Raw genomic sequence first — 257500 nt, 5'->3', positions numbered from 1 at the left:
CTAGGGTCAGTTTGTTATATCTGGAGTACTTCTCCTGTCCTATCCGGGGTCATGTGTGAATTTAGGGATGCTCTCTCTAATTTTCTCTTTCTCTCTTTCTTTCTCTCTCTCGGAGGACCTGAGCCCTAGGACCTTGCCTCAGGACTACCGGGCATGATGACTCCTTGCTGTCCCCAATCCACCTGGCCATGCTGCTGCTCCAGTTTCAACTGTTCTGCCTGTGATTATTATTATTTGACCATGCTGGTCATTTATGAACATTTGAACATCTTGGCCATGTTCTGTTATAATCTCCACCCGGCACAGCCAGAAGAGGACTGGCCACCCCACATAGCCTGGTTCCTCTCTAGGTTTCTTCCTAGGTTTTGGCCTTTCTAGGGAGTTTTTCCTAGCCACTGTGCTTCTACACCTGCATTGCTTGCTGTTTGGGGTTTTAGGCTGGGTTTCTGTACAGCACTTTGAGATATCAGCTGATGTACGATGGGCTATATAAATAATTTTAATTTGATTTGATTTGATGGCTCTTAGAAGAGCTGAGAAAGGAAGTGCGCCTTCATACCATCATAACAGAATCCCTCACTCAGGGCAAACAAGTTGGATAACATTTAACCTGGATCCTGTCTCTCTCTTGTACTTTTCTACTGTATTTTCACTTGTCTCCTCCCTATTGCACTCCTAAACACACACAAACATCAAATAAAATCAATCAATCAATAACATGGTCTGGAGCTCTTTATATGACATTGTGTGGTGTTGACTGTGTTTGTTGTGTTTGTTCTGTTTGTTGGTATTTTTGTGTTTTATGTGTGACAGATCAATACAAATATTGTCTTGTCTAATGAAACTTTTCCATTCAATTGTAGATTTAAAAAAGCATATATGGAGTAACTACTGTTGTTGCACTAAAAAGTAGAGCCAGACTAAGTTTTGCAGTCAGTGCCTGACGCCTTCTACATTGATGGATTGAAGTAGGCCCTATGTATACCACCAAGGTTGATTTATTTGGTCTGCCAGAAATCTGGTTCTAATTATCTGAATTTCCCAGAATGTGGGTTGGCTTTGGCTGCCTCCATGATCAATAAAAAGCTTAATTTCCTTGACCCTCCATTTGTAGGTTAATTGGTGCTTTGTTGTTGGGTCTAGTTAGGAAATACATGAATGAGAGGAGAAGCTCTCCTAGCAGCTGATTTGCTGTTGAATAAAACCATGGCAACAACACAATGCAAAACATCACAACTCAACACAAATGCAGACATCTTTGCGTAGGCCTACGTTCAATAAAAGAAAAGCAAACTGATCACAAATAATAACAAATTAGTTATTGAAATTGGCTTGAGTGGAACGGTAAGAAACCTGCACCCGACTGTCCCGGATTTTTTTTAAACAATATGAAAATTGTGCCAACTGGTTTGCTTATTTAAAACATTTGATGTAGCCAATATAATTTACTTTTTCCTATTTTTTAAAACTTTTAATCAAGTATGACAATTGGGTACTTTTTCCACCACTTTACTTAAGTACATTTAAAACCAGATACTTTTAGACTTTTACTCAAGTGGCATTTCCCTGGGTGACTTTCACTTTTACTTGAGACAAAGTTGCCCATGACAAATTGGGTACGTTTCCACCACTGCTAATAAACATGTTTTTTTTTCAAATCTGCTGTGAATAAAAATGTTTTAATAGGCCTATCGGCGTCTAAGTCGGTAATTGGAAAATAGAGTAGTGACTCACAAACGCGCAGCAGACCCAGCGCAATCAAAGCGCTTTAGTCCTCATCTCCGTCTCGGGCTGACAGACAGGAAACTGGGATATCGCGGAAATAAGAGATCAAAAGAGATGTCTCGGATGTTTCGTGAATAGCCAGCTCCGAACCCGGAGACACTTGATGCTGCCGTCAGAAACCGAGATGATCAAGAACAAAACATAATGTAACCGCAAGACAGCAACACAGTATATCCTTCTGTGATCTGTGTCAATATTTCTAATGATCATCTCTACACGATAACCCTGCTTGTGTTGTGGTTAATTGTCTTAATGCACAGAATGGTTAAAGATGAGTAGGCTAGTGCGTCATGTGCAGTTCTGACCAGTTCAGTCTGTTTCCCAACCAAGTCTCTTCACAGAACGAGGGGAGAGGTGACACACAAAGACAGGGTCACATATTTGCCGTAAGATGATTTCTGAATGCCATGATTATTTGGCGAGAAAATGTGACATAAACTTACAGCACATGGCACCAGAGGTAACTAAAACTATCGTCCTATGTGACATAAACTTACAGCACATGGCACCAGAGGTAACTAAAACTATCGTCCTATGTGACATAAACTTACAGCACATGGCAAAACTATCAGACATAAACTTACAGTAAGAGGTAACTAAAACTATCGTCCTATGTGACATAAACTTACAGCACATGGCACCAGAGGTAACTAAAACTATCGTCCTATGTGACATAAACTTACAGCACATGGCACCAGAGGTAACTAAAACTATCGTCCTATGTGACATGCACATGCACCAGAGGTAACTAAAACTATCGTCCTATGTGACATAAACTTACAGCACATGGCACCAGAGGTAACTAAAACTATCGTCCTATGTGACATAAACTTACAGCACATGGCACCAGAGGTAACTAAAACTATCGTCCTATGTGACATAAACTTACAGCACATGGCACCAGAGGTAACTAAAACTATCGTCCTATGTGACATAAACTTACAGCACATGGCACCAGAGGTAACTAAAACTATCGTCCTATGTGACATAAACTTACAGCACATGGCACCAGAGGGAGGTAACTAAAACTATCGTCATAAACTTACAGCACATGGCACCAGAGGTAACTAAAACTATCGTCCTATGTGACATAAACTTACAGCACATGGCACCAGAGGTAACTAAAACTATCGTCCTATGTGACATAAACTTACAGCACATGGCACCAGAGGTAACTAAAACTATCGATAAACTTACAGCACATGGCACCAGAGGTATGTGTGACATAAACTTACAGCACATGGCACAGCAAAACTATGGCACCAGAGGTAACTAAAACTATCGTCCTATGTGACATAAACTTACAGCACATGGCACCAGAGGTAACTAAAACTATCGTCCTATGTGACATAAACGTCCTATGTGACATAAACTTACAGCACATGGCACCAGAGGTAACTAAAACTATCGTAAACTTACAGCACATGGCACCAGAGGTAAAAAACTATCGTCCTATGTGACATAAACTTACAGCACATGGCACCAGAGGTAACTAAAACTATCGTCCTATGTGACATAAACTTACAGCACATGGCACCAGAGGTAACTAAAACTATCGTCCTATGTGACATAAACTTACAGCACATGGCACCAGAGGTAACTAAAACTATCGTCCTATGTGACATAAACTTACAGCACATGGCACCAGAGGTAACTAAAACTATCGTCCTATGTGACATAAACTTACAGCACATGGCACCAGAGGTAACTAAAACTATCGTCCTATGTGACATAAACTTACAGCACATGGCACCAGAGGTAACTAAAACTATCGTCCTACATTTTCTTTTTCACGTGTAATCTGTAATGTGTCCAAAATACACTATAAAACTGGTGTAATTATTTGATAAAATCACCTACACTGATATAGCGTAACTATTTACGTAATTTAGCAGATGCTATTATTTAGGGCGACTTACAGTTGTGAGTACATACGTTTTGTACTGGTCCTCCGTGAGATTCGAACTCTCAACCCTGGCGTTGCAAGCGCCATGCTCTATCCAAGAAACACTTTTTATTCCGTCTTTCCTCTGCCAACAAATGACCCCTCTCCAAATGTACCTCGTCATCCCGTCAAATCTAATCAAATCAAATTTATTTATATAGCCCTTCGTACATCAGCTGATATCTCAAAGTGCTGTACAGAAACCCAGCCTAAAACCCCAAACAGCAAGCAATGCAGGTGTAGAAGCACGGTGGCTAGGAAAAACTCCCTAGAAAGGCCAAAACCTAGGAAGAAACCTAGAGAGGAACCAGGCTATGTGGGGTGGCCAGTCCTCTTCTGGCTGTGCCGGGTGGAGATTATAACAGAACATGGCCAAGATGTTCAAATGTTCATAAATGACCAGCATGGTCAAATAATAGTAAGGCAGAACAGTTGAAACTGGAGCAGCAGCATGGCCACGTGGACTGGGGACAGCAAGGAGTCATCATGTCAGGTAGTCCTGGGGCATGGTCCTAGGGCTCAGGTCAGTTGAAACTGGAGCAGCAGCATGGCCAGGTGGACTGGGGACAGCAAGGAGTCATCATGTCAGGTAGTCCTGGGGCATGGTCCTAGGGCTCAGGTCCTCCGAGAGAGAGAAAGAAAGAAGGAGAGAATTAGAGAACGCACACTTCAATTCACACAGGACACCGAATAGGACAGGAGAAGTACTCCAGATATAACAAACTGACCCTAGCCCCCCGACACACACTACTGCAGCATAAATACTGGAGGCTGAGACAGGAGGGGTCAGGAGACACTGTGGCCCCATCCGAGGACACCCCCGGACAGGGCCAAACAGGAAATATGGGGGTGCTCTTTCTGGTACAAACAGAGCCATCAGAAAGTATTCAGACCTCTTGGCTTTTTCCACATTTTGTTGAGTTACAGCCTTATTCTACAATGGATAAATTAAATAAAAACATCTCAGCAATGTACACACAATGCTCCATAACGACGAAGTGAAAACAGGTTTTTAGACATTTTTGCAAATGCATTAAAAATAAAAAACAGAAATACCTTATTTACATAAGTATTCAGACCCTTTGCTATGAGACTCGAAATTGAGCTCAGGTGCATCCTGTTTCCATTGATCATCCTTGAGATGTTTCTACAACTTGATTGGAGTCCACCTGTGGTAAATTCAATTGATTGGACATGATTTGAAAAGGCACACACCTGTCTATATAAGGTTCCACAGTTGACAGTGCATGCCAGAGCAAAAACCAAGCCATGAGGTCGAAGGAATTGTCTGTAGAGCTCTGAGACAGGATTATGTCCAGGCACAGCTCTGGGGAAGGGTACAAAAACATTTCTGTAGTATTGAAGGTCCCCAAGAACACAGTGGCCTCCATCATTCTTAAATGGAAGATGTTTTGAACCACCAAGACTCTTCCTAGAGCTGGCCACCCAGCCAAACTGAGCAATTGAGGGAGAAGGGCATTCGTTAGGGAGGTGACCAAGAACCCGATGGTTGCTCTGACAGAGCTCTAGAGTTCCTCTGTGGAGATGGGAGAATCTTCCAGAAGGACAACCATCTCTGCAGCACTCCACCAATCAGGCCTTTATGGTAGAGTGGCCAGACGGAAGCCACTCCTCAGTAAAAGGCACACGATAGCCCGCTTGGAGTTTGCCAAAAGCCACCTAAAGACTCTCAGACCACGAGAAACACAATTCTCTGGTCTGATGAAACCAAGATTGAACTCTTTGGCCTGAATGCCAAGTGTCACATCTGGAGGAAACCTGGCACCATCCCTACGTTGAAGCATGGTGGTGGCAGCATCATGCCGTGGGGATGTTTTTCAGCGGCAGGGACCGGGAGACTAAAGATGAACGGAGCAAAGTACAGAGAGATCCTTGATGAAAACCTGTTCCAGAGCGCTCGGGACCTCAGACTGGGGCGAAGACTCACCTTCCAACAAGACAATGACCCTAAGCACACAGCAAAGACAATGCAGGAGTGGCTTCGGGACAAGTCTCTGAATGTCCTTGAGTGTCCCAGCAAAACCAAGGCCTTGAACCCGATCGAATATCTATGAAGAGAACGGAAAATAGCTGTGCAGCAAACACTCCCCATCCAACCTGACAGAGCTTTAGAGGATCTGCAGAGTGCCAAGCTTTTAGCATCATACCGAAGAAGAATCCAGGCTGTAATCCCTGCCAAAGGTGCTTCAACAAAGTACTGAGGAAAGGGTCTGAATACTTATGTAAATGTGATATTTCATTTTTTTAAATAAATGAGCAAACATAAAAAAACGGTTTTTGCTTTGTCATTATGGGGTATTGTGTGTAGATTGGTGAGGGGTGAAACAATTGAATCCATTTTAGAATAAGGCTGTAACGTTACAAAATGTGGAAAAAGTCAAGGGGTCTGAATTCTTTCCGAAGGCACTGTACCATGTCATAGAAAACATCTCATGTCGTCAATGGGAAAAAAGTGAGTAAGCTGTGCCTTGTAGGAGCGCCCACAACTTTAAGCAATTACAAGCCATCCAACTTTACGTAATGACTCACCCACGCCATCTCTCTTACGCATGAAAAATCTATGGTTAAGGTGGCGCAACGGAAGTTACAGACTTCGGCCACTGCGGTACACAGATAAAAGGTGTTTGGATTGCGGTAACTGGAGTATTAGAACGGGACCTTTTGGAGACGAAAGATATCTTCTACTGTGCGCAATCTCATTAGGACCATGGAGAGCTCCAGGCTATGGACCAGAGCGGTGGTTTGCGCGGTGTTGCTGTCCATCGTTCTTAGTGCTGAAATTGACTACTCGGATTCCGAATTGGACCTCGACACAAGAAGTGTGAGAGACTTCTACCCCAAAGATCCGAATTTGACCAACGAAAAGCAACTGGTAAGTTCCTATCTAGTTTCTATTCTATCTAGTAAAACCTGCAACTTTAATGGTTAATGAGCATTAGATTTGTGTCTATTTGAAAGGTCTGCTTTGGAAGGATGTCTCATTCTAATGTGTCAATATTTCCCACAGCTTGGAGCACTACATGACGTTCTTAAAAAGCTGCAGACCAAGAGACTTCCATTCTGGGAAAAGAAATTCGGCCAAGTCCCTACGGTAAATTTAACAATTTGAATGAATCTTCTAAACATGGAACGACCTATATTTCCAAAAACGGATTGCCTAAACTGGCGCGTAAAACTACATTTCAACATTTTAACTCACTAAATGCGTTCATGTGCCATGTTTTGTGGATGATGTGATCTGATGTGATCTGATGTGATCTGATGTGGTGACAGGTGGATATGGCCCCACAGAACGTTGCATCTGTTGGCAAAAATGTCGCTCACGGTCTTATTTTGTCTACCTTCTTTTTTTCAGTGCGACGTTGGAGAGCAGTGCGCAGTGAGAAAGGGCGCGAGAATCGGCAAAATGTGCGACTGTCCTCGCGGAGCTTTCTGCAACTCTTACCTGCTCAAGTGCTTGTGAATTGAATTGGTCTGAATGTAAGTTAGAAGTTGATGGCAAACTAAAACTGTTATATCAGAACGATATGTGATATAGGAATATTGTTATGATACTACAATATAGGATTATCCGGAGAGTGACAGGTTGCATTCTGAGGATTGTCCCCAAAAAGGCTGATTTTGAAGTTATGAAATGTTTTATTTTCAACTGGATGTTTCTGTAACCAGAAATGAGTTGTGCTATGAATAAACAGCGTTCTATCTGGTTTTGTAAAGCAGTCTGAGTGGTCTCTCTTTGCGATAATGTTATGGGTTATTTCCTACAAACTCATGAAGTAAAAAATACCTACCGATAATATTAGTCATGAAGTACATGGATTCATGAGGGCTGAGTCTTGTCTGGACTGAGAATGAAATAGCATTTTTAGGTCAAATGGAGATATGGTCGGACATAAACAAAACAGTAGTGTATGTACATTTGTTTAATCTTATAAATAGTATTTACTTAGAGCATTAGACATTTACACTACTTTCTTTAAGATGAATAAAAGTTATATAATCACAACAGTTCAACTTGTAGAGAATATTTTATGGTTTTGAAGTGAATAAAAAGTGTGTTATTTAACTATTTCCCTTGTGGTGTTTTTCCATAGAAGCATTGGTGTCACTCCAGGCTTTTTTGGGGTGTCTTTGCATTGTTGTGAGGTAACCAACATTACTCGGTTAGAGGAAAGCAAACCCTTTTATTACAGTATTTCCTGAAATAACACAAAAGTAGCTGGTTTGAATTTTTCCATTCTGTTCCACCCAAAGTGGCTCACAAACCTGACAGTTGGTGTTTGCAAAACATGTTGTAAATCAAGTTGTTGTTGATGGGCTCTGGTCATAAGTAGAGCAGTGTATAGAGAATAGGTTGCCATTTGGAACACATACTCTCACATATTATCACACCAAGGTGTGTATCTGATTCAAACATAGGACTGAATCGTAGGACATTGTTAGGCTGTGAGGTCATATCAGCTAATTATATAAATGCAATCGGTGACACCGAGACAGGTGTTGTAAGGCAGGATTGCTGACATAGTTCATAGTTGTGGATTGCCTTACAACACCACATACCTAAATAGCTCAAATTTACCCATCCTCTCCCACTGCGGTTGATCTCCACCATCTCCACCTCCATCCCTCACTTGTCCAGGCTGTCTCTCTGATTCCTCTCCTCTCTCTTCTCCGATGGGCCCATGTCTCATTAATAATGAATGTGTTGCGTTCATACCCTGGTGAAGACAGTTTGCCTGTCAAAACGTTGGGCATTCGTTTTTTGCATCTGAGCTCTTAGAGTGTGTGGCTCTCCTTTATTTTCAAGTTTTCCACTCTGCTAGCCAGCACCTCGCCTAAATAGGTGTGTGTTTCTTTTTCCTCTAGATTGTGTTGCATTCTACAACACAAATAAACTCTGTCTCAGGAAAGGAACAGAATGTTCTTTCAGTCTATTTGGCGCCTGCCTTTCAAACACACTGTCCACCCTCCTGAATCGTCTTACCAGTCGCGTCACTGAGAAGCAAGCTCCTCAGCGGCACAACTTCAGGCTAAGGAGTGAGTTTCTACATTCACCACCCCCCCCCCAACTTACTCTACAGCAACCCCAGTCCCCAGCATTCATCTGAGAGGAACTGCAGATCAGGGTCACCGCACCACCTGTAATGGACCTCACGCAGCTTGCCTAGCAAGTACCGCTTCCTCCTGAATTGGCTCATACCTAGTGAGCGCCCTGCTGAAGCATCTTACCAGCCGCGCCATAAGTGGGGCTACTTCAGTCTGGGGAGTGAGTTTCACACATTCCCATGTGATACACACACATGGTGTTACTTCACTACACGTTAGTTTCCTTTATGTTTATTCATATTGAATAGATCGCTGGAGGGGGGAACTCTCTGGTTGACAGTATAGTCTGATGGATGCACACACAGAGAAGCCCACTCGGGACAGTGATGATGAATGAGACTGGAAAAAGGACCATTATCTGAAAGTTACCTGCTGAAGGCAATGTTAACGGCATGCACTGACACACATCAAACTTACTTTCCTGCAAAGAGCCTGGTCATAAACAACGTTAAGTCAATAGTGGAGACAAATCAAATCTAACTTCTCCAAAAAAGTCGGCCAACAACAAGCGTGATATCTGTACATGTCTCTATGATTGAACATGTTTGTGTAACAGACAGTAGCGGTTACAACCTATATGTTGTCATAATTGCATTGTTTGCTCTATAATCTGTTGGTTCATATGCCTTGTGACCGTGATATACTGTATAGGCCTAAAGGAAAGGGACAATTTTAGCTAGCTAGCCGCTGGAGGAAATCAAAAGGAGGTGCAACAATTCAAGTTGTTTCTGTCAATGACCTATGCTCTTAATGTGATTTGATAGGAGTGAAGCCAAATCCAAACTGTCTTCCCTTGACACTTTTTTGGAATGCCAGGACCATTCACAGTTGAGCTCACTCAGTTTAGCTCAATGCTGATTAGCTATTATTTGATACTTTTTTTATTCAAGGGTGCTCGCTGGCATGCAGCAACATCGCCATACTCTTTTGGACCAGGGGGCATCAAATAGATGGCCTACATATACCAAGACAGAAGGGCGCTGTTTCGAAAATTATGAAACACATAGAGACTCCAGATTTGTTTTATTTTTCTTGGTCTGTTTTTGGGGGAAGCCTGGCCTCCCTTGCCGCCCATGAATACACGCCACTGGCAGCGTGCATTCAGTTCTGTCCAGGGCAGAACTCAAACTCTTCATCTTCGGTGCAAGAACACATGCCACTCAAAGCTCAAAAGTCTCACCCAACAGAGCACAGGAGTTGGCTCAGAGTGGGGAGTGTTGTTGTGCAGAAAGTTGTTTTTTGACTCCACTGGGCCTTTAAATAACTATTTGGCTGACACTTCAGATGTGAGGACAAACATGGTAGTTAATAATGGGCTGTTTAGAGCCAGCGAAATCAGGTCACATAGCAAATTATGCTGCAGCTGGCTTATTTACATAAACTTTACATAACCTAAACACAGCATTGTCTTTCATGCAGTATTTTGCTCTGTTGCTAGTTCTGGCATATGTCTTTATTTGATAGGGAGTGAGACAGGTACAATTAAAATATTTGACTCATCAAATTGACAAGGGTCAGATGCACTCATGTATGTGTGTGAGTGTTATCTCTATCTATGAAACACCATCTGTGGGTTGTACAGAAAACTTTTCCATCAGATTCAATTCCCCACCACATCCAATAATGTTAATTCCAAAGGACCCTCAATGCCTTGTTGTTACAATCACACTACATACATATGGTCTGTTACCATGCTGTGCTAAAACATCCTTCTCCCTTCACTCATTAAGTATTATACACTGAGTATACCAAACATTAGGAACACCTTCCTAACATTCAGCAGGTGTTCTTAATGTTTTGTATACTCAGTGTATATCTAAAGGAACATATTCCACAGTTAACTAGCTGTGAGTAGCGTAAACACATACTAACTCTCCAGCAGTACTACAACAACCTGAAGGAAACACTATGATGGTGACGCAAGACAGCGGCGGGTCAGGATGAGGTCAGCCACCAATATGCCAATTAAATCACGATTTATAAGGACTTGACTTGGCTTGTAAAGCAAATAACACCTATTAAGCGGGAACAAGGGGCCGACCAAGGGTGACTCAAAATTCATTTTGATGGGTGCATCTATTATATTATTATTACGGCTATTGAGAGAAGAACGTAATGAAGATGCCAGGGAGAGTGACTAGGCACAATTACTTGTAAATCAGTAGCAGACTCTAAGGACTGTAATGAGAAAAAGTGGATGGCAAGAACATTATCTGATTATTATGAACTGGGTTGTTTCGAGCCCTGAATGCTGATTGGCTGACACCCGTGGAATATCAGACAGTATACCACGGGTATGACAAACCATTTATTTTTACTGCTCTAATTATGTTGGTAACCAGATTATAATAGCAATAAGGCACCACGGGGGTTTGTGGGTTATGACCAATATTCCATGGCTAAGGGCTGTATCCAGGTGATGCGTTGCGCCTAAGATCAGCCCTTGGCCATGGTATATTGGCCATATACAATACCCTCTCGTGCCGTATTGCTTAAATATAGCCTAGCATGTGTTTTCATTACCCTGAGTCATTATGCTTGAGACATACTACATGGGCGACAGGTAGCCTAGCGGTTAGGGAGACGAGCCAGCAACCCTTGTGCCCTTGAGCAAGGCACTTTATCCCCTACAACAACAGCTCCCCGGGCACCCAGTGTGGCAGGCCCCTGCACCTCTCCAAAACCTGTATGGATGAATTGAAATAATCTATCAGTCAATAATCAATAAGGCTACAACTATCAAAATTCAAACCCCAAAGACTTGATGGCAACCCAACCTTACCATAATTGGGACTTAATCTATGTTCTTGTCATTGATAAATGTGTTTCACCCTCTTCATGTCAGTGTGGATAAGAGACAAACATTCTTAAATTATTTTTATTAACAAAAATATAGAAACAGGGACCGCTCATAGAAATGTAAAATGTCACTAAATATTGTGGCCAATTACACATCAACGCAACCCATTTCATATCATTCAGCTTTGAAAAGCAAAACATTACAGCAGCGATCTTCCATTGATGATTTTTGAATGTAAAGACTCAAGCACTATCAAACATATCATACAATTCTATGAACCTGGCTTAACGCCAATCATCTCCTTTAGAATTACTGAATCAATTCATAAACATAACAAAAACCGACATTTTCTCAACAGCTTTCCTCACACAAAATAGAACAGAGTGGTTTTAAATGAATGTCAAAGTTCCATCATCAACAAGATCTACATCATGCAGAACAACTAAACAAGATGCCTCCGTTTCTATTCAGACAATAATAGTGACAATGCATTCTACTGTGAACAGAAAACAACAGTTGAAATAATGATTCTGTCAGAGGACTTGGACATTTTAAATACGGGAGCCGGTGTTAAATGATCAAAAGTATACCTCATTCTCATTCCATGACTAACTTTGTAACTTCATTAAACAAAAAAAGCATAACATTTGTAATGTGATCACTCAGGGAGATTTGAAGCATCAATAGAAAACTCGAATGACGAGCCACACAGGATTCATTAGTTGCATGTTATTAATGGTATTGATAAACGGTAGAAATGTCCCTCGTCTAGTGGTCGGGTTGTTAATCAGATAGCTGATTAAATGGCTTGAGGGTCAGACCCAGTGCAGCCGCACTATCCACCATAGTCCTGAGCTAGGTGTAGGGTTAAGTTGCACCTAGAGGCTGATCCTGGGTCAGTTTAGCATTTTCCTGACTAATGACTAAGGTTAGGATTGAGGGAGAGGAAGCTGATCCTAGATCTAGGGGGAACTTCACCCCGGAGCCCTGAGCTAGACGACATAGAAGGAAAGTGCATGGCGTGACTATAGACCCAAGCAAAGGGAGGGAAAATGTGGTGACATTTTGTGAACCACACCCTTACGAAGTGTGTACATTTCTCCATTGTTGTAGGCAGCAGACAGGCACAACCGATACCAAAAGGGACTAAACTTCTTCCCATTCCCACTCTGAAGGAATCCAAATGACCTATGGAACAAGAACTGGGTATACGCTCCTCAAGAATAATAAAAGCGGAAAAACTACTAAGTGGTGGTGATGCATTGAGTCCATCCATTCAATGGTACTGTATGACTCATAGAGCAGCTCCATTCAAACCCACACAACTTCTAAATACCAGGGCCGTGTTCATTAGGGCACACAGTAGCAAAACGTTTCGGAACGAGAAACTGAAATTAGCATGTATTATTGGACCAGGAGAGGTAGTTCCTCCCAGTTAGGGATGTGCATGGTTATTCGAATATTCGAACAGACGTTAGTATTCGAATACTTGTGTGAGTATACAATTTTGTGAGAAGAAAGAAATATAGGCCTATTTTACACGGAAAATGATTTTTCTAAATTAAAATATCCATTGGACATTGTTACATACAAGGATATACCATGCCATTTCAAATGATTAATTTCATAAAACTAACTTTTTTATGTTGTTTTTATGACGTGCACAGTGCACCTCATAAAAAGACCGGCAGCCGACCGGTAGCCATGTGTAGCTTGTTGTTTATGTAGGCCAATCAACGTGGAAAAGAGGCTAAATGTGTAACAAGTGGAATGAAAGTTCACTTATGCAATGCAAGATGGAATAAAATTACTGAATTAAAATTTAGCGAAATGAGAAAGAATAACAACCAACAGGTAGGCTGTTGTTTTATCTGAATGGGGTTGGGGGAAAAACGCAGCATGTGGCCTCAATTAGCCCAGCTAGCTATAGCTGGCTAGCTTCTCTAGACTACTCCAGTCAAGACAGGCACTGTTATATAGGATAATAAATAACATTGAATTGCCTTGGTGTCTCTCTCTCTCCCTCCATCCACCTGTTCGCCCCCTCTGCAGCTGCAGCAATAGAGCGCCAGCCTCTCTCCCTCCCGCAGCAGTGCTCAGGTAAAAAAAAAAAACAATAACACATATATTTCAAATATCTGACAAAAATTCATTATACTATTCAAATTGTGAAATTATTTCAAACCCCCATTCCTACGTCCCCATTTTACTACATTTTGATGCCTACTGAACATGACCCTGGAAAGGCCCCCGGAGGATACTCTATGACCCATGGCTGTGCTACGACGGCCCGTCTCCCTGCTGCTCTGGCTGGAAGGGGTAGCTGATAGCGGGAGGGAAGCCCGGGTTCCTGGGCTGATCATCCAGCAGCACCAGATCCTCTACATCCCTACCATTGAACCGCCGCCGGCAGATCTTCACCGTCACCTTGCGCCCCTGGAAGGCCTTGAGGGCCTCCTTGGACGCCATGGCCCTGGCGGCTGCCTCGTCACGCCCGTAGCCCGTGCCCAGATAGACTGTCTGGCAGCGCAGCTCGCACACCTGGCCCTCCTTCTGGGAGCGCGCCGCAGGCAGGTCGGGGATGTCCTTCAGGGGCACAAAGACGCAGCTCAGGCTCTCTTTGGACGACTCAGTGCAGGCACGCAGGATCTCAAAGTGGTCTAGGTTGGGGCCGAAGCCCCCTGCCGACACCAGCTTCCACGCCACAGCCTTGTAGAGGCGGTTGAAGAAGGGCTGGTGTTCGGCAGGTGCCTGCGGGGGTGGGCCTTGCTTGAAGGGGTTCCCAGGCTTGGTCCGCTTGGCGCAGCTGTCATCGTCGCCCCCTGAGAATCAGCGAGATAAAAGACAACTGAGTAGGGATTCTTCCCGGCAACACTGGCTTCACCTGCAGAGGACAGATTCCAGCGGTGTGAGGGAGGCGTCGGATAGGCAGCGTTTACTTCAAGGCCAAAACAAAAGCAGCAGAAAAAATACTGCTGTATGATTCATCTAACCGTAACAATGTAGAGTATGTTTGATGGAAAAGTACAGAACTTTTCCCACTTTAATTGTCCCACAAATATACAGAAATGGATATACAGCATCACAGTAATTGCTGTTCAGTGTACTGAATCACTTCCATGAGTTAACAATACTGTACAACCCTGAAGCAAAGACAGGCCATTGGTCAAAGACAGGCCATTTCTTTTTTGTAGGGCTATAATATTAGCGTCAATTAAAACGTTTAAAGTTGGACTCTCCAAACTATACAAGGAATCTAAACTTTAAATAGTTTTAAATTCAAATGAAATCAACGTTTATTGATCAAGTGCACAGGATACAGGTGTAAACAGTACAGTGAAATACTTACTTGCTAACTCTCTTCAACAATGCAGTACAATATCAATCAAGGATCAAATGTCAAACAAAGTCCTAAATAACAAGTAGTAATAAAAATTAGAAGGGGGAAAAAGTAACAAAAACTAGCTATGAGAAGTATGTACACAACTGAATATACAGTAGGATTTCAGCATCATACCTGCAGTCCTCTTTCCTTTCCCCAAGATTTCATCTCTGGTCTTTCGAACTGGAGCATCATTGACAACCACTCCCTCTGCCATTTCCTTGATCCTGTCCATGACAGGTTGAGGGTATCTGCAAAACAACACAGTCAGAAGAAGACTAAATTCCTTTTAGGACAGTTGACCCTTGTCTCCTGTTTTGTTTGTTTGTTTTTACATTGGTTTACTTTTTTGGAATTCTGTAGTAGTTTTTCATTCTGGTTGGTCCAAACTGGAGAGTATATGTTCTAGTGTTGAACGATTTAAAACCAGATGCTATGGAAGAACACCAGCAGCACCCCCCATTATAACTCTAACTAATACTCTTTTCAACCTATCAACAGTGCAGACCCCAACCATATACTGTGCTGTCTCGGATATTTCCTTCTCACAGTCATTTCCAGCAGGTTTTCAACTACTATGGTGGATGCATAACCAGGCCATTGCAGCTCAGCTCGTCTCTGTAGTATACGCCAGTTAACAGATGCTTTTATCCAGATATACTTACAGTAGTATGTACATACATTTTGTGTGAAGTGTGAAAATTATATTACAGTAACGCTCCACATCGAAATCCATTAAAACTAAGTTCCTCTATCCATTCCTCAAACATTGCCTGTTTGAGATCTAGTTGACAAGACAGCACAAACAGATCTGGGACCAGGCTACAATACACATACCTGCAGCCCAAGAAGATGTGGTTGGCCCAGCATATGGACAGTGAGAGCAGCCTGTCCAGACTGGGGCTGGGGAAGCCCGGCTGGACTGTGGGGAACGTCTCCATGTTCCTCAGGAAAAACTCTCGTCTGGCATGCCACTGCTTGTTGGTCTCATGCCCTCCTCGGAGTGACTCAACCCACTCGACCAGGTGAGGGTTCTGGTCCAGGTACTCTGAAACAATGTCCTCTCCACTCCTCCCCTGCGCCATCACTGTAACACAGAGCAGAGACACAGGACACAATGTGTTAGGCTATATCAGTGTTACAGTGACTAGAGGCAAAAACAGGCTACTCAAGACTCAAATCAGCTGATTTGATGGGAAATTATATACCACACTAAGTAAATCCAGTGTGTTTTGTGCTCTATCATGTTTTTCTAGAGGCATGGCATCAACAGATTTATCAGGCACTGGAAGCTGTTGCTGTTCCATGATAGTTATAACACCAGAAATATGGTTATAGCCAGAGTCCTTCACCTGCAATTTGTCAGCAGCGGCTTGTTAAGAAGGAATAGTATAACTTATACTTATATATGCCATTTAGCAGACACTTTTATCCAAAGCGACTTACAGTCATGTGTGCATACATTCTACGTATGGGTGGTCCCGGGAATCGAACCCACTACCCTGGCGTTACAAGAGCCATGCTCTACCAACTGTGCCACAGAAGGACCACTAACGCTACGGAAGCTGAAGTAGTCGTCCTCTGGCATCTTTTAAAGTCACTGCTGGCATCTATTCTTTGTGATTATTGTCATCACTGCCTACCAAGCAACTTCGAGATTATGGGAGAGGGCGATTTAGCTATCATAACAAATATCACGTAACGTTAGTAGGGCCAAATCAGAAAATCGCTTGTTTACGGAAGTCAATGTTGGTTTGTTGCAATGCCAGTTATCTAATATTACCGTCTCTGCTGTTACTAGATAATTTATGAAGTGAATCCAAAAATATCATTCGGTGAGTAACTTAACATCAACCGGGTTAATATATTTTACATAGCTAGCCATCCTCCAATGTGGCTAGCTAGTTAGCTAGCATTGAATTAGCATAAGACTTTAAAACAAACGCCGGGTATTAGCCTAGCTAGCAAACACAACAAACGTATATTGGTGGCTGCACTACGCCAACGTTAGCTTTATTTGAGCAATATACTGGATAACTATATCATAGAAAGTTGCAGAATATATTTTATTGATAGCAAATATACAGTTCAGAACAAACCTCAAGCTGTCCAGGCAGCGCCGTTGCTGTATGAGTCATGACCAGTGATGCAAACAAGTTGACTGTCGAACTACAACTGCCACACGATTGCGCAACAACACATGTTTTTGATCAAAGATATAGCTACTTCGAGATCATTTATATATATGTTGGGGGGTTTTAGATAGAAAAAATGATCATTACAGTAGCTAAATCAATCGTACAAGGGAAGAAAACGTTTAATGAACTTATGTGGAAACCAAAGGAAAGACTACAATTTCCATAATTCTTCACCCTCGTCATTGATACGTCATCGGGTTGCGGCGGCGACAGAATCGGCAGTGTTGTGATTGAATGACATGCTCAACACTGCAATTTATGTAAACTTTGACCTGATATCCGATTTTAAGTTAATTAAAATGATTCACGAGCTCTTGTTGGCGTTAAGTGGATACCCTGGGACTATATTCACATGGAACAAACGGACAGGTTTACAGGTATATCGGGATAACGTTACCTACCTAACTACAGTACAAAGCTAGGTCTACAAAGTACAAACACCGCTGCAAGAAGCTGGCTAGCTATGTGAATATTTTTTTCTCAAGTAGCTAGCTAGTGCAATTAGCTAGTAACCTTATGCATTGTTTCATTTTCTGCTTTTGTTGGCACCCATCACTAGTTTTTTTTCTATTGTTGCTGTATGTACACTTCACTATAGTTTTGTTTAGTGGCTGGTGGTAAGTGTGACATGCATCCTACTGAACCTTACTCCACGGTGTACATATAGCTAACTGAACCATAGTTCAAGAATGCACTGTTAAGGAGTTGTGAGTAAGGGGTTAACTGAACCTCTGCTACTCCTGTAGGTCTCCCAGGACCTGCCCTTTCTCCATCCCAGTGAGACCAGTGTCCTGAACCGCCTCTGCAAACTGGGATCCGATTACATTCGCTTCACAGAGTTCATAGAGCAACACACAGGCCATGTTCACCAGCAGGTGAGATAAATACTCAGAAGATGGATTGCCAAAAGTATTTTCCTCTTCTCACTTCCTTTGTTATAACATCTGCTAAAAATGTGAATGTGACCAATAAAATGTGATTTGATTTGGAAGCGAGGAGACCGTTGAAGGATATCTGGGGTTCCTTCTCCAATGTTCTCCCTGCTTATCTCTTACTTTTTGATAAGGTGAAGACTTGAGGAAAACTACGATTGAAGCTCGTTGTACTCAGGCTTTTATAAAACTAGCCAGCTTCAATTAGCTTCACATTCCAGCTCATACTTCATCAGTACTACAACGGTGGATGTTGCTCGTCCGCATGCCGCTAACTCTAGCAGGCATGTAACTACACGTGCATGTCGCATGTTGCTGGTCGAACGCCAAACTCTTCATTGAGACAATGCTGAAACCATCAATCAATGGGAGAGTCAGTTCCACATTTTCATTTCTGCCGAAATTAACATGAAAGATAAGTTATCTTGCAAATTCAGCAGGCTATGATGTGAAATAGGCTAATAATGCTGTCTTTGATGTGCTTTGGTGTGCTTATCAATGCACACAAGCACCTTTTTTCCCAATCCTATCAGTAAAAATGTGTTTGTCATGCAATAGTTTTACTGTGGGTGAACCTTCAAATGCATCTTGTCATTACTAAATGTGTAATGTGATGGGTGTCTTAATATATATATTTTTTACACAAACGCTTGATTAATTCCATATTTAATCGCTCAAAACAACTAGGAACTCGTACATCTCCGACTTCAGTACATTCAAAACAACTGGGAATGTTAAAAAAAATGTAGCTCCGACTGGGGAAAAATCGATTTGAATGATCATCCAACTCGGAATTCCAACTCGGGCCTTTTTCTAAAAGTCAGACTTTCTGACCTTAGATCACTGACGCTATGATTTGACCTCATATTTATCCGTGTTCCTAGTTGTATTTAACATGGCATCAGACACTTCATTCAGGATAAATATAGTAAGCCCTGAGTTATCCTACCCCAGAACAGGTTATTTCTGAAGGATTCATTGCCATAGAAAGGTACCTGGCTAAAAGGTGAGCCTCTTTCATCTTGACCGGTTATTCCAGGTTGAACACAGTTACTTTGCTAACTCCTCAAACCTGATTCATAGTATACGTCTCTGGACTAAAAACACAACTCAATGGAGAATCTCCATTGAAAATGCTTTTTAGTGCAGAATTACACTTAATCTGTGTCCGGGAAACCTCCCCTTAGATGGGTTTATATTTTTTAATCCTGATTAACTGGTTAAATTCTGTGAGAGTCGGTGACAATGAATCTAAACCAACTTTAGAGTGAGTGCCATGTGTTGTTGTTTTTTAGATTGAGATGTACTAGTATTACCGCAAATACTAATCAGATATAGCTAAATACTATAGTCTTAACAAGCTGTGATTGTACTTTGCAGGAGCACCACTCCATTCAGACACACCAGGCCGGACTCAATGGGGTTTACCTGCGGGCTTTCTGCACGGGACTGGACTCCATGCTTCAGCCTTATAGACAGGCTCTCCTGGACCTCGAACAAGAGGTACCGAAGATCATTTACAAAATGCATTGTAGCACTAATTAATACAATGCACATTCATAATCAATCCCACTATTGTCCTCTTCATTGCAGTTTCTTGGTGACCCGCATCTCTCCATATCTCATGTGAATTATATGTTGGATCAGGTAATGCCAGTTACTGTTTTTACTAGTTTTTCTGATTTAGATTTGCTTGTTGTACATTTGAAGTAGAATGAATTGTTTTAGACCTTTAAAGCGGTAATCCTTAATGGTGAAACAGTTTAGGATATTACAACAACAAAAAAGTTACTGCAAGCTACAAACTTTCCCCCTCGAACGTCATTGCACGCGATAAAACAGAACAATATGTACTGCACGTTTTTTCTTTGACCACACTGCTCGACGCACCTCACCTCCATTTCATCCACAAGACAAAACCAATAACAAAGTGCTGGGGGTGTACAGTGGTGCTGCCACCCTTCCACCCCTCCCCTGATTGGAGTAAACTAACGGACAAAACCAATAACAAAGTGCTGGGGGTGTACAGTGGTGCTGCCACCCTTCCACCCCTCCCCTGATTGGAGTAAACTAACGGACAAAACCAATAACAAAGTGCTGGGGTGTACAGTGGTGCTGCCACCCTTCCACCCCTCCCCTGATTGGAGTAAACTAACGGACAAAAATACTTCTACTGCTACTTTCGCTCACATGTACTGTACATGTAGTTTACTAATTATACATATATTCCAAATTTCCTCTTTCTCCAAGTGCTGGCTTTTCATCCACAGCATCCAATCCAGACAGTGGTGCTGTTTCCCCTAATGCGGATTCCATCTTTAAATGTGAACTTTCACACCTACAGTCACAAGATCCACAGTATCTTTCAATATTTCATGAATGGAATTAGGAAATAAAATATTAATTTGACAATATACCCTAGTCATTTTATGTAATCATGTTGTTCTTCTCCAGTTTCAGTTGCTGTTTCCCTCTGTTATGGTGGTGGTGGAGACAATAAAGTCCCAGAAGGTAAGGGCATTACAATGGAGACAATAAAGTCCCAGAAGGTAAGGGCATTACAATGGAGACAATACAGTCCCAGAAGGTGAGGGCATTACAATGGAGACCAGACAATAGACCGAGAAGATAAGGGCATTACAATGGAGACTATACAGTCCCAGAAGGTAAGGGCATTACAATGGAGACTATACAGTCCCAGAAGGTAAGGGCATTACAATGGAGACTATACAGTCCCAGAAGGTGAGGGCATTACAATGGAGACTATACAGTCCCAGAAGGTGAGGGCATTACAATGGAGACTATACAGTCCCAGAAGGTAAGGGCATTACAATGGAGACTATACAGTCCCAGAAGGTAAGGGCATTACAATGGAGACTATACAGTCCCAGAAGGTGAGGGCATTACAATGGAGACAAGACAATAGACCGAGAAGGTAAGGGCATTACAATGGAGACTATACAGTCCCAGAAGGTAAGGGCATTACAATGGAGACTATACAGTCCCAGAAGGTAAGGGCATTACAATGGAGACTATACAGTCCCAGAAGGTAAGGGCATTACAATGGAGACTATACAGTCCCAGAAGGTGAGGGCATTACAATGGAGACTATACAGTCCCAGAAGGTGAGGGCATTACAATGGAGACTATACAGTCCCAGAAGGTAAGGGCATTACAATGGAGACTATACAGTCCCAGAAGGTGAGGGCATTACAATGGAGACTATACAGTCCCAGAAGGTGAGGGCATTACAATGGAGACTATACAGTCCCAGAAGGTGAGGGCATTACAATGGAGACTATACAGTCCCAGAAGGTGAGGGCATTACAGTGGAGACGAGACAATACAGTCCCAGAAGGTGAGGGCATTACAATGGAGACAATAAAGCCCCAGAAGGTAAGGACATTACAATGGAGACAATACAGTCCCAGAAGGTGAGGGCATTACAATGGAGACAAGACAATAGACAGAGAAGGTAAGGGCATTACAATGGAGACAAGACAATAGACCGAGAAGGTAAGGGCATTACAATGGAGACAATACAGTCCCAGAAGGTAAGGGCATTACAATGGAGACAATACAGTCCCAGAAGGTAAGGGCATTACAATGGAGACAATACAGTCCCAGAAGGTGAGGGCATTACAATGGAGACTATACAGTCCCAGAAGGTGAGGGCATTACAATGGAGACTATACAGTCCCAGAAGGTGAGGGCATTACAATGGAGACTATACAGTCCCAGAAGGTAAGGGCATTACAATGGAGACTATACAGTCCCAGAAGGTAAGGGCATTACAATGGAGACTATACAGTCCCAGAAGGTAAGGGCATTACAATGGAGACTATACAGTCCCAGAAGGTGAGGGCATTACAATGGAGACTATACAGTCCCAGAAGGTGAGGGCATTACAATGGAGACTATACAGTCCCAGAAGGTAAGGGCATTACAATGGAGACTATACAGTCCCAGAAGGTGAGGGCATTACAATGGAGACTATACAGTCCCAGAAGGTGAGGGCATTACAATGGAGACTATACAGTCCCAGAAGGTGAGGGCATTACAATGGAGACTATACAGTCCCAGAAGGTAAGGGCATTACAGTGGAGACGAGACAATACAGTCCCAGAAGGTGAGGGCATTACAATGGAGACAATAAAGCCCCAGAAGGTAAGGACATTACAATGGAGACAATACAGTCCCAGAAGGTGAGGGCATTACAATGGAGACAAGACAATCCCAGAAAGGTAAGGGCATTACAATGGAGACAAGACAATCCCAGAAGGTAAGGGCATTACAATGGAGACAATACAGTCCCAGAAGGTAAGGGCATTACAATGGAGACAATACAGTCCCAGAAGGTAAGGGCATTACAATGGAGACAATACAGTCCCAGAAGGTGAGGGCATTACAATGGAGACTATACAGTCCCAGAAGGTGAGGGCATTACAATGGAGACTATACAGTCCCAGAAGGTGAGGGCATTACAATGGAGACTATACAGTCCCAGAAGGTGAGGGCATTACAATGGAGACTATACAGTCCCAGAAGGTGAGGGCATTACAATGGAGACTATACAGTCCCAGAAGGTGAGGGCATTACAGTGGAGACGAGACAATACAGTCCCAGAAGGTGAGGGCATTACAATGGAGACAATAAAGCCCCAGAAGGTAAGGACATTACAATGGAGACAATACAGTCCCAGAAGGTAAGGGCATTACAATGGAGACAAGACAATAGACCGAGAAGGTAAGGGCATTACAATGGAGACTATACAGTCCCAGAAGGTAAGGGCCAGAAGGTAAGGGCATTACAATGGAGACTATACAGTCCCAGAAGGTGAGGGCATTACAATGGAGACTATACAGTCCCAGAAGGTAAGGGCATTACAATGGAGACTATACAGTCCCAGAAGGTGAGGGCATTACAATGGAGACTATACAGTCCCAGAAGGTGAGGGCATTACAATGGAGACTATACAGTCCCAGAAGGTGAGGGCATTACAATGGAGACTATACAGTCCCAGAAGGTGAGGGCATTACAATGGAGACTATACAGTCCCAGAAGGTGAGGGCATTACAATGGAGACAATACAGTCCCAGAAGGTGAGGGCATTACAATGGAGACTATACAGTCCCAGAAGGTAAGGGCATTACAATGGAGACTATACAGTCCCAGAAGGTGAGGGCATTACAATGGAGACTATACAGTCCCAGAAGGTAAGGGCATTACAATGGAGACAATACAGTCCCAGAAGGTGAGGGCATTACAATGGAGACTATACAGTCCCAGAAGGTGAGGGCATTACAATGGAGACTATACAGTCCCAGAAGGTGAGGGCATTACAATGGAGACTATACAGTCCCAGAAGGTAAGGGCATTACAATGGAGACTATACAGTCCCAGAAGGTGAGGGCATTACAATGGAGACAAGACAATCCCGAGAAGGTAAGGGCATTACAATGGAGACTATACAGTCCCAGAAGGTAAGGGCATTACAATGGAGACTATACAGTCCCAGAAGGTAAGGGCATTACAATGGAGACTATACAGTCCCAGAAGGTAAGGGCATTACAATGGAGACTATACAGTCCCAGAAGGTAAGGGCATTACAATGGAGACAATACAGTCCCAGAAGGTAAGGGCATTACAATGGAGACAATACAGTCCCAGAAGGTGAGGGCATTACAATGGAGACTATACAGTCCCAGAAGGTGAGGGCATTACAATGGAGACTATACAGTCCCAGAAGGTGAGGGCATTACAATGGAGACTATACAGTCCCAGAAGGTGAGGGCATTACAGTGGAGACGAGACAATACAGTCCCAGAAGGTGAGGGCATTACAATGGAGACAATACAGTCCCAGAAGGTAAGGGCATTACAATGGAGACAATACAGTCCCAGAAGGTGAGGGCATTACAATGGAGACAAGACAATAGACCGAGAAGGTAAGGGCATTACAATGGAGACTATACAGTCCCAGAAGGTGAGGGCATTACAATGGAGACTATACAGTCCCAGAAGGTAAGGGCATTACAATGGAGACTATACAGTCCCAGAAGGTAAGGGCATTACAATGGAGACAATACAGTCCCAGAAGGTGAGGGCATTACAATGGAGACTATACAGTCCCAGAAGGTGAGGGCATTACAATGGAGACTATACAGTCCCAGAAGGTAAGGGCATTACAATGGAGACAATAAAGTCCCAGAAGGTAAGGGCATTACAATGGAGACAATAAAGTCCCAGAAGGTAAGGGCATTACAATGGAGACAATAAAGCCCCAGAAGGTAAGGGCATTACAATGGAGACAATAAAGCCCCAGAAGGTAAGGGCATTACAATGGAGACAAGACAATCCCAGAAGGTAAGGGCATTACAATGGAGACAATACAGTCCCAGAAGGTAAGGGCATTACAATGGAGACAAGACAATAGTCCCAGAAGGTAAGGGCATTACAATGGAGACAACACAGTCCCAGAAGATAAGGGCATTACAGTGGAGACAAGACAATAGTCCCAGAAGATAAGGGCATTACAATGGAGACAAGACAATAGTCCCAGAAGATAAGGGCATTACAGTGGAGACAACACAGTCCCAGAAGATAAGGGCATTACAGTGGAGACGAGACAATAGTCCCAGAAGATAAGGGCATTACAATGGAGACTATACAGTCCCAGAAGGTGAGGGCATTACAATGGAGACTATACAGTCCCAGAAGGTGAGGGCATTACAATGGAGACTATACAGTCCCAGAAGGTGAGGGCATTACAATGGAGACAATACAGTCCCAGAAGGTGAGGGCATTACAATGGAGACTATACAGTCCCAGAAGGTGAGGGCATTACAATGGAGACTATACAGTCCCAGAAGGTAAGGGCATTACAATGGAGACAATAAAGGAGACAATAGACAATAAAGCCCCAGAATGTAAGGGCATTACAATGGAGACAATAAAGCCCCAGAAGGTAAGGGCATTACAATGGAGACAATAAAGCCCCAGAAGGTAAGGGCATTACAATGGAGACAAGACAATAGACCCAGAAGGTAAGGGCATTACAATGGAGACAACACAGTCCCAGAAGATAAGGGCATTACAGTGGAGACAAGACAATAGTCCCAGAAGATAAGGGCATTACAGTGGAGACAACACAGTCCCAGAAGATAAGGGCATTACAGCGGAGACAAGACAATAGTCCCAGAAGATAAGGGCATTACAATGGAGACAAGACAATAGTCCCAGAAGATAAGGGCATTACAGTGGAGACAACACAGTCCCAGAAGATAAGGGCATTACAGTGGAGACGAGACAATAGTCCCAGAAGATAAGGGCATTACAATGGAGACAAGACAATAGTCCCAGAAGATTTGGGCATTACAGTGGAGACAACACAGTCCCAGAAGATTTGGGCATTACAGTGGAGACAACACAGTCCCAGAAGATAAGGGCTTTACAGTGGAGACGAGACAGTAGTCCCAGAAGATAAGGGCATTACAATGGAGACAAGACAATAGTCCCAGAAGATAAGGGCATTACAGTGGAGACAACACAGTCCCAGAAGATAAGGGCATTACAGTGGAGACGAGACAACACAGTCCCAGAAGGTGAAGGCATTACAATGGAGACAAGACAATACAGTCCCAGAAGATAAGGGCATTACAGTGGAGACAAGACAATACAGTCCCAGAAGGTGAGGGCATTACAATGGAGACAAGACAATACAGTCCCAGAAGATAAGGGCATTACAATGGAGACAAGACAATACAGTCCCAGAAGATAAGGGCATTACAATGGAGACAAGACAATACAGTCCCAGAAGATAAGGGCATTACAATGGAGACAAGACAATACAGTCCCAGAAGATAAGGGCATTACAATGGAGATGAGACAATACAGTCCCAGAAGATAAGGGCATTACAATGGAGATGAGACAATACAGTCCCAGAAGATAAGGGCATTACAATGGAGACAAGACAATACAGTCCCAGAAGATAAGGGCATTACAATGGAGACGAGACAATACAGTCCCAGAAGATAAGGGCATTACAATGGAGATGAGACAATACAGTCCCAGAAGATAAGGGCATTACAATGGAGATGAGACAATACAGTCCCAGAAGATAAGGGCATTACAATGGAGATGAGACAATACAGTCCCAGAAGGTGAGGGCATTACAATGGAGACTATACAGTCCCAGAAGGTAAGGGCATTACAATGGAGACAATACAGTCCCAGAAGGTGAGGGCATTACAATGGAGACTATACAGTCCCAGAAGGTGAGGGCATTACAATGGAGACTATACAGTCCCAGAAGGTGAGGGCATTACAATGGAGACTATACAGTCCCAGAAGGTGAGGGCATTACAGTGGAGACGAGACAATACAGTCCCAGAAGGTGAGGGCATTACAATGGAGACAATAAAGCCCCAGAAGGTAAGGACATTACAATGGAGACAATACAGTCCCAGAAGGTAAGGGCATTACAATGGAGACAAGACAATAGACCGAGAAGGTAAGGGCATTACAATGGAGACTATACAGTCCCAGAAGGTGAGGGCATTACAATGGAGACTATACAGTCCCAGAAGGTGAGGGCATTACAGTGGAGACGAGACAATACAGTCCCAGAAGGTGAGGGCATTACAATGGAGACTATACAGTCCCAGAAGGTGAGGGCATTACAATGGAGACTATACAGTCCCAGAAGGTAAGGGCATTACAATGGAGACAATAAAGCCCCAGAAGGTAAGGGCATTACAATGGAGACAATAAAGCCCCAGAAGGTAAGGGCATTACAATGGAGACAATAAAGCCCCAGAAGGTAAGGGCATTACAATGGAGACAAGACAATAGACCGAGAAGGTAAGGGCATTACAATGGAGACAACACAGTCCCAGAAGATAAGGGCATTACAGTGGAGACAAGACAATAGTCCCAGAAGATAAGGGCATTACAGTGGAGACAACACAGTCCCAGAAGATAAGGGCATTACAGCGGAGACAAGACAATAGTCCCAGAAGATAAGGGCATTACAATGGAGACAAGACAATAGTCCCAGAAGATAAGGGCATTACAGTGGAGACAACACAGTCCCAGAAGATAAGGGCATTACAGTGGAGACGAGACAATAGTCCCAGAAGATAAGGGCATTACAATGGAGACTATACAGTCCCAGAAGGTGAGGGCATTACAATGGAGACTATACAGTCCCAGAAGGTAAGGGCATTACAATGGAGACTATACAGTCCCAGAAGGTAAGGGCATTACAATGGAGACAATACAGTCCCAGAAGGTGAGGGCATTACAATGGAGACTATACAGTCCCAGAAGGTGAGGGCATTACAATGGAGACTATACAGTCCCAGAAGGTAAGGGCATTACAATGGAGACAATAAAGCCCCAGAAGGTAAGGGCATTACAATGGAGACAATAAAGCCCCAGAAGGTAAGGGCATTACAATGGAGACAATAAAGCCCCAGAAGGTAAGGGCATTACAATGGAGACAATAAAGCCCCAGAAGGTAAGGGCATTACAATGGAGACAAGACAATAGACCGAGAAGGTAAGGGCATTACAGTGGAGACAACACAGTCCCAGAAGATAAGGGCATTACAGTGGAGACAAGACAATAGTCCCAGAAGATAAGGGCATTACAATGGAGACAAGACAATAGTCCCAGAAGATAAGGGCATTACAATGGAGACAAGACAATAGTCCCAGAAGATAAGGGCATTACAATGGAGACAAGACAATAGTCCCAGAAGATAAGGGCATTACAGTGGAGACAACACAGTCCCAGAAGATAAGGGCATTACAGTGGAGACGAGACAATAGTCCCAGAAGATAAGGGCATTACAATGGAGACAAGACAATAGTCCCAGAAGATTTGGGCATTACAGTGGAGACAACACAGTCCCAGAAGATAAGGGCATTACAGTGGAGACAAGACAGTACAGTCCCAGAAGATAAGGGCATTACAATGGAGACAAGACATTACAGTGGAGACGAGACAGTCCCAGAAGATAAGGGCATTACAATGGAGACAAGACAATAGTCCCAGAAGATAAGGGCATCCCAGAAGATAAGGAGCACAGTGGAGACAGACAACACAGTCCCAGAAGATGAAGGCATTACAATGGAGACAAGACAATACAGTCCCAGAAGATAAGGGCATTACAATGGAGATTACAATGGAGACAATACAGTCCCAGAAGATAAGGGCATTACAATGGAGACAATACAGTCCCAGAAGATAAGGGCATTACAATGGAGACAAGACAATACAGTCCCAGAAGATAAGGGCATTACAATGGAGACAAGACAATACAGTCCCAGAAGATAAGGGCATTACAATGGAGATGAGACAATACAGTCCCAGAAGATAAGGGCATTACAATGGAGATGAGACAATACAGTCCCAGAAGATAAGGGCATTACAATGGAGATGAGACAATACAGTCCCAGAAGATAAGGGCATTACAATGGAGATGAGACAATACAGTCCCAGAAGATAAGGGCATTACAATGGAGATGAGACAATACAGTCCCAGAAGATAAGGGCATTACAATGGAGATGAGACAATACAGTCCCAGAAGATAAGGGCATTACAGTGGAGATGAGACAATACAGTCCCAGAAGATAAGGGCATTACAGTGGAGATGAGACAATACAGTCCCAGAAGATAAGGGCATTACAATGGAGATGAGACAATACAGTCCCAGAAGATAAGGGCATTACAATGGAGACACAAGTATTCACTCTCCTTCTGATATGACTGAGAAATCACACAAACACGATTACTTTGGAGGAAATTATTTAAGACACTCATAAAGCACTTTTCATACACCCATAGTGCTCTCCAAAAACTATTTGTGTTCTCAAAGGTCAACACATTTCTAATGTGACTTAGTTTAGAATCTTTCTGTAACAATACCATCTTTCTCCCAATTTAAAGTTCTTCATGGTGGCTGCTATGGTACAGGGGCACAAAGTTGTCACAGCGCTCAGAGCAGAGTGCATCATGGGTAGGCACAGTTGAATCAATTAGTGTGGAATATAGAAATAAGGTCATATCCTGTCTGTCCTAATTAGATCCACGGCTGTCAGATCCTGGAGACGGTGTACAAGCACAGCTGTGGAGGTCTGCCCCCTGTTCGCATGGCCCTGGAGAAGTAAGTTACGGCCACAACTTTTTAAATCAAATGTGAAGTTAGCCTCTTATAGAAGCTTTATGCATTGTTTATGCTATTACTTGGATCTATGCTGCATGTGTGGTGTCATCCTGAAACTGATGCTGCAGAGTGAAATATGCAAGCCATATTTCCAGGCAAAACCTGAAGGGGTTAAGATCCCAGGGAGTGTATTTTTTAAAAATGTGTTATTTCTCCCCTGGATAAATTATTCCCATGACACATGTCATCCCCTCCTACACATAAACACTTGAATCTATACTGATACCTGGCTGGTGTTTCTTAGGGAAACACAACATAAAGGATCTCTCTTCTGTCCGTCTACTCAGGATCCTGGCGGTGTGCCACGGGGTGATGTACAAGCAGCTGGCGGCGTGGATGCTGCACGGTCTGCTGCTGGACCAGAGTGAGGAGTTCTATGTGAAGCAGGGGCCCAGCGCTGGAGGGGCCGCCGCCAACCAGGAGGAGGACGAGGAGGACCTGGGGATTGGAGGCCTCAGCGGTAAACAGCTGAAAGAACTACAGGACCTGGTGAGAGCCCTTATGCTAAGATTCAGGATCAGCTTATATCTTCCTCAAATCTTAACTGGCTGATCTAAGGTAAGAGGAAAAACTGATTCTAGATCAGCATCTATTGTCAATTGCATCCATGTTTCCAGCTGAGAGAACTACAGAATCTAGTGAGATGGCGGGTAGAAGTTGCCCTTAGGCACAGCTTCAGGTTCAGTTTATATCTTCCCTAAAATCCTAAACTTAAATATCGAGTGGAGAGGCAAAACTGACCTAAGATCAGTGTCTATGGGTAATTTCATCCTACTTCATACCATGGCACTTTATCTGTCCACTTGGATTTGAAGTGCTTGCGTTAGTGTAAAGCTTGCACCACTACTGTTAGTGTAAAGCTTGCACCACTACTGTTAGTGTAAAGCTTGCACCACTACTGTTAGTGTAAAGCTTGCACCACTACTGTTAGTGTAAAGCTTGCACCACTACTGTTAGTGTAAAGCTTGCACCACTACTGTTAGTGTAAAGCTTGCACCACTACTGTTAGTGTAAAGCTTGCACCACTACTGTTAGTGTAAAGCTTGCACCACTACTGTTAGTGTAAAGCTTGCACCACTACTGTTAGTGTAAAGCTTGCACCACTACTGTTAGTGTAAAGCTTGCACCACTACTGTTAGTGTAAAGCTTGCACCACTACTGTTAGTGTAAAGCTTGCACCACTACTGTTAGTGTAAAGCTTGCACCACTACTGTTAGTGTAAAGCTTGCACCACTACTGTTAGTGTAAAGCTTGCACCACTACTGTTAGAGTAAAGCTTGCACCACTACTGTTAGTGTAAAGCTTGCACCACTACTGTTAGTGTAAAGCTTGCACCACTACTGTTAGTGTAAAGATTGCACCACTACTGTTAGAGTAAAGCACCACTACTGCACCACCACTACTGTTAGTGTAAAGCTTGCACCACTACTGTTAGTGTAAAGCTTGCACCACTACTGTTAGTGTAAAGCTTGCACCACTACTGTTAGAGTAAAGTTATTAAAGCACCACTACTGTTAGTGTAAAGCTTGCACCACTACTGTTAGAGTAAAGCTTGCACCACTACTGTTAGTGTAAAGCTTGCACCACTACTGTTAGTGTAAAGCTTGCACCACTACTGTTAGTGTAAAGCTTGCACCACTACTGTTAGTGTAAAGCTTGCACCACTACTGTTAGTGTAAAGCTTGCACCACTACTGTTAGTGTAAAGCTTGCACCACTACTGTTAGTGTAAAGCTTGCACCACTACTGTTAGTTAGTAAAGCTTGCACCACTACTGTTAGTGTAAAGCTTGCACCACTACTGTTAGTGTAAAGCTTGCACCACTACTGTTAGTGTAAAGCTTGCACCACTACTGTTAGTGTAAAGCTTGCACCACTACTGTTAGTGTAAAGCTTGCACCACTACTGTTAGTGTAAAGCTTGCACCACTACTGTTAGTGTAAAGCTTGCACCACTACTGTTAGTGTAAAGCTTGCACCACTACTGTTAGTGTAAAGCTTGCACCACTACTGTTAGTGTAAAGCTTGCACCACTACTGTTAGTGTAAAGCTTGCACCACTACTGTTAGTGTAAAGCTTGCACCACTACTGTTAGTGTAAAGCTTGCACCACTACTGTTAGTGTAAAGCTTGCACCACTACTGTTAGTGTAAAGCTTGCACCACTACTGTTAGTGTAAAGATTGCACCACTACTGTTAGTGTAAAGCTTGCACCACTACTGTTAGTGTAAAGCTTGCACCACTACTGTTAGTGTAAAGCTTGCACCACTACTGTTAGTGTAAAGTAAACTGTTAGTGTAAAGCTTGCACCACTGTTACTGTTAGTGTAAAGCTTGCACCACTACTGTTAGTGTAAAGCTTGCACCACTACTGTTAGTGTAAAGCTTGCACCACTACTGTTAGTGTAAAGCTTGCACCACTACTGTTAGTGTAAAGCTTGCACCACTACTGTTAGTGTAAAGCTTGCACCACTACTGTTAGTGTAAAGCTTGCACCACTACTGTTAGTGTAAAGCTTGCACCACTACTGTTAGTGTAAAGCTTGCACCACTACTGTTAGTAAAGCTTGCACCACTACTGTTAGTGTAAAGCTTGCACCACTACTGTTAGTGTAAAGCTTGCACCACTACTGTTAGTGTAAAGCTTGCACCACTACTGTTAGTGTAAAGCTTGCACCACTACTGTTAGTGTAAACTACTGTTTGCACCACTACTGTTAGTGTAAAGCTTGCACCACTACTGTTAGTGTAAAGCTTGCACCACTACTGTTAGTGTAAAGCTTGCACCACTACTGTTAGTGTAAAGCTTGCACCACTACTGTTAGTGTAAAGCTTGCACCACTACTGTTAGTGTAAAGCTTGCACCACTACTGTTAGTGTAAAGCTTGCACCACTACTGTTAGTGTAAAGCTTGCACCACTACTGTTAGTGTAAAGCTTGCACCACTACTGTTAGTGTAAAGCTTGCACCACTACTGTTAGTGTAAAGCTTGCACCACTACTGTTAGTGTAAAGCTTGCACCACTACTGTTAGTGTAAAGCTTGCACCACTACTGTTAGTGTAAAGCTTGCACCACTACTGTTAGTAAAGTAAAGCTTGCACCACTACTGTTAGTGTAAAGCTTGCACCACTACTGTTAGTGTAAAGCTTGCACCACTACTGTTAGTGTAAAGCTTGCACCACTACTGTTAGTGTAAAGCTTGCACCACTACTGTTAGTGTAAAGCTTGCACCACTACTGTTAGTGTAAAGCTTGCACCACTACTGTTAGTGTAAAGCTTGCACCACTACTGTTAGTGTAAAGCTTGCACCACTACTGTTAGTGTAAAGCTTGCACCACTACTGTTAGTGTAAAGCTTGCACCACTACTGTTAGTGTAAAGCTTGCACCACTACTGTTAGTGTAAAGCTTGCACCACTTAGTGTAAAGCTTGCACCACTACTGTTAGTGTAAAGCTTGCACCACTACTGTTAGTGTAAAGCTTGCACCACTACTGTTAGTGTAAAGATTGCACCACTACTGTTAGTGTAAAGCTTGCACCACTACTGTTAGTGTAAAGCTTGCACCACTACTGTTAGTGTAAAGATTGCACCACTACTGTTAGTGTAAAGCTTGCACCACTACTGTTAGAGTAAAGATTGCACCACTACTGTTAGGTAAAGCTACTGTTAGTGTAAAGCACCACTACTGTTAGAGTAAAGATTGCACCACTACTGTTAGTGTAAAGATTGCACCACTACTGTTAGTGTAAAGCTTGCACCACTACTGTTAGTGTAAAGCTTGCACCACTACTGTTAGAGTAAAGCTTGCACCACTACTGTTAGAGTAAAGCTTGCACCACTACTGTTAGTGTAAAGCTTGCACCACTACTGTTAGTGTAAAGCTTGCACCACTACTGTTAGTGTAAAGCTTGCACCACTACTGTTAGTGTAAAGCTTGCACCACTACTGTTAGTGTAAAGCTTGCACCACTACTGTTAGTGTAAAGTTGCACCACTACTGTTAGTGTAAAGCTTGCACCACTACTGTTAGTGTAAAGCTTGCACCACTACTGTTAGTGTAAAGCTTGCACCACTACTGTTAGATAAAGCTACTGTTAGTGTAAAGCTTGCACCACTACTGTTAGTGTAAACTACTTGCACCACTACTGTTAGTGTAAAGCTTGCACCACTACTGTTAGTGTAAAGATTGCACCACTACTGTTAGTGTAAAGCTTGCACCACTACTGTTAGTGTAAAGCTTGCACCACTACTGTTAGTGTAAAGCTTGCACCACTACTGTTAGTGTAAAGCTTGCACCACTACTGTTAGTGTAAAGATTGCACCACTACTGTTAGAGTAAAGATTGCACCACTACTGTTAGTGTAAAGCTTGCACCACTACTGTTAGTGTAAAGCTTGCACCACTACTGTTAGTGTAAAGCTTGCACCACTACTGTTAGTGTAAAGCTTGCACCACTACTGTTAGTGTAAAGATTGCACCACTACTGTTAGTGTAAAGCTTGCACCACTACTGTTAGTGTAAAGCACCACTACTGTTAGTGTAAAGCTTGCACCACTACTGTTAGTGTAAAGCTTGCACCACTACTGTTAGTGTAAAGCTTGCACCACTACTGTTAGTGTAAAGCTACTGTTAGTGTAAAGATTGCACCACTACTGTTAGTGTAAAGCTTGCACTACTGTTAGTGTAAAGCTTGCACCACTACTGTTAGTGTAAAGCTTGCACCACTACTGTTAGTGTAAAGCTTGCACCACTACTGTTAGTGTAAAGCTTGCACCACTACTGTTAGTGTAAAGCTTGCACCACTACTGTTAGTGTAAAGCTTGCACCACTACTGTTAGTGTAAAGCTTGCACCACTACTGTTAGTGTAAAGCTTGCACCACTACTGTTAGTGTAAAGCTTGCACCACTACTGTTAGTGTAAAGCTTGCACCACTACTGTTAGTGTAAAGCTTGCACCACTACTGTTAGTGTAAAGCTTGCACCACTACTGTTAGTGTAAAGCTTGCACCACTACTGTTAGTGTAAAGACCACTACTGTTAGTGTAAAGCTTGCACCACTACTGTTAGTGTAAAGCTTGCACCACTACTGTTAGTGTAAAGCTTGCACCACTACTGTTAGTGTAAAGCTTGCACCACTACTGTTAGTGTAAAGCTTGCACCACTACTGTTAGTGTAAAGCTTGCTGTTAGTGTACCACTACTGTTAGTGTAAAGCTTGCACCACTACTGTTAGTGTAAAGCTTTGCACCACTACTGTTAGTGTAAAGCTTGCACCACTACTGTTAGTGTAAAGCTTGCACCACTACTGTTAGTGTAAAGCTTGCACCACTACTGTTAGTGTAAAGCTTGCACCACTACTGTTAGTGTAAAGCACCACACTGTTAGTGTAAAGCACTACTGTTAGTGTAAAGCTTGCACCACTACTGTTAGTGTAAAGCTTGCACCACTACTGTTAGTGTAAAGCTTGCACCACTACTGTTAGTGTAAAGCTTGCACCACTACTGTTAGTGTAAAGCTTGCACCACTACTGTTAGTGTAAAGCTTGCACCACTACTGTTAGTGTAAAGCTTGCACCACTACTGTTAGTGTAAAGCTTGCACCACTACTGTTAGTGTAAAGCTTGCACCACTACTGTTAGTGTAAAGCTTGCACCACTACTGTTAGTGTAAAGCTTGCACCACTACTGTTAGTGTAAAAAGCTTGCACCACTACTGTTAGTGTAAAGCTTGCACCACTACTGTTAGTGTAAAGCTTGCACCACTACTGTTAGTGTAAAGCTTGCACCACTACTGTTAGTGTAAAGATTGCACCACTACTGTTAGTGTAAAGCTTGCACCACTACTGTTAGTGTAAAGCTTGCACCACTACTGTTAGTGTAAAGCTTGCACCACTACTGTTAGTGTAAAGCTTGCACCACTACTGTTAGTGTAAAGCTTGCACCACTACTGTTAGTGTAAAGCTTGCACCACTACTGTTAGTGTAAAGCTTGCACCACTACTGTTAGTGTAAAGCTTGCACCACTACTGTTAGTGTAAAGCTTGCACCACTACTGTTAGTGTAAAGCTTGCACCACTACTGTTAGTGTAAAGTTGCACCACTACTGTTAGTGTAAAGCTTGCACCACTACTGTTAGTGTAAAGCTTGCACCACTACTGTTAGTGTAAAGCTTGCACCACTACTGTTAGTGTAAAGATTGCACCACTACTGTTAGTGTAAAGCTTGCACCACTACTGTTAGTGTAAAGCTTGCACCACTACTGTTAGTGTAAAGCTTGCACCACTACTGTTAGTGTAAAGCACCACTACTGTTAGTGTAAAGCTTGCACCACTACTGTTAGTGTAAAGCTTGCACCACTACTGTTGTGTAAAGTACTGTTAGTGTAAAGCTTGCACCACTACTGTTAGTGTAAAGCTTGCACCACTACTGTTAGTGTAAAGCTTGCACCACTACTGTTAGTGTAAAGCTTGCACCACTACTGTTAGTGTAAAGCTTGCACCACTACTGTTAGTGTAAAGCTTGCACCACTACTGTTAGTGTAAAGCTTGCACCACTACTGTTAGTGTAAAGCTTGCACCACTACTGTTAGTGTAAAGCTTGCACCACTACTGTTAGTGTAAAGCTTGCACCACTACTGTTAGTGTAAAGCTTGCACCACTACTGTTAGTGTAAAGCTTGCACCACTACTGTTAGTGTAACCACTACTGTTAGTGTAAAGCTTGCACCACTACTGTTAGTGTAAAGCTTGCACCACTACTGTTAGTGTAAAGCTTGCACCACTACTGTTAGTGTAAAGCTTGCACCACTACTGTTAGTGTAAAGATTGCACCACTACTGTTAGTGTAAAGCTTGCACCACTACTGTTAGTGTAAAGCTTGCACCACTACTGTTAGTGTAAAGCTTGCACCACTACTGTTAGTGTAAAGCACCACTACTGTTAGTGTAAAGCTTGCACCACTACTGTTAGTGTAAAGCTTGCACCACTACTGTTAGTGTAAAGCTTGCACCACTACTGTTAGTGTAAAGCTTGCACCACTACTGTTAGTGTAAAGCTTGCACCACTACTGTTAGTGTAAAGCTTGCACCACTACTGTTAGTGTAAAGCACCACTACTGTTAGTGTAAAGCTTGCACCACTACTGTTAGTGTAAAGCTTGCACCACTACTGTTAGTGTAAAGCTTGCACCACTACTGTTAGTGTAAAGCTTGCACCACTACTGTTAGTGTAAAGCTTGCACCACTACTGTTAGTGTAAAGCTTGCACCACTACTGTTAGTGTAAAGCTTGCACCACTACTGTTAGTGTAAAGCTTGCACCACTACTGTTAGTGTAAAGCTTGCACCACTACTGTTAGTGTAAAGCTTGCACCACTACTGTTAGTGTAAAGCTTGCACCACTACTGTTAGTGTAAAGCTTGCACCACTACTGTTAGTGTAAAGCTTGCACCACTACTGTTAGTGTAAAGCTTAAAGCACCACTACTGTTAGTGTAAAGCTTGCACCACTACTGTTAGTGTAAAGCACCACTACTGTTAGTGTAAAGCTTGCACCACTACTGTTAGTGTAAAGCTTGCACCACTACTGTTAGTGTAAAGCTTGCACCACTACTGTTAGTGTAAAGCTTGCACCACTACTGTTAGTGTAAAGCTTGCACCACTACTGTTAGTGTAAAGCTTGCACCACTACTGTTAGTGTAAAGCTTGCACCACTACTGTTAGTGTAAAGCTTGCACCACTACTGTTAGTGTAAAGTTGCACCACTACTGTTAGTGTAAAGCTTGCACCACTACTGTTAGTGTAAAGCTTGCACCACTACTGTTAGTGTAAAGCTTGCACCACTACTGTTAGTGTAAAGCTTGCACCACTACTGTTAGTGTAAAGCACCACTACTGTTAGTGTAAAGCTTGCACCACTACTGTTAGTGTAAAGCTTGCACCACTACTGTTAGTGTAAAGATTGCACCACTACTGTTAGTGTAAAGCTTGCACCACTACTGTTAGTGTAAAGCTTGCACCACTACTGTTAGTGTAAAGCTTGCACCACTACTGTTAGTGTAAAGCTGCACCACTACTAGTGTAAAGCTTGCACCACTACTGTTAGTGTAAAGCTTGCACCACTACTGTTAGTGTAAAGCTTGCACCACTACTGTTAGTGTAAAGCTTGCACCACTACTGTTAGTGTAAAGCTTGCACCACTACTGTTAAGTTAGTGTAAAGCACCACTACTGTTAGTGTAAAGCTTGCACCACTACTGTTAGTGTAAAGCTTGCACCACTACTGTTAGTGTAAAGCTTGCACCACTACTGTTAGTGTAAAGCTTGCACCACTACTGTTAGTGTAAAGCTTGCACCACTACTGTTAGTGTAAAGCACCACTACTGTTAGTGTAAAGCTTGCACCACTACTGTTAGTGTAAAGCTTGCACCACTACTGTTAGTGTAAAGCTTGCACCACTACTGTTAGTGTAAAGTTGCACCACTACTGTTAAGTAAAGCTTGCACCACTACTGTTAGTGTAAAGCTTGCACCACTACTGTTAGTGTAAAGCTTGCACCACTACTGTTAGTGTAAAGCTTGCACCACTACTGTTAGTGTAAAGCTTGCACCACTACTGTTAGTGTAAAGCTTGCACCACTACTGTTAGTGTAAAGCTTGCACCACTACTGTTAGTGTAAAGCTTGCACCACTACTGTTAGTGTAAAGCTTGCACCACTACTGTTAGTGTAAAGCTTGCACCACTACTGTTAGTGTAAAGCTTGCACCACTACTGTTAGTGTAAAGCTTGCACCACTACTGTTAGTGTAAAGCTTGCACCACTACTGTTAGTGTAAAGCTTGCACCACTACTGTTAGTGTAAAGCTTGCACCACTACTGTTAGTGTAAAGCTTGCACCACTACTGTTAGTGTAAAGCTTGCACCACTACTGTTAGTGTAAAGCTTGCACCACTACTGTTAGTGTGTAAAGCTTGCACCACTACTGTTAGTGTAAAGCTTGCACCACTACTGTTAGCACCACTACTGTTAGTGTAAAGCTTGCACCACTACTGTTAGTGTAAAGCTTGCACCACTACTGTTAGTGTAAAGCTTGCACCACTACTGTTAGTGTAAAGCTTGCACCACTACTGTTAGTGTAAAGCTTGCACCACTACTGTTAGTGTAAAGCTTGCACCACTACTGTTAGTGTAAAGCTTGCACCACTACTGTTAGTGTAAAGCTTGCACCACTACTGTTAGTGTAAAGCTTGCACCACTACTGTTAGTGTAAAGCTTGCACCACTACTGTTAGTGTAAAGCTTGCACCACTACTGTTAGTGTAAAGATTGCACCACTACTGTTAGTGTAAAGCTTGCACCACTACTGTTAGTGTAAAGCTTGCACCACTACTGTTAGTGTAAAGCTTGCACCACTACTGTTAGTGTAAAGATTGCACCACTACTGTTAGTGTAAAGCTTGCACCACTACTGTTAGTGTAAAGCTTGCACCACTACTGTTAGTGTAAAGCTTGCACCACTACTGTTAGTGTAAAGATTGCACCACTACTGTTAGTGTACCACTACTGTTAGTGTAAAGCTTGCACCACTACTGTTAGTGTAAAGCTTGCACCACTACTGTTAGTGTAAAGCTTGCACCACTGTTAGTGTAAAGCTTGCACCACTACTGTTAGTGTAAAGCTTGCACCACTACTGTTAGTGTAAAGCTTGCACCACTACTGTTAGTGTAAAGTTGCACCACTACTGTTAGTGTAAAGCACCACTACTGTTAGTGTAAAGCTTGCACCACTTGCACCACTACTGTTAGTGTAAAGCTTGCACCACTACTGTTAGTGTAAAGCTTGCACCACTACTGTTAGTGTAAAGCTTGCACCACTACTGTTAGTGTAAAGCTTGCACCACTACTGTTAGTGTAAAGCACCACTACTGTTAGTGTACCACCACTACTGTTAGTGTAAAGCTTGCACCACTACTGTTAGTGTAAAGCTTGCACCACTACTGTTAGTGTAAAGCTTGCACCACTACTGTTAGTGTAAAGCTTGCACCACTACTGTTAGTGTAAAGCTTGCACCACTACTGTTAGTGTAAAGCTTGCACCACTACTGTTAGTGTAAAGCTTGCACCACTACTGTTAGTGTAAAGCTTGCACCACTACTGTTAGTGTAAAGCTTGCACCACTACTGTTAGTGTAAAGCTTGCACCACTACTGTTAGTGTAAAGCTTGCACCACTACTGTTAGTGTAAAGCTTGCACCACTACTGTTAGTGTAAAGCTTGCACCACTACTGTTAGTGTAAAGCTTGCACCACTACTGTTAGTGTAAAGCTTGCACCACTACTGTTAGTGTAAAGCTTGCACCACTACTGTTAGTGTAAAGCTTGCACCACTACTGTTAGTGTAAAGCTTGCACCACTACTGTTAGTGTAAAGCTTGCACCACTACTGTTAGTGTAAAGCTTGCACCACTACTGTTAGTGTAAAGCTTGCACCACTACTGTTAGTGTAAAGCTTGCACCACTACTGTTAGTGTAAAGCACCACTACTGTTAGTGTAAAGCTTGCACCACTACTGTTAGTGTAAAGCTTGCACCACTACTGTTAGTGTAAAGCTTGCACCACTACTGTTAGTGTAAAGCTTGCACCACTACTGTTAGTGTAAAGCTTGCACCACTACTGTTAGTGTAAAGCTTGCACCACTACTGTTAGTGTAAAGCTTGCACCACTACTGTTAGTGTAAAGCTTGCACCACTACTGTTAGAGTAAAGCTTGCACCACTACTGTTAGTGTAAAGCTTGCACCACTACTGTTAGTGTAAAGCTTGCACCACTACTGTTAGTGTAAAGCTTGCACCACTACTGTTAGTGTAAAGCTTGCACCACTACTGTTAGTGTAAAGCTTGCACCACTACTGTTAGTGTAAAGCTTGCACCACTACTGTTAGTGTAAAGCTGCACCACTTAGTGTAACTGCTTGCACCACTACTGTTAGTGTAAAGCTTGCACCACTACTGTTAGTGTAAAGCTTGCACCACTACTGTTAGTGTAAAGCTTGCACCACTACTGTTAGTGTAAAGCTTGCACCACTACTGTTAGAGTAAAGCTTGCACCACTACTGTTAGTGTAAAGCTTGCACCACTACTGTTAGTGTAAAGCTTGCACCACTACTGTTAGTGTAAAGCACCACTACTGTTAGTGTAAAGCTTGCACCACTACTGTTAGTGTAAAGCTTGCACCACTACTGTTAGTGTAAAGCTTGCACCACTACTGTTAGTGTAAAGCTTGCACCACTACTGTTAGTGTAAAGCTTGCACCACTACTGTTAGTGTAAAGCTTGCACCACTACTGTTAGTGTAAAGCTTGCACCACTACTGTTAGTGTAAAGCTTGCACCACTACTTAGTTAAAGTGTAAACTGTTAGTTGCACCACTACTGTTAGTGTAAAGCTTGCACCACTACTGTTAGTGTAAAGCTTGCACCACTACTGTTAGTGTAAAGCTTGCACCACTACTGTTAGTGTAAAGCTTGCACCACTACTGTTAGTGTAAAGCTTGCACCACTACTGTTAGTGTAAAGCTTGCACCACTACTGTTAGTGTAAAGCTTGCACCACTACTGTTAGTGTAAAGCTTGCACCACTACTGTTAGTGTAAAGCTTGCACCACTACTGTTAGTGTAAAGCTTGCACCACTACTGTTAGTGTAAAGCTTGCACCACTACTGTTAGTGTAAAGCTTGCACCACTACTGTTAGTGTAAAGCTTGCACCACTACTGTAAAGATACCACTACTGTTAGTAAAGCTTGCACCACTACTGTTAGTGTAAAGCTTGCACCACTACTGTTAGTGTAAAGCTTGCACCACTACTGTTAGTGTAAAGCTTGCACCACTACTGTTAGTGTAAAGCTTGCACCACTACTGTTAGTGTAAAGCTTGCACCACTACTGTTAGTGTAAAGCTTGCACCACTACTGTTAGTGTAAAGCTTGCACCACTACTGTTAGTGTAAAGCACCACTACTGTTAGTGTAAAGCACCACTACTGTTAGTGTAAAGCTTGCACCACTACTGTTAGTGTAAAGCTTGCACCACTACTGTTAGAGTAAAGCTTGCACCACTACTGTTAGTGTAAAGCTTGCACCACTACTGTTAGTGTAAAGCTTGCACCACTACTGTTAGAGTAAAGCTTGCACCACTACTGTTAGTGTAAAGCTTGCACCACTACTGTTACAGTAAAGATTGTAGGATGGATAAGATCTAAAAGTCTGTATGTACTTCCAGTCAGTTTCAGGCAGCTGATTTGGGTCATTTTCATAAGGCACAAAGCAGGGAAAAACTAACTGAAACAGGGAGTGAGTACCCAGACTGGTCCAATAAGACATGCTCATTTTCGTTTTCTGTTTGAAAATGTTTTCCATTGTGTTCCCTAATGAACAATGCTGTTGTCTGTATTCCGTTGTAGAGGCTGATAGAGGAAGAGAACATGCTGGCTCCGTCCCTGCAGCAGTTCTCTCTGCGGGCTGAGATGCTGCCCTCCTACGTCCCCATCCGCGTGGCTGAGAAGATCCTCTTCGTGGGGGAGTCCGTCCAGATGTTTGAGAACCACAACCACAACCCGTCCAGAGCTGGTGAGAACCTGGTCCACACATGTACCTTTGTTATTAGCTGTAGCTACGTTTCACGTTGACTTGTTCATGATTTAGCTACAGTAGGGAAACAGTAGAGGGAGGAGAAAGGGGGCGTTTTCTGTCTTTTCACCCTCACTCAGGTAAGCACCATTAGTATTATTGCTGATTTTGGCATCTATTTGGTTTGCTTTGGTTGCTACGCTTCTCTAAAAACTTCAACAACAAAACAAATCACCAAACTATCTCGCCGAGCACTACTTCAACATCACTTGAAGAGATCCACGTTCAACTTGGAATGAAAGATTTTGGAAGATTTGATGCATCATGTTTTCCTCCCTCTGTGTGTGTTTGTGTCCAGGCTCTATACTGAAGCACCAGGAGGACATGTTTGCAACAGAGCTGCACCGTCTCAAACAGCAGCCCCTCTTCAGCCTAGTGGACTTTGAGAACCTCATAGACGGCATCCGCAGCACCGTGGCAGAGGTGGGCTTCGCACTTCAACGTATCTGAGGAAATGTCAGATATGTGTTTTGTAAAGTCTGCTGCAGCTTCCCACTATCAGCTGGACAAAAAGGTCCTGTTCTATTCAGTTGATATTAGGGCCATATTCATCTCAATAACTCCATACATTAGTCCTCGCTATGTGAATCCAATCAACAGTTGGTGAATGAATGTATCCTTCTATTTGCAGCACCTGTGGACATTAATGGTGGAGGAATCTGATCTCCTGGGGCAACTGAAGGTTTGTATCTAGCTGTGACAGTTTACAGTTGATTTCAGATTGTTAGTGGTCATGTTTGAGCTCGACTACATTGCTGTCAGACTGCTGAGAATCACTTATCTACAAATCCCCTTGCATCTCAAATAACTACTCCTTATGTGATCAAGATGAGTGATTCTGTGCCTCGCCTTGTTAAAGCTGACCCCTCAAACACGCCCGTTTCTCTTTCCCTGTAGATCATAAAGGACTTTTACCTGTTGGGCCGTGGCGAGCTGTACCAGGTGTTCATTGACCACGCTCAGCACATGCTCAAGACCCCACCCACGGCTGTCACTGAACACGGTATGTTTACAGATCCAGGATCAGTTCACTCTAACAGACATCTAAACTTGATAGCGCATTCTACCTCCTAAGGGCCTACTTCATCTTATGGAAAATTCCCCCTTTATTCAATCACAAACCATGGTCCTGTTGAAATACTTAAAAATGCAGTTTAAACTGGATCCTAACTTCCCTTTCTTGAAGTGATCACTGATCTAACACTGTGGCTAGGTCAAAGTAGGGGTTCCAGTAAATATCTTTCACCAACCCAGTCATTTCTGATTGTTGTTATACCAAGGAAGGAAGGAAGGAAGGAAGGAAGGAAGGAAGGAAGGAAGGAAGGAAGGAAGGAAGGAAGGAAGGAAGGAAGGAAGGAAGGAAGGAAGGAAGGATGCCGTACAGAAGAATATGAACAGGTTCATGTGTATTGCAGTCATTCTTTGGATGTAACAGTGGCTGTTTTCTCCACCCCTTCTTCCACAGACGTAAATGTGGCCTTTCAGCAGGCTGCCCACAAGGTGTTGTTGGACGATGACAACCTCCTGCCTCTCCTGCACCTCACCATCGACTACCAGGGGAAGGAGAGCAAAGGTTTGTTCCTCAGAGTGGCTTTTCATTGGAGCAGAAACCCTCTACTAGGAGTCTAGGAGATCTAACTGTATGTTTAACTAGAGCTGCTTAGAGTTCTCTTTTCACTCCCTACTAGACCTGGATCTCCCTGAGTATTTGTTTTTGAAATACTTATTTTTAGTGTATTTTATAATACATGCCAATACATTAAGTGTATTTCCAAATGCATTCCAATATTCAGCTAGTTGTATTTTCAAAGAAAAATTGACTTTGAAATGTCTTTTGAGAGTAATTGAAATACCCTAAATAGTATTTGAACACAGGTCTGCTCCCTACTACCCCATGGCCCTAACTTACTCTTCCATGTTTGCAGATCTGTAATATGGCAGAAGGTCCACCATGACACTTCTTATACCTTTTTATACCATTCAGATCTGTAAACATGGAAAGGTCAGGGCCAAGGGGAAGGGGTAAGGAACATATTGGGACCGGTGGCTGTGTGCTCCAGTATATTTTCTTGTAACCAGTTGCTGCCATCTGGTGGCTAACTGTAAGACAGTCTATGCATGCCTGTCTTGGTCATCTCTCCCTCATCTCTCCTGCTATAACCTGGGAACACCAGATGAGAGAAGGCAATCTGATGGATGTGTACTGGGAAGTCACCTGGTATCTTTTTAAAAGCAGACGAGAAAAGAAGGCTGTTGAACTTGGCACCCTAATCCACATAATAGTGCACTATTCTTCACAAAGTTCTGGTCAAAGTAGTGCACTTCATAAGGAATAGGGTGCTATTTGGGATGGTCCATTCTTCTATGTCTTCTACCCAGTGTGTGCCATCTTGTGAACAATGTGATGGAGTGGATCAGAGGATGTAGAGAGAGGAATGGAGTGTGTGTTATTTGGCTGAATAATAAAAAATAATAATAATAATAAATTAATTTTAAAAAATGTAGGATCGTTGGCCTTCTCTCCCAATTGCGCTCCGGTACTGTTCAACCACGACCCCAGGCAATGCTCTGTCCACCATTTTTTATTTCCTTCATCACCATTATTTTATTAAGGTCTGTTCTGTTGTATTTATTTAGCCTAACCCACCACTAATGCGCAGAGATGTTGATATGAGTCGACCAAGAAATCTGTCACAGACTGTATAATTGATGACAAGACAACCAATGGGGCCATGCAGCAGCACCAGAGACGTTTTGGTTTCTATATAGGCTATTATTAAAAAATAGTCTAAGTTTGTAACATTACTAAAGTTGTCTATCAAGTGTAAAATTTGAGTTCAACAGAACCAGTTACAACTGACGTATCTGATCATCAATCGATTAGAGAAAAAGCTACTTGTTTTTAACACAGTGGCCACAACCTATCACCTAGGTAGGTGCTTGTTTAGTAGCCTATGTTGAACCTTCTTATGACAGCCTACTTCAAAAACAAATGGTACATAGTCACAAAAGTATATGGGGTGTTTGTTAAATTCTTTTCAACCAAAAAATGAATGGGTTGAATTTGGAGCAGCAGTTTTATTTGTTTGTTCCTGTGAGCGTTTTAAAAATATTTTTTTAGCAGAGCAGGAGGAAGGATGTTGAGCGGCAGAGTGGTTAACTAAGACTGTTCCATGAGTGAGATTTCAAACCGCTCAACTCTCCTGACATACTCTGGTGTGGAGCCATCCTGTGGCTAACGGTATGATTATGTTCTCAGATGCCACAGGGACCAGGGAAGGGGCCACTCCCCCACAGGAGTCCTCCCCCAGGGAGGTGCCCCCTACGGGCTGGGCTGCTCTGGGCTTGGCCTACAAGGTCCAGTGGCCCCTGCACATCCTCTTCACCCCTGCCGTTCTGGAGAAGTGAGTATTGTACAGCAGGCAACGTCTGCCTCCCAAATGGTCCCTTATTCCCTATATAGTGCACCACTTTTGACCAGGGCCCAATGTGATCACCGCAGGACCCGTAACAGTGGAGAAGTTTAGCCTCGCGTGCTTCAATGCTCTTAGTAGTTGTGGAAATCGACACAATATTGCTTTTTCCTTTGTGCATTGCTGACTCTACCTTCAACATGAACTGATATCCATTAGCACATGTTTGTGCAAACAGAAAATTGACTATTTTAACATTACACTCCCAGTTTATTAGGTACACCACCCCGTTCACCAAAATGGATCTCCCTACAGACAGTGAGTCTGTGGCTTGCTATATAATGCAGGTAGACAGGCATTGAGGCATTCAGTTACTGTTCGATTGAACGTCAGAATGGGCAAATGGGATCCAGTATCTCACAAACGGCCGCCCTCCTGGGCTTTTCACGCATAACAGTGTCTAGGGATTACAGAGAATAGTGTGACAAACAAAAACCATCCAGTCAGCGTCAGTCCTGTGAGCAAAAACCACTCGTTGATGAGAGGTTGAAGGAGAATGGTAAGAATCATGCAATATAATAGTTGGGCCACAAACAGGCAAATAACGGCGCAGTACAACAGTGGTCTGCAGTACGGCTTTTCGCAACGCAGAACTCGCCAACCTTTGTCACAGATGGGCTATTGCAGCAGACGACCACACTGGGTTCCACTCCTAACAGGTACAAACAAGAAGAAGTGGCTCCAGTGGGCAGGTCATCACCAACACTGGACAATTGAGGAGTGGAAAAACATTGCCTGGACCGACGAATCCGTGTCCTGTTGCATCATGTTGATGGCAGGTGTAGGATAAGTCCATGGAACCCATCCTGCCTGGTGTCAATGGTACAGTCCGATGGATGCTGGTAGACCATAGCCAATCTGCAGTAACTGTGTGGTGCCATCATGTCAGCATGGAACAACACCCCTGTGGAACATTTCCGGCTTGTAGAATCCATTCCCCAAAGAATTCAGGCTCATAACTCATCTTGAAAAACGTAATGATTTATTATTTAAATATTGAAAGAGCTGGGGCTACGGAGAGAAACAAAACGGTGCTGTTTCAGGCCATGTGGTAAACAATAGTGCACTGTGGATGGAGGTGTGAGCATGCGGGTCTGGACAGAGGAGATGTAGTCGTTGATTGTGTGCATCTGTAAGTTGTTGTTTCTTAGGTCTGTATTCGGTTATTAACTAAAAAAGTGAATTTGGGCTGTTCTGGAGGCAAAGGGGTGTCTGACCCAGTACTAGATGGGTATACCTAATACACTGGCCAGTGAGTGTATATAACCACTGGAGGCAAAGGGGTATCTGACCCAGTACTAGATGGGTATACCTAATACACTGGCCAGTGAGTGTATATAACCACTGGAGGCAAAGGGGTGTCTGACCCAGTACTAGATGGGTATACCTAATACACTGGTCAGTGAGTGTATATAACCACTGGAGGCAAAGGGGTATCTGACCCAGTACTAGATGGGTATACCTAATACACTGGCCAGTGAGTGTATATAACCACTGGAGGCAAAGGGGTATCTGACCCAGTACTAGATGGGTATACCTAATACACTGGCCAGTGAGTGTATATAACCACTGGAGGCAAAGGGGTATCTGACCCAGTACTAGATGGGTATACCTAATACACTGGCCAGTGAGTGTATATAACCACTGGAGGCAAAGGGGTATCTGACCCAGTACTAGATGGGTTTACCTAATACACTGGTCAGTGAGTGTATATAACCACTGGAGGCAAAGGGGTATCTGACCCAGTACTAGATGGGTTTACCTAATACACTGGTCAGTGAGTGTATATAACCACTGGAGGCAAAGGGGTATCTGACCCAGTACTAGATGGGTATACCTAATACACTGGTCAGTGAGTGTATATAACCATTGTTTGTACCGTCAAGTTCTCTGTTCATATTTGGGGCGGCAGGGTAGCCTAGTGGTTAGAGCGTTGGACTAGTAACCGAAAGGTTTCAAGTTCAAATCCCTGAGCTGACAAGGTACAAGTCTGTTGTTCTGCCCCTGAACAGGCAGTCATCCCATTGTTCCCAGGCCGTCATTGAAAATAAGAATTTGTTCTTAACTGACTTGCCTAGTTAAATAAAGGTTAAAAAAAAATAATATATAACTTGTTTTTATTTTCCTTATGATCAGTTGTGTCCGATTCAGTTTAGACTTAGCTAGTCTTCCTGAAACTGACACTATCATCATAGCATATTCACTGACCGTGTCCTGTCTCCCAGGTATAATGTAATATCCACGACTCTGTCCTGTCCCCCAGGTAAAATGTCATATTCACGACCATGTCCTGTCTCCCAGGTATAATGTAATATCCCTGACTCTGTCCTGTCTCCCAGGTATAATGTAATATCCCTGACTCTGTCCTGTCCCCCAGGTATAATGTAATATCCCTGACTCTGTCCTGTCTCCCAGGTATAATGTAATATCCCTGACTCTGTCCTGTCTCCCAGGTATAATGTAATATCCCTGACTCTGTCCTGTCTCCCAGGTATAATGTAATATCCCTGACTCTGTCCTGTCTCCCAGGTATAATGTAATATCCACGACTCTGTCCTGTCTCCCAGGTATAATGTAATATCCCTGACTCTGTCCTGTCTCCCAGGTATAATGTAATATCCCTGACTCTGTCCTGTCTCCCAGGTATAATGTAATATCCCTGACTCTGTCCTGTCTCCCAGGTATAATGTAATATCCCTGACTCTGTCCTGTCTCCCAGGTATAATGTAATATCCCTGACTCTGTCCTGTCCCCCAGGTATAATGTAATATCCCTGACTCTGTCCTGTCTCCCAGGTATAATGTAATATCCCTGACTCTGTCCTGTCTCCCAGGTATAATGTAATATCCCTGACTCTGTCCTGTCTCCCAGGTATAATGTAATATCCACGACTCTGTCCTGTCCCCCAGGTATAATGTAATATCCCTGACTCTGTCCTGTCTCCCAGGTATAATGTAATATCCACGACTCTGTCCTGTCTCCCAGGTATAATGTAATATCCCTGACTCTGTCCTGTCTCCCAGGTATAATGTAATATCCCTGACTCTGTCCTGTCTCCCAGGTACAATGTAATATCCATGACTCTGTCCTGTCTCCCAGGTATAATGTAATATCCCTGACTCTGTCCTGTCTCCCAGGTATAATGTAATATCACTGACTCTGTCCTGTCTCCCAGGTATAATGTAATATCACTGACTCTGTCCTGTCTCCCAGGTATAATGTAATATCCCTGACTCTGTCCTGTCCCCCAGGTATAATGTAATATCCCTGACTCTGTCCTGTCTCCCAGGTATAATGTAATATCCCTGACTCTGTCCTGTCTCCCAGGTATAATGTAATATCCCTGACTCTGTCCTGTCTCCCAGGTATAATGTGATATTTCGTTACCTGCTGAGTGTGCGTCGGGTGCAGTCTGAGCTGCAGCACTGCTGGGCTCTACAGATGCAGAGGAAACACCTCAAATCCAACCAGACAGACGCTGTCAAGTGGAGGCTACGTAACCACATGGCTTTCCTGGTGGACAACCTGCAGTACTACCTACAGGTGATTATATCTCCAGGAAATGACACGTGTCATTTAGCAGACTCTGTCACAGTAGTGAGTGCATACGTTTTCAAACTTGTCCCCCGTGGGAATCGAACCCTTGCTTTCCAAGTGCCATACTCTACCAACTGAGCCACACGGAACCACAACCACGTGTCATCTGTACATCCAAAGACTAAGTACTGTACAGTGCATCTGGTCTGTTTTTAAGAATAGAGAGCAGTAGTAAAGACAAGACTGTATAGGTTTTTTACCTGTTCATATTCAGCTTTGGGAGGAAATTTGAGAGGCTCAATGCACCACACTCAGTTTACCACGGCCATATTAATGCAAACAAGCATTCCTTTCTTTGTTCTACAACTACAACGCACATTTGTTTTTGCTGCTCGGGCCCTCTTTCAAAACTGGTCCCATATCTGTATAGCCAGCTCAAAGGTGGTCATAGGAGTTGGCAAGACAACACATCTATTCCTATGACCAGGCTATGAATGACCTTGTTGTTGGTGACATATTTCTAACATTGCTGTGCTGCTCCTCCTCTCTCCTCTCTCCTCCCTCCTCTCTCAGGTGGACGTACTGGAGTCTCAGTTCTCTCAGCTGCTGCAGCAGATCAACTCCACCAGAGACTTTGAGAGCATCCGGCTGGCCCACGACCACTTCCTTAGCAACCTGCTAGCACAGTCCTTCATCCTGCTCAAGCCGGTTAGCGTCTCAATTTATTAGCATTTGACGTGAATACAATGTGGCAGTAATTTAAGGCCACTTCAACGACTTCTTTATTGCAGTCACGTTATGCAGATGATCAGATTGCCATGTCACTTTGATATGGTTCCTGACAAGGTAACCACTTACCTGACCCAATGGCACAACGCGACTGAAATCAAGACAACCTTGAACGTGTTATTGCGTGTTGAGTGCTAATCATGCATAACAACACTATCAATCTAGGATTCAGCCTTGAATGACCACTTAGCTATGGTTTCCCATTCATTTTTTAATTTTGTCCAATGTCTTCTCTCCTATCCCAGGTGTTCCATTGTCTGAATGAGATCCTGGAGCTGTGTCATAACTTCTGCTCATTGGTCAGCCAAAACGTGGCTCCGCTGGATGAGAGAGGAACAGCCCAACTGGACATCTTGGTCAAGGTAAGTCTGCTAGAACTGCTAACAATAACCTTTCACCCATTGTCACGTCTATATTACTATATTATAGTAATTGCTTGTAATCTTTGGTGCTAAATGGCCAATGCAAACAATGAAGTACTTCATCTGTAATTTCAGGGTTTCAGTCGTCAGTCATTCCTGCTCTTCAAGATCCTGTCAGGTGTCAGAAACCACCAGATCAACTCTGACCTGGCTCAGCTGCTGCTCAGGCTGGACTACAACAAGTACTACACCCAGTCAGGAGGCACCCTGGGCAGGTAGGGACCTGACATGACACTACACCCTGGGCAGGTAGGGACCTGACATGACACTACACCCTGGGCAGGTAGGGACCTGACATGACACTACACCCTGGGCAGGTAGGAACCTGACATGACACTACACCCTGGGCAGGTAGGGACCTGACATGACACTACACCCTGGGCAGATAGGGACCTGACATGACACTACACTACACCCTGGGCAGGGACCTGACATGACACTACACCCTGGGCAGGTAGGGACCTGACATGACACTACACCCTGGGCAGGTAGGGACCTGAAATGACACTACACCCTGGGCAGGTAGGGACCTGACATGACACTACACTATACCCTGGGCAGGTAGGGACATGACATGACACTACACCCTGGGCAGGTAGGGACATGACACTACACTACACCCTGGGCAGGTAGGGACATGACACTACACTACACCCTGTGTACGGCTGTATTGGGTCTGTGTTAGTACTTGCTGAAGACGGCAGTACTGGGTCTGTGTTAGTACTTGCTGAAGACGGCAGTATTGGGTCTGTGTTAGTACTTGCTGAAGACGGCAGTACTGGGTCTGTGTTAGTACTTGCTGAAGATGGCTGTATTGGGTCTGTGTTAGTACTTGCTGAAGACGGCTGTATTGGGTCTGTGTTAGTACTTGCTGAAGACGGCAGTACTGGGTCTGTGTTAGTACTTGTCGAAGACGGCTGTATTGGGTCTGTGTTAGTACTTGCTGAAGACGGCAGTACTGGGTCTGTGTTAGTACTTGCTGAAGACGGCAGTACTGGGTCTGTGTTAGTACTTGTCGAAGACTGCTGTATTAGTGCTTGTCGAAGACGGCTGTATTGGGTCTGTGTTAGTACTTGTCGAAGACGGCTGTATTAGTGCTTGTCTGCTGTATTGGGTCTGTGTTAGTACTTGCTGAAGACGGCAGTACGGGGTCTGTGTTAGTACTTGCTGAAGACGGCAGTACTGGGTCTGCGTTAGTACTTGCTGAAGGCGGCAGTACTGGGTCTGTGTTAGTACTTGTCGAAGACAGCTGTATTAGTGCTTGTCGAAGACGGCTGTATTGGGTCTGTGTTAGTGCTTGTCGAAGACTGTGTTAGTACTGTAAGACGGCTTTGGTCTGTGTTAGTACTTGCTGAAGACGGCAGTACTGGGTCTGTGTTAGTACTTGCTGAAGACGGCTGTATTGGGTCTGTGTTAGTACTTGCTGAAGACGGCTGTATTGGGTCTGTGTTAGTACTTGCTGAAGACGGCTGTATTGGGTCTGTGTTAGTACTTGCTGAAGACGGCAGTACTGGGTCTGTGTTAGTACTTGTCGAAGACGGCTGTATTGGGTCTGTGTTAGTACTTGCTGAAGGCGGCAGTACTGGGTCTGTGTTAGTACTTGTCGAAGACAGCTGTATTAGTGCTTGTCTAAGACGGCTGTATTGGGTCTGTGTTAGTACTTGCTGAAGACGGCTGTATTGGGTCTGTGTTAGTACTTGCTGAAGACGGCAGTACTGGGTCTGTGTTAGTACTTGCTGAAGACGGCAGTACTGGGTCTAGTTCTGGCTGAGGCTGGATGTAGATCAACTGAGTCTGTGCTTGTACTGACTGATGATCCAGCATCTCCACTACTGACAAACTAAACTGAAGCATAGCACCTGTAAATTATAGATGAATACTATTCATTTGATCCTCTGCATCAGGCCCATTCAAACTGGTATTTTTTCAAATAGAAAATACTATTTACACTATGGCTTGGATGAATACTTGGTTATTATTACTGAGAGATGTGCATCCATATTGCCCAGTATGCCCAGCTAATCAACTTTTAAATTCAATATATACATCAATAGTCAATGTCAATTTATTGCTTTCCATCTTGCATTAGTCCAGAGTTGTAACTAAACCTTGACTGAGAGACTAGATAATCATTGTCTTGTTTTAAAATTGTGTGCCTATGAGCAGTGCCATCACGCCCATATATTGTCTCGACTGGCTTTTAGAGGTTGCTGCTGGAAAGCGCGAGTTTCATTTCGTGCACATCTTTTCCGAGCTGCAGTTTATAAACACTCTTGCCCTTTGTATTTCACTCACATTTGTCAAGCACAAAGTCACAGAACACATTCCTGGAAGTGTCTGGCAAGCAACAGACAGACCAGGAGGTGCACTGCAAGCTAGTACATCAACTTAACGTTACTGTTATTTGCTGACATCAAACAAGTTTACCTGATTGCTGATCCCGCAATTCACTCTCATGGTGTTTTCTCCTTTCGTGACCAGAAGGATAGTTCCACTTCATCCTCTCATCGAAGTTGTAAACATTGACACCTGCTTTGATGAGGGGAGGCAGGGCCCATGCATAATTTGCGGGGCCCTACGCGACTTGCGGAGTGAGCATATAGGGCTGCTCGGCTCTGGTGGGGAAAATGCAAAACTGACCCAAGATCAGCGTCTAGGGGGAACTTAACCCTACACACCTCTCAACACTGATACCTGTATTTTGCCTTCATTTGCAGTTTCTGATTGGGAGAGAAAGTGGAGGATGATTTCCAGATGAGGTCTTCAGTAACAAGCGTTCCAGACCATTTATCTTCAAGTCGGATGGAAGGATATGAAAATCAGTATGTTGTTGCATAACCCCATTGTGTCCTGAAACCTCTTCGTTTCAATGATTATTCTGTATGGTTCCTCTAGCCTGGTCCCAGATCTGTTTGCTCTGTGTGAGTTGGCTATACAGCACAAACCGATTTGAGAACAGGCTGTTTCAATCAGATACAAGCTCTGTTACTTACCCTATTGTATAAATTGTAAATACTGTATCATTAATGTGTGTGCCTTTTCATGAAGAAACAGACAAATAAACCATTAAAATGAAAGTCAGTTTATTATTCCATAAAAACAGACAGGTTAAAACTATATACAGTAGCATGCAATAGAACTGACAATACATTTAACGTGGTTGACGGTGTGTATGTAGGTACAAGTTGCTCCTAAACACTGACACAGGGTCAGATATCACCCCTCATAATGGTTATGATTGCGAGTTGGGAAACTGATCCCAGATCTGAGGATAAGAGCATCTTCTACCTACAATAAACCTTTGTGTGCGAAGGGAGGCTTGGATTAGGATGAGGGTGGGGATGTGTAGTCATGATGATATTGGGGGTTGCTATGGTAACCCAGGCGCTCCCCACAGATCAGACTGTGGATTAGCCACTCGGGCGACACCATGGGTACTTCTTGTGATGTCACACTCTTCAGAACCAATGGCGGACAGGTGCGGTCTGTGACCACCACATCAAACTTGCCCACAGGAATGTCTGTTGACGCAAACATAAGACACGTTATGAAAGCAGACATCCAGAACATGCATTTGTCTCTACTCAAGGCTCATGGTCATCTTTTTGGCTTTTACTCTAGAATGTTACCTAGTGATCATCTTGAACTACTTGTTGCGTAGGGATCAAGATTAGAAACATTAGCTTGACAATAATGTAACACAGGAGAACAAAGTGGAAAAGGTGGATTGAACCCGTGACCTTCAGGGCTAAGTGTTACCATATAGACACACCAACATGTTTGTTTTGATAGTTAATTTTCAAGCAGTGCTGGGACAGGAGAGCATGTATTGTACTGTATGTACCAGAGCTGTCCTTTTCTGCTTGATGCTGTCTCACAGAGGAAGCTCCACTCATCATCAGCAGCTCAGACCACAGCTCCGCCGGCTCCTCAAATACTAACAGGACCCGCAGGGCCTTAAACGGGCTGCAGCGCGGATGCCTGATCAAAATAAACAAAAGCACTCAATGCATTCCCCTCAGCACCAGGACCATATTCATTCTTGAAGTGTTTTGTTCACTTTGAATACATGACTCTATAGCCACCGTGGTTATTTGTTTTGACCTGCTGGTCATCTAGGAACAGTTGAACACATCTGGCACAAGTACTCTTAAAATCTCCACCTGGTACATCCAGAGGACTGGCCACCCCTCAGAGCCTGTTCCTGCCTTTCCAGGGAGTTTTTCCTAGCCACTGTGCTTATGCATTGCTTGCTCCAAGGGGATTTAGGCTGGGTATCTGTAAAGCACTGTGACAACTGCTATTGTTAAAAGGGGTTTATAAAATGTGTTTGATTGATAGACTGTGGATGCCATTATAATAGTAGACTACCAGTGTTTACATTTGTATCACTTGAGAGGGCCGACTTAAAGTGCCTGCATTATTCCTATATGATAGGGACAGGTGTAGTCTGACAATTTTTGGACATAAACAACTACAATCCCCACCATTCCACTATGCGCTCGTCAGGGCCCACTCCGGCGGGCAGCAGGTAGTTCCTGTAGTTGAGCAGCTTGCCCTCCTTGCAACAGTCCCTCACCCAGATGTGAGACACACACGGCACGCCACTGGCCACACACAGCAGGTACTTCCTGGTTCGGCTATGCTGGTCGGTGATCAGCAGGCTCTGATAGGCCGCCTTGCACTGCGGCAGGAGGGAATCACAAGAGAGGACACTTCATGATGGGCAATATTAGAAATTGAATATGTAGAAGGAAAGCTAAACATTGCATTCTTTTAGTGGAGCAATTGAGGGAAGAATGCTGAAATGGAACTTGAACCAGGGACCCTTTGTTTACAGAGCAAGTGCACTACCTCCTGTGACATATACAGTTGAAGTCAGAAGTTTACATACACCTTAGCCAAATACATTTAACTCAGTTTTTCACAATTCCTGACATTTAATCCTAGTAAAAATTCCCTGTTTTAGGTCAGTTAGGATCACCACTTCATTTTAAGAATGTGAAATGTCAGAATAATAGTAGAGTGATTTATTTCAGCTTTTATTTTATCACTTTCCCAGGAGGTCAGAAGTTTACATACACTCAATTAGTATTTGGTAGCATTGCCTTTAAATTGTTTAACTTGGGTCAAACGTTTCAGGTAGCCTTCCACAAGCTTCCCACAATAAGTTGGGGGAATTTTGGCCCATTCCTCCTGACAGAGCTGGTGTAACTGAGTCAGGTTTGTTGGCCTCCTTGCTCCCACGTGCTTTTTCAGTTCTGCCCACAAATTTTCTATGGGATTGAGGTCAGGGCTTTGTGATGGCCACTCCAATACCTTGACTTTGTTGTCCTTAAGCCATTTTGTCACAACTTTGGAAGTATGGACAATGACCCCAAGCTTTAACTTCCAGACTGATGTCTTGAGATGTTGCTTCAATATATCCACATAATTTTCCTTCCTCATGATGCCATCTATTTTGTGAAGTGCATCAGTCCCTCCTGCAGCAAAGCACCCCCAACATGATGCTGCCACCCTCGCGCTTCACGGTTGGGATGGTGTTATTTGGCTTGCAAGCCTCCCCCTTTTTCCTCCGAACATAATGATGGTCATTATGGCCAAACAGTTCTATTTTTGTTTCATCAGACCAGAGGACATTTCTTCAAAAAGTATGATCTTTGTCCCCATATGCAGTTGCAAACCGTAGTCTGTCTTTTTTATGGCAGTTTTGGAGCAGTGGCTTCTTCCTTGCTGAGCGGCTTTTCAGGTCCTGTCAATATAGGACTCGTTTTATTGTGGATATACTTTTGTACCTGTTTCCTCCAGCATCTTCACAAGGTCCTTTGCTGTTGTTCTGGGATTGATTTGCACTTTTCATCTCTAGAAGACAGAACACGTCTCCTTCTTGAGCAGTATGACTGCTGCGTTGTCCCATGGTGTTTGTTCAGATGAAAGTGGTACCTTCAGGCGTTTGGAAATTGCTCCCAAGGATGAACCAGATTTGTGGAGGTCTACAATTTTTCTTCAAATCAAATCAAATTTTATTTGTCACATACACATGGTTAGCAGATGTTAATGCGAGTGTAGCGAAATGCTTGTGCTTCTAGTTCCGACAATGCAGTGATAACCAACAAGTAATCTAACTAACAATTCCAAAACTACTGTCTTATACACAGTGTAAGGGGATAAGGAATATGTACATAAGGATATATGAATGAGTGATGGTACAGAGCAGCATACAGTAGATGGTATCGAGTACAGTATATACATATGAGATGAGTATGTAGACAAAGTAAACAAAGTGGCATAGTTAAAGTGGCTAGTGATACATGTATTACATAAGGATGCAGTCGATGATATAGAGTACAGTATATACGTATGCATATGAGATGAATAATGTAGGGTAAGTAACATTATATAAGGTAGCATTGTTTAAAGTGGCTAGTGATATATTTACATAATTTCCCATCAATTCCCATTATTAAAGTGGCTGGAGTTGGGTCAGTGTCAATGACAGTGTGTTGGCAGCAGCCACTCAATGTTAGTGGTGGCTGTTTAACAGTCTGATGGTCTTGAGATAGAAGCTGTTTTTCAGTCTCTCGGTCCCAGCTTTGATGCACCTGTACTGACCTCGCCTTCTGGATGATAGCGGGGTGAACAGGCAGTGGCTCGGGTGGTTGATGTCCTTGATGATCTTTATGGCCTTCCTGTAACATCGGGTGGTGTAGGTGTCCTGGAGGGCAGATAGTTTGCCCCCGGTGATGCGTTGTGTAGACCTCACTACCCTCTGGAGAGCCTTACGGTTGAGGGCGGAGCAGTTGCCGTACCAGGCGGTGATACAGCCCGCCAGGATGCTCTCGATTGTGCACCTGTAGAAGTTTGTGAGTGCTTTTGGTGACAAGCCAAATTTCTTCAGCCTCCTGAGGTTGAAGAGGCGCTGCTGCGCCTTCTTCACGACGCTGTCAGTGTGAGTGGACCAATTCAGTTTGTCTGTGATGTGTATGCCGAGGAACTTAAAACTTGCTACCCTCTCCACTACTGTTCCATCGATGTGGATAGGGGGGTGTTCCCTCTGCTGTTTCCTGAAGTCCACAATCATCTCCTTAGTTTTGTTGACGTTGAGTGTGAGGTTATTTTCCTGACACCACACTCCGAGGGCCCTCACCTCCTCCCTGTAGGCCGTCTCGTCGTTGTTGGTAATCAAGCCTACCACTGTTGTGTCGTCCGCAAACTTGATGATTGAGTCGGAGGCGTGCGTGGCCACGCAGTCGTGGGTGAACAGGGAGTACAGGAGAGGGCTCAGAACGCACCCTTGTGGGGCCCCCGTGTTGAGGATCAGCGGGGAGGAGATGTTGTTGCCTACCCTCACCACCTGGGGGCGGCCCGTCAGGAAGTCCAGTACCCAGTTGCACAGGGCGGGGTCGAGACCCAGGGTCTCGAGCTTGATGACGAGCTTGGAGGGTACTATGGTGTTGAATGCCGAGCTGTAGTCGATGAACAGCATTCTCACATAGGTATTCCTCTTGTCCAGGTGGGTTAGGGCAGTGTGCAGTGTGGTTGAGATTGCATCGTCTGTGGACCTATTTGGGCGGTAAGCAAATTGGAGTGGGTCTAGGGTGTCAGGTAGGGTGGAGGTGATATGGTCCTTGACTAGTCTCTCAAAGCACTTCATGATGACGGAAGTGAGTGCTACGGGCGGTAGTCGTTTAGCTCAGTTACCTTAGCTTTCTTGGGAACAATGGTGGCCCTCTTGAAGCATGTGGGAACAGCAGACTGGTATAGGGATTGATTGAATATGTCCGTAAACACACCGGCCAGCTGGTCTGCGCATGCTCTGAGGGCGCGGCTGGGGATGCCGTCTGGGCCTGCAGCCTTGCGAGGGTTAACACGTTTAAATGTCTTACTCACCTCGGCTGCAGTGAAGGAGAGACCGCATGTTTTCGTTGCAGGCCGTGTCAGTGGCACTGTATTGTCCTCAAAGCGGGCAAAAAGTTATTTAGTCTGCCTGGGAGCAAGACATCCTGGTCCGTGACTGGGCTGGGTTTCTTCTTGTAGTCCGTGATTGACTGTAGAACCTGCCACATGCCTCTTGTGTCTGAGCCGTTGAATTGAGATTCTACTTTGTCTCTGTACTGACGCTTAGCTTGTTTAATAGCCTTGCGGGGGGAATAGCTACACTGTTTGTATTCGGTCATGTTACCAGACACCTTGCCCTGATTAAAAGCAGTGGTTCGCGCTTTCAGTTTCACGTGAATGCTGCCATCAATCCACGGTTTCTGGTTAGGGAGTGTTTTTATCGTTGCTATGGGAACGACATCTTCGACGCACGTTCTAATGAACTCGCACACCGAATCAGCGTATTCGTCAATATTTTTATCTGACGCAATACGAAACAGTCTTGGAGTGTGGAGTCAGCTTGGTCGGACCAGCGTTGGGCAGACCTCAGCGTGGGAGCCTCTTGTTTAAGTTTCTGTCTGTCGGCAGGGATCAACAAAATGGAGTCGTGGTCAGCTTTTCCGAAAGGGGGGCGGGGCAGGGCCTTATATGCGTCGCGGAAGTTCTTCTGAGGTCTTGGGTGATTTCTTTTGATTTTCCCATGATGTCAAGCAAAGAGGTACTGAGTTTAAAGGTAGGCCTTGAAATACATCCACAGGTACACCTCCAATTGACTCAAATTATGTCAATTAGCCTATCAGAAGCTTCTAAAGCCATGACATAATTTTCTGGAATTTTCCAAGCTGTTTAAATCCACAGTAAACTTAGTGTAGGTAAACTTCTGACCCACTGAAATTGTGATACAGTGAATTATAAGTGAAATAATCTGTCTGTAAACAATTGTTGGAAACATTACTTGTGTCATGCACAAAGTAGATGTCCTAACCGACTTGCCAAAACTATAGTTTGTTCACAAGAAATTTGTGGAGTGGTTGAAAAACAAGTTTGACTCCAACCTAAGTGTAGGCTTCATCATAAACTTCCAACTTCAACTGTAGGTGCAGAGGATGTAGTGTGCCTACATGCAGTAATGCCTCCCTACTGTCGCTTCCCTCTCCATATTCCATGAGAACTGACATTGCTGTAGAAGTGTGCTCATATGGGTGTTCCATGTCACCTGTTCCTCATTGAAGTCGTTGAGGATGAAGCCTGCTCCGGCCTCCAGCTGGGTCTCAGTGTAACGTTTGTGATAGGGGGCCGTCTGCACATACTCTATTGGAGGGAAAGGACAACATAAAACATGTTAACATACACAGAGAGATCTTTAGCTGTCATTTAGATAAACAAAAAAGGATGTCGGTGTGTCTTAAATTAATTAAATACATTTCATTGAAGCTGCACAGACCACTGTGGAAGACCTTTGCCTAAAACTAACAAGATTCCTGGGCAGAATTTTTACTTGATCCACACACTCAGTAATTATTTTCTTGCAAGTTTCCCAGTGACATCCATTATTAACACCAAAGTCTCAAAGTTAGGATTCCGCCGATTTATGAATATCTGTCAAACTTTAATATTGGAATGAACATCAAATTAGAGACCCCATAATAATTCAAATATACAGTGCATTGCGAAAGTATTCGGCCCCCTTGAACTTTGCGACCTTTTGCCACATTTCAGGCTTCAAACATAAAGATATAAAACTGTATTTTTTTGTGAAGAATCAACAACAAGTGGGACACAATCATGAAGTGGAACGACATTTATTGGATATTTCAAACTTTTTTAACAAATCAAAAACGGAAAAATTGGCCGTGCAAAATTATTCAGCCCCCTTAAGTTAATACTTTGTAGCGCCACCTTTTTCTGCGATTACAGCTGTAAGTCGCTTGGGGTATGTCTCTATCAGTTTTGCACATCGAGAGACTGAAATTTTTTCCCATTCCTCCTTGCAAAACAGCTCGAGCTCAGTGAGGTTGGATGGAGAGCATTTGTGAACAGCAGTTTTCAGTTCTTTCCACAGATTCTCGATTGGATTCAGGTCTGGACTTTGACTTGGCCGTTCTAACACCTGGATATGTTTATTTTTGAACCATTCCATTGTAGATTTTGCTTTATGTTTTGGATCATTGTCTTGTTGGAAGACAAATCTCCGTCCCAGTCTCAGGCCTTTTGCAGACTCCATCAGGTTCTTCCAGAATGGTCCTGTATTTGGCTCCATCCATCTTCCCATCAATTTTAACCATCTTCCCTGTCCCTGCTGAAGAAAAGCAGGCCCAAACCATGATGCTGCCACCACCATGTTTGACAGTGGGGATGGTGTGTTCAGGGTGATGAGCTGTGTTGCTTTTACACCAAACATAACGTTTTGCATTGTTACCAAAAAGTTCAATTTTGGTTTCATCTGACCAGAGCACCTTCTTCCACATGTTTGGTGTGTCTCCCAGGTGGCTTGTGGCAAACTTTAAACAACACTTTTTATGGATATCTTTAAGAAATGGCTTTCTTCTTGCCACTCTTCCATAAAGGCCAGATTTGTGCAATATAAGACTGATTGTTGTCCTATGGACAGAGTCTCCCACCTCAGCTGTAGATCTCTGCAGTTCATCCAGAGTGATCATGGGCCTCTTGGCTGCATCTCTGATCAGTCTTCTCCTTGTATGAGCTGAAAGTTTAGAGGGACGGCCAGGTCCTGGTAGATTTGCAGTGGTCTGATACTCCTTCCATTTCAATCTTATCGCTTGCACAGTGCTCCTTGGGATGTTTAAAGCTTGGGAAATCTTTTTGCATCCAAATCCGGCTTTAAACTTCTTCACAACAGTATCTCGGACCTGCCTGGTGTGTTCCTTGTTCTTCATGATGCTCTCTGCGCTTTTAACGGACCTCTGAGACTATCACAGTGCAGGTGCATTTATACGGAGACTTGATTACACACAGGTGGATTGTATTTATCATCATTAGTCATTTAGGTCAACATTGGATCATTCAGAGATCCTCACTGAACTTCTGGAGAGAGTTTGCTGCACTGAAAGTAAAGGGGCTGAATAATTTTGCACGCCCAATTTTTAAGTTTTTGATTTGTTAAAAAGGTTTGAAATATCCAATAAATGTTGTTCCACTTCATGATTGTGTCCCACTTGTTGTTGATTCTTCACAAAAAAATACAGTTTTATATCTTTATGTTTGAAGCCTAAAATGTGGCATAAGGTCGCAAAGTTCAAGGGGGCCGAATACTTTCGCAAGGCACTGTAAATGTGGGGCTCCCCCAAAAGGTCAAAGATTTCAATGTTGTGCACCCCCAAAAGACAAAGTATAATTTGAACACTGGAATGAACTATCCCTTTAAGGGGTGTTCCACTGTCTGGGAATACACAAGGGTCCCATCCAGAAACGACCCCTGGACCCTATGCTTTATGCATGTGGAGATCTGACTGGATTTGAGAGGTGTTTGCAATTTGATAGTACTATAGCTCCACCCTGTCCTCTGATAGGCCAGATGGAGTTTCACCATATTGCTTATACCAATCAAATCCTCTCCCATCTCCACAAGGGGGTAGGTTTTAGGGGTAGATTTGGGATTGGGCCATAGCCTTCTCACCCTCCTCGCCATCGCTGATTGTCTGGTTGGTCTGGCGGTCGCTCTCTGATGATGCGGTCAGCATGAAGGCAAAGCCCAGGAAGAGAGATGCACTCTGGGGCAGCGGGCCGTGAGTCTCCGCCAGGTCACTATGGTCCCAGGGCAGGTCGGTGCCACTGCCTGAGGTGTTACACACACCAACCCGCTGACCTGTGGAGAGAAATGAATGGATGGACACATACAGACGCCCAATCAGAGACACATACACAGAGAGAGAGAAATAGAGAGACGGCAGAAATTAGAAACCATCAATGAAACAGCTGCAATTGTGTATTTCAAGAGAGAAAAGGTCTATGAAGAAAAATAGCTTTATAACAGACTGAGGAAGAACACAAACACCACCAGTGCAGTAAAACATGATCTTCAGCCCTTCAAACACAACCGGTGCAGTAAAACATGAGCTTCAGCCCTTCAAACACCACCAGTGCAGTAAAACATGATCTTCAGCCCTTCAAACACAACCAGTGCAGTAAAACATGAGCTTCAGCCCTTCAAACACCACCAGTGCAGTAAAACATGAGCTTCAGCCCTTCAAACACCACCAGTGCAGTAAAACATGAGCTTCAGCCCTTCAAACACCACCAGTGCAGTAAAACATGAGCTTCAGCCCTTCAAACACAACCGGTGCAGTAAAACATGAGCTTCAGCTCTTCAAACAACTAAAGGAAAACAGGTTTGACTTGACACTTCTCTCAATGTCATGAAACATTGTCTGCCGTCACTCAAAACAAGTTTTTGGGATCCGTGCGCGGTTCAAAGGAGTGAAAGGTTTATGGAAAGACACCCCTCTAAGCAAATATTCAGTGGATAATATAAAAACACACCTTTACCTGTTTCCTTTACACATGTGGACCAACACCAAGTCTATTAGTAGTTATTCACATACCAACTCAGCCTAAGGTCCTCGGTCGCTCCGTTGGTAAAGCATGGCACTTGCAACGCCAGGATAGTGGTTTCAATTCCCAGGACCACCCATTTTAAAGAAAACATATTTTTATTTGACCTTTAACTAGGAAAGTCAGTTAAGAACAAATTCTTATTTTCAATGACAGCCTAGGAACAGTGGGTTAACTGCCTTGTTCTTGGGCAGAACGACAGCTCAGGGATTCGATCTTGCAACCTTTCGGTTACTAGTCCAACACTACCACCAGGCTACCTGCCACCTCGTACATAAAATGTATGCAGTATGCACGCATGACTAAGTGGCTTTGGATAAAAGCATCTACTAAATGGCATATATTATTATAAGGAGAGGGTGGTGGTTGCAGTGCACTGTGGTAGTCAAAAATGTCTGTGGGTCTGAATACAAACTCAAAGGCTTTATGACTGGTTATATACTGTAATCTCTATAGAGATCTAGCAATACTAAGAATACTCTTTACAGAAAATCATTTCAAATATCCAAATCTTTATTTTTTAAAATTGTGTTTAAAAAAACATTACATTTTCAATGCGTGCCCTGCTCTTATAGTTCATAATTACATTCATAAAAACTACCAATACTGACTAAAACCAATTGTATTAATAAATAGTTAAAATGTACATTGCAGCAGTCTAAAAATTCTGCACCCCACAGAAACCAATTATGTTAATAAATATAGAAATACATTTCTAGAATGTATAAAATGCCTCCACCTATCCAAACCATTACCAAGGGCTCTCAGTCCACTGTTCTGGGGTCAGGTCTGTATGGTTTGCTCAGTGATCTATGCTCCGAGGTTGAGGTTAGGGCTGTGGCTTAGTGTTACTGAGGTTGAGGTTAGGGCTGTGGCTTAGTGTTAAATAGACTGGGGTTGGAGGTGGGCATTTTAGGTTTTGGGTTGACATTTAAGTTGAACCTAAATGTTAGAGGTTACAGTTGAGAGTTTAGGCTTGGACACAGAGGTTAGGTGTAGGGTCAGGGTTAAGGTATGGTGTCAAGTTTAGGGTGACTTGGTCTCCGTACCGGCTCTGGCTCCCCCTCTGCGGCCTCGCTTAGCCGGGGTCCCGTCCCTGTCCTCAGAGCTGATCAGCTTCCTCTTCCCAGAGGGGCCAGGGGTGAGGGGGCTGGCCCCCCCTGTGATCCCCCTGCGTCTCCTCTTCCCCTCCACCAGGTTATCTGTGGAAGACAGCGCCATAGAATGTACTCATTATATCTCTACTTCAATCTGTGGGGGAGGGCCCAGCAATGTCACACGTCATCACACTTGACACGGAAATGACACTAACATTTAACCCCACTTCTGTTTGATGAAACACTCAGCAGATTCTTCCTGTATGAAGGAATCACTGTTTTCACAGAGACTTGGGAGTCTTTATCAAGCTATGTGAAACGTAGAGATGAATCAATTTAAACTTAAGAGGAGTAATGTAATATATTTCCTTATTGGGCAGTGCTCACATTATACCATTTTAACATTATCATGCCAACCCAACCTGTACTGTTTTTATTTAACCGGGTAAGTTGACTGAGAACACATTCTCATTTACAGCAACGACCTGGGTAATAGTTACAGGGGAGAGAAGTGGAGATGAATGAGCCAATTGGAAGCTGGGGATGATTAGGTGGTCATGATGGTATGAGGGTCAGATTGGGAATTTAGCCAGGACACCAGGGTTAACACCCCTACTCTTATAATAAATGCCATGGGATCTTTTAGTGACCACAGAGAGTCAGGACACCCGTTTAACGTCCCATCCGAAAGACTGCACCCTACACAGGGCAATGTCCCCAATCACTGCCCTGGGGCATTGGGATATTTTTAATGATTTTTTTTAGACCAGAGAAAAAGAGTACCTCCTACTGGCCCTCTTACACCACTTCGTCGCATCTGGTCTCCCATCCAGGGACCACCCAGGACCAACCCTGCTTAGCTTCAGAAGCAAGCCAGCAGTGGGATGCTGGGTGGTATGCTACTGTGCTAGGTCCAATCATTTAGTTTCACACTGTCCTTTCCAGAAGAGTTCCAGCAACTATTGTGTTAGCGTAACCAGGCCAGTGCAGTACATCTCGGCTCACTGTAAAGGGTACTTGTGGTTCTTGCCAGGGCACGGCTATATGGTTCTCACTTAGTCAATCCTCAAAGCTTTGTGGTTGTCTTACCCAGGCTGATATCAGAGGCCTTGGCCAGGGGTGTGGAGGGCTCGTAGGGTCCCAGGCCGTACTGTTCTCTCAGCCTGTTGCCTTGCTCCATGGTCAGGATGACAGAACTGCGGCTGTACCACTGCCTCTCTACAGCTGTAGTCTGGCCCTCCCTCTCTACAGCTGTAGTCTGGCCCTCCCTCTCTACAGCTGTAGTCTGGCCCTCCCTCTCTACAGCTGTAGTCTGGCCCTCCCTCTCTACAGCTGTAGTCTGGCCCTCCCTCTCTACAGCTGTAGTCTGGCCCTGCTTCTCCACACTGTAGAACAAGTCCTCGCCCTCCTTCTTGTAGCCCTTCACTCGACCTGGGGAGACAAGGCAAAGCCAGAGAAGGGTTGATAAGCAGTCAAATTTGCATCATATCAGCTACATGGAGAAAAACAACAGTCAATTGAAGAGAGACTACAGTACACTGATATTAACATTCCACTGAAGATCCATTACATTTGTGGAGAGTCAGGATCACCAATGTGCCGGAGCTTCTTTTCCATTTAAAGACAGAATTGGCAAAAGGGCCAACCACATGAAGGGAAATGAGTTTCCAGTGACAGCCTGACCTCTTCTCAGCCATGGGTCTGTGTTGAGACTCGAATGGTCTTATTTTTCTATCCTCCACTCCAACCCCATTCTCTCTTCTCCTGTCCTCTCCTGTCCTGCGTCCAGATTCTCCACGCATGTTTTCACACTCCCCGTCATGCGTTTAACCATGGGAGAAACTTCCCCCAGTTAATGCTTACACCAAACCAATCATATGCTTTTAAATCCATGTCAGGGATTGTTCAAGTGCAAACAATCTGTCCTCTCTTTTCCCCTTCTCATGCCGCTTTCAAAAGAACTGGGAACTCTCTGACTTCCAACTTTATTGCTTTCAAAACTACTGGGAACGAGGGAAAAAAACGAGCTTGACTGGGAAAAATCTATTTGAACGGTCATTCCAACTCAGGTCCCTTTCTAGAGCTCCGACTTTCCGACCTGAAGATCACTGACGTCATGATTTGACCTCATATTTTTCAGAGTTCCCAGTTGTTTTGAACGCAGAATCACCTGTGCTGAAGTACTCGTCCTCCAGCAGTGCCGTGACCTCAGTGTCCAGGGGGATGGGGTCGCACAGCAGGATGTCCTTGCCCGTGACCTCGCACTCATAGCTGTCATCGAAGAGCAGCCGGTAACGCCTCTCGCCCAGGTCCTTGGTGATGCGGCCTGAGTAGAAGTAGCCGTTGCTGGACCACTTGGCCACCACGCGAAGCCCCACGAAGCTGCTCCCAGCTGGGCTGCTTTCATCTTGGGAAATGGTGGTGAGGAGAGACGTGGAGGAGTGGCTGGGGACCACTGGGCTGTCTGGGATGTGCGGGGTGGGACACAGGCGGGTGTAGGGCTCATCCTCGGAGGACGACAGTGGTTGGCCGCGGGCATTGGCACGAGGGACCCCGGCACCCCTGAGAGAGTCAATAGGACAAAGAGCACCATCAACATTTTGAACATTAAAGACATATGTTTAGAAACATTATGTAAAGAATAGATCAGCGTTACTCCTCCAGTGGAACAGACCAGTCATGTTCTATATACTGCACACACAGTGCTTTAAAGTTTGGGCTCTTTTTAGTCAATAAGAAACATACATGTTAGACAGGGACAGCTGTGTTTCATTGAGATGATTAGTGAAGACAGGAAAAGGAGACAGCTGTGTTGCATTGAGATGATTAGTGAAGACAGGAAAAGGAGACAGCTGTGTTGCATTGAGATGATTAGTGAAGACAGGAAAAGGAGACAGCTGTGTTGCATTGAGATGATTAGTGAAGACAGGAAAAGGAGACAGCTGTGTTGCATTGAGATGATTAGTGAAGACAGGAAAAGGAGACAGCTGTGTTGCATTGAGATGATTAGTGAAGACAGGAAAAGGAAAGCTGTGTTGCATTGAGATGATTAGTGAAGACAGGAAAAGGAGACTGTGTTGCATTGAGATGATTAGTGAAGACAGGAAAAGGAGACAGCTGTGTTGCATTGAGATGATTAGTGAAGACAGGAAAAGGAGACAGCTGTGTTGCATTGAGATGATTAGTGAAGACAGGAAAAGGAGACAGCTGTGTTGCATTGAGATGATTAGTGAAGACAGGAAAAGGAGACAGCTGTGTTGCATTGAGATGATTAGTGAAGACAGGAAAAGGAGACAGCTGTGTTGCATTGAGATGATTAGTGAAGACAGGAAAAGGAGACAGCTGTGTTGCATTGAGATGATTAGTGAAGACAGGAAAAGGAGACAGCTGTGTTGCATTGAGATGATTAGTGAAGACAGGAAAAGGAGACAGCTGTGTTGCATTGAGATGATTAGTGAAGACAGGAAAAGGAGACAGCTGTGTTGCATTGAGATGATTAGTGAAGACAGGAAAAGGAGACAGCTGTGTTGCATTGAGATGATTAGTGAAGACAGGAAAAGGAGACAGCTGTGTTGCATTGAGATGATTAGTGAAGACAGGAAAAGGAGACAGCTGTGTTGCATTGAGATGATTAGTGAAGACAGGAAAAGGAGACAGCTGTGTTGCATTGAGATGATTAGTGAAGACAGGAAAAGGATAATGTCAGCAGGGACCCTGTGGGATTGGAGAGACAAATACCTGGGCTACTGCAGCTCTCTAGAAACAGCAGGATGGAGGATCCTTGTTCTAAAGCTAGGAACCCAAAATGTTCAATTTCTGTACTCAATTCTAAGGTTTCATTAAACTATCTCAGTGTCTCATCTCAGGTTGACTTGTTTTCAAAATGGAAGCCGAAAGGTTGGGAAAAATGTACACGCACCCACACATGTTTTAGAATGCTGAATGATGTCGGGAAGCAACCAACTCCCATGCGTCCATGCGTTGCACACCGGTTGAATCGCGTTGCATTACTATTTTGGGAAAGCACAATTGGCTACATACGTGCTGGCGTGGATGTAGTTGTGTTTGTTCATGCACCTAATGTCTGCTTTTGATGATGTCACTAGGTGTTTCTGAAACTCTGACCCACTACAGCTCCAGTTGCGTCCCTAGACAGGGCTCACCTGGACAGGGGTGAGCGGGACGGAGGTCTGCCCCTCCTGGCTCTTCCGCGGGGCGTCAATGGGGTGAAGGCCCGTGACCCATGGAGTCCTAGAACTCTCTCTCTCATGAACTCTGACCCTGCCGTTTGACCCCTGTGGCCCCTCTGCTGTGGCCCACTCCCCCTCCTGGGGCTGCAGACAGAGAGGAGAGGGACAGGGAAGGATGAATCATCCCATAAAAGCTGAACTAAGGTCAGTTTTATATTTTTCCTTATGATGGTTGAGGTTAGGGTTGTGGAGGGTTAGCTGATCCTAGATCTATGCCCAGGCCAAGTTCTACCAAGAGAAGGACGGTCAGTACAGCAGAAATGGGGCAGCTGATGGATACCCCTATTGTGACCATATGGGTTGGTCCATCTAGGGGAGCAGTTGTGGACAGGGCCTTAGAATAACTTATCTGGGTGTTGGGTTGGGGGGTTGTGGCAGAGGGGTAGTTAGACAGTGGACAAAGTCAAAAGACTGACATATGCATGCATACCTGTCAACAGGTAAGAGTGGTTAAAAGCATAGACATAGAATGTCACTTCTAGTAATTCTATTTCTATGGTTAAGAGGGTACTTAGATACTGAACCCTTGTTTAGTATAGGAATTATTTTGTTTCTCTAATGTTTGTTGTTGACAGGTGTGAAAATGTGCGTGCAAAGACAACAGAGATTAAGACTAAGAAATAAGCACAAATAGTGTTAGAGCATGTATATAGATCATGTTACAGAAGACTAGACTGAGGGCCACTCATTACAAGAAGGCAGAAGGAAGTCACTAGACGGAAAAGGTCAATTCAGATCAGGAAATTAACTGCATGCATCATAAAAATACAAAAAATACAATCCAATTCAAACCCATGTCCATTACAGTACCTGGCAGACTTGGCCCCTCGGCTGGGCGGCATGATAAACTCGGGGCCCCTCTGGGCAGGACCCGTGACTATGCTGGTGCCCCCGGAGCTGTGCTGCAGGCTGGAAGCTTTGGAGGACAGAGAGCTGACATCACCCAGGTCACCAGAGGTCATGGAGCTGCCGGTGCGACACGGAGAGATGTCGCTTTCCAACACATGGCTGTCCACCACCGGCTCCTCCGACTCCTGAGGAAGAGAAAGAACACACACACACACACACACACACGTGCGCACACACACACACGCACACGCACACACGCGCGCACACACGCGCGTAATCAATGTCAAAAAGAAAGAGTTGAAAGGTCTATGAGCTAAATGGCTTGGTCCCCACCTCAGTGACCTTACAGTCCACCTCTCTCCCGTCCTCGTAGTACACGTCTGTGATGATGCGTGTGACCGTAGTCCGCACTTCCTGAATGGTCCGCACGTGTCTGCGATGGGCGGGACCAGCAGCTGCCCTCGAAGGTGGGGTCTCTGGCTCGTCCTGTCACACAGAAGGGGGTGGAGTTAACCCTTGACCCTCAGAATGCGTTCTTCGCTTACACTCATCAGGGGCTGTATGTATCAAGTATCTCAGAGCAGAAGTGTTTATCTAGGATCAGTTGTGTCTCAGAGATCATAATGAATAAGATTACATGGGCAGGTTGGACCAGATCCTAGATCAGCACCCCTGAGACGTTTGATACATTCAGCCCTTGATCTGCTACAAAGTCACTCCAGTTTTATATTCTGTCAGAGATAAAATCATAATATACAATAAGCAATTGTCAATTTATGAATTTAATTTCAAACAGGATGCCAATCTTGATCTGCTAACCGTTAAGGAAGAGGGGCTAGCAGAAGGGACAATGGTTGTTTCTGTTATTTGGACATGTTATTATTGTTCCATTTTGACATTGTAAGAAGGACAGGAGGTGTGAGGTAACTAAGGACCCTTACGCTGGCTGCTGGAGACCTGGGGCCAGCCGCTTCAAAACTGGTCTGCTGAAACGCCACTCTCTGACAAATCTAGAGTCAGAGAGGAGGAAGTAAAAGGACACATGAGACAAGCAAGGTTGGATGAAGAGAGTGTAAGAAAGAGGGAGGGGGGGGCGACAAAACAGCAGGACATGAGAAAGGCAAGGTGGATGAAGGGAGTGAGAGAGAAACAACAAAACAGGAGAACATGAGACAAGCAAGATTGATGAAAAGAAAGAGAGAGAACAAGGGGGGGAAATGTTGGTTAGGCTAGAAGAATAACGGACAGGAATCTCATCACTTTCTATCCCCTTGCAATATGATCAACCATATCCTTGTAGCTAACCCAGTGGCTCTTACCTTACTGGGTGAACTGGGAGAGATGGTGTTGTCAAAGCTTGTCTGCTGGGACACGGCCCTCTGTCTGATGGCAGCGGCTCTGGTGGGGGTGGATGGCTCCGGGGGCCCACACGGCTCTCTATCCCCAGCTGCGGTGCCTTTTTGTGGCGTTTTCACTGCTGGACGGCCTGGGGTGGATGGTTCAGCAGGAGGCTCTTTCTCTCTGAGCCCCAATGGCAACGTATGCTTCACTTCCTGGCGGGGGCTGGAGAGGGGCTCGGATTGGCTGTTGGGGAGGCTGATGCATTCCAGGGAGAGAGAGGGGATGGAGGGTCTTTGGGAGCTTTTCTGCTGTGAGGGTGAGCTGAACAGTTCCCCTCTGTGAAAGGTGAGAGAGACATTTCATATGTCAATGGCACAATCAACCACTTTCATTGTGTGGTGAGCGTTCAAGAGCCAAAATGGCTGCCGTGCATCACCCAGAGGGGTGCTACACATGGATGGGGTGAGTCCCTACACTGTAAAGCACTTTCAGAACTAATAGAAATACATGTATGCACATATAAATATACCGTGCCTTCAGAAAGTATTCATATCCCTTAAATTATTCCACATGTTGTTGTGTTACAGCCGGAAATAAAAATGGATTAAATACATTTGTTTTCTCACCCATCTACACACAATACCCCATAATGACAAAGCGAAAACATATTTTTTGAAACTTTTGAAAATTAAATACAGACATCTCTCATTTTACATAAGTACTCACACCCCTGAGTCAATACTTTGAAGAAGCACCGTTGGAAGTGATTACATCTGAGAGTCTTTCTGGGTAAATCTCTAAGAGCTTTCCACACCTGGATTGTGCAACATTTGCCTATTATTATTTTCATAATTCTTCAAGCTCCGTCAAATTGGTTGTTGATCATTGCTAGACAACCATTTTCAGGTCTTGCCGTAGATTTAAGTCAAAACTGTAACTCAGCCACTCAGGAACATTCACTGTCTTCTTGGTAAGCAACTCTAGTGTAGATTTGGCCTTGTATTTTAGGTTATTGTCCTGCTAAAAGGTGAATTCATCTCCCAGTGTCTGGTGGAAAGCAGACTGAACCAGGTTTTCCTCTAGGGTTTTCCCTGTGCTTAGCGTCATTACATTTACTTTTTATCCTGAAACTCCCCAGTCCTGAAGCATACCCATAACAGCCAGCACTATGACTGAAATAGAGTGGTACTCAGTAATGTGTTGTGTTGGATTTGCCCCAAACATATAACTTTGTATTCAGGACAAAATGTGAATTGCTTTGCCATATTTTTAGCAGTATTACTTTAGTACCTTGTTGCAAACAGGATGCATGTTTTGGAATATTTGAATTCTGTACAGGCTTCCTTCTTTTCACTCTGTCATTTAGGTTAGTATTGTGGAGTAGCTACAATGTTGTTGATCCATCCTCAGTTTTCTATCACAGCCATGAAACTAACTGTTTTAAAAGTCACCATTGGCTCCCCATGGTGAAATCCCTGAGCAGTTTCCTTCCTCTCCGGAAACTGAGTTAGGAAGGACAGCTATATCTTTGTAGTGACTGGGTGTAATTAATAACTTCACCAGGCTCAAAGGGATATTCAATGTCTGCTTTTTTCTCTCTTTTTTTTTTTTTTACCTCCCTGGTGGTTGAATCTGTCTGAAATGTTATGCTCAACTGAGGGACCTTACAGACAATTGTATGAGTGGGGTACAGAGATGAGGTAGTCATTAAAAATGATGTTCACCACTATTATTGCACACAGAGTGAGTCCATGCAACTTATTATGTGACTTGTTCAGCACATTTTTACTCCTGAACTTATTTAGGCTTTCCATGACAAAGGGGTTGAATACTTATTGACTCAAGACATTCAGCTTTTCATTTTTAATGACATTATGGGGTATTGCGTGTAGGCTGGTGACAAAAAAAGATACATTTAATTAATTTTAAATTAAAGCTGTAACACAACATAATGTGGAGAAAGTCAAGGGGTTTGAATACTTTCTGAAGGCAATGTATATAAACTTACAGAACGGCTGATATCATCCTTTGCCAAATGTTAATAAAGGTTTCAATATTGCCTCTGTAGTCCTGTAATGGTAGGACCGAGAAGCAGGTCCAACTAGGGCTGTGGTGTGTTGTGTGGACATCTTGAAAAAGACCTTGTTATAACACCTCGACAGGACAAAACCAAACAGAGACTCCATCTCTCTAAGGGGCATGAATGGTACCCAAAATAGCAGAGAAGTAGGTCTCTCTCACACGCACGCACACACACACACTCAACCTACTTCCTGAATTCTAAAGATATACCAGGACAGGTAGAGAGGGCTGTCAAGGTCAAATGGACACAAGATTGGAGCAGACAATTAATGTCCCTTGTTTATCTCAATCGGACATACCGTGAAACTCTAATTAATAGCATGGGTGTTTATTTGCTTAAAATCACTCAACACAACAGGCATTTAGAGACAGGTGACTATTTGAGCTAAACAACTATTTCCTTAATAATGCACACAGCTTTTGCTCACTTGCATAGTTAATTCACTTCTAGCATTTTAATAAATGTTCTTCATTTTCTGCACTAATGTGTTATCATTTACACACCGTCACATTTCTGTCTTAGTATGCCTCAATTTTGAGAAAAATTTTTTTTTATAATTATTCTCCTATTTGACTGTGCAATTTTGGCAGTTCTTACTTTCACCACTAGTGTGGGATCAGCCGACTTCTAGGGTTCTGTACTCCAGGAGTTGACTGTTTTTGTGTTTGCCAGTTAGCTAGCAGTTCTCAGCTGTTAGCAGCCAACGGCTAGCAGTTTCTTACTGCTGATAAAAACAGATGACTGACGTAACTTTTTCTAGTCATTACTGAATTATTCAATGTAACAAATCAAACATGAAACCTTGTAAATAAGTCATCGTAACCTTGTAAACAATTCATTTAGACCCAGCGTTTATTTGAAACAGGCGTATATTTGAAACAGGCGTATATTTGAAACAGGCGTATATTTGCTGAAATGTGTGCCACTGCCCGGCTTTTAAAATGGACAAGCTACTATTTGAGACTAGGTTTAATTGAAGTTTTACAGGACTTTAAAACAGAAGGGATACTCTGAGGCCACAATAGACATTAGGCTTGTGTTCTCATTTCAGCCAGCAGGGAGAGCTATTATACTGGGAATCAACTGACTATACTTCAGGTTGGCACCAAATGCTCAGAGACAAACCTTAGTTTTTGAAGGCGTGCTGAAAAGAACTATCCTTCTCATGCATCCGAAGAGATCAGTCTGAAACTGGGAGGTAGCCTACAATCCAAATTTGTCCACTAAGAAACGCTTGTTTTAAGGTTTGCATTGCGCAACATTTTTAAAATGTTGTGCCACACTGACCTGATGAACACAACCCATGTCAGAGGCCATACGCGTTGTTTACCTGACAGGGGTTCCAGGGTCACTGGGATGGGCCTCGGCCTGGTCCTCCATCACCTGTCTGTGGGCCTCCCTCACCCTGCTGAACACAGAGGGGCTGGGCAGGGGGCTGGGGACAGGGACACTGGTCATACAACAAGCCAATAGAATGTCATGAAATTGCCTTGCAATGCAGTATTCTCCATTTCCTTGGGGAAGAACGGAAATGTGTCTTTATACTAGAACCAAACCCCCTGAGACACACACGCGGAGACACCCTGAGCAGTCCCTTACTAGAAGGCAAAACGGCAGGAGTCGGCATCTAGGATACGGACACCAGCAACCCCCCAGCGAATTCAAAACTACTTTCATAACCCGAGTGTCAACTCAACTGTGCATGGTAAAAGGATGAGCACTCACCACTCACCCAGAGACGGCGCTCCTAGTGGCTGGAGACTAATGCAGGAAAACTTAAATCAGTTCCACCAAATTTCTATCAACATGTTAAATGTGCAACCAGAGGGGGAAAATAATTCTAGATCACCTGTACTCCATACACAGAGGCATGTACCAAGCTCTCCATTTGGTAAATCTGACCACAACTTTTATCCTCCCGATTCCTGCTTACAAGCAAACATTAAAGCAGGTAACACCAGTGACTCTGTCTATAAAAAAGTGGTCAGATGAAGCAGATGCTAAACTACAGGACTGTTTTTCTCAGACTGGAACATGTTCCGGGATTCTTCCAATGGCATTGAGGAGCACACCACATCAGTCACTGGCTTTATCAATAAGTGCATTGAGGATGTCGTCTCCAGTGACTGTACATACATACCCCAACCAGAAGCCATGGATTAAAGGCAACATTCGCACTGAGCTAAAGGGTAGAGCTGCCGCTTTCAAGGTGCGGGACTCTAACCCGGAAGCTTACAAGAAACCCTGCTATGCCCTACAACAAACCATCAAACAGGCAAAGCGTCAATACAGGGCTAAGATTGAATCATACTACACCGGCTCCGACAATCGTCTTATATGGCAGGGCTTGCAAACTATTACAGACTACAAAGGGAAGCACAGCTGCGAGCTGCCCAGTGACACAAGCCTACCAGACAAGCTAAATCACTTCTATGCTCGCTTCAAGGCATGCAACACTGAGGCCATGCATGAGAGCATCAGCTGTTCCGGACGACTGTGTGATCACGCTCTCCGTAGCCGACATGAGTAAGACCTTTAAACAGGTCAACATACACAAGACTGCGGGGCCAGATGGTTTACCAGGACATGTGCTCATGGCATGTGCTGATCAACTGGCAGGTGTCTTCACTAACATTTTCAACATGTCCCTGATTAAGTCTGTAATACAAACATGTTTCAAGCAGACCACTATAGTCCCTGAGCCCAAGATCACAAAGGCAACCTGCCTAAACGACTACAGACCCGTAGCACTCACGTCCGTAGCCACAAAGTGCTTTGAAAGGTTGGTAATGACTCACACCAACACCATTATCCCAGAAACTTTAGACCCACTCCAATTTGCATACCGCCCAAACAGATCCACAGATGATTTGTACATAAGAGCGTCTCTAAATTGCACTCTATTGCACTCCACACTGCCCTTTCCCACCTGGACAAAAGGAACACTTATGTGAGAATGCTATTCATTGACTACAGCTCAGCATTCAACACCATAGTACCCTAAAAGCTCATCACTAGGCTAAGGATCCTGGGACGAAACACCTCCCTCTGCAACTGGATCCTGGACTTCCTGACGGGACACCCCCAGGTGGTGAGGGTAGGTAGCAACACATCTGCCACGCTGATCCTCAACACTGGAGTTCCACAGGGGTGCGTGCTCAGTCCCCTCCTGTACTACCTGTTCACCCACGACTGCATGGCCAGGCACGACTCCAACACCATCATTAAGTTTGCACAACAGCAACAACACAACAGTGAACACCGACAAGATAGCCTATAGGGAGGTCAGATACTTATTTTCCACCATGATTTGCAAATTAATGAATTAAAAATCATACAATGTGATTTTCTGGATTTTTTTTCTCAATTTGTCTGTCATAGTTGAAGTGTACCTATAATGAAAATTACAGGCCTCTCATCTTTTTAAGTGGGAGAACTTGCACAATTGGTGGCTGACTGAATACTTTTTTGCCCCACTGTATATATTCATGTACCTACTACCTCAATTGGGCCGACCAACCAGTGCTCCTGCACATTGGCTAACCGGGCTATCTGCATTGTGTCCCGCCACCCACCAACCCGTTTTACACTACTGCTACTCTCTGTTCATCATATATGCATAGTCACTTTAACCATATGGACATACTACCTCAATCAGCCTGACTAACCGGTGTCTGTATGTAGCCTCGCTACTTTTATGGCCTCGCTACTGTATATAACCTGTCTTTTTACTATTGTTTTAATGTTGTTTTATTTATTTACCTACCTATTGTTCACCTAACACCTTTTTGCACTATTGGTTAAAGCCTGTAAGTAAGCATTTCACTGTAACACCTGTTGTATTCGACGCACGTGACAAACTTTGGTTTGATTTGATACAAACCATGGAAACCAAATGACCTGACAAAGTCAGGTAATACATGTATACGTAAATACATTTAAATATATGCAAATACATGCAAATGTCAGCCATGATCATTCACTGACGGTTGTAACATACTGTATTAAGCATCTTTGTATATATACACATTATTCTCAACAGTGCTCTTATTTGGGGTACAGAGTTGTGAACAAAAAGGCATCCCAGCATGAAAAAAGTATGAAAATGTATGCACACACACTACTGTAAGTGGCTCTGGATAAGAGTGTCTGCTAAATGACTAAAATGTAAACAAAATAATATTAAATGAAGCTGAATCGTGATAATGAGATGTAAAAATCCATTTGGGACACAGTCAAATCCCAGGCAGGGGAAAAAGCCTGAAATCGGGCTGCCTTGCATAGAAACCAAAGCGGGTTACCTGGTTACAGCCTTGACAACGGTGGTAACCTTGGAGACAGAGCCTTCCTCGTCTGATTGCGGTGGCTCTGGGAGGAAAAGAAAAGTGTTTAATTTGGTGTTTTGGGGGGTTGAACAAAATAAATAAACAAACTGAGACGTCTATTCTTGCAGTAAAGGTGTGAGAGTCAGCAGATGTCACATTTCTATACATCAATGGATACACTTCAGTAGTCATATGAAACCCTTTTAATTCCATGTACACAGTTGTTGGATATTGGTTAATGCTGTTTGCATTTTCTATGGACCACCGTACCATCTGAAAGATAGTCCCTTGTCCCTCCATGGTATCAACACACAGATTCACAAGAAAATAACATACAGATGTCTTGAACATCCACAGGCAAACAAATAGGTCACATACATGGTCATATCACATTTATAAGCAGGCATTGGAATATAAACAGCTATAATTCCTATTCCATTGGTAATTACATGGTAACCCAGCAGGCCTTAATGAGGAATGCTATTTATCTTGTCTTTTGTAGATTCTAAACAGGCCAAACACTTAGGTAATGACACCATAATGTCTTTGTATTGTGGATCTTTATTTGATTGTCATGTTTCCCCACAGCTCCCTATGCTGGGATCTCCACTGGGCCAGTACTGACTGGCAATTTAGAATTACACCCACCTGTGTGGTCTTGTTGTGACATTGATTGCCATTGCCTTGCACGCTGAAGGGCTCATACCCAAAACGTTTGTGCGGCAATACAAATGTCAATTTAAGTTTATTTACCGGAGTGCTGTCCTATTTCTGTTCTTTGAATGTGGTAATAACACATTAATAATCGGCCTATAACAGCTCTTACTCTGCAGGCTGAAGTGTTCTGAGCTGCTCTCCTCCACAGGGGTCACCAGCTTCATCCGCAAACTCAGTTTCCCATCAGCCCCGTCGGCCGTGTCCTCGCCACTCTCCCCTGCCGTGATTTCACTGGTCGCCATCACCGTCTCCGTGGAAACATCACCCACCGCCGCGGACTTCTCAGAGAAGGAAGTCATGTCTGAGGAAAACAAAAAGAGCCGACGACCACCACAATGTAATCTGGCTCAGATTAGAGCCTCTCTGGGGGATCCTACTAGCGAACCATGATATTGGAATGATGAGGTGAGGTGACTGGGAGAACAACTGTTTGTGTAAAGGGGGTGGGTGCGACAAAGAGAGAGTATGTGTGTGTGTGTGTGTACCTGAGTGGGTGAATCGGAGAGAGAGGGTGAGTGTGTGTTGATGTATGAGGGCGAGTGAGTGTGTGTGTGTGTGGGATAGAGAGTGAGTGTGAAGTGATGTGTGAGACTATATAGGTTGGTGGTTAGAATACTTTGCTTCAGTTCACATGGTAAAGCTGGCTATGGAGAGAGCCAGTTGATAGTATTTCTTGAGGGGGAGGAACCCACCAATCGGAGTGCTGTGTCTTGGTGTCTGCTTCAACTGGCTGATCAGAGGGGGAGTGGCACTCACACGAGGGCCAATCAGCTCGCCTTCTTTGGGGAGAGTGAAGTGGAATGGAATCTCTGCAGAGGACAAATATTAATACAAACAAAAACCATTACGATCTCTGAACAGACTGAAATGACGACAGGCTTATATAGCCCTGGCAGCCCAATGGATTTACTGCAGGGACAAAACACTTTGAATTCAATAGAGTTGGCTGAATCTTTTATCACCGCCTTCCCTTCATGGCCACTGATCTGAAGGGACTAGGACACATGAAAGCAACTAGATGAAAATCTATCAAATCTTTCAGCTATCAGTGGTCAGCAAGCAAGCACATGGGGGGGTCTACTTATTTATTGAATCACTTCAAAAGCTGTTAAATCAATAAGAAAAAAATACACATTTGCGATCTACCCCACCCCATACATACCCCTAGTGTTCCCCACCACCCCATCCTAAACATACCCCTGGTGTTCCCCACCACCCCATCCTAAACATACCCCTGGTGTTCCCCACCACCCCATCCTAAACATACCCCTGGTGTTCCCCACCACCCCATCCTAAACATACCCCTGATGTTCCCCACCACCCCATCCTAAACATACCCCTGGTGTTCCCCACCACCCCTTCCATGCCTTCCTCCTGGATACTAAAATCAAATCTAGAGTCGGCTTTCTATTCCGCAACAAAGCCTCCTTCACTCACGCCGCCAAACTTACCCTAGTAAAACTGACTATCCTACCGATCCGACTTCGGCGATGTCATCTACAAAATAGCTTCCAATACTCTACTCAGCAAACTGGATACAGTTTATCACAGTGCCATCCGTTTTGTTACTAAAGCACCTTATACCACCCACCACTGCGACTTGTATGCTCTAGTCGGCTGGCCCTCGCTACATATTCATCGCCAGACCCACTGGCTCCAGGTCATCTACAAGTCTATGCTATGTAAAGCTCCGGCTTATCTCAGTTCACTGGTCACGATGGCAACACCCACCCGTAGCACGCGCTCCAGCAGGTGTATCTCACTGATCATCCATAAAGCCAACACCTCATTTGGCCGCATTTCGTTCCAGTTCTCTGCTGCCTGTGACTGGAACGAATTGCAAAAATCACTTAAGTTGGAGACTTATCTCCCTCACCAACTTCAAACATCTGCTATCTGAGCAGCTAACCGATCGCTGCACATAGTCTATCGGTAAATAGCCCACCCAATTTACCTACCTCATCCCCATACTGTTTATATTTTTTTACTTTTCTTCTCTTTTGCACACCTGTATCTCTACCTGTACATTTATCACTCCAGTGTTAATCTGCAAAAATGGTAATTATTCGCCTACCTCCTCATGCCTTTTGCACACAATGTATATAGACTTTTTTTCCTTCTGTGTTATTGACTTGTTAATTGTTTACTCCATGTGTAACTCTGTGTTGTCTGTTCACACTGCCCAGGTCGCAGTTGTAAATGAGAACTTGTTCTCAACTAGCCTACCTGGTTAAATAAAGGTGAAATAAATAAAAAATAAATAAATTAAAACATACCCCTGGTGTTCCCCCCCACCCCATCCCAAACATACCCCGGGTGTTCCCACCCCACCCCATCCCAAACATACCCCTGGTGTTCCCCCCCCCACCCCATCCCAAACATACCCCTGGTGTTCCCACCCCACCCCATCCCAAACATACCCCTGGTGTTCCCACCCCACCCCATCCCAAACATACCCCTGGTGTTCCCACCCCATACCCCTGGTGTTCCACCCCATCCCAAACATACCCCTGGTGTTCCCACCCCACCCCATCCCAAACATACCCCTGGTGTTCCACCTCATCCCAAACATACCCCTGGTGTTCCCACCCCATCCCAAACATACCCCTGGTGTTCCACCCCATCCCAAACATACCCCTGGTGTTCCCACCCCACCCCATCCCAAACATACCCCTGGTGTTCCCACCCCACCCCATCCCAAAACATACCCCTGGTGTTCCCCCATCCCAAACCCCCTGGTGTTCCCACCCCATCCCAAACATACCCCTGGTGTTCCACCCCATCCCAAACATACCCCTGGTGTTCCCACCCCACCCCATCCCAAACATACCCCTGGTGTTCCACCCCATCCCAAACATACCCCTGGTGTTCCCACCCCACCCCATCCCAAACATCCCAAACATACCCCTGGTGTTCCACCTCATCCCAAACATACCCCTGGTGTTCCCACCCCACCCCATCCCAAACATACCCCTGGTGTTCCACCTCATCCCAAACATACCCCTGGTGTTCCCACCCCACCCCATCCCAAACATACCCCTGGTGTTCCCACCCCATCCCAAACATACCCCTGGTGTTCCCACCCCACCCCATCCCAAACATACCCCTGGTGTTCCCACCCCACCCCATCCCAAACATACCCCTGGTGTTCCCACCCCATCCCAAACATACCCCTGGTGTTCCACCTCATCCCAAACATACCCCTGGTGTTCCCCCCCATCCCCCATCAGACATACTCCTCGCGCCCCCCCACCCCCCCATCCCAAACATACCCCTGGTGTTCCCCCCCCCCACCCCATCCCAAACATACCCCTGGTGTTCCCCCCCACCCCATCCCAAACATACCCCTGGTGTTCCCCCCCACCCCATCCCAAACATACCCCTGGTGTTCCCACCCCATCCCAAACATACCCCTGGTGTTCCACCTCATCCCAAACATCCCCCCCCACATACCCAACATACCTGGTGTTCCCCCCATCCCCCCCCATCCCAAACATACCCTCGCGCCCCCCCCACCCCCATCCCAAACATACCCCTGGTTTCCCACCCCACCCCATCCTAAACATACCCCTGGTGTTCCCACCCCATCCCAAACATACCCCGGGTGTTCCCACCCCATCCCAAACATACCCCTGGTGTTCCCACCCCATCCCAAACATACCCCTGGTGTTCCCACCCCATCCCAAACATACCCCTGGTGTTCCACCCCATCCCAAACATACCCCTGGTGTTCCCACCCCATCCCAAACATACCCCCACCTCATCCCAAACATACCCCTGGTGTTCCCACCCCATCCCAAACATACCCCTGGTGTTCCACCTTCCCAAACATACCCCTGGTATCCCCCATCAGACATACTCTTCGCGCCCCCATCCCAAACATACCCCTGGTGTTCCCACCCCATCCCAAACATACCCCTGGTGTTCCACCTCATCCCAAACATCCCCCCCCCCACCCCATCCCCATCAGACATACCCCTGGCGCCCCCATCCCAAATATACCCCTGGTGTTCCCCCCCCCCATCCCATCCCAAACATACCCCTGATGGGCCCCCAACCCAAACATACCCCTGGTGACCCACCCCATCCCCCAACCTCGGTCTACACACAATATATTGGACAAAAACAAACTTCTATCTACTTCATGGATTCTTAATAGTCTTTCATCGTTTCCTTGTGTCCTCGCGCCTCAAAACACATTGGAGGTGAGGGAAGAAGGTCTGAGGTTCCTCCCCTCTGATCTTTTCCTACAATGTGTTTTGAGAAGGAAAGAAAGGAGGACACAAGGAATCAAGGAAATGCTATTGAGTCACCTGATATCTCCACAGGCATCTAGGCCTCTCACCTCCAGAGCTGTCACTGAGGCTCTTGTCTCGGAGCCCCTCTGCTTCCCTAGACCCTTCCTTATCAGCCTGGGTGAGTCCGATTGGTACCAGCTGGGTGTCCTTTAGCTGTGACCCTGTGCCATTGGACGACACTGACCCCCGCCGGCTTGCCACTGGCTGAGACGTGGCCATGTTAGACGGCGACTTCACTTCCTTCTCCAGTAGCTGGGAGCCCTTCTCACTCTCCTCCAGCACAATGATGCTGCTGCAGCTCTCCTCCTCTCCTACTCCTCCCTCGCTCCTGGAGTGCGAGACAGCGAACTTCCCTATTTTTTCCTCCTCTTCTTCCTCCATGGGCTCTGGAGAAAGCACCTGGCTCTGAGAGAGAGACAGATAGAGGCCTGAGCCCTCAGGCCCCAACGTGCTGTCGTGCTGCTTCTCTCCCCCCTCCTCCATCCCTTCTTCATCTGCTTTGTTTTTCTCCTTTGGGCTGTTGGTAGCAGTGCCTCCACGCTCCTGCGATAAAGACTGTATGGATTTAGACGGGTCCCTGTTTTTCTGTGAGCTCGTCGGGCTTCCCCCTCCTCCTGCTTCTCCTATGTCTCTCCTTCCTCCTCCATCTCTTCTGGAGTCTACACAAACACCTGGACTCGGAGAGAGAGCCTTCACTGATCCCACGTGAGACATCTGTGGGAAAACAGACTGGGATTGAGACTGAGACAGGGAGGCTAAACTACAGGCAGCGCTATTCGAGGAAGAAGGCGTCTCCTGCACACAGCTGCTAGGGGTGAATAAGTCTATGGTTTCAAGCTTCTGTTGGGAGGAAGGAGAGGGGGAAGAGGCCTTGGCATCCTGCTTCTGAGAACTCTCTGTTTTGGTCACATTGATACCATCGTCGCCTATATTCATGTTGCGTACATTCAAGGTTGTCTGTTTGTGCGTGTCAGACTTCTGTGAAGTGTTACATTCCTCTCTCCTGGTACTTTCCCCACTAGTCTTCAGTAAGTCAGGCACCTGAGGAACTTTAGGCAAAATAGCAGGTGTTTTTGGGTCAGAGGGGACCCCGTTACTTTCCCTCTTCTGGCTGTTACGTGAAATCACAGAGTCACTGGTGTCTATCCGTAGGCGTCCGTCCAGACCTTCTTCTATCTGTGTAGCCTGACTGTCCTCCTCGACATCCTTCCCCCCAGCCTGCATGGAAGCCTGCTGGGCCAGACTACAGCTCTGAGTATTCACAGACAGCTCCAGTTGGAAAGAATCAGTCACAGAGTGTTCTCGGTCAGTTGTTGTGGGTGCTTTGGACTGGGCGGGTGCAGCGGCCATCTTGGGTGAGCTTGAATCCAGTGCTGTGGGTTGGGATGATGATGTCACTTTCCTGCTGTGCGTCTCTTGTGGAGCTATGCTACTGCTTCCAGCCTCTTGGCTCTGGGTTGGGACAAATACATCCTTTGGAAAGGGAAAAAGAAGAAACTAAATTGGTGTTTTATGAACCTATAGGACTTAACCTGATTGAATAATGAGATTCTTGATCATCATAATAAAGCAACATAATCCATAATAAGGGAAGAATAAAGAGAGATAAGGGTAGATCCCTGGTCTCCATTTATGTGGTACCATGTGGCTCAGTTGGTAGAGCACGGCACTTGCAACGCCAGGGTTGTGGGTTCAATTGCCACGAGGGGACTAGTAGGAGAAAATAATAGTAGGAAAATGTATGCACTCAATACTGTGAGTCACTCTGGACAAGTGTGTCTGCTAAACCACTAAAATTTCAATAAAAAAAATATATAGATATAGTTACATTCAAAGGTGAAAGTTGTGTACAGAAAAATGTAAAGACTTCATTCTTGCCTAATACTTTCTAAAAGTATATAATCATACTATTTAGAGCAAACTGTTTAGTAAAAACATACGCCGTAAGCAACATACTGTGTGTCAGACTTTGAGGAAACATGTACTTATGACATGTGGTTGTTCCACCTTCATCTTAAGATGAATCCACTAACTGTATGTCACTCTGGACAAGAGCGTCTGCTAAATGACTAAAATGTCAAAAAAATAATACTAGGCTCATCCATACTGAGAAGACGTCATCTAATGCACAATTTGGTTGTTCCCCACCATGCTTTCATTTTGGTACAGCCCAAACCCTTACATGATTATCAGCTGTTGTCAAACACACATTGGTCTGAGTTCCTACTACATGAAAAGCCATGCGTATGACATCCAGGCATTTAAAGCAAACTACATTTTCGAAATGACTCATACTATAAAACATGATATTTTTCACATTCCCAAACAGCCTACTATTTAATACGCAAAAACGGATAACCGGACACGGCCATTGAGTTCAGTGCTAACTGAATCTATTTTTCCCCCACTATCTGGTCAATGGATTAAAGATACGTACATGAGAGAACTCAGGCTGGGTAGGCAGAGAGAGGGTCCTCTCCAACACAAAACCTGGGGAATTCTGGGATACTGGGGTGGATGCCGAGGGGTGTGACTTAGGAGCTGGGTCCATGTCCATTGGCTCCTCCTCCTTACCATCCGATTGGGCCTCCGGAGGCATAGAAGTGTCCATTGGTTCGTCGGCACCTGCGGGGTTACCAGAAGTCTATCACTGAGTTCTATTTTTCAGAATAGAAACTAAAACAACTGACATGTCAACTGGATAAAATAAAGTTTAGTTACCCAGGTCATTTTCTTGTCCTGTCGGTGAATTGGGGACGATGAAAGGTGTTTGGCTCAAGTTTTCCTGGGTGGGTGCTACAAACTCAGAGTTTCTATAGGAAGGGAAGGCAAAGATGAATGCAACAATCATTCTTCCTCTGATGAGGACAAAAAAATAATCGCTGGCTATGTTCAGTAGGGACAAAAAAATTGAAATGGTAAATACTACCTCAACTTGACCAATTGGAACACAGCTTTTCCTATTGTCCTACTGAACACAACCCAGGGCAAACAACAGGGCAACTACTCCAGGGATGCAAACTCGTGATGGGCCCAAAAGGTGACACTTTTTATTTGCACTGAAAACATGCAAAAAAATCTGTCAGGGGGAAAGGCAGGTTTTAACTAATTAAAAACAACAAATAATATGATCTACATGATCAGTATAAATATTGCACTTGGGAAAAAATATTCTTCAAGTAGAAATATAATTCCCGTTCGTTTCATTTTATTTTTGCTCTATTATAGTGGCCAATATATACATCAATCAAGTGATCAAGTGCACAAGGTTACGTGTGCAAAAATAACTTTCACTGAGTAAAAAAATATATATAATCCTCCTCACTCACACACGTGTTACTGTCAAGTTCAACACAACAAAAACAATATCTTTGGGCTACACTGAATTACATTGTACACTTTCTGCCTGTGGACATCTGTTCTACAATGTGCCAGGAAAAGTGAGAGGGAAAAATTAACCACATATTGTAGAGGGGAAACATTAGTTAACATTTCACACAGATTTCCAGGGTCCAGTAAGCAACTAACGCGTTATAATTTGAGGAACGGCAAGGAGTCGAATATCAGTTGATACTATAGCGAATTGGTTAGGTTACTAATGTTAGCTAGCTAACGTTAGCTGTCTGACTTTATTAGCAAGCTCATTTTCACACCATAAACTCAATTGCTTGATCAGATAAGTTGACTAATGTTGCTCAATATTTCTCTGGCTAGTGTTGGTAAAGTAGGGGTAGAGCTTTAAAACACAGACGTGCATTATGGGTAACGTAGTAAGTTAACTTTCGGTTTTGAATGCAATTGTGTGTGACGGGGATGTAGCCGGACTGTTTTGCTCCGTTTGCCCACTATTTTATTTTGTCATTCGGACTACCTCAAATGATGTACACGTTTTAATAAAAGCTAATTACTTCAGTGGAATTCCAGGCTAACACGTCATTAGCAGAGGATAAGATCCCCAAATGTGAGAATTACCCCAGAGCATCCATACATTGCTCTGGCCTTGGAGCTAGACTACGGTCTGGAGGAGGCAAGAAAGGTAACACTAGCTAACAGATAATTCGATCCAGCTAGCAAGATACATAACAATACTAATACTTATTCCACCACACTCTCTCCCTCACCTCAAACTTTCCAAATGCCAGTTGTTTTCCGGTTACAGCTCATGAAATACGCTTCATCACCTTCTCACCCAGTCTCCGTGGTCAGGCTTCTCGCCTAACGTACCTCTCTTCTTTCTCGTTCAGGGGCGCGCTGCTGTAACTGGCGCGCTGCCTTTCCAGAGCGCGCGCTGATGCTGTAACTAGTAAATTGTTTGTCTCCTCTTTCTTCAGTCGCGTGCTGCGCTGCATTCTATTGTTATGTAAACGATCTGCTGAGCCTTGGATACAGACAGTATTGCTCCAAACGCGCATCACTCGATCGTTACAGCCAGTAGTGATCCAACCCCCCCCCAAACGTTTCTCATCTGATCTACACGAATCATGTAGGTCACCTATTTTGGCTTCAAAACGGCGAATTTCACCGAAAGGTGACTAGTTTGCATCCCTGCAACTCAGTGGGAGTGTGCAGTATAGTGTTGAGGCGAGAGAGGTCTTACTGGGAGAGGCTCTCCTGCACCAGGGTGCCCTGCCCAGAGAGGTGCAGCAGACGCAGGGTGTGGGCAGGGGTCAGGGTGGGCACGCCTTGGTTCTCTGCCTCTGACATTGTGCTGTCCACCCCTGTGCCTACAGAGAGAGAGGGAACTCCATTATCATCTGTTAATTTTGTGATCAATTGTTCATGTCAACTGTTGATAACTGTTGTGACTGCTCGCCTTCAAATTGTTTTGTGAACAACAGACAACACTTGTTTTAACCTCTTCCAACAAGAGCTGCCCAAACTGGAGAAGTGCTGTAAGCCCTGGCAGTATATGTCTATAACACAGACAGATAGTTTGGATGGGTGGATAGATGGACGACCCACCTGTCTTGTCAGTGTCGAAGAGGTCCTCCTGAGAGGACAGCAGCTCAGAGTCGTCCCCTTTGGGATCTTGGTCCTCGCTGGCCTGCAGGCCCTGGGAGTGGAGCAAAGCCTGGACACTCAGTTCCCGGCCGGCACGACCCAGGGGCTCTGACGAGCTGCTAGAGCTCACCTCCGACCTGGGGCAAGAACCAGACACTTTATTTAACTAATGCACAATTCCAAATCAACGCTTAGACCTTTTATTTACTTCTGGAGATCTGAGAGAAGTTGATGTGTAAAGCAATATGGTGAACATTCCACCTAGCCTATTGGGCAAGTTCGACTCATTACCATATTGCTTACATCTATCAAATCTTCCCAGAGCTCCACAGGTGCATAAGATATTGTCTAGAGTCGATTTGGGATTGAGCAACAGAACTAGCATGTGTTAATCTTTGAGGTATGGATCGATCATTTTGGGGCCGAATCCTAGCTTTATAAAATGACTACCAATGTCCCACTAACATCAATGTGTGATTCATGTGAATCTTCCAATTAAGGTGTGCACTTTTCATGTTCAGATTCAGCCCTTCTTATTAAAAGGCCCAATGCAGCCGTTTTGATCTGAATATCAAATCATTTCTGGGTAACAATTAAGTATCTTACTGTGAATGTTTTCAATTAAAATGTTCAAAGAAACAAAAATAGCTTTTTAGAAAAAAGCTATTTCCCAGCTAGGACTGTCTGGGAGGGGAAAACTGAAAACTAGCTGTTAATGGTAGAGGTTTGGAACTATTAATTAACCGCCTGGTGATGTCACCAGGCAGGTGAAAACTTCATCCCACCAAAACAGGCAGAATATTCAGGCGGCCTTTTCAAACAACTCTTACGCTAAAAGGGCATCATAATTTTCGCAATTTCAGTATTATTCAAACCAGACAATGATGAAATGTATGTAAAACACAGGAAATCATATTTTGGACTGCACTGGACCTTTAAAGCATGACTCTCGAGCCCATGTGGTACACAGAGGCTTTATGACTAAATATGATCTTGTAGGTACGCATCCTGGATATGGATATTCTCACCTCTTGGATTTTCTGTCCTGACTGCCTGAAGGCAAGCCCCTGGTTATGTTCTTCTGTTCACCTAGTGACAACAAAACAATGACAAGTCAACAAAATATGTTTCACTTTGGTCAACATTTCAACTGGGTCCAATTCACTGCAGCAAAACATTTTGCAATGTAAAATAAAAATATGTCTGTGTTCTTATTCTTCATGAACATGTTCAGGGTCATATTCATTAGGCACACTGTAGCAAAACATTTTGCAACAGAAAATGAAATAAAATCTAATTTCTTACAGGACAAGTTCAGGTAGTTCCTTTCCGTTTTCTTCAGAAGTTCAGTTTGTTGCCTAATGAATACGACCCAGGTAGTACCACCCTGTTTCTCCCTGTTTAAAATGGTTTTCCACCTACTAAATACAACCATGGACTCAAGAGAAGTTAGTATTGTTACCTGGCTGGTTGTGTCTCTGGCTGTCTGTCTGGGCAGCAGTAGGGCCCTCCTCCTCCTGACTGTTCCCCACCACGTCACCCGGACCCTGGCTCTCAGAAAGCTCCAGAAAATCTAACTGGGACACTCCCCCTAAAATACACACAACATAAACATGCACAGCTCAAAATCATGAAATGCAATACTGACCTGGTGATGACAAAAAAGTGGCACAGCCTAAAAATAATGTTTCCAACAAGAGCATTGATGGAGCATTTCAAAACTTACACAGCTACAGTATATTATCTCAGAGACATGTCTCAGATGGTTATTTCTTTCTCTGTTAAAAACTGCTCATACCTTCAGGCTGGGCGCATTGTGTAGTGGAGTCCGCCCCAGACTCCGTGGCCATGTCTTCTGTAGCACACCTGATGGTTTCAGGGATCAAGAGGTCAACGTAAAGCAGACTATTGCTGAATTCCAAACCGACCCATAGCCTGCCCCCTACCACCTAGCTACCTCTGTAGATTGGAGATTATTGGAAAGATATAAGCGTAATAGAGTCATCTTGCCTTCTGATTGGTTAGGTGGAAATGTCACCATATTGCGTCCACCTATCCAATCATCTCAGATCTACAGTAGTGTCTAGGTAGTAGACAGGGGCCAGGGTCCATTTGGAATGCAGCATACTTCTCAAACATCTCAGCTGGCTGTCTCAATGATCTTACAAACACTTCAATTCACTGCATCTTGGTGACAATGTTATCCTAGTACCTACCTCCTTGTATTGGAGCAAACTTCTAGGACTTGACTTTCCTCCTGGTTGACTAAAGAAAATACATTCAATAGGTTTAAGACAGAATACAATGTCTGCTATGGGGAGACAAATGCTATCAACTGCTTTCAATGTTACCAGCGCTATCAATAGGCTATATGATTGGTATTACTCTGATAATGGCTGCAATGGTTGAAACCAGAGTTTACATTTCACACTTAATATTTTCTGTGCCCTTAACTTAGCAGCCTGGACTTTTAGTGTTTCTGAGGGTATATTAGTTTGCTATAGGAGTGACCAACACCCCATTAAATGTTCCAAATCTATGTAAGCGGCAGGGTTCGAACACGAGTTTCCTGCACACCATAAGAGTGCATTATCCCACTAAAAAACCCAATGCAACTCTTCAGGTCCCAGGCAAGGATACTCATCACAGCAGTCACATACAGAGAAACACAGCTTCAAATGGTGAGGTGTCATATGTATCAAACGTATCAGAGTAGGAGTGCTGATTTAGGATCAGTTTGGTCTTTTAGATCCCAGTGAATATGATTACATGGAGAGGGGGAACTGATCCTAGATCAGCACTCGTTCTCTGAGATGCCTTATGCATACGGCCCCAGGTATCCAATCTCTGTCCTTTGTGGTCAAAGTTTGAGAGACCAACCTGGCCCATTGTGATTGTTGTTCTGGACCCTCTCTGATTGGCTGTCTGTCTCGGAGTATCGGTTTCCTGCCGGAGAGGACATCAGCTCCTGGGGAGAGAGAAGGCTGGATTCAGTGTCCCTGTTCATATTAGAACAACAGGCATCACTCCTTCCCATGAAGTAGGACAAGTACTGATCTGACATGACTGGATTATTTGATGAAAACCCTGCTGTCACCTATCCAATTGTGTCAGTATTGACTCCATGGCAGGTAGGATGGAGGGATGCATCTTAAATGGATTCAAATTGAGCCAAGTGATATTTTTTGCTTTTGACAACTGACTTGCGATCTGTTATCCCCACACTTCTAACATTAATGAATATGAGCTTCACAACAAAACCAGTCCTAGATCAGTTGTAAAGACTTATAGAGGTAAGTAATGTCATGTCACAACCTAAGTTGATACGCCCCAAAGTTCCATTGAGGTCATCGGACAACAAACTAAGGTAGCAGGAGGAACTTCGTCTTGGTGAGTCTATTTCTGCTCTCTTGCTTGACAATGGAGTGGGCAAAAACACAAACTGATCTGGTACCAGGCTAGGAGGAACTGACAAAAACAATACCCCTATTGTCTCCCCTCCCTGTATGACTGAAAAGCATATTACCGCCTCTCAAAAAGATCTCTAGACCTTTATGTTACAGGATGCAACGTTAGCGTACTTGCCCTCCGAGTCGCTGGTTCAAGCCCTGCTCTGGCTGGCTGTCCTCGGGGGCTACTCTCCCGATACCCACGCTGCAGTCAGAAATGACCATTATGGATACATCAAGTGACATTGGTGCAAGTAGGGCAAAGTAATTCTACAGATGGGCAACCTCCCAAGCCCCCAGTCATATATATCCTAGAGATATTTTAATCTAACGTTATGGCTCTCTCTCTTCATCTACGGTACTACTCCTGCCAGTAGACATGGATCATTTTGGCACAGGAGGTTCACTGTAACTGTAACCACAGTTGCTGGTTCAAGCCCATCTTCACTCGTTACCTCCCGCTGTCTCTACACGGTGCTACTCACCAGTACAGGGCTGTGGGAGGTGGCAGGCTGCAGGCTGGACAAGCGGCGGGCGAGCAAGGCGCGGTAGCTACTGTCCGGGTCGTCCTCCAGAGCCGCACTGTCGGGCTGGGAGTCCTCCACGATCAGGCACGGGTTCTCTGCATGGGGCAGACTCGAATCCAGGTCACTTCCGCTAGGATCCATCGGGTTATGGCATGCATGGACAGCAGGTAGCGTAGCTGCTGCGCCAAAACAAAGAGCGAACGCAGATATTATAGGAAGAACTGCCCGAGTGTTAGGTAAACATGATCAATATAATACAACTGAATCGATCCGTCTGGTGCCATGGACTTGCAGTCCTCTTTCCAATAAATAGCTAGTTAGAAGACCATAACAGAATTTGCTAGTCTAACAAGCTAGCTACCGTTAGCCTAGCTACGTTTAGGAAGTGAGAGCACAGCACATGACTGAGATCAAAACGTTGAGCACACTAGTTAGTCCATAAAAAACAGCCATGTATAATATTTATTCACTTAGCTAGCTAGTCTGCTAAAAATTACGAATTACGATTGCAACCACAATTTGAGCCGGTGTCCTTTTGGCATAGCTAGTTACCTTGGTGGTCCAACAACTAGCCCAATCTTTTCATTAGCCCATCCCCCTTTCGCCGGAAAACTACACAGAAGGATGGTTATGATTGATCTGTGACGCTTCTGGCTCTGTCGTCATACCAAAACAGTTTGAAGACGCGGTTTGAGAAGCTTGCTGAGTAAAACATAAAACAGCAAAACTACTAGCGTCATACTCTACAGCTAGCTATATTTCACGAAATCGTAACATTTGTAAACAAGGATGTTCTGGCAGCAGAACTTCGAAATCGGAAACCCGCAAACCCATTCACAGGGGAAATATTTGGCATAAACATACGACAGCTTAGCTAACTATCTAATACTAGTTAGTTAACGTCGTTCACCAGAATTGAACACCTAGCTACGGACCTTCACAATGCAATGTTGTGTTTGGGGGTGCAAGGCCCAATATCGGAAAGGAGGAGGGTTAGGGTTTTTCCGATTCCCTACTGGAGAGAACGAAATTGCTCAATGTCAAATGAAAACTTGGATAAAAATGGTAAAGATTGAAAACCCCGAACCAGATCTGTCTTCCCGTTTGGGTGGTAAATTGGTACTCCAAATGGGAAACGACTGGCACCCGACTACCTCCTCTCGCATTTGTGGGAGGCACTTTGTTTTAAGTATGTTGATGGGCAGTTCGTAGCCAACAGATCCTACCTGCTTGCTTACAGCTGCGCTAGGATAGGACAGGCTTCCGGTGTAGATTAAGACAATTGAGGGGGGTGAGGTGTGGCATGGAAAACATACCTCAATCCAGGGATGAGAAATGCGTTGTTCTCCGAATTGGCCCATTATCCCAACTGTTACACCTAGAAGATTGAACAAATGCAAAAAAAATAGCAGCTCAAACTTCTCGGTGTAACAGTTGGGATAATGGGACAATTCGGAGAACAACTCATTTTCCATCCCTGGATTGAGGTACATTATACAAACCATTTCTAATCTAAACAAGCCTGTCTGACCCTAGTGCAGCTGTAAGCAAGCTGGTCGATCTGCTGGCCAGTCAATTTGATGCATTCCCTATGACAGTGGTTGGCTTCCGACAAAGAGCTAGCAAGCTACAGAGTTTTCATGAAGGAAGTGATGTACCGTAAACTGTCAGACAGTTCACACAGGCAACTGCATAGAACACCACATTTCCAGTGCAATAATTTAAGTGTCTGTCTGAAGAGACTGAAATCTAATTTGAGTTCATATTTCAGAAAAACCAAACCTACATCCGGACCACCCTGACTTTGCCCCATCCCTCTTCCTTCGCCCAGAGGACGATGCCTTGAGTCCGAACACAGCTCAGACAGAAGGGAAAGGAAACCTGCAGAGCTATGACAGGGCAGTGAAGAAGAAGAAGTGCCTTGACCTTAGTGAGGTTGGAGGTGCTGACCTGAGGGACAGTTATGCTGACACCACAGAAGAAACTGAAGAGCAGGACCTGGGCACCTGTGTATCGTGTGAGGTCCTGAGGAAGTCCTTAAATGATTTGCAGTCCAGGCATGATGCTCTGCAAGTCGAAGCTGTCAATCTCAGGGCGGAGAGAGACTTTTACAAAGATAACACATCTCAATCCTCTCTCTTTGTTGACACCTTTACAGACAGAGACAATCAAATGCATACCGTGAGAGAAGTGCCAAGCATGGCTAAACCAAATGGTATGAACCAACAATGTACTGGGATGGTTGAGGAGCCATGTCTTATGGAGGTTGAGGGGGTCATGTTCTGAAGGTTGAGGAGCTTTGTCCTGTGAAGGTTGAGGGGGACTATGATCAAGTGTTGATTAAGGAAGAGGAACAACAGGTCCAAATAGAACTTTGTAGCCCGTTGGCTAGTCAGGACAAAGTGACCCATGTCTCCCAGGATAAACCTACCCAGCATAGCAACATTATGAAGGCCACCAGGCGACCATGTCTGTTAGCTCAGCATAAACCCATCCAGATAGTCAACACAATGTCACTCACCGGGGTGGTAGCCCCCAGACCCCCAAGTCGGGTAACCAAGGATAAACCCATCCCAAGTCAGGTAACCAAGGATAAACCCATCCAGCTTGCCAAAACCAACGACCAATATTTTGTGAAGGGTGAGGTGGACTATGATCAAATGTCGATTAAGGAAGCAGAGCAACAGGTCCAAATAGAAATCTGTAGCCCCTTGGCTAGTCAAGACAAAGTGACCAATGTCTCTCGCAGGTTGCTAATTCATGTCCCCAAGGATAAAACTATCCAGCTTGCCAAAGCCGTAGTAGAAAGCCACCTAATGACGAACCATCTGCCTGGCAGCCAAACCACTGCTGAGCCTTTGCAGAAGACTCCTCTGTCAGCTCAAAGGAGACCTGTTGCAGGCAAACAAATTCAGAGAAGCATAACACACACAGAGAGGGATGAGTTGCTTTGGCTGGGCTACATGAAGTGGAATGTGCGTCTTCCTGCAAGCACAATTAGAACCGCACACAAGTTTCAGACGCCTAGGGCAACAGTGCAATACCTTCTACACGCGGTCTTCTCCCAATGTGAACTCGCCACCAGCAATCTCAAGGGCATCCCTGCACTGGGCCTTAACAAACTGGACCCGGACAAACTTTCTGCCATAAGACAGTTTGTCACCACCAAGTTTCGCCGTTTAGACATGCGTCAATGTGGTAAAGACTGGGTCAAGTGCCGGCGCCAGATAACCAGCATGCTCAGGAACATTCGGAAGGAGGACAGGAAGACGAGGGGGCTCTCAGGAAACCTTTTTATGAGAGAGAAGGTGTTAACGGATCAGAGTTTACCCAGTCAGCCATCGCCTCCCTCATTCCCCTCGTTCTCCCAACAGCACACAGCTGCCTTCTACAACCCAACAGAAGAAGAAGAGATCCTCTGTCTGGAGAGTTAGGTTACACAATATCTGTAATGATGTTTGCATTTTCTTGTAATAAACAGTTTGTTGGGAGTAAAAAATATAATATGACTGACAATGTATATTTGAACTTTGGTTGATGTATCGGCTACATGTGGTAGAGTGGAGCTTTGAAGGAGTGATGTGTGGATACTGGACACTGGGTTAGGTTAGGGTTAGTCACAGGCTGTGTTCAATAGCAGTTGTATAGATGGGGTGAGCTGCCCCCAGAATATGAAGTGCTTGAGACACTGGTAAAAAACCTCCTAACTGCAATCCATCATTATAACATGGCACTCCAATCAGACCTGTCGGTGGCTATGAAATGGCCTCTTTTTCCTCATCTCCTTCCTGCTGGCTCTCCCCATTATGAGCACATTAGAAGTGAATTCCTGCTGGCTCTCCCCATTATGAGCACATTAGAAGTGAATTCCTGCTGGCTCTCCCCATTATGAGCACGTTAGAAGTGAATTCCTGCTGGCTCTCCCCATTATGAGCACATTAGAAGTGAATTCCTGCTGGCTCTCCCCATTATGAGCACATTAGAAGTGAATTCCTGCTGGCTCTCCCCATTATGAGCACATTAGAAGTGAATTCCTGCTGGCTCTCCCCATTATGAGCACGTTAGAGGTGAATTCCTGGCTCTCCCCATTATGAGCACGTTAGAAGTGAATTCTGCTGGCTCTCCCCATTATGATTATGAATTCACGTTAGAAGTGAATTCCTGCTGGCTCTCCCCATTATGAGCACGTTAGAAGTGAATTCCTGCTGTTATTATGAGCAAGAAGTGAATTCCTGCTGGCTCTCCCCATTATGAGCACGTTAGAAGTGAATTCCTGCCTGCTGTCTCTCCCCATTATGAGCACGTTAGAAGTGAATTCCTGCTGGCTCTCCCCATTATGAGCACGTTAGAAGTGAATTCCTGCTGAGCTCTCCCCCCCATTATGAGCACGTTAGAAGTGAATTCCTGCTGGCTCTCCCCATTATGAGCACGTTAGAAGTGAATTCCTGCTGGCTCTCCCCATTATGAGCATGTTAGAGGTGAATTCCTGTTGGCTCTCCCCATTATGAGCACGTTAGAAGTGAATTCCTGCTGGCTCTCCCCATTATGAGCACGTTAGAAGTGAATTCCTGCTGGCTCTCCCCATTATGAGCACGTTAGAAGTGAATTCCTGCTGGCTCTCCCCATTATGAGCACGTTAGAAGTGAATTCCTGCTGGCTCTCCCCATTATGAGCACGTTAGAAGTGAATTCCTGGCTCTCCCCCATTATGGCTCTCCCCCCCATTATGAGCACGTTAGAAGTGAATTCCTGCTGGCTCTCCCCATTATGAGCACGTTAGAAGTGAATTCCTGCTGGCTCTCCCCATTATGAGCACGTTAGAAGTGAATTCCTGCTGGCTCTCCCCATTATGAGCACGTTAGAAGTGAATTCCTGCTGGCTCTCCCCATTATGAGCATGTTAGAAGTGAAACCAAAGGTGGATAGTCTTTCCATAAGGGAGCTGAGTGAAATAACTCATACACGCATTTTGAGCATAATACACTAGGTAGATATATATAAGGTGTACATAGATTCATTATTTTATTTCAAGTTATTTTAACAGGATTCCTGTATGCCTGGAGTTCATTCACTCAGCCAGTTTTTTAGGGTAAAGGTTTCCAACGTTTGCAGCTGGTGGCACCGTGGCAGCCCTGGCTAAGTAAACATTTACATTTAAGTCAAAATCAATGGGGATTGCTGTGTCGTCTAACATGGACTTCATTTCATTTCATGACATAGGTGAACTATCTGTTTATTCAAACCAGTCCCATGGATACTCAGGACTACTTTAACCTCCCTCTGTTTCTATGGTGACGCCACAATCTGTTCCTCACAAAAGTAGGGCGGCATTAGAAAATATTTCACATGCATCAGGACCCAGGACATTTAGCATTTATCTCTAACCAAGTATGTAATCAGCATGCAGTTGCTTACCTATGTGTGACTAATGAAATCAATTGGATCAGATGTATGATGGTACATTACGGTTACTGATAGTTTCCACGATATAATCTACTATCATCTACCCAGACATGTGCTGTGTCTGAAATGGCCAGGGAATAGGGTGCCATTTCAAATGCTGCTATAGGCACATTTGTATCTCATTCTAAGATAGGCCACAGAAAAGGGCTTGTTGTTTGAATGTAGGAAAACGCTTTATACAAATTCCCACATCCTCAGGGAATTGACTCTGAAACGTCTCACTTATTTTTTTGTCAGAGGACACCAAGTCCATTAGTGATGCTATGGCAACTATTGAAATAAGTATTTATAACAAGGTCTTTAGTCTTTACATCTTAACACAGAGAACCTTGAGTCTAGTTGACCCACTGGCACTCTGAGTCTTCATAAACCACCTCAGCTGAGAAAGAACAGCATATGATCGTTCCCTTAGTGTAGAATGGGAATGAATAGCTTAGGCTGAGATAGTTTATTCAAATGATTAGATTTGTTTAAACGTGTATCTACACGCAGCACAGAAAGGTTATTTGAGCCAGTACAACTCAATAGCAATCACAAGTAGGCTATATTTGGCACATTAATGAGGCACCCATAATACACTCCTACCCTGCAATGAAGATGACACATTTTGGGTTGTCCTTGGACAGCATGCAACCTCATGAGCTGATATTATTTATAGCCTAATTTCGTTGATAAACACTATATAATATATGCGTAAAATGTTTAATCAAAATGTTTAAAAATAAGCTAGCCTATACATAAATATGATTTAACTATTTACATTTTTAAAAATTAAAAAAATGGAACAACAGCATTAGATCGTGCATACTTTTCTTCAAGCCCAACCCTAAACACAGCACCACTGATATGGAAATCATATGGCTATAGGCGACACATACGTACACGGTGCGGTGCATCGTGTTGGCGCGTCATATCGCCAAGCTGACCAGTTGAGTTGGAACCGAAAATATGAAATGCGCAGCAGCTGGAGAACGAAAATCCAAACGCAAGACACTATTCTGAACCTGTCCTTGAACACGAACCAGTGACATTGATGCTCAAATAGGCCTATATGATGACACGTTTCCCTCCAAAATGTATTAGGCGCTAGAAAGTACAAACTATTGCTTTACCTGAAAAGTTGATTTCCTCTTTTGCAAGCAGAATGTATGAGATTTGTATTGCCCCCTTTGCAGCAATAACGGTGCGCGTCGACTGCGTTCACATCTCTCTCTCTCGCCCCCCCTCTTTTCCAGGAAGACAGGGTGTGGATACAGACACTACCACTTAAAGATGCAATGGCATTTTTAACATGTTGGCATAATTAGTGCATGTAGGTGCTGAGGTGCGCACACTCTTAGAAAAAAAGGTGCCATCTACAACTTAAAAGGGGTATTCGACTGTTCCCATAGGAAAACACTTTGAATAACCCTTTTTGGTTCTAGGTATAACCCTTTGGGTTCAATCTAGAACCATTCCCACAGAGGATTCTACCTGGAACAAAAAAAGGTTATCCTATGTGGCCAGCCGAAGACCCCTTTTGGAACTTTGTTTCTTCTAAAGTGCAGGATGACACGTGTGTTATTTATTGTGGGACCGGGATTACTTTTAATAAATCTAAAATGTTGATCATGTAATTATGTTAGGCTATATTTTCATCACTTTTGGCAAAGTGAGCATTAACAAAAATGTGCACTAAAATAATACAAGTAGGGTAATGCTGTGGTTGGTTCTATATTGTGGTTGGTTCTATAACTTTTCTGTACTGTCATTAGCTTTATGGTACAGGTTTATGGAATATCTAATCCAGAAGAAAATGTGATGTAGCCTACTGGGATAGCTCAGATTTGAGAATCCAATTTATTCAATGTATTTAGGCTGTCTGATTCACTGATTTTAAAATTGTAAAATCTAGGGTGCTCAACCAAGGGTACTAGGACCCTGGGGGTACTTGGCATATCCACAGAGGGTACTAGGACCCCTGGGGGCACTTGGCCTATCCACAGGGGTACTTGAGGGTCCTCACACAGTTCCAACTCCATCATCAAGTTCGCTGACGACACAACAGTAGTAGGCGTGATTACCAACAACGACAAGACAGCCAACAGGGAGGAGGTAGGCCCTCTGACGGTGTGGTGCCAGGTAAACAACCTCTCCCTCAATGTTAGCTGAACAAAGGAGCTGAGTCTGGACTTCGGGAGGAACCAGGCTGGACACGCCCCATCCTCATCAACGGGTCCGCAGTGGAGACTGTTAATAACTTCAGATTCCTTGCCGTACATATCTCAGAGAAGGTCAAATGCTCTAACCGCATGGGCACCGTGGTGAAGAAGGCACGACAGCAAATCTTCAACCTCAGGATGCTGAAGAAATACGTCCTGTCCCTGAGGATCCTCACAGTGTTCTACATGAGCACCATCGAGAGCATACTGTCGGGCTATATCACAGTCTGGTACGGCAACTCTACCACCGCGGACCGCAAGGCTTTTCAGAGGGTGATACATGTAGCCGACCACACCATTGGATGCACACTGCCTGCCCTACAGGACACCTACAACACCAGGTGTCGCAGAAAGGCTAAGAACATCACCAGCGACCCCAGCCATCCAAGCCATGCCCTGTTCTCCCTCTTCAATCAATCAGACACGGCCAGTACAGGAGCATCATGACAAGGTGCACCTGTGTAATGATCATACTGTTTAATCAGCTTCTTGATATGCCACACCTGTCAGGTGGATGGATTATCTTGGCAAATGAGAAATGCTCACTAACAAGGATGTAATCAAATTTGTGCACAACATTTTTGAGAAATAAGCTATTCTTTTTTTTGTTGCATATGGACAATTTCTGGGATATTTTTTTTATTTCAGCTCATGAAACATGGGACCATGTTGCATTCATCATTTTGCTCAGTATATATTCTAGAATTTTGTTATTATAATTTGTATATATTTTTTTCACTTGTTCCCCACACCCCCTCAATGATCATGCTGCTCCCCTATGGTCATTCCCCACACCCCCCCAATGATCATGCTGCTCCCCTATGGTCATTCCCCACCCCCCCTCAATGATCATGCTGCTGCTCCCCCTATGGTCATTCCCCACACTCCCTCAATGACCATGCTGCTGCTCCCCCTATGGTCATTCCCCACACCCCCTCAATGATCATGCTGCTGCTCCCCCTATGGTCATTCCCCACACGCCCTCAATGATCATGCTGCTGCTCCCCCTATGGTCATTCCCCACACTCCCTCAATGATCATGCTGCTGCTCCCCCTATGGTCATTCCCCACACCCCCTCAATGATCATGCTGCTGCTCCCCCTATGGTCATTCCCCACACCCCCTCAATGATCATGCTGCTGCTCCCCCTATGGTCATTCCCCACACCCCCTCAACAGTCTTTACTCTGCCGCCAACCCATGGACATTTATTTATTCATCACTGCTACAGTTGTTATTATTATATAGTGCTATTTGTATTACTATTGTTGTTGTTTTATTACCATGTTCGTTATTGTATTCCACTTAGTCCTGCATGTTGGAGCTCGAAGCCTAAGATATTCACTGTACCCTGCCATCACACCTGTAACCCTGTACATGTGACTATTAAACACTCTGAATCTGAATCTGTATCATGAGACCATGGATCTACTGGTAAAATGCACATGACGGGTACTTCAGGGGTACTCCTGGCACAGCAAAACTCATTTGGTTGTACAGTAACTGAAAAAGGTTGGGAACCACTGGCCTACTAGCCTCTGGCCTACTAGCCTCGAACCAACCTGATCTCACAAGCTAAGAGCTTATAAGAGTCTACTGGCCTACTAGCCTCGTACGAACCAACCTGATCTCACAAGCTAAGAGCTTATAAGAGTCTACTGGCCTACTAGCCTCGTACGAACCATCCTGATCTCACAAGCTAAGAGCTTATAAGAGTCTACTGGCCTACTAGCCTCGTACGAACCAACCTGATCTCACAAGCTAAGAGCTGATAAGAGTCTACTGGCCTACGGGACTCTTTTAAAAACATTTCAACTTGTCACACTAATATGTTGGTTTTGGTCTGTGCTTTAACTGTGTACAACCTAAACCACATTCTGAAATATCCTGCATACCAATCAACATTGTAACAGTCATTTACTTCATTTAGAGAAATTATGTAAGAAAATGAACATTAATATTTTAATTTACGGTACTGATTTGTCTATTAGTAAACCAATGGACTTAATATTACACTTATTCTTCAGAAATCTTTTTAAAGCAATCAATCCAAAAGGGTTCTCATTTAGTCCTACAGAGGGCAGTAGATACTCTTGTTCTCAAGCACAGCAGGTTCAGTTTTAGAGGATCTTTGGCTCAGTCCTGTCTCAGTGTGAGATCAATAGGAGTGCTGACTCATTGAGGGCTGTAACACTGGCAGGGTGTGTCCCAAATGGAAACCTATTTCCTACATAGTGCACTACTTTTCACCAGGGCCCATAGGGCTCTGGTTAAAAGTAGTACACTAAATAGGGAATAGGGTACCATGGGACCAAAACATTATCCTGCTGAGAGAAGGGAGATTTACTCCAGAGCAGGGACGTGGAGTATTAACAACCCCAGCCATCTCTCACTGCTGCGGAGACGTCACCATCTGACAGGCACCTCCCAAACACAGCAGCCTGAGAGTAACCTAAAGCACACTGTGGTGTGCTTGGTAGATATATAAGGGGAGCATCCATGCACATGTAAATGTGTCGAAGAAGGAAGGCTAGGGTGAATCAAATGCCACCATGTGAAAAGACAGTGACTGGCTATAGGCCCACTGCTTCCTGTTTACTAATTGTTTACAAATATTGCTTTCTTTGTATTTAAATTCTCACTTCACCATGAAAAACCTTTTTCTGATCATACTTCATGTCAAAGTAAGATCAAAAGACACACACACATTTTTAAAATGGTATTGTTGTAATAAACATTTGATATTGTACATTTGTATTGTGGTGAACATGTGTATATTGCACAATGTCTTTTGTGATGTGATGTTTTATTTATTGTACATTTGTTTTGTTGTGATGTATTGTTTTATTTATGATGAACTATTGTTTTGTTGTGATGTATTGTTTTATTTATGATGTCTTGTTTTGTTGTGATGTTTTATTTATGATGTAGACTATTGTTTTGTTGTGATGTTTTATTTATGATGTAGACTATTGTTTTGTTGTGATGTATTGTTTTATTTATGATGTAGACTATTGTTTTGTTGTGATGTTTTATTTATGATGTAGACTATTGTTTTGTTGTGATGTTTTATTTATGATGTAGACTGTTGTTTTGTTGTGATGTTTTATTTATGATGTAGACTATTGTTTTGTTGTGATGTGTTGTTTTATTTATGATGTAGACTATTGTTTTGTTGTGATGTGTTGTTTTATTTATGATGTAGACTTGTTTTGTTGTGATGTGTTGTTTTATTTATGATGTAGACTGTTGTTTTGTTGTGATGTTTTATTTATGATGTAGACTATTGTTTTGTTGTGATGTTTTGTTTTATTTATGATGTAGACTATTGTTTTGTTGTGATGTGTTGTTTTATTTATGATGTAGACTATTGTTTTGTTGTGATGTTTTCAAGTTTATTGGCATGGGAAACATGTGTTAACATGCCAAAGCAAGTGATGTTTTTTACAAAGTTTTATGTTATGATGTAGAAACTATTGTTTTGTTGTGATGTGTTGTTTTATTTATGATGTAGACTGTTGTTTTGTTGTGATGTTTTGTTTTATTTATGATGTAGACTATTGTTTTGTTGTGATGTTTTGTTTTATTTATGATGTAGACTATTGTTTTGTTGTGATGTGTTGTTTTATTTATGATGTAGACTATTGTTTTGTTGTGATGTATTGTTTTTTATGATGTCAATATTGTTTTTATTGTGAAACATTTGTTTTATTTATGATGACAACATACAAAGAATATATAAAGTTGTTTTGTTGTGATGTTTGTTTTATTTATGATGTAGACTGTTGTTTTGTTGTGATGTTTTGTTTTATTTATGATGTAGACTATTGTTTTGTTGTGATGTTTGTTTTATTTATGATGTAGACTATTGTTTTGTTGTGATGTTTTGTTTTATTTATGATGTAGACTGTTGTTTTGTTGTGATGTGTTGTTTTATTTATGATGTAGACTATTGTTTTGTTGTGATGTTTTGTTTTATTTATGATGTTTTGTTTTGTTGTGATTTATTTATGATGTAGACTGTTGTTTTGTTGTGATGTGATGTTTTATTTATGATGTAGACTATTGTTTTGTTGTGATGTGATGTTTTATTTATGATGTAGACTATTGTTTTGTTGTGATGTGATGTTTTATTTATGATGTAGACTATTGTTTTGTTGTGATGTGATGTTTTATTTATGATGTAGACTATTGTTTTGTTGTGATGTGATGTTTTATTTATGATGTAGACTATTGTTTTGTTGTGATGTGTTGTTTTATTTATGATGTAGACTATTGTTTTGTTGTGATGTGATGTTTTATTTATGATGTAGACTATTGTTTTGTTGTGATGTGATTTTTTTATTTATGATGTTTTGTTTTGTTGTGATGTTTTGTTTTATTTATGATGTAGACTATTGTTTTGTTGTGATGTTTGTTTTATTTATGATGTAGACTATTGTTTTGTTGTGATGTGTTGTTTTATTTATGATGTAGACTATTGTTTTGTTGTGATGTTTTGTTGTGATTGTATGATGTAGACTATTGTTTTGTTGTGATGTTTGTTTTTTATGATGTAGACTATTGTTTTGTTGTGATGTTTGTTTTATTTATGATGTAGACTATTGTTTTGTTGTGATGTGATGTTTTATTTATATTGTTTTGTTGTGATGTTTGTTTTTGATGTAGACTATTGTTTTGTTGTGATGTTTTGTTTTTGTTTATGATGTAGACTGTTGTTTTGTTGTGATGTGTTGTTTTATTTATGATGTAGACTATTGTTTTGTTGTGATGTATTGTTTTATTTATGATGTAGACTGTTGTTTTGTTGTGATGTTTTATTTATGATGTAGACTGTTGTTTTGTTGTGATGTTTTATTTATGATGTAGACTGTTGATTTGTTGTGATGTGTTGATTTGTTCCTGTTTGGACCTCAGGAAGAGTAGCAGCTGCCTTGGCAACAGCTAATGGAGATACTTATAAAATACTAAATACTAATACAATTTCTTCCCGATTTGCTGTGTCCTTTTAACGCTCAATGTTCAACTATTCATACGTGTATAATACAGTCAGATATTGAACGTCAGATCAGAGACCAATCAAGTGAATGATGAAAAACGAAACGTCCCTTCATATTCAGATTAGGTCATGTGGTATAGGTTGTCAAACAAAACCTCCATGGGGAGAATGTATTTATAACTCAGCAATTATTTATATTCTGAGATAGCTCTTCAAATGCTGAGCATGACATCACAAATTGTGTAAATCTTTGTTTTACTCCCCAAATCTCTCCAGTCCTGTCCTCCACCCTCTCTCCTGTTCTTTCTTGGATAATTGCCCAGATTGGTCTGTTTGGTACAGTGCATAATACTCTCCGGGGAGATTATATGACGTAAAGCTCCTGGTCATATAGCTTCTAAACCACCTATACGCTGTAATTAACAGACATAGAAACTGAACCTATAGTACAATATCTAGTGTCAACTATAAGGGTCAAAGTCAAACAGTGATTTTGGTTTTTCAATTATAATTTCAAAATGACCTTAAAATGACAATCAAACAGATCGAAATCTGAAATAAATGTTCATATTCTGCCGCTGAATTTCATCTCTACCTGAATGTTTCTGTCATGGGGTGACTATATGAGTTACATAGGCCTGCTATGAGGACAAACAACCCTTTTAATTCATTGTCGTAAATCAAAGGTGAAAAGAATGAAGTCTTACTATTCATTTAGTTCTCAGTTTCCAAAGTAAAGGTCAATGTACTTCAACTGTATATGTAGGCTAATATGCATCCTGATTCAAGATCATTTATGTCCCACAACAACGAGTTTCCTGTTATAAAACATGGCAAGTGGAGAACTCAATGAACACTCTCCAATTTTCTGGTAATTTCATGCCAGCTTTTCCCCTCTGTAGCTAATTTGGTTATTTTCCAGCTATTTTAGGAGATAATGAAATACATTAACATTATACAAAAACATATTCTATTCAGCTTTGTCTCTGAGGCCTTTTGTTGTGAACGTCTCTGCACAGATGGGTTATTGTGTTCAGGGGAGGGAACAAAGAAGTGTCAGTGTGGAAGCCTACTGGAAACATCTCCTGGTGGTACATCCAGAGACAGGGATATAAATACACCTATTTATTCAAGAGAAACAACTTCAGTTCCTCTAGATCCAGATATATCTTACAGGAACACGTGTTCCCTGAGATATTTGGTGAGTAGGCCTATAAGGAAATTACAGGACTAGTTGTAGTAGGCCTATTAGGAAACTACAGGACTAGTTGTAGTAGGCCTATAAGGAAATTACAGGACTAGTTGTAGTAGGCCTATTAGGAAATTACAGGACTAGTTGTAGTAGACCTATTAGGAAACTACAGGACTAGTTGTAGTAGGCCTATAAGGAAATTACAGGACTAGTTGTAGTAGGCCTATTAGGAAATTACAGGACTAGTTGTAGTAGGCCTATAAGGAAATTACAGGACTAGTTGTAGTAGGCCTATAAGGAAATTACAGGACTAGTTGTAGTAGGCCTATTAGGAAACTACAGGACTAGTTGTAGTAGGCCTATTAGGAAACTACAGGACTAGTTGTAGTAGGCCTATTAGGAAACTACAGGACTAGTTGTAGTAGGCCTATTAGGAAACTACAGGACTAGTTGTAGTAGGCCTATTAGGAAACTACAGGACTAGTTGTAGTAGGCCTATAAGGAAATTACAGGACTAGTTGTAGTAGGCCTATTAGGAAATTACAGGACTAGTTGTAGTAGGCCTATAAGGAAACTACAGGACTAGTTGTAGTAGGCCTATAAGGAAATTACAGGACTAGTTGTAGTAGGCCTATTAGGAAACTACAGGACTAGTTGTAGTAGGCCTATTAGGAAACTACAGGACTAGTTGTAGTAGGCCTATTAGGAAACTACAGGACTAGTTGTAGTAGGCCTATTAGGAAACTACAGGACTAGTTGTAGTAGGCCTATTAGGAAATTACAGGACTAGTTGTAGTAGACCTATTAGGAAATTACAGGACTAGTTGTAGTAGACCTATTAGGAAATTACAGGACTAGTTGTAGTAGACCTATTAGGAAACTACAGGACTAGTTGTAGTAGGCCTATTAGGAAACTACAGGACTAGTTGTAGTAGGCCTATAAGGAAATTACAGGACTAGTTGTAGTAGGCCTATTAGGAAACTACAGGACTAGTTGTAGTAGGCCTATTAGGAAACTACAGGACTAGTTGTAGTAGGCCTATTAGGAAACTACAGGACTAGTTGTAGGCCTATTAGAAACTACAGGATTAGTTGTAGTAGGCCTATTAGGAAACTACAGGACTAGTTGTAGTAGGCCTATTAGGAAACTACAGCACTAGTTGTAGTAGGCCTATTAGGAAACTACAGGACTAGTTGTAGTAGGCCTATTAGGAAACTACAGGACTAGTTGTAGTAGGCCTATTAGGAAACTACAGGACTAGTTGTAGTAGGTCTATTAGGAAACTACAGCACTAGTTGTAGTAGGCCTATTAGGAAACTACAGGACTAGTTGTAGTAGGCCTATTAGGAAACTACAGGACTAGTTGTAGTAGGCCTATTAGGAAACTACAGGACTAGTTGTAGGCCTATTAGAAACTACAGGATTAGTTGTAGTAGGCCTATTAGGAAATTACAGGACTAGTTGTAGTAGGCCTATTAGGAAACTACAGCACTAGTTGTAGTAGGTCTATTAGGAAACTACAGGACTAGTTGTAGTAGGCCTATTAGGAAACTACAGCACTAGTTGTAGTAGGCCTATTAGGAAACTACAGCACTAGTTGTAGTAGGCCTATTAGGAAACTACAGCACTAGTTGTAGTAGGCCTATTAGGAAACTACAGGACTAGTTGTAGTAGGCCTATTAGGAAACTACAGCACTAGTTGTAGTAGGCCTATTAGGAAACTACAGGACTAGTTGTAGGCCTATTAGAAACTACAGGATTAGTTGTAGTAGGCCTATTAGGAAACTACAGGACTAGTTGTAGTAGGCCTATTAGGAAACTACAGGACTAGTTGTAGTAGGCCTATTAGGAAACTACAGCACTAGTTGTAGTAGGCCTATTAGGAAACTACAGGACTAGTTGTAGTAGGCCTATTAGGAAACTACAGCACTAGTTGTAGTAGGCCTATTAGGAAACTACAGGACTAGTTGTAGTAGGCCTATTAGAAACTACAGGATTAGTTGTAGTAGGCCTATTAGGAAACTACAGGACTAGTTGTAGTAGGCCTATTAGGAAACTACAGGACTAGTTGTAGTAGGCCTATTAGGAAACTACAGGACTAGTTGTAGTAGGCCTATTAGGAAACTACAGGACTAGTTGTAGTAGGCCTATTAGGAAACTACAGGACTAGTTGTAGTAGGCCTATTAGGAAACTACAGGACTAGTTGTAGTAGGCCTATTAGGAAATTACAGGACTAGTTGTAGTAGACCTATTAGGAAATTACAGGACTAGTTGTAGTAGGCCTATTAGGAAACTACAGGACTAGTTGTAGTAGGCCTATTAGGAAACTACAGGACTAGTTGTAGTAGGCCTATTAGGAAACTACAGGACTAGTTGTAGTAGGCCTATTAGGAAACTACAGGACTAGTTGTAGTAGACCTATTAGGAAACTACAGGACTAGTTGTAGTAGGCCTATTAGGAAACTACAGCACTAGTTGTAGTAGGCCTATAAGGAAATTACAGGACTAGTTGTAGTAGGCCTATAAGGAAATTACAGGACTAGTTGTAGTAGGCCTATAAGGAAACTACAGTACTAGTTGTAGTAGGCCTATAAGGAAATTACAGGACTAGTTGTAGTAGGCCTATTAGGAAACTACAGGACTAGTTGTAGTAAGCTTATTAGGAAACTACAGGACTAGTTGTAGTAAGCCTATTAGGAAACTACAGGACTAGTTGTAGTAAGCCTATTAGGAAACTACAGGATTAGTTGTAGTAGGCCTATTAGGAAACTACAGGACTAGTTGTAGTAGGCCTATAAGGAAATTACAGGACTAGTTGTAGTAGGCCTATTAGGAAATTACAGGACTAGTTGTAGTAGGCCTATTAGGAAACTACAGGACTAGTTGTAGTAGGCCTATTAGGAAACTACAGGACTAGTTGTAGTAGGCCTATAAGGAAATTACAGGACTAGTTGTAGTAGGCCTATTAGGAAACTACAGGACTAGTTGTAGTAGGCCTATTAGGAAACTACAGGACTAGTTGTAGTAGGCCTATTAGGAAACTACAGGACTAGTTGTAGGCCTATTAGAAACTACAGGATTAGTTGTAGTAGGCCTATTAGGAAATTACAGGACTAGTTGTAGTAGGCCTATTAGGAAACTACAGGACTAGTTGTAGTAGGCCTATTAGGAAACTACAGGACTAGTTGTAGTAGGCCTATTAGGAAACTACAGGACTAGTTGTAGTAGGCCTATTAGGAAACTACAGGACTAGTTGTAGTAGGCCTATTAGGAAACTACAGCACTAGTTGTAGTAGGCCTATTAGGAAACTACAGGACTAGTTGTAGTAGGCCTATTAGGAAACTACAGGACTAGTTGTAGTAGGCCTATTAGGAAACTACAGGACTAGTTGTAGGCCTATTAGAAACTACAGGACTAGTTGTAGTAGGCCTATTAGGAAATTACAGGACTAGTTGTAGTAGGCCTATTAGGAAACTACAGGACTAGTTGTAGTAGGCCTATTAGGAAACTACAGGACTAGTTGTAGTAGGCCTATTAGGAAACTACAGCACTAGTTGTAGTAGGCCTATTAGGAAACTACAGCACTAGTTGTAGGCCTATTAGGAAACTACAGCACTAGTTGTAGTAGGCCTATTAGGAAACTACAGGACTAGTTGTAGTAGGCCTATTAGGAAACTACAACACTAGTTGTAGTAGGCCTATTAGGAAACTACAGGACTAGTTGTAGGCCTATTAGAAACTACAGGATTAGTTGTAGTAGGCCTATTAGGAAACTACAGGACTAGTTGTAGTAGGCCTATTAGGAAACTACAGGACTAGTTGTAGTAGGCCTATTAGGAAACTACAGCACTAGTTGTAGTAGGCCTATTAGGAAACTACAGGACTAGTTGTAGTAGGCCTATTAGGAAACTACAGCACTAGTTGTAGTAGGCCTATTAGGAAACTACAGGACTAGTTGTAGTAGGCCTATTAGAAACTACAGGATTAGTTGTAGTAGGCCTATTAGGAAACTACAGGACTAGTTGTAGTAGGCCTATTAGGAAACTACAGGACTAGTTGTAGTAGGCCTATTAGGAAACTACAGCACTAGTTGTAGTAGGCCTATTAGGAAACTACAGGACTAGTTGTAGTAGGCCTATTAGGAAACTACAGGACTAGTTGTAGTAGGCCTATTAGGAAACTACAGGACTAGTTGTAGTAGGCCTATTAGGAAACTACAGGACTAGTTGTAGTAGACCTATTAGGAAACTACAGGACTAGTTGTAGTAGGCCTATTAGGAAACTACAGGACTAGTTGTAGTAGGCCTATTAGGAAACTACAGGACTAGTTGTAGTAGGCCTATTAGGAAACTACAGGACTAGTTGTAGTAGGCCTATTAGGAAACTACAGGACTAGTTGTAGGCCTATTAGGAAACTACAGCACTAGTTGTAGTAGGTCTATTAGGAAACTACAGGACTAGTTGTAGGCCTATTAGGAAACTACAGCACTAGTTGTAGTAGGCCTAATGCTGGTGGTTTACAGCTATGCTTATTTGACCCATTTTGTATTTTGGAACGTAACTATGTTAACTAACTTATTGATGTAACAAATGAGGAGGACCATGTGGTATACCACTCATCATCAACATCATCATATTCATCATCATATTCATTATCATCATCATCATCATCACAACCACTACCTATGCAAGACAGTCGATTCAGATAAACTTGATAAATATTATCATAATCCCCATGTCGGATTTGGCCAATGGTGTGCTGTGACATCAAATAGCCACATAACCCTGCACCAATCAAATCGCGTCCCTCTCACAAGCCACACCCACTGGTCCTCCCCCCAGCCATCCCTCATGCACTGTGCTGCCACCGGATGCAGTTGTCATGGAGATGGAAAAGGACCCAGCTTCCACTCGTCGTGCTGTTGCCATGGAAATCCCTGTGGCAGCAGCATCGCTCTCTGTAGCGCCAGGAGAGCCGGAGGAGCAGCGCGAGCCCGCCCTACCCTTTCACCGTGGACAGCACCATAGGACCAGACCGCCGTTCAACCACGGGAGATTTTATATGCTGATAGTTATCGGAGAAATCTCAACGGACCACCACCTTCAGTCTGCCAAAAACACATAAAACAGGGTGAGTGGGTTACTTGACTGGGTATTATAAGTCTTTACACATCTTTCTAAACTGTTGAAGTTCAAGATTGCCCACAAAGATTTTGTTTTATGTAAAAATGTAGTTTGTTTAAATGTCAGAGGCTTGACCCCTATGCATTGGCCTGTACTTGGAATATTCAAATGTACGACAAAAGTCAAACCAAATAGTTTTTTAGAACAAGCTGTGACTTTGTTAGGAATATTGTCATCTAATTCATCCGTTGCAGCGGATCTAAAATGGAGCAGATGACGCCTACATCTCAAACGTAGGCTGCAGCATGAGTGGGTTGGATTTCACATTGAACAGAGCTGTTTGGTAATGCATAGAGGACACTGCACCAGATGTATAGCCCCTATATGGCTGAATATAGCAATACAGAACACAAAACTATTCTACTGTATGTGATATCCTGAATGGTTTCTGGAATAAAGGGCTGAATTACTCTTTATAGTTTGCAATGGATTATTCTCCATAGTTATTGCAGTTGGCTAGAATAACTAAGAATTTTCAAATGTGCAATCAGGAGGCCCTACTGGGTTATCTGAAACACTGGAATATAGATGACCGGAAATAATTCCAGACAAAAAAACCTGATGTGAATATGATGATAAATGATTCTAGAGAAAAGTGTGACGGGTCGTTGAATAGAATACGGTTGTGCATGGAGGCAACACACTGGCCAATCAAGACTAAAAACAAACCGTGCCCTGATGTCTCTTCCTGACCCAATAGACACTCTATTAAATAAGAACTGGATTCATTCAGGGAAACAGCTTGCATACTGAGTAGCTCACTGTTTATAGGGGGCGTAATAAGGTTCATCATATAACTGCCAATATTAATAACAATCAGAGGTTATTTCCCAACCCAGTCATTTTCCGATGTTACTGTACATGAGGGGTTATCAGCTCAGTACTCGAAGGCCATGGTGTTTAATGGTTTTTATTCCATGCCTTTGATTCAGCGGTTGATTAAGATGGTGAAAGACAGGTGTGTGCCCTCTCCAGCCTATTAGTAGAAATCTACCAATCAGTGCCAAGGAGAAATAACAACCAGCAGGGTCATGTTCATTTGGTCACGCAATAGAAATCAGACCCTAGACAGGCCCCTCCACTCCAACAGTAATGTGTTTGTTGTATAGTTGTAGAGCATTATGGGTCATGTAGTGCATCATGCTACATTTGTTATTGTGTGTTAACAGGACTGCGGTCGTGGGACATCGATCTGACTCTGTGCGACCTGAACAGAGAGCTACAGCTCTTCGCGACGCGACACTCTGCCCAGTTCTCCTCAGAGGTCAAAGGTCAGTCCTGTTCAGGATCAAAGGTGACAGTTTGGGGTTGCACAACTCACATGGACAAACGGACCTTGCAATAAATTAGCACATTCAAAGGGATCAGTTTGAGGAAGGCGAGGGCAGAATCACTCATCTTGATCACATAATGAGTCGTTTTTCGGGATGCAAGGGAATTTGTCGATCAGTGATTCTGAGCCGTCCGACTGCAATATAGTCAGTCAATCTCAAACATACATACTAACGAGAGGAGAGGAACTGATGAACAATGTCATCCCATTGTCTTGAGTCTAGTGTTTCTGTGTGTCATGTCTGCTTGGTTTGTGTGTTTACCACATTTTACAGAAAAAGCTGAAAAACAGATGTAACATTTCCTCATATTTCCTCCTTATGAGCCTAATTGATAAAAAGTTGATACATCAGCCCTGATGCCATCTGGACAGCTTTGCTCTGTTATTACACTAACTAGCTTTTGAAAGGTTTTGCCAGAATAAATATGACGTTTGGTGACAGGAGCTGTTTGAGAGAATTAATGGGTTGCGTCCCAAATAGTACCCTATTCCCTATTTGGTGCACTACTTTTGACCAGAGCCCTGGTTCCTTAAAGGGCTCTAAAGGAAGTCGCACACTCATCTCTACTGCTGTGGGTTTTTTTTACCAACACTTCGGCCAAAGAACAGGGTTCTTTCAGAGCTGTAGTTAGTTGCTGCAAGAACTTGCAGGGGCCTTATCATTGACATCCACCGGCCTGTCTGTCTGCGGTTATGACTGCTGAAGGACACATATACACACATATAGTGCCTAGTGAAAGTCTACACACTCCTTGCACAGTTGTCACATTTTGCTGACTTAAAATTAAATATAAAAAGTAAAAGGAATAATACAAATTTGTATCTACACAACCTGCTTAACATTTTCAAAGTGTATGCCTTGATTACGTACAGTTGAAGTCGGAAGTTTACATACACCTTAGCCAAATACATTTAAACTCAGTTTTTCACCATTTCTGACATTTAATCCGAGTAAAAATTCCCTGTCTTAGGTCAGTTAGGATCACACTTTATTTTAAGAATGTGAAATGTCAGAATTATAGTAGAAAGATTTATTTATTTCAGCTTTTATTTCTTTCATCACATTCCCAGTGGGTCAGAAGTTTACATACACTCAATTAGTATTTATTAGCATTGCCTTTAAATTATTTAACTTGGGTCAAACATTTCAGGTAGCCTTCCACAAGCTTCCCACAATAAGTTGGGTGAATTTTAGCCCAATCCTCCTGACGGAGCTGGTGTAACTGAGTAAGGTTTGTAGGCCTCCTTGCTCGCACACGTTTTTTCAGTTCTGCCCACAGTCACGACTTCTGCTGAAGTCGTCCATCTCCTTGTTCGGGCAGCGTTTGTCTTCGTCTTACACACCTGGTTTCAATTCCCCAATTACTTGTTCATTATTTAACCCTCTGTTCCCCCATGGCTGTTTGTGAGTAATTGTTTGTACGTAGTTAATGTGGGCTCTCTTTATTGTATCGCATTTGTATATTTTGAGTAAAGTAAGTTTATTTACTCATATCTGCTGTCCTGCGACCTAACTCCTCTACACCAGCTACACACAGAACGCATGACAGAATTACTCACCTGGAATGGAGTCAGCAGGAGCAGACGCCCTCCCTGTGGCAGTAGAGGAGCGCGTCCAGCATCACGGCACCATGTTGCAACGTCTGGGCACCGCCATGGATCGCGTGCTGCAAACGATGGATTGTTGGGAGAGAGGAGGAGGTCGTCTAGCACCTCCGCCAGCCCCACTACAGCAGGCCCCACTGTCCAGCCCTCCTTCACCCGGTCCCAGCGGGATTCGGCTAGCGCTCCCAAGGGAGTATGATGGGACGGCTGCCGGATGCCAGGGGTTCCTAATCCATCTGGAGCTCTACCTGGCGACTGTCCACCCAGCTCCTTCGGGACGTGAGAGTGTGTCCGCCCTCGTCTCCTGTCTCTCATGCAAAGCCCTGGAATGAGAAATGCCGTATGGAGTGAAGGAGACACAGCATTGGACCATTACGCAGAGTTTTTGACCACCCGCCTGAGGGTCGAGCAGCGTGTGAACGTCTGTTCCACCTGAGGTAGAGTGGCCGTCAGTGCGGTATGGAACGACAGGGACCTGATCGATCACTACCGGTGCAGTCTGCGCGAGGACGTCCGTCGGGAGTTGGCCTGCCGAGACACCACCCTCACGTTGGACCAGCTGGTGGACCTGTCCATCCGGCTGGACAACCTGCTGGCTACCTGCGGACGTCCGGATCGGTGCCTGTTAGTTCCATCCCCCAGCACCACCGCTCCGACGCCCATGGAGCTGGGAGGTGCTGCGCTTAGGGAGAACGGAGGAGGGGCCATTCCCTGCACCATCTGTGGACGCAGAGGGCACACTGCTGGTCGGTGCAGGGGGGGTTCCTCAGGGAGTCGAGGCAGCAGGCAGGGCACTATCGTGTCACCCCAGGTGAGTCGGCACCAGGTTCACCCAGAGCCTCCTGTTGCCCACATGTATGTGTTTATCAAATTTCCTGAGTTTTCCCCACATTCCCAGCATAAGGCGCTCTTCCCAGCATACGGCGCTCGTAGATTCAGGCGCAGCTGGGAATTTTATTGACCGTTCATTTGCCCATAGTTTAGGGATTTCCCTTGTTACTGTGTATTTTCCCTTCCCTGTGCACGCCCTAGATAGTCGACCATTAGGGTCATGGCTGATTAGGGAGGTCACCGCTCCACTAAGCATGGTTACGCAGGAGGGTCACAAGGAGAGAATCAGTCTCTTCCTTATTGATTCTCCTGCGTTTCCCATGGTGCTGGGCCTATCATGATCCCACTATTTCGTGGCACAGGGGCTCTCAAGGGGTGGTCACGAGAGTGCTCAGGGAGGTGTGTAGGGGTTTCCATTGGTGCGACTACTGTGGAAAGTCCAGACCAGGTCTCCACCGTGCACATCCCCTCAGAATATGCCGATTTGGTTCTCGCTTTCTGTAAAAAGAAGGCGACTCAATTACAACCCCATCGACGGGGGACTGTGCGATAAATCTCCTGGTAGACGCAGCACTTCCCAGGAGTCACGTGTATCCTCTGTCACAGGAGGAGACAGCGGCTATGGAAACATATGTCTCCGAATACCTGGGGCAGGGATACATTCGGCCCTCCACTTCACCTGCCTCCTCGTGTTTCTTTTTTGTGAAGAAGAAGAATGGAGGTCTGTGCCCGTGTATAGACTATCGAGGTATAAATCAGATCACTGTGAGGTACAGCTACCAGCTGCCTCTCTTCGCCAGTGCGATCAAGGCAATGCACGGGCGCGCTTCTTCACAAAATTGGATCTTAGGAGCGCTTACAATCTGGTGCGTATCCAGGAGGGGAACGAGTGGAAGACGACATTTAGTACCACCTCAGGGCACTATAAGTACCTTGTCATGCCGTACAGGTTGATGAATGCTCCATCACTCTTCCAGGCCTTTGTTGACAAGATTTTCCTGGACCTGCACGGGCAGGGTGTAGTGGTGTATGAAGGACATTCTGATATACTCTGTTCCACGAACCGAGCATGTGTCCCTGGTGCGCAGGGTTCTTGGTCGACTGTTGGAGCATGACCTGTATGTCAAGGCTGAGAAATGTCTGTTCTTCCAACAGTCAGTCTCCTTCCTAGGGTAGCGCATTTCCATGTCAGGGGTGGAGATGGAGAGTGACTGCATTTCAGCCGTGGGTAATTGGCCGACTCCCACCACGGTAAAGGAAGTGCAGCGGTTTCTAGGGTTTGCCAACTACTATCGGAGATTTATCCGGGGTTTTGGTCAGGTAGCAGCTCCCATTACCTCACTGCTGAAGGGGGGACCGGTGCGACTGCAGTGGTCAGCTGAGGCGGACAGGGATTTTGGTCGTCTGAAGGCTTTGTTTACCGATGCTCCCATATTGGCTCATCCGGACCCCTCTTTGGCATTCATAGTGGAGGTGGACTCGTCCGAGGCTGGTGTTGGAGCCGTGCTGTCTTCGTAGGGAGACCGGGCAAAGGGAGGAGATGGCAGGACTTAGAAAACCGACAAAACAGGTAGAGGACCACCAAAAGCAGCCACTAGAAAACAGGAACGCAGTCTAGTCGAAAACAGAGGAACACACTCCTCTACTAAACTAACGTGCGGGAAAAACAGTCCCGTGAAATAAACCTGCTTAACAGGGAAAAACGCAACACAAGCCAACGACAGTAACACAAACAATCCCACACAAAACCTAGCGGGTAGGGCGAGATTAAATACCCCACTGATTAGCCTAATCTAGACACAGGTGAACACAAGATGGACAAAACCAAACGAAAAAGAAAAGGGATTGGTGGCAGCTAGTAGGCCGGCATCGACGACTTCCGAGCGCCGCCCGAACAGGGAGAGGAGCCACCTTCGGTGGAAGTCGTGACAATCGTGCACAAAGTAGATGTCCTAACCAACTTTCAAAAACTATAGTTTGTAGTTGAGTGGTTGAAAAACTAGTTTTAACGACTGCAACCTGAGTGTATGTAAACTTCCAACTTCAACTGTATGTCTTCACACCCCAGAGTTATTACTTGGTGGAAGCAACTTTGGCAGCAATTACAACTGTAAATCACTTCTAATGAGATTCTACCAACCCTTAGGGCAACATATATCCATTGTTTTGTCAAAATTGCTCAAGCTCTGTAAGTTTGGTTGGGAGTCAAAATATGGACAGCAATATTCAACCCTGTCTCTGATTTTCAAGGAGATTTAAGTCTTTGGTATTTTAATGTGTTCATTGTCCCACTGAAAAATACAACTCTATCCCAGGGTTAGGTTTTCAGAAGACTGAGGCATGTTTTCTGCACTTTTTACCTTGGCTTTGCTCCTTTACATTTATTTTGATCCTGACAAACCGCAGTCCCTGCAGGTGATAAGCATACCCATAACATGATGCTACCACCAAAATACTTGAAAATACAGAGGTTTGATTAGATATCAGATTGTGTCGAGTCTGGGCTTCCGGAACAGCCCCACAAGACATGCAGACACAAGGGATGCAGACTAAGAGATGACAATAATAGAGATATCTGCTGAGACAGCAGAAATCTATATTATTGTAATTTCTTAGTCTGCATCCCAAATAGCACCCTATTCCCTATATAGTGCACTACTTTTGACCAGGGCCCATAGCATTATGTAGGGAATAGGGTGCCATTTAGAATGCTGCCCTGGAATGGAGTCACTATTCTCCAGACAAGAGAAGGCACCATGGAAATGAGCTATAGATGATATGGGGAGTATCGACCAGACTGTGGATCAATGGCTCTAATGTCAAAGTGAACACAATCTTCCCTGGGTGAAGATGAGACTAGGGCCTGTGGTGAGCCAGTGTAGCCGTGGAACTACTCTATGTCTGTAGGTCATCACTATCCGGCCATGCTGGAGAAGACGGAAGTACAATGCCTTCTATTCACAAATGCAGATTTGATAACCTACCCTAACCCTTAGTCTAGGATTGGCCTTAACCCAAACCCAAACCCTAGAAACCATGCTTGCTCATTATTATTTTGTCCATTCTAGCATGCTTCTCTGGTGACTACCCTGCCTGTTGCTTACAGCAGCAACTGTCAAACCATGAGTTTATGTCATCTCCATCTCCTCCTCATTGGTCATTCTTGTATAAGCAGTCACTGAAATACTCTTTATTTTTGTGTGTCTATTTCTGATATACACTGATATATCTCATTATTGACGCAGCAGCAGAGTTGAGCATATGTTGTTGCCACTTCCCATGATCCCGTGTGAGAAACTGATCAAAGGAGCCTCTAGATCTATATATCTCTCTCCATCCACCCACTCATTTCACAAGGGCCAGTGTTCTCATGCTACAGAGGTAGGATCTTAATTTGATCACTCTTTTGTTGCTGAGAAATGCAGATGAGCTTTGTGATTTACATAAATTCACTGAAAACCCACAAGTTATATTAACAGTATTGCTTTTTAATTGGCAAGGGAAGAAATAAGGCATTATTTAGCATAGAAGTGAATGTGAAGTGAAAATGACTGTATTACCTGGAATAGAGATACAGTATGTGAACAGGGTGTGAAATTTAGTAAACGTCCCAAATGGCACCCTATTCTCTTTTGATAAAAAAATGCATCTATTGAGAATCGAAGTGAAACCTAAAGAAAGTCATACACACAACCCTATCCTACTGATGTGAATATAAAAAGGTGTGTGTGGGGGGGCATACATGAGCACAGCGACGTTCTAGTTTGGTATGCCAGACTACATGTCTTGTCTGACAGCTCACCATTTGCATACCGCTGTTTGATCCTCCATCTCTGCATAATCTCACATCAGGTTGCTATTGGACCAATCCACTAATCCAAATCCGTTTGATTAGGATGCACTGTCGCAGTCAGGGTGCCTGTTTTGGGTACTCTGTCTGTCAACACCTGACAAACACTTATTCCTTTACTTGACTATTTTACCTACCTGGATCTCTCTATCTGTCTATCTGACACTTTTATCTCCTATATTTCCCTTGCTTGTTGTCCCCCTCTATCTTACATCCCTCCATTATTACTCTTCCTCTATACTTGCAGCTCTCTCATGAACAAAACAATGTCCTACACTAATGATGATTTTACCAATAATTAAACGCCTCCTTCCCACCTCTCTCTTTCTCTCATCCTCCCTCCATCTCACCACCTCTTTTTATTTATTCTCACAGTCCCTCTCTCTTTGCACTCTCCCTACTTTCTCTCTCTCCCTCTTACATACCATCTCTCATCTCCCTTTCTCCCTCTCTCCCTCCCACCTCCCATCTCTCTCTCTCTCTCTCTCTCTCTCTCTCTCTCTCTCTCTCTCTCTCTCTCTCTCTCTCTCTCTCTCTCTCCTCTACTCTCTCACTGCCCTCCTCCTCTATATCTATGTCTTTAGCTCTACTCTCTCTCTCACTTCCTAACATCTTTCATCTCCCTCTCTCACTCCTCACCCTCTCTCTCCTACCTCCCTGCCACCCTCCTCTCTCTCTCTCTCTCTCTCTCTCTCTTTGGGTGAGTGAAGCTTGACTAAAGCACGATGGGGCTTGTAGGTGCCAGTGCTGAGGTCTGCATAAAGTAGCATCGCTCACCCTGAGCCCCCTGTTTTCAGGCAGAGAGCAATAACTCAGACCAGCTCCAGCCCAGCCTTGAATCCAGGCTTTGCTTTGAGAAAGACACCATATTTCTGAGGTTGGCAGGTGGCATTACCATTAACGCTTGCCAGCACTGAATAAGACCTCAACTCAGCGGTGGGTTCCTGTGTTGTTACCCCATAGATGGCTACTGGCAGAACCCCATAGACTGCTACTGGCAGACCACCATAGTCTGCTACTGGCAGACCCTCATAGACTACTACTGGCAGACCCCCATAGACTACTACTGGCAGACCCCCATAGACGGCTACTGGCAGACCCCCATGGACTGCTACTGGCAGACCCCCATAGACTACTACTGGCAGACCCCCATAGACGGCTACTGGCAGACCCCCATGGACTGCTACTGGCAGACCCCCATAGACTACTACTGGCAGACCCCCATAGACGGCTACTGGCAGACCCCCATAGACTGCGACTGACAGACCCCCATAGACTACTACTGGCAAAACACCATAGATTGTTACTGGCGGGCTCCAATAAACTGCTACTGGCAGACCCCCATAGACTACTACTGGCAGACCCCCATAGACTACTACTGGCAGACCCTAATAGGCGGCTACTGGTAGACCCCCATAGATGGCTACTGGCAGACCCCCATAGACTGCTACTGTCAGACCCCCATAGAGTACTACTGGCAAACCACCATAGATTGTTACTGGCGGACTCCAATAAACTGCTACTGTTAGACCCCCGTAGACTGTTACTGGCAGACCCCCATAGACTGTTACTGGCAGACCCCCATGGACTGTTACTGGCAAACCCCTATAGACTGTTACTGGCAGAACCCCATAGACTGTTACTGGCAGACCCCCATCGACTGTTACTGGCAGACCCCCATAGACTGTTTCTGGCAAACTCTTGAGACTGCTAGTGCCAGAACACAGCAGGGACAATACAGAGAGAGCTTCTATATTATTCAGTTTGTCACCTTGTATGTTATTCACTATATCACCTTGTATGTTATTCACTTCATCACCTTGTATGTTATTCAGTTTGTCGCCTTGTATGTTCTTCAGTTTATCACCTTGTATGTTATTCAGTTTGTCGCCTTGTATGTTCTTCAGTTTATCACCTTGTATGTTCTTCAGTTTATCACCTTGTATGTTATTCAGTTTGTCGCCTTGTATGTTATTCAGTTTATCACCTTGTATGTTATTCAGTTTATCACCTTGTATGTTATTCAGTTTATCACGTTGTATGTTATTCAGTTTATCACCTTGTATGTTATTCAGTTTATCACCTTGTATGTTATTCAGTTTATCACCTTGTATGTTATTCAGTTTGTCACCTTGTATGTTATTCACTATATCACCTTGTATGTTATTCACTTCATCACCTTGTATGTTATTCAGTTTGTCGCCTTGTATGTTCTTCAGTTTATCACCTTGTATGTTATTCAGTTTGTCGCCTTGTATGTTCTTCAGTTTATCACCTTGTATGTTCTTCAGTTTATCACCTTGTATATTCTTCAGTTTATCACCTTGTATGTTATTCTCTTCATCATCTTGTATGTTATTCAGTTTATCACCTTGTATGTTCTTCAGTTTATCACCTTGTATATTCTTCAGTTTATCACCTTGTATGTTATTCAGTTTATCACCTTGTATGTTATTCAGTTTATCACCTTGTATGTTATTCAGTTTATCACCTTGTATGTTCTTCAGTTTGTCGCCTTGTATGTTATTCAGTTTATCACCTTGTATGTTATTCAGTTTATCACCTTGTATGTTATTCAGTTTGTCGCCTTGTATGTTATTCAGTTTATCACCTTGTATGTTATTCAGTTTATCACCTTGTATGTTATTCAGTTTATCACCTTGTATGTTATTCAGTTTATCACCTTGTATGTTATTCAGTTTATCACCTTGTATGTTATTCAGTTTATCACCTTGTATGTTATTCAGTTTATCACCTTGTATGTTATTCACTTCATCACCTTGTATGTTATTCAGTTTGTCGCCTTGTATGTTCTTCAGTTTATCACCTTGTATGTTCTTCAGTTTATCACCTTGTATGTTCTTCAGTTTGTTTGTATGTTATTCAGTTTATCACCTTGTATGTTATTCAGTTTATCACCTTGTATGTTATTCAGTTTGTCGCCTTGTATGTTATTCAGTTTATCACCTTGTATGTTATTCAGTTTATCACCTTGTATGTTATTCAGTTTATCACCTTGTATGTTATTCAGTTTATCACCTTGTATGTTCTTCAGTTTATCACCTTGTATATTCTTCAGTTTGTCGCCTTGTATGTTATTCAGTTTATCACCTTGTATGTTATTCAGTTTATCACCTTGTATGTTATTCAGTTTGTCGCCTTGTATGTTATTCAGTTTATCACCTTGTATGTTATTCAGTTTGTCGCCTTGTATGTTATTCAGTTTATCACCTTGTATGTTATTCACTTCATCACCTTGTATGTTATTCAGTTTGTCGCCTTGTATGTTCTTCAGTTTATCACCTTGTATGTTATTCAGTTTGTCGCCTTGTATGTTCTTCAGTTTATCACCTTGTATGTTCTTCAGTTTATCACCTTGTATATTCTTCAGTTTATCACCTTGTATGTTATTCTCTTCATCATCTTGTATGTTATTCAGTTTATCACCTTGTATGTTCTTCAGTTTATCACCTTGTATATTCTTCAGTTTATCACCTTGTATGTTCTTCAGTTTATCACCTTGTATGTTCTTCAGTTTATCACCTTGTATGTTCTTCAGTTTATCACCTTGTATGTTCTTCAGTTTATCACCTTGTATGTTCTTCAGTTTGTCACCTTGTATGTTCTTCAGTTTGTCACCTTGAATGTTCTTCAGTTTATCACCTTGTATGTTCTTCAGTTTATCACCTTGTATGTTCTTCAGTTTATCACCTTGTATGTTCTTCAGTTTATCACCTTGTATGTTCTTCAGTTTATCACCTTGTATGTTCTTCAGTTTATCACCTTGAATGTTCTTCAGTTTATCACCTTGAATGTTCTTCAGTTTGTCACCTTGTATGTTCTTCAGTTTGTCACCTTGTATGTTCTTCAGTTTATCACCTTGAATGTTCTTCAGTTTATCACCTTGAATGTTCTTCAGTTTGTCACCTTGTATGTTCTTCAGTTTGTCACCTTGAATGTTCTTCAGTTTGTCACCTTGTATGTTCTTCAGTTTATCACCTTGTATGTTCTTCAGTTTATCACCTTGTATGTTCTTCAGTTTGTCACCTTGTATGTTCTTCAGTTTGTCACCTTGAATGTTCTTCAGTTTGTCACCTTGAATGTTCTTCAGTTTGTCACCTTGAATGTTCTTCAGTGTATCACCTTGTATGTTCTTCAGTTTGTCACCTTGAATGTTCTTCAGTTTGTCACCTTGAATGTTCTTCAGTTTATCACCTTGAATGTTCTTCAGTTTATCACCTTGTATGTTCTTCAGTTTGTCACCTTGAATGTTATTCAGTTTATCACCTTGAATGTTATTCAGTTTGTCACCTTTGTATGTTCTTCAGTTTGTCACCTTGTATGTTCTTCAGTTTATCACCTTGAAAGTTCTTCAGTTTATCACCTTGAATGTTCTTCAGTTTATCACCTTGAATGTTCTTCAGTTTATCACCTTGAATGTTCTTCAGTTTATCACCTTGTATGTTCTTCAGTTTATCACCTTGTATGTTCTTCAGTTTATCACCTTGAATGTTCTTCAGTTTATCACCTTTGTATATTCTTCAGTTTATCACCTTGTATGTTCTTCAGTTTATCACCTTGAATGTTCTTCAGTTTATTACCTTGAATGTTCTTCAGTTTGTTCACCTTGTGTGTTCTTCAGTTTATCACCTTGTATGTTCTTCACTTCATCACCTTGTATGTTCTTCAGTTTATCACCTTGAATGTTCTTCAGTTTATCACCTTGTATGTTCTTCAGTTTATCACCTTGTATGTTCTTCAGTTTATCACCTTGTATGTTCTTCAGTTTATCACCTTGTATGTTCTTCAGTTTATCACCTTGTATGTTCTTCAGTTTATCACCTTGTATGTTCTTCAGTTTATCACCTTGTATGTTCTTCAGTTTATCACCTTGAATGTTCTTCAGTTTATCACCTTGTATGTTCTTCAGTTTATCACCTTGTATGTTCTTCAGTTTATTACCTTGAATGTTCTTCAGTTTATCACCTTGTATGTTCTTCAGTTTATCACCTTGTATGTTCTTCAGTTTATTACCTTGTTTCTTCAGTTTATCACCTTGTATGTTCTTCAGTTTATCACCTTGTATGTTCTTCAGTTTATCACCTTGAATGTTCTTCAGTTTATTACCTTGAATGTTCTTCAGTTTATCACCTTGTACGTCAGTGTTTCCAAACTCAGTCCTCTGGTTTTGCTCTAACACGACACAGCTGACACAACTCATCATCATGCTTTGATTATTTGAATGAGCTGTGTACAGTAATGCTAGGGAATAACAAACAGAAGGTTTGGGCTCCCCAGGACTGTGTTTGGTAACGGCTGTATATTAAATGTGTTGTATCATGTGTACAGAATGCAGGTCAAAATCAAAAATCAAAATCAAATCAAATCAAATGTATTTGTCACATACACATGGTTAGCAGATGTTAATGCGAGTGTAGCGAAATGCTTGTGCTTCTAGTTCCGACAATGCAGTAATAACCAACAAGTAATCTAACTAACAATTCCAAAACTACTGTCTTATACACACAAGTGTAAGGGGATAAAGAATATGTACATAAAGATATATGAAAGAGTGATGGTTAGCTGTATCATCTGACTACAACTAGTCAAGCTAACTAACTGAAATGATGCTTAGTGCTGCATTAATGCTCATTATAGCTCCCTCAAATTATCATTTATACCTCGAAGCCAGTTCCACAGCTTTTCTTTCATTCTTCCCCTCTAATCAGGGAGTGGGACTGATTTAGACCGGGGCTACCAGGTGGGTGCAAGTCATTTTCAGGTACATTCTTTGAAAAAAGGTTTCCAAAGGGGTTCTTCAGCTGTCCCCAAAGAAGAACCTCAGGTAGAAACCTTTTTGGATCCATGTAGAACCCTTTGTGGTTTTACATGGAACCCAAGAAGGTTCTACATGGAACCAAAAATGGTGCTTCAAAGGGTTCTCCTATGTGGACAGACGAAGAACCCGTTTAGCTTTTTGAACAGAAAAGCAGCAGTTGTCCGGACGTCGCAGGGTAAGATTTGAACACCCCTGTCAAAGGTTCTGATCTGTTTTCTGATGTATTTCTTGATTCCATTCCTCTTTTACCACTAAATATGTTATAGGAACTAGTGTTCACTGATGATCATCCTAAAGAATACATCATGTGGCACACACCGTCATAACTACAACCTCTCAGTTCATTGGTTCCTTTTAGACAACCAGATAAAGTACATGAACAAGGGCCTCACTCAGGTGAATTGTTATCTAATATATTCTCAGGTTTGATAGACAAGGCAGTTGAATACCTGCCATGCTAAACAGTTAATCACCAGTGTGAATGGAGGTGTGTTTGCTCTAGCAGAGTTAAATCAACACTGCCAGGAAGCTGAAGTGTGTAGTTTAATCACTGCACCAGAAGCGCCTGCCAAATATAGAAAGTGTGCTCGGGATTATATTTCAATCAATCTGAGGATTTGGTTCAGATTGTGTTTGGATGTGTACAGAGATTAAGAGCACCAATGCTTGCCAGTTTTGTTAAAGATGATCATATTGTTATAATAAATGGTGTTTATAGTTGATCCTTGTAAATGATTCAAGTAGCACTGTGGATGACCACAGCCTTGCACTCGTTAAAACGTTGTGCAACACTTTGTATGACCATTTAGCCCTTCTTTTCTTTTTGATTGAATATTAAACATGTTTTCTTAACCACCCCTCCCCCAACTCCAGAGAATGTGAGAGGACTCAAATGGTACAAAGCATAAACTACAGATGAATGAGATGAGTGTCCAGAATGAGGCAGGATGAAACAGAGGACTCTGGGACTTTAAAGCCAGGGAGAGGCGCTGTGCGGCTGGCTCTGTCACTGGGCAGTGGGAAAAGACTGTGGTGTGTATAAAAGAGATGAAGAGGGAGGGAAGGACCAACTTCTGGAGGAAGAAAGAGAAGAGGATACAGAGTGAGGGAGAGAAAGAGAGCAAGGGAAGGGTAGAGAGAGAAAGAGACATACAGAGAATGTGAGGCTACAGGGCAGAGTCTCTAATGTGTAAGTAGAGAAAGAACTATGGATATTCAGCCTTTAAGGGTCCCTACAGATCTCTCAACATAAAATGGGTTTAGAAGGTCAGGTTCAAAGGCTTTGCCCCACAGTCTGCACTTCAAATAGGCCAACAACATCAAGAGATACCTAAGAATAAGTGTCTGTTCCAAACCAGCTCTTATAAGACACACATTTACATTTAGTCATTTAGCGGACGCTCTCATCCAGAACTATCTGTGAATACAAAACATGTGTTGTATGTATTGGAGGCTAACAATGATCCTGACACCAAAGGAAAACAGATCATTCCAGAAATATCAGATGTGTTTCTTTAACTGTCATCATGATTTGGATCCCTGCAGAGATGTTGGTTAAAGGGTTGGGGGAAATCAATTCATCACAATGGCTAATTTCTTCTGGGTTGGGACAGTGCTCCCTAAGGTGATGTTACCACGGTGACCGAAAATCTCAGGCGAGTCTGACTCACTCCACTGGTTTGGATGAATATGAGAGAGGGATCAATCAAAGCTTCAAGTTCCTTGGCGTACACATCACTGACAAACTGAAATGGACCACGCACACAAACAGTGTGGTGAAGAAGGCGCAACAGAGCCTCTTCAACCTCAGGAGGCTAAAGAAATTTGTCTTGTCACCTAAAACCCTCACAAACTTTTACAGATGCACAATTGAAAGCATCCTGTCGGGCTTTATCACCGCTTGGTACGGCAACTGTACCGCCCACAACAGCAAGGCTCTCCAGAGGGTGGTGCGATCTGCCCAGCGCATCACCGGGGCAAACTACCCGCCCTCCATGACACCTACAGCAACCGATGTCACAGGAAGGTCTAAAATATCATCAAGGACATCAACAACCCGAGCCACTGCCTGTTCACCCTGCTATCATCCAGAAGGTGAGGTCAGTACAGGTGCATCAAAGCTGGGACCAATAGACTGAAACACAGCTTCTATCTCAAGGCCATCAGACTATTAAACAGCCATCACTAGCACATTAGATGCTGCTGCCTATAGGCATAGACTAGTAATCACTGGCCACTTTACGGAATGGAACACTAGTCACTTTAATAATGTTTACATATCTGGCATTTCTCATCTCATATGTATATACTGTATTCTATACTATGCTATGGTATCTTAGTCACTAAATAATGTTTACATATATTTCATTACTCATCTCATATGTACATACTGTATTCTATACTATTCTACAGTATCTCATTCACTTAATAATGTTTACATATCTTGCATTACTCATCTCATATGTATATACTGTTTTTGAAACTATTCTACTGTATCTTAGTCAGTTCCACTCTGACAATATATGTTTAAATCTTTTCATTCCTACTCATCTTGTATGTATATACTGTATTTGTTAGATATTATTCTACAGTATCTCATTCAGAGCTAAATAATGTTTACATATCTTTCATTAACATCTCAATATGTGTATACTGATTCTATACTATTCTACTGTATCTGACCAATAACATCTGCTATCCACGTGTATGTGACCAAGTCTTAACATCTGCTAACACGTCCAATCTTAATCACGTGTATGTGACCAATAACATCTGCTAACCACGTGTATGTGACCAATAACATCTGCTAACCACGTGTATGTGACCAATAACATCTGCTAACCACGTCCAATAACATCTGCTACGTGTATGTGACCAATAACATCTGCTAATCACGTGTATGTGACCAATAACATCTGCTAATCACGTGTATGTGACCAATAACATCTGCTAACCACGTGTATGTGACCAACATCTGCAACCACGTGTATGTGACCAATAACATCTGCTAACATGTGTATGTGACCAATAACATCTGCTAATCATGTGTATGTGACCAATAACATCTGCTAATCACATGTATGTGACCAATAACATCTGCTAATCACGTGTATGTGACCAATAACATCTGCTAACCACGTGTATGTGACCAATAACATCTGCTAACCACGTGTATGTGACCAATAACATCTGCTAATCACGTGTATGTGACCAATAACATCTGCTAATCACGTGTATGTGACCAATAACATCTGCTAAACACGTGTATGTGACCAATAACATCTGCTAATCACGTGTATGTGACCAATAACATCTGCTAACCACGTGTATGTGACCAATAACATCTGCTAACCACGTGTATGTGACCAATAACATCTGCTGAACCACGTGTATGTGACCAATAACATCTGCTAACCACGTGTGACCAATATGTGACCAATAACATCTGCTAACACGTGTATGTGACCAATAACATCTGCTGAACACATGTATGTGACCAATAACATCTGCTAATCACGTGTATGTGACCAATAACATCTGCTAACCACGTGTATGTGACCAATAACATCTGCTAACACATGTATGTGACCAATAACATCTGCTAACCACGTGTATGTGACCAATAACATCTGCTGAACACATGTATGTGACCAATAACATCTGCTAATCACGTGTATGTGACCAATAACATCTGCTAACCACGTGTATGTGACCAATAACATCTGCTAACACATGTGACCAATAACATGTGACCAATGACCACAACATCTGCTAACCACGTGTATGTGACCAATAACATCTGCTAACCACGTGTATGTGACCAATAACATCTGCTAATCACGTGTATGTGACCAATAACATCTGCTAATCACGTGTATGTGACCAATAACATCTGCTACGTGCACCACGTGTACCACGTGTATGTGACCAATAACATCTGCTAAACACGTGTATGTGACCAATAACATCTGCTAACCACGTGTATGTGACCAATAACATCTGCTAACATGCTAATGTGACCAAATAACATCTGCTAACCACGTGTATGTGACCAATAACATCTGCTAACACGTGTATGTGACCAATAACATCTGCTAACCACGTGTATGTGACCAATAACATCTGCTGAACACGTGTATGTGACCAATAACATCTGCTAACCACGTGTATGTGACCAATAACATCTGCTAACCACGTGTATGTGACCAATAACATCTGCTAACCACGTGTATGTGACCAATAACATCTGCTGAACACGTGTATGTGACCAATAACATCTGCTAACCACGTGTATGTGACCAATAACATCTGCTGAACACGTGTATGTGACCAATAACATCTGCTAATCACGTGTATGTGACCAATAACATCTGCTAACCACGTGTATGTGACCAATAACATCTGCTGAACACGTGTATGTGACCAATAACATCTGCTAATCACGTGTATGTGACCAATAACATCTGCTAACCACGTGTATGTGACCAATAACATCTGCTAAACACATGTATGTGACCAATAACATCTGCTGAACACGTGTATGTGACCAATAACATCTGCTAAACACGTGTATGTGACCAATAACATCTGCTGAACACGTGTATGTGACCAATAAACATCTGCCAATAATCTGCAATCACGTGTATGTGACCAATAACATCTGCTAACCACGTGTATGTGACCAATAACATCTGCTGAACACGTGTATGTGACCAATAACATCTGCTAAACACGTGTATGTGACCAATAACATCTGCTGAACACGTGTATGTGACCAATAACATCTGCTGCTATGTGACCAATAACATCTGCTAATCACGTGTATGTGACCAATACGTGTATGTGACCAATAACATCTGCTAAACACGTGTATGTGACCAATAACATCTGCTAATCACGTGTATGTGACCAATAACATCTGCTAATCACGTGTATGTGACCAATAACATCTGCTAATCACGTGTATGTGACCAATAACATCTGCTAACCACGTGTATGTGACCAATAACATCTGCTAAACACGTGTATGTGACCAATAACATCTGCTAAACACGTGTATGTGACCAATAACATCTGCTAACACGTGTATGTGACCAATAACATCTGCTAATCACGTGTATGTGACCAATAACATCTGCTAACCTGCTACGTGTATGTGACCAATAACATCTGCTAATCACGTGTATGTGACCAATAACATCTGCTAATCACGTGTATGTGACCAATAACATCTGCTAACCACGTGTATGTGACCAATAACATCTGCTAACACGTGTATGTGACCAATAACATCTGCTAACCACGTGTATGTGACCAATAACATCTGCTAATCACGTGACCAATAACATCTATCACGTGTGACCAATAACATCTGCTAACACGTGTATGTGACCAATAACATCTGCTAATCACGTGTATGTGACCAATAACATCTGCTAACCACGTGTATGTGACCAATAACATCTGCTAACCACGTGTATGTGACCAATAACATCTGTATGTGACCAATAACATCTGCTAACCACGTGTATGTGACCAATAACATCTGCTGAACACGTGTATGTGACCAATAACATCTGCTAATCACGTGTATGTGACCAATAACATCTGCTAACCACGTGTATGTGACCAATAACATCTGCTAATCACGTGTATGTGACCAATAACATCTGCTAACCACGTGTATGTGACCAATACAATTCGAAGGTGCTGAGCAAATGACATAATAATGAATATAGTAATACATATCTATATAGCAGTAAATGGGTGCTTGTTTCAGTTAGAAGTATGTTCTGCTTCCTATAGGGCATGTACTGTACCCAGAAATGTATTGTGTTTTATTTCATGGTGTATTGGGTTTTCGTATTGTGTGTGAAGTTGACTGGGTCTCCATTAGACCCTTAGGAAAGTCCTTTCACAGACCAGTAAGCAGTGAGCCTTGTGAGAAGAAGGTGGGAATTGCGTGAAATGACTCTCATTGGCTTAGAAAGGTCACAGAGGATAAATCGATTTGACGTTGAAGGCAGTGAAACTAGGAGAGAGAGAGAGAGTGTGTGTCTGTGTTTGTGTGTGTGTCACTGCTCTTCAGTAGTCCTCTGCCGAGCTATCGCTCCTTTCCTGTCAACCCCACCCTAACCAGGATGGACTCTCTAAGGTCATGATGGGGTGCAACTCAATAGTCTAAATATAGTCTAAATATGCTTTTCCTTCATATCTTTCCCTTCATCCACACTCATGTGGAAGAAGATGTTACTGTAGATCATTATAATTATTTTTTTTAACCTTTATTTAACTAGGCAAGTCAGTTAAGAACAAATTCTTATTTTCAATGGCGGCCTAGGAACAGTGGGTTAACTGCCTGTTCAGGGGCAGAACGACAGATTTATACCTTGTCAGCTCGGGGGTTTGAACTTGCAACCTTGTGATAACTAGTCCAACGCTCTAACCACTAGGCTACCCTGCCAAGACAGTGATCATACAGACAAGACAGTGATCATCAATGCCTAAACCATATGTAAGACCTTACTGAGGTAAATAAAAAACTAAGTGGGACAAGAGATTTCTATTCATGCCAAAATGTTAAATGTCTATTTCCCTTTTCAAACTACTGGGCTGAACCGAGCTGAGCTGAGCTGAGCTGAACAAAGCTGAGCTGAGCTTTAGTGCTTTACTGAGCTGGTTACATATCCACCATTGTTGCTAAAGTAGAACCATTCTGTAAAGGACAAGGTGAAATGAAAATATCTGAGACAGATACAGCACAGTACAGTTTGGGTCGACACTGTGATAGACTGCATCAAATTTGCTGAGTAGAGTGTTGGAGACTATTTTGTAAATGACATCGCCAAAGTCAAGGATCGGTAGGATAGTCAGTTTTACGAGGGTATGTTTGGCAGCATGAGTGAAGGAGGCTTTGTTTGTGAAATAGGAAGCCAATTCTAGATTTAACTTTGGATTGGAGTTGCTTAATGTGAGTCTGGAAGGAGATTTTACAGTCTAGCCAGACACCTAGGTATTTATAGTTGTCCACATATTCTAAGTCAGAACTGTCTAGTCATCTTGCTAAGAATCATCTTGTTAATAAACACATCAGACATAAGGATGATTGGCAGTGTGTTTCTAGCAGGAGAGAGAGAAAAGGAGAGGGAGACAGAGAGAGAGAGACAGAGAGAGAGACGTAGAAGTGTCTGCCTCTATCATCTCTAACCAAAAGAACATGCCAGGTCCCATTACTGAGAGCTACTCCAAGCTCACACAAACTTTCAATTATATTTTTATCTGTCAGTGTTGTGTGTTTGTTATGCTCTTTTCAGTGTCACCTGTGCTAGTAATTCAGCTTGTTGCCATTTGTTGTTGCAATTCAATTGGTCCACTGCATTTCAGACAATTAAAACTATTGTCAACTTGCCTTAACCTGTTGGACAGAAGAGAGACTGCTACTTCTTTTGTGGAAAATCACTCTCTGTGCTTTCAAGATAATGCAGGAGCAGTCAATAGCTTATGTTGCTTGTGCCCCCCTTCTCTCCCTCCTCCTTCCTCTCCTCCTCTCCCTCATTCTCTCCCTCCCTCGTCTGTGACTAGAATACTAATACTGAGCTGCCTGGTAGAGTAGTGCATAGTCATCATGGCCGTCTCGACTGTCTCAGACATGTGCAAATACCCAGCCTCTCATGGAGGACAATGGCAATTCAATATAAAGCAAATGCTTCATTAATATTGGCATTGGCATTTTGGCATTTCAGTTTTGAACTGCCATTTGGCTTCAAGTGTAAATCTGCAGATTAATACAATCATTATGCTAACAAGGGGCTGAAGGAAGCACACTTCACTTGTGATTGGCTATCAACTGAAGTGTGTACTAAGGTCTGAAGGGTCTTACCCAAAAGATTGTGGTTTCTCAAATAAATTGTTGATTTTGCTGGACAGATGGAATCATCATCAGTGTAGTCTAATCATTCCCCAATTTTGGGATAAATCTATTGCCCTTATATATTTGTTGTGCGTCTCTTTTCCTCATTTTAGTATTACATCGTCCATAGAATATTTTCTGAAGAGCGTGTATGGAGGACTGAAACAGCTGGACTGTTCCTGAGTTCCTGAGAAAAGAGAGATGGATTTAGATCCAGATCATACCATTCCCAGGTCAGAGCCTTCATACCTGTAGTATGGTGGGAGAAAGATACAGTACATATATGCCTCCACACTGGTACCATTTAAAAAAATACATATTTCACCTTTATTTAACCAGGTAGGCCAGTTGATAACAAGTTCTCATTTAAAACTGCGACCTGGTCAAGATAAAGCAAAGCAGTGAGACAAAAACAACACAGAGTTACACATGGGATAAACAAACGTTCAGTCAATAACACAATAGAAAAATCTGTATACAGCGTGCGCAAATGAAGTAAGGAGGTAAGGCAATAAATAGGCCAATAGTGGCGAAGTAATGACAATTTAGCAATTTACACTGGAGTGATATATGTGCAGATGAGGATGTGCAAGTAGAAATACTGGTGTGCAAAAGTGCAGAAAAACAAAACAAATATGGGGATGAGGTAGGTAGTTGGTTGGATGGGCTATTTACAGATGGGCTGTGTACAGCTGCAGCGATCGGTAAGCTGCTCTGACAGCTGACGCTTAAAGTTAGTGAGGGAGATATAAGTCTCCAACTTCAGTGATTTTTGCAATTCGTTCCACTCATTGGCAGCAGAGAACTGGAAAGAAAAGGAGGAAAAAGGCAGTGTTGGCTTTGGGGATGACCAGTGAAATATAACTGCTGGAGCGTGTGCTACGAGTAGTTGTTGCTATGGTGACCAGTGAAATATAACTGCTGGAGCGTGTGCTACGAGTAGTTGTTGCTATGGTGACCAGTGAAATATAACTGCTGGATAGTGTGCTACGAGTAGTTGTTGCTATGGTGACCAGTGAAATATAACTGCTGGAGAGTGTGCTACGAGTAGTTGTTGCTATGGTGACCAGTGAAATATAACTGCTGGAGAGTGTGCTACGAGTAGTTGTTGCTATGGTGACCAGTGAAATATAACTGCTGGAGTGTGTGCTACGAGTAGTTGTTGCTATGGTGACCAGTGAAATATAACTGCTGGAGAGTGTGCTACGAGTAGTTATTGCTATGGTGACCAGTGTGCTGAGATAAGGTGGAGGTTTACCTAGCAAAGACTTATAGATGACCTGGAGCCAGTAGGTTTGGCGACAAATATGTAGAGAGGACCAGCCAACGAGAGCATATAGGTCGCAGAGCTGTTGGGGGTGGAAAGCATGGCCAGCCGTAGAGAAATGCTTATTGAAAACATAATGTTTTGTATTGTTGCCAAAAAGTTCAATTTTGGTTTCATCTGACCAGAGCACCTTCTTTCACATGTTTGGTGTGTCTCCCAAGTGGCTTGTGGCAAACTTTAAACAACACTTTTTATGGATATCTTTAAGAAATGGCTTTCTTCTTGCCACTCTTCCATAAAGGCCAGATTTGTGCAATATACGACTGACTGATTGTTGTCCTATGGACAGAGTGTCCCACCTCAGCTGTAGATCTCTGCAGTTCATCCAGAGTGATCATGGGCCTCTTGGCTGCATCTCTGATCAGGCCAGGTCTTGGTAGATTTGCAGTGGTCTGATACTCCTTCCATTTCAATATTATCTTTTTGTATCCAAATCCGGCTTTAAACTTCTTCACAACAGTATCTCGGACCTGCCTGGTGTGTTCCTTGTTCTTCATGATGCTCTCTGCGCTTTTAACGGACCTCTGAGACTATCACAGTGCAGGTGCATTTATACGGAGACTTGATTACACACAGGTGGATTGTATTTATCATCATTAGTCATTTAGGTCAACATTGGATCATTCAGAGATCCTCAATGAACTTCTGGAGAGAGTTTGCTGCACTGAAAGTAAAGGGGCTGAATAATTTTGCACGCCCAATTCTTCCGTTTTTGATTTGTTAAAAAAGTTTGAAATATCCAATAAATGTTGTTCCACTTCATGATTGTGTCCCACTTGTTGATTCTTCACAAAAAAATACAGTTTTATATCTTTATGTTTGAAGCCTGAAATGTGGCAAAAGGTCGCAAAGTTCAAGGGGGCCGAATACTTTCGCAAGGCACTGTATATATATATATATACATAGAGAGAGATAGAGAGAGAGAGAGAGAGAGAGAGAGAGAGAGAGAGAGAGAGAGAGAGAGAGAGAGAGAGAGAGAGAGAGAGAGAGAGAGAGAAGGGTGGGTAGGGTAACTTCTAGAGACAGAGAGGTCAGTGGTGTCTCTGTGAGGAGATGGAGAGGGAGTGTAATGATCTGCTTCAGTGTGACAGTAGAGGTCATGCTGGTGATGGACTCTGTTGGCTAGTGAGACAACCAGGCGTTAAACGAAAACCCACATCACATTTGATTAATTCCTTATTGAGTTCATTATTTGTATTATGTCAAGCCTCGGGCGGTGTCTTTGAGATGCAACCAGCAAGGAAGTGGCCAAACATGATTAAGGGGACATAGTTCCTTGTCTCCTCTTACTGACCATTTGTTGTCATTCTTTCTACTTCGGCTTGTAACGTCTAGGAGTGTTCCATGAGATAGCATAAACAACACCCCCTCATTTCAAATGGTTTAGATTCATTTTAATTGACAGACAGCATAACGTCACGATGAAATGGACACCAGCACATCCACGTATGTAATCAACCTACCCGTCATCGTCTGCTCATTAGTAAGTGAATATCAGTCTACTGTATTACTTTCCTTTACTGTCTGTGTCCCAAATTGAACCATATTCTCTCTGTTGTGCACTACTTTTGATCAGGGCCCATATGGCTCTGCTTGTCAAAAATAGTGCACTATATAGGGAATAGGGTGCCATTTGGGACACAACCTCTGACTGATGTTGCTCAGGGAGAATCTGGTAACATAGACAATCACTTGTCCTGGGGGAGAAGAGGGAAGGCAGAGGGGAGAGGAGGGGAAAGGAGCGAGGGCCAGGGGAGGCAGGGACGGTCTTCACACACACAGCTGTCACCCCCACACCGCTCAATGAATTCAGGATCAACAGTGCTACAGTACAGACTGATGGCGTAAACACAAAGCCGGGCTGTCTCCATCCTCACCGTTCTGGAGGAGCTCTCAGGGGAACTGGAGCCAATAGTGTCAGTGGAGCTCAATGCTGTTGGAGACGACATGTCTGGAACTCCTTCCCTATGTTATCCACTAACTGGTTGCATATTGAGGGATTGAGAGATCGGCTGATCGACTGTCTGTCTCTCTGTCTGTCCGTCTGTCTCTGTCTGTCCGTCTGTCTGTCCATCTGTCCGTCCGTCCGTCCGTCCGTCCGTCCGTCTGTCCGTCTGTCCGTCTGTCTGTTCATCTGTATGTCTGTCTCTCTTTCTGTCTGTCCGTCTGTCTGTCAGTTTGTCTCTCTGTCTGTCTGTTTCTGCCTGTCTGTCTCTATATCTATCCGTCTGTTTTTCTGGGAATAAGGACCACTAAATCAGTGAGGAAGCATCTTTAAAATATTGAGATGCTACGCAATATGAAACACACACACACACAGCACCTGCAGTGCTGACTGGGCATCTGAGGAATAAGGGACATTGTAACCAGGGAAAAGTGATGAGGGATGGATGGCTGCCAGAGAAGAGAGGCTGACACAGGAGAGCTGAGCTCCACATTTAAACCCCAGCTCATTAGAACACACACACACACACACACACACACACACACACACACACACACACACACACACACACACACACACACACACACACACACACACACACACACACACACACACACACACACACACACACACACACACACACACGCACACATACACACACACATACCCACATATACACATACACACAGCCTTTAGTGAGGCTGCTGTGTATGAATTCACATATGCACGCACGTACACTCACGTACACACACAGACACGCACAGACACAAACACGCTCCTTTGGGAACGCAGACGAACCTCACTATGTAACATGGTATCACGGTGTCAGTAAAGCTGTCTTTCTCTGGCTTTGAGATGTCATGTTTTAACACCGTGATCACACTTTCCTTCTACCTCTCTCTCCATTCTAATGTTTGATCATAATGCTGACCGGGTAGAAGGCCAGAATGATTCCTGCTCAATAGTGGCCGGTTATTTCTATACAACATTTACATAGTGGTGTAAAGTACTTCAGTAAAAATACTTTAAAGTACTACTTAAGTTGTTTTTGGGGGTATCTTTAATTTACTATTTTTATTTTTGACAACTTTTACTTTAACTTCACTACATTCCTAATGACAATGATGTAGTTTTAGCTCCATACATTTTCCCTGACACCCAAAAGTACTATTACATTTTGAATTCATAGCAGGACAAAAACATTGTCTAATTCACACACCTATCAAGAGGACCTCCCTTACTGTCTCTGATCTCTGATTCAATAAACACACATGCTTCATTTGTAATGTCGTCAGTTTTGAAGTGTACCCCAGGCTATCTGTAATAAAAATAATAAAAAATAAAATGGTGCCATCTGGTTTGCGTAATATTAGGAATTTTAAATGATTATAATTGTACTTTTACTTTTGATACTTAGGTATATTTTAGCAATTACATTTACTTTTGATACTTAAGTATATTTAAAATCCGATACTTTTAGACTTTTAATCAAGTAATATTTCCTGAGTGACTTTCACTTTTACTTGAGTCATTTTCTATCAAGGTATCTTTACTTTTACTCAAGTACGACATTTGGGTACTTTTTCCACCACTGCATCTACAGCAAGCTACATTGATTTCTATTCTAGTTTATTCACAGTTCAAATCACCATGGCTCTTTTTCGATGTATCTTTCCTCGATTCCTCACATCCTCTCGTCTTGCCTCCTTCTCAAAAGGCATTGGATGAGAAGGTCTGAGGGACTTTCTCCTCCACTACAGTTGAAAAGGAGGCAAGGAGATAGGAAGCAAGGAATTGCAGAAAAGAGAAAGAGCCCATGCCTTAGCTATTCATTCAAATACATGACTTAAAAAATGTAATGTAAAGCTCACTCATATCCACACAGTGTATTTAGTGCTCAATTACAATCATTTAAATCTACTTACCTCTACATTACCGTTACTGTAAGTTATTGACTACAGGCTATGGGAAAAAACCCTGGTCTAAGTAGTGCACTATAGGAAATAGGTTGCTATTTGGGACAAAGACATAGAGTCATTATAGAGCATGCCGTTAGCTTTTTAATCATTGTTAAGTGTCGTACTGTCAAAAACGTATCACTCTGGTAAAATCCCAGTCCTCGTGAAGACATCATCAGTCTTTTCAGCATTATAACGTCTGATTAATAATTCAGAGTCAGGTTATTGATCTGCTCCTCTGGTCCTCTGCAGTCGACACGTGAGGAGGACCGAGGACCGTAGATCAGCAGAGAGAGTCCCCTCTGGTCCGTTCCCTTTGATCTGTTGCTCTGCTGGGTGCTGCACCATGCACACACACACACACACACACACACACACACACACAAACACACGCATACACACACACACACACAGGCACACACACACACGGATATACACACACACACACACACACACACACACACACACACACACTAAAGTACGCATACACACATGCAGGCAGGCAGGCACACAGGGATACACACACACACACACACACACACACACACACACACACACACACACACACACACACACACACACACACACACACACACACACACACACACACTAAAGTACACATACACACATGCAGGCAGGCAGGCACACACGGATATACACACACACACACACACTAAAGTACACATACACACATGCAGGCAGGCAGGCACACACGGATATACACACACACACACACTAAAGTACGCATACACACATGCAGGCAGGCAGGCACACACGGATATACACACACACACAACACACGCATACACACATGCAGGCAGGCAGGCACACACGGATATACACACACACACACTAACGTACACATACACACAGGCAGGCAGGCACACACGGATATACACACACACACACACACACTAAAGTACGCATACACACATGCAGGCAGGCAGGCACACACGGATATACACACACACACACACACTAAAGTACACATACACACATGCAGGCAGGCAGGCACACACAGATATACACACACACACACTAAAGTACACATACACACATGCAGGCAGGCAGGCACACACGGATATACACACACACACACACACACTAAAGTACGCATACACACGTGCAGGCAGGCAGGCACACACGGATATACACACACACACTAAAGTACGCATACACACATGCAGGCAGGCACACACGGATATACACACACACACACACACACTAAAGTACACACACACACAGGCACACACATACACACACAGGCAGGCACACACATACACACACACACACACACTAAAGTACGCACACACATGCACACAGGCACACACGGATACACACACACACACACACTAAAGTACGCATACACACACACATGCAGGCAGGCACACACGGATATACACACACACTAAAGTACACATACACACACACATGCAGGCAGGCACACATGGATACACACACACACACACTAAAGTACGCATACACACACACATGCAGGCAGGCACACACGGATACACACACACACACACACACTAAAGTACGCATACACACACACATGCAGGCAGGCACACACGGATATACACACACACTAAAGTACGCATACACACACACTAAAGTACGCATACACACATGCAGGCAGGCAGGCACACACGGATATACACACACACACACTAAAGTACGCATACACACATGCAGGCAGGCAGGCACACACGGATACACACACACACACACAAACACACACATACACACATGCAGGCAGGCACACACGGATATACACACACACACACACACACACACACACACACACACACACACACACACACACACACACACACACACACACACACACACACTAAAGTACGCATACACACATGCAAGCAGGCAGACACACACGGATACACACACATCCTACCCAGGTTCTGATGTCAGTCAGAGGGGCTGGGCCCAGTCAATAGAGAAATCTGATGGAAACAGAAGTTAAGATGTCTTTAGAGAAGGACAAGACCATATAGACAGACAATAGGATCTGAGCTCAGAAATAGCAGCTTAAGGGTCCTGGGGATGCATTTATAAAAACCTTCATCCATAGCAACAATGTGAATGAAATTGTGGGAATAATTTGAATGAAATTGTGTAATTTATAAATGCTAATTTGTGAACAACACAACTTTATTCATCGGTGTATCCATTATATAAACCTGATTTTCTCATATTTTAAGAAACTGTTGCACACAGAAAAGGTTGTATACATCTAAGAACATTTCATAAATGAGACCCTGGGACAGTTGAACAATGGGCATATTCTTTTCTGACTAAAGAATCAACATGAGTAACACCCACTTCGGTCAGTGACACTTTCTACAGAAGAAAAGACTAAAAGACTTCAGATTAAAAAACGAATAGTTAACTAATGGTTAACTAGTAGTTAACTAATGGTTAACGAATGATTAACTAATAGTTAACTAATGGTCAACTCAGAATTAATGAATGGTTAACTAATGGTTAACTAATGATGAACTAATAGTTAATCAGTGGTTAACTAATGATTAACTAATGTTAACTAATCAATAACTAATTATTAACTAATGGTTATCACCAGAGTTGTATTTATAGTATATGGCTCTGGATAATGCACATATCTTTAAATATACTTATCTTGGGATTGTAAAATAAAGAATATCACACCACCCTGCCACTTAACTCTCTGACCTGTATACTTGGAAGAGACAAATGACAGTAATTCCCCCATGACAGTTCCCCCATGACAGTAATTCCCCCATGACAGTAATTCCCCCATGACAGTAATTCCCCATGACAGTAATGACAGTAATTCCCCATGACAGTAATTCCCCATGACAGTAATTCCCCCATGACATGACAGTAATTCCCCCATGACAGTAATTCCCCCATGGAATCACAGTTGATAGGATCCAATTACAAAACAACAGTTGAAAACTATTCTGATTTGACTCTACTGTTTATAGAGAGGGTGTTAATGCTTCAGCCTCTCAGGAACACATACACGCTGTGGACAGCCCACTGACCTTGGCCAGCTGCCGTGTGTGTGTGTGTGTGTGTGTGTGTGTGTGTGTGTGTGTGTGTGTGTGTGTGTGTGTGTGTGTGTGTGTGTGTGTGTGTGTGTGTGTGTGTGTGTGTGTCTGTCTGTCTGTCTGTCTGTCTGTCTGTCTGTCTGTCTGTCTGTCTGTCTGTCTGTCTGTCTGTGTGGGCATGCAGAAGTGTGTATGTTGGAGGGATTGAGGGACGGTAAGGAGGGGAGGGAGGAGGAAGAAGGGTGGAATAGCTGAGATAATTCATAAAGGAGAGAAGCAGCATGTCTGTCTGGAGGAAAGGGTGTGGCAGGCAGGTTGATCTGTGCTCTAACAGTTGTCTGAGGTTAGAACTAGCCCATAACTCATTTGAGGTGATGCAGTTGTACGGTATTGTAGCCTATAGCCAGCCCTGGGTGTTGTTAGTACGCTGCATGAATTTCAATCAGGAGAGAGATGGGGTTATAGCAAAAGATTCGGTCCTACTGCTCACAATATACAATGTATATAAAATACTTTAACTGTAATTAACATGAAGTTACAGGCTACAGTAATAGTAATACCTCACTATTCTTTGCATCGATGCTGGGGTGATCTGCTGATAAAATACAGGAAGAACCAATAGAGAGATATTCATTGTAATTCTCAAGTAGTAATATAATTTAATATTGTCCCTCTGTAGGATTGCTTTTATTTCCCAGAACCCATTGTTGAAGACTATTTTTACATCAGAGAATAGTCATGTTATAATCCAGTCAAAACAGAGACAGTGTACAATGTCGAAACTGCCTTTCCTACTGTGAGACAGAGGCACTTCAAATTGGTCCAAGGAATTGTATTATCTCTCTCTCTTTCTTACACACACTCACACGTAAACACATACACAAATCCTCTCTCTCTCTAGCATTATCTATCTCCTGCCTATGCTTATCTGTTCTCTCTCTCTCTTTCCCACTCTCTCTCTTTCCCATACATCACTCTCTCTCTCTTTCCCATACATCGCTCTCTCTCTCTTTCCCATACATCGCTCTCTCTCTCTTTCCCATACATCGCTCTCTCTCTCTTTCCCATACATCGCTCTCTCTCTCTTTCCCATACATCACTCTCTCTCTCTTTCCCATACATCGCTCTCTCTCTCTTTCCCATACATCGCTCTCTCTCTCTTTCCCATACATCGCTCTCTCTCTCTTTCCCATACATCGCTCTCTCTCTTTTCCCATACATCGCTCTCTCTCTCTTTCCCATACATCGCTCTCTCTCTCTTTCCCATACACGCTCTCTCTCTTTCCCATACATCGCTCTCTCTCTCTTTCCCATACATCGCTCTCTCTCTTTTCCCATACATCCTCTCTCTCTTTCCCCATACATCGCTCTCTCTCTCTTTCCCATACATCGCTCTCTCTCTCTTTCCCATACATCGCTCTCTCTCTCTTTCCCATACATCCTCTCTCTCTCTTTCCCATACATCGCTCTCTCTCTCTTTCCCATACATCGCTCTCTCTCTCTTTCCCATACATCGCTCTCTCTCTCTTTCCCATACATCGCTCTCTCTCTTTCCCATACATCGCTCTCTCTCTCTTCCCATACATCGCTCTCTCTCTCTTTCCCATACATTGCTCTCTCTCTCTTTCCCATACATCCTCTCTCTCTCTTTCCCATACATCGCTCTCTCTCTCTTTCCCATACATCCCTCTCTCTCTCTTTCCCATACATTGCTCTCTTTCCCATACATTCTCTACATCGCTCTCTTTCCCATACATCCCTCTCTCTCTCTTTCCCATACATCTCTCTCTTTCCCATACATCGCTCCCTTTCCCATACATCGCTCTCTCTCTCTTTCCCATACATCGCTCTCTCTCTTTTCCCATACATCGCTCTCTCTCTCTTTCCCATACATCGCTCTCTCTTTTTCCCATACATCGCTCTCTCTCTCTTTCCCATACATCGCTCTCTCTCTCTTTCCCATACATCGCTCTCTCTCTCTTTCCCATACATCGCTCTCTCTCTCTTTCCCATACATCGCTCTCTCTCTTTCCCATACATCCTCTCTCTCTCTTTCCCATACATCGCTCTCTCTCTCTTTCCCATACATCGCTCTCTCTCTCTTTCCCATACATCCTCTCTCTCTCTTTCCCATACACGCTCTCTCTCTCTTTCCCCCATACATCGCTCTCTCTCTTTTCCCATACATCGCTCTCTCTCTTTCCCATACATCGCTCTCTCTCTCTTTCCCATACATCGCTCTCTCTCTCTTTTCCCATACATCGCTCTCTCTCTCTTTCCCATACATCGCTCTCTCTCTCTTTCCCATACATCGCTCTCTCTCTCTTTCCCATACATCGCTCTCTCTCCTTTCCCATCTATGCCAAGTGTCTCTTTCCCTGTTGTGGCACTCTCTCTCTTTTTCAGTCTGGGCTTTCCCACCCAGCAGCTGCTGCTCTTTCACAGCTGAAAGTCCTCTTCACACTAGTCCAGCCCATCCTCCTCCTTCAGCATCACTCTCTCCCTTTCCCAACAGACCATTTCTCTCTTTCCAGCCCTCTCCTCCCTTCAGCATCACTCTCCCACAACAGACCATTTCCACTTTCCAGCTCATCCCTCTCCCATCAGCATCACACTACCCATGACAGACCATTTCCACTAGTCCAGCCCATCCCCTCCCTTTTCCATCACACTACCTCACGACAGACCATTTCCACTAGTCCAGCCCATCCCCTCCCTTTCAGCATCACACTACCCACTCAGACCATTTCCACTAGTCCAGCCCATCCTCCTCCCATCAGCATCACTCTACCCACGACAGACCATTGCCACTAGTCCAGCCCATCCCTCTTTCCCATCAGCATCACTCTACCCACGACTTTCCACTAGTCCAGCCCATCCCCTTTCCCATCAGCATCACTCTACCCACGACAGACCATTCTCTCTTTCCAGCCCATCCCCTCCCTTCAGCATCACTCTCCCACGACAGACCATTTCCACTAGTCCAGCTCATCCCCTCCCAACAGCATCACTCTACCCACGACAGACCATTTCCACTGGTCCAGCTCATCCCCATCCCATCAGCATCACTCTCTTTCCCACGACAGACCATTTCCCCTAGTCCAGGCCATCCCTTCCCATCAGCATCACTCTCTTTCCCGACAGACCATTTCTCTCTTTCCAGGCCATCCCCTCCCATCAGCATCACTCTACCCACGACAGGCCATTTCCACTAGTCCAGCCCATCCCTCTCCCTTTCCCATCACACTACCCACGACAGACCATTTCCACTAGTCCATCCCATCCTCTCTTTCCCTTCAGCATCACTCTTTCCCACGACAGACCATTTCCACTTTCCAGCCATCCCTCTCCCATCAGCATCACTCTACCCACTCAGACCATTTCCACTAGTCCTGCTCATCCCTCCCATCAGCTCTCTCTACCCACGACAGACCATTTCCACTTTCCAGCCCATCCTCTCTCCCATCAGCATCACACTACCCACATACAGACCATTTCCACTAGTCCTGCTCATCCCCTCCCATCAGCATCACACTACCCACGACAGACCATACAGTCCAGCTCATCCCCTTTCCCATCAGCATCACACTACCCACGACAGACCTTTCCACTTTCCAGCCCATCCCATCCCCTCCCATCAGCATCACTCTCTTTCCCATACAGACCATTTCCACTAGTCCAGCCCATCCCTCTCCCATCAGCATCACTCTACCCACAACAGACCATTTCCACTAGTCCAGCCCTCCCCTTTCCCTTCATCATCACTCTCCCCATACAGACCATTTCCACTTTCCAGCCCATCCCCTCCCTTCAGCATCACTCTACCCACAACTCCTTTCCCATCCAGCTCTCTCTCTCTTTCCCATCAGCTCTCTCTCTCTTTCCCATTTCCTTACATCGCTCTCTCTCTCTTTCCCCTCTCTCTCTCCCATACATACCTCTCTCTCTCTTTCCACTCTCCAGCTCTTTCCCATACCCCTTCAGCTCTCTCTCTTTCCCATACATCCTCTTCCTCTTTCCCATACATCCTCTCTCTCCTTCAGCATCACTCTACCTCTCTCTCCTTTCCCACTAGTCCAGCCCTCTCCTCTTTCCCATACATCACTCTCTCTCTTTCCCTAGTCCAGCTCTCTCTCTCTTTCCCATCACATCGCTCTCTCTCTTTCCCATTTCCCTCTCTCAGCTTTCCATCCCCTCGCTCTCTTCTCTTTCCCATACATCGCTCTCTCTCTCTTTCCCATACATCGCTCTCTCTCTCTTTCCATACATCGCTCTCTCTCTCTTTCCCATACATCGCTCTCTCTCTCTTTCCCATACATCGCTCTCTCTCTCTTTCCCATACATCGCTCTCTCTCTCTTTCCCATACATCGCTCTCTCTCTCTTTCCCATACATCGCTCTCTCTCTCTTTCCCATACATCCCTCTCTCTCTCTTTCCCATACATCGCTCTCTCTCTCTTTTTCCCATACATTGCTCTCTCTCTCTTTCCCATACATTTGCTCTCTCTCTTTCCCATACATCCCTCTCTCTCTCTTTCCCATACATCTCTCTCTCTCTTTCCCATACAGCTCTCTCTCTCTTTCCCATACATGTGCTCTCTCTCTCTTTCCCACGACAGCTCTCTCTCTCTTTCCACTAGTCCATCGCTCTCTCTCTCTCCCATCACATCACTCTCCCACTCTTTCCATTTCCCACTAGTCCAGCCCATCCCCTCTCTCTCTCTTTCCATACCCTCTCTCTCCATTTCCCTAGTCCTCTCATCCCTCTCCCTTGTAAGTGTGGATGTTGTGGCACTGTGAATCTATTTCAGTCTGGGCTGTCCCACCCAGCAGCTGCTGCTTGAGTCACAGCTGAAAGTCCCTTCACACTAGTCCAGCCCATCCCCTCCCTTCAGCATCACTCTACCCACAACAGACCATTTCCACTAGTCCAGCCCATCCCCTCCCTTCAGCATTACTCTACCCACAACAGACCATTTCCACTAGTCCAGCCCATCCCCTCCCTTCAGCATCACTCTACCCACGACAGACCATTTCCACTAGTCCAGCCCATCCCCTCCCTTCAGCATTACTCTACCCACAACAGACCATTTCCACTAGTCCAGCTCATCCCCTCCCATCAGCATCACACTACCCACGACAGACCATTTCCACTAGTCCAGCCCATCCCCTCCCTTCAGCATCACACTACCCACGACAGACCATTTCCACTAGTCCAGCCCATCCCCTCCCTTCAGCATCACACTACCCACGACAGACCATTTCCACTAGTCCAGCCCATCCCCTCCCATCAGCATCACTCTACCCACGACAGACCATTGCCACTAGTCCAGCCCATCCCCTCCCTTCAGCATCACTCTACCCACGACAGACCATTTCCACTGGTCCAGCCCATCCCCTCCCATCAGCATCACACTACCCACGACAGACCATTTCCACTAGTCCAGCCCATCCCCTCCCATCAGCATCACTCTACCCACGACAGACCATTTCCACTAGTCCAGCCCATCCCCTCCCATCAGCATCACTCTACCCACGACAGACCATTTCCACTAGTCCAGCCCATCCCCTCCCATCAGCATCACTCTACCCACGACAGACCATTTCCACTAGTCCAGGCCATCCTCCTTCAGCATCACTCTACCCACGACAGACCATTTCCACTAGTCCAGCCCATCCCCTCCCTTCAGCATCACTCTACCCACGACAGACCATTTCCACTAGTCCAGCCCATCCCCTCCCATCAGCATCACTCTACCCACGACAGACCATTTCCACTAGTCCAGCTCATCCCCTCCCATCAGCATCACACTACCCACGACAGACCATTTCCACTAGTCCAGCTCATCCCCTCCCATCAGCATCACACTACCCACGACAGACCATTTCCACTAGTCCAGCCCATCCCCTCCCATCAGCATCACTCTACCCACGACAGACCATTTCCACTAGTCCAGCCCATCCCCTCCCATCAGCATCACTCTACCCACGACAGGCCATTTCCACTAGTCCAGCCCATCCCCTCCCTTCAGCATCACTCTACCCATGACAGACCATCTCCACTAGTCCAGCCCATCCCCTCCCATCAGCATCACTCTACCCATGACAGACCATTTCCACTGTATTTATTAAAAGAGGTCCTATAGAGTCTTACATCTCTAACAATGTTATGATGACTTTAGCTCTACAAACACTCCAGGAAAAGGAGTCCGGACTATTAGGTTATTGAGGTGATCATTATGTATTACTTATTTGTATTTTATCCAACACAATGGCAGGATACAATATGTGTATCATTTAGATGATTATATATGAGCCAATCGCAGTGCAGGCTTTTTTCCTCCCCCCACCTAGACCCACCCATCCAGTTCAACAGAGTGGTGTGGGTAGGGTCACTGCAATAACCAATAAGATGGTAATCAAGCCACCATGTTGCTGGGATGGGAAATTAAATGATGACCAGAGCCACCTGGGACTGGGAGCATTCATCAACAGGCAGATTGGATGTTTGGAGATAAACAGGCTCAGGGCTCAGGGGTAGATTGGATGTTTGGATATAAACAGGGTCAGGGCTCAGGGCAGATTGGATGTTTGGAGATAAACAGGGTCAGGCTTTGGATATAAACAGGATCAGGGCTCAGGGCAGATTGGATGTTTGGATATAAACAGGATCAGGGCAGATTGGATGTTTGGATATAAACAGGGATGTTTGGATAGGGCTCAGGGCAGATTGGATGTTTGGATATAAACAGGCTCAGGGCTCAGGGCAGATTGGATGTTTGGATATAAACAGGATCAGGGCAGATTGTATGTTTGGATATAAACTGGATCAGGGCAGATTGGATGTTTGGATATAAACAGGATCAGGGCAGATTGGATGTTTGGATATAAACAGGATCAGGGCAGATTGGATGTTTGGATATAAACAGGGTCAGGGCAGATTGGATGTTTGGATATAAACAGGATCAGGGCAGATTGGATGTTTGGATATAAACAGGATCAGGGCAGGGCAGATTGGATGTTTGGATATAAACAGGATCAGGGCAGATTGGATGTTTGGATATAAACAGGAGATCAGGATATAAACAGGCAGATTGGATGTTTGGATATAAACAGGGGCAGATTGGATGTTTGGATATAAACAGGCTCAGGGCAGATTGGATGTTTGGATATAAACAGGATCAGGGCAGATTGGATGTTTGGATATAAACAGGATCAGGGCAGATTGGATGTTTGGATATAAACAGGATCAGGGCAGATTGGATGTTTGGATATAAACAGGATCAGGGCAGATTGGATGTTTGGATATAAACAGGCTCAGGGCAGATTGGATGTTTGGATATAAACAGGATCAGGGCTGTTTGGATATAAACAGGGTCAGGGCAGATTGGATGTTTGGATATAAACTGGATCAGGGCAGATTGGATGTTTGGATATAAACAGGATCAGGGCAGATTGGATGTTTGGATATAAACAGGATCAGGGCAGATTGGATGTTTGGATATAAACAGGGTCAGGGCAGATTGGATGTTTGGATATAAACTGGATCAGGGCAGATTGGATGTTTGGATATAAACAGGGTCAGGGCAGATTGGATGTTTGGATATAAACAGGATCAGGGCAGATTGGATGTTTGGATATAAACAGGCTCAGGGCAGATTGGATGTTTGGATATAAACAGGGTCAGGGCTCAGGGCAGATTGGATGTTTGGAGATATAAACAGGGTCAGGGCAGATTGGATGTTTGGATATAAACAGGATCAGGGCTCAGAGATTGGATGTTTGGATATAAACAGGATCAGGGGCAGATTGGATGTTTGGATATAAACAGGATTGATTGGATGTTTGGATATAAACAGGATCAGGGCAGATTGGATGTTTGGATATAAACAGGATCAGGGCAGATTGGATGTTTGGATATAAACAGGATCAGGGCTCAGCAGATTGGATGTTTGGATATAAACAGGATCAGGGCAGATTGGATGTTTGGATATAAACAGGATCAGGGCTCAGGGCAGATTGGATGTTTGGATATAAAACAGGGTCAGGGCTCAGGGCAGATTGGATGTTTGGATATAAACAGGATCAGGCAGATTGGATGTTTGGATATAAACAGGATCAGGGCAGATTGGATGTTTGGATATAAACAGGCTCAGGGCTCAGGGCAGATTGGATGTTTGGATATAAACAGGATCAGGGCAGATTGGATGTTTGGATATAAACAGGATCAGGGCAGATTGGATGTTTGGATATAAACAGGATCAGGGCAGATTGGATGTTTGGATATAAACAGGATCAGGGCTCAGGGCAGATTGGATGTTTGGATATAAACAGGCTCAGGGCTCAGGGCAGATTGGATGTTTGGATATAAACAGGGTCAGGGCAGATTGGATGTTTGGATATAAACAGGATCAGGGCAGATTGGATGTTTGGATATAAACAGGATCAGGGCAGATTGGATGTTTGGATATAAACAGGATCAGGGCAGATTGGATGTTTGGATATAAACAGGCTCAGGGCAGATTGGATGTTTGGATATAACAGGGCAGATTGGATGTTTGGATATAAACAGGATCAGGGCTCAGGGCAGATTGTATGTTTGGATATAAACTGGATCAGGGCAGATTGGATGTTTGGATATAAACAGGATCAGGGCAGATTGGATGTTTGGATATAAACAGGATCAGGGCAGATTGGATGTTTGGATATAAACAGGCTCAGGGCAGATTGGATGTTTGGATATAAACAGGATCAGGGCAGATTGGATGTTTGGATATAAACAGGCTCAGGGCAGATTGGATGTTTGGATATAAACAGGCTCAGGGCAGATTGGATGTTTGGATATAAACAGGATCAGGGCTCAGGGCAGATTGGATGTTTGGATATAAACAGGATCAGGGCAGATTGGATGTTTGGATATAAACAGGATCAGGGCAGATTGGATGTTTGGATATAAACAGGATCAGGGCAGATTGGATGTTTGGATATAAACAGGATCAGGGCAGATTGGATGTTTGGATATAAAACAGGATCAGGGCAGATTGGATGTTTGGATATAAACAGGGTCAGGGCAGATTGTATGTTTGGATATAAACTGGATCAGGGCAGATTGGATGTTTAGATATAAACAGGCTCAGGGCAGATTGGATGTTTGGATATAAACAGGATCAGGGCAGATTGGATGTTTGGATATAAACAGGGTCAGGGCAGATTGTATGTTTTGAATATAAACAGGATCAGGGCAGATTGGATGTTTGGATATAAACAGGCTCAGGGCAGATTGGATGTTTGGATATAAACTCAGGGCAGATTGGATGTTTGGATATAAACAGGATCAGGGGCAGATTGGATGTTTGGATATAAACAGGGTCAGGGCAGATTGTATGTTTGGATATAAACAGGGTCAGGGCAGATTGGATGTTTGGATATAAACAGGATTTGGATGTTTGGATAAAACAGGATCAGGGCAGATTGGATGTTTGGATAAAAACAGGGTCAGGGCAGATTGGATGTTTGGATATAAACAGGATCAGGGCAGATTGGATGTTTGGATATAAACAGGCTCAGGGCAGATTGGATGTTTGGATATAAACAGGGTCAGGGCTCAGGGCAGATTGGATGTTTGGATATAAACAGGGTCAGGCTCAGGGAAGATTGGATGTTTGGATATAAACAGGGTCATTGGATGTTTGGATATAAAGGATCAGGGCAGATTGGATGTTTGGATATAAACAGGGTAGATTGGATGTTTGGATATAAACAGGATCAGGGCTCAGGGCAGATTGGATGTTTGGATATAAACAGGATCAGGGCTCAGGGCAGATTGGATGTTTGGATATAAACAGGCTCAGGGCAGATTGTATGTTTTTGGATATAAACTGGATCAGGGCAGATTGGATGTTTGGATATAAACAGGGTCAGGGCAGATTGGATGTTTGGATATAAACAGGATCAGGGCAGATTGGATGTTTGGATATAAACAGGATCAGGGCAGATTGGATGTTTGGATATAAACAGGATCGGTCAGGGCAGATTGGATGTTTGGATATAAACTGGATCAGAGATTGGATGTTTGGATATAAACAGGGTCAGGGCTCAGGGCAGATTGGATGTTTGGATATAAACAGATGCAGATGGATGTTTGGATATAAACAGGGTCAGGGCTCAGGGCAGATTGGATGTTTGGATATAAACAGGATCAGGGTAGATTGGATGTTTGGATATAAACAGGGTCAGGGCTCAGGGTAGATTGGATGTTTGGATATAAACGGGGTCAGGGCTCAGGGTAGATTGGATGTTTGGATATAAACAGGATCAGGGCAGATTGGATGTTTGGATATAAACAGGGTCAGGGCTCAGGGCAGATTGGATGTTTGGATATAAACAGGATCAGGGTAGATTGGATGTTTGGATATAAACGGGTCAGGGCTCAGGTGGATTGGATGTTTGGATATAAACAGGGTCAGGGCTCAGGCAGATTGGATGTTTGGATATAAACAGGCTCAGGGCTCAGGGCAGATTGGATGTTTGGATATAAACAGGCTCAGGGCAGATTGGATGTTTGTATATAAACAGGGTCAGGGCTCAGGGTAGATTGGATGTTTGATATAACAGGGCCAGGGCTCAGGGTAGATTGGATGTTTGGATATAAACAGGGTCAGGGCTCAGGGTAGATTGGATGTTTGGATATAACAGGGCCAGGGCTCAGGGTAGATTGGATGTTTGGATATAAACAGGGCCAGGGCTCAGGGCAGATTGATGTTTGGATATAAACAGGGTCAGGGCTCAGGGTAGATTGATGTTTGGATATAAACGGGGTCAGGGCTCAGGGTAGATTGATGCTTGGATATAAACAGGCTCGGGGCTCAGGGTAGATTGGATGTTTGGATATAAACAGGGTCAGGGCAGGGTATTGGATGTTTGGATATAAACAAGGTCAGGGCTCAGGGTAGATTGATGTTTGGATATAAACAGGGTCAGGGCTCAGGGTAGATTGGATGTTTGGATATAAATGGGGTCAGGGCTCAGGGTAGATTGATGTTTGGATATAAACAGGATCAGGGCAGATTGGATGTTTGGATATAAACAGGGTCAGGGCTCAGGGCAGATTGGATGTTTGGATATAAACAGGATCAGAGTAGATTGGATGTTTGGATATAAACGGGGTCAGGGCTCAGGGTAGATTGGATGTTTAATAATAATAATAATAATAATATATGCCATTTAGCAGACGCTTTTATCCAAAGCGACTTACAGTCATGTGTGCATACATTCTACGTATGGGTGGTCCCGGGGATCGAACCCACTACCCCTGGCGTTATGCTCTATGTTTGGATATAAACGGGGTCAGGGCTCAGGGCAGATTGGATGTTTGGATATAAACAGGCTCAGGGCTCAGGGCAGATTGGATGTTTGGATATAAACAGGCTCAGGGCTCAGGGCAGATTGGATGTTTGTATATAAACAGGGTCAGGCTCAGGGTAGATTGGATGTTTGATATAACAGGGCCAGGGCTCAGGGTAGATTGGATGTTTGGATATAAACAGGGTCAGGGCTCAGGGTAGATTGGATGTTTGGATATAACAGGGCCAGGGCTCAGGGTAGATTGGATGTTTGGATATAACAGGGCCAGGGCTCAGGGTAGATTGATGTTTGGATATAAACAGGGTCAGGGCTCAGGGTAGATTGGATGTTTGGATATAAACGGGGTCAGGGCTCAGGGTAGATTGATGCTTGGATATAAACAGGCTCAGGGTAGATTGGATGTTTGGATATAAACAGGGTCAGGGCTCAGGGTAGATTGGATGTTTGGATATAAACAGGGTCAGGGCTCAGGGTAGATTGATGTTTGGATATAAACAGGGTCAGGGCTCAGGGTAGATTGGATGTTTGGATATAAATGGGGTCAGGGCTCAGGGTAGATTGGATGTTTGGATATAAACGGGTCAGGGCTCAGGGTAGATTGATGTTTGGATATAAACAGGGGTCAGGGCTCAGGGTAGATTGGATGTTTGGATATAAATGGGGTCAGGGCTCAGGGTAGATTGGATGTTTGGATATAACAGGGCCAGGGCTCAGGGTAGATTGGATGTTTGGATATAAACGGGGTCAGGGCTCAGGGTAGATTGGATGTTTGGATATAAATGGGGTCAGGGCTCAGGGTAGATTGATGTTTGGATATAACAGGGCCAGGGCTCAGGGTAGATTGGATGTTTGGATATAAACGGGGTCAGGGCTCAGGGTAGATTGGATGTTTGGATATAAATGGGGTCAGGGCTCAGGGTAGATATTTTGAGGCTTGATGACCAATCTTGTTTTCAGGTCCTTCAGTAGTTGTGTACCCACTCCAGCAGCTGATGCATACCAGCCATTTAGGGGTAATGAGAATGGTTGTGTCCCAAATCACACCCTATTCCTTATATAGTGCACTACTTTAGACTTGGTCAAAATAGTCACTGGTCAAAAGTAGTGCACTACATAGCTAGGGAATTAGGGTGCGATTTGGGAAGCATACAAAGATTGTTAATCTGACAGGGAGTTGGAGAGCTGGTTTGTGAGGGGTTAGTCTGTCTCACACCCCCTCTCTCCTCTACATCCAGCCCAACATTTCATTAGCTGTATTGATCCAAGTCTGACACACACACACCAATATGCACACACATTTGACACATTTGCTCACTTGCATGCACTCACTTACCCACAGACAGACACATACAGACACACACACAACACTGATTACTGAGCCTGTGGACTAATGCTAAATCCCCATCAGAAAGGGAATTGGCTGCCAACAGCACATCTGAGCAGATACGGTCTTCAGTACAGTAGCACACTGATGGAGGGAAACTAAAACACACATATGAATACAGCAGATCAGAACCTTTGACTGGATCTGAAATGGGTGTCTCTGTTTCTCAGTATTTTTGCTACTTGGAATTGTCATCTTTGAAAAGCACCCTTACAGCAGATTATGAATGGTTCTCGATGGCGGTTCACTAACCTATAATTGAATATTTGATTGCCTCCCCTTTAGATCTAGGACCTGTGTTTGTTTCAGTGTGTTATAAAATGAAAGCCAGTACCACTAATGAGTTCCAGACTGTCATGTCCAAGACAAAACAAGAACATGATGTTTAGTATATGGAAAGGAGGGACACCTTAACAGAAGTATGTACCAAAATGTGCCAGCTCATCTCTGATGGCCAGATTCTGACTAAATGACTCTAGGTTTTACTTCTGGGTTAACCAAGATTAGGCCCGGGCACACTGGGGTTTAGAGATATATAATAATATGCATGTAATTACATGCTCTGATCGAGCCCTAGATACGAGACAGATAAGAATGTATTTCTGAAAATACTAGCTAGTCAATGGCCACACTCCTCTCTCTGCCAGTGAAAAGGGTTAAATGTCTGCTGGGGAACTGAGCTTGTCCCTGACCATCTGCCGAACACCGGATCAGTTGTGTCAATGTTTTACCATACCGTACAGCCTTCTATCGACAAGTTCAATATTCTCTCACATTGGTGCCCCTCCCACTCACTCACTCGCCCACAGCCCCACGCACACTCAAATGACACTACGAGATTTCACTCCCGTTCGCTACCCTTCGTGCCGCGCGCTCTCCCCAGCATCACAGAAGGTAGGTGTCAGTGGAATATGTATTTTACCTCCATAGCCTATTTTGTGTCATGTCATATTTCCGATGTTCTATACCTCGCGGGACTGCATGGTTCCTTCCTAAAAAAAGAATTAGCCTACTGGTCAGTAATGGTAGGCTAGTATATTCTGTGTTGATTTGGATTGCTTGTCAGTGAAGATGCCTTGTGTTCTCTATTTGTACCGTCAAAATGAAATACAACAGAATTATATTTTGTAGGTTATTGTAGTAGTCTAAATTTGAAAAATAAATCGCTACTCTGGCCCTGCGTATAGAGACCGTGGAGGAATCCCGAATCCGATTGCATAGGAAAGGAAGGATTAACACATTTGGGTATTTGCCAGTTTGTTAATTTACACCCGGTTTTAAGAGCTAAAGGCCTGTATGAAAAACACAGACTAGGATGAAGCAGCTCTGTATGGAAATGTGAATGATAGCCTATTTCACATAACAGGTAGATTTTAAAAGGGATAACACGATGGCGATGTAGTTTAGGCTATGTGAAATATACCGATTTTGAAAAGCACAAAAATAGGCATATTCACCACCCTTATTAGATACGAGCACTACAATATCTCGAAGATGTTGGTCCACAGCATGCTTAACGAAGTGTCAAGATATGGCGCTGTCTTGCGGGTAATTCGTACGAGAAGAATTGGGTGACCCAAATATCGATGCGATTTATCCAACCGTCTATAAACAGCGTATCTGCCGACCAGTAGGCCCAGGCAGCAGCGGAGTTTCATAACCAAAATAAAAACCTAATGGTCTATGAATCACAAACCGAAGTAACCCACTGTGCATCAAAATGCAGTGTAGATGCTTCTTGACATGCTGCCATTCCTTTCATTCCACAGAAAGAATGTTACGTCAACACAGCAGCATATTTGTAGGTCTTCACTACACGACAAGGCTACATTAATAGAAATGTCTTTGCGTTGGACAGGGCGCTTTGAATGACACTCAAATGCAACAATCACAGTGAAAACAAGGATGTGCATGGCTGAAATGGTTTCATTCTAGGTCTGGTATTGTAGTTATAGAGCCTGGATAATACTTTAGTATATCCTAAGAATCATATCATTGTTATTATTGGAATTTAGACTGCATATCAATTCTGAATAGGCTTTGAAACCAGAAGAAACCAATAGTGTAAAATGTCTATTTCCTAAAGGCAGAGACACACCTGAGGATCATACATCAGAGTCCATGTAGTCATATTAAATACAATGAGCAGGCCTAGTTTATTGCAGACATTTACTCATTAAACGTTTTCTTGCTTTTAGTGGAATGACCCTTTTTGGACATACATGGTTCATATCTGCTATGGGTTCTTTCTCTCCTTAATAGAACCGTCATCTCAGGCCTATCTCAGTGTCCAATAAGCAGATACCATGACAGAGAACATAGTGACCTCCATAGGTGTAGGATCTTAATTTGATCACTCTTTTTTCGCTGAAAATTTTCCTGCAGATGAACTTCATGATTTACATAAATTCACCGAAAACCTGCACTTACACATAGTATTGCACTTTTCATGTAGCTTAATTTTGGCCAGCTAATAGCCTAACCACCGATCAAACAATGTCATGGACTAAACATTAAAATCCCGTTGCAGAAGTTTTATTTTGCTGCTACAATACTGGTCAAATTAAGATCCAACATCTGTATGTGTGTCCCATTTGGTGCCCTATATGAAAGCTATTAACTCTTGAGTATGCCACACCTGTGACACTGGGTCGGTGTTCATAGCCTACATCCCAAATGGCACCATTTTCCTAGTGCATCATCAAAAGAAGTGTACTACATAGGGAATAGCGTGCCATTTGCCAGACAGACATACTTTCAGTTCCAAAACCAAGATCTTTAAGGAGGGGCAAGATGTGCTAACTGGTTTTATATGTCTCATATTCAGAAACTTTGCAGCCTATCAACAGTTGTATTCTCTCTGAGCTATCCCACTAAGTGTCTTTCATGATATAAATGTCTGGTAAGTGCACTCTGACGAGAAAAATCATTGTAAACAATATTGTAATCGCCAGCACAGCTGATCTCAATTAATTGCTTCCAAAATGTCCTGCTCCCTAAAAGCTGAGTTTTACATTTTCACCCTCTACAGGGAATTATCTTTTAAATTATATTTTTAAAAAACTGGTGATTGAGCAGACTCAAAGGTGATTTAGTTGTACAATGAAAAATAAGTAATTTCTAATTTAAGACAGCATTTATACTGTGGCAATATCATCATACAGGTTATATTAATATCATCATTCAGGTTATATCAATATATCATACAGGTTATATCAATATATCATACAGGTTATATCAATATCATCATACAGGTTATATCAATATCATCATACAGGTTATATCAATATCATCATACAGGTTATATCAATATATCATACAGGTTATATCAATATCATCATACAGGTTATATCAATATATCATACAGGTTATATCAATATCATCATACAGGTTATATCAATATCATCATACAGGTTATATCAATATATCATACAGGTTATATCAATATCATCATACAGGTTATATCAATATATCATACAGGTTATATCAATATATCATACAGGTTATATCAATATATCATACAGGTTATATCAATATCATCATACAGGTTATATCAATATATCATACAGGTTATATCAATATATCATACAGGTTATATCAATATATCATACAGGTTATATCAATATCATCATACAGGTTATATCATACAGGTTATATTAATATCATCATACAGGTTATATCAATATATCATCCAGGTTATATCAATATATCATCAAACAGGTTATATCAATATATCATACAGGTTATATCAATATCATCATACAGGTTATATCAATATATCATACAGGTTATATCAATATATCATACAGGTTATATCAATATCATCATACAGGTTATATCATACAGGTTATATCAATATCATCATACAGGTTATATCAATATATCATACAGGTTATATCAATATCATCAAACAGGTTATATCAATATATCATACAGGTTATATCAATATATCATACAGGTTATATCAATATATCATACAGGTTATATCAATATATCATACAGGTTATATCAATATATCATACAGGTTATATCAATATCATCATACAGGTTATATCAATATCATCATACAGGTTATATCAATATATCATACAGGTTATATCAATATATCATACAGATTATATCAATGGAAAACTCATATGACTTTTTAATTTGTAATTTATGTAATCCATTAATTACAACTTGTCTAATAAAGCATGGTCATTCAAAAGGGGAAAATAAAATATCCCTGAACTGTCCGCATATAAAATGTGGAACTAGATCAAGCCAATCGTGATTGAGTTATATAATCTATTTTCTAATCAAATTAAATTGTAGTCTAATCAAGTTGCATGGCAACAACAGGAGATCAGCTCATCTGCTACTTAATTTTTGTGGGTTTTTGGTTGAAATCAAGACGATTTTAGCATGCAGGTGCATGTAATCCCCTGTTAGTAGGGTTAAACAAAAATCTGCGATAACACACAGCTTTGGTTAAACTCTGCCTGTTGGTTGCAATTGCCTCCCTTAGTTTTCGTTGAGAGGTGATTAAGTGTTTGAGTTATTGATCTCTTACAGATATGAATCTAATCAGGATTATCGACACTAGGTCTGTGTTTATTCCATTTAAAGATGCACTATGCAGAAATCGTCCACCATTTCCTGTTTGCTAAAATTGTAATAACAAGTATATTAAATCATTGTACCTTCTAAGCCGCTGAAATATATTTTCAACAACCCAAGATATTGTACTTCAAGCTGTTTGAAACTGGTGTACAAATCCGAAAAAGATGCAAAAACAAAACTTAAGAACAGGTACCATAGAAATGGTACACATAGAACAGATGTACCACTTCTTACACTTGCTTTCAATAAGAATGCAGATCTATAACTCACATTTCTATGTGAATTTGGTGGGTCACCCAAAAAGTCACATATGGCAGCTTTAAGAATATAACAATTATGGCTGGAACAATTAATTTATAATCCTGTAACAGACGGTTATGGATGAAGATCGTCATTAAAATAAAATAACCATCATGACGGCCGGGCATTCATGAGGATGAGTCCGTTTCTGCTGTAACATGAACTCTACAACGTTGTTCCTTGCTGAAACAAGCAAATTGTTGTAGAAAACAAGTCTTGACTGCCTAGGCGATGCCCCCTCTCTGACGCAGCAGCACATGCAGAGACACGAGCAGAGAAGAGGAGAAAATGTGCATGTTTTTGTTGTTGCTGCTATTTGAATGGTTTTTACAGTGACTGGATCATTTGTGGAAAAGGAGAGTAGTTGTACAACTGAATGCATTCAACCGAAATGTGTCTTCCGCATTTAACCCAGCCATTCTGGGGGAGCTGCCTTAATCAACGTCCATGTCATCGGTGCCCAGGGAACAGTTGTTGTTGGGGGTTAACTTGCCTTCGCTGACCAATTAGTTGACTCAAGTATGTGAGTGCTGGGGGCAGTACACTCCTTTGTTTACACTTGCAGTCCGTCCCGTCATTGCTTTGCGTCCTAGTATGTGATTTCCCTGATAGTAGTCTCCCCGAGCTGTGTGTCCCCTATAGGTTCTCCTGAGCCAGCTAGTTATATGACAGGGTGATGGAGCAGGGTCTAATTGATTAAGCAGAGAACAGGAGAGAATTATCAGGTACTCTGAATTATCCTGCTCCATACTGCCACTAAAGAGGTAGCCACACCTCTGGTAGTGTGACACTTAGTAGGGGGTAAACCCAATGACTGTATGGATCCACCCCCATTCCTCTCCCATCAACCCCATATGGGCAGTGATGGACCCCTCAGGTCATATCAAGGGAATGCCGTTCATCAATGCTGCTAGTGTTATGATATAATATGTGACTGGAATATTAAGTATTTGAAAGGCATACCCACACACTGATATAGGGAATGTTAATGGGAATTTGACCTAATGTCCAGGGAATGTTTTTGGTTTGCTAGGTATGCTGCAAAAGTGACATTTTCTTTTTTGATTTAGTGAGCAATGGCAATGTTTTGACCTATACCTGGTTTTCTGAGTATTGTATTCATTCAGCAAATATTGTCATTGTCCTCTATGTTATCTGTACCATTTATTCAGAGATATGAGAGCAACGTTTCTCACCCACTCAACATTGCATGCAATGTGTGGTGAAGCAGGGTTCTAGGAGAATCCTGCCCACGGAGTCAGAGAACATTACATACAGTACATTGGACATGGCCTAGTGTTGCCACTGCAGTTCACACACACACACACACACACACACACACACACACACACACACACACACACACACACACACACACACACACACACACACACACACACACACACACACACACACACACACACACACACACACACACACACACACACACACACACACACACAAATGTAGACATACACACAAATGTATATACACTGAGCATACCAAATATTAGGAACACCTTCCTAATTGAATTGCATGCCCCTTTTGCCCTCAGAACAGCATGACTCTACAAGGTGTCCAAAGCATTCCACAGGGATGCAGGCCCATGTTGACTCCAATCTTCCCACAGTTGTGTCAATTTGGCTGGATGTCCTTTGGGTGGTGGACCATTCTTGATGCACACGGGAAATTGTTGAGCATGAAAAACCCAGCAGCGTTGCAGTTCTTGACACAAAATGCTGCGCCTGGCACCTTTTGTCTTGCCCATTCACCCTCTGAATGTACACTATAGACAATCCATGTCTCAATTGTCTCAAGGCTTAAAAATACTTCTTTAAACCTGTCTCCTCCCCTTCATCTACACTGGTTGGAGTGGATTTAACAAGTGACATCAATAAGGAAACATAGCTTTCACCTGGATTCACCTGGTCAGTCTATGTCATAGAAAGAGCAGGTGTTCTTAATGTTTTGTATACTCATTGTACAAATGCACACACAAATCCTCTTGCCTTTGCTGCCAGGCCAAATGCTCACAGTTGACATCGCTCAGGTGGCATAAGAGCACATCAAGAGTTGCTGGACTCGACTCAGCGATGAGTGGGCAGAAAAATGCATCTCTGCCAGCTAGCCAGGCATCTTGTTATTGTTGTGCATTCCAAAAGGCTCCTATTCCCTATACCACTCACTACTTTAGACCAGAGCCCTATGCCCCCTGTTCAATAGAGGTGCACTATAAAGTGAATAGAGTGTAATTTGAGATGAACTCTCTCTCTCTCTCTCTCTCTCTCTCTCTCTCTCTCTCTCTCTCTCTCTCTCTCTCTCTCTCTCTCTCTCTCTCTCTCTCTCTCTCTCTCTCTCTCTCTCTCTCTCTCTCTCTCTCTCTCTCTCTCTCTCTCTCTCTCTCTCTCTCTCTCTCTCTCTCTCTCTCTCTCTCTCTCTCTCTCTCTCTCTCTCTCTCTCTCTCTCTCTCTCTCTCTCTCTCTCTCTCTCTCTCTCTCTCTTGACGCCTTGTGGAGGGCCGTTGCTGACTCCTCCACCCGCCTTCCCATCACCCACTCACTCTTAGACATCTCACTTGTGTTTATCAAGTGGTGAGTCCAAGGCTTTGGTTGGATTTTATTGCTCTTTTAAAAAGAGAAGGGTATGAGATGGAGCCAGCAAAACGTTGTTTTGGTAACACATCCTTTTTATGTCCATCAGCATGGCAGCGAAGGCACAAAATGGCTTCCTGCCTGGCCTGTAATTTACTGGATGAATTAGGGCAATAATTAGCTAGAATGAGATTGATCATTTGCAGCTTTTATGAAAGGAATGTTATGGAAGTCTGACTGTGTAGACTTCTTTCAGAATGATTGCATTGCTACTCAACCAATAGAGGACAGCTCAAATAGAAACCTCTATCACCAACAAGGATATATGTCTGTGTTTTTAAGCATTTGTATACAATACTTAATTGCTAAATATTATTTCAGCTTTTGTCACAGTAGAAAATGACACAATCTGTGCATGAATTATTTAGTAATAGAGCCCAGTGTCTTTCACATAAAGGTATGTCTCCTTGACACTTTGACTCAGCAAAATAGCCTAAACTGCTTCCTTGGCTATATTCTATTATGTTTAGTCATCAAACAACTCTGGCAAACACCACACTGTCACATCAGAAAAGCCTTACACATGGCCTAGTACAGTCACCCTGTGCTCACCCTGTCACGTTCTGACCTTAGTTCTGTTATTATATCTTTGTTTTAGTATGGTCAGGGCGTGAGTTGGGTGGGTTGTCTATGTTAGTTTTTCTATAATTTGGGATCTCTGTGTTTGCCCTAGTATGGTTCTCAGAGGCAGCTGTCAATCGTTGTCCCTGATTGAGAATCATACTTAGGTAGCCTGGTTTCACTTTTGAGTTGTGGGTGTTTATTGTCAGTATTTGTGCCACACGGGACTGGTTCGTTTGTGTCGTTTATTCACGTTTGTTGTTTTGTATTTCAGTGTTCATTTTGATGAAACATTATGGACACTTACCACGCTGCGCATTGGTCCTCCGATCCTTCTCGCTACTCCTCCTCAGAAGAGGAGGGTGAGATCCATTACACGCCCTCCAGTTCCTGAAAATAAAATAAATATCTGCTCACTATTTGGCTCATTTCAGGAATAGAGTACCTTTTGGGCAGAGTAATTTTATAAAATAACTCTTTATTTCACCTAATTTTGTCATAAAATGTTGTCTAATTTGGTCATTTATGACATTCTGTCATAAAGAGCACATGTTCAACTTCATAAAAACATTTCCATCTCAAGAGGTTAAATTAAGAAAATTACGATAAAAAGTGACGATGAAAGTGATAGGGTTGAACGTAACAATATAGACTTTAATCAGCCATAACTTCCCTTGTGATGCGACGTAAAGAATGTTGAAAATTCAGCTGTCCATGGTTCTGAAAGTGAGAGGAGCAATATCTAATGATGGGAATTTTGTTATTTACAACAAAAGTACTCATGTTATGATTGAGGAATAAACTAATGCAGAAACCTTAAGCTGCCCTCGAAAAGCAATTTATCTGGATCCCACAAATGATAAATCATTTTTAATGGACTTCAGCTGTGCAGATAATGCAGTTTTGAGGGATTAAATGTTTACCTACTAGAAAGCCAACTATTTCTCTTTGGGGATGGATTAGGAAGAGCTTGGCACTGAGCTTTACATCTCTGGATATACAGCAGTATGGCTGTGTCTTTCAATCAGAATAAAAGATTGAATCTCAACCCACTAATCTGGCCAACCTAGAACCCAGAACTAAAATCTTGCACCAGCTACACGATTTAGTTCTGGGGGGACGGACAAGCAGCAGAAGCAGGGCCTTAGCACCACCCCCTCTCTCTGCAAGTTTCTGAAAAGTCTATGGACCAAATGTTCCCTTCCCTTCTGAAATTCAAAATTGTGATTTGTCCAAATGATCAGTGACGAAAATCCAGCGGAACAATGTTTCACGTTAGTTGTTGCATCGCACAATCTGTTGAAAGACGCTAAAATACGCTACGTGTGTCTGTCCACCAGAGATTAACAACACAAAAACATCAAAAATGAATACTGGCAGTGGCATAAGTAGGCTATGGTAGAAATGCAGGTAACTTCCACAATAAAGTAAACACTTGAGTAAATGAGGGATGCAAAGTATATTGAAAGCAGGTGCTTCAATACAGGTGTGGTTCCTAATAATAATAATAATAATATAATATAATAATATGGTTCCTGAGTTAATTAAGCAATTTAAACATCCCATGTGTCATGTAAGAAAATGCCCAGTTGATCGTTATTTTGGCTACCATGGCTAGAAGAAGACATCTAAGTGACTTTAAAAGAGGGGTCTCAAAGAAGCATAGAGGGTTTAAAGGGTGTGTGTGTCTCAGTCACCAGATCTCAACCCACATGAACACATATGGGAGAATCTGGATCAGTGCCTGAGACAGCGTTTTACATCACCATCAACAAAACACCAAAATGAAAAGGAATTTCTTGTGGAAGAATAGGTTCGTATCCTTCCAATAGAGTTCCAGACACTTGTAGAATCTATGCCAAGGCACACTGAAGCTGTTCTGTTGGCTCGTTGTGGCCCAACGCCCTATTAAGACACTATGTTGGTGTTTCCTTTATTCTGGCAGTTACCTGTATTTTAGGTTGTATAAGACCTAAGCTATATATTATTGTTACACTGTCCATATCATGTGTCATGATGTCACAACACAGTGAGCGGAGGAATGGAATTATGCATATACAGTTAATCAAAACATTGTTCTCATGTAAGTATTTTAGTGGGCGTGTTATAATAATAATAATAATATATGCCATTTAGCAGACGCTTTTATCCAAAGCGACTTACAGTCATGTGTGCATACATTCTACGTATGGGTGGTCCCGTCGAACCCACTACCCTGGCGTTACAAGCGCCATGCTCTACCAACTGAGCTAGAAGGACTGTTGGGAGATACTCAACACACACACACACACACACACACACACACACACACACACACACACACACACACACACACACACACACTCAGAGTGTATTTACTATACATTGTTAGAGTAGAGTGTTAGCTGGACAATAGGATCCGCTCTGAGCCTGACACCATTCTAATTAGACCCTCAGTACGTCCCAAATGGCACCCTATTCCATACATAGTGCACTACTTGTGACCAGAGCTCTATGGCCCATGTTAAAAGTAGTGCACTATATAGGGGATATGGTGCAATTTGGACACAGACATGTTTTTTCAGAGCCATAAGAGGCTTCGGCCTATAGAATGGACCCACTACTACCCACCCCATATTTACATATAATTTATTTAACAGATGCTCTCTACGGAAGGATGAAAGCATCTGCTAAACATAGTCAAGAGTTCCAACTGAGTAATAAAAGCATGAAAGTATTCACCTGTAGAACAAATACTGTTGTACTCCGTCTAACGGTTGTACTCCTTGCTTTACTATAATGTTCTGGGTGACAGTTACCCACATGGACAAATCTATGATCAACTTACTCTTCTACAATCCCAACCTTAACCATTAGATGGGACAATTGAAAGCAGACCACAGATCAGCATACGTAGGATCTTAATTTGATCACTCTTTTGTTGTTGAGAAGTTTCCTTGCAAACTTGTAGTGTATTTTAATTTAAAGTTCTAAAGTTTGTTATTTCCACTTTGAAATTTCAGACTTGATATAGCCCAAAGACAAACATATCAATCCTTACAAAAATGTGCATTATTTATAATCCACATAATAATTCAAATTTCCTGTTGCTGCAGGATTATTTCCCTGCAATGGCAAACTAGCTGAAATGAAGATCCTACATCTGTATAAGGGTTACTTCATCCTACCCCTTTATTAATATCAGACCAAATGTCAGAGCCTGAAGAATGTGTTTGATGGGCAGTGTGAGTCTGTATGCTCCCTTCATTGAAGTAATCATGTATTAAACATGGTTTTACAGGTGAACGCAAGGGCTTCACCACAGATTTCACCTGTCCAGGATACACTTTCAAATAATGTGTCTGTCTCTGCAGGCTGGTGTGGGGGCGAGACCTGGGTTCGAATTCTATTTGATATATTTTGCTCTAGCCTGCCTAAGGTGCCAGATGGGCAGGTATAACAGTTCTGGGACTATTCTATTGGTCCATTAAGCCAGACAAGGTCAAAGAAGCATAGATAACGTATCTGAAATGATTTGAAATAGAATCTGAACCCAGGTCTGATGTGGGCTCACAGGCCCATTTTCCATGAAGAGGAGAGGAGAGGCTTAGCTGGAGATTGTCCTTGGACTTGATAATAATTGGGTTGGAAATGTTAATGAGTATTTTGGACTAATCAGAGCACGACATCTTTCAGTAGCCCTTCACACCCGTATACGGGTTCAAAATGGCAGATTTGGAACATAGTGGCTGTACAGAGCTCAGGCTCTGCGCTTCACAGCTCTGTACGTGTTTTGACTGACTGCTGTTCTGAACTTGAGCACCGCGCCTCCCGCTAATTGGGCACCTTTTTATTGTCTGTGTGAGGGTAAATGCTGTAAATGAAGAGGACTTGATGTATTTTGAAAGATGAGACGTTGAGGATTCTAATACCGCTTTAATGTCATACAGTCCAAATGTGCACTTCACATTTCCAAATAAAAAACCAAATGTCAAATACAGTGTCAACGTTTATAATCACTATGTTTGATGTTCAGTTACATGGCGTCATACCCTGGGTTGTTCTGATCACAACGAACCAATGTTTGTTTATTGTGAGAGAAAAATTGCAGCACCTGAATGCACTCATGACATGACTCATTTCTATGTGCACCAAAATTACCATCTGTTTCTCTGAATTTAGTATTTTCTGATTTCGTTATCAACAAAATTCTGCGAAAAGTACAGAAAAGGTCAAATGCCCATAAAATCATAGTGTAATGTTTGGATTCAGTCTCGTGTCAGGTGAACTGTTGTCTCCTCACCTTTGGTCTAATCATTTCCCCATAATCTCCAAACTGTTCCCTTTCAATTGCTACCATGGTTATGCATTTGCTTTTCATATTCCTTCTGTAAGAAACATTTCAATGTATCCCTATCCATATAGGTCAATTCCCAGGAGTGTAAAAGGTTAACATCAGTATGATGTTATTATGATTTTAAGCAGGTCCTTGTTTTTTTGCATTATATAAGTGCTCTCCTCAGTAAGCATATTTTTTTGTCTCTCAGATGTTTTGGCAATCAGCATATCAAGTAGATCCAGCTGGGGGAGGAAGTTGAATGTTAATGTTTGAAAAGCGTGACATTAATATTCAGACAGTCAGCTCAGCCTCAGTACCTGTTGAATCTCAGTCAGAGGCACTTCTAACACAAAGGCAAGAAGAGGGAGACAGTGGTCGTCTTGCCTATTACACTCCCATGTTTGTTACAGCAGCTGAATTCGTTACAGCCAACAGCGCCATTGTCAGGCTTCTCTGCCTCCCCTGCAGCCAAGCCTAGAGAAAATGGAAACCGGCATTTGAAAGGATATAGAACTGTGGCTGTTGCGGTGGCCGTATTACCGCCCCACACCGGCAGTCATGAGTCATGACCGCAGAAAAATTCCACGTGACTGTTGAGTCACGGTAATTTCCACTTATGCATTCTGGACATGCGTTGGTCGCACCCAACTTGCTAATGACCGTCAGTTCGCTAATGGCCTGGTACTCAGGGCTCTATTGTCCCTCTAATAGGTCCTAATGGCCTGGTACTCAGGGCTCTATTGTTCCTCTATCGGGTCCTAATGGCCGGGTACTCGGGGCTCTATTGTCTGGTACTCAGGGCTCTATTGTCCCTCCATCAGGTCCTAATGGCTTGGTACTCAGGGCTCTATTGTCCCTCCATCAGGTCCTAATGGCCTGGTTCTCAGGGCTCTATTGTCCCTCCATCAGGTCCTAATGGCCGGGAATTCAGGGCTCTATTGTCCCTCTATCCACCTCTAACCACTCTGACATCAATGCAAATGCAATTCAGAATCACATCAAAGACTTATCATCACAACCGTATTTTACTTATAAAACTCACCTCTCTGTGATTGACCAATTTGAAGAAAGAAGTTCAGTAACGGGTTGAAACTGAGAGGAAAACATGGTCGTTATGGATGCTGTTTCAGAGCCTAACTAAATGAAATGGATAGTGCTTTCTAAGTTGATGATTCATTCAAAACACACATACAGTGGGGCAAAAAGTATTTAGTCAGCCACCAATTGTGCAAGTTCTCCCACTTAAAAAAAGATGAGAGAGGCCTGTAATTTTCATCATAGGTACACTTCAACTATAACAGACAAAATTAGGAGAAAAAAAAATCCAGAAAATCACATTGTAGGATTTTTAATGAATTTATTTGCAAATTATAGTGGAAAATATGTATTTGGTCAATAACAAAAGTTTATCTCAATACTTTGTTATATACCCTTTGTTGGCAATGACAGAGGTCAAATGTTTTCTGTAAGTCTTCACAAGGTTTTCACACACTGTTGCTGGTATTTTGGCCCATTCCTCCATGCAGATCTCCTCTAGAGCAGTGATGTTTTGGGGCTGTTGCTGGGCAACACGGACTTTCAACTCCTCCAAATATTTTATATGGGGTTGAGATCTGGAGACTGGCTAGGCCACTCCAGGACCTTGAAATGCTTCTTACGAAGCATTATGCACACCTGGTCCCAATTTCCCTGATTGTAGTTGTATAAATGTGCCCTTTGGTTTCCATTGGGCTGTCGATTATTGTTCCAATGTCTGTTTTGCCTGTGAGTACCTGTGCCTTGTTGTTTTGGCTTTCGTGCCGCTTGCTTTGCGCAGATGATTACGGGTCTCGTCCCGTAATGGTATCATTGTGCGCTTGTGTATTTATTCGAGCTACTCCTCGCTCTTTTTTGGGGGTCTGTATACGTGTTTGTTTGGTCTTTGTCCCCATGCTTTTACATGGCACACTGTAATTTGGGTGAAATAAAAAAACTATTACGCATTCCTGCGCCTGTCTTCACCCAACGTGACAATTCCTTTCTCAAGCATGCAGAGAGAAGGTCTGTCAACAGTTTAACGAAATATGTTTTGTTGTGAAAACATGTTACTATCGATGTTCACGAACAGATTTAACTTGGTTTCCCAAATTAAGCACGGGGTAGTTGCAGTAACATGGTTGGAGAGCCCATGGCATACAGAGTTTGGGTGGAATATCACCTGAACCATCCCTCTGATTTGATTACAGCAAAAACATTCCACTGACATGACTGACCAGTGGTTCAATGCTATGGATAATGGCAACTGCTTATCATGGTCGTCTCAAATAACTCATCTATGTAAAAATATATATATAAAAAAAATATGCATGCATGATCAGAAGGATAGCTAAATATGTACCGGGAAAGATTCTTAAGCAAATAACCCAAGCATTAATTAGGAGTCAGGTGACCACTGTTCTGTATTCTGGGAAAATGCATCAGCAAGTGAAATTAGGAGGCTGCAGAATGCACAGAATAAAGCAGCAAGGATTGCTTTAAGGTGGAGATATGATTATTCTGTTGTAGTCATGCACAATGCTCTTGTGTGCTCATTAATCAACAATATAATACAAAAAAACATGTTTCTTTCCCCATTTAAAACGGTCAAACTCCATTCACAACAGTATTCAGTTGGTAAGAGACAGACAATACTAGTAATAGATTGTCAGTCATCTACTGTATGTGTTATCCCAGGAGAAAAGAGAAGTGGGCAAAATAACATTTAGATTCAGAGCATGAAAGAAATGGAAGAATTTAGCAAACCAGAAACGTTTAAATATATAAACTCAAACAATACTTTAGAACCATTTAAATATAATAAATTGGAAGGTTGTGCAGGACCATGGTAGATGAAGGAACCAATCTATCTTTTCAGACTGTTAGAGTATTTATCTGGTCAGTAAGGCAGCATATTATGTCTGCTGTTTGTAACAGTTTGTTATATGAGAAAATGTGATCGTATTATAAATTGTATTTTAATGTTCGAGGACTCTTGGAAGATTAGTCCGAATGAGGACTAAAAGAGATCCCAATCAAATCAAATCAAATCTCTGCTGTGTCTGTGGATTACATTGTTGGGCATTTCTATCTCTGTGTTGTCTTCATTTTCAATGTCAGTGGGTGAGAGTGCTTTTCCGAGATCAGGAAGTGATGCTATTGTGCGCTTCCTATTATTCTCTGTGAAGAAGACACATCTGGAGGTCATACAGTGGCCGAGCTATCCTGGTGATTTTCAATTTGATTGTAGAGATAAGGTTGATCCTCTCAGATACAGGGCCCTGCTCATTGAATGAGACCCCTGGGCAGAATAACAGACAGGGAATGTTATAGACCCTATGTGGGTAAGGAAAAGGCTGGAAGCATGATTGTGTTTCCTCATGCAGCTTAACCTCTTGGACCCCTGGTATGTCCCTTGTAACAGAAGACACAACATGAATGAAGCAGCTTTTTAGAAATAGTGAATACATTTTGCCTCTAATGTAAACTCACGTAAACTCGTACATCGCCTTGGTCCGTACAATTGCCCTTATTCTAGCGACCCAAAAACATAATACTTCCAGATCAACTGTAATGTCAATACCATTGTAAAGCAAAATTTCTACCCTTTCCAACAGAATCAATTACATGACCTAAACACTCGCCGTTTCTGCATAATTCAAGCAGGCAATGAGACCCATCGGGTCATTATAAAAATGGCGGGTGGGGAAGCGAAACTAATGCGTGATAGTGAGAAGGAGAGATGTCGTGTGGGAAAATTGCTTTTTTTCACTCGATCTGTCCAACTTATCACCTTATTGCCTCTAAAATGTAAATAAAACACTATAAAGAGTTTATATAATGTGTCATTACATACCCATTTGAAGGTTTGTGTCGGATTTGAATCAGGTTTTTAGGGGCGGTGCTAAAGGGATCTTAGAAGTCAACAGCTGCTTTGAGAATGATGATCGCATGCAATGATGACGCAAAAAATGACTAGATATCCCCCTTACCTCCGTCACTGTCCATTTCTTGTTTTGAAAGGATGAGAGAAGTGCTACACCTGGTGGAGAGAGGTTGTAAGACAGAAATAGTTGCTTTATGTGTGCTGTACGTTACGACATGACACGTCTAGATGTAACGGAGGGTCAGTTTTTTCAACTTTTCTCCAATACTGTAGAGATATTACCATGTCGATCAACGCTTGAATAGAAACCTAGTTCACACCCCCGATTTTGAAGTCAACACAGTCGCTAAAGTCCCATTAGTTTTCTTTGAAGCCTCGTTTGAATGTTGAGGTTAAGCACATTTGTACGGAATGGGGTGAGTTTACGTTATATACATGTACTGTACCTTGAGTTCGTGAGCCCTTTGTAACAGAAAAAGGTGTGTGTGTGGGTGCATGTGTATTTGTGTAAGGTGGGTGCGTAATATTGCGTATGTGATTTAAACATTTACCAGTTAACTCAATCCCCAAAGACATTGCCACTCATAGTCAAAAATTGTAGGCTAATGTATCCAGCGTTAGTGTATTGAGAGTTTGATGGGTAGTTTTTGAGAATTAGCCCTCAGTGAACATTACCAGGCTCCTCCAGTATCATTGACATTCACATTAGAGAAGTTCCACGCTTCATTTGAAAAAGTCAAAATGTCTGATTTGTCACTGTTGTTCTTCCTGTAGTGTATTCATCCAGCATGAAAATGTACACACATTGGCCTTTCCGCTGGCATTGTTATTCTAACACTCACAATCCCAACATAAGTCCCAAATGGCTCCCTTTTCCCTATTTACTACTTTTGACCAGAGCCTTATGGACCCTGGTCAAAAGTAGTCAACTATATAGGGAATAGGGTACCATTTTGGACGGAACCCCAGTCTCCTGAGGTTCAACACAATTCATTCCACTCTATTTACTTTCTCGGCAGCTGAGCAAATTACAGCAGTTAGCCTTTTTTGGAGCCGAACGTGAAACTAAAACTACAAATAAATCTCCAAAACTAGGCCAATATGTGCTGCTTGCTTGCTAAGTACACCCTACAGAGCACATTCTGGTCATTTGTAAGCACAAACTAGCTCATAATTTGAGGAAGTCATCAGCTGGTACTAGGCACAGATGCTGAAAAAGCTATTAGTGTTAAATGTCACCCGTGGCGATAGCTTGTGCATCTCGTTTACGTGGGTGAGGTGTATTTTTTGACCTTACACGTAACCCCTGGATAACAAGACGTCATTCTCCTTCCGTGTTCCATCTATTTACCTCCTAATAACCTTGCTTCCCCTCTGCAGTGAAGAAAAAAACACCCATGATATTAAACCCCTCTCATATTCTTCCAGTTGGAGATGAGCCAGTAAACCATTTTGTGCTAAAAATAGTTTCCCTGATGAAGCACCTGCATGGAGGATCAGGATGCTGCTTCTACTGCTGCCTTGGCAGTTGCTGTCTCCTCCTGTGTTACTCTGCTGTCTATTCTCCCATGCAGCACGTCTGGCCCTCCCTCCCTCCTGTCCCTCCCTCCCTCCCCCTCAGAAATGCTGCAATGCGTCTCCCATAGCCAAGAGTGGGTCAGTGTAACTCAGCCAGCGGCAACATAGCTAGCTTAGCATCCCCATGGCAACAGCCAATGGGGTTTGCAGGCTGCAGCTAATCAGGCTTTTGCAATATTGTTGTTGTTTACATGGCATGGAAGAGAATGTATATACGGGTTTAAGACATTAACAGAGAGGAAACAGGATGGCGAGTGAGGGGACCTTGGAGGGAGGGGAAGCCTGTGTATGGCTCACAGTGTTTGTCTGCAGCTAATTGTGTTTGACTAATGCTAGAAGCTCAGATGTTGTATTATCAGGAATCGGTTTCAGCCATGTTTTCATACAGCCCCAGCGTTTTGGTGTTTTTGTTAATTGACTTGTCTAATATGCGAAATTCACAGACAGCCCTGTCTGCCGTGATGCCGCTGTAGACTTGCAGTGCATCCTGGAAGTGTCCCTGTCAGACACTGTAGGAACACTCATCTTATAGCAAGAATAATAATCATAGTCATCATCATAATCATAATAATCACAATAATTATCATAATAATAATACCACTAATAATAATAACAATAATGATGGGCCACAATACTAATGGCGTCTACGCTTCCAATAATATTAAAGCACGGTTGCAGAGGATCGCTCTGATCCATGTTCTCTGGTTTTGCTTTCCAATGGTTTTGCACTGTCATTGACTAAGTTACTCATCACTGCAGTACGTTTCTAGCTATCTCCTTATCATGGAAAACATGAGGTCTCACATGTTAAACTGCTGGTCATGTTCCTTAATGGACCCTCAATGCTTAAGGCTTATCACATCACCACATAATACAATTCCTCAATTATAAGTCTAGTCTATTTTCACATGCTGCATTCTAAGCAGCATTATAGTGAACAGTGGTGCAGGGGAGCGAACCCAGGTCACTGGCGAGAAAGGCAAACACCCTACCCATTGCATCATTAGGGTTAAGCCACTTGGTGGGAATTGTAACATGGCTTATGTAGCGAGGATCGTTACAATATTTGAGTATTTCCAAGCACAGAAATATGGTAGGAACCGCGACTACTGACTGCACTGTTGTTTTAGTTGTTGAATCATTCTTATCCCTGTGTTTTGTTGTGTTTGTTTCCTCTCCAGGACAGAGGACCCTGCAGTACAAGAGTGATGTCCTTGAGACAGTTGTGTTGGTGAACCCGTCAGAGGAAACTACTGCTTCAGAGGTAGGTGTGACCCAGACATACCTGACAACTGAGGGCTTTTGCCTTCACAGAAATCACCTTTATACACAAAATATGGTACGGTTGATGTTTCTCAAAGGAACATTTTTTGAAAAGATACTGCTTACTGATGAGGTCAATCAACTGTGATGATAATCCACTAATGTAATTTTGTCTTCTATTTGTCCCTCTCCTCCTCCCGTCCAGATCCGTTCTCTGGTCACTGACTCTGCTGGACACAAGCTACTAGTCCTAAGTGGCCAGAGCTCTGAGCAGGGAGGTGACATCACACTGCAGGGTGGAGCCTTCACCTGGAGACACTTCTCTGACATCATCTCTGATCCTGGAGTAAGATCAACTGTTCATCAACACTTTACTATAAGTTGACGTTACACTTTATAGACTACACTGTGTAGTTACTCTGTTGTTATGTTAATAGTATCCAGACTGGACTCTCTCAATCAATATGTGTGATTCTTTTATTTTAGGGAGGGGTTGATTCATTTAAATATGTTCTTGTTATATGCTCAAATAAAATATTGTTTTGATGAATAGGTATACTTGCTCTTAAAATATGTTTCTTTATATAAGCTATGTCTAACAGTATGTTTATGTTGTGTTGTGGTCCGACCTCCAGGTGACTGAGGTCCTGTCCAACTCGGCATCGGACCAGCGGCCCAGGCTAACAGTATCGTGCCTGGGAGACGGGGGCTGGAGCTCACTGGGCCACAGCCAGGAGCAGCAGCACCTCCAGAACCTTCTGGAATACCGCCTAAACCCTGAGCCCACGCTTCCCGACATGGAGGGAGTCGCGGAGTTCACAGAGTACGTCTCGGAGACGGTGGACGTCCCGTCGCCCTTTGACAACCTGGAACCGCCCACCTCGGGTGGTTTCCTGAAGCTATCCAAGCCCTGCTGCTACATCTTCCCTGGAGGGAGGGGTGACTCTGCCCTGTTCGCCGTGAACGGATTCAACATCCTGGTGGATGGAGGGTCCGAACGCAGGTCCTGTTTCTGGAAGCTGGTCAGGCACTTGGACAGGATAGACTCAGTCCTGCTGACCCACATTGGGGCGGACAACCTCCCAGGCATCAACGGGCTGCTCCAGAGGAAGATCGCTGAGCAGGAGGAGGAACAGTCCCAGGGATCTGGCGGCTCCAACACATACGGTGACTGGATGAAGAACCTGATCTCGCCTGAGCTCGGTGTGGTGTTCTTCAACGTCCCCGAGAAGCTACGAATGCCTGAGTCCACGCTAAAGGTCAAACGGAGCATCGAGGAGGCATCCCTCACACTGCAGTATCTCAACAAGCTTGGCATCAAGTCAGAACCTCTTTACAGGGTCGTTAGCAACACCATTGAGCCCATCACGCTTTTCCACAAGCTGGGCGTTGGCAAGCTAGACATGTACATTCTGAACCCTGTGAAGGAAAGCAAGGAGATGCAGTTCCTTATGCAGAAGTGGGCTGGGAACAGTAAGGCCAAGACTGGGATTGTGATGTCCAATGGCAAAGAAGGAGAAATATCTGTCCCTTACTTGACCTCAGTAACGGCTCTTATCGTATGGATCCCGCATAGTCCAACAGAGAAGATAGTCAGGGTGCTGTTCCCTGGAAATGCACCGCAGAACAAAATCTTGGAGGGGCTTGAAAAGCTGAAGCACCTGGACTTCCTGCGCTACCCAGTAGCCACTCAGAAAGACATATCCTCTGGGGCCCCGCCTCCAATCATAAAACAAACAAAGATGAGATCAAGAACAGAAAGCAAGGAGAGCCTGAAATCTTCCACCAAAACACAGTTGGCCTCAAAAGCCAGCAAGAAGGAAGCTAAAGGGCAGGAAGAGGAGTCCAAGAATGACTCGGCTAAAGAGAACAAAATTGAAAAGAAAGAGGAGAAGAAGGAGAAGAAGGTGAAGAGTGAGAGCGCCAAAGCTACCAAAGCCACCAAACAACAACAAAACAGTGAGGCAGCACCCGAAGCAGCCAAACTGGAGAGAAAGAAGCTGTCCAAGGAGAAAACACTGAGGAAACACTCCAAGGAACGACCATCTAAGATGGAGGAGAAAAAGGACAAAGAGAAGAAAGAGATCAGTAAAGTAAAGAAAGAGGACAACAAACGTAAGAAAGATGATACTGCTAAAAAAGAGGAGAAAAAAGAAACAAAAGCAGTGAAGGAGGAGAAAAGAAGGATCTGAGTAAGCCAGAGCTGAGGAACATCACCAAACCAGACCTGAAACTGAAGCAGTGAAGGAGGAGAAAAAGAAGGATCTGAGTAAGCCAGAGCTGAGGAAGATCACCAAACCAGACCTGAAACCCTTTACCCCAGAAGCAGTGAAGGAGGAGAAAAAGAAGGATCTGAGTAAGCCAGAGCTGAGGAACATCACCAAACCAGACCTGAAACCCTTTACCCCAGAAGCAGTGAAGGAGGAGAAAAAGAAGGATCTGAGTAAGCCAGAGCTGAGGAAGATCACCAAACCAGACCTGAAACCCTTTACCCCAGAAGCAGTGAAGGAGGAGAAAAAGAAGGATCTGAGTAAGCCAGAGCTGAGGAACATCACCAAACCAGACCTGAAACCCTTTACCCCTGAAGTCAGGAAAACCCTCCATAAGGCAAACAAGACACAGGCCAAACCCAAGACGGACAAGACTGACAAAAACATAACAGCCAAACCGGTCAAAGAGAAAACAGCTGAGAAAAAGTCTGTCCCAAAGAAAGCCCCCCCAAAATCCGCTGCTGCTTTGGCAGACGGGTCCGTTGTATCCTCTCCAGAAGACCTCACCAAGGACTTCGAAGCTTTAAAACGAGATGAGCTCTCGAAGCTAGGGAGTGAACCCATTCAGAATGATGTCATGTCTGGATGTCCAGCTTTCACAGACTCCAAACTCCCTGATGAGGGAATAACAACTAAATCCCCAGCCAATCTTGGAGAGAAGTTTGAGGATGAGGGTGCTGACATGGATGATGGTGATGATGATGGGGAGGAGTATAATAAAGAGAGTGATGTACTAAAGAAAGGTGCAGATGTCGGGAAATGGCAGGACATTAAAAGAAATGCTGGCATGGATAGGAAATATGAGGATGAAATGGAGAAATACGGCGACGACTACTCTACTAAGGGGGACATGAATTCGAAGAAGAGTGTCAGCTCAGAAGAGGAGGGGACGTTATCGAAAAAGCAGATCTGGAGGAATTGAGGATTATGAGGATAAATACAACTCAGAAAAAGATCAAAAGAATGGGACACCAAGTCAACCGACTTTAAATCGTTTTCAACCGCAGTCGCCTCTGGACAAACCACTACCGCTGCCTCTGAGCAAGTGTCCTTCATCCAAGATGAGACTATTCCCGCTTATTCCGAAACGGAGCAGACCATCTCCGATGAGGAGATCCATGAAGAACCCGAGGACAGGATCCCACACCTCCGCTACGACGTTGCTTCCTGCGACATCACCGTTCCCGACGTTCCAGGATCCTTTGACTCTGTGTATGGTGTTAGGGAGATGAGAGCCTCGACTACGTCTGACGCATCAGACTTCAAAGCCAAAGGCTTTGTGGGAAGACATGACCCAGTGTTGGCAGCCTATCCAAGCATCATCACAGCTCCGCTCGCCGAGGAAGAGCACATCTCCTCAGCCACGTCCATCACAGAGTACGACAAACTGTCCTCGTTCGCCACTTCCATGGCGGACGACCAGTCCATCGCATCTGTGACCGCCCCGCAGACAGAGACAGAGACAGGGAGGAGCTCTCTTCACCTGGACACGGTCAATAGCATCCCCTACCGCACCGAGGCCACCCACGGGAAGGACTACCTCCACTCGGCTGGAACCATCTCTCCCACCTCATCCCTGGAGGAGGACAAGAACTTCAGTTCTCCTCCTTCAAAGGAGTACCAGCCTTTTGTTACCGAGATGGAGGCTGGGAGGAAGACCAAACCCGTCCATGAGGAGTATGACGAAGAGGAGGATGAAGACGAGGACCAGACTCCCAACGTTGATATCCCCTTGGGGAAACTCCAAGAGGGCTACGAGCAGGCGACGGCAGCCATGTTGCTCCAGGACAAGGATAAATCCCCCTCCACTGCCTTTGCACCTCCCTCTCCTCCCTCTTTCTCCAGCGGGTTTAAGCCTAGTTCCATGTTTGAAGGTGAAGAGAGATGTCTTAGCCCAGGCGACAGCACCGTGAAGCTGGCCTCACCCACCCAGTCGGTCCCCATCAGCAGTGGCTACTCCCCCACAGAGGAGAAGAAAAACAACAAAATGGACAACACTGAAACTGAGCTCCATAAAATGGGGCTTTCTGGTGACAAGATCCCCTTTGAAGAATCAGATGAGGATGATGATGATGACTATTATGAGAAAAGGGATCTCAAACCCTGTGTTAAAGCGAAGTATTTGGAACAGAAGGAGGGTAGGTTCTTGGACGATGAATCACCTCAAGAAGAGAAGCTGTCTGAGAGGGACAAAGGACTAGCAGAGGATGGCATCAAGTCCAAGTATCTGCAGAATAAACCGGGGTTGACAGACGAGACACAGTTCTCTGGTTACATGGAGCAAACAACCAAACCCCAGATCATGCACTCGGACGAACAAGACGAGGTGGAGGAAGATGATGAAGATGATGTTGTTCAACCAAGTGGAACAGGGTCTAGAGCTTTATCAATAGAGCAAAGTAAATTGGACTCTGAAGATGACAAAAAGGATGCAGCATTATCCAGAAAAAGAACCATGTAACTTTGAAAGAGCCAGAGAAAAGTGTCCAGTTCAATCTGTATGACTTCCCAGAGCGAGAGAGTAGAGAGAAACGCTCAGAAGAAGAAATAAGACAGGACACCCCATATGTACACGGCAAGACTTTCTCTTACAGTGATATCTATGACAACAAAACCAGTTATCAGAAGGACCAGTCAGAAAAAATGGGGAAGGACAGTATGAATGAGACGGACACACAGAAAAAGGACTCCGCTTTCCCCTCAGACAAGGAGGGTTTCACTAGCTCTCATGGAAAAGATGTATCTTCCTCCTCCTCTTCCTCTTCCCCCTTTCCATGGCTCCATGGCTCTGAATCTATAGAGAAGATAAGTGAGCCACGTGGATACAGCAGAGAGCAGATTCCCATCAATGGCTGATAGACCAGAGGCTTCAACCACATCCTTATCATCAGAGAGAGACTCCTCCCCTTATAAAGTTCACAGTGATTACGCCTCTGTAACAGGTAGTGCTGCAGCCAAACCCTCTTCAATGAGCTACCATGACAAAGAGGTGGACCTGGAGATAGACATGAGGAAGCTAACAGCCAGGGATGAGGAAGACTACGATGATTATGATGATGAAGATGATGAAGAAGAGGATGAGGACGATGAAGAGGAGGATGCTATTGACTCAGACATGGAGAAAGGTGCCAAAGAGAAATCGGAAAAGGAAGTCAAAAGTCCATTCATCGATGGTGTGAGCTCAAAACAGCCCCAGTTTATGGTTTCCATGGCTGGCTACGGTTACAACAGCCAGACAAAGCCGACTTCACCAAACAGCATGAGCACAGAAGAGCCAGAGTTTATGGTTTCCATGGCTGGCTATGGTTACAACAGTCAGGCAAAACCGACTTCACCAGACTGTGTGAGCTCAAAAGAGACAGATTTCACATACTCCAAACTCCCTGATGAGGGGATAACAACTAAATCCCCAGCCAAACTTGGAGAGACGTTTGAGGACGAGGGTGCCGACATGGATGATGATGATGACGATGATGATGATGACGATGATGAGGAGGAGTACAACAAAGAGAGGGATGTACTAAAGAAATGTGCAGATGGTTACAATAGTCAGGCAAAGCCGACTTCACCAGACCACTTGAGCTCTAAAGAGCCAGAGTTTATGGTTTCCATGGCGGCTATGGTTACAACAGCCAGGCAAAGCTGACTTCACCAGACGGCATGAGCTCAAAAGAGACAGATTTCACAGACTCCAAACTCCCTGATGAGGGGATAACAACTAAATCCCCAGCCAAACTTGGAGAGACGTTTGAGGACGAGGGTGCCGACATGGATGATGATGATGACGATGATGATGATGACGATGATGAGGAGGAGTACAACAAAGAGAGGGATGTACTAAAGAAATGTGCAGATGGTTACAATAGTCAGGCAAAGCCGACTTCACCAGACCACTTGAGCTCTAAAGAGCCAGAGTTTATGGTTTCCATGGCCGGCTATGGTTACAACAGCCAGGCAAAGCTGACTTCACCAGACGGCATGAGCTCAAAAGAGACAGATTTCACAGACTCCAAACTCCCTGATGAGGGGATAACAACTAAATCCCCAGCCAAACTTGGAGAGAAGTCTGAGGACGAGGGTGCCGACATGGATGATGATGACGATGATGACGATGATGAGGAGTACAACAAAGAGCGGGACACACACAGCCAGGCAAAGCCGATTTCACCAGACGGCATGAGCTCGAATGAGCCAGAGTTTATGGTTTCCATGGCGGGCTACGGTTACAACAGCCAGGCGAAGCCGACTACGCCACCTTCTTCCACCACCTGCAAAGATGACATGGGCGCCACAGCGTTCTCTGGGTACTCCTCTGGGTTTGATTATTCTTACGGTGGGGAGAAAGAGACATTTCAGTCCAGCCAGATGAAGGACAAAGAGGGAAAAGATGACTATTTCCACAGTGAGAGAGCTGACGGTGGTAAGAAAACAGGAGACACAGTAGGAGTCTCATCAGGCTTCCACTACACCACCACCTCTGCCACGGCATATTCGTCCTCCTCTTCCTACAGCTACTCCTCCTCTACGTCCGGTCCGTCACTCTCCACCAGCCGGCAGTTTGGCGAGGAGCTGGAGACCCAGCCAACGCCTCCGACCACATCTTCAAACACGATACAGACAGTGCCGGCTTCAGTACTCCTCCTTTAAAGATGAACACGCCTCCTTTAAAGATGAACACGGCTCCTTTAAAGATGAACACGCCTCCTTTAAAGATGAACACGGCTCCTTTAAAGATGAACACGGCTCCTTTAAAGATGAACACGGCTCCTTTAAAGATGAACACGCCTCCTTTAAAGATGAACACGGCTCCTTTAAAGATGAACACGCCTCCTTTAAAGATGAACACGCCTCCTTTAAAGATGAACATGCCTCCTTTAAAGATGAACACGGCTCCTTTAAAGATGAACACGGCTCCTTTAAAGATGAACACGCCTCCTTTAAAGATGAACACGCCTCCTTTAAAGACAAACACGCTTCCTTTAAAGATGAACACTCCTCCTTTAAAGACGAACACTCCCTGGCCATGGACTCCTCCCCCTTTTCCAGTTCCTGCGGGATGGTTAAGAACGAGTACCTGGAGGTTTCGGAGAAGCAGATGACGATGGCCACCACCAACACCGCAGAATCCACCTCCAGTTTGGCCCGCTTCTCTCTCACAGCCCCTTTGAGGAGATCAAACCTTCCACTCACACTCCTCTGCTTCCTCCTCGGAAGACAAAAAGGAGCATGTTGCCTCGCTGGAAGGAAGTGTTGTGAACAAAAGCCCCCAGTCGGACTGCTTCTATAAACCGGAATGGGCGGATGAGTCCAAGCTGCAGGCTGCAGGGGTTATGGGCCTTTCACCCAGTCACCCAAGGAGAAAGATGCCATCACCATGGGTTTGTTTGGTGTCACCTCGTCCCCACGGCCCGACTCAAAAGGCAAGCATTACTTTGAAAACTCTGACAGTACTGAGGAAGAGGATGACGAGGAAGGTTACATGCGTGAGATGGGCCTGTCCTTCTCCGAAAAACACGGCAGCAGCACCACCACCTCAGGTAAGATAGATGGCGCTGGTCTCCCTGATGTGCTCACCTCGTACATACCCTCCTCTCTGCAGCCCACCAAGCCAGACACAGTCAATGGTCCCATGGAGGTCAGCAGCATGAGCTCCCCCATCAGTGCAGGGCCGGCAGCCAGCTGCGTGAGCCCAGGTCTGGGTACAGCTGAGGAGAAAAAGGTGAGGGGCTCCTATGAGTGGAACATGCAGAAGCCCCAGATGGACATGGTTCCTGGCGACTCCCCGCCTCATTACCGCCACGAGGACGAGTTTGAGGAGGAATGTGAAATGGAACCAGAGTGCCCTGCCCGCCCGCTCTCCCTCTCCTCCACTGATCACACCTTCGGCTCCCCCTTCTACACGGAGGCGTCGTGCCGAGGAGAAGCAGGAGGAAGAGATGATGATGATGACAGCGACCTGGACCTCCCTCCTGAAATGGGCGCCTCCTCCTCTAAAGCCTCCCCTGGCTACTCCTCCTCGGAACACAGACCCCGCAAGGGAGACCTCTCGCCCTCCTTCATCAATCCCAGTATGCAACAGCAGTCCAGCGATGAGGAGGACGAGGAGCGGGGACGCAGGAGCGACCAATCACAGGAAGGGGACGAACATGACCTGTCAGTCAAGAAGAGAGCCAACAAACAGCCCCACCACCCCCACTTCCAGGGCGGCTCGGTCCCCCACGCCGGGACGGCTGGGCTAGGGTTAGTCAGAGAAGACACCCCCCCAACCTCCGTCAGCGACTCTATACCGTCGCAGTCAGATTCAGACGTTCCCCCAGGGACAAAGGAGTGCCCCTTCATCACGGGCAACAGCAACATGGACTCGGACGAGGACACTGAGTACCTGCCTGTGGATAAGTTCTCCACCATGGGAGGGGGCCACCATCACTCCTCTTCCTCCTCCTCCTCCAGGATTAGCCCCGGGACCCCCTCCCGCCCCCTCATGGACCCCTTCCCCAACCCCCTCACCCCGACGTCTGCATGGTGGACCCCGACGCTCTGGCCAATGACCAGAACCGGGCAACCTCAGAGTCGCCCCTCAAGAAGGACCCCAAGACGAAAGGCGTGCGGAAGACAGGGAAACCCAAGTCGGCATCTCCGGCTCGCCGCAAGCGGTCCCCCATGCCAGTGAAGCAGTTGCCATCCCCTCGCAGCGCCTCGCTGAAGAAGAAGGAGACAGAGAAGAGCTTGAGGATGTCCCATCTGTCAGACGGACAGGGTTCCAGAGACGATGACCTCTCCAGGTCCAGCTACAACGCCGGCAGGGTGGCCAACGGAGTTAAGAGCACCTCTGGTAACAATGGTTCCCATTATACAGTATATTTATTCAACAATCGTGTTATTATGTTATGCATAAAATGACTAGTAGTATACAGTACAGTGCATTACACATTGCACAACATAGCACAAACAGATCTGGGACCAGGCTAAGTCAAGGCTGCTAGGCTGTGGAAAGTGATTGAGGAAAGGAGGGGAGAGAGAGGAAATAAGCAGTTGGAGCAGAGTTTAAACCAGCGACCTTGTGGAAAGATTCAAATTGCATGGAAACATCTGTCCTTCCCCCTAGGCTCTCAGAGGTCCAGCTCCGTGGTTCCCCAAGGCCCTCCTATCTATGTAGACTTGGCCTACATCCCCAACCACTGCAGTTCTAAGAACGTGGACCAGGAGTTCTTCAAACGCGTCCGCTCTGCATACTACGTGGTGAGCGGGAACGATGTGGGAAATGACGAGCCCAGCCGAGTGGTCCTGGATGCTCTACTGGAGGGCAAAGCCCAGTGGGGATCCAACCTACAGGTAACAAATCACTACCATAGAATTAGATGGAGCTCAATCATTCAGTTGATGGATCAATACATCACCTGTGCATGACATTCACTCCCTATGCATCTTAATTAACTAACTAACTAGCACATCTGACTCCCTGTGGTGCTCAACTCAAACAGCGGAGTGTAGCCTACTGTTGCTCCTTGCAAATTAATTCAAAGCCTCTAATTTATCACTCAGGATGGAACCAGTGCTACTATTTCTGCCATGTAAATGGTGTTGTTAAAACAATCAGACAACCCCATAGTAGAATAGTTGACCTATTTACCTGGACGGCTTGTTGTTGTGTGTTCTATGCGGGAGAAATATTCCTCTCGATGCGCATTTAAGTTGCGAGAGCCATAGGGAGGGAAACGTATTCTGACAAGCAGTCGATGCACAACCATTGTTCATGCAAGCGTGGGGAAAACACTTCAGAAAGCAGTTTGGGCTTTTGTTTAAAGAGAGGGAATCCCAGCTTTCCATTGCTGACACATTTATTTCCCTACTCCCACAATTGCCAGTGTGGCATCATTTAAAAATGCAGTTACAACCTGAGTTTCAAGCATGGTTTAGGCACAGCTGTGCAACAGAGCTCTTAAAGGGGCAATGGCATACTTTGCAATAGAAACCAAGAAATAAAACATATTTTCTGATTTAATAATAATGAATAATTATTAACAATAATTATAAATAATAATAATATCAATCAGGATGTTGTGTCCAATGGGGTAAATACAGATGGATAAACCCCATACTTCAGCCTATGTATGTGTAGACACTATGCTGCATCAGGTGGGCCACAGGTGATAAAGCTTATTGTTAATAGCACATCTGGTAATATAGACCAAGGGACAGGACCTTTTATAGGCCTGCAGATCAAGGGGACTAGAATTGGTCAAACTCAGTTTAATACATGTTCAAAATGATCCTCTTTCCATAAAAGCAGGATGGTCATGACTTTTTACATGAAAGGGGAAATGAACTTGGCCCCAGACAATCCATCTGAGATGGACTTCAGTTTCAGTCATGGGATATTTTTGTCTGCTTTAACACCTGATTAAATCACCATCTCCCATCTTTCCCCCTACTCCTTTTCATCTCTCCCTTCTCTCTCTAATGCTCTCCCCATCTTCTTCTCCTCTGATATTCCTCCTTTCTTCCTCCTACCTCTATCCATTACCTCAATCTCTCTGCCTCCTACCTCTATCCATTACCTCAATCTCTCTGCCTCCTACCTCTATCCATTACCTCAATCTTTCTGCCTCCTACCTCTATCCATTACCTCAATCTTTCTGCCTCCTACCTCTATCCATTACCTCAATCTCTCTTCCTCCTACCTCTATCCATTACCTCAATCTTTCTGCCTCCTACCTCTATCCATTACCTCAATCTCTCTTCCTCCTACCTCTATCCATTACCTCAATCTTTCTGCCTCCTACCTCTATCCATTACCTCAATCTCTCTTCCTCCTACCTCTATCCATCAATCTTTCTTCCTCCTACCTCTAATTACCTCAATCTTTCTGCCTCCTACCTCTATCCATTACCTCAATCTTTCTTCCTCCTACCTCTATCCATTACCTCAATCTCTTCTCCTACCTCTATCCATTACCTCAATATTTCTGCCTCCTACCTCTATCCATTACCTCAATCTCTCTTCCTCCTACCTCTATCCATTACCTCAATCTCTCTTCCTCCTACCTCTATCCATTACCTCAATCTCTCTTCCTCCTACCTCTATCCATTACCTCAATCTCTCTGCCTCTCTCTTTCTCTCTCTCCTGCAGGTGACGTTGATTCCCACCCATGACACAGATGTGACTCGGGAGTGGTACCAGCAAACCCATGAACGGCAGCAGGAGCTAAACATCATGGTCCTGGCCTCCAGCAGCACCGTGGTCATGCAGGATGAGTCTTTCCCCGCCTGCAAGATTGAATTTTAAGCCCCACCCCCCTCTCTTCCCCTCTGTAATGGGACAACACACAGCTCCCCTGGTTCAGTCTGTCTGTTTAAATATTTTGGATCTGCCTTTTCTAGGGATTTATTTCTTACAGTATATCATAACAGTACATCTCAAATTACACCCTATTGGTCTTATAGCTACCATCTCTGGTCTAAAGTAGTGCACTGGACTGTATGTGGAGTAGGGTGTCATTTTAGACACAGAGATATTCAACAACCACACGTTTGATTATGGTTAGTGTCATTGTTTGTATTATAAAGGTGCTCTTCAGACTATAACGCTCCTCTACTATAATTATAAGGTTTATTCAAGGAAACAAGTATGGTTGTGCATACGGTAGAAATCCAGGCAAAATGTCCAGGCAATGGTTACTGTTTCCTTCAAGGTAAGACAGATTTTCTTCTAATAGGCATAACTCATGCACAAGTATGCCCTATTATAATGTTAGAGTCATCATCAACAACAGACTTAATCTTTGTTTAAAGAAGTTACAACACCAAAACGCATTTTGTACTTTAGTGTTTATATGTTTTGTAGAACTGAATACACCATGCTAATGCCAATGGTACTTTTCTCATCCACGTGCCACTCATTGAACTTTGTGCCTAATATTGACACATTGACATAGATGATATTCTAAGTAGATTGTCTCTAAGAGTCTTTTAGATGTCGAATAATTATGTTTGTAGTAGAATAGGGTGGAAAAAACAAATCGAGTCATACTCAAAGGTGTTGTGTTTGCCATTCAGTTTTCATGTCATTTCTGCCATTCAGTTTTCATGTCATTTCTGCCATTCAGTTTGTCATTTCTGCCATTCAGTTTTCATGTCATTTCTGCCATTCAGTTTTCATGTCATTTCTGCCATTCAGTTTTCATGTCATTTCTGCCATTCAGTTTTCATGTCATTTCTGCCATTCAGTTTTCATGTCATTTCTGCAAGGTGAAATTCACTTTTAATGGATTTCTCAAGCGCCATACTGCGTACAGTAAATCATAACTATCAGTGTTGTCTGGTTGTAAAGTGAAGTCTTTTGAGAATGTTCCCAGCCAGAACACATCCAGATGTGTCGAACAGGGCTGGTGTATATTGTACAATATACAACATGCACAGTAGATTACCCTTGCATTTATTTTCCAAGCTTGCATCCACAAACATATCGTGGACCCAGCCAACATTTGCTATTGTATGAAAGGAAAGGAGAATACTCTCATTGCAAAATTTTCATGACTGTATGTCAGGTTGCAATGTTGCTATATTCAATGTACTACTTCCTCGTCATAGCATTTATACACATGTATAACATACTGTAAGCATTCCACATTGGCTTGGAATAGTGTGGCTTATTAAATGACAAATAGCTTAAGCAGCTTGTTTGTGTTCATGAACTCTGATAGAAAGGAGGCTGTCAGGTTAAAAGATGTCACGCAACTTAAAGACAACAACCCTCCGCTATTTAACTGCAGAGCTACAGACCAACACTGTCTGTGAACTGGAGGAGGTCCACACTTTGGGAAGGTATCACAGATCATATGATTATTCTCACATTTAGTATTGACCCTTTAAGAGACATGGGTGTGATTTGGGACTTGTGTAAGGTGAAGATAGTGTAGACTAGTGGTATGTACTCCAGCTATGACCATCATGGTATTGTCCCAAATGGCACCCTATTCCCTATGTAGTGTACTTCTTTTGACCAGAGCCTTATGGTAGTGCACTGCATAGGGAATAGGGGTGCCATTTGGAGCAGTCATACCTAACCTGGTTATGACTACAGCAATAGGACCATGTGGTTGTGAGTTCATGGCCCATCACCTGTACAGGGTAATAGTTTGATTGAGTGTCTGAAGACTTGTCTGTGAGGTGTTTGCGCCGTGCATTAAGACCACGTTGATGAACATTGTGGGGCGGTTCCATAAATGATAGAGGTTTGACTGTCACCCACATGTGCCTTTCTGTCCTGTCGTGTGTTCAAGGAAGACTCAGATGCTTGCTTGAACTGGCCCTTGTGGCAAAGCCATAGATTTTCAGTGTTCGGCATACTCCGTTTCAGTCTCAGAATTTGAACGGACGCCATGTTGGCACTGAAAGCTTCAAGATACAGATTAGAATGTTCTCATCATGGCATGTTTGGTGCACATGGAGGATGGGTTGCCATGGTAAAGTAGTGGCTAGGTGGGCAGGTCAGTGTTGTAGTATGATCACTAAACTAAAAGCAAAAGGTCCAAAAATATGATTTGCACATCCTACTAAGCAAACTAACATGGTACTTCTACCAGTCAGTGATCACAGGGTCTGATATTCTCTGTCAGCGATAGTGAACATGAAGCACAAATGATCAAACAACTTAAGAACCAACTGTGATCAAACCCATATTCTAAGAACTTTTAGGCCTACTCATATGAAAATACTCTAATTTGGGATTTCTACCAATTGTGTTTATGTTCTTTAACACAAAAGCAGTCATTTTTAATCAGAAAAAGAGAAATGTTAACTCACAGACAGACGTGTTATTTCCTATTGAGTTGTATTATTTTCTTAACCCTTATGATGCCCATGGAAAGGGAAATAGGTGTCCTGCTCTCGGGCTGTTTTAGAACCGTTAACTTTGGGACCAGAGGCCAAAAGGTTTTTGCTCCACCACAATCACCTTGACTCAATGCCTTGGAATGTTTTTAAAAGACAAAATGTACAATTTGCTTTTGATTTTATGTGATTATAGTCAGTGTGTCTAGAATGTAATTTTCAGTGTTATTTAAGATGGGTTTTCATTTGTGTGCACAGTTAAATTGTATCCTTTAATTTTACTGTAAATTGGGACTCAGTAGATTGTTAGAAACTAACTGTTAGAAAATGGAACAGATCCTAACCCTTATAATTCCATTTTATTGCATCATGACATTGAGTTGAGGCTTACAAAGAACAAATTATAACATGCTTTGTTTGAGGGTCGAGACAAATAGTACCATTGCGCAATCTTTGAGGCCAATCAGAATATACAGCAATGTATTCCAGTTTTTCTGAGACACATATGGCACACACGTAAGTAATATCATAGAGACAAAGAAAATAGAGTGAATTGTCAAATGCTTTCAGTAAACACGCTTTGAATCCTGCAATGTCTTTTTCTTCTCGTTGCCGATGCTCAAATGTACCGGACCATGTAGATTATCAGAGAGAGTAGTTCTGAGACAGAACTGCTCAGTCTGTTAACCAGGCTGCGATAACAATACTGAGAGGTTTAACCAGGCTAGTTCTGAGACAGAACTGCTCAGTCTGTTAACCAGGCTGCGATAACAATACTGAGAGGTTTAACCAGGCTAGTTCTGAGACAGAACTGCTCTCAGTCTGTTAACCAGGCTGCGATAACAATACTGAGAGCAGCGCTCAGTCTGGTTTAACCAGGCTAGTTCTGAGTGTTCCAGCTGATCCGAATGTGAAGAAGCAGATTAACCTTTACGTTCTCCGTGGAGGACATTGATATCTTGGTTGCCTTGGTGACATAATAGTTAGTAGTTGTATATATTTCTGCTCCATCAACTCAAAAGTGTTGTCAGTCAAAGTCAGACTGTCTCCTCTATTGTGTGTGAATACAGTGCATATCGGAACTTATTTTTAGGGCAGAATGTCTGTTATTTTATTTCTTTACTCTTGTCTGAAGTCCATTTCTAATGGTTGCCCTGAGAAACGAGTGGAATTAACTAGTCAGCAATTGATTAAAGAAAACTGGACAAGTTCTACATTTTCAGAGACTGATTTTTGACCATACAGGTAATTGTCTTACTAACAGTCAAAGGCAAACTAACATGCCTGCTATATTGTTTAGCTGAGAGAACATTCTGTATAACAAATATTGGATAATTTTACAGTGCTTGCAATTGGCTTTCATGTAGAGAATGGGATTCAGAACAACAGTATCCCTTTATATCTCAGCAACTCTATGAGAAGATGCTCAATCTTGTGCTGTAATTTAACCAGTTTTCCTGTGGTCTTTGACTTCAAGGTTGTCTTAACAGAGACATCAACTGTTAACTCATGTCAGCGTCATTCTGAAGACTAGAATTAACATTGTATTCATAGACATACACAAACCACAACACACAAAACTGACTGCCAGATAGTGACTCGGATCACTATATCAGTACATTTTATATCTAGGGTATTTATAATGGTTCACGCATTGAATTTTTCAAAATAAAAAAAAACAGAACAAAAACAGTAACAATGTATTGTGCAAAAATAATAATTCTGTTGAATTCTCCAAAACTCCTCAGAATCCTGATGTAGAAAATCCTCATGAAGATTGTCCATCATTCCAATAAACTCTGCTTGTCTGTGCATGCTACCTTATTGGTTCTAATCCTGTAGGTAATAGTTTAAAAATGAATAAAATAGCCTTTCCATTTTAAAAGATGCATATTTAAAAAGCTAACTGTGGATGGTATGGGGAAGGCTGGTGCAAGGTCGTCATCTTGCCTCCACTGGCTGTGCTGGAAGGAAGGCGTTGGGATCGCTTTCCTCTTTCTTTTGCAAGCTTCATGACTGTTCTTAAATATTTTGTTTTAAGTGCAATATACTTCTCTATCTTTAGGAACATAGAACTTCAGCAGATTTATTGTCAAAGGGGAAAGTGTGGTGATCATCAATAAAACATGTATTGAAGAATACAAAAGCCTCAACTGTGTCTGATTTCAGGTAACTTCTGAAATGAGTGCCTGGATACCTTGGCAGCAGCTAATGAGGATCCATAATACATACAAATGTTGAATTCAATGCCTAGGTTTATCTCCACTGTACTCACATCCTACCATACCCTTGTCAGTGCATTATGCCCTAAATCTATTCTACCACGCCCAGAAATCTGCTCCTTTTATTTTCTGTTCCCAACGCACTAGACGACCAGTTCTTATAGCCTTTAGCCGTACCCTTATCCTACTCCTCCTCTGGTGATGTAGAGGTTAACCCAGGTCCTGTAGCTCCCAGTAATACACCTATTTCCCAGGCGCTCTCAATTTTTTTTTTACTTCTGTAACCGTAAAAGCCTTGGTTTCATGCATGTTAACATCAGAAGTCTCCTCCCTAAGTTTGTTTTGTTCACTGCTTTAGCACACTCCGCCAACTCTGATGTCCTTGTCATGTCTGAATCCTGGCTTAGGATGGCCACCAACAATTCTGAAATTTCTATCCCCAACTACAACATTTTCCATCAAGATAGAACTGGTAAAGGGGGCGGAGTTGCAATCTACTGCAGAGATAGAACTCTGCAGGCTGTCTTACTATCCAGGTCTGTGCCCAAACAGTTTGAGCTTCTAGTTTTAAAAATCCACCTTTCCAGAAATAAGTCTCTCACTGTTGCCACTTGTTATAGACCCCCCTCAGCCCCCAGCTGTGCCCTGGACACCATATGTGAATTGATTGCCCCCCATCTATCTTCAGAGTTCGTACTGTTAGGTGACCTAAACTGGGATATGCTTATCACCCGGTCGTGGTACAATCTAAGCTAGATGCCCTCAATCTCTCACAAATTATCAAGGAAACTACCAGGTACAACCCTAAATCCGTAAACATGGGCCCCCCTCATAGATATCATCTTGACCAATTTGCCCTCCAACTACACCTATGCTGTCTTCAACCAGGATCTCAGCGATCACTGCCTCATTGCCTGCGTCCGTAATGGGTCCGCGGTCAAACGACCACCCCTCATCACTGTCAAACACGCCCTAAAATACTTCAGCGAGCAGGCCTTTCTAATCGACCTGGCCCGGGTATTCTGGAAGGATATTGACCTCATCCCGTAAGTAGAGGATGCCTGGTTGTTCTTTAAAAGTGCTTTACTCACCATCTTAAATAAGCATGCCCCATTCAAAAAATGTAGAACTAAGAACAGATATAGTCCCTGGTTCACTCCTGACTTGACTGCCCTTGACCAGCACAAAAACATCCTGTGGCTTACTGCATTAGCATCGAATAGCTCCCGTGATATGCAACTTTTCAGGAAAGTCAGGAACCAATCAGTTTGAAAAAGCTAGCCTTTGCTTTCCAAACAGAAATTTGCATCCTGTATCACTAATTCCAAAATTTTGCCCAGCTGCCCAATGCACTGAGGCTAGGAAACACTGTCACCACAGATAAATCTACGATAATCGAGAATTTCAATAAGCATTTTTCTACGGCATGCCATGTTTTCCACCTGGCTAACCCTACCCCGGCCAACAGCTCTGCAGCCCCTGGAGCAACTAGTCCTAGCTCCCCCGCTTCTCCTTCACCCAAATCCAGATTGCTGATGTTCTAAAAGAGCTACAAAATCATGACCCCTACAAATCAGCTGGGCTAGACAATCTGTACCCTCTCTTTCTAAAATTATCCACCGCAACTGTTGTAACCCCTATTACTAGCCTGTTCAACCTCTTTTTGTATCATCTGAGATCCCTAAAGCTCTTCAAAAGGAGGAGACACTAGACCCATACTGTTACAGACCTATATCCATCCTGCCCTGCCTTTCTAAAGTCTTGAAAGCCAAGTTAAACAGATCACCGACCATTGCGAATCCCACCGTATCTTCTCCGATCTGCAATCTGGTTTCCGAGCTGGTCACGGGTGCACCTCAGCCACGCTCAAGGTCCTAAACGATGTCATAACCGCCATCGACAAAAGACAGTACTGTGCAGCAGTCTTCATCAACCTGGCCAAGGCTTTCGAATCTGTCAATCACCGCATTCTTATCGGCAGACTAAATAGCCTTGGTTTCTCAAATGACTGCCTCGCCTGGTTCACCAACTACTTCTCTGATAGAGTTCAGTGTGTCAAATCGGAGGGCCTGTTGTCCGGACCGCTGGCAGTCTCTGGGGTGCCACAGGGTTCAATTCTTGGGCCGACTCTCTGTATATACATATCTCTCTGTATATTCTCTGTATATATATATATATCAATGATGATGTCGCTCTTGCTGCTGATGATTCTCTGATCCACCTCTACGCATACGACACCATTCTGTATACATCTGGCTCTTCCTTGGACACTGTGTTAACAAATCTCCAAACGAGCTTCAATGCCATACAACACTCCTTCCGTGGCCTCCAACTGCTCTTAAATGCTAGTAAAACTAAATGCAAGCTCTTCAACTAATCGCTGCCCGCACCCACCCGACGGACTAGCATCACTACTCTGGACGGTTCTGACTTAGAACATGTGGACAACTACAAATACCTAGGTGTCTGGTTAGACTGTAAACTCTCCTTCCAGACTCACATTAAGCATCTCCAACCAAAAATTACATTTAGAATCAGCTTCCTATTTCACCACAAAGCATCTTTCACTCATGGTGCCAAACATACCCTCGTACAACTGACGATCCTACCGATCCTGGACTTCGGCGATGTCATTTACAAAATAGCCTCCGACACTCTACCCAGCAAATTGGATGCAGTTTATCACAGTGCCATCCGTTTTGTCACTAAAGCCCCATATACTACCCACCACTGCGACCTGTATGCTCTCATTGGCTGGCCCTCGCTACATATCCATCGCCAAACTCACTGGCTCCAGGTAATCGTTGCTAGGTAAAGCCCCGCCTTATCTCAGCTCACTGGCCACCTGCAGCACGCGCTACAGCAGTTATATTTCACTGGTCATCCCCAAAGCCAACAGCTACTTTGGCCGCCTTTCCTTCCAGTTCTCTGCTGCCAATGACTGGAACGAATTGCAAAAGTCACTGAAGCTTCCAGAGCAGCTTACCGATCACTGCACCTGTACACAAGCCCATCTTTAAAATAGCTCATCCAACTACCTCCTCCCCATATTATTTTTTTTTTTGCACCCCAGTATCTCTTCTTGCACATCATCATCTGCACATCTTTCACTCCAGTGTTAATGCTAAATTGTAATTATTTTGCCACTATGGCCTATTTATTGCCTTACCTCCCTAGTCTTACTATATTTGCACACACTGTATATAGCTTTTTCTATTGTGTTATTGACTGTACGTTTATGTATCCCATGTGTAACGCTGTGTTGTTGTCGCACTGCTTTGCTTTATCTTGGCCAGGTAGCAGTTGTAAATGAGAACTTGTTCTCAACTGGCCTACCTGGTTAAATCCATGTGAGAAAGTGCACATTTCAGGAGATGGGGAGAATTGGGACACAGTCATAGCCTTGTGTATAATAGCACTGGCTGAGGACCCCACGTCTGTATCCCAACATGGCTGTGAATTTGGGGATGATGTCATGGTGAATTCAGGATGATGTCATGGTGAATTTGGGGATTATGTCATGGTGAATTTAGGGATGATGTCATGCTGTGGTGATGAAGGGGAGACTGAACCCTGAATAATCTCCCTCTGCATATGAAAGGAGGTCTGGACAGGGGGACAATGTGCAGATTGGCCAGCCTTGGCAGCACACCAGTGACTGTCTTTAGGAGGGTGGGGGGAATTTCCACAATTTGGGCAAGGGATGTAATGTTGAAGGCATTAAGGCCCTTTTTTCTACTGTCACTGAGATCAGTTAGTGATGAGTGTTTGCATTGTAAAACTTACATGGTGGAAAGATACAGTTAATCTACAACAGAGCAGTTATTCTATCTGTATAATTAGTATTTGGAATAGGTCTAGATTGTGCCCGAATTGATCTGATCAAATACTCTGCCACTGTGCTTACACAATTTATCAGCCATTGTCTTGAGGCAAACTCGGGGTACAATCCGTGCTTTGAGCGGCTGGTGAATGAGCAGCGATCTGTTGAATACCCCAGCTGGCACACGCTGAATGGCAACAATTATGACATCATCCGCAGGGTCACATGAGCTTGATGTAGTAGGACCAACAGATTTAGCCGGAGCCCGTTCTTCCTTTTCTCATCTCTTTTCTGAAATGGAATGAATGTGGAGCAGTGTTCCTGTGTGTTTGTGTTCCAACTGTCAGTACTGGGCAATGGGGTAATGTCGGGTGGCTGCCAATTGGTCCAACAGTAGCATTTCAGATGGTTATCTATTCCATGGTTGGCCCAAATCTCACTGAACAGTTACAATGCCATTTTGAAGGAGTTTAATTCACGTTTTTAGAACGCTCTGTCTTAGTCTCCTAGAGGTTTTTATCTAGTTCCCGGCTCAGGATGTCCCTAAAGACATTTTTAGGATGTTTCCAACACATGATTTTTTCCTGCTGAACAGAGTATTGAACTGGTTATCAATGATAAAACATAATGCAAGTCCTTTATACTGCTAAACTTTGTTTATGCATTATTAAAATTAAGTCATTTTGCTACCATATTTGGAATTGGAAGATGTACCCAAATACATCTAGAAAAATGAAGTACATTTCTTTCAAAATTCCATAGCAATAGAGGAACGACCCACCTGACTACTCTCAATGGAGCAACGAGGACAATACAGAGCACTAGACGGAAACTAACTCATCTCCCCTGCTGTTAACACTTATACAGTTAAATGCATTGGACTGCTGAGTCAGCAGCTGACAGCATCTCAAGGGATAAACGCTTTTATTGATATTAAATTGGACGATGTCGTGGTTATTTTTAATGTAACCTTTATTTAACTAGGCAAGTCAGTTAAGAACAAATTCTTATTTACAATGACGGCTCAGGAACAGTGGGTTAACTGCCTTGTTGAGGGGCAGAACAACAGATTTTTACATTGTCAGCTCAGGGATTCGATCTAGCAACCTTTCGGTTACTGACCGAACACTAACCACTAGGCTACCTGTTGGTATCTGTCCCAAACGCGCTAACCACTAGGCTACCTGCCGGTTACTGGCCCAACGCGCTAACCACTAGGCTACCTGCCGGTTACTGGCCCAACGCTCCAACCACTAGGCTACCTGCCGGTTACTGGCCCAACGCTCTAACCACTAGGCTACCTGCCGGTTACTGGCCCAACGCTCTAACCACTAGGCTACCTGCCGGTTACTGGCCCAACACTAACAACTAGGCTACCTGCCGGTTACTGACCGAACACTAACCACTAGGCTACCTGCCGGTTACTGGCCCAACGCTCTAACCACTAGGCTACCTGCCGGTTACTGGCCCAACGCTCTAACCACTAGGCTACCTGCCGGTTACTGGCCCAACGCTCTAACCACTAGGCTACCTGCCGGTTACTGTCCCAACGCTCTAACCACTAGGCTACCTGCCGGTTACTGTCCCAACGCTCTAACCACTAGGCTACCTGCCGGTTACTGACCCAACGCTCTAACCACTAGGCTACCTGCCGGTTACTGGCCCAACGCTCTAACCACTAGGCTACCTGCCGGTTACTGTCCCAACGCTCTAACCACTAGGCTACCTGCCGGTTACTGGCCCAACGCTCTAACCACTAGGCTACCTGCCGGTTACTGTCCCAACGCTCTAACCACTAGGCTACCTGCTGGTTACTGTCCCAACGCTCTAACCACTAGGCTACCTGCCGGTTACTGGCCCAACGCTCTAACCACTAGGCTACCTGCCGGTTACTGGCCCAACACTAACAACTAGGCTACCTGCTGGTTACTGCCCAACACTTAGGCTACTGACCGGTTACCCACTCTAACCACTAGGCTACCTGCCGGTTACTGGCCCTGGGGACGCTCTAACCACTAGGCTACCTGCCCACGCTAACCACTAGTTACTGTCCCCTGTCCCCACGCTCTAACCACTAGGCTACCTGCTGGTTACTGTCCCCACGCTCTAACCACTAGGCTACCTGCTGGTTACTGTCCCCACGCTCTAACCACTAGGCTACCTGCCGGTTACTGTCCCCACGCTCCAACCACTAGGCTACCTGCCGGTTACTGTCCCCACGCACTAACCACTAGGCTACCTGCCGGTTACTGTCCCCACGCTCTAACCACTAGGCTACCTGCCGGTTACTGTCCCCACGCTCTAACCACTAGGCTACCTGCCGGTTACTGTCCCCACGCTCTAACCACTAGGCTACCTGCCGGTTACTGTCCCCACGCTCTAACCACTAGGCTACCTGCTGGTTACTGTCCCCACGCTCTAACCACTAGGCTACCTGCTGGTTACTGTCCCCACGCTCTAACCACTAGGCTACCTGCCGGTTACTGTCCCCACACTCTAACCACTAGGCTACCTGCCGGTTACTGTCCCCACGCTCTAACCACTAGGCTACCTGCTGGTTACTGTCCCCACGCTCTAACCACTAGGCTACGTGCCGCACCATGCGGCTGAGAACACGTTCAGTTTTAAAGCCAATTTTCTTCAATAATACACATTTTCTCATGGCTTTGCCTTGTTCTTAGAGTATCTGAGTGACTCAAATATTGGAACAAATTCAATGCCATGACATTTTTTACATTTTAGATGAACCCTGATTGTTTGTTCTCTAAGACTATCGTATTTTAAAAACATAATTGATCCATTACTTTTTATCTGGTTTTAGTTGTTTTATTTCAGCTCATGAAAATGGGACCAACACTTTACATGTTGCGTTTATATTTTTGTTTTGTATAAATGACAATGGTACATGAGACAACACATTTTTATCAGAACATTCTGTTTCGTTGAACTGTTGTACGAGGCATCTGGCAGTTGTTACCCCAATGACATTACTGGGCTGTATGACACCATTAACAAAATGCTAGTGCTCACGTCACTGACCTACTGGGGGATGGGAAATACTGTCAACGTAAAAAGGGGTGAGGATGCACCCCTGTAGACCCAATCAGTCAATAACCCACCGCTCGATGCCACCAACATACCAATTCAAATCACAATTTAGATGACATTTTTATGAATATATGATTTGAGCCATGTTATCTAGACATAAGTATTGTCAATGTAAACCATATTGTTATCTGCCGGTAAAGGGTTGCTATGTACTGCAAGTACAATCCACCATACTGTCTTTTGGTTGTTGTGGAATCGTTGTGTCCCGTCCAGATGCTCACAAATATAAAACAGGAAAAGCCTGGTTATATGAACAAAGGCCAGTCATTCCTCAGACAGCCATGTACTCACATGCCATGTAAGTCAAATCCACACAGTGGGAGAAATATAATTTCACAGGACATTTTATTCAGAACATCATTTAGAGAAATAAAGCTGCATTTGTAGAAACCATAGAGCCATTGAGCCGATTACCCCACACAGCAAATAGCATAGAAATTAAAGCAGAGTGCGTTTTCTCAGCTGAATCTTTTAAGTTAAAAGGCTGAAATCACTGAGATCTCCAAAAGCATTTAAGTGCATTTTTCATTCGTAAAGCCTTCATGAAGAGTTTAGAAGTGCATAGCAGCTAAACAGGGAATTCTTCATTATGCTATTTCATTTACTCACTTTCCATCTCCTTCAAAAAGTTAACTCAAAATGAATCACTCTTTCCAAACCAAAACAGATACAGCACTTCAGTGTAGTTTAGCATCCTGAATTGCAGATGAAAGTTGCAAACACTTTACAACAGACAACACTAACCACTACTGTAGGCCGGAGACACAAACCAGAGGTATTACACATAATCAGATATAGTTTCATTGTTTAGATTGACACACATCTGTAAATGTCCACTGAAACAATGACAGATTAGTGTTAATGTTGCTTCTATGCAGCAGCAGTGTTGTTCATTCTTTGACTGACATGAAGTTGTGTTACGTGACAGAAATCATCTCTACAGTACATCACGATACAACTGTACCAACCCCAATAGTCAAATACAGAATCTCATTTACACACACACACACACACACACACACAGAACAGGCCCTGCAACAAAAACTGTCTAACGCAATGGAACCACAGAGAACCATCCAAAAATACCTGACCTCTTTTGTTCAGTGAAAAAAAGATTGCTTAATACAGTAATGTTTGAGGTGATCTTTTACAAAAATATACAGTTGCTATGATACAAGTTAAAACTGTTAATAAATCTGATGGCTCTGCATTAAAAATATCACCTCACTAGGAGTCATTCAAAGTTAAATATAGATCTCTCCTCATATGGTTTCTATATGATTACTTATATTAAAGTGGTAGTTGAGGTTTAAGGAATTTGGCAAAAAAAAAATCAGTGCACAAGTCATGATCAAATCAAACGTGGATTATTTTTACAGTCAGCAGAGTACTGCTCCCTCCTATGCAGGTCCTTCAGGGGCTAGGGGAAGTGACTAGGGGCTAGGGGAAGTGACTAGGGGCTAGGGGAAGTGACTAGGGGCTAGGGGAAGTGACTCGGGGCTACAGGGATAGTAGCCTGGTGCTCCAGTCCGTTTGTGCTTTAGCCAACTCCTGTGTTTGCGTTCATTGTCGTGACAACATGTATGGCTTGACAACAATAGAAGAGCTCGCTACAACACATAGATGTAAGATCTTCATTTTATCACGATGTTGCAGGAGAACTTTCCTTTAAATATCAAATACACTACACAATTTACATTGCAGGAAATGTAAATTGTGTAGTGTATTTGATGTTTAAAAGGGATTCTGAAGTTTGTGATTTCCACTTAAAAATGTATCAAATGACTCCTTACAAAAATGTCCATTAATAATAATTCACATTTCCAGTTCCTGCAGGACGATTTTCCTGCTGTAGCAAACTGGTTCAAATTAAGATCCTACATCTGTGCAGTGGGGGACCAGGCTCAGATGAGTATATTGAATCTCAAAAGAGGAAACGGAAATAATACATCTCACCACACATGTAGTGGAGATCTTCTTTACCCCTAAGAAAAGACCTCAGCTGCTAGTCAGGAGTTTCTAAGGCCTGTTCACTTGATTGGCACAAGGTGCAGAGAGCTGCTTGGTCGGGTGCAGCGCAAGATCAGAGTAACATGAAAGAGCCTACCGTGGCCATTGTTGGCTCGATGCAATACAGTTGTGGCGCATATCAAGTGAACAGACCTTAACGGTGTTACAGACCATCACAGGGAGAGGAGAGCCTAGAATAGGAGAACTGGGGAGACACACAGGGTGACATCTTCTGTTTGATGAAATGTCACAGACCAGCCATGTGGTGCATTTATCATTTCAATGTGTGACAAGACCATGATTTCAATATACTGCAATAAAGTTGCCAACTGAAAATGCATTTCAAAACAACTTGATTACATTTTGACATATACATTTCCCAGCAGGAAAAATAAACGTATTACTCACAATACTTGAAATGAGATGTCTCTCAAACCATCTCCTTTTACAATGTCCATGAGTTGGTGGACATGCTGCAATTCTAGCTATAGTAAACAGTATGTATGTAGCGATGTACATGGTGCAATATGTGAGCCCACCTGTCAAATTGGATAGTGGATAGAAGATGGTGCACACTGAGGACTGTTCAGTGGATAGAAGATGGTGCACACTGAGGACTGTTCAGTGGATAGAAGATGGTGCACACTGAGGACTGTTCAGTGGATAGAAGATGGTGCACACTGAGGACTGTTCAGTGGATAGAAGATGGTGCACACTGAGGGCTGTTCAGTGGATAGAAGATGGTGCACACTGAGGACTGTTCATGGATGCACACTGAGGACTGTTCAGTGGATAGAAGATGGTGCACACTGAGGACTGTTCAGTGGATAGAAGATGGTGCACACTGAGGACTGTTCAGTGGATAGAAGATGGTGCACACTGAGGACTGTTCAGTGGATAGAAGATGGTGCACACTGAGGACTGTTCAGTGGATAGAAGATGGTGCAGTGGATAGAAGATGTCACCCATTATAGACTGTTTACACCAGCAACAAGGTTCACTTCAGAACAAGTGGCTTTCTATCAGACACAGGGGCAAAAACATCCATACATGACAGTCATGATAAGGATGTTGTACTGTACTCAGTGGTAGTTCTATGGTCACACGGAGTTATCCTACAACGGCTGGTTCACAGACAGCTGTGGGATAGAGACTGGGGTCGTGTTCAGTATGGCATGCCACGGAAAACATTTGAAAACGTTTTGTAACGGAAATGGAAAATGCACGTATCTTAATGGACAATCCAGGAAGTCCTCTCCCCTTTTCTCCGTTTCTGTGTCTCATGAACACTACCAGGGTAGAGAAGCACTAAGAAGCAGCAGCCCGATCCACTGTTCACCAGACAAGTTACAAGCCACAGGGCCTTGGTCTAAGTCTAGGTCACTAGAATGCTCCACTGGGGTTCACCACATGGAACTGGCAGAGGAGAGTTTTGAAGAGCTTCCTGGAAGCCTCCTTCCAGCCCCCTAGAAGTTCTACCGTACTTCCTTCTAGCCTCTTAGAAGACCTAGGCTCCTTCTCTGGTTCTCTGAGCCCCCACCTAGGGCTCTGACGCGTGAGGGGCTCCCACCTCCAGTGGCGTCCCAGGATGGGGGAGGCTCCCCGTGCTGCCCCTCCACATCTCCGTCGTCTCCTGGGTGTCAAAGAACTCGTCCGGCCCCTCTGGGGACTGGGGCGTCTGTGCGCTGGATCCTGCCTCACTGCCGCTCTCTCTGAGCTCCAGGAGCACCGGGAGAGAACCGGGGAGGTATCCATCCAAAAGGCCCAGAGAGAGGTCTGCCAGTGGGGAAGATGACGGGCTCAATGGGCTGAGGTCTGGAACTTCACCGCAAGTGGCCTCAGTTGAAGCAGGGGACTCGCCTGGCTCCTCCTGCCTTGATTCAGAGTTTCCACTCAGGGGCAGGTGGCTGGGGGTGGCTGGTGCCTCAGGATTGTCTTCTGGGGGTGTCTGGCAGGGGGTGGTGGGATTGGAGAATTTGGAGGTTTGGGGGCCAGCAGTAGGGGTCTGCTGAACTGTGTTGTGATGGCAGGAGTGGATCTCCTCGCTGTTCTCGGGGGTGAAGGACGTCTTGTCGCTGAAGCTAAAATGGGGGGAGGCGTCTGCCGTGGTGGGGGAGGAGGGGCCAGCGCTGGACACTGTACTGGACGGACCGCTGCTGTCTGCAGAGACCAAACAAATGATCAATTAATCAATGTACCAAGCAATCAGTCATCTATCAATTCAATTATGTTTACTAAGGTAATGTTAATCATATTGAAATTGTGGCTAATAGGTTACAATTGAGTGCAGGGAAAGACAAGACCAGAGAGGAAAGAACTGAGCTAGTTAGCACATAAAAAAGCCAAACCTACCCACCGCTAAGGAAAATGGTACCTGGGGATTTCACTTAGAACAAAATCACCATTAAAACACACAACGTTTCTGTCCTTGATCACACCTCTGAAAATCAGGAAATAAGTGGATTACAGAAGATGATAGAAGACAGTGGTGGGAGAGGGTTGGAAACCCAGATAGTCAACACAGGCTGTGGTGGGCCACTGTAGTAGTAAATCACTTTAAATAGCCCACAGACAGTGGAGCCTAGGGATACTGTGGTAGGCAATTACATGTAAGCCTTAAAATGAGAAATTTCAACTCCAACTTCTAATAAACACTTTTTGGAATGTACATGTACACACACCAGAATAAGACCTACTGACAGTCATTTGATGCTAGCTAGATACCAACCCAAACCAACACTCAAATACTCCCCATTGCAACTCTAAAAACAACTTAACTGGTCAAACTAAAAAGGTAAATTAATTACATGAAAGAGAATGGACACTCACACCAGGGAGGTCTGTCAGAGCGCTGTTGTGGGGATACGGAGGAGGAGAGGACTCTCTGAGGCATGTAGGAGTCCACCGACGGCTGGTTCTGTGAGTCAAACATGGCCGACAGAGCTGTGAGGAGAGAGGAGAGCGGTTGACACAGGACTGTGAGGAGGAGAGCGGTGGACCCAGGGCTGTGAGGAGGAGAGCGGTGGACCCAGGGCTGTGAGGAGGAGAGCGGTGGACCCAGGGCTGTGATCCAGTAAGCGTTTCATTAACCAGTGATATCTTATATCTGTCAAGGCAAGACATTTCCATGTGGTTTTCCTGTGTGTGTGTGTGTGTAACAGTCCATTACCTCTTGTGGTCCTGGAGTGGGCATCTCCACCAGTCTCACACACGGCAGTGATGAACTCATCCACCTGCTTGAGGGACAGCGAGTTGTGCAACGTCTCCAGTGGGTAGATGGAGGGCACCATGGAGCAGCCTTCAAAGCCTGCAGTCAGAGAGGGGAAAGACCCAGGCCCGCAGCCCCACCACCCTTCAGTCAGACTGGGCTAGGAGAGGTGGTTAGAGGAGTCTCTGGAACAGGCAGGACCACTACTACAGCCAAAACCACCTCCCCAGTCCCCAAGGCCAGTCACTCACCCTACTGCAGTCATCACCGGCCGTCCTAGTTCTGGATGTGGAGCGCTTGGTTCCAGCCCTGCACCATCAGCTGATCACAAAGATTTCCATTTGTTTGTTAGTGCTGGGCTGGAACCAAAGCCTGCACACCGGGTAACTCTCTGGAACTAGAGGTGGAAGGTGAACACTGCCCTAATATTACATTGTATTTCTGCTACGGTTGGTTTCCACACAAACAATAGTGGGGGCAGAGACACTGGACATGTCTGATTCATGTAACCACATACAGGAGGAGTCACAAGTTTGGACACACCTTATTCCAGGGTTTTTATTTTTTACATTGTAGAATAATAGTGAAGATATTAAAACTATGAAATAACACATATGGAATCATGTAGCAACCAAAAAAAGTGTTGAACAAATCAAAATATATTTTATATTTGAGATTCTTCAAAGTAGCCACCCTTTGTCTTGATGACAACTTTGCACACTCTTGGCATTCTGCCAACCAGATTCATGAGGTAGTCACCTGGAATGCATTTCAATTAACAGGTGTGCCTTGTTAAAAAGTTCATTTGTGGAATTTCTTTCCTTCTTAACGCATTTGAGCCAATCAGTTGTTTTGTGACAAGGTAGGAGGGGTATACAGAAGATAGCCCTATTTGGTAAAAGACCAATTCCATATTATGGCAAGAACAGCTCACATAAGCAAAGAGAAACGAGTCCATCGTTACCTTAAGACATGAAGGTCAGTCAATGCGGAACATTTCAAGAACTTAGAAAGTTTCTTCAAGAGCAAAAACCATCAGGCGCTATGGTGAAACTGGCTCTCATGAGGACCGCCACAGGAAAGAAAGACCCAGAGATACCTCTGCTGCAGAGGATAAGTTCATAAGAGTTAACAGGCTCCGAAATTGCAGCCCAAATAAATACTTCAGTGTTCAAGTAACAGACATCTCAACATCAACTGTTCAGAGGAGACTGCGTGAAACAGGCCTTCATGGTTGAATTGCTGCAAAGAAACCACTACTAATGGACACTTATTATTATTATTAGAGACTTGCTTGGGACAAGAAACAAAAGCAATAGACATTAGACCAGTGGAAATATGCCCTTTGGTCTGATGAGTCTAAATTTAAGATTTTTGGTTCCAACCGCAGTGTCTTTGTGAGAAGCAGATTAGGTGAACAGATGATCTCTGCATGTGTGGTTCCCACTGTGAAGCATGGAGGAGGTGGTGTGGGGTGCTTTACTTGTGACACTGTCTGTGATAAATGTAGAATTCAAGGCACACTTAACCAGCATGGCTACCACAGCATTCTGCAGCGACACGCCATCCCATCTGGTTTGCGCTTAGTGGGACTATAATTTGTTTTTCAACAGGACAATGACCCAAGCCACACCTCCGGGCTGTGTAGGGGCTATATAACCAAGAAAGAGAGCGATGAAGTGCTGCATCAGATGACCTGGCCTCCACAACCCCCGACCTCAAACCAATTGAGATGGTTTGGGATGAGTTGGACAGCAGAATAAAGAAAAACCCTTGAATGAGTAGGTGTGTTCAAACTGTTGACTACTACTGTACAAGACAGATCTCATTCAAGACGACTGTACAACACAAAAAGCATCCCTTACCCCAGGACACTAACAGGAGAGTAAAGATGCGATCACACGGCACTATGTGAGTATTAATCATGGCTCAGCTATATAGGTGGGTTTCCTACCCAAGTCTCTGCCGACATATGTCCCATAAATAAATACATACTCAGATCAATGCAGACACAGAGCGCTCCTTTTTATATATTGTCACCTGATGAAGTGTCCTGGGGTAAGAAATGCTATTTGGGATTTTCCAGTCCCTCAGTCGATTCCCTTTTTTGTCCAGGCTGGGTTGAAGCGAGTTTGGGTACGTTTGCTGTCTACTGTACAACACATTTTTTATCCATTGTAGTGGACACACGACTCAAACCATATCCAGGAAGCAAGACAGACATGCACGCTGTCTTTCACACTACTGTGCTGACCCGAACTGTACTGGTTTGAATATTTTCTTTACTGTCTTTTTCGGCCACTATGGTGGATGTGTAACCAGGGCAGTACAGTTCAGCTCGACTCAGTAGTGTGAAACAGGTTTTATTGACAGTCAGTAAAGCACCGGAACACTTCAGATCATACAGCCCAAGGTGTCTACAAAGCAACAAATCAGTCCAGTTGATAGACCATCCATTCACTGTTCACTGCAATCCGTGTACATTTCACATCAATCACTAAAAACAGTTTACAACCAAGTTCACTCTATTGGATAGAAAAGCATTAACCAAAGTCTACACCAACCAGACAGGGATGCTGTTACTATGCAAAATTGAACTGCCACACGGTTTGAGTATGTTGTATCAGGAACATCCTAGTGGGCAAAACTGGTTGAACTAATATCATTATAACCAGAAACTAGTTGATATGTAATTGTCATTTTCTAGTAATACCTCAGTAGTTGTTTCATCTCAGACAAGTGATCTAGTCACAGGCTGTGCAGTTTTATACAACACAATGGGTTTCATTTCAGACAAACAGCATCTGACAACATCCATTCACTAGCTCAGCTACATTCCAAACTGCAGCCAGGTCCTGGTTCAAAGGATCTACGTTGGCAACAGTCACTCAAATTAAGACCATTAGCACTAAAAAGAAGCAAGATCAAATAAGAACTGAACTGCAGGGAGGAAATAAGATTGTTAAGATAACTAATGCAAGACACCTGAAACGCCAAACCACACCAAAGACAAGCCGCTCTCCCTAAAGTCACAGGCAAGCATGCGTCCAACAAACCCCCGAAGGCAAAGCGGCAAAAGTCAACTGCGGCGGCAGTAACTAGCAGCACACCAGTACCAAACGAAACCTCAGATCAGCAAGCAGTACAGCAGAGGGTTTAAAGGGCATAGGAGGGCAGGGGGTTGAAGAGGGGCTGGGGGGCTGACCGTAGAAGTACTCTAGGGGTCTTGGCCAGAGATGAGCCAGTTACGGAAGAGGCGGAGGTGGTAGAAGCACTGGTTGAGGTGGTGGGCCAGCGCCCCGTCCAGAGAGAGAGGGCGGCACAGGCTGGCATCAGTGGAGAAGCGCCTCAACAGCTGGGCAACGTGGTGCTCCTCCAAGGGCTCTGGGGAAGGAGGAACAGGAGGAGAGAGGATAGGACGGATGGAGCAGGGGAGGCGGAGATGGAATGAGAAGAATAGGAGGATAGAAAGTAGAGGGGGAAGAGAGTAATAGGAGGATAGAAAGTAGAGGGGGAAGAGAGTAATAGGAGGATAGAAAGTAGAGGGGGAAGAGAGTAATAGGAGGACAGAAAGTAGAGGGGGGAGGACAGAAGTAATAGGAGGACATAGAAAGTAGGGGGGAGAGAGAGTAATAGGAGGACAGAAAGTAGAGGGGGAGAGAGTAATAGGGGGGAGGACATAAAGAAAGTAGAGGGGGAGAGAGTAATAGGAGGACATAAAGTAGAGGGGGTAGAGAGAGTAATAGGAGGACATAAAGTAGAGGGGGAGAGAGTAATAGGAGGACAGAAAGTAGAGGGGGGAGAGAGTAATAGGAGGATAGAAAGTAGAGGGGGAGAGAGTAATAGGAGGATAGAAAGTAGAGGGGGAGAGAGTAATAGGAGGATAGAAAGTAGAAAGGGGGAGAGAGAGTAATAGGAGGATAGAAAGTAGAGGGGGAGAGAGTAATAGGAGGATAGAAAGTAGAGGGGGAGAGGTAATAGGAGGATAGAAAGTAGAGGGGGAGAGAGTAATAGAAAGTAGGATAGAGGAAGAAAGTAGAGGGGGAGAGAGTAATAGGAGGATAGAAAGTAGAGGGGGAGAGAGTAATAGGAGGATAGAAAGTAGAGGGGGAGAGAGTAATAGGAGGATAGAAAGTAGAGGGGGAGAGAGTAATAGGAGGATAGAAAGTAGAGGGGGAAGAGTAGTAATAGGAGGATAGAAAGTAGAGGGGGAGAGAGTAATAGGAGGATAGAAAGTAGAGGGGGAAGAGAGGAAAGAAGGACAGTAAGTAAGGGGGGTAAAATGAGGAGAGGGAGTGGATGAATGACACAGCAGAGGTAATGGGGGGACGAAAAGAAGAGGTATCACCCATTGTGTGGACAGAGTGGGAGACTGGCAGGAGGGGAAGAGGTATCACCAATGTGCGGACAGAAAGGGGTGACTGGGAGGAGGGAGGGAGGAGAGGTATCACCCATTGTGCGGACAGAGATGGGTGACTTGGAGGTACAGTAAATTACTGCTATTTCTAACAGCCAACCTTCTCCTGTCAACCATTCCATTCCTCCATGCTCTGGACCAGCTACCAGAAATGGCAAAAACCTTCAAGCAACATTCAGCGGATCCAACCCAATCATCCCACAGGTTTGCACAAAGACCTCAGCTAAATCTGCTCCATCCAACTGTCCCCAGCATTGACGGAGAGAAACGCCTCAAACTCCAAAAGACAGAATAGCGTATCACATGGCTCCACTGCAATCTCATCTTGGTTACGGAAAAAGCCCTGGGATACAATCTATAGGTTTAGAAGACAGAAAAACAAATCCAATGAAAATCCACAGAGGAAATGTCAATATTGCGTTTGTATTTAATGCATTTCATTTGTTAACAGCATTGACTAGTTTCAAGTTGAGACCACATGGGAGCATTTGTGATAGAACTGAAGACGTTCAAACCGCTGAGACGTGGAGCTACACATGCTTAGGTATGTCAAATATGTTTGTGTCATTGTGAATACATTCAAATCCTAGAGAGAAAATAACTCAATCTGGTGTCCAAGAAAAATACACTACACGAAAGCGGTCCAGCATGCATAGCGTTTTTGCCGTGCCACAATAATTTTGTACAATCAATCCTGTTTGACAGGTTGCATAAAGCTGCAATTGGATGTAAACCTTCGCCTCATTCATTACTGTACCTGACACAGGCCACCACAGAGGGGGAACAGCCACAGCACACGTGTCATCCTGTGTCCCTATCAAAGTCAATATATACACACAGTTGTGAATTGACATGCTTCAAGTTGCTTAAAATGAAACTGTCATTCAAAAAAATCCCATAAAAGTAATTAGGTGCTGTGTTCATGTACTGGAATGACATTTTAGGGCCCTCATTTATAAACGTTTGGTATGCACAAAATATACCCCGAAATATGAGTGAGACAGTTTTCCTTACCTCCCCGCAAACTTTAGGCCATGCATACACACATTTTCTAGTGGTTGTATAGCAAGCAGACAAGTATTTTGTGCAAATACAGGATATGACGACGTTCTTATCCAAAAAATGACTTAAAAAACTGGAATATCTAACAAGAGGCAGCCATTTTCAATTAGTGAAAAGAGCGGAAAATCTTTTTTTATTTTTGGAATCCAAAAACAAAAATCAGACATAGGAATGTATTTCTTATTTATTTTTTTATAACCATTGCAGAATATATTCCTCACCTTTTCTGGCTGTGATTGGTTACTTAGGGAATATGAACCTTACAACAAATGACCACGGCCACCTCTCATTGAACTGGACTGAATATCCTAGTAGTCCTAAACAGACAGGCCATGTACAGTATTTCAACTTCTGCTTTGAGATCCCATAGGCAGTGCAGTATATAATACACAGTCCAAATGAACAGGTGGTCTTCTCCAGAACCTGCTACTCTCCAGAAGAGCCTCTGCTCTCCAGCAGCGTTGGCTCCAATGGTGGCAGTTACCCAAGTACACCTGTCCCTAACCAACATCCCTACAGTCAGAATACTGGACCCCACAGGCAGTTACCCAAGTCCACCTGTCCCTAACCGACATCCCTACAGTCAGAATACTGGACCCCACAGGCAGTTACCCAAGTACACCTGTCCCTAACCAACATCCCTACAGTCAGAATACTGGACCCCACAGGCAGTTACCCAAGTACACCTGTCCCTAACCAACATCCCCAGTCAGAATACTGGACCCCACAGGCAGTTACCCAAGTACACCTGTCCCTAACCAACATCCCTCCAGTCAGAATACTGGACCCCACAGGCAGTTACCCAAGTACACCTGTCCCTAGTACAACATCCCTGTCCCCCAAGGCAGTTACCCAACATCCCTAACCAGTCAGAATACTGGACCCCACAGGCAGTTACCCAAGTACACCTGTCCCTAACCAACATCCCCAGTCAGAATACTGGACCCCACAGGCAGTTACCCAAGTACACCTGTCCCTAACCAACATCCCTACAGTCAGAATACTGGACCCCACAGGCAGTTACCCAAGTACACCTGTCCCTAACCAACATCCCCAGTCAGAATACTGGACCCCACAGGCAGTTACCCAAGTACACCTGTCCCTAACCAACATCCCCAGTCAGAATACTGGACCCCACAGGCAGTTACCCAAGTACACCTGTCCCTAACCAACATCCCCAGTCAGAATACTGGACCCCACAGGCAGTTACCCAAGTACACCTGTCCCTAACCAACATCCCCAGTCAGAATACTGGACCCCACAGGCAGTTACCCAAGTACACCTGTCCCTAACCAACATCCCCAGTCAGAATACTGGACCCCACAGGCAGTTACCCAAGTACACCTGTCCCCCCACAGGCAGTAACCAACATCCCCAGTCAGAATACTGGACCCCACAGGCAGTTACCCAAGTACACCTGTCCCTAACCAACATCCCCAGTCATACTGGACCCCACAGGCAGTTACCCAGTAACCTAACCAACATCCCCAGTCAGAATACTGGACCCCACAGGCAGTTACCCAAGTACACCTGTCCCTAACCAACATCCCCAGTCAGAATACTGGACCCCACAGGCAGTTACCCAAGTACACCTGTCCTAACCAACATCCCCAGTCAGAATACTGGACCCCACAGGCAGTTACCCAAGTACACCTGTCCTAACCAACATCCCCAGTCAGAATACTGGACCCCACAGGCAGTTACCCAAGTACACCTGTCCTAACCAACATCCCCAGTCAGAATACTGGACCCCACAGGCAGTTACCCAAGTACACCTGTCCCTAACCAACATCCCTGCATTCAGGATACTGGACCCCATAGGCAGGGGCCAAGTACACCTGTCCCTAAACAACATCCTACAGTCAGAATACTGGACCCCAGAGTGTGAAGTGTGCTCAGAGCAGGTAATATGCTGTTTTCATGTGTCAATCGAATTATAATTTTCTCCAGGTATTTAGTGATTGGACATGGAGTTCCTCCTGACTGCAACGAAGGCAAGACTGTAAATAAAAGCCTTAATTCCAGGTGTTGGAATGAAAACCTACAGCAGGGTTGGAGAGCCCTGCAGGATACACTACATAGACCCTCTGAAATATACAGTTGATACACAGCAGTCGGTTTTGTGTTGTAGTTGCCTGTGTGGCTTATTAGGTAGAGCATGGTGCTTGGAGTGTGGGTTTGATTCTTCCTGGGGGCACTTGCACAAACATTTATGCACACTTTGGATAAAGGAGCTTCCAAAATGTCTCTTGAAAACCAGTTCTTCCTTGACAGTATTGCAAAGAAAATGTCTAAACCCCTCCAATACAATAATCATGTTTAAACGTTCACTACATAGCTTGTAGACCCAACCAGGAGGAACATATTTTCATAAAAACAGAAGAGTGATGAGAATTCTCGTTTTCTGTTTAAAAACATTTGACTTCTGTTTGGTGCCCACTACCCAGTGAATATAACCGGTGTCTCAAGGAAAGTGTTGAAAAGCCCAAGGTACTGAAAAAGGTCCTGGAAAACAATAAGCTAGGTATTTCACAAGCACAAGGTACTGAAAAAGGTCCTGGAAAACAATAAGCTAGGTATTTCACAAGCACAAGCAAACACATTGGTCATATGCAGATTCATCCATATCATGACAACCATACCTGGTACAAAACAAAAAACACAAAAACACATGAACCCTTTCCCCGTTTAGCAGTAACCGCCAATCGTTCTGTCCCAGTCAAGACAGTTTATTCAGTTATCCAGTCACCTATTCAAGTGTAGGGTATAAGTTGTAGCTTAGGTTGCCAATGCAGAATATTAAATGAGAATAGTGGGGACTGAAGTCACAAGAAACAGGGGAAGGGTTAGGACTTGGTGAGGGTTTTTGGTTGGTGTTTTCAAGAGATGGTTTCAATACACATCGTCAACATAAATAGATGTGTGTGTGTATACATACATACAGACATACAGACATACATACATACACTTCACTGACAAACATTGAATCATTAGGTGAGGGTGACCATGTTGTAACAAAGAGAATGTGGGGTAGTGATAAAGTGAATGGGTAGACAGCAGAAAAACTAAAAACCCCAGAGGGTTGGGAAACATGGTAGTAACGGCCACGTGAAGTAGAACCGAAATGTACAAATAAAGAGAGATTTCCAAAGACATGCAAGACACACGGAGGTGGAGAAGTGGAAATATACCGGAAAGAAGCAGACGTACCATTAGTCGGATGCTTTGCAAACGACACAGAAAATCTCTTTACTGCCGGCATAGACAACAACTCTGAGGAAATAGAGAAAGGTCACTAGTGTTACCATCGGTCACAGAACACCTGCAAAGGGTTTGTGTGTGTACACTGGAGGTCTTTGTGGGAGGGATGTTAACTATTTCAAGAAGAGTTTTTCTGGCGTTCGGTACAGTGGGAAGCATTTAGGGGCCATAGCAGAAAAGTCCACAAGTTACTCCATGTGAAGTGTTTGTGGTTCTAAGAGGAGTTTTAAAAAGGGACATAAGAGGGACAGACAGGCAGGATCTTTTGTAGGATCACGCTACATGGGCTATAATTGACATGTGTGTTAGAAGTGCGTACACTTTCAAGATCAAATTATAGGCACATTGAATGAAAATCTCTCATGGTGACAGGACGAAATGAGACGGCTGGAAATGTAGGAGATGGAAGACAAAAAAGACAAAAACCCATTTCTGTGATGTAGGCCTATACACGCCCCCAACCCCACTCTCTTCAGATGTGTTGCATCCCAAATACAGGAGGAGATCTGGTGCATTTGATTTAGCTTGCCCATTCCATTGTGAATTAGGTTATCATCCCTCCAGGTGTGCCACGGTGCTGGGCAAACTATATCAAAAGCTTGGAGTATTGTTCGAAGTAACAAAGCATCAAGACTGACATCAGCAAAGTACTGCTCAACACCATCATGTTTCTGGAAGGCCAGCTTCACAGACACATGCACGCACACACAAGCACTAATCATGTCAATATAGGTTCTTCAAAAGGGACTATGTATGAGAACACCGAAGATCACAGTGATCTCCGATTCAGATGTTTTCATGATCAGTAACAAGAGTAAGGACGCAAATGATAGACTTAACGGAACAGCAGACATGATGAGTGTGACTCGACACTGAGTGAGACGCAACAAGACAACTGAGAAGATGGCAGCCCAATAGAAAAACAGCTATGACAACATCACAGTGACACCATGTGGACAGCCAACTACATCGTCCCATGTCTGCTGGTTTAGACAACACAAAAGACAATGAACAACTCAAAAGCTTGACCGCTACGTAAAGTTGGTATGTACAGGTAAACACAAAATGGCATCTCTTGACCGTCAATGACAGCAATTAATGACGAGGGTGTCCTCTCCATAAAAAAACAACTGTCATTTAGGCTCAAACAGATCCAAATACAGAATGGCCTAATCACTCATATGTGTGCGTTGTGATTTCAGCGCAAATATGTGCATATATGCAAATATGTGTGTATTGTAAGAGCAAACATGGCCAAGTAAGAGTATGGACAATGGCATACTGTGCTCATCATTGAATGAGACCTCTGCTAAATCAACTACTGGGACTTTCTACTAGAGCTCCAGAGCCATCTGCTGACCGAGTCTCATAAATACATTCAACTCTGATCAGGAAACCATGGGAACGTTCTAGAAATCATTTGAAAATATACATATAAATAAATCTTACAAGTCTATTTAGAATGTCTTACAAGTCAACATTATAAATAGGCCTACAGATTTTTTTTTCTCCATTCAACTTAAGATAATTTATACAGCTTTGACATTTAGCCTAGTTTCTACTGGACACTTGATATGGAAGCACTACAGATATTTCACATGAAGTCTATACAGATATTTCTTAATTATACTGCAGCACTATGTGCCAGCAGGTTGATATTGAAGGAGACAGGATACCTACAGTAGTGACTTTGATAAGTGTTCTGTTAGCCTTATTGCGTGTAAATAGTTGTAAGACCATGTGAAACATATATGAACCATGCAACAAATATGAGATCACAACAGTGGTGTAACATGTGGTTTAGGTCAGGGTTTCTAAGGGAATGTGTTCAGCTGTGGCTACTACCTTGTGGCCCAAATTGTTCTTTTCAGGCTTTGTGCTTTGCTAGTCTAAGGAAGAAATGCCATCGTCAACTGACAAACGTATGTTCCATATTCCAAAAATGTCAAAGCTCCTTAACCTGGGTGCCACACTGTTTCTACGTGTATCAATGCAGGCTACATCGTGGTCTTGGCAAGACAACTTGGCTACTGGCTAGAAATTACCATTTTCACACTATCGTGCCGACCCGAACTGTGCTGGCTTGGATAATTTATTTTCATATTTCTCCTTAACAGCATGGTTCCAGCAACTACGGTGGATGTGACCAGGCCAGCTCAGCTTAGTTTGGCTCAGTATGGTTCAGCTCAGTAGCGTGAAAAGCACCAAGGTGCATTACAAGCATGAAGGGAAACCTTCCCTGCTTGGTGTGCGACTATGCAATGTGAGGGATGGTATGGAGGTCTGGTGACCAGCAGTCTAATGCAGGGTTAGACAACCATGGTCCTAGATAGCCACAGGGTATGCAGGACCAGGGTTGCCCACCCCAGGTCTAACAATACCCATCCACAGTGTGTCTCTCTAGGCTAGAGGAATTAGAAACAGTGTGTCTCTCTAGGCTAGAGGAATTAGAAACAGTGTGTCTCTCTAGGCTAGAGGAATTAGAAACAGGATCTTGGCCACATACCGTCTTTATAGGACAGGCTGCCTGAGGAGAACTTTTTCCGGTGTGTGCGTGCGTAGTCCTGCAGGTTGGGGGCGCTAGAGGAGCCTCCCAGGACAGTGGTGCTGAAGAGTCCTGCACACTGAGATCCTGTGGGAGGGGTGGGGGATTTAGTCACCACAACACAACATGCAGTTATTCAAACAATGCTCTGACTCAGTTAGCATGAGGGGAGAGAGGTACTTAGCAGACCTGGGTTGAAATCCTATCAAATACGGTATCTGGGCTTGTTGAGCTTGTCTGGCGCAAAGGAACCAACAGAACAGTTTTAAAGTGGAAACCGTGGGCGGCAGGTAGCCTAGTGGTTAGAGCATTGGGCCAGTAACCAAAGGTTGATAGATTGAATCCCTGAGCTAACAAGGTAAAGATTTGTCGTTCTACCCCCAAACAAGGCACTGTTCCGAGGACGTCGTTGTAAATAAGAATTTGTTCTTAACTGACTTGCCTAGTTAAATAAAGATTACATTTTTTTTTAAATGTATAAATACAACCATCTGGCACTCACTCTAGGTAGACTAGAGCTAACACCACAAGTATTTGCAAGATTTCAAATAGTGTTTGAACCCAGGTGTAGTAGTCACATGACTCCCCATACCAAGGTCATTCAACATCCCGACTCCTAACCTATGCAAGGCCAAGGGAACTACTGTAAATAGACTTATTATGAGCCACTAGGCTTATTTAATACCCTTTTCACAATAGCGCTCTGACCAGACCTTACTGGCTCTGATAATATGTGGTTCAGCTGGTAAGAGAGTGACGCTAGCTATGTCAAGGTCGTAGGATCAATTCCTAAAGGTATCACTCACACGCATAAGAAATGGAGGCACTCACTGTACTGTAAGTCACCTTGGATAAAATAATCTGCCAAATGGAATATTATCATTATATTTAGATTGTGATTTTCACATGATCCTTTCCAGCACAGTTCCAACAACTATGGTGGGTGCGTAACCAGGCCAGCATGGCTCAGCTTGGCTCAGATGAGTGGTGTGAAATGGGTTTAAGTCGGTACGTCACTTCCTAGTTACACAGACGCGATCGAATATAACGCCAGCTTTGCACGCTTCACTATTTCTTATAAAATAAGTTGACATTTTTTGTGCACACGTGTATTTGTTTGGTTTACACATCATTTTACTTTGAAGTGAAAAATCTAATTGTCTTCTTTTGTAAAATAAATAATTATGGCCTGGCCTAAATTACACAATTCTAATTAATTTTGTTGGAGGCAAGTGATTCTTGTTTGTGTGTAATTTATTTACTTAAGTTGCTGGTGCCTACCTGGTAAAAATAGCCATTCAATCAGTTTTTAAAATCTTTGACCTCCATTCAAAAAGCAGGAAAACACCATTGAGCAAATGGAACCCTATTCCTTCCTAATATGGTGTTCATGACCGTGGCCCAGCTGATTCAATGTTATGAAGCTAATATTAGCATTCAAACCAGTAAGTTCAAAGTAAGTTTCTCAATTGTTAGAAAATCCAAAATGTGAGTAGATGCACTTGGAAACTCAAAAGAATTGTCATTAGGATGGTTAATCATAAAAATATACATTTTTACCAAAACTCTGATTAAAAAAAAGAAAATCAGTGACAAGATAACTACACATCCCTACAATCTTAAAACCGAAAACCTGGCTACCACTTGAATAGGCCTCGAGCATGGTCCGCATGTGCCTACAGTAGCTAGGCCTGCCTCGAGCATGGTCCGCATGTGCCTACAGTAGCTAGGCCTGCCTCGAGCATGGTCCGCATGTGCCTACAGTAGCTAGGCCTGCCTCCAGCATGGTCCGCATGTGCCTACAGTAGCTAGGCCTGCCTCGAGCATGGTCCGCATGTGCCTACAGTAGCTAGGCCTGCCTACAGCATGGTCCGCATGTGCCTACAGTAGCTAGGCCTGCCTCCAGCATGGTCCGCATGTGCCTACAGTAGCTAGGCCTGCCTCCAGCATGGTCCGCATGTGCCTAGCTCGGCCTCTAGCATGGTCCGTATGTGCCTAGCTAGGCATCTCTAGCATGGTCCGTATGTGCCTAGCTAGGCATCTCTAGCATGGTCCGTATGTGCCTAGCTAGGCATCTCGAGCATGGTCCGCATGTGCCTACAGTAGCTAGGCCTGCCTCGAGCATGGTCCGCATGTGCCTACAGTAGCTAGGCCTGCCTCCAGCATGGTCCGCATGTGCCTACAGTAGCTAGGCCTGCCTCCAGCATGGTCCGCATGTGCCTACAGTAGCTAGGCCTGCCTCCAGCATGGTCCGCATGTGCCTACAGTAGCTAGGCCTGCCTCCAGCATGGTCCGCATGTGCCTACAGTAGCTAGGCCTGCCTCGAGCATGGTCCGCATGTGCCTAGCATGGCCTCCGCATGTGCCTACAGCTAGCTAGCATCTCTAGCATGGTCCGCATGTGCCTAGCTAGGCCTCCTCTAGCATGGTCCGCATGTGCCTAGCTAGGCATCTCTAGCATGGTCCGTATGTGCCTAGCTAGGCATCTCTAGCATGGTCCGTATGTGCCTAGCTAGGCATCTCTAGCATGGTCCGTATGTGCCTAGCTAGGCATCTCTAGCATGGTCCGCATGTGCCTAGCTAGGCCTCTCTAGCATGGTCCGCATGTGCCTACAGTAGCTAGGCCTCTCCAGCATGGTCCGCATGTGCCTAGCAGTAGCTAGGCCTCTCTAGCATGGTCCGCATGTGCCTAGCTCGGCCTCTCTAGCATGGTCCGCATGTGCCTAGCTAGGCCTCTCTAGCATGGTCCGCATGTGCCTACAGCTCTAGGCCTCCTCTAGCATGGTCCGCATGTGCCTAGCTAGGCATCTCTAGCATGCCTCTCTAGCATGGTCCGCATGTGCCTAGCTAGGCATCTCTAGCATGGTCCGTATGTGCCTAGCTAGGCATCTCTAGCATGGTCCGTATGTGCCTAGCTAGGCATCTCTAGCATGGTCCGTATGTGCCTAGCTAGGCATCTCTAGCATGGTCCGTATGTGCCTAGCTAGGCATCTCTAGCATGGTCCGCATGTGCCTAGCTAGGCATCTCTAGCATGGTCCGTATGTGCCTAGCTAGGCATCTCTAGCATGGTCCGTATGTGCCTAGCTAGGCATCTCTAGCATGGTCCGCATGTGCCTAGCTAGGCATCTCTAGCATGGTCCGCATGTGCCTAGCTCGGCCTCTAGCATGGTCCGCATGTGCCTAGCTCGGCCTCTCTGGCATGGTCCGCATGTGCCTGGTCCGTATGTGCCTAGCTCGGCCTCTAGCATGGTCCGCATGTGCCTAGCTCGGCCTCTAGCATGGTCCGCATGTGCCTAGCTCGGCCTCTAGCATGGTCCGCATGTGCCTAGCTCGGCCTCTAGCATGGTCCGCATGTGCCTAGCTCGGCCTCTAGCATGGTCCGCATGTGCCTAGCTCGGCCTCTAGCATGGTCCGCATGTGCCTAGCTCGGCCTCTAGCATGGTCCGCATGTGCCTAGCTCGGCCTCTAGCATGGTCCGCATGTGCCTAGCTCGGCCTCTAGCATGGTCCGCATGTGCCTAGCTCGGCCTCTAGCATGGTCCGCATGTGCCTAGCTCGGCCTCTAGCATGGTCCGCATGTGCCTAGCTCGGCCTCTAGCATGGTCCGCATGTGCCTAGCTCGGCCTCTAGCATGGTCCGCATGTGCCTAGCTCGGCCTCTAGCATGGTCCGCATGTGCCTAGCTCGGCCTCTAGCATGGTCCGCATGTGCCTAGCTCGGCCTCTAGCATGGTCCGCATGTGCCTAGCTCGGCCTCTAGCATGGTCCGCATGTGCCTAGCTCGGCCTCTAGCATGGTCCGCATGTGCCTAGCTCGGCCTCTAGCATGGTCCGCATGTGCCTAGCTCGGCCTCTAGCATGGTCCGCATGTGCCTAGCTCGGCCTCTAGCATGGTCCGCATGTGCCTAGCTCGGCCTCTAGCATGGTCCGCATGTGCCTAGCTCGGCCTAGGTCCTCTAGCATGGTCCGCATGTGCCTAGCTCGGCCTCTAGCATGGTCCGTATGTGCCTAGCTCGGCCTCTAGCATGGTCCGTATGTGCCTAGCTCGGCCTGTACTATTGTCCATAGTACATTTGACATTTTAGTAATTTAGCAGACACTCTTATCCAGAGCAGTAGTGAGTGCATACATTTTCATACCGGTCCCCGTGGCAATCAAACCCACAACACTAGCGTTTCAAGCGCCATGCTCTACAAACTGAGATACACAGGACTAGAACCTAGCTAGGCCTCTAGCACAGTATCTAACTCCAGGTTCTATCAGAAATCGACAGTGAGCGCACCAATGCCACCCCTCCCTCTACCACCATAGGTTTTAATGACAGTTGGGGTGATATAGGTAAACACAGTTGCCATAGCTACAGTGAAAGGGAAGGATTGGGTAGTTGCCCTTAGACGCTGCTCTTAGGTTCATTTTGCATTCCCCCCACTAACGGTTAAGGCTAGGATTGGGGAAGGGGAAACTAATCCTAGATCTGAGCGTGTTAGGGAGCAGAGAGGAAGGAGACACCCACCTAGACCACTCTGCTTCATCTCAGGGGACTGGCGAGAGCAGGAGGGGAAGAGACGGTAGCTGCCTGCTTTGGATGAAGACGTCTCCGACAGGACCTGGGGTGACACACACATTATATGGTAAGGAGCCAATTCAGAGCATTTGACACCATACACAGATCTCCATCACTGGCTGCCAGACTGAAGGACCACATGTGACCTCTGCCAAACAGACAAGTAACTCAGAGCAACAACACAGCAGGAAAGCCCTGGCTTATGGATGCATCCTAACTCACGGAACACAAAAGTCTTATAGTATATCTCTATAGTCAAAAGACGCTTGCAATCCTGGACTCATCTTTCACTGCTGCTGCTACCATCACTACAACTACTCCTACCGCTGGCTTTATTGACAATAGAAGGTTGTGTGTGTGTGTGTGTGTGTGTGTGAGATTTTACCTCCATAGACCCAGTCTTGCGGTTGCGAATCAGAGGGGATCTCCGGTGGATGCCCATTGGCTCAGAGAGTGGTAGGGCCCGGTCGGGCTCGTCACGTGATAGATCCTCCAAGCTGCCAGGGTCTGTCTGTTTCTGATCATTCTGAACCAGGAAGAAGGGTGCCACAGACATGGGGTGCGTGCACACAACACATTTAAAAAAACACAACATACCATACCCACACTTCACAGGGCATTGATGTACCACTATGGGCACTTTCACATTTCCCTGTATGATCCGGAAGCTAGATTGTTTGGTACCCTGATCCACGCTATAAAGCATGTGTTAAACTCAAACAAACCTTAGTTGAATGAATCCTGGACCTGCCAGAGTGGTGGGTTCAAGATCCAGGACCAGAGTACCAGGCTTTGTGACACAGCAGCGTTAAACTTCTGCCCGTTGTAAACAAGCTAGCTTGCTAAGTCATGTAGAATGTACATCTTGCAAATTGCACCGTGAAACTGTTATTTTCAGTTCTTGTTAAACCATAAAATATTTTGTAGAATTCTCAGAAATGCCTCAAAACCAAACCAGGGTAGTGACTTTGCTTATGTGAAAACAAACTATTAGATTAACATTAGGACCAGACATTAAACCCTTACCTCTGCGGAAGCGGGACGGAAGCCGAAGCCCATTGGTGCTTTCTCCTCCTCCTCGCAACCTTTGACCCCAGGGCTGAAGTGAAGCTCCACATGGAAACGCTCCTCTGACGACGGGTCCTGAGGGACAGCACAGAGAGGGCTTAGTGAAAGAAAGGGAAACAGACACACACCTACTACAGAAACACACACCACTACCTTGTTGTTGTCCTCATACAGCATGATAACTATCTGGGTCATGTAGTTGAGTTCAGAAACGGCACCAAGGTAGTCCATCGCCCCTTCCACTGCTGATCCTTCTCCTCCTGTCACACACACACACCAATTATTGGATCAAATGTAGTTCTGTTGCTGTTGTTCAGGGAAATGTAGTTCTAGGTAACCGTAGTTCCTCTGTGGTAGTTGTGTGCTTACGTCGAGCAGGCCTCCGTAGCGGAAGGTGCTGAGTAGAGAATGGACGTGACTCTCGCTGGTGAAGTACAGACGTGTCCGCACGTGGCGACCTGGTGACATCACTCCTCGAGAGTACCTGAGTCGCCAGAGAAACAGAACATCAATGTTTTATTTAAGTTGCCGTCAAACATGGACCGTTTGAACAAAGACATATGTGGGACATAATTGACTGAGCTACAACTTCATGTTGCAGTTGCCTTTAGATGCAGGTCTAGGATCAGCTCACCCTTTCCAAATCTTAACCATTCAGAGAGGAAACGCAACTGACCTTAAATCAGCATCTAGGTGCAACTTGACTATTGCTGCCCTGCGAGTCAAGACTCACAGTGGATGGAGTTTGTTGACTGACTCATCCTCATGGGTCCTCTGGAGGTCCAGCTGGATCTTCTTGACCAGAGGTAGGCAGTAGGCATACGCTATGTCCAGCTTCTCCACTTTGTTAATGCCGTATTCCTGAGGAGAATACACAAGTCGTGAGAATTACTCCTGCCTAAGACACACAGTGGTCAGAGCGTTGCTATATACAAAGTCTGGGAGTATATAAACAGTGACTGGTATCCATCAACAGTAGGTATGAGGATGTCAGCCAGAGCCTCTGACAGCCTGTTCCAGAGTATCCATCTACTGCTTACAACTGACCCACCCAACTCTCCCTCTCTCATCTGTGGTATGATAATATCAGCGAGGGCGTGTGACAATCTGAACAGCTGCAGAGTATCCATCCATCTTTCCAAACATCCATGCACCCACCCTCCCACCCAGTTCTCTCCACTCCATCTATCCACTCTCCATTCCATCCATCCACCCCTCCTTTCCTCCCTCCCTCACCTGTGGTATGATGATGTCGGCGAGGGCTCGGGACAGCCTGAACAGCTCCAGTGTGTCCTCCAGGCCCAGCGTGGCGTTGTGCTGCACGTCATACTTCACGCAGTCGTAGATATCCGGGATCTTGCTGATGTCGTAGCGGCCGCTCTTCATCCGGAAGTCCCGCTCCAGCTTGGACCAGCGCTGCAGCATCAGCTCCAGAGTCTCACTGTGGTACAGCTGCAGGTCTGACGGTCAGGAGGAGAGGAAGAAAAGGAGATGGAGGAGAAGAGGAAGTAGAGGGCAGGTAGGAGAAACACAGTAGTCTGGGATTGGTACAGATCAAATCAAATTGTATTAGTCACATGCATCGAATACAACAGGTGTAGGTAGACCTTACAGTGAAATGCTTACTGACGAGTTCCGAACCAACAACACAGTTAAAAAAAATAAAAAAGCAAATAAGAAATAAAAAGTAATTAAAGAGCAGCAGAAAAATAACAATAGCGAAACTATATACAGGGCGTACTGGTACAGAGTCAAGGTGCGGGGGCACCGGTTAGTCAAGGTAATATGTACATGTAGGTAGAGTTATTAAAGTGACTATGCATAGATGATAACAGAGAGTAGCAGCAGATCCACCTCGCCTTGTGCTGTATTGATTGCCAATGTATGGTTAGCGTTCAACATTGTACTGAGCTGAAATAACACCATCACAGTGCTATACTATGTTAACATAAGGGTGTACCTGCAGATTTGGGGTCCTCTAGTCTCTTGCGTATCTGGGAGGTGAGACTCTGGATGAGTGTGTAGACCTGGTCACATGTCACCACAGGGTTCTCCACAATTCTCATAGAGTTAACCACAGAGGATGCACCTGTAGGGGCCAGCTGGATGGACGGATGGACACACACAACTCGCTAAAGAACATTATGCAATAATGAACAGCTTAAAACATCTAAATCCACTTTGCTTTCATTACAACCAATTACAAAGCCCAGAATGATCAAAGAGCAGAGCAATAACAGAACAATTTCCACCCTCCTGTAGCAATTACTAGTTTCTATACATCATCTCACTCACGTATGATTTAGCCTAGCTCCAGCTTGATTTAGCCTAGCTCCAGCTTGATTTAGCCTAGCTCCAGCTTGATTTAGCCTAGCTCCAGCTTGATTTAGCCTAGCTTCTGTCCCTTCCCATTCAGTAAGACGCATTAAAAAGGAAACTAAAAGCTTCAGAAAGGATTTGTGGAAAAGGGAGTTTGTTCCGCTTGCAAACCTCATTAGGATTAAGCCCTTCCGGAGGCTAGATTTACTTTAGCCTTTGTAACAATGCCTATTTCTTTTTCACAGCTTGTGTCTGTAATGGATGTAAGTATGGTGATCTACCTATGCTTTCCTGATAAGAGTCATGTCAGCACCCCAAGTTAATGCCTAGGCCTGATAAGTGTGGTCCTTCTGTAGCTCAGTTGGTAGAGCATGGCGCTTGTAACGCCAGGGTAGTGGGTTCGATCCCCGGGACCACCCATACGTAGAATGTATGCACACATGACTGTAAGTCGCTTTGGATAAAAGCGTCTGCTAAATGGCATATATTATTATATATTATAAGACTCATGTTAGCTCCCCAAGCTAATGCTTAGGCTAGGGCACACAGAAGACCCGAGTTTGATACCTGAGGCACAAAACCAATGAAAACTTCCCGAAGCGGAGTGAAAGGGCAGGTACTATCTACAAGCCTGTTTTTGTTTTGCATCACACAAGTTTTGCTACGGTGTGCCCTGAACACTACCCAGGTCGGTTGCACTTGGTGATTGGCTGAGCAGGAATTCAATAAAATCAATTACCCTATCGTAGTCCTCCTCTGTGAACTCCTGGTCTTTCTGCATGATCTCGTGGAGACGGGCCTTGACGCGGTGCTGGCAGCCGCTAAGCGAGTCGCTGTCGTTGTCCAGCAGGCCGTTCATGTTGGCACTCTTCACCATCTGCACAAGGATGGGCGTCAACTCTCCCTCTAAGGCCAGCAGACCCTGCCAGGCAAACACTCAGGTAAACACATTTACACAAAGAGCTTTGACCTCTAACCTCTGACCCCTGTGACGCTTAATGGTTACCTTGGCGAAAGCTGCGGCAGTCATCTGCACTCTGCCCTCGTCAGACGCATAGATCTTGAGGTCGTGTCGGTACGTGCTGTGTAACCGTAGCAACCCGCAGCCAGGGAACCCAGCATAGTCTCCTAGAACGACAGACAATGATCAGATGTTTTTTTCAGTGAACATAGTTGGCAACAGTGTTTTGGTGTGTGTGTGTGTGTGTCTCTCACCTTGTCCTCCGGGGTACATGCAGCGGAAGGCCCTGCCCAGCTCTTCAGCCTGTACCCTGCCTGCTGGGGTCAGCTCCCCTCCCCACTTCAACACCAGCAGCAGAGAAGGGCACTCCTTACGTGTGTCTGTGGAACACCACATCAGCTTAACTAGCAATCAATTCAATCCTACGTATCGTAAAACCTCAATTGAATGCCCAGGCTGGCTTTAACTGTGTGTGAAGGCGAGTTTGGTTGGAGACCAGTACGTATTGTACTCAGGCATTTAATACAATTCCTATCACTGATAGCACAGTTTGAAATTGAAAACACTTTTGTTACAAATTAGCACACAAAGCATTTGTTACAAAAATGAAAAAAATGAAGATTACGCAAAAGTAACTACAGATAACCTACCTACCACTCTGTGATAAAACTCACTAATTGGCAATACCGACAGTGTTTTCGTCATGCAGGGCTCAAACATCTAGCGCTAGATAGAGAAACAATGGTTATGAACTGGAGTAGAGTCGCAATTTGATGTGTTCATGTGAGGAGAAACTGATACCCAGCTCTTACTAGAGACCAGTGTTTATTTGCTGGTATGTCAAGTGATATCTGGCTACCATAAGACACTGATGCTTGCTGGAGGCTTGGCGCGTAAGGGACGTTTTACGATGGAACACTTTTTCCACAAATGCAACTCAGACATATAGTACATGGTGCTGGTGGCTGGGGAAAGCTGCCCCTTATGATCTAAGCAGTAGAGGTGAAATGCTTCCTCCGTTTTCTGCTTCCTACCTTCCTCCTCGCTGGATGTTTTGGGCTGCCCGTGGGGCAGGTAGGTGATCTGCACTTTTCTGTTGATCCCAGAAAAGTGGCCATACCTGGAAAAGACAGGAATAGAAAAAAAGGGAGAACCATGTGTTATGACTGTCCATGTTCAGTCAATCATGCATTGAATAGCCTGGATGTCAGTCTGTTTCTGCTTCAGCCAACTTGCCATTGTCTAGCTAGCTAAAACGTGCCTGGAAATCAAGGACTACGCAATGATAGTGTTGTTGAACGCAGAACCAGTTAGTCACTGACATTTTTTTTTAACAGCCTCAACTTTGTTCTGGCTGCTTGTAGATCATTTGTCATTATCATAAACTAGTTACCAGTTCAAAGAGAACTGATTCACTCTTCCTCAATCTTTCAAATTTCTAAGAATTACATCTGATTGGTCTAACCTACAGGTTCCATACACTACTTTACAGCATTGTGATTGCACAGACAAAACTGGACATTATGTGCGTTGTCCAGTTCATATTTTTCCACAATCTAGTTTTGATAACATTTCGATAGAACTACAATGGCCCAGGAAGTCAAGAAGCACCAGGTGAGATTTTGTGCCTAATAACACGTTGGCCTAGTTAGACATGTCACTCACATCTCCAGAACGGTCTTCAGCTGCTCCAGTTTGGATTTCTTCTCTTCGATCTCACAGTCTTCTCTTCCATCACCCAGTTCTAGCAACAGTTGCCGAGCTATGTCCAGTACCTCCTAACCACACAAAGGAAATGGACAAAATGACAAAGCCATCAGAGAGATGGAATAGAATGTATTACTTTGAGGAATTTTTTTTAACAGTCTTGTGGTTTACACAAACAAAATGGACAGTTGAAATTAGCTGTGTCAAATGGGATTCCTACATACAGCTTTGACCATATAACACACAGGAATTGATACATTTGCGATCAAAGAGCGGTGCGATGGCTAACTAAGTAAGTGAATTGTTTCAACCCACATTTAGCCAAGTTAGTTATATCTTACTAAGTACAGATGTAGTCAAATGAAGAGAAAAATCACAATTTACAATTGTTTTCTTCTTGGTCCTATGCAGTTGTTAATCAAACACACATGTAAACAAAAATTAAAATTAAGATTTTAGAAGAAAGTGAATTATGCAAGAGTGCCAATATATTTGACCGCATCTGTAAGTAAGTTAACTGTAAATAATACATCTGGCTAACAATCCCTCCTACACTCATGCGCAAGCTACCGTAACACGTTTCCAAAAATGACAAGTGGCCACAGTTGTGTTTCCATTTGACCAAAATGTGACGCACACTAATCCACTTTCCATGCGCATTGTCCTCCTCCAAGGAGGAAATTATTTCCAGTCTCGTGGTTAACAAACACATGGACAAGTAAAGTTAAAAAGTTAAGTAAAGTCAGCCATGTAAAATGTGATTCACACAAACATGTGACAGGAATTGATTTATTACTTGGCTGAAGTGAGTAAAATAACAAAGATCAAAAGTGAAGTATATCCCCTAAAGGGCTACATACTATAGAAGAAACAAGGAAAGAGGATATAGTTTGTATAATATCAACCTTCCAGTACAAAAGCCTTTCAAGACCAGAAAGGCCTTTGTACTGAAACGTTGAAACGATAATGCCCTCTTCTCGTGTGGCTTTGTTGGTCGCTCATTCTATTTAGTTACCTGCAGTTGTTTTGGCTTCTTCAGCTTCAATTTCCCTGTCTTGTAACCCCGTATTTGTCAAACAATTCAAAAAACCTATTGAAGAGAGAAAGACATTGTATTTTATACCAAATGTAGTAAAAAATAAATAAATAAATATATATATAGATCAAGTCACTTATTTTGTATATTTACATTTTAGTTATTTAGCAGATGCTCTTATCCAGAGCGACTTACATGAGCAATCAGGGTTAGGTGCCTTGCTCAAGGGCACGTCGGCAGATTTGTTAAAATCTAGTTTGTTTGGGATTCGAACCAGCGACGTTTCGGTTAATGGCCAATAGGCTACCTGCCGAGTCCTCATGGAACAGTGGATGTCATGAAACTTAATGACTGGTAATTTGTCAGGATTAATATGACACGGTTTAAAGATTTAAGAGTTAAATAAAGGTTCAATTAAAAATGTTAAACACAATGAAGGGGTCCTTGACGATCATGACATCTAAGGCATTGCACCTAGACTTTACATACAGGGTTACCAAAGAACTCACATGGGATTCCGCACTTCCATCTTCATCTTTTGCTTAGGAGTTCGGTCTCCGTGGCGGATTATTGCGATGACACAGCGTAACTCCATCCTGATTGGAGGGAATGTGACAGTAAAAAGGAATATGAGTGAACAATGATGGTAGGTCGGGGTAATGACTTTTACCCCATCACTGGTATGTCTAAATAAGCAGAAACTTCACAGTGAAGCCAGTTATCATTGAGACAGCAGTGGTTTTGATGTTGTGGCTACAGTAAAACTGTACATTTTCTACCTCAAAGTTATTGCGCCTACAAGTTTGTCTTGGCAACGTTTTACTGATCATATGCACTAACATACTAGTCTGTGTGTGTAAGACTCACATGGTGCCAGATGTGGTTGGGACAATGGGGATGTCCTCAGCCTCAGTAGGGATGGACCAGGGGATGTGGAACTGAGGAGCTAGCTCCCTCATCACTATATTACTGCAGAGGACAAGACAAGGAAACAGTTCACATCATAGAAATACATTATGGTTAACATACAGTCAACATTTACCAACATCTGGATCTTCTGACAGATTATTAACTTCTATGTAACTAGTGAGATAATAATAGCAAGTCATCTGTAGTACCATTTGTTTCCCCACTGACATTGCTGAATGCTACTTTATTGAGGAAACATGTTCTTACTATGACTGAAATGTGGTTGTTCCACCTAGCTATCTTAAGATGAATTCACTAACTACATGTCGCTCTGGACAAGAGCGTCTGCTAAAAATAAAAAACTTGAAATGATTCAGGATCAGCTGTCCCAAACAACACCCTAGGCTACCTTTAATCAGTTTCTGCTGATCTGGACTAGTTGTTATTGGCTTACAGAAGAGGGGGGCAACCTTGATCCTGGAGGGTGCCAGGTTAATTTACAAACCAGCACCAACACTAATCTCGAATAACCAGTCTTCAACAAAAACCATAATTAGTCTAATCAGTTGTGCTACAGCAGGGGTGGATCTGCAGTCTGCCCCTGTTGGACCAGGAGGCAGAACACTATGCCCCTGTTGGACCAGGAGGCAGAACACTATGCCCCTGTTGGACCAGGAGGCAGAACACTATGCCCCTGTTGGACCAGGAGGCAGAACACTATGCCCCTGTTGGACCAGGAGGCAGAACACTATGCCCCTGTTGGACCAGGAGGCAGAACCAGCATAGCCCTGGCATAATGTAACCCTATGAAAACACAATATGACCGAAATAGCCCTCTGGCACATCGTACCCCAGGATCTTGGCACAGTCGTCGTAGTACTTCATGGAGTTCTTGACGAAGCTGAAGCCGTTGACGTCGCAGACGTAGGAGTGACCGTTGGCTCGGAGAAGGTCAAAGCCACACACGGTTTGCTGCAGGGGGAAAAGACAGTCAGATAGGAATGACGTGTAGTGTAATTGGGGGTGGCATTATCAAGAATATCAAATCAGGGTAAGAGGGGGAAATGTACTTATTGAGGGTCTGTATTTGTGGATTCTCCTTTATATGACCTCAGCCTCCGTTCTGTTTTCTCTTGTCACTTCCCTTATCAAAGTGATCGATCAAGTTGAGAGTGCACTCAACAGGCTGCCTGGAGCTACAGTACGTCAGACCTGGGTTCAAACAGTTTAAGTGCTTTCTTTAGCCTGCCTGGGGTGCTAGGTGGGTGGGGTTTGCACTTTTCTATTGGTTCCATTGCAACAGGCAAGCACAGATAGGGTATCTAAAATAGCATTTGAACCCAGGTCTGAACTGTGTACCAGCTCATTAAATAGAAGAGGGGCAAATCAATGACCACGTTGACCCATAGCCCCTAGCCAGAGGCACTTGATGTAGATTTTATCCAGAGCAGCAAATAGTTCACACCTATCGGCTATTCAGTATAATGTGGCAATCTATTCAGCACCACGTGGGAATCGAACCCACAACCAACTGAGCCATAACTGACCTTGAATGCCAGGCAGACCTTGCGGGCCACTAGTTTCTCCATGGCGGTGAGCATGACGGGGTAGCGGATCTCCTTCCCCTCGCTGTCTCTCTCCACCTTCCCATCCAGGGCAGGAGACTTCCTGGCCTCAGCGTGGGCATAGTCAGGCCCCACCGTATACACCTGAGGACACATACACATGGAGATTTACTACACACACAGTGCACTCGCATAAAACAAATAAACAAACATGCATAGATACAGACAGAAACAGAAATACAGACTGACAATCGCATAACACACACCTTAACGTCCGTCCCGTCCGTTGGCATGAACTCTTCGTAGATATAGGAGCCAGTCTTCCTCACGTTGCTCTCTGGTGAGTACACACTGCTCCGGCTCCCGATCTACAGGACAGAGGCAACAGCGTCAGAACTGGGAGAACTACATAGTGTCTACAGCAGTGGTTCCCAAGCTCTGATCAACTGAAAGCTGTTGGTGTGAACCACCAACTAAACAGACCAATCATTCTACAACGCAGAATAAAACCACCCACCAACAGGCGCCAGGTGGACTAAACACTTGGGAAACGCTGCTCTTCACACGATAGGATTACATTAGGACTGAATGAACGTCCACCATACTACTCTACTGTAACCAGAGTCAAAAGAAACAGACTAGGGTTCATTCATCAGTAGACAGTGTTGCACATCGCTTATGATCTATTCCATTTCAGAGGAAGAACACAGAGCAGCTTACTACAGTCGACTGGGATGCTAATAATGTGTGTGATAAAATAAAATCAGCTATTGGGATCGAATGGTTATAAATCCTTACAAAAAACATTGGTCCGTTTTATGAAAGTCCCAAAAGCCCTCTGAGAATGTGAGGTGAGATCACACCGAATAAAACAGGCTGAGTCAAAAATAATTTCAATTTGCTGTTGTATATTTGGAGGACTATGTATTACTATTAATATTGTAAGGTGAATACGCTGATCTTGGGTCAGTTTTGCATTTTTCCCAACTAATGGTTAAGGTTATGATTGGGGAGTTGATCCAAGATCTGTACCTAGATGACGTTTCACCTCAGAGCCTGTTAATAGAGCAGGAGGTAGGCCTGGCAGTTGTCATAATCAAGCAACTGGTATGTACAGTTAAACACATACAAATAGAATATGGAACATATAGAGCCAAACACGATAGCTATATTCTATCGGGAAATTTCCCAGACGAAACCTAGTCCTGGGGTGATTTCATTAGTTGCACACCGTAGCAAAGTGTCGGACGATGTTTTGAAACTAAAGGTTGGTCCATCCCAGTTTCGTTCCATTCCAGTCGGCTTGGTTCCGTTTCATTCCTAGTGAATACATCCTTGGATTAAAAAGTGCTTGCTTTTTAGTCCAGGACTAGGCTTAATCTGTGTCTGGGAAACAGCCCAACAGAATATAGCTAGATATAGAAAACATAATAGTTGACTGAAAGTATCACAGTTCAGGAAGTATTTAAAACAACTGAGGGACAGGATACTTCGGATTTTGGTAATGAAACCCTTTATCTAATTCCCCAGAGTCAGATGAACTCATGGATACCATTTTTAAAAGTCTCTACATCAAGTATGAAGGAAATTCAAGAGACTAGCATTAGCACAATGACTAAAAGTCTATGCCAAAATCTTGAAGTACCCCTTTAAGAATGTTATGACCAAGACACAAAAAAACAAAACCATCTTTACATGACCTTTAGTTCTATCATCTACAGTGCATTCGGAAAGTATTCAGACCCCTTGACTTTTTCCACGTTCTCTTAGGTAACAGCTTCATTCTAAAAATAGATTTTAAAAAAAAATTCCCCTCATCTGCACACAATACCCCATAATGACAAAGAAAAAAGTTTAATAATAAAAATAAAAAAATTAATGAAATATCACAATTGCATAAGTATTCAGACCCTTTACTCAGTACTTTGTTGAAATTCCTTTGGCAGCGATTACAGCCTAGAGTCTTATTGGGTATGATGCTACAAGATTGCAATGAAGCCCTTTTTCAGATGAACTCGTGGATGAAAAAAACATTCTCTGCATGCATTTTGAAGGAACTTGCTAACATTACCAAAATAGTTTTAGCACAATGACTGGAAGTCTATGGTAACTGATAGCATGCTAGGTTATACCGGCACACCAGTATTTGGAGAGTTTCTCCAGTTTCTCTGCAGATCTTCTCAAGCTCTGTCAGGTTGGATGGGGAGCGTTGCTACACAGCTATTTTCAGGTCTCTCCTGGCTTTGTGCTTAGGGTCTTTGTCCTGTTGGAAGGTGAACCTTTGCCCCAGTCTGAGGTCCTAAGCACTCTGGAGAAGATTTTCATCAAGGATCTCTGTACTTTGCTCCGTTCATCTTTCCCTCGATCCTGACCAGACTCCCAGTCCTTGCCACTGAAAAACATCCCCACAGCATGATGCTGCTACCACCATACTTTACCGTAGGGATGGTGCCAGGTTTCCTACAGACGTGACACTTGGCACTCAGGCCAAAGAGTTCAATCTTGTTTCTCATGTTCAGAGTCATTTAGGTGCCTTTTGGCAAACTCCATGCGGGCTGTCATGTGCCTTTTACTGAGGAGTGGCTTCCATCTAGCCACTCTACCATAATTACCTGATTGGTGGAGTGCTGCAGAAATGGTTGTCCTTCTGGAAGGTTCTCCCATCTACACAGAGGAACTCTGGAGCTCTGTCAGAGTGACCATCAGGTTCTTGGTCACCTCCCTGACCAAGACCCTTCTCCCCCGATTGCTAAGTTTGGCCGGGCAGCCAGCTCTAGGAAGAATCTTGGTGGTTCCAAACTTCATCCAGAAATGTTTAGGTACCCTTCCCCAGATCTGTGCCTTGAAACAATCCTACCTCGGAGCTCTACGAACAATTCCTTCAACCTAATGGCTAAGCTTTTGCTCTGACATGTACTGTCAACTGTAGGACCTTGTATAGACAGGCGTGTGCCTTTCCAAATCATGTCCAATAAATGGAATTTACGACAGGTGGACTCCAATCAAGTTTTAGATATCTCATGGATGATCATCAGAAACAGGATGCACCACAAGTCTTATAGCAAAGGGTCTGCATACTTGTAAATAAAGCATATTTTTTTATACATTTGCAAAAATGTCTAAAAACCTGTTTTCACTATGTCATTATGGGGCAGTGTGTAGATTGATGGGGGGGAAAAGTATTTAATCCATTTTAGAATATGGTTGCAAAATAACAAAATGTGGTAAAAGTCAAGGGGTCTGAATACTTTCCGAATGCACGGTGTGTGTTATACCCTACTGGCAGTAGCATAACAGGTGATATCTGAATCCGGACCATCCGTCAGATCAGAAAATAACAGGTTCCTTTTCTTCCTTTGAAAATACTGTTGTAGTAAAGTGATGGTTGTTCTCCTCCCACTGTTAGAATAGGAGGTCTGCATCACAAATGGCACCCTGCTTCCCTATGTAGTGCACTACAGGGGCCCATTGGGCTCTGGTCATAAGTGTCGCACTATATTGGGAATAGGGTGCCATTTGGGACGCAGACTAGATAAAACCTAGGCCGTGTCTACACTTGACAGTTCATGCAGCATTTGTATTCTGATTAGAGTTCTGACCATGGAATTCTAGACCTACATTTAAATGTGTCTACCGTGTCCACATTGTGTCTGGATTCCCTTTTCCCACGTAATATTCAAATGCATGTATGCATTCTGCAAACGGTGGAACCGGCTAAATCTGATAACAACAACTGGATGGCAGTAGCCAACTACTGTAGCTAACGTCTTGTTAAGGGAATTTTTTTTATCTATAATGACTAATTATGTATACATTTCAATCAGGATGAATTAAAATACTTATGTTACTGTACATGTATGAATTTTCTCTGTTGCTCTCAGTATTGAATATAATGTCGTCAGGAGTTTAGTACAATGACGGTCTGTTCCTTTGTACAAATGAATGAACCATCTCCAGATGGCAGGGACGGACTATCTCCAGACTGTCTAGAATGCTAAATCTACACTGACTGACCTTGGCTCTAGGCAAGGAGGGAAGGCTTGAGATCTATAGAGCCTTTCTACCAGTGTCAAGAAGAGATGGAACATTTAGAAAACGCTGACGTCATTTTCAGTTTATAACCTGTGGCAAAATGTGTATGAACTTAGTACTCTCTTGAATTAGACGCTGTTACCTGACTTTTAAGACCGGGGCTCTGTCCATTCTTATAAAATATAGGGTCTTACAAACCCTTCTAATGCATTGACAGAGTGCTTAATTTTGATTGGGAAATAAAACAGAGGAATTTAGAATTCCTTCAACACCTCTAACTAGCCAGAAAGCAACATTAAAGGGATTGCAAGGTGGTTAACATAACTCTAGCCAAACCAAAAATATGTTTTCTAAATAAGCTAGCTGGCTAGCATTTGAAGCCAGCAAACACGTTCCTCACATGCTAAGAATGCATTTCCTCCCATGTTGAATGAAAAAGGTGCCTCTCGCTCCAAAAACACACCATTTCTGGAGACCTATGGGCAGACTGCTGATGACGTTGCCACTGTATGCGCTTCGGTAGCCTGATTGCATCCAGACTGAGGAGAAATCCACACACAATACATCCCTGACCAACTCCTGAAGTGGTCAGCCAGATCTGAACGCAATCTGACCACACAACCACCTGCCTTTCGTAATCTGATAGCAGAGGTTGCATGTCAAGTGTCGACACAGCTCTAATGTCATCGTGTTCCTGCCTGGTTGATGAGCCCAGGCAGAGTGAGTGCCTGGTGTGGCTTCACCGATTTAAGTACCCTTAATGTGCTTTAGAATAAGTGCTATTATGGCTATGAGAAACTCTTCGGTTGGGGCTGAGGGGAGAGAGGAAGTGTGAGGGAGAAAGAAGCCTGGTCAAAAAGCTACCCCAGGTGCTTTCCCATGTGGGTTAGACAGAGGAACGTATTGGGGTCATTTTTTAAGGGTTTAACGGCTTAGGGATCAGAATGTGACCTTTCTGAAAAGGCGCTGGCTTCCTCCTCCCGCTGAGGTGGGGTAGTAGATGTAGACGTTGTGGTCTTCAGCACAGACGGGTTTCTCCACAAAGGGTTTAGGGAACACCTCCCCATTCACCTCCACATGGTCTTCTCCCTCGACCAGGTTACACTCTGGGGAAGACACACCAATACAAAGTTGTATTTATTAGTGCACACCGCAGCTAAATGTTTTGCAACAGAAAACATTATACAAAGAAAATGTGTTTTTTTGGACAAGTTCAGGTAGCCCCTTCTAGTTTCGGTCCACTTCTTCCATTCAGTTTGTAGTGAATACGAACCAGGTGCATATTGTCAGTTCATCGTCATATTCAGACGATGGTCAGCCCTTTCAACTGCAAATAGTAGGATTCAACCAGTTGAACCTGTACATTATAGCCCCAGTTTCAAAAACAGACAATTACATGTGTTAGTATCCCATTGACAGTCCGTACAACCATGCCCTCATACACTGAATAGTGTTGTTTTATCAAAACTCTCAAAGTATCATGGCAAGCAAACAAAACATGAAGCAGACTGAATTCCCTGAGGAAATCAGAGTCCTAATGTTAGAAACTAACAGCTGGTCACATGTTTACTCTTCAAGCTACAGCACACAGTATTTGACATAAAGCAGGTTCTTAAAAGGACCATTGAGTAGTCTGCTTCATGTTCTTTTTTTGACATTGAAGTATCATGATAACACTAACTGACAGCTCTACCTTTACTGAGAAAGGATTGTAACATTTTACAAGCATTAAGGGGGGCAGTGTCTGTTCAGGGGTATCATCGGATGGAGCCACAGTGTCTCCTGACCCTTCCCGTCTCAGCCTCCAGTATTTATGCTGCAGTAGATTATGTGTCGGGGGCAAGGGTCTGTTTGTTATATCTGGAGTACTTCTCCTTTCTTATCCGGTGTCCTGTATGAATTTAAGTATGCTCTCTCTAATTCTCTCTTTCTCTCAGAGGACCTGAGCCCTAGGACCATGCCTCAGGACTACCTGGCATGATGACTCCTTGCTGTCCCCAGTCCACCTGGCAGTGCTGCTGCTCCAGTTTCAACTGTTCTGCCTGCGGCTATGGAACCAAGATGTTCATAAATTACCAGCATGGTCAAATAATAGGTCTGGGACAGGTAGCACGTCCGGTGAACCTGTTATTTGACCATGCTGGTAATTTATGAACATCTTGGTCGTGTTCTGTTATAATCTCCACCCGGCACAGCCAGAAAAGGACTGGCCAACCCTCATAGCCTGGTTCCTCTCTAGGTTTCTTCCTAGGTTTTGGCCTTTCTAGGGAGTTTCCTAGCCAACGTGCTTCAACACCTGCATTGCTTGCTGTTTGGGGTTTTAGGGTGGGTTTCTGTACAGCACTTTGAGATATCAGCTGATGTACGAAGGGCTATATAAATACATTTGATTTTGATTTGTTCTTTTGCCCGTCTTAATCTTTTCTTTTTATTGGCCAGTCTGAGACATGGCTTTTTCTTTGCAACGCTGCCTAGAAGGCCAGCATCCCAGAGTCACCTCTTCACTGTTGCCATTGAGACTGGTGTTTTGCAGGTACTAATTAATGAAGCTGCCAGTTGAGGACTTGTGAGGCATCTGTTTCTCAAACTAGACACTAATGTACTTGTCCTCTTGCTCAAGTTGTGCACCGGGGCCTCCCAATCCTCTTTCTATTCTGGTTAGAGCCCGTTTGCGGTGTTCTGTGAAGGGAGTAGTACACAGCGTTGTACGAGATCTTCAGTTTCTTGGCAATTTCTCGCATGGAATAGCCTTCATTTCTCAGAACAAAAAGAGACTGACGAGTTTCAGAAGAAAGATGCTCTAGATACTCAACTAGTCTAAAGAAGGCCAGTTCTCTTGCTTCTTTAAACAGCACAAGTTTTCAGCTGTGCTAACAATTGCAAAAGGGATTAGCTAACACAACGTGCCATTGGAACTCAGGAGTGATGGTTGCTGATAATGGGCCTCTGTACACCTATGTAGACATTCCATTTTTTTATTTTATTTTTAAAAAACATGTTAATAACATTTCCAGCTACAATAGTCATTTACAACATTAACAATGTCTACACTGTATTTCTGATCAATTTTATGTTATTTTAAAATGGACAACAAAAATTGCTTTCCTTTCAAAAAAACAAGGACATTTCTAAGTGACCCCAAACTTTTGAACGGAAGTGTATGTATTTCTATCAAAACGTTCTACAACATAGTGCCCTGCTGAAAACACCCAGTTATCTTCAAACCCTAATGACTGATTTACACTACAGGGCAGGGACAGAATATTGACCATTCCTGATGGGACAGTCAACGCTTGACCTATGGGGAACACACACTGACCGTCTGGTTTATCTGGGTCGCGGTTCAGCACAGCGTAGCGGGGCAGATCGATGCCTTCCTGCTGCAGGATACGATACACCTCCCTCCTACAAAACAGACAAAACATAACATTCAGCATTCCAGTGAGAGATAGTCAGACATCTCACTTAACATGAACGCTGTATATCGAAGGCAGCAAACATCACCACGTGACACCAGTCCAAACATCACCACGTGACACCAGTCCAAACATCACCACGTGACACCAGTCCAAACATCACCACGTGACACCAGTCCAAACAGCACCACGTGACACCAGTCCAAACAGCACCACGTGACACCAGTCCAAACAGCACCACGTGACACCAGTCCAAACAGCACCACGTGACACCAGTCCAAACAGCACCACGTGACACCAGTCCAAACATCACCACGTGACACCAGTCCAAACATCACCACGTGACACCAGTCCATCACCACACACCAGTCCAAACATCACCACGTGACACCAGTCCAAACATCACCACGTGACACCAGTCCAAACATCACCACGTGACACCAGTCCAAACATCACCACGTGACACCAGTCCAAACATCACCACGTGACACCAGTCCAAACATCACCACACCAGTCCAAACATCACCACGTGACACCAGTCCAAACATCACCACGTGACCACGTGACACCATCACCACGTCACCAAAAACATCACCACGTGACACCAGTCCAAACATCACCACGTGACACCAGTCCAAACATCACCACGTGACACCAGTGCTGGTCACACATCACCACCAGTAATCACCATAATATAACATACGGTCCTTATTCCACATAAGACCTCCAGAACAGCACAGTATTCACCATGATGCTCTGTGATAGCTACACCCTTCTATACAGAACGCTAGGGTTGTCCCGATACATGGCAAATATGGTAAATATTGTGTCTTATTGCTTGGATAATAAACACGTGACTCTGGGTAACAGAATAAGGCTGTTTGTTTCCCAACATCAGGACTGTTTTCCTCAAGAAATGAAGTCTGCTTCTTGTTTTATTAGCTTGCCATGATACTTCTAAATCGGAGTATTGTGATACTGTTGTCATGACAATCCTACAGTATGCATCTCTAGTTTTGGTTGTACCTGTCCTGTATGAAGTACTGTGTGTTCAGGTCATTGATGAGCAGTGGGTTTCGGAGATTGGCGTAGCTCACTGCCTTGTCCAGCGGGAATCCTACAAATTCAAATGTAACACCAACTGTTAGCAAATCCTATACGCAGGCTACACAGTATGTGCTAACTTCACCAGGGGCAAGAATGGGACACACTAATGAAGACAGAAAAGTGAAAGTAATTGAAATGAGTGGGCAAACATGGTTCAACTGAGTTTCTCCAACACTTTGCTAAAATCAATGGTAGCAAATTTAGTCACATTAGTCAAAACAGGCTGTTTGTGGTGTCATTCAGAATTACTCAAGATGGGTTGAAGACGAGTAATGCTGACACAGCGTGGTACGAGAACGGGCTGTGTGTGTGTGTGTGTGTGTGATGTAGTGTGCATGTGACTGTGTTTAAATATGTGTAATCACTTTTTGGACTATAGAATAATGGGTGGGGTAATTCAGTTATTTCATCAGCGAACAGAGTTGGTGTGTGTGTGTGTGTGTGTGTGTATTCCACCTTTGGAGTGGAAGGAGACGAGGCAGTCACACAGGGGCCATTTGTCCACGGGCTCGTTGAGAATGACGTCCTCAGGGAAGATGACCACAGTGATGTACTCAAACCTGCACAGACGCTCCAGGATCTGGGTCATGGGCTTTGACTTGGACTTCTTCATCATGGAACAGATCCCCACCACGATCTGTCGCTCGGGGGGCTGAGAGGGAGGGAGGGAGATCACTTTATTGAGTTAGTCTTGAGTAGCTTTACAACCAGTCAACCAACTAGTCAATGAAATGGATCAACAGTTGTCACAAAAGTGCTTTACAGTTGAGTAGTCTCATGCAGTCTTACATGATCTTATGCTGTGGAATTAGCCCTAATACCTGCCTCCATTGTGATGGTATCTACAGTTGAAGTCAGAAGTTTACATACACCTTAGCCAAATACATTTAAACTCAGTTTCACAATTCCTGACATTTAATCCTACCTAGTAAATTATTCCCTGGTCAGTTAGGATCACCACTTTATTTTAAGAACGTGATATGCCAGAATAATAATAGAGAGAATTATTTATTTCAGCTTTTATTTCTTTCATCACATTCCCAGTGGGTCAGAAGTTGACATACGATTAATTAATATTTGGTAGAATTGCCTTTAAATGGTTTAACTTGTGTCAAACGATTCAGGCAGCCTCAAAACAAGCTTCCCACAATAAGTTGGGTGAATTTTGGCCCATTCCTCCTGACAGAGCTGGTGTAACTGAGTCAGGTTTGTAGGCCTCCTTGCTTGCTTACTATAGGATTGAGGTCAGGGCTTTGTGATGGCCACTCCATTACCTTGACTTTGTTGTCCTTAAGCCATTTTGCCACAACTTTGGAAGTATGCTTGGAGTCATTGTCCATTTGGAAGATCCATTTGTGACCAAGCTTTAACAAGACTGATGTCTTGAGATGTTGCTTCAATATATCCACATAATTTCCCCTCCTCATGATGCCATCTATTTTGTGAAGTGCACCAGTCCCTCCTGCAGCAAAGCAGTCCCTCCTGCAGCAAAGCACCCCCACAACATGATGCTGCCACCCACGTGCTTCACGGTTGGAATGGTGTTCTTTAACTTGCAAGCCTCCCCCTTTTCCTCCAAACATAACGATGGTAATTATGGCCAAACAGTTATATTTTTGTTTCATCAGACCAGAGGACATTTCTACAAAAAGTAGAATCTTTGTCCCCATGTGCAGTTGCAAACCGTAGTCTGGCATTTTAGTGACGGTTTTGGAACAGTGGCATCTTCCTTGCTGAGCGGCCTTTCAGGTTAAGTCGATATAGAACTCGTTTTACTGTGGATAGAAATACTTTTGTACCTGTTTCCTCCAGCATCTTCACAAGATTCTTTGCTGTTGTTCTGGGATTGATTTGCACTTTTCGCACCAAAGTACATTCATCTCTAAGAGACAGAACGCATCTCCTTCCTGAGCGGTATGATGGCCGCGTGGTCCTATGGTGTTTATACTTGCGTACTATTGTTTGTACAGATGAACGTGATACCTTCAGGAAGAAATTGCTCCCAAGCATGAACCAGACTTTTTTCCCCCCCGAGGTCTTGGCTGATTTATTGTGATTTTCCCATGATGTCAAGCAAAGAGGCACTGAGTTTGAAGGTAGACCTTGAAAAACATCCACAGGTACACTTCCAATTGACTCAAATTATGCCAATTGACTCAAATTATGTCAATTAGCCTATCAGAAGCTTCTAAAGCCATGACATCATTTTCTGGAATTTCCAAGCCGTTTAAAGGCACAGTCAACTTAGTGTATATAAACTTCTGACCGACTGGAATTGTGATACAGTAAGTGAAATAATGTCTGTAAACAATTGTTGGAAAAATTACTTGTGTCGGCACAAAGTAGATGTCCTAACCGACTTGCCAAAACTAGAGTTTGTAAACAAGAAATTTGTGGAGTGGTTGAAAAACGAGTTTTAATGACTCCAACCAAAGTGTATGTAAACTTCTGACTTCAACTGTAATAGTAATGGAGGTTTCCATATCAGGGCCAGTTGTCTAATGTACTTTCATGAGGGTGATTCATATGTGACATCATGAGGCCTGATGTAATCTTGTGTAGTCTTGTCTCATGCGGTCTCACCGAGTCTGTGTCCTCGTCGTCCTCGTACAGCTCCATGTCGGTCCTCATGCTGCAGCCGTCGTAGTCCTCCAGGCCCTCGCTCTCATCGTCCTCGCAGCCCACGAAGAATCTGGGAGCGCCGCGCTGGCTCTCGCCCGGGCTGGCGGGCTCTGACATCACAATCCCCGGCAGCAGCCTTCAGCGTCCCGCCGCGCCATCGCACACCAACACACCGCCGGGGAGGGCCGCCGATGGAGGCGCACAAGGCCTACTAGGAGCTGATTGGCTGGTGACTCAAGTCTCGAGGTGGGCTAAACTGCTCTGTGGGGTGTATTGGGTTGGGGGTGGTAGGGGGTTGGGTGAGTAAGGGAAGGGAAGGGGATACAAGAGCTGGTCCTGGGGCAGGGGGAATGTGTTGAGGGTTAAGTTGTAATAGGTGTGTGACAGACTATGTTAGTAGTAGTGGTGATGGTGTTTCTGGGGTGGGGTTGCTGAGGCCTCATTCTTTACTTAGCAGTTAAAGATCTCATGTTTCGGGCCTGGCCTGGGGCTGGGCTTCTTGTGCGGTCTCAGGACTGGTAGGGGTAGATCCAACTATAATGGGACCACAGCCCATTCCTCTATGCTTGTCCAAGATCAACAGAGTCTAGAAATGAAACAGAGAGATTATAGAGGATATTCAATAGCAGGTACCCCAGGGGTACACGCAATGTGGCGAATCAAAATTTGATTCACATGTAAATACAGAAAGTTGAAATAAAGTAAAGTTGAAATAAAAACACAAATAATAATTCACATTTTCAAGCAGTCCATTTAGTAAGGCCTGCATCCATAGACACATACCAGCTTTACTGATAGTACCGCTACTACCAGCAGTACTACACCTGCACCTGTCGATGACACAAGTTGTTCTGCTTCCACGAGCACATCCAATGCTAGCATCAGTAATTCGACATGTGAAGGACCAGCTAGCATGGACACTGACAGTTGTGAATCTGATGCAGCCGAAGAGCTACTGCCCCTTACCAGGGAAAGCACCGAACAGACAATGACGTTAGACGATCGAAGATGCACAAATATGATGAGAACTACATTGATTTGGGATTCACTTATATTGAGAGTTGTGCCTTTCCTCAGATACAGTGTGTTACAGTATATGTGCAAAAGTACTATCTCACAACTCGATGAAACCGTCACTCTTGCGCAGACATTTAGAAACAAAACATCCCAATTTGAAAAATAAGCCACAGGTGTTCTTTGGGCGAGAATTAAGATGACTTTCAAGTAGTAAGACATGTATAAAAGCAACAGATACCATTAATAAGAAGGTGCTAGAAGCGTCTTATATGGTGAGCTAACGAGTGGCTTGGACAGGCAAGTCCCATACTATTGTGGAGGACTTATCCTGCTGCCACAGATATGGCTGGGACAATGCTGGGAGAAAAGGCAACAGAAAATACACAGACAATTCCTTCATCAAACAACACACTGTTTCACGACGCATCAGTGACATGGCAGGAGATGTTTTGAAACTATTATTGCTTGGCATACAAGCCAGTGAATTCTATGCGTTACAGCTGGATGAGTCAGACGTGGAGGGCCTGGCACAGCTCCTGGTATGTGTACGTTACGTTTATGGGGGGGGGTCAATTAAGGAAGACATCCTCTTCTGCAAACCAGGAGAGGATATTTTTGAAGTACTGCACAGCTTTGTGACATTAAATGGACTTTGGTGGTCAAGATGTGTTGGTATCTGTGCTGATGGCGGAAAGGCCATGACAGGGAGACAGTGATGTGGTAACGCGTGTGCAAGCAGTTGCTCCCGACGCCACTTGGGTATATGGCAGCATCCACTGAGAGGCTCTTGCTGCCAAGGGAAATCTGTTTTGGACACTACAGTGAAAATGGTGAACTTTGTTAAAGCAAGGCCCCTGAACTCATGTATTTTCTGCACAATGCAATGATATGGGCAGTGACCATGTAACGCTTTTACAACATACAGAAGTGCGCTGGTTATCAAGGGGAAAAGTATTGACATGTTTTTTTTTAATTGAGAAACAAGCTTAAAGTTTTTACTGACCATAATTCACACTTGTCTGACTGGTTGCATGATGACGAAGTTTCTCACACAACTGGCCTGTCTGGGTAATGTTTTTTCTCACCTGAATGATCTGAATCTAGGATTACAGAGACACTTCGCAACTATATTCAATATGCGGGACAAAATTGAGGCTGATTAAGAAGTTGGATCTCTTCTGCCTTAACAAGGACAACACACATGTCCTTCTACAGACAGAAACTAAAACAAGAAGCTCCCACGCTGAGGTCTGTTCAACGCTGGTCCGACCAATCTGATTCCACACTCCAAGACTGCTTCCATCACGTGGACTGGGATATGTTTCGTATTGCGTCAGACAACAACATTGACGAATACGCTGATTCGGTGTGAGAGTTCATTAGAACATGCGTTGAAGATGTCGTTCCCATAGCAACGATTAAAACATTCCCAAACCAGAAATCGTGGATTGATGGCAGCATTCGCGTGAAACTGAAAGCGCAAACCACTGCTTTTAATCAGGGCAAGGTGACCGGTAACATGACCGAATACAAACAGTGTAGCTATTCCCTCCGCAAGGCAATCAAACAAGCTAAGCGTCAGTATAGAGACAAAGTAGAATCTCAATTCAACGGCTCAGACACAAGAGGTATGTGGCAGGGTCTACAGTCAATCACGGACTACAAGAAGAAAACCAGCCCAGTCACGGACCAGGATGTCTTGCTCCCAGGCAGACGAAATAACTTTTTTGCCCGCTTTGAGGACAATACAGTGCCACTGACACGGCCTGCAACGAAAACATGCGGTCTCCCCTTCACTGCAGCCGAGGTGAGTAAAACATTTAAACGTGTTAACCCTCGCAAGGTTGCAGGCCCAGACAGCATCCCCAGCCGCGCCCTCAGAGCATGCACAGACCAGCTGGCTGGTGTGTTTACGGACATATTCAATCAATCCCTATCCCAGTCTGCTGTTCCCACATGCTTCAAGAGGGCCACCATTGTTCCTGTTCACAAGAAAGCTAAGGTAACTGAGCTAAACGACTACCGCCGCGTAGCACTCACTTCCATCATCATGAAGTGCTTTGAGAGACTAGTCAAGGACCATATCACCTCCACCCTACCTGACACCCTAGACCCACTCCAATTTGCTTACCGCCCAAATAGGTCGACAGACGATGCAATCTCAACCACACTGCCCTAACCCATCTGGACAAGAGGAATACCTATGTGAGAATGCTGTTCATCGACTACAGCTCGGCATTTAACACCATAGTACCCTCCAAGCTCGTCATCAAGCTCGAGACCCTGGGTCTCGACCCCGCCCTGTGCAACTGGGTACTGGACTTCCTGACGGGCCGCCCCCAGGTGGTGAGGGTAGGCAACAACATCTCCACCCCGCTGATCCTCAACACTGGGGCCCCACAAGGGTGCGTTCTGAGCCCTCTCCTGTACTCCCTGTTCACCCACGACTGCATGGCCACGCACGCCTCCAACTCAATCATCAAGTTTGCGGACGACACAACAGTGGTAGGCTTGATTACCAACAACGACGAGACGGCCTACAGGGAGGAGGTGAGGGCCCTTGGAGTGTGGTGTCAGGAAAATAACCTCACATTCAACAAAACTAAGGAGATGATTGTGGACTTCAGGAAACAGCAGAGGGAACACCCCCCTATCCACATCGATGGAACAGTAGTGGAGAGGGTAGCAAGTTAAGTTCCTCGGCATACACATCACAGACAAACTGAATTGGTCCACCCACACAGACAGCATCGTGAAGAAGGCGCAGCAGCGCCTCTTCAACCTCATGAGGCTGAAGAAATTCGGCTTGTCACCAAAAGCACTCACAAACTTCTACAGATGCACAATCGAGAGCATCCTGGCGGGCTGTATCAGCGCCTGGTACGGCAACTGCTCCGCCCACAACCGTAAGGCTCTCCAGAGGGTAGTGAGGTCTGCACAACGCATCACCGGGGCAAACTACCTGCCCTCCAGGACACCTACACCACCCGATGTTACAGGAAGGCCAAAGATCATCAAGGACAACCACCCGAGCCACTGCCTGTTCACAAACAGCCACCACTAACATTGAGTGGCTGCTGCCAACACACTGACTCAACTCCAGCCACTTTAATAATGGGAATTGATGGGAAATGTAAAATATATCACTAGCCACTTTAAACAATGCTACCTAATATAATGTTTACATACCCGACATTATTAATCTCATATGTATATACTGTACTCTATATCATCTACTGCATCTTTATGTAATACATGTATCACTAGCCACTTTAACTATGCCACTTTGTTTACATACTCATATGTATATACTGTACTCGATAACATTACTGTATCTTGCCTATGCCGCTCTGTACCATCACTCACTCATATATCTTTATGTACATATTCTTTATCCCCTTACACTTGTGTGTGTATAAGACAGTAGTTTTGGAATTGTTAGTTCGATTACTTGTTGGTTATTACTGCATTGTCGGAACTAGAAGCAAAAGCATTTCGCTACACTCGCATTAACATCTGCTAACCATGTGTATGTGACAAATAAAATTTGATTTGATTTTCATTGTATGATTTGTGTGTAAATTAACTCAAGCTTACGGACAATGTCAAATGTGATACAGCGAAGCACCGGAGTGAGATGTGTGCGCAATAACTTTCCTGAAACCGATGACACAAACAACTTTGATTTGTTATCCATTTCATGCCCTGTCTCCAATCCACTTACGATATCTGAACAAGAGAGCCTCATCGAAAATTACAACAAGCGGTTCTGTGAAAATTTAATTTAATCAGAAGCCACTGCCAGATTTCAGGATTGGGCTGCGCTCAGAGTATCCTGCCTTGGCAAATCACTCTGTTAAGACACTGATGCCCTTTGCAACCACGTACCTTTGAGAGAGTGGATTCTCAGCCCGCACCGACATGAAAACGGAAAAGGCACAGACTGTGGGAAATGATTTAAGGCTGAGACTCTCCGATACAACCCAACATTGCAGCGTTATGAGCATCCTTTCAAGCACAAGGTACAATCTTCAATGAACAAATAAGGTTTTATTAGTAAGATGGTTAAATAAAGACCAAAATGTATTATTATTCTTATTCTTATTCTTATTCTTATTATTATTATTATTATTTGTGCCCTGGTCCTATAAGAGCTCTGTCACTTCCCACGAACCAGGTTGTGACAAAAACTCACTCATTCTTATGTTTAATAAATTCATTGTATAGTGTGTGTGGCAGGCTTACAATGATGGCAAAAAAACATTTGAGTGCGCTGACCCTGGTGCTAGAGGGGTACGCAGCTGGAGGTTGAATGTTTGAAGGGGTACGGGACTATAAAAAGTTTGGGAACCACTGGCCCATAGGATTCCCAACAGGATCCATATTAAGACGGGGAGGGCTAGAGGCCCAGTTCCATACTGATAATTGCTCTGTAAAACTGGACACTGTGTCCGACGCCCCAGAGTGCGACCAAGCTCATCTGTTAAGAGCACACAGCAGTGGCATGAGGGCGCATCGATTCTCCCCCAAACACTAAATGTTACACCGCCTGCCCTGACATCAGCAAAACCCTGTAATCAGGCGTTGGAAAACCTCAGAAAGAACACATCTATTGTATGTGTTGTGTGGATGATTTGACATCAGCGCTGAACTGTGGTCACAGGTATGTGTCCCATGACAGAGCAGCACTGGCCTACATGGCCGATTACTAAGCTCTCGGTTAGCTGTTACCACTCATTACAACCTGCTACATCATACAGAACTTTGGAAGACAAGCCTCTTGTAGAGACAATATCCAGCCAGTTGATTCCCATCAGGAGAGCTGTTATTCACAGACTGTTACTAATATTCTGTGCCTGGCTGAGTATTATAGAATAGCATAGTCAGGCTACAAAATATGTTGCCTAATTACTGCACAAAAGCATCTTACATGCCTGGACATGTCAACAACAAAAAACCTAGCGAAGAAAATGGAGAAGTCTAAAACGTGATTACCTACAATATAGGGACTAGGTAGGGGTAGAGGAGGAACTGCAGGGGAGTGTGTAGAACCTGTCAGGTCTAATTACTCTACCTACTTGAACGATGCTGCATTAAAATCACAGAGAGACAGAAATGTTAACACAAAATCCTGTACTTGCCAGCACTGACTAAATGAAAGCTAGGCACAAACAGAACACTGCTGTTTGATATCTGCCCCCAACTCCCATACAAAGCTAAATTCTGCTGACTGTGTGAAAGTAGCAAAGTCCATGGTACATTGGCCATCATCACTAATGGTAGGCTAGATGCCGTTACAGTGACTATTAGCCGTGAAAAAGCTCAAAGACAATTTAGGCTATCCATGTGAGTAATGGCACAGTTCGGTAAACAGCGGCAGGACACGTATAGACTACAATAAAACTCACATCCAATTCTAACCACCCACCACATATGTTTTAGTTTAGGCTACGTTCCCCAACAGAGGTCATTCAAAAATAGCCTAATCATATAGGCTAGAATCTAACTGAAATCATAATGAGAGTTGATTCATCTTCACAAATCTATCAATCTGCACACAAAGTAAGCCAGTTAACTTCTCTGGGGTATGGGGCAGCATTCGGAATGTTGGATGAAAAGCATGCCCATATTAAACTACCTGCTTCTCTGGCCCAGAAGATATGATATGCTGGTAGATTTGGATAGAAAACACGCTAAAGTTTCCAAAACTGTTAAAATAGTGTCTGAGTATAACAGAACTGATTTGACAGACGAAAACCTGAGAAACGTCCATTCGGTAAGTAGTTATTTTTGTTGGTTTTGTAGTTTTCTATTCAATGCCATTACAGTATCCATTGACTTAGGACTCAAATTGCAGTTCCTCTGCCTTCCACTAGATGTCAACAGTCTTTAGAAATGGTTTTAGGCGTGTATTCTGAAAAATTAGGAAGTCAGAGCAGTCTGAATGGGTGGGCCCTAAAGTGGTCAGAGCTTTTTCATGCATCTGACCGAGAGAGTGCCTTTCTTGTTTATCTTTTATATTGACGACGTTATTGTCCGGTTGAAATATTATCGATTATTTAGGCTAAAAACAACCTGAGGATTGAAGAGCTATTCCTTTCTCTTGGGTCATTAGGCTACACTGGCTAACAGTAAGACTCATCTCAGACAAACTTACAAATAGGTTTTATGTACCTGTGCGGTGCATCCAGGTAGAGTCCAATAGAGTTGAAATTTTAAAACATAATAATCTTTGCTAATTAAGATTTCTTGTTCCATATCAATGTCAGGTAACCAAAGAATGTACCAACTCACTACCTAAATATAAAAACAATCTGATGTTGCTGACTTGATGGCTGCACAGAACACTAGTCCTATAAACAGTATACCAAATTCTAGCTCATGATGTACTCTAGGGGTAACGATAGGCTCCTTAAGAGGTCCAAGGACTGCATGTTATTTTCAGAGGTAGACTGGCTCTGACAGCCAAAACAGCCCATCACTCCATCTAAACTTGAATCAATTGTCACTTGCAATACAGTCCTAGAAACATAAAGCCCTCTACTTTAATATCAGATCAATTATTTCACAAATGCAAAAAACACTTACTGTGCACTGTTTCAACCGGCTTTATCAGTTGCAGCCAACAGTATCTTTCAGTAAGTTTCTGGCTGCCTTCGTTACACACAGGTGTTCTGAGCATTCTAGATAGCCAATTAGCACAGGTGGTCCCTCTGTCTTCCATATTCACGCAGTGTAACATGGAGATATGTCCGTGTGGGAACACTACTCCCCCCCACACACACACACACAAAAGGTCTCAATTTAACGTCTTATTATTTTTTTTTATGTACTCCCCCATACATAAGACACCTTCGTCCAATAACTTGTGTAATGGAACTGAGATTCATGATCAAATTCATGATACTAATAAACATTTACATATTGTCTTTTTGTGTGTGTAATGAGTGTATTAAAGCATACCAGAAATAAACAATTACATCCAAATGTAAATATTTGTTATTAATATAATGAATTTCGCATACTATTTATAGGGCTAAGTGAACGCTCACATCCTGCATTGACGAGAGAGTTGGAAACGGTTGCAGATGCAAAGATGCACGCAGCAGTCTTTCATCAAATCAATGTAACATCTTGCGAGATGTTGATTATCCTATTCTTGTAAAGCCCTGATATGTCGTTGTGTCAACGTGAGGGTTGAACCTCGGCCCTCTTATCCACAGAGCAGGGAGAGAAGACTTCATTTGTTGTCGGCTTCAAAACCATGATCAAAACTAGCTAACGTTAGTGTGAATAAATCAGCAAGCTAGGTTAGATTAGCTAGCTACGTTAGCTATTTTATCCGAACACCTCGAATAATACTAGCTATAGTTAACTACCTAAGCTATCTTGAATAACAGAACAATAATAATAGTAAATAACATTGGCATCATAGCTACTAGATAGCTGAATTCATAACAGTAACGTTAGCTAGCTACGTTTGCAAACCCGGCTGTACTAGCTAAGACTGGTAACGCTAGTTAGCTATGTAAATCAAGACTATATTCGTGCCATTTTTGTATGTAATCAATGCCCCCCGTGACTCAGCTAGCTAGTACTGTAGTCATTATACCAGATATATAACTGTCGATGATAATTAAGCAACAAGTTACTTACGAAGTGGCTATATCGTTTTGTTGACGTCTTTTCGCCTCTTTCCCCCTTGACAGCTTTTAAGCGACACCTCACTTCTTCTTCGGTGAGGTTTAACAGAGGTTGGCATCCAATAATGTTGCATTATCGCCACCTACTACTACTACTTCTTCTTTGGTGGAGATTATCGGCGGTTGGCATCCAACGTTGTGATGCATTACCGCCACCTACTGTACTGGAGTGTGAGACAGAGAAACTAAATCCTATCTGACAGCCCCGTTGCTCTTAAAAAAATAGAACATATTTGAGACTATATCTAATAACGTTCTACTCAAATCCACCGTTTAAAATAATTTCCTGTATCCCCTTCTCCCTCATACTAGATATCAGCCTCTCTCTTTCCCTCTGATACTGCCTACACTGTAGCGATACATGCGCCATGGTCTCTGTTTCCTGGCAATAATCACACTTTCCTGTTGGATGCTTTCCTGTCACATTTAAGTCTTATTTAACCGGTCGTGTCTCACCCTTAATCTTGTAAAAAATAGACTCCTCTCTTCTGTCCCTTCCTGCCGTCCTCTCCTCCCCGACTTTCCTCTGTACTTGAAATAAATGCCTGCCCTTAGTATCTCTATTCCCCTGCTCCTGCCATCTCTGCACCATCACTGTCCACATCAGTCTTTTTGCCTCTGTCTTGCTCATTGAAACTACAACATCCCCATTTCTTAGTGCTTGTTTAGCCAGTACATCAACTGCCTCGTTCCCTTCCACCCCACATGGGCTGGGACCCAAGTAAATCTTATCTGTATACCCATCTGTCTAATCCTGCAATGGGTTTGTAGCACCTCATAAAGCAGGTATTGTCTGCTATGTGATCTAAAGGACTGGAGACTCATTAACACTGCACATGAATCAGAGCAAATAACTACTCTTTCTGGCTTGACTTCCTCCACCCACTGCAAGACCAACAGTATGGCCATCAATGTTGCCGTATATACAGCCATAGGATCTGTAATACGTTTCCTGACTTCCACCCAACATTCCTGCACTACAAATGCTGACCATCTTTTGAACCATCTCTGTAAATGGCCACAAAATCCTGATACACAATATCCAAGGACAGGAGGTGGCAGGTAGCCTAGTGGTTAGAATAGTAACCGAAAGGTTGCAATATCAAATCCCCGAGCTGACAAGGTCAAAATCTGTCATTCTGCCCCTGAACAAGGCAGTTAACACACTGTTCCTAGGCTGTCATTGAAAATAAGAATTTGTTCCTAACTAACTTACTTAGTTAAGGAAAAAAACAACAACAGATGTCTGTTAAACAAATCAGATGGCTCAACACTCTGTTTCCTCAACACTTCTAGATCAACTACTGGAGGTGGGAGTAGCCATGGTGGTTTTTCCATGAAAACCTCCCGTTGGACTAAACTCCCTTCCACACAGTCCCATCTCCTTTGCCTGGGTATTACCCACCCAAAGCTTGTGTTCTGTCTTTGCTCATGTTCCCAACATGCCTGTAGGATGAGACATTCAGCACCTTCTTACACTTTCCCACCACTCTCTCAATGTGTTCTGCCCAGGTCAGTCTAGTGTCAAAGTATACACCAAGGAACCTGAAGGCCCCCACCCTCTCCAAGTTTCTCCCATACAACCTCAAGCATACCTCACCTTCTTCCTGGTAAAGAACACTGTCTGAGTTTTCTCTAGAGAACCTGAATCCCCACATTAATGGCCACCGATCTACCTCATCTATTGCTTCCTGACGATGTATGGCACATTTCTGCAAGTAACGACCTCCCAATATCTGGCTGTACCTGAGAGTAAACATAATTGATCATGATTGAGAACAACAGAGGAGTAATCATGTTCCATTCTGTACCATTATCCACCAGGTAGCTGCCTGATAGTGACTTTCTCACCCTCACCTGGATAGACCTTCCAAACAGGAAATCCTTTATTCAGTTGAACATTCTTCCTCCTACCCCATAATATCAAGCTTGATTAACACTCCCTGTTTCCACATCATATCATACGCCTTCTACACATCTTCTTCTTCTATGATATCATGGGGGCCGAAAACAAACGTTTAAAGTGCATGCTGCCACCTACTGTGGTGGAATGTACTATCAATCTTGATCTGCCCAATTCTGTAGTATCATGAAAATAACAAATTCGAAACCAAATAAATCCCTACCCTCTACCACACCCCCTCCCCCAAAAACCCATCCCCAACCCCATTCAACTTTATCTATATCATGCTGAAACACTCCAACCTTAGGATTGTTCAGAATGCCAACAGTAACATCTGTTACCCGCATTATCTCTTTTGCCTTCTCCACAATAACCTTCAACCTAGCATTTGTGCTTTCCACAACCCGAGGCGTACTGACAACCTTAACAATAAAAGCTATGAAGTTAACTTTATTCATTTTCAGTGTCCTTTAACACCACACATTCATGAGCACAAGATTTCTAAACGGGCCTCGAAACCATGCCAGGACCACCAGATGCACCAGCCCCAACAATAGGTCCACTTACTACAGGTACATCTATGTAAACTCCATCAGTCTGACAGTAGGTCCACTTACTACAGGTACATCCATGTAAACTCCATCAGTCTGACAGTAGGTCCACTTACTACAGGTACATCTATGTAAACTCCATCAGCCTGACAGTAGGTCCACTTACTACAGGTACATCCATGTAAACTCCATCAGCCTGACAGTAGGTCCACTTACTACAGGTACATCCATGTAAACTCCATCAGCCTGACAGTAGGTCCACTTACTACAGGTACATCCATGTAAACTCCATCAGTCTGACAGTAGGTCCACTTACTACAGGTACATCTATGTAAACTCCATCAGCCTGACAGTAGGTCCACTTACTACAGGTACATCCATGTAAACTCCATCAGTCTGACAGTAGGTCCACTTACTACAGGTACATCTATGTAAACTCCATCAGCCTGACAGTAGGTCCACTTACTACAGGTACATCTATGTAAACTCCATCAGCCTGACAGTAGGTCCACTTCAGCTGACAGGGTCCACATCTATGTAAACTCCATCAGCCTGACAGTAGGTCCACTTACTACAGGTACATCTATGTAAACTCCATCAGTCTGACAGTAGGTCCACTTACTACAGGTACATCCATGTAAACTCCATCAGGTAGGTCCACTTACTACAGGTACATCTATGTAAACTCCATCAGCCTGACAGTAGGTCCACTTACTACAGGTACATCCATGTAAACTCCATCAGCCTGACAGTAGGTCCACTTACTACAGGTACATCCATGTAAACTCCATCAGCCTGACAGTAGGTCCACTTACTACAGGTACATCCATGTAAACTCCATCAGCCTGACAGTAGGTCCACTTACTACAGGTACATCCATGTAAACTCCATCAGCCTGACAGTAGGTCCACTTACTACAGGTACATCTATGTAAACTCCATCAGCCTGACAGTAGGTCCACTTACTACAGGTACATCCATCAGCCTGACAGTAAACTCCATCAGCCTGACAGTAGGTCCACTTACTACAGGTACATCCATGTAAACTCCATCAGCCTGACAGTAGGTCCACTTACTACAGGTACATCCATGTAAACTCCATCAGCCTGACAGTAGGTCCACTTACTACAGGTACATCCATGTAAACTCCATCAGCCTGACAGTAGGTCCACTTACTACAGGTACATCCATGTAAACTCCATCAGCCTGACAGTAGGTCCACTTACTACAGGTACATCCATGTAAACTCCATCAGCCTGACAGTAGGTCCACTTACTACAGGTACATCCATGTAAACTCCATCAGCCTGACAGTAGGTCCACTTACTACAGGTACATCCATGTAAACTCCATCAGCCTGACAGTAGGTCCACTTACTACAGGTACATCCATGTAAACTCCATCAGCCTGACAGTAGGTCCACTTACTACAGGTACATCCATGTAAACTCCATCAGCCTGACAGTAGGTCCACTTACTACAGGTACATCCATGTAAACTCCATCAGCCTGACAGTAGGTCCACTTACTACAGGTACATCCATGTAAACTCCATCAGCCTGACAGTAGGTCCACTTACATCCAGGTAAACATCAGCCTGATGTCCAAACAGGTACATCAGCCCATCAGTCTGACAGACAGTAGGTCCACTTACTACAGGTACATCCATGTAAACTCCATCAGCCTGACAGTAGGTCCACTTACTACAGGTACATCCATGTAAACTCCATCAGTCTGACAGTAGGTCCACTTACTACAGGTACATCCATGTAAACTCCATCAGCCTGACAGTAGGTCCACTTACTACAGGTACATCCATGTAAACTCCATCAGTCTGACAGTAGGTCCACTTACTACAGGTACATCCATGTAAACTCCATCAGTCTGACAGTAGGTCCACTTACTACAGGTACATCCATGTAAACTCCATCAGTCTGACAGTAGGTCCACTTACTACAGGTACATCCATGTAAACTCCATCAGCCTGACAGTAGGTCCACTTACTACAGGTACATCCATGTAAACTCCATCAGCCTGACAGTAGGTCCACTTACTACAGGTACATCCATGTAAACTCCATCAGCCTGACAGTAGGTCCACTTACTACAGGTACATCCATGTAAACTCCATCAGTCTGACAGTAGGTCCACTTACTACAGGTACATCATCCATGTCCAACTACAGGTACTCCATCAGCCTGACAGTAGGTCCACTTACTACAGGTACATCCATGTAAACTCCATCAGCCTGACAGTAGGTCCACTTACTACAGGTACATCCATGTAAACTCCATCAGCCTGACAGTAGGTCCACTTACTACAGGTACATCCATGTAAACTCCATCAGTCTGACAGTAGGTCCACTTACTACAGGTACATCCATGTAAACTCCATCAGTCTGACAGTAGGTCCACTTACTACAGGTACATCTACAGGTACATCCATGTAAACTCCATCAGTCTGACAGTAGGTCCACTTACTACAGGTACATCCATGTAAACTCCATCAGTCTGACAGTAGGTCCACTTACTACAGGTACATCCATGTAAACTCCATCAGTCTGACAGTAGGTCCACTTACTACAGGTACATCCATGTAAACTCCATCAGCCTGACAGTAGGTCCACTTACTACAGGTACATCCATGTAAACTCCATCAGCCTGACAGTAGGTCCACTTACTACAGGTAGGTCATCTACAGGTATCCATAAACTCCATCAGCCTGACAGTAGGTCCACTTACTACAGGTACATCCATGTAAACTCCATCAGCCTGACAGTAGGTCCACTTACTACAGGTACATCTATGTAAACTCCATCAGCCTGACAGTAGGTCCACTTACTACAGGTACATCCATGTAAACTCCATCAGCCTGACAGTAGGTCCACTTACTACAGGTACATCTATGTAAACTCCATCAGCCTGACAGTAGGTCCACTTACTACAGGTACAGGTCCATCAGCCTGACAGTATGTAAACTCCATCAGCCTGACAGTAGGTCCACTTACTACAGGTACATCCATGTAAACTCCATCAGCCTGACAGTAGGTCCACTTACTACAGGTACATCCATGTAAACTCCATCAGCCTGACAGTAGGTCCACTTACTACAGGTACATCCATGTAAACTCCATCAGCCTGACAGTAGGTCCACTTACTACAGGTACATCCATGTAAACTCCATCAGCCTGACAGTAGGTCCACTTACTACAGGTACATCCATGTAAACTCCATCAGCCTGACAGTAGGTCCACTTACTACAGGTACATCCATGTAAACTCCATCAGCCTGACAGTAGGTCCACTTACTACAGGTACATCCATGTAAACTCCATCAGCCTGACAGTAGGTCCACTTACTACAGGTACATCCATGTAAACTCCATCAGCCTGACAGTAGGTCCACTTACTACAGGTACATCCATGTAAACTCCATCAGCCTGACAGTAGGTCCACTTACTACAGGTACATCCATGTAAACTCCATCAGCCTGACAGTAGGTCCACTTACTACAGGTACATCCATGTAAACTCCATCAGCCTGACAGTAGGTCCACTTACTACAGGTACATCCATGTCCATCAGCCTGACAGTAGGTCCACTTACTACAGGTACATCTGACTACAGGTACATCCATGTAAACTCCATCAGTAGTAGGTCCACTTACTACAGGTACATCCATGTAAACTCCATCAGTCTGACAGTAGGTCCACTTACTACAGGTACATCCATGTAAACTCCATCAGCCTGACAGTAGGTCCACTTACTACAGGTACATCCATGTAAACTCCATCAGCCTGACAGTAGGTCCACTTACTACAGGTACATCTATGTAAACTCCATCAGCCTGACAGTAGGTCCACTTACTACAGGTACATCCATGTAAACTCCATCAGCCTGACAGTAGGTCCACTTACTACAGGTACATCCATGTAAACTCCATCAGCCTGACAGTAGGTCCACTTACTACAGGTACATCTATGTAAACTCCATCAGCCTGACAGTAGGTCCACTTACTACAGGTACATCAGCCTGACAGTAAACTCCATCAGCCTGACAGTAGGTCCACTTACTACAGGTACATCCATGTAAACCCATCAGCCTGACAGTAGGTCCACTTACTACAGGTACATCCATGTAAACTCCATCAGTCTGACAGTAGGTCCACTTACTACAGGTACATCCATGTAAACTCCATCAGTCTGACAGTAGGTCCACTTACTACAGGTACATCCATGTAAACTCCATCAGCCTGACAGTAGGTCCACTTACTACAGGTACATCCATGTAAACTCCATCAGCCTGACAGTAGGTCCACTTACTACAGGTACATCCATGTAAACTCCATCAGCCTGACAGTAGGTCCACTTACTACAGGTAGCCTGACAGTAGGTCCACTTACTACAGGTACATCCATGTAAACTCCATCAGCCTAACAGTAGGTCCACTTACTACAGGTACATCCATGTAAACTCCATCAGCCTGACAGTAGGTCCACTTACTACAGGTACATCTATGTAAACTCCATCAGCCTGACAGTAGGTCCACTTACTACAGGTACATCCATGTAAACTCCATCAGTCTGACAGTAGGTCCACTTACTACAAGTACATCCATGTAAACTCCATCAGCCTGACAGTAGGTCCACTTACTACAGGTACATCCATGTAAACTCCATCAGTCTGACAGTAGGTCAACCTACTACAGGTACATCCATCACCCCGCTCCTCCGCTCTCTCCACTGGCTTCCAGTTGAAGCTCGCATCCGCTACAAGACCATGGTGCTTGCCTACGGAGCTGTGAGGGGAACGGCACCTCAGTACCTCCAGGCTCTGATCAGGCCCTACACCCAAACAAGGGCACTGCGTTCATCCACCTCTGGCCTGCTCGCCTCCCTACCACTGAGGAAGTACAGTTCCCCTCCCCAGTCAAAACTGTTCTCAAACTCCCTCACGCCAGCGGAGTCAGGAGACAAACCCCACTGGAATTAGGATAGGATAAAGTAATCCTTCTCACCCCCCTTAAAAGATTTAGATGCACTGTAAAGTGGCTCCACTGGCCCATAAGGTGAATGCACAATTTGGTCGGGAACAAACTCCCATCAGCCTGACAGTAGGTCCAGGTACAGCTCCATCAGCCTGACAGTCCACTCTACAGGTACACCATGTAAACTCCATCAGGACAGACACTTACCAGGTGTAAACTCCATCAGCCTGACTAGGTCCACTTACTACAGGTAATATGTAAACCCATCAGCCTGACAGTAGGTCCACTTACTACAGGTACATCCATGTAAACTCCATCAGCCTGACAGTAGGTCCACTTACTAAGGTACATCCATGTAAACTCCATCAGCACTGACAAGTAGGTCCACTTACTACAGGTTCCACTGGACAGTAGGTCCACTACTAGGTAATGCATCCATTTCCATGTAAACTCCATCAGGTATAAGTAGGTCCACTTACTTCAAATGTACATCCATGTAAACTCCATCAGTCTGACAGTAGGTCCACTTACTACAGGTACATCCATGTAAACTCCATCAGCCTGACAGTAGGTCCACTTACTACAGGTACATCCATGTAAACTCCATCAGCCTGACAGTAGGTCCACTTACTACAGGTACATCCATGTAAACTCCATCAGCCTGACAGTAGGTCCACTTACTACAGGTACATCATGTAAACTCCATCAGTCCATGTAAACTCCATCAGCCTGACAGTAGGTCCACTTACTACAGGTACATCCATGTAAACTCCATCAGCCTGACAGTAGGTCCACTTACTACAGGTACATCCATGTAAACTCCATCAGCCTGACAGTAGGTCCACTTACTACAGGTACATCCATGTAAACTCCATCAGCCTGACAGTAGGTCCACTTACTACAGGACAGTACATCCATGTAAACTCCATCAGCCTGACAGTAGGTCCACTTACTACAGGTACATCCATGTAAACTCCATCAGCCTGACAGTAGGTCCACTTACTACAGGTACATCTATGTAAACTCCATCAGTCTGACAGTAGGTCCACTTACTACAGGTACATCCATGTAAACTCCATCAGTCTGACAGTAGGTCCACTTACTACAGGTACATCCATGTAAACTCCATCAGTCTGACAGTAGGTCCACTTACTACAGGTACATCCATGTAAACTCCATCAGCCTGACAGTAGGTCCACTTACTACAGGTACATCCATGTAAACTCCATCAGTCTGACAGTAGGTCCACTTACTACAGGTACATCCATGTAAACTCCATCAGCCTGACAGTAGGTCCACTTACTACAGGTACATCCATGTAAACTCCATCAGCCTGACAGTAGGTCCACTTACTACAGGTACATCTATGTAAACTCCATCAGTCTGACAGTAGGTCCACTTACTACAGGTACATCCATGTAAACTCCATCAGTCTGACAGTAGGTCCACTTACTACAGGTACATCCATGTAAACTCCATCAGCCTGACAGTAGGTCCACTTACTACAGGTACATCTATGTAAACTCCATCAGCCTGACAGTAGGTCCACTTACTACAGGTACATCCATGTAAACTCCATCAGTCTGACAGTAGGTCCACTTACTACAGGTACATCCATGTAAACTCCATCAGTCTGACAATAGGTCCACTTACTACAGGTACATCCATGTAAACTCCATCAGTCCTCACTGTAGTTCTACCAATCTGTTTTACGGCCTATGCATATGATACATCACGACTGATCCTAGATCAAATCTAATTGTATTTGTCACATACGCCGAATACAACAGTCCAGAGCCCTGGACCCCTGAGACAGTTCCTTTTGTCCAGGTGGGAAAGGGCAGTGTGGAGTGCAACAGAGATGGCATCATCTGTGGATCTGTTGGTGCGGTATGCAAATTGAAGTGGGTCTAAGGTTTCTGGGATAATGGTGTTGATGTGAGCCATGACCAGCCTTTCAAAGCATTTCATGGCTACAGACGTGAATGCTACGGGTCGGGTCGGTAGACATTTAGGCAGGTGACCTTAGTGTTCTTGGGCACAGGGACTATGGTGGTTTCATTGAAACATGTTGGTATTACAGACTCAGACAGGGAGAGGTTGAAAACGTCAGTGAAGACACTTGCCAGTTGGTCAGCACATGCTTGGAGTACACGTCCTGGTAATCCTTCTGGCCCAGCGGCCTTGTGAATGTTGACCTGTTTAAAGGTCTTACTCTCATCGGCTGCGGAGAGCATGATCACACAGTCATCCGGAACAGCTGTTGTTCTCATGCATGTTTCAGCGTTACTTTCCTCAAAGCGAGCATAGAAGTTATTTAGCTTGTTTGTTAGGCTCATGTCACTGGGCAGATCTCTGACCTCTCTAGCCTCTCTCTGTACCTGGCATTCACCCAATGCTGCATTGTGTTCTTCCCCACAATTACAGCACTTAAGCTTCACATTGCTTCCACATTCACTGTAATCACGTGCCCCTCTTTCCTTTACACTGAGCAGCTACATGTCCCATTCTTTGGCATTTAAAACACACCAGTGCATATGGGACAAATTCTCTAAAATTGAAACCAAGGATCTGTACTTTTCCTGGCAAGACTTTCTCAAACCTCGCTATCACTGATAAGGTTTCACTTATTTTACCCTCTTTCCTACTGATCAACCTTTTGGTATCAATCACTCTGCCCCCCTTCACATTTTCTTTAATATCATCTGTGGACATAGAAATTGAGACCCCGGTGATGGCTCCCCACAATCTACATTTACATTACATTTAAGTCATTTAGCAGACGCTCTTATCCAGAGCGACTTACAAATTGGATCTAGCATAAGGACATCGCATTTAACTTCTTCCCATTGAGATTTTCAATTTTCGGAATCTTCGCTTGTTGAGCCTGGCTACCACACAATATTAACAATCTATCATTTCCAATTAATCAAGCTAATTTCACTTCACCTACCTCTTTCTCTATGGCATTAGTTAGTCGGATAGGGTTTAAGTGCGGCCCTGTGGTCTCATCAAACACTATCACCACTTTCCACTCCAACACATTACTCTTACTTCCTACCTTGTCCCTCTTTATGCTTTCTTTACTTAAAGCTCCACTGCTTTTTGTATCATGATCTCTCTTCTTCCTATGTCTTTCCACTACCGACAATTCCGGTCCTTGACCCTCATCCCTCGCTCCAAACCATCTGAACTGACACCCATATTGTTCGCATTCCAGCACAGCTGAGCTTCACCAACTTTTTCTCAATTTCCTCCATTTCGTACGCACTACTCGCCACCATTTCCGACCTCCAACCCTCCAACCCTCTCACACTCCCCTTCTTCCTTGTTCTTTTTCTTCTGTGGATTTTATATGGCGGTTGGCAACCAAATTTATTAGGGATAGGGTCTATTTTCCTGAATTTCCACCTGACTGACATGCCCAAAGTAAACTGCCTGTTACTTAGGCCCAGAAGGCAGGATATGCATATAATTGGTAGCATTGGATAGAAAACACTTTGAAGTTTTTAAAAATGTAAAAATAATGTCTGAGACTATACACAATTGATATGGCAGGCGAAATTCCAAAGAAAAACCAACCAGAATGTATTTTTTGGGGCGGTCCCAGGCTCTTACAATGTAAATCTATTGGTCCTATGTAATTCCAGCTCCCAGATTGCAATTCCTATGGCTTCCACTAGATGTCAACAGTCTTTGTTCATTGTTTCAGGCGTGTTTCTTCAAAAACAAGCAAGAATTAGAAGTTCGAATTTCTTCAGCCTCCTGAGGTTGAAGAGGCGCTGCTGCGCCTTCTTCACGATGCTGTCTGTGTGAGTGGACCAATTCAGTTTGTCTATGATGTGTATGCCGAGGAACTTAAAACTTGCTACCCTCTCCACTACTGTTCCATCTATGTGGATAGGGGGGTGTTCCCTCTGCTGTTTCCTGAAGTCCACAATCATCTCCTTAGTTTTGTTGACGTTGAGTGTGAGGTTATTTTCCTGACACCACAGTCCGAGGGCCCTCACCTCCTCCCTGTAGGCCGTCTCGTCGTTGTTGGTAATCAAGCCTACCACTGTTGTGTCGTCCGCAAACTATTAAGATTTTCCTCTACTGGTTCTATCAAACGTCTCATCGCTTGATATTTTTTTATACAAATCAGTGGGAAATATCCTTTCAGTGACTGTACCGTGAGTTCTGTTTGTGTCCCTTTGGTATAGGCCAACGTTTGTATCATGTGCATTTCTGTTCAAGTGCGTCTGACCGGAGCGGGAGAGTACAGCGGAATCATAATCCAGACGCCGAGACGTCGTCCTGCGTCCCATTGTGACATAGATACGCAGTTTTGAGACAACCATCTTCTGGCGACGCACAGTCCGACCGCAAACCTCCCCACAATTCCCAACAACGCATCTCCCAGTGCGCGTCCTCTATTCTTTTAAATGTTTAGACCGTTATAGAAATTGCTTTAATTTGATCCCAATGCTCCAATATTTTAGAACACTGCTGTGCGTACACGTTTGATACTCTGATAGCTGCAGCATGGTATTAAATGTTGATAGACGATACATTAGCGTTTGGATGTCAAATTCTGAACATAAGGCCTATCTAGTAGCCTAGATAGATCCAAAGTTAGCTCGCTAGTTAACTGTATTAATTAATAATAATTTATTACATTAACGCTTTCCATAGCATTTCAAAGCGCGTAAAGAGCAAAAAAAACAAACAAGCAAAGGTCATGTCTTTCAAAGCTGCATCCTCCATAGATGGAGGGTCAGTTCATGGCTTGAGTGACGGGGAGCGAGACAGAGGATGGTAGATGATTGAGTCTGCTGATGGTCTTGTAGATGGCAAGTCTGGGAACCAGCCTGAGTCGTATAGCCACTGGACTTCTCCTCTTCCACCCTGTAGCACCCACTTGGGTGATGCCTCAGCAGCTCTGAGCGCCAGACATCTCACCACACTAAGTTCAGAATAGTAGCCAGTCGTCCACTCTACGAGCCCTCTGCCTTAGTTCTGCTGGGTTCCACTATCTCTCACTCCT

At 43.9% G+C, this 257500-nt stretch overlaps 6 protein-coding genes and 4 long non-coding RNA genes across 34 annotated transcripts; 5 read left to right on the top strand and 5 right to left on the bottom strand.

The window, feature by feature from the left end:
* The first annotated feature begins 6331 nt into the window (after positions 1-6331).
* On the top strand, positions 6332-7458 carry cart3 (cocaine- and amphetamine-regulated transcript 3). Its single transcript, XM_035763243.1, has 3 exons — positions 6332-6623; positions 6759-6842; positions 7107-7458. Exons 1-3 carry the CDS (start codon positions 6459-6461, stop codon positions 7212-7214), a joined length of 357 nt encoding a protein of 118 aa, XP_035619136.1. The 5' UTR covers positions 6332-6458; the 3' UTR covers positions 7215-7458.
* A 4261-nt stretch (positions 7459-11719) lies between these two features.
* On the bottom strand, positions 11720-17289 carry cdkn2aip (CDKN2A interacting protein). Its single transcript, XM_052515956.1, has 4 exons — positions 17139-17289; positions 15877-16126; positions 15175-15290; positions 11720-14479 (listed from the first exon to the last, which is right to left on the bottom strand). Exons 2-4 carry the CDS (start codon positions 16122-16124, stop codon positions 13938-13940), a joined length of 906 nt encoding a protein of 301 aa, XP_052371916.1. The 5' UTR covers positions 16125-16126; positions 17139-17289; the 3' UTR covers positions 11720-13937.
* A 125-nt stretch (positions 17290-17414) lies between these two features.
* Positions 17415-50488, top strand: tubgcp4 (tubulin, gamma complex associated protein 4). The gene is made up of 17 exons (XM_052515957.1): positions 17415-17614; positions 17984-18112; positions 19550-19672; positions 19763-19816; positions 20624-20680; positions 29261-29340; positions 29688-29889; positions 41823-41988; positions 42347-42471; positions 42680-42730; positions 42946-43051; positions 43514-43621; positions 45308-45452; positions 48887-49064; positions 49632-49766; positions 50093-50209; positions 50345-50488. Exons 1-17 carry the CDS (start codon positions 17477-17479, stop codon positions 50486-50488), a joined length of 2058 nt encoding a protein of 685 aa, XP_052371917.1. The 5' UTR covers positions 17415-17476.
* On the top strand, positions 20770-28799 carry LOC127928703 (uncharacterized). Its single transcript, XR_008131930.1, has 6 exons — positions 20770-21761; positions 21838-22065; positions 22528-22953; positions 24038-24116; positions 25215-26331; positions 28507-28799. It is a non-coding gene; the product is annotated as an uncharacterized LOC127928703 (long non-coding RNA).
* LOC127928707 (uncharacterized) lies at positions 48177-48870 on the top strand. 2 transcript variants are annotated; one of them, XR_008131948.1, is made up of 3 exons: positions 48177-48430; positions 48469-48544; positions 48659-48870. It is a non-coding gene; the product is annotated as an uncharacterized LOC127928707 (long non-coding RNA). The 2 variants fall into 2 exon arrangements; XR_008131947.1 differs by having other exon boundaries at positions 48469-48582; positions 48735-48870.
* A 2847-nt stretch (positions 50489-53335) lies between the features above and the next one.
* Positions 53336-97384, bottom strand: LOC118375567 (TP53-binding protein 1). Of its 11 annotated transcripts, none has more exons than XM_052515944.1 (29): positions 97230-97384; positions 90615-90835; positions 89561-89648; positions 88897-88945; positions 88479-88546; positions 88143-88271; positions 87709-87769; positions 86642-86817; positions 86277-86403; positions 84401-84492; positions 84117-84304; positions 81727-83152; positions 78074-78190; positions 77491-77682; positions 76641-76707; positions 73670-73774; positions 70235-70592; positions 69857-69925; positions 69249-69401; positions 68877-69100; positions 67980-68150; positions 65987-66378; positions 64906-65247; positions 63769-63921; positions 61785-61973; positions 59364-59458; positions 54757-54953; positions 54114-54250; positions 53336-53790 (listed from the first exon to the last, which is right to left on the bottom strand). In XM_052515944.1, the coding sequence occupies exons 2-29, from the start codon at positions 90795-90797 to the stop codon at positions 53594-53596; spliced, it is 5745 nt and encodes a 1914-aa protein (XP_052371904.1). In that variant the 5' UTR covers positions 90798-90835; positions 97230-97384; the 3' UTR covers positions 53336-53593. The 11 variants fall into 11 exon arrangements, 10 of the variants coding, with proteins under 10 accessions (XP_052371904.1, XP_052371907.1, XP_052371900.1 ...); XM_052515947.1 differs by having other exon boundaries at positions 90615-90832; positions 97230-97340; XM_052515940.1 differs by lacking the exon at positions 97230-97384 and adding an exon at positions 91744-91869.
* A 12241-nt stretch (positions 97385-109625) lies between these two features.
* On the top strand, positions 109626-184205 carry map1aa (microtubule-associated protein 1Aa). The gene is given in 14 exon segments (XM_052515962.1): positions 109626-109642; positions 110865-110966; positions 171182-171264; positions 171469-171609; positions 171899-173428; positions 173772-175990; positions 176128-176342; positions 176476-177072; positions 177264-177953; positions 178045-178668; positions 178852-179991; positions 180036-180365; positions 180639-180865; positions 182664-184205. Coding segments are annotated over 10 exon segments (7566 nt in total). The 5' UTR covers positions 109626-109642; positions 110865-110966; positions 171182-171264; positions 171469-171609; positions 171899-172060; the 3' UTR covers positions 182820-184205.
* Positions 184206-190969: 6764 nt separating this feature from the next.
* On the bottom strand, positions 190970-197286 carry LOC127928702 (uncharacterized). 7 transcript variants are annotated; one of them, XR_008131927.1, is made up of 3 exons: positions 193494-197286; positions 192825-192863; positions 190970-192750 (listed from the first exon to the last, which is right to left on the bottom strand). It is a non-coding gene; the product is annotated as an uncharacterized LOC127928702 (long non-coding RNA). The 7 variants fall into 7 exon arrangements; XR_008131926.1 differs by having other exon boundaries at positions 190970-192863; positions 193494-193610; positions 193650-197286; XR_008131925.1 differs by having other exon boundaries at positions 190970-192863; positions 193494-193571; positions 193650-197286.
* Positions 197287-197964: 678 nt separating this feature from the next.
* LOC118371365 (inositol hexakisphosphate and diphosphoinositol-pentakisphosphate kinase 2-like) lies at positions 197965-245165 on the bottom strand. Its single transcript, XM_052515954.1, is given in 32 exon segments — positions 197965-198688; positions 199358-199471; positions 199698-199835; positions 208426-208488; positions 210983-211108; positions 215531-215624; positions 215967-216107; positions 216608-216724; positions 216803-216885; positions 216888-216909; positions 217019-217133; positions 217383-217510; positions 217886-218109; positions 218610-218751; positions 219708-219890; positions 219975-220096; positions 220184-220309; positions 220964-221049; positions 221595-221707; positions 222652-222704; positions 222707-222726; positions 223182-223268; positions 223540-223641; positions 224432-224553; positions 225129-225290; positions 225413-225514; positions 230130-230284; positions 232498-232583; positions 233621-233711; positions 234158-234353; positions 236285-236909; positions 244997-245165. Coding segments are annotated over 31 exon segments (4089 nt in total). The 5' UTR covers positions 236441-236909; positions 244997-245165; the 3' UTR covers positions 197965-198068.
* On the bottom strand, positions 204974-208417 carry LOC127928704 (uncharacterized). Of its 8 annotated transcripts, none has more exons than XR_008131935.1 (4): positions 206746-208417; positions 206250-206559; positions 206124-206185; positions 204974-206027 (listed from the first exon to the last, which is right to left on the bottom strand). It is a non-coding gene; the product is annotated as an uncharacterized LOC127928704 (long non-coding RNA). The 8 variants fall into 8 exon arrangements; XR_008131938.1 differs by having other exon boundaries at positions 204974-205963; XR_008131932.1 differs by having other exon boundaries at positions 206124-206559.
* Positions 245166-257500: the final 12335 nt, after the last annotated feature.

This window comes from Oncorhynchus keta, unplaced genomic scaffold (assembly GCF_023373465.1).
Source record: "Oncorhynchus keta strain PuntledgeMale-10-30-2019 unplaced genomic scaffold, Oket_V2 Un_scaffold_3531_pilon_pilon, whole genome shotgun sequence".
Classification (NCBI taxonomy): domain Eukaryota; kingdom Metazoa; phylum Chordata; class Actinopteri; order Salmoniformes; family Salmonidae; genus Oncorhynchus; species Oncorhynchus keta.
The sequence above is the reverse complement of the archived record's forward strand: the minus strand, read 5'-3'. Positions and strand labels throughout refer to the sequence as shown.

Coding starts and splice junctions, on each gene's coding strand:
- cart3 (XM_035763243.1), top strand. CDS start 6,459: ATGGAGAGCTCCAGGCTATGGACCAGAGCGGTGGTTTGCGCGGTGTTG. Junction 6,624..6,758: donor TGACCAACGAAAAGCAACTG/GTAAGTTCCTAT, acceptor TATTTCCCACAG/CTTGGAGCACTACATGACGT. Junction 6,843..7,106: donor AATTCGGCCAAGTCCCTACG/GTAAATTTAACA, acceptor TCTTTTTTTCAG/TGCGACGTTGGAGAGCAGTG.
- cdkn2aip (XM_052515956.1), bottom strand. CDS start 16,124: ATGGCGCAGGGGAGGAGTGGAGAGGACATTGTTTCAGAGTACCTGGAC. Junction 15,291..15,876: donor CACATCTTCTTGGGCTGCAG/GTATGTGTATTG, acceptor GTTGTTTTGCAG/ATACCCTCAACCTGTCATGG. Junction 14,480..15,174: donor GAAAGGAAAGAGGACTGCAG/GTATGATGCTGA, acceptor GCTGATTCTCAG/GGGGCGACGATGACAGCTGC.
- tubgcp4 (XM_052515957.1), top strand. CDS start 17,477: ATGCTCAACACTGCAATTTATGTAAACTTTGACCTGATATCCGATTTT. Junction 29,890..41,822: donor TGAAAGAACTACAGGACCTG/GTGAGAGCCCTT, acceptor ATTCCGTTGTAG/AGGCTGATAGAGGAAGAGAA. Junction 49,767..50,092: donor CCTTCATCCTGCTCAAGCCG/GTTAGCGTCTCA, acceptor CTCCTATCCCAG/GTGTTCCATTGTCTGAATGA.
- LOC118375567 (XM_052515940.1), bottom strand. CDS start 91,822: ATGCGAGAGGAGGTAGTCGGGTGCCAGTCGTTTCCCATTTGGAGTACC. Junction 84,305..84,400: donor AGGACAAGAAAATGACCTGG/GTAACTAAACTT, acceptor GTAACCCCGCAG/GTGCCGACGAACCAATGGAC. Junction 69,926..70,234: donor CTCCCAGTTCACCCAGTAAG/GTAAGAGCCACT, acceptor CTCTGACTCTAG/ATTTGTCAGAGAGTGGCGTT.